Raw genomic sequence first — 271286 nt, 5'->3', positions numbered from 1 at the left:
CTCTTCAGGTCCAAGAAGTCTGGCATGTGTGTCTCGGCGTGGGGCCCCCTTGTACAAGTCTCAAGGTTGCCGCTGGCTCCATCTCGAGTCATTGCGGAGAGTGATTCGAGTCGCAGGACGAGATGGCTGCCCATTCAGAAACATGCCAACGGTTGTGGCGAAGGGGACCGGCGTCGACCTGAATATCCACATGCCGGTTCCACTTGATGGGAAACTCTGGACAGTCGTGACATCCTTGTTGACGGCATCCAGGGACACACCCCGTAGGGACGATAACGTACTGCCCCCCTTTATCTTATTACTGATACGTACGACACCATCCGGAGAAGCTACCGTATTAGACGTCAACAGTGACGCCCTGTGCCCAAGCGTGCAAAATGCCTACGACGTGAGAAAAAATAAGAAAAAAAAAAAGAAAGAAAGATAGCCTCCCATCGTCTCTGCAGTAGCCCGACGCCATCAAGTTCGATAAGCGGTGGTACGTTCGTGCCGAGCATTGGCTTGCGGCCGGGATGGTCAAAAATCTCGGCCCCCCTGGCACGGCAAGATTCGAGCACGGTGTGAGGCGGCTTGGCTTGTTTGGCCGCTGGCGTATCATGGGCGGCTTTTCTGCTGGGACAGGACATAATTGCCGTATCTGGAAATGAGATATGACCGGATCAGCGGCCCTGGTGCAGAGCGACTTGCGTCCAAGGTTCGCGGCCGCCAAGGCGACGCTGGTGGCTGCCGCACAATGACGTACCTGACAAGATTTGCTCAGAGGCTTCGAAGACCAGGCATCTCCATCTCCACCCACGGGTTCGGAGAACGTGGGTGTGGTGTAAGTTGTCGACAAAACAAAGGATCAAAGAGACTTTGATGGCGGCGGTTGTGGGACCAAGCGTCTCTTCGGACTGGACGCATGTCCGCCCTGGCGAGGCAAATGTGGTGTCTTGCCGACATGCCCGCCGGCTGAGACGTTTCGTGGACAGCCAAAATCCCTGCAGGGGATGTAGATGGCGGTTCCAGAGGGCAGGACGAGGAAGGACAAGAGAATACAGAGTCGTGTCACGGGGCGCAGTGAGGCACAGCACACTCCTGCTCCCAGCGCCAGCGGCCGTGCATGGGACGCAAGTCACCCCGTGCTGCGCCGGCAGTACGCGGGACCTGACAATGCCGGGCACGTACTCGTACGTACACAGCGGGAACCATCACACGGAACGGCAAAGACCAGAATTCGCTCAACATCGAGATAACCGAGGCCGCAGCCGTCTCACGGTCGGACCGGTCCACAGTGACGTCAGAGCCGATCCGTTTTTCTCGGTGCAAAGGCCTATCAGTCGCGGTGCTCATGCTCGGCTCCGCTGCTGCGGGCCCCAGGAGTTGGCATCTTGGTACGAGGGCCCGCCACTTCCGGATTGACTGAAAGCTACATTGCGCTTATCAGCGTCGGCGCAAATGCAACAGCGGACTCGGTTGCCCAGGGGGTTGCGGCTGGGTAGCGCAGAGAAGTGGGGCTGGCCTCTGACTCGGCCACCGCCGCGCGCCCCTTTTTGCACCGCCAGCGCCGCCCGGGAACACTCGGGCACCGGCAGGGCGGCGGTGGGCCACACCGTTGCTGCGCCAAGAGCGGGGCAGGGAACCTCGATGCTGCAGGTCAGATACTTCCGAGCCTTGTACCCAGGCCAGCTGGTCCGCGGCTCCGACACGGTCCCGACTCCCACTGAAGTACGAGTAACTAAGTACCTACTTGAGTAGGTACGCACTCAAGTACTCCTCCTGAAGTAAGCACCTCCGCGGCATGACGGCAAACGGTGGCATCGCAGCCGTCCACGTCCGCCGTACCCGTCACCTCGTTGCAGAGCTGAAACGGTCGCCAGCGTGGCAGGCGGTGGCCGTGGGTTAGGCTTTGTCGACTTGACGATGCGTCATGGAGGGGAATAATAGATTAAATGTCGTCTGCATCATCACCACCACCACTCGCTCGGCAGTCGTCTGGCAGTACCACGGCTCTGGAGAGGGTGCAGCCCAACTCTTGCACTCGGCTGCCTGGTATGCATACCGCCATCAGTGCCTCTGCTGAATCGCCATGGCACGTGTATAATGCATAATGGGTTTCCATGTGAGGATGCGTGGCCGGGCTGCTGCCTCTTGTGCCTCGTGCAGAGGGTGTTACCATTGGTTGCATGTCACGGTGCCAAACTCCGTTGGCAACATGGTTGTACGGAGTACGGATTGTCTCATGTCTCGAGTACTCTGTACGGAGTAACAGAGGTCAACAGGGGAGCAGGGGTGACGTGACGGGACGTGACCGTTCGCAAGGTCTTGCCGGCCATCCATCCCACGCCGCCAAGTTGCTCTTTTTGCTATGCGAGAACCGACAGAAGCTGGAACAATGACGAGTTCGCGTGTCGGACGTCTTCAGCATGGGCATTGGCGTGCCGTGCTCGAGCGCGCCCACCCAACCCAAACCAAACCAAACCAAACCACCCCGTCGTGTCATGGCCACATGCCTTGCCAACGCCTACTGCAAATTCACAAACAGCCCCCCGTCGACCAGCAGCTGCGCACCGCTAACGTAGCCGCTCAGGTCGTCGCTCGCCAAAAAGACAGCCGGGCCCGCCAGGTCGGACGGCTCGCCGGTGCGGCCCAGGGGGATCCTGCCCTCCACGTACGCCCTCTTGGTGTCGTCGGCGAGGTCCCCCTCGTTCAGGCGGGTGCGAATCGTGCCGGGCAGCAGGGCGTTGCAGCGGATGCCGTACCGGCCCAGCGCCACGGCCGTGCTCTGCATCAAGCTCAGCACGCCGGCCTTGGTGGGCGTGTAGTGCGCCTGCCGGCCGCCGCCGACGAGCGCCGACACCGACGACACGCCAATGATGCTGCCGCCCGGCGGCGCCTGGCGCAGGGCCATCTGGCGCGCCGCCGCCTGGACCACGTAGAAGGCGCCGTCGAGGTTCGTGCGCACCGTCGTCCTCAGCAGGTCCGCCGGCAGCGTCAGAAAGTCGGCAAAGGTGCACACGCCCGCGTTGGACACGCAAATGTCCAGCCGCCGCGCGGGGCCCGAGTGCTCGACCGCCGCCGCCACGAGCCTCGTCGCCGTCTCGGGGTCCCGGACGTCGCCGGCCTCGTGGGCCAGCCTGCCTCGCGCGCCGCCTCCCTCTTCCGCCGCCGCCGCCGCCGCCGCCGCCGCGACCAGCGACTCGACGTGGTGCCTGTCCTGCTCTAGCCCGAGGTGGTTGACCACCACGTTGGCACCCTGGCGCAGGAACTCGAGGCAGATGGCGCGCCCGATGCCCGTCGTGCCCCCCGTGATGATGGCCGTCTTGCCCGCGAGCAGCCGGGCCGGCGGCGTCATCGTCGTCATGCCGCGGCCACCTCCTCGTCCACGGCTGTTTTGCCTGTCGGCCGTTGGGTTGGCTGTGCCGCGCGTCTCGATGGCGGCGGCCTCCTGGGCAGGGCAGACGGCGGTGGACTCTTTTCGGATCCAAGCACAGTCGGTCCTCTTGAATCTTGGATGGGCCGGTGTCGATGGCAACGGAAACGGGAGCGGGCGAATGGTGCGGGAGCGCAGAGAGTCGTGGTGTGCCTCACGCCGGGCTTTGTGATGTTTTGTAGGGGTCAGCAACCGGCCCGTTTTGTTGGGGACGCGACGGTTTCCCCGCGCAGCTCGGCTGCGACGAGTCCGACTGGAATCGGCCGCCTCGCCATTTTACACCCACCAATGAATTGACTGGCACTTGGAATGGACCAAGAAGCTCCCCGACGCGGACCTGCGCCCTGCACCTGCACGCAGAGGCTTGTCTTGCCGGATAGCATCCACGCCAACAGCTGTGAATTCTACCAATCTGCATCAACCGGTCACTGTTTGCTTGGCACTACGTACGTTAATCCTGGTGAGACTCTCTAGTAAGCCCTTGAGACGTGATTCTGTGTTTCTGTACTCCGTAAGCCAAGGCACAATCCTCACGGCCAATCAACATGGTATGCCATTTTATTTTTCGTAAATCATCCTCATGGTCAAGGAAACCCAAGTCAAGCTGCCAACCTTTCCATCATGCCCACCAGCCTTTTATCACGATTGCCCGCCCCCTTCATTTTTACGTGCTTCACATAGCCAATCTCCCTGGCAACGCCGTCACCAACTTCTGGCGCAGGCATTGCCACCGGCGAGGGGTTGAGCAGGTTACTTGCCGGTATCAATCTGGCCCGCACGGCCGGATTGATAGTCAGTCCAAAGCCAGGCTTGTCCAAGTCCGCTCTCGCCAGATAACCCTTTGTCGGAAGCGGCTCGTCGGTGAACAAGTCCCCAAAGACAGGCAGCACGCTCTTCCCGTCCGGCGAGTTGGCCAGGTATTCCTGGAACGGAGCGTTGGGCTGAGAAACGACAAAGTGGTAGCTGTACGGGCCGCTGGCGTGCGGCACGACGGGCAGGTCGTATGCGGCGGCCATGGCGGCGACTTTGAGCAGTTCCGTCATGCCGCCGACCCACATGACGTCGGGTTGGATCATGTCCAGGTTTCGGGGCTCGATGAGCTTGCGGAATCCGTAGCGCGAGTATTCGTGCTCGCCCGTGGTGAACCTGGCGGTCGGGTGTGCGCGCTTGATCTGCTGGAAGCCGTCCGTGTCGTCTGGCGACAGGCATTCCTCCCACCAGTTGATGTCGAGGTCCTTGCACGCCTCGACAAGTTGGATCGTGTACGGCACGTTGAGGCTCATGTAGCAGTCCACCATGATGGGGAAGTCGGGGCCGACGGATCCCCTGTGCCTCCGGAGAAACTCGACGTTCTTGCGAAGCCCGGCGCGGCCCTCTTCGGGGCAGTGCGGCAGGGGCACCTTTGCACCCCAGAAGCCCATGTCCCGAGCGGCAGTCGGCTGAGGGCCGGTGCAGTAGAAGTCGATGCGTTCCTTTGTGGCGCCGCCGATGAGCCTGTACACGGGCTCGCTCCTCAGCTTGCCCAGCAGGTCCCAGATGGCGAGGTCGATGACGGATATGACGGCCACTGGGAGGCCTTTGCGGCCGTAGAACATGGAGGCTCGGTACATTTGCTCAAACAGGAGGTTGGTGTTTCGGGGATCGGCGCCGATCAGGAAGCGTTCAAAGTGTTGGTGGATGAGCCAGCATCCAGGGGGACCTGATTCAGAGCCCGTCAGAACTGGTGATGTCGTTTACATCAACCTGGGCAAAGCACTTGCCTCCAAAGCCAGTAGCAAATCCAACAGTTCCATCAGATGCTTCGACTTCGACAAGGAACGACCCTAGCACGTTGATTCCCCAGCTTGTTCGAGACGTTCGATACTGCTCCCATGTTGAGCAGGGAGTGGAGATGTCGCTGTCAATCAGCCTGCAAGGAACAACGTTTGTCAGTTGCGACAGTTGGCGCCGAGCGGGAAATAGTGCAAAACTCACCAGTGACCGTATTGGACATTGTGATAATCGCCGCCTGCCGTTCCGACATTAGTACTTGGGGCCCGTCTTGATCCCCCGTTTTTCGCGCCGTACCTGAGCCCACGCCGCCAATGACATATGATCGAACGGCCTTGATGACAGGAAAACCACGAAGCGCCGACGCCATGGCTACGTTCAGTGTCAAACTAAACATGTACTGGAGGAGAGATGAAAATTCAAAAACAGGAGAAAGTGGCTGTGTTCTTGTGATATATATGTCGGCGGCCTGGACAAGCAGGGAGACTGGGCACAGGAATGGGGTCGATTCGACCAGACTCCCGACTAAGCGCCTGCGTAGATGCGGTAGATGCCCATGCGATTGTCGTGAAAGCCAGCAGGGTTACCGGAGAGCCGAGGGGCCATGCGTTTGTTCCTCCTCGGCGACAAATGCCCCGATGGCGCGAACGAAAAGTCAACTGACGGGTTTGACGTCATGGCTGCAGACGCGCGGTGCCTAAAGTGTCCTAGGCCGATTTCTGGAGCCCTGGAATGAAATGTCCCGAGCTGTGAAGTAGTTGGAGGCGACAAATTGGAGAAATCTGGGGTGCGAACGGTCATTGCTCGGGGCCGCCTCGAGTTTTGGAGCGTTGGCGGTGGGACTCGTCCGACTTGAGCGCAGCCCTCGATGGCAGACACCACAAGCCAAAACCTTATCTTGGTACTCGAGTCGCAAGTGATGGGAGATTGCTTTGGGGCCTGATTCATGTAGTCTGGGCCTCTTGCTTTCTTTTCCTTGCTCTAGTTATTTATTGCCCGCTGGTGCAGGGGTGGAGGGTCGATCTGTAAGCCGCGACAGGTTTCGTGAAGACGTTCCGGCTTTCGCACCAACAAAACTGAGTAGACGACGTCGCATGTTTACTTGTCAACTCCCGCCGTACTGGAGATGCTAGTGTTGCCGACAAGACATCAGAATCTGTATCTTCATACGCAAAAGGCACAATCTGTCGTGCTCTTCAGCTGGGCTTGCCATCATGCAAGCAAGGTCGCTCCTTCCCCTTCCATCAACGTCGGTCGGCTGGCAACTCTCTCTCGTTTAGCCGATGCTCTGCCGCGCGTCTGATCGGCAAGCCACCATCGCCATGCCGGGTGCAGCTCTGCTCTCTCTCCCCCCACCGTCAAACCCTATCGAGGCCTTGCTGGTGGCTGGTCTCCCCTCCACATTGCCGGCCGAACCGGCCGACTATTGGCAGTTTGGCGAGCAATCGCGACGGCCTGGTGTCGTTTGCCTTTCCCACTTACCACTCGACTCCAGGACTCAGCCGAGGCCCCGGCTGGCGAAACAAGTTGGCCAACCTTTGGTTCGGCTGCCACTACGAGCCACACAATAACTAGCCATTAGTTGGTTAGTAGCCAACAATCCTACCGTCTGGTCTGAGCTGGGCAATTGCAGAATCTGAAGCGCAGACCTGTCATTCGGCATAATGCAAAAAGGCATCTCGTCCTGTCGCTGACCTTTGCCCCGAATGTTTCACTCCAACATCTCCTCCCCCACCGACTCGCTTTAACAACAACCCGTGCAACTATCTTGGCCCAATAGCCTGAACAGCAGACTCGGGAACCGCTATTGTGTTTCACGGAATTGATCTACCAGGGGCCGGGCTCGGTGGTCATCCAAGTATTCTTATCCCATCGTCGTCATAATGCAGCACGGACCTGCGGCATCCAAGGGACCTGCACCATCATCTGCTCCTGCTCCTGCTCCTGCTCCTGCTCCTGCCCCAGCATTTGGGCCCACCTCCATCATGGCACATCAACCCCCCGAGCCCGAGAGCGACTCTCACAGCGACGATGAACAATACAACGATGGCTCTGCTCACGGCGGGAAGCGCAAGCGTCCGACCTCAGTCTCGTATGTACCATCGCAATGTTTCGTCTGATATCTTGGCTGTATCTTTGCCCTTCCCTTTTTTTTTTTTTTTTTTTTTTTTTTGCTGCCTTCCGTCAAGTCCCACGATTTCAAGTCTGGCCTCTGGACCGCGCTTCGACCTCATGTCATTCCACCTCTGTTTCGCTGGTTGCCTTTGCACGCCTGAGCCTTGCGCTGCACAATTCCCGTCGCCATAGTTGTGCTTCGAATTCATCATTCGTCCGCCTGTCCATACAAGCAGCCCACGGAATTGAAAAACTGACCTTGTCGTTCCAAGATGCGAGCTATGCAAACAGAGAAAAGTAAGACGTCCCCGCAGGTGTCACAAACCATCCCATTGTGTCATGGTTTCAATCTTTTTTTGTTCACGGCGGCCGTACATCCCGTCCTGAGCGCGTATTGACCGCACTGTTAAATAGGTCAAATGCGACCGCGGACAGCCATCCTGCGGATGGTGCGCTCGCAATGGCGCAATTTGCGAATACAAGGAGCGGAGGCGACCCGGCCTGAGGGCAGGCTTTGGTAAGGAGCTTCAGGATCGAATGGACAAGCTTGAGGCTGTCTTGCAGTCTCACTCTGATATTATCCATCACGTGTTGGCTTCAAATCCACAGCTCAGTGCCGCGGCTGGTATTCGAAACACCAACCCCGGCATACCAAGTGACCACGGTACGCCAATGGATGCTTCATCTCACATGTACCGAACATCCGAAACCACGGGAGCAGAGACCGCTTTGCTTGTTCCAAAGACATCAAGTTTCACGCCGACATCGCAGACCGTTGACTTTAGTGCACCGCAACACCCTGGCATGTCTGACACATTCCACCAAGGGCCCTTGGGAACCATGCCCACGGCGGGAACCATGCCCACGGCGTCGCAGATGCCGCCAATTCCGTCATCTACGTCTACAGGACATGCCTTCTATCAAAGCCAATCTAAAGTTCACTCGTCACCTGGTACGCTGAGCCAAACAGCAGGATCGAGTCCAACAGATCAGGACATGCCTCCTTATGATCTGCTGTATTCTCTTGTCGACCTGTACTTCAAGCACATAAACACGTGGTGCCCAATCCTTCACCGAAAAACCACACTCGACTCCTTATTTGGGCCATCGACACTGCAAGAGACTGATAGAATTCTCCTACATGCAATTGTGGCAACCACAATGCGCTACTCCACAGACCCTAGGCTGACCGAAGAAAGGCGGCAGCATTACCACAAGATATGCAAAGAGCGCGTGCTGCTCTATGGCATGGAACACACCTCTATCAAATCGCTCCAGTCGTTGGTCATTGTAGCACTCGATCTTGTCGGCAGAAGCATTGGTCCACCAGGCTGGAATATTTTGGCACTCATCACTCGTTCGGTAGTACAGCTGGGACTGGCGGTTGAGAGCAACTCGTTCACGGTCTCACCGGGGTACACGTCAATATACACCTTGCGGGCCATGCTCCTCCCGGAACCAAAGGACTTCATCGACGACGAGTCACGGCGGCGACTCTTCTGGATGATTTATCTTCTTGACAGGTATGCCACTATCGCTACGGCTTTCGAATTCGCCCTAGCAGACAAGGAAATTGACCGAACCTTACCTTGTCGCGACGACCTGTGGATGCGAAATCAGAGAGTGGATACCAAATGGTTCAAGGCAAGAGAGCATCATGGCGAGGGATCTGCGCAGGAGATTTGCATGCCCGAAAATCTGGGGGCTTTTGCCTACTACATCGAAATCCTGGGCATCCTGTCCAAGGTACACACGTTCCTCAAACAGCCCGTGGATATCAGTGCTCTTGGAGACGTCGAGAAATGGCAACTGAGCTACAAGGAGCTGGATAACCTGTTGACAACGTGGAGATCTGGATTGCCTCCAGAGTTCGGCGACATGTCCAAGTTGTTCCAGGCACCAAAGAAGAACATGAACTGCATTCTGGTGATGCTCCATGGCACGTATCATACTGCCGTCATCCGACTTCATTCGTCAGCAGCATACCCCACAACGCGATCACCGATATTCACTCCATCGTACAGCGCTTCGCAAAGATGTCACAGTGCTGTTGAGAACATTGCAGCTTTGGGAGAATTCGTAGTTCAGAATGGCCTTCTTAGCAAGTTGGGGCCGCCCTTCGCATGGACGATATGGGTCTCGGCGAGGCTTTTGCTTGTTCACGGATCCACGGTCGAGCGCAAACTCGCTCCGCAAATTGGCTTCTTCGTGGATATGCTGCGAGAGATGGGTCGATACTGGCCGGTGGCGGCGAGATACTGCGAACTACTCCAGCGGGTGCTTGATGAGCACCGGGACAGCGAGCAAAAGGGTGATGGTGTAACGCCGAGCTCTGTCAAAATCCTGGCCGACATGCGACGAACGGCATTCGACCTTGATGTTTTGATGTCTCGACAACCGAAACATAATTCTGCGACAACAACCGGACTACCCGCCGTTGCGCCGGCCAGAGCACCGGCAGCGAATGAATTGGAGTATCTGGACGTGTTTGACTTTTTCAACGTTCCCCGTCTGCCGTTTGGCGGCGAGAGCTTTGCGGGTGCCCAAACACTGGATCCGGACACGGCCATGGATGCACAGAATAGGCAGGCCCAAATGGCGGCGAATGAGTTCAACATTACGAATTTCATGGTGGATGCGAATAGCGACTGGCTGTTCAAGCAGGACGGAGGAAAGTTTATAGCGACGGGTTAGCCGTCAAGGAATTACTACCCTTGTGACTTGAGCTGTCTCAAGATATTGGATGCAATGTATTATATACCAAGTCGACTGCATGCAAGATGCTGTGTATAACGAGAAGAAAGAGCATACTGAAGACGCTGCACTGCAGTTTTTGTTTTGGTGAATACCGCGAGTCTTGGTACAGATCTGATTGCAATACGAGAAGACGACAGCGCTCCTAGCCCTGCCTGGCTCTAACCTTTGCGGCATTTGAAGGGACAATGGGAGGCGCAAAGTTTCAAGTTGATCCGTCTGCCCATTCTGGAAGGAATCTGGAAATGTTTGCGCCACCAACTCTTCTCGACACTTGCACATCATCACGACCACTCTACGGGCGAACTTGAAGCCGGGTTCGTTCTCACAAGCAAACGACGAGTCAACTCACAGAGAAAAATAGATTCGACCGTCTATCAAAGACGAAGTTGGAAAAGAAAGGAGTCTATTTACATGTAGAAAAAAAAAGAAAAAAAAAGAGGAGGAGGAGGAAAGGGAAAGAATGAAAGAATGAAAACAGCAGGGGGCATGCCCTTCAACCCGGCCAAACCAAACCAACTTTGCCAGAAAGTCAGACCCGGTATTCAGAAACAAAAGGCAAGGGACTCATGTCCCAGCCGTGACGTTACTCGCGCAGACCCTGTTCCCAAGCACCAATGCCGTTCTGAGCAAGCAGGTTCTTGGTACGGCCGCGCAGGTTCCCAATGTAGTCCTGCAGGGCGTTGTACTGGAGGAAGCTGCACATGTCGGAGGCAGAGGCCACGCCGAGCCCCAAGAAGTAGGCGCCCAGGCCGGTGATATGGGGCGTGGCCATGGAGGTGCCCGACATGGCGAGGTAGCCGCCGCCGACGCGGGTGGACACGACGTCGACGCCGGGGGCGTGGATGTCGACGAGGTCGCCGTAGTTGGAGTCGCGCGCGGTCCGGTCGTCGCTGTCGACGGAGCCGACGGTGCAGACGGACGGCTCCGAAGCGGGCGAGACGGCGGCCGCGTCCATGGGGAAGTGGTTGCGGTCGCCGTTGCCGGCGGCGACGGCCACGAAGAAGCCCTGGCGGACCAGGGCGGCGGCGGCGTCGTTGATGGACTGCGACCAGCCTCCCCCGAGGCTGAGGTTGACGACGACGCCGTTGGGGCAGCTGCGCCCGGCCGCGTCCCGCGCGACGTGCTCCATGCCGGCCATGATGATGGAGTTGTCAGAGCCGCACGTCCGCGCCTCGGCGCTGTACTCGAGCACCTTGATGCCGTAGATGCTGGTCTTCTTGGCGACGCCGAATGTGCGGCTGCCGATGGTGCCGGCCACGTGTGTGCCGTGGAGGCAGTTGTCGTTGTAGTCGCCGATGAACGACCCGAGGAACTCGGCCCGGCCCTCAAAGTCCTAGCGGCCGGCGTTTGGTTAGGTCTCCCCTCTCCGTCTTCCTCTTGAGGTGGTGCTTACGGGGTGTGCGGCGTAGAGGCCGCTGTCGACGACGTAGGCACATGTTCCCTCGCCGGCGCTCGAGTCGTACACGTAGTCGCCTGAGCCGGGCTGCAGGTGGGAGAGTCGAGCAAGGCCCCAGGGGGCTTGTGATTGAGTGACAGCGCCGAAGGCCTCGTAGAAGGCGTTCTGCTCGACGTAGTCGACCTTTGTTGCTGCAAGTCAGCACCGGATTCTCTGATCTGAGCCAGTCCTGGTTCCGCAGGCGTCTTACATCGGGATGAGACCGCAGGGCCTCGAGCGTGGAAGAGTCCAGCTTGCCGGTGAAACCCCTGAAGATGGATTCAAACACGTGGTTGGCGTCTCCGGGGATGATCTTGATGGCATCTTCTAGCGCGGCGCTGGCACTGCCCTTTTTGAGTTTGACTATGTACTCGTCAGGGATGAGGGTGAAGGCCTCACCGCGAGGAACAAGAAGCGGCGCAGGCTCGGACCGCTTGGCAGTTGGTATGGCCAGGACCAGCGGTAGCATGGAAAGGAGCGACGAAAGTTGGAGATGCATTGTGATATAATATCCTGAGTTGCGCCGGCGAGTCGAGATGAGCGTGATGCTTGATCTTTTTTTCTTCTTGAAAAAAAAAAAAAGAAACCATCATCATCAAGAGAAACACGGGTCCCTTATATCTTGGCCATTGTCTATGCCCTTCCCCCTTTCCACATTAAAAGACCGATACATCACATCAACCTTGACAGAGTATCCGAGCAGATTTAGGAGAGACTGAGGATATCTAGCCCCCTTACCCCGCGATTAAAAGAAACAAAGAAAACAAAAGCAACGAAGCCGCTGCTGAGGACTTTCCCATTAGTCAAACCGCCTGCGTGGAGTGCGTGATCCGGGCGATGAGGCCATGAAACCGCGAGGCTCGCATCACTACCAGCTTCATCAGAGCCCACTTCAACCACTGATAATCTTTTGACCCAACGGATACCATGATTCGGCCGCTCATCAGCAAACAGACTTGTTGATTAAGCATGCCTCCAATAGCCTTATAAACAACCTTGACAAGCGCCTTCACCCTGACTAGAAGGGAACTAATGTCCGGCCCATCAGGACGGGACAGTAAGGGCCGGGGGATGACAAGGGGCTGCAACGACGACCCGTCACCAGGTGCCGGCGGCAGCGAACCCAGGGTCGCAGTTATTGTGACATGTCGTCCACTTGATTAGAGGCGCCAACTATGGCAGACGATTGAACAAAATGCGTCGTGGCTAGTGTCTCGATGAAGAATTTACCAGACTGATTGCAATGCCACTTCGTCTGACGTTGCGTTGTGGCGGAGTTGAGTGACGTGAGCCTCAACATACAAGTCGAAATTTGGCTCGTCAGAGTTGCGATTTCAAGAGAGTCCTTCCCGATGGTTTCGGTTTCCAAATTATTAACGTCCACCAAGGTAAGTCGCGATTTCGAAACTCCGCCTTCGGCCCCGGGCCCCCGTAACAGGCAAGTTGCGCAGACATCCAAGGGTGTTGAAACCTATCGCAAAGATCCTTCAAGCTTGCTTGGTGTTATGTGCCTGTAACTCGGTCCAACCTCGACTGGTCGAGGTTGTATACCATGTATCGCGGCATAGACGAGTCAAATACGGAGTATGTCGCATGATGACCTAAAGAACCATCTGTGGCAACAAGGTCCAATTTGTGCGCTCCTTTGTAGTCTATTCATCGGCTGAATAGATTCTGTATGCGCACTCCGTACGGAGTATTTCAGCTGTTCATCCTCTCCATTTTGCAGCCCGCATAGTCTGGTGTTGATAAGTGCCTAGATAGTGTTACACCGTACGAGCGACAGCCAGCGTTGCACCTGCGAAATCAAACCAGTACTTGGTGATATACCTTCCCTGATCAGATGCTGAGGAACAACGTAACAATGGCCGACATGAAGAGGGGAACGATGGACAAGTGGCTGGGTCGGGGAGCAGGTGTTGCCAACACCCTCAGGTGAATCAATCTCCAGAGTAACGTCGGAAGCGGGACGAACAGGTCAGCTTAGGCATAGCGAAAATGCCAACGAAGAAACCAATGACTGCCACCCGTTGGCAGTCTGCCGTCCCTAAGGAAAGCCCAGGAACCATCTCGGTACCAACAACTCTTGGCCTTGGTCTGCGACGTTTCAACTTTACCAGGGCCATTCATTGCTGATCAAAAGTCCTCGTTGATAAGCTATGCCATAGCCCAGCGATAATGGTAATAAAATGGCAAAGGCGTCGCGCGATATTGAGTGCTTAGATAGAAAGAAGTCGTTATCGTGCACCGTTAGCATCAAGAGGCCGTGTCTTCAGGCTGAAGCTCAGATGTTGTTGGGGGAATCGCATAACTGACGATTTCGCCTCGAGTTTGTGTCCGTGTTGTCTGGATTCCTCAGATATTCAAGCTCTCGTCATGCTTACGCTGCACCTGTCATTACGGCAAGTCAAAAGAAGTCTGCAATGCGCATAGGTGAGTAGGGGGTTCTGAAGAGTTTACAGTCGAGTCAAAGCAGCTGGAACCTTTCAGCGTTGCACTTGGACGGAGGAGAGTATGCTGCTTAGTAGCAATACATGCACAAACTCCTTGATTCAATAGAAATCTTTCTGGAACAGCGGAAGCTGCAGTCCTTTCAACACCTTCGGCTGTTACTCCACGCAAGTATCTCGAAGACCACCTTGATGAGACCAGCATGCTTCTTCATATACCGAAACCGGATGCTGACAACCATATTAGGTCTAGCGTCCGCGGCGGAGCTTAAGTCCCACGAGACATGCTCATCGTTCCCAGGCTCACCGAAGCATGTGGAAAATTGGGATAAGCTTTGCCTCCGCCGGGCGTTAGTTACGTATGTTGCTAGGGCTCAGGAGTCAGACTCAGGACAGCCTTGCAGTAGCTGCAAAGTCGACTCGCAGAGACAATGCTGCTGTCTCAGAAGCTCAAGCGACCACTGCGCAACCGAGCCCTGCGTCTTCCGCGCCTTGAGTGTGAAGCAGGATAATCCCTTGACTGAAGGCTGCAGGAAAGATATTTATTAGATGAATTTCTTGTTCGTCGCAACCGCCCCATCCACGTGACTGTTCTCTGACGAAACCCGAGCTGGTGGGCATTCTGGAGCAATGCCTACGGCCTTGTCGTTGAGCTCCTCTTGTAGTCGTTGAGGCTTCGGCGTCTGCGGTGGCGACCAGCGGCCACAGGCGGCAAGAAAAAGTTTTGATAGTAAAGTTGTGCTGTATAACCTAACCTGTGGGCTGCTCATGTCGCTGCCATGACCTCATCGAACCCCGTTAGCCCCTCCTAGCCGCCTCTCCTTTTGAGGCACGGCTGCTTCTGTGCGCGTTACGAGCTATAAATGCGCATTATTTCGACCTTACGGCGCGAGGGAGAATACCCATCTGGCTGCATTCGCCCAGCTGTGGAATATGATTTGCGTTATTGGTGCTCTGTGTCTCGTCAGCAACGGAGACGCTCGGTCAGGGATCTGTGAGGGAACCACGCAACAAAGGCAGACCGCCTGATTCCAGCCACCTCCGCCACCACTGGTTCGGCCACAGATAGCAACCGTAGCACGGCTTTGATTAATAAAGGTGAACAGGCTCCCATCAAAGGGGAAAATAAACCGCCCGACTACTTTTTGCTTCCCTCCCGGTGCTGCTGGCGTTGGTCGTGAATTCATTTTTCGTGGAAATTGTTGTCCTTGCTGCTGAAATCAATCGCAATGAGCAGTCATACCTTCACGTGGTAAGTACCATCATGATTCCTGCCAGCTTTGAGAGCTTGCGACCTGCGTAGCTCCTTCCATTGTTCCCTCCCCCCGCTTTGGATGGATGCGCCCGCCTCGATTGCTTCACACTTGCTGAATTTGAAGACGAGACCACGGCCGTCAGGCTATTCATGATTTCTAACAATCCCCAACATTTTCAAATTCGCTCTGATAATACGGCTAACTGTGCAATCTCGCGCGATGTAGGGAAGATCCCACTGGTGATGTATCCGATGTCCTCGTTACCGGTTCGTTTGACGGATGGACCAAATCCGTGAAGCTCGAGAAGAAGGGGACCAGCTTCCAAAAGACGGTCACTTTCGCGGAGAAAGATGCTTCGAGCAAGATATACTACAAGGTGAGTCAATTTGAGTTGTTCTGTCGTCTTGCTTTGCTTCCCCCTTGATGTTCCTCCGAATGCAACCATACACATTTCTTTCTATCAGGACTGGATACGGCCTGGAAGCCTTGGGCGATGAACCGACGATGATTGACGAGAGCAACCACCCACCTCGTTCAACTTGCGGAGAATTCCGACGACCAATTTTAAATGCGACATCATCTGCGACTGGTGTACGTGGAGAGCAGCGACTTGGCAATTGTACGTGGCCTATCGAAAAATTGCCTCGCCTGTCCCTTTAAAAAAAGAAAAGATGTTCTGATACGATTACAGAGCACGACATTGTGACGATGGCGGGCGCCCCGTTTCAATCACTGCAGGGGCTGATTGAACATGTCAACATTGGCCAACTGCCCGCAGCTCTCCGACAGAATTATCCCCTGGTCAAAGGCTGCCGTGCATTTCTGGCTCCATTGGGCGTCTGTATGTTCTGTCAGATGCAGCCTTCGCAAAAACCACGGCCACGACGGCTTAGAGTTGGGGCGAGGCGTTGGCGTTGTAACCACAGCCATCCAATTCGATATACAATGAGACAGAATTTCGAGCCCTAGATGTGGCCCACACTGCCAGAGGCTGCCATGCTCCGTACCCTCATATGTACTGGGTGCGAAGACGACACAAGGAATGTCTCTGTCCTGATTGGTATTGAACTGGATGGAGCCCGCGGTAATACGGTACACAATGGCCGATAGCGTCTTGACGTGGTTTGGCTGGTTCCGTCGATGGGGATTACGCAGGCTGACCGGCCATCTTGGCCACGCGGCACGGCCGGGACACCAACCAGAAGCATTCACTGCAGAGTCGAAGATTGCGCATCGCAATTGGGCAAGCCCGCTGAGTGAGAAAGACCTGAAAGAACATCACAGCATAATGCCGAGTAAGGCTGGCTACAAGCTGACCCATCCGGCCCGGCGACTTGTGCTGTATCGAATCGCTCTGGCCAGCTGTCCACATACGATTGATCACTTCACACACAACATGCCGTCTCCACCGGACGCACAAGCCAGCCAGTATGGGGTCAGCCCCTTGCTCGCTTTCGCACTTTGCGCACTTCTGACTTGCGCCAGCCACCCCGCCTGCATATATCTCACGTCACGCCCGCCCCGTGCGCTGTGTCCACCTGTCATTCGCACAAATTATTCCTCCCAGTTGTGTCCTCTTTTTAATTATCCATTGGCACGCAACCTGTCGTCTGTAGGTCAAAGACAGTGGCTAACCGTATCCGCTCACTCTTTCTGTACCGGTTAGTTTGTCGTCGATAACAATTGGACCATCAACGAGTCCTACCCGCACGAAGCCGACCACGAGGGCAACGTCAATAACTTCTTGACCCCCGACGACGTCTCTAACTCTGAATCTGCGCCTGAGCCTGCACTCGCTGCAGCCGCCTTTATCAACACCGTCACACCTGAATCCACCACCGTTACCGATATGGCCAAGAAGGGCAACAAGAAGAAGGCCACCAGCAAGCAGCCCGCTGCTGCTGCTGCCGCCACGGGAGCAGCCTCCTCTGAGTCTCAGCTCGAGACCAACGTCGCTGAGACTGCGCCCGTCATTGATATGCCTATCGCAGCAGAAGCTATCGAGACTCCATCTGATGTCCCTGGAGGCTTCCCTGTGACTCCCTCCAACGAGCTTGCTGACCTTGACGATAAGACCGTCGGTATCAACCCTCTGCCAGCTACAGCCCCTGGCACCAGCAACCCCATTAAGCTTGCTCCTGGTGAGAAGATCCCCGACTCAATCGCCGCTCAAAATACCAATGAGTACGTCAAGCTGGACAAGGCGTCGTACGAGCAGAGCGACGCCCTTCCTGGTGGCCCTCCTTTGAGTACCACGGGGCTCCCTGCAAACTCCGGTACCATGATCCCCGAATCTAGCCTCCCCATGGGTGAACAGGCCGACGTTACCAACCCTACGGTCAATTCGGTTGGTCCCGGTTCGACGACTGCCGCTCTCGCTGGCCAGGTCCCTCTGGAGCCCAAGGTGCCAGAGGTTTTTAAGGCCAGCAATTCGGTTGGTGCCGATTCTACGACTGCCGCCCTCGCTGGCCAGGTCCCTCTGGAGCCCAAGGTGCCAGAGGTTGTTAAGGCCAGCCAAGAGAAAGCTGGCGCCGCACCCGAAGCATCTAATGTACCCGAGGAAGTGAAGGACAAAGCCAAGGTCGAGGCGGAATTGAAAGACAAGGTCCCCGAGGCCCCTGCTACCTCTGTCGGCACTTCTGGCATTGGAAGCGAGAAAAGGGAGAAGACTGGCACTATTCTTGGAGCTGCCGCCGTTACTGGCGGCGCCGCTGTTGCAGCTGCTGTGACGGCAGCCAACAAGTTCTCTGGAGATGCCACTCCCGCTATGAACGACGCCAAGAAGGCTACTGTCGAGTCTATTAACAACAAGCTTCCTGACACCGTCAAGGACAACCTGCCTGGCTCTGTTCAGTCCGCTCTTGCCAGTGATAACAAGGACAGCCCCCTGAAGAAGATCTCGCCTGAAGTTCCCCAGGAGGTTAAGAAGTCTATTGCGATGGCTAGTAAGAGCCCTGAGGCTGCCGTAAACACCTCTGCGGTCCAGGAGAAGAAGGAAGTTGAGAGCGAGCTTCTCAGAGAAGTTAAGAAGGCGCCTGCTCTTGACGAGGCTACCAAACCTGAGTCCCCCAAGACAAAGGCCACGCCCGCCACGCCCGCCGCAGCCAGCAACCAGGCCCCAACTACTGTCGCCGCGGCTAATGGAGCCCATGGTGCCGAAATCAAGGCTTCTGAGCCTACGGCCGCGACACTTGCCACCAATGGCAATGGCAGCGAGAGCAGACCCGCTGCTGGCGATGCTGGCGCCGCCCACGACAAGAAGAAGAGCCGCCTGAGCGTCATGTTCAGCAAACTCAAGGCCAAGCTGAAATAGATTTTCTCCTTGTGAGTTGTGGAAACATAACAAGATAATGATGGCTGGGAGGTGATTTTGTCACGGTACTATGTGCAGTGTTTTTTGTTTTTTTCTGCTTCTTGAGAACAGTTTGTACCCATTGTCAATGATTCCCCCTCGGATTTCTGCAGATAAAAAGTGGTCTGGGGATGGACCTGACGTCCAATGCCTCAGGGTGCAGCGTCATTTCCTACTTCTTTCACGATCATTTCGATGCCGCCCGTTTCATGTGTTTGTTTCAGCATTGGAATTGCAATTGGAACCCATGTACAATCGGCTTGTTGGAAGTGTCATGAGATTGCCTCGACATGCGAGATGATTACTGGAGATGGGGACACCTCGACATAATGTCGACGAAAAAAAAAATGTACATAATATGTCTTTCCATAGACAATTGGATGGCACTGTGACTGGTTTCCAACTTGGTTGCCTACTTGCTACCATTGTAAACTGACTGTTCTAAGCTGCCCAGTGCCGTGCCGTCGACCAGGTGAAGCGCTTCACGCATGGCCTCGTCCAATTATAACCTGACCAAACTTTTCGTACTATCGATGCGTTGCGAGTGCCAAGTGAAGCCACCAATTGAAGCACAGATAGTAAGCCGGCATGGGGAAAGTCACGGGAGCCGTCCCTCCTGACATGTTTTCTCGAGACCACGTGGTGTTGCGCCTTTGTTCGCTGGCGCAGGGAAGACGAACAGACGACGAACAGATCACAAAAGCAGCACCCCTTTCACGCTATTACTAGATTGTTATGGATTTTGCTTCGGTCAAACTAGGACTTTTAAAGTGGCATACAAATTTCCCGGTTCCTTTACACTTAACAGAAGGCCAAGCTCAACGGTTGTCAATTCGGTGACCGTGGCTGCACCTTTCAATGCTGCACACGTTTACTGTTATTTCCTTGGCCGCATCAGCTGTCGCCTCGACAGACGGCACAGACGGCACGCTTCGACCATGGAAAGCCGCAGGCCCGGGCGACTCTCGCGGTCCTTGTCCAATGTTGAACACTCTCGCGAATCACGGCTACTTGTATGCCCCAACCCATGCAATCTGTTGAAGGGGAGCTACGTAAAGCTAACGGGTCAAGACCACACAACGGCAGAAACCTCTCGGTTAAACACTTTGGCGATGCCGTCGTCCAAGCTCTCAATACCGCCCCCGCATACGGCACTAGACCTGCGAGCGTGTTCGTCAAAGGCTGGGGCAAAGACTCTTTTGATCTCGAGAACCTCAACACGCCTGGGATCCTGCAGCACATCAGCTCCTTGTCTCGTAAAGATATAACGCCTACAGAGAAGAACATCGCTGTACATCCTCCACGGGTCGCCGCTCTGCTGGACGACAGTCTGACGGACTATGTTGACGTAGTCTCAATCGCGAAGAGCCGCCTCCGCGTGGAGGCGTTATCTGAGCCCAAGAGACTATCGACCCGGGAAGAGCTGCTAGCATATATCGAGGCTAGTCTACTGCTGATGATAATGAAGGAGGGTGAAGTGCCGTCTGTGTTTAGTTTTCCCGCTGCAGAGAGTTGGAAAGCGCCCAAGGAACGTGTGAGGGTCTGGTTGACAGAGGAGAGATTGCCGGAAGAGCTGGGGTGGAAGCGCTCCGAGCGAACGCTGGGTGTGCTGGATCTGGTGCCGATTATGAAGCCTATCTTTGATGAGAAGCGGGCACAGAGTGGAAAGAGACCGCTATGGAAGGCATTTCTGTCGAAGTTTTGGGGTTCACGGGATGAGTTATAGGCGTACTAGCATAGCCGCTGGGTAGGGTCACACATCTGAACCATGTTGATCTAGTCTCACCCGCGCAAAGTTAATGATGCTGACAAAATGACTCGAGGCCAATCAACAAATTATGCATCGTTGGTCACCGCGTGTTTACACAGGCACTAGGATGGAGTCAAATGAACAGTCACGTGTAATCTGATGACTAACCACCTGTCGCGCCTTCCTGCCAGCAAGCAACATCATCGTTCGTCAATTGTTCGCCCCGATGACTCTGCTTTGACCTGCTCCACCACCACTTGCCGGGGTCCGTCCAAGTTGGACCCCTCCCAAGAAACTCATCACTTCGCACCTGTCTTATCTGGCCGACAATTTGTTTTATCTGTTTGTTATTCCGCGTTTCTCAAGCGGCGGCTAGAGAGAAGGTTGGCCCCATCTCTTGTCGAATATCAGCGTGCATCGCGGCTTTCCCGGCGAAGAGAACTGCTCTGTCGAGACGCGAACTCGCGTCAGGATGGGCAAGTTGACCATTGCCCTCGGAATCAAGGATTAACAGCTCATTTCTCCCACTCCCCCGAGTATCCTGGCTCATCTTTTACTTACCTCCTAAATATCTTCTCGAACAATCTGCCTGCCTTCCATAGGCCGGCCATGAGTCTTTCGAACGCCGTCGCGGGCAAGACCCTCTGTACGCCCACGAGCTATCCGCCGCAGCCACAAGCTGTTTCGACGACTTCAAGCTTCGAATCCTCCCGTCGTCCAAGTCAACCAGGCCCTTCTGCACATCCTACCCCCAGAAAGGGACAGGCCTCTCGAAAACAACACAAGAATCAACGTAGGCCTGGTGCAGATCAAAGGAATCACAGCAACCCTGATGAGTATGACGCCATGGCTGAGCTCCGAGCTGTGCGGAACCCATCGAGCAGGAGAGGCCAGACTTCAATCACCCATCTCCTAAACTACACGAGCCCCCGACACCTCCAAGACCATAGCTACCACCCGAGGTCATACCGCAGAAATCCTAACTGGGGTCCTGGATCCGGTCATCACGCCACTGATAAATCGAGATATGTGCATTCTAATTACCGCTTTGTAGTCTCTCCGGAAGGAATCTACACGAAGCATGAAGTCGACGCCGACGTCTTCTTGGACTGGGAAGACGTTTTGCAGGTTATTGCCTCCTCGGAATCACAGACAGCTTCTTGCCCAATTTGCCTGTCAGATCCCGTTGCTCCTCGTATGGCCAAATGTGGGCACATTTTCTGTCTTCCTTGCATAATTCGATTTATGCACTCGAACATTGATGACGCAAAATCAGCAAAGGGGTCTCGGTGGAAGAAATGCCCCATCTGCGAGGACATAATGTATCTCCACGAGGTAAAACCTGTGCGGTTCTACGCGGGACAGGAGAGTCCTCTACCTCGAGTGGGTGATGATGTCGTACTACGACTCATGGCAAGGAAAGCAGATTCTACGTTGGCCCTGCCACGAGAGGGTGGTGCAGAGGTTCTCAACTCGGGAGAGGATGTGCCATGGCACTTTGCGGCCAATGTCCTGGACTACTCCAGAATCATGAAGGGTACTGCAGAGTACATGGCCACCCAGTATCATGAAGAGATTGCCGCTTTGTTGAAACAGGAGAAGGAGGACGAGACGCTCTTTGGCTCAGACCCGGAGTGGACTCGGAAAGCCAGAGACGCTGTTGAGACAGCAAAGAAAAGAACTGACGCTTTGAAATCACCAGACGGCAGTGTTTTACTTTCACGTCTAGGCTCTCCAGTAGCGAAGCCATCCTCACATGCCGACTTCTATTTCTACGGCGCGCCGCCACATTTGTATTTGTCACCGCTCGATATTCGGATCTTAAAGGCCAAGTATGGGTCGTTTGCCGCTTTCCCGTCAACGCTGCTGCCTCGCGTGGAGCACATCTCTACGGGACATGTGGTTGATGAGGTGCTTCGGAAGCGGACAAAGTATCTGGCACATCTCCCACAAGGCTGCATCATCAGTTTCCTGGAGTGTGACTGGACAGACATTGTGTCTGCAGAAATATTAGAGTCATTTGCCGGCGATATTGAAAAGAGAAGGAAGAGAAACAGAGAGAAGGCGGCTCGAGAAGAGCGTGAGAGGCTCCAGTCTGAACGTCTCGAGGCGGCAGCTCTCCGCGGCGCACTCGGAGTCACTGCTCGCAGGCATACCGCATTGGAATCCGTAGAAGAAGATCATTCCCCTGCTTTGGATATGTCTGAGTTTCAACCGCTGACCGGCCAATCTGGCATGACACCGCCCGATCCGCGCCCAGGTTTCGAGACCCTTGCCTCGATGTCTACCAGCCCATCAACGCAACGGACTGTCTGGGGAACGCGGGTCGTGCCGGCATCTCCCAATCTAGCGCCTACCACGCCTGCTGTGGATGACGGGTGGCTTAGAGATGAAGAATTTCTAGGCACGACTGACCTGGCGATGCAGATTGAGGCGATTGAAGCTATGGAAGGCGTCAAGGGTGGCGATGCAAGTACTGCGGCTACCGTCGGTGAAGGCGGAGCCGGAGCCGGAGCCGGCAAGAAGAAAAAGAAGAAACAAAAGATCACACTCATGAGTACAGGAGGCCGAAGAGGGCAGTGAGCCATTTGTGGAAGATACTGTTTTGATAGATGGTCGAGCAGTTACCAGGAGTTCCCGGCGCACAGGGGATCTAGTCACATGTCACTATGATTTAGGGATCCTCAGAAACAAAAGAAATCCGTTGGCATTGAATCAGCATCAATGTTTGGCAGTTCACCGGCCACTTATTTGGCAAGTATTTACGTAACTAGCTGCGACAATTGACTAGCCTGTAGTGAAAGGAGTTTGTAGATTTGGCTCGGGATGGCATTTCGTATTTCATCCGACAATACACATACATAACCATGACTAGGCATTTCGCATGCGCTCGGAATGGAAATGAATCGGGAATCCAATTGGTCAATTCGTACGTCTAAATCCGCCAGAATCACTAGGTACGTGATGTAATAGGCAATGTCGTTGATGGGAGAAGTGGCGCCGCGAGTCTTGAAGGCTGATGTCGTCGTCGCGGCCTGCTTCGGCGGGGCTCGCGCGCGGGGGCGGTGAGCCAAAAATTTTCCCTGTTGGCAGAATAAGTCCAACATTTTGCAACTTCGATTATTCGACACTACAGCAAGGAACATAACCACGTTCCGGCCATCACACTACGGGCGTCTCCCTCAGAGCATGGCTGCAGCCACATCGCCGACTCTCACGTCGACGTCACACACGCTCACCGGCCAGCCTATTATGGCACCCGCATCAGGAGCCAACTCCAATCCGGCTGCGGACATGGCCGCCTTCTTGACTAGTTTGCAACCCGCGAACCGACACGTTTTCCTTGAGCCGAATGTCTCTCTTCCAAACGACTCGCTTAGCATTGTCAAACATACACTGGAAGCATTTGCTGCTCAAGTCGGCGATGCGCAGCAGGAGCGATTAAGGGAGAACAGGAAGAGGAAGAGGGGTGGAGACAAGGTCGTTGACGATGTCTTGAAGCTGAGAAAGGTGTATGTGGACAAGTTCGAAACGGAACAGGTGTGGCAACAAGCGAAAAAGATTATCAATGGGGTGTTGAAGTTCTCGGAAGGCATAGTGGATGAGCTGGAGGAGAATGAGGCGGTCGTGGCGATGGGCACTGGTTCTGAAGATGAGGAGGCTGGCATAAAGAGTTTGAAGTTTGGGGAGGATGGGTTTGAGGTTAGCTCCGAGGATAGCTCCGAGGAGGAGGGCAAAGATGAAGCGAACGACGTGGATGAAGAGGAGGAGGAGGACGACGAAGAGGACGAAGCTGAGACTGCAGACGCAGCTGTTGAAGATGAACTGGAGGGGGATGAGGATGGTGAAGAGGAAGAGCGAGAGGACAAATCAAACGAGGAAGAACAGGCTGGAGAATATGTCCAAGACCCCAATGGTCTCAATGACGGCTTCTTTTCCATCGACGACTTCAACAAGCAGACCCAGTGGTTTGAAGACCAGGATGCCAGGGGAGACCCAAACACGGACCACGCCAGCGATGACGAGGATATAGACTGGGCTGCTGACCCCTTTGCGCCGCCGAAGCCCGCCGCACGGTCGTCAAAGAGGCACAAGAACGGTCCCCTCGACGATGAGGAATCGGAGGACGACGATGGCCCCACGTTCGGAGACATGGCACTTGATGCGCCGGAAGGCGCCAGCGACGATGGAGAAGACATGGCAGACGGTGGCGATGAGGATGAGGCCAATGATTTGAATGCCAATGAAATATACTACAAGGATTTTTTCGCACCCCCCTCAAGAAAAGACAAGGCTGGCAAACCTCCGAAAAAAAAGGCAGTCCACGTCGAATCCCGGCAACCCGACGAAGAAGACATGGAAAGGGCCATGGCTGACGTCAAGCGTGACCTTTTTGATGACGAGTCGGAAAACGGAGACTCGGACGACAACCTCTCCGACGTCTCAGCCGGCGACCCCAAATCAAGGCGCTCAGCCCACCAACGTCGCCAGGCCAAGCTCGCCGAGGAAATCCGCAAACTCGAGGCCGCGTCCGTAGCCAAGCGCGAATGGACGCTGTCAGGCGAAGCCGCCGCCGCCGACCGTCCGACGAACTCACTTCTCGAAGAGGACGTAGACTTTGAGCACGTCGGCAAGCCCGTCCCCGTCATCACTCCCGAAATCAGCGAATCCATCGAAGACCTCATAAAGCGGCGCATATTGTCCCAGGAATTTGACGAGGTTGTCCGCCGCCGCCCCGATGCAGGCAGCGTCCCCGCCCACACGCGCCGCGGCCTCGTTGAGCTCGACGATAGCAAGCCCAGCAAGAGCCTCGCCGAGGTCTACGAGGAGGAGCACATCAAGAACGCCAACCCAGACACGTACGTCAGCAAGTCAGATGAGAAGCTCCAGAAGGAGGAGAAGGAAGTCGAAGCCATGTGGAAAGACGTGTCCGCACGGCTCGACGCCCTCTCCAGCTGGCACTACAAGCCGAAACCGGCGGCCGCCCAGCTCAGCGTCGTCTCGGACGTGGCCACGGTCGCCATGGAAGACGCCCAGCCAACGACGGCACAGGGCGTCGCCGGCGCATCGTCGCGCATGGCCCCGCAGGAAATCTACAGGGCCGGCACGGACAAGGACTCGGTCGCAAAGGGCGAGGTTGTCACCAAGTCCGGCCTGCCCGTCGCCCGGCAAGAGATGTCCCGCGAGGACAGGGCCCGGCGCCGCAGACGCCAAAAGGAACGCGTCCGCAATGCCGGTGGCACTCATACCCAGAGCGACAAGAAGCTGGGCACGAGGGCCAAGATGCAGCGCGACACCATGGCCGAGCTGAAGAAGGGCGGCGTCAAGGTCATCAATCGCAGAGGGGAGGTCACCGACGTGGACGGGAACAAGGCCAAGGCCAAAAAGGCAGTGACCAGCGGGAGCTTCAAGTTGTGAAGGGAGACATGAGAATCCAGCAGAGGGGTACGGCGTTGGTGGCGTTTGGGGGGTAGACGTCTTCACTTGCATGGCGATGCCGTTGACAGTTTCATGCGCAAACGCGTGTGATGTAGTTGTCTTGTCTCATTGATGTCATTTTTCCACAGCCGGTAGTCCAGTTACACCTGTCCCCACCCCCGGCGACGTAGTGAGGACTATAAACCAGGACTTGGTATACACGAAATAACATGTCGCAGCGGGAAAGCCGGACGTCATTACACCGATAATGTCCGTCCATGTGCATACTATACTATACAGAGGTCAATCCACGGACCGGCTCCGCCCGACGCCGCAAACTCCAAAAATAAAAATAAAAAAAGGACACCTTTCCCGTCACTCCTTTACCTCGTCGGGCTCATTCTCGACCTTGGCCTTCTTAGGAGACTCGGCGGTCTCCGATGCCTCCTCTGCTTTTCGCTTCCCATTTGTGGCGGGCGCCGCCGGCTCCGGCTCCGGCTCCTCTCCCTGCTTGACCTTCTTCTTGCGCACCAGGCCCGTCAGGTCGATTGCTGTCTTCTTGGCCTCCTCGACACGGGCCCTCGTCTCGGCGGCGGTCTCGCCCAGGGCGGCGCCGAAAAGACCCCCCAAGGCGTTGGCTTGCGGCCCGCCGAGGAGGTCGGAGGCGTCGATGGGGTCCTTTTTCAAATCGACCAACTATATGTAGATTAGTGTCAAGGAGCGTTAGCACTAGCAGACACAGGCGCGTCTAGGAGGGAAGCTTTGACATGCCCGCTGTTCCATATCGGCGAGGACCTCCTTCATTTCGACAATGGCCTTTCGCGCGAGGTCGTTGTCCTCGGGCGACGCCATGACGGCCACCTCGACCTCCTTGTTCTGCATCTTGAGCTTGAAGCTCTTGATGGCGAGGCCCATCTCCTCGATGGCCTCGTCGCGGAGGCCCTGGTCCATGGCTTCGCGCTTGGCGTTTTTGCCCTCGTCGTCGGCCGTGGTCACCGACGCAAACTCCAGCGCGAGGGAGAGCTTGTAGTGCGCCTCGGCGATGATTTCCGAGTCCTCGGGGTAGAGTTGTAATTTGTAGTTGAGCGAGGTGCGGCCGTCCTCGATGGCGTTGGGGTATCTAGAACAGTTAGCAGATGGGCCAAAGGGGGGAATAAACAGAGAAAGAAGAAGCGCGACTGAAAGCATACCGCTCGTTTTCGAGGGAGATTTCGGCCAGACAGTCATGCGTGTCGGCAAGGCGCTCTTTGATGTGCCGGACCGATGGGGAATCTTGGGCAGCTTCCTTCCCCTTGCCGGCCTCGTCGTCCTTTTCCAATTGCTCCAGTTGCTTTTGGTAGCAGACGCGGGCGAGATCCAGGATTTCAAAGGCCGTGGCCAGGTCGTCGTCTTCTTCCTCGGGTGCTTCTTCTTGCGGCTGCCGTTTGTTAGAGTCTCCTCCGACGAGACGGTCTGCGGAGCCAGCGCTGCGATCCAACCTACCTCTTCGTCGGATGAGTCGTCAAAGTTCTCATCGCCGGTAAATTGGAACAGCGGCTTCTTCTCGTCGGGTGCACCCTCCTTGGCCCTGTCGCCGTCCTTGTCCTCGGGGGCGTCGACAGCCTGCGCACCAGCACCAGCAGTGTCGGCGACGCATTCTCGCGTCACCTTTTGGGCTCCCGTCTCCGCGGGCGCAGCTGGTCTCGAGCTGCCGGCGGCGGTGGCAGCATTCTGCCTGTCAGGCGCGGCGGAGCCGCCGAGCACGTCGCTCTTGCTTTGGCCGACCTTGAACAGGCTGCGGCCGTAGTGGAACAGGATCTCGGCGTTCTCTGGGGCCGTCTCGCCGTTCAGTTCGGCCTGCAACACGCTGGCGCGGGAAAAGATCTCGGCGGCGTCTTCGTACTGCTTGTGGGCGTACAGCGCGGTGCCCTTGGCGCTCAGGTCGGCAAGAGACACCCTTCTGGACTTGGGGTCCTCGTCGCGAGAGATGGGCGTCGCGGCGTCTTCCGTGACGGCCGGGGTGCCTTCGGTGACGGCGGGAGTGGACGTGCCTTCGTCGGCAGGCCGCGTCTCGGCAACAGATTCTGACATGTCGTGTCGAGGGTCGGCGAGGGAGGGAGCACGATTGGGGAAATTAGTTGTGAAGGAGACTCGAACTGTGCAAATTCGTCAATTCCTCGCGACGCCAGGATACGCCGTTTGATAGAAGTGCAGAGAGTGAGAGCCCTTGATGCCATGCGACACGAGCTTTTTGATTGATGGTGTGGTGTTCAGCCAAGGCTTGACGCAGCCAGCATGTAAATTTGCGCGTTTGATTCGTCCCTCGGCAGGACGGCGGCCCACAGCGTAAAGGCCATTCATTCCACGACGAGGATTCAATGAATTAGTAGTAACCGTATTAACTAACTACATTACTATCCGTCGACGAAACGGGGACAGTGTCGCACTCTTATTCATCAGGGTAGAGCCGCAGACCAAGGAGGCACCGGGCCCCAAGCAAATTCAGGTCCAAACCGCAGCTCCTCCCTGCTCACAATTCTCAGCATTGCAATTTCGACATGATAGTAACTACTAGTAGTGGCCGACCACTGGACGGAGCACCGCTCGCCCGAAGAGCGAATCCGGCTTCTCTTCAGATGGAAATGGAAATGGAAATGGACCAGACTTGTTTCATCCTCGCCCGCTCACAGTTGATTGGACAACCTAACTACGTCCTCTAGTTACTTAGTCAAAGTCAAAACACCGTCGCCATCACTGAACCTTCTGTCAAAGTCGCTCACGCACAGACATGCATAGAGCTGGGCTGACAGCCGTCGGTGGACGTGGCGCAGATAGCGAGTACAGCAACCTCAAGATTAATGTATCGGGACAGGAATGAGACATGCCTTTCTTTGTCACGACCAAGACTTTGCTCCAAATCCAAATATATTCGTATCGCCTAACGGCGCACTCTCGACCCCGCGGTTTGCACCCTGCGGACGGTCTCAGTCCTGCGACCAGATACCGATGACGTTCCCCTCCGAGTCTGTGAAGCGAGCGTAGTGGCCCATATCACCGCCGATGGCCGTCTTGGGCCTGTTTGCCTGGTTAGCACAACGGTGACGAACAAGGGGGTATGTACGACATGCAAATGCATGACGCGACTTACGCCTGTGTGCTGCCCCCTAAGCCCTCCACCTGCTTCAAGGTTTCGTTGCAGTCTTTGACGCAAAACGTAGGCAGGGGAGGAAGCACCTCCTTTTCAAGCTTTCCATATCGAGTCATCTGGTAACCTTCCTCCATGACAAGAAAACCACCGCCAAGCTTCTTCCCGGGGCACTCAAACATATGCATGGCCTTGATACCATGTTGGTCCGTGGGCAAGGCATCTTCATTGACCTTCCAGCTGAAAATCTCCGAGTACAGTTTCGAAGCTCTTTTGACATCATACACGGCGATTTGGAGCCAGCAGATCTGGCCGAAGGCAGGCTAAAACGGCGGGTAAGAATATGCACGCGGCGTCGCCCGCGGTTTGAGCTTACCTGATTCCCGACGTCGTTACTCATCGTGAGCTATGGTTGGGATGCTGTGCTAGCGGACAAGTATCGTTTTTGCGTTTAGATGACGCGCTCATCAACGAGACGATGCCAATGGAACGGAACGCCCATTTATATACCCCATAGAAATGCACCAAGAAGCAGGCTCGGAGACAACTGCCACAGCCTAAAGTGGCCGAGCGGCGTTTAAAAACCTGTGCAGTTGCCTAATGGCAACAGATGCACGAAGCCACGTCTAAGCCGTGACGGGTTGCACCTTGAATATGAGTAGGACTTCACACAATACCCTGTTAGCAGTTGATGAGCCCTCTTAAGGCTATGTAGTGTAGAGACAACTGCCATAGCCTCAAGTGGCCCAGCGGCGTCAAAAACCTGTGCAGTTACCTAATGGCAACAGATGCACGAAGCCACGTCTAAGCCATGACAGGTTGCACCTCGAATATGAGTAGGACTTCACACAATACCCTGTTAGCAGTTGGTGAGCCCTCTTGAGGCCAGTGTACTGGGATGGCTCGAGAAACAAGCCAAATCACGCGGAGCCTACATGACTGGACCAGAAGACACCGGCGGAGATGGGAATAATGGCGATGTTGCCGAGATGTAGGGTACGTGGCATGTGCAGTCGTGGTTGGAACGGACCGATTCGATTGGACTGCCTGCTCGATGATGACTTGCGGCCCGGCTGCTCCGAGAGCAGGTGAACCTGGTCTCCAGGGCACCAATTCCCTTGTTCCTTCCAAAGTTCCTTTTCCCCGGAGGCGTGTAGGAGGTCTGGGAAGGAGCGACAGGAGTGCATTCCGAAGTTTCCTGGCCCGTTTGCGATGACGGCCCGATGTGTCAGCTTGTGTCCCATCCATCTTTCAATCTTCGCGTTTGCTTTTATTCTCAAAACCATCTCTGACCTCCCGGGCAGCTCTTCCAATATGCCACTCTGTGTCATTTCAACTGCGACGCCCGAGGACCAAATCGCGAATCCGGGCAAGGCTTTGCTTTGCTTGTCTGCTCCGTACTGCGATTGACAAAACCTTGGCCCCTCGAGCATCTCGGCACACCATTGGCGGAAGAATTGGCACATTCATGCACTAGCTGCTGCTTGACCACCCTGGTTGTGGGCTACCGACAGCAGAAAAGTCCCCAGGAGCTGAAGCAACGCGGCCAAGATTCAGAGTTTCAGGGTTGAGCTAGTGTGGTCTGATGTCTGATGCCGGTCAAAAGGAGAAGGTGAACGAGCTCTACACGCTGCAGACCGCCACCCAAGCAAGTTGCGACCCCACCGCCGTGCTGCCACTTCTTAGCTTTGATGAGTCTATCGTCTATCGATCGTCCTCCCGAACGTCGACCTCCCCCAATCCCCAAAAGCGGCATATTGCTACCAAAGGCTCCGGCGCCGTCACGTAGTGCTTCCCAGCAGCGTTGCGCGAACACATTGTGTGGTTCGCCAATTCCATCTATTGCTCCGTTTCCCCCGAGTCGGTACACAGCGCCAGCAACGCCGGCAACCCCTCGATGTTGACACTGCTGCCAGAGTCGGCTTGACTTGCTCGACGTTATTGCTGCTTACACGTCGCTGTAACGTCCGACTCAAACCGCCCAATACATGTGCCACTGGAGTATCACGTCCTTTGCGGCTCCCATTCTGGCCTAGCACCGCCTAGTACCTACACACGCAAAGGGGACCATCATTTAAGCCCCTTCTCTCTTCTTCACAGGGGCCGTCAAAGCATCTGGTTCCTTTCCTGAAAGGCTGCCCGGTTGCGATACATCTTCGTCCCCCTGATTCAGTGGCTGATTCAGTGGGAACTGTACTCATCTTCCAGACCACGCTATCTTTCTTTCCGCCTTACGAGAACCACCGCGATTTTGGAATTGTACTTTTGCTGGCGGAGCGAGATATCCCCTGGTGGGAGAATCCGTCTTGTTTCTGGCGGCTTCTGCTAACCAGGAGCCAGGACGGATCGGCCTCCCGCAGCCTGTAAGACGGCTTCAACATTTTTCCGGTCGCGCCTGAGAATCGAAATTGGTCTCCATTGCGACGACGACGCTTCTAGTCCATTGGGGCTTGTGGGCCAGACTCTCTGAACGATCTGGTTGCTGGCTGGGTTTCCTCGCTTCTCACCAAGCCTTTTACTCCTGTTTCAGCCGCTGCGTATTTATGTAGCGACTACCAAGAATAAAGGCTTCGAATAGAAGCCTGGTCTCACAAGGTGACACGAAGCTCAAAGACATCATCTGAGCTCTGCCGCTTGTGCCTCACCATCGTCAGTCTTCTACCAAATAGGCCATATAAATGATAGGAACCGAAACGCCGCTGTTCCTTTCCGAGCCCAATCCACAAACATCTGGAGCAATCTTGAGCCGTGTTCAGTTTCACCCGACACCCATCTTCCTTGCGCCGCTGCTAGGTATCAATTACTGTGATGAGACAGCCTCTTGGATGACCAGTCGACGGTATTGACTTGTCCCAGGCGCTGCATCTAATTATTGTTGCCCAGCCGAGTACCGCCTTTCTGTTTAGTGTATATACGGGTAGCAGAAAACCATGGCCGCTGTACAACAATTACTGACGAGTCCACCGCCGAGAACGGCACTTCCTACAACTGGACTGAATGGCGAAACATCCGCAGACACCACCACGACGGACAGAGTCAGCCAAAGTCCTGTACTGCTCCATGGCCGGTCCTTGCGAGGAGCCCCGGAAGAAGGCGACAAGCGAATTGCTGTTATTATTTTTGGTCAAGGCCAGGAGCGAGTTGTGTCTATTGTCGCTGAGGTACTTAGTAAACCTTTCAAGTTGAAAACCTCGTTCAAGGACGTGACAAGGGACGATCACGGATTTGTCGTCGGCATATCAGCCAGGGACGCAAAACGTGACATCGCGGGCCGAAAGCAAGAGCTGCTTGTTGCCATCAATACTCACTGCGTAACTTTCGGAATGCCTCCGGATGAGCAGCTGTCGACACATTGCGACTATGAGTTTTTATACATGGAATCACCATACTTTCGCCGCTACCTGTCCCGATTTATTTCGTTTACCTTGGGTCAAATCAGCCATCATGAAGAGCTCATGGCCAAGCCAAGGACTTTGTTCATGTCAACGACATTTCCCGATGTTCGTGCTGCATTGCCCAATCTCGATATTCTCACCGTTGGATCTGATGCCATTGAAATTCGAGTCGACCTGCTCCGGGAGCCTCTTCCGAATGGTGGCTTCTCCGAGGTCCCGAGCTTAGGTTATGTTGGAGAGCAAGTTATGCTGCTGCGAGAGCGGACAGAGTTACCCATCATTTTTACAACGCGTTGCACCAACGAAAACGGCAGATTCCCGATGCATGACCCAAGACTCTACCACCAGTACCTGTATAGAGCTATCCAGTGGGGAATTGAGTATATTGATATTGAGCTGTGGCTTCCAGAGGAGATTCGCCGGGATTTGTGGCAGCGGAAAGGCAACTCTCGCATCATGTCGGCATTCCACGACTTCTCTGGGACTTTCAAGTGGCCTTCCCAGTACGCACAGGACGTTTTTCGACGGTCTTGTCCTTATGCAGACATTGTCAAGATGATCGCGATTGTCAACGAGCCCAATGAGAATTTCGAATTGGAATATTTCCGCTGCAAGGTAAAATCGGAATATCCCAATGCGCCACCTCTTTCTGCCGTAAATATGGAGGAGACAGGCCAGTTCACAAGAACTCAAAACAAGGTCTTCACACCAATTACACACCCTCTTCTCCCCATCATTGCTGCCCCGGGACAAATGAGCACCGCTGAAATTCACCAAGCATTATGTCAGCTGGGACAATTGCCGATGAAGAATATATATGGGGTTATCTCCTCCCTGTCTCGAAGCGCCATTCCGCAGGCACCGTTTTATGAGAAGTGTTTCAATGAGTTAGGTCTTCCTCATCGATTCGGCATTATCGAACGACAGCCAAATAACTTTGCTGGTATGGAAGCGTGGTGTAACCACAGGGACTTCGGAGGCGCGTATCTTGACCCTGGCATCTCTGTCCAGACGTTGTCAAAGCACAACAAGTTCTTTGCCAGGCTGAATAATGGCCAAGGACCTACACTCACCGAAGCAGCCCGGGTCATCGGAATCGCTGACACCATCGTCGCCAAATCTGCCTCTTCCACAACGTCAGCACCGCCATCCATGCCATCCAGTCCCCATGGACAAACGTCGGCGGGTTCAAGTGGGCAAACCGGATCAACAAGCCCGTCTCTTATTTTTGACAATGCTGGTTGGAGAGGCATTATGCATACCCTGATGCACGATCTAGCTCCCTCAGCCTACTTCGGCAGAGCCGCTGTTGTTCTTGCATCTACCTCTGATGACGCCGCTCCGGCATTTTATGCATTGAAAGCCTTGAAGATTGCCAAGATCTACACTGTTGGCTTCCGAACCCCCACTGCCCTCGCTCATCATGCTCCTCCGATTGAACAGTTCATCAGCTTGGAGAGCCTTCAACGTGCGAGGTCCGTGTCAGATGAACGGGCTCCGTTCGTGATCGTCTCCGCTCTTGGGCCTGACAAGGGAAACCTCGTGAGTATGATGCTACGTGCGTTTGCGGCTGCTGGTCAAGAAGGTGCGCCAAACGTCAACAAGGTCTTCTTGAACCTGGCCGATGTCGCAGCTCGCAAGACAATCAACCCTCACGAGACGGCAGAAAGGAGCGGATTTGCGTCTTATGGTGCCGCAGACGTGGCAGCATTCACCATTGTCGAAAGTTTAAGATTGCTCGTCGGTCAAAATGTGCCATATAGCTTTGTGAGACTGGCAAGCGGAAGACACCATCCCTTTTGAGAGTTCTTTTGAAGTTTCATCTACAGGAAACACTGGCTTTACGAGCAGCCTGCATCTCAGCCCGCACGTGGAATTACTTTCATCCACGACCATGCTTTGGTCGTTCTGGAATCACGACCAGGCGATTCTTTGTCCGCTTCAGCCAATGCATCACGTCGCATTATTTTCTGTCACACAGCTATGTGACAAAGAATAACAAGTGGCAAAACAGTCGAGAGCTCTATATTGGCTTACTATAGCAAGACAAGGGAAGTAGACTTGGACGTAGACGGAACTTTGACCTAGAAGGAGAATTAGGAACGACAATGGGCATCTGAATGATACGTCGGATCTCGCCACTGTCAGCGGGCCCTACACTCTTGTCTGTGTGTCCATTTTCCCAGTTCAAATTGCTGGGGACTCAGTGCACTGCGGCTAGTTTATTGGATCCGAAACTGCACAACTCGAGAATGGCTCCCCTCTTTGCCGGGGTTGAAATTTTGGCTAGGGTGCCAGCATACGTATTTCCGAACTGACAAAAGGGGAGTTATACGGGCCGACTACCGGCGACAGGGGCCCCCTGCAGAGGGGGGAGGGAAGAGTGCTTCTGTCCGGCATTTCCCAGTGGCACAGGGTGTGAACTACTCCCGGCATTTTTGGTATTAATTTAGGTGGGTGAATGGTTCTGTGGGTAGCAGGCGAATTCTTCGTATGATTCGGATAGGGCACGATTGAATACATGACGAGATATGAAGGATGATGGAAATTGGCGCTGAATACTGCGTACTTGATCCAATATTTCGTAGCCAGAAGTCTCTATTTCGGACTACTAAGTAGGGTGACTGCATCCATCTCCTGTCCTGGTACAAACACAGGACTAAGCAGAGCCTAATTCGTTACATGCTTTGCAGACATAGGGCATTGCGCTTGATTCTGTCAAAAATGGGCAAATTATACCGCAGCTCGCTTGGCCAAGAGTAATGACGCCGACGGAGTACTCGAGTAGAAACCGGACTTGACTGCCAGATCAGGAGGCGCGCGGCACTGGACCTTGGCGGCCACAGTCCACTGATGACACCAGGACTTTTTGCCCAATGCGGCCGCTGAGGCTCAATAGCACCCGTTCATTCACTCGATGACTTGGCAAGTCTCCGCAGTTCACTAACCACGATGGCACCTAAGGAGTTGGCATCCGCCAGGTCTACGGCTGGGCGGTTCTTGGCAACTTGCGTCTCTCGTCTACCGGCCAGAAAGGGTGGATTCTTCAGCAAGCCACAGAACGGAGCGTGATACGCATGAATAGCAATTAATCAACTCCGTACTCCGTACTCCGTACTTGACTTATTCCGACGACAGAACAGTGGGGCCGTGATGCAATGTGTCTTGAATTCCTGGCCTTGATTTGGCTGTCCGGTCCCTGCAAGCCAGGGTGGCTCCGCACATTACATCCTCTTCCGGCTATGTGCATCTCGGTGCTGCCAAGCAAAGACAGAAATTTTTCAATCTCACTGCTCAGTCGATGAGGCTTTTGCGTCAGCAGATTGAAAGGAGTCTTTGGTAATGCTTATTCGAGCATTTCGTGGCATAGATGGTAGGCTCAGCGCTGACCAAGACCTCTGGACAAGAGTAAAAGGCGACGGAATTGGCGGTCCGTATGGAAGCATTCCAGACAGCTTCCCCAACCACGATCCATCCACAAGTTGCTTCAACCCCAGCAATTTGTGGCCAACATCCCCTCGCCCCTCTCCGCGGACAAGCCTTGCCGCCTCCCCACATGGCTTGATCTGCCGCAGAAAGAGCCCTATCTCCGACCCATTCGAGCTAGTCGTTCACTGGAGACCTAATCGCAGCCGTGGAGAAGTGGACCGACTGACAAAGCATCGACTTCTCCCCAGGTTGACGTCGCACCGCATGCGCGCTCGCTCGCTCGGGACTTGGCTGGAGCCAGGCCCTGGGAACTGTGTCGAACGTCCGGGAATCAGGAATCAGCAGTATCGAACGAGAGCTGCGGAGGGCCCGGCCCAAACGCAGGGAAACGATCAACAAGCATGGCACGTGAAGACGCAAGTGATCTGTGTTGGTCTCGAGGCGTCGATTCGTGTCGGGAATTGTCTAGCCCCCTTGTAGGTTGGATTGTGGTCACTGGTCAGAGACGGTCTGGTCCGGACGACGCGGACATGTCTAGCTGTAATTGCTAGTGAATAAGCCGAAGCAATTGGACATTGTTTGTTGTTCCAACAAAAAAAGGAGTCGTCGGTGTCATCAGTTGCTGACCGTGAGCGCGAGCGAGGGCACGGATGGCACCTTCCTTCCCGATGTCAAGTTCAGCGCATGCGAAATTCAGAGAGGCAATTGGCCTTGCCGCAGTTTCCGGCTCTCTCGCCACGGCGGCGACTAGATTCAAATCTGGACAGTTATCTTCGCATGTACCTAGTTACATGTGCGGAGCGTGACCAGGAGAGAAAGGCCTGCATGGGCCTGGACTTATGACTCCGCACTCTAGAACCTACTAAGTACTAGGGACCTAGGTACTTAAGTTAAGTAGGTACTTAGTAACTAACATTACCCAGGTACTTGAGAGTAATTTCTGAAAAGCAAGAGCAAGTGCGGCCGTCGTTCAAAGGCAAAACGATGGAAGGTCTAACCATCTGGGCTTGTACCTCCACGTACCGGGGGACTTGGCTCTGTCCTTCTTCTGGATGCGTGGAATTATGACTTGACCTCTCCAAGTTGCATTGGCCACTTTCATCTTCACGCTCCATATCATCATGTCCAACTCATTGTCGTATTCTAAGCTCCACGCCTCGCCAAGACCTGACAAACCGGCCTGACGCAATCCATCCCATTTCCAACATTGGGAACCCTGTCCTGGACCCCGGTCTTCAGTGTTCACCTCCACCCAGGTGTCTTGGTAGTCGGTCTGCCGCAGAACAAAAACGAGCCGTCAAATAGCTAGAGCCGGGTCGTCCGATGCCATTGCCAGTCGCTATCTGCCGCGCAGGATAAGCAAGGCTGACGGGCATCGTGAGCCGCTTCAATCGTGCCACGACCAGTGCCAGCGCCGGCGCTAAATCAAGGCAGGGTGTTCCTCCAAATCTCACACCTGCGTCTCGTCTCCCCTCCGATGCCGATGGGTTTTTCTGTACAACACAACATACATGTTCGACTAGCATCGTAATTCCAATCTTGCCACAGCTGCCATTGTGAACCCGTTTTGTCCTCCGTGGCGCCGGCCGCGCTGTTGTTGCCCCAAGGTCAGCCTGGCCTTGGCCGTCTCCTTTGCATCCGGGGGTTCACCAGCAGCAAGAAACTATCAACCTTGATTGACTGCGCGAGTATTGTCCCTCATTACCGGGTGCCGCCAATTCTTTGAACGGCCTACACCCTCAACCCAAGGTAGCCTCGGGCCGTCTTTCCTGACCAACCCTTACGCGGCCAAGCTCGGGTGTGCTGCTTTGGCATCGGTGGCAAGGTGCTGGATCCACGAGACGATTAATACCAAGACGACTGCCGATAGCCGGGGCGACTCGCTTCATTGACTTCTTCTGTTATGCGATGAGTTCGTCTTCACTACCGTTGCCGCCGGCTCATGCTGGTGCTCCTATTGCTATTCCCAGACCGCAGGTTGGCATTGAGCGTCTTCCAACAAGGCGACAAACCAATGAGCCACGCGAGTCGATGAACTGCAAGTCCTGCCGGAAACGAAAAGTGCGTCTACACATGACGTTTCACTCTCAATAGCAAATGCCAGCCTCCGACGAATCCATACTACTACTACCCAATGTCGCTAACTGTGGTGGCACCAGATCAAATGCAATCGTATGCGACCGTCGTGCGAGGCATGCCAAATCTTTCAATGTCAATGCATCTATGGTGTGTCACAACTCGTCTCATTGACAGAACCCAGCCTCGTTGACAACTCCGGTCAACAAGGGGATGCCAAAAGTGCACGTTCAACAACATTTGATTGCTTACTCAGAGTCCACTACAGATGCTGTCCCCAAGAAGCGTGGCCCGAAAACGGATGTGCTTGAGGCGTTGTTGAAACGGGTTGATGGACTAGAGGCGAGGCTAAAGGAGAAGAATTCTGAGGAGGATACATTCAAAGTTGGAGAAACTGCAACCGTGGAAGCCGATGAAGAGGATGACACTGACATTGCGGAACCGGCCCCAAAGAGACTCGCAACTGAAGCAAGCAAAGCGTCTGATGAAGATAGTCTAAAGATAGCCACGGACCAAGAAAAACTGACCGCCGGGTGGGAGATTGATTTGATTTCGTCTTGCTCTCTGAACGATTTGGGCTGATACTCTCAACAGGGACAACCCTGCCTCTCCGGTAGAAACGGACGCCTACCTTCACACATACTTCACACGATTCCACAGAAAGCCATACTACATCCTGGATGAACCATCTATCCGTCATCGTATACAGCTCAACCAGTTGCCGGATAGCGTAGCCTACGCCATCTGGTCGGTAGCCTCAAGGTAGGTGGTCAGAACCGGCCATGGCGAGTCTGAAATCTTCATGCCTGACTCTTGGTGCAGACACACTCCGCATTCGGGAGGACCCCGAGCTGCTGTTCAACTGAGTGAAGGCTATGCGCAACGGGCAAGGCGATGTATTGACACGGATGACCCATCAGTAGACTGTTTGCAGGCCTTGTTGCTGTTGGTTCTGGCATTCATGGCATCTGGCCATAGCAAGAAGGCCTACATGTTAATGGGTTGGTTTTTTCCGTTTTCTCACCGCCCGAAGCTAGCAGACTTTGCTAATATTAATCTAGCATCGGCAATTGCCATGGCCATGGCGCTGGAACTTCACCGTGAAATCGACGCGCACGCGCACGCCGCACCCGTCGAACGGGAGTTACGCCGACGACTTTTCTGGACATGTTACTTGTTGGATCGCTTTACTTCATGCGGATCGAAACGACCATGTCTCATAAGCGACGACTCCGTTGCTCTGCGGTTACCATCATGGTGTCCTAGTCCTTCATCCTTGGCAGTCGACGGCGAGTTTTTCCAGCAGGGCTCCAATCTTCAGTACTACCAAGGCAGTGGGAAGAAGGCGCAAGGAAGCACCGGAATGCTTATAGATATCACACGTATCCTTGGCATCACCAACAGATACTTAGCTGCTGGAGGTGTAAAGGGTGACTCCCACTTCCCCTGGCATGCACTATCCACTCTCTCGAAAATTCGACAGGAGCTCGACTTTTGGGCATCCGGCGCTGGCCCCGCACTCTCGAGTCTTCACACACTTTTTCACCAAACGGAAGGGACCATTTTGTTTCTGAGCAAGCTGATATATCACTTGGTACATTGCCTTGTGTATCGACCGTTCCTCCCGGTCGACTTAACAGAGCTGGCTGGCAATGGGCAACATCAGTCATGGCAGATTGAGGCGACCAACATGTGCTTTTTGCATGCGAATGCTATCGGTGACCTGATTGACGCAGCGAGGAATGCAGGAACTGTGGAATGGCCAGCGGTTGTTGGCTATTGTATCTGTACCGCGGCAACCGTCCATATCCACGGAGCTCACTACTCCAATCCCAATACCTACGAGGGAGACATGAAGATCTTTAGCGAATCATCAGATTTCTTTTCCAGAGAAATGAAACACCTCAGCGAGCTTCACATGGCCTGGGCCAATGTCCAACACCAAAGTGATACATTGCAAGGAATTTACGGTGCTCACGGGGAGCTAGTCAAGGCTACGGTAAACTCGTCTACAAGGCACAGCCCGGGATTCCATCTTGAGGATTTTTTTGACAGGTATTGCAACATTGGAGGGCCTGGAGGAAAATCGTATCGATTCGACCCAGCAAACCTGAGCATGCCGGATATTGTTGGAAATTTTACCACTGATCGATACAGCATGTCGTCAGTAGCATGCAAAACCGACCGATGTAGTCATGGGCAAAAAAATACGGCTCCGCTATCGAACAATAAACGGAATCATGAGGGGAGGAACGTCGGTTATGACCAGGCTGCATCCACGGACCAGCCGACAGGGGCAGACAACGTGCAGTACTCGATAAATATGGCGCAGCGCCCGCCTCATGTTGCAACTGGACCTGGGCACCAATACGTGTCTAGGCCATCCAGCTGTCCTCATTTTGAGTTGGCGCCAACCATCCACGGGTATGCCGTGGCGCCAGATCGCCCAACGAGCAATCCTGGTCAGGATATTGTGCCAGTGGGAGGGACAGGATTCGGTCCAGCGTATGATTATGCCATGAGTTCGAATGTGATGAACACCAACATGCGCGACGTCAACACGAGCTTTGAGCCGATGTTTTCGGGGCCGCTGAAAAACGCATTTAGCAGCCCTGATGGCTGGCATGGTCAAGATAGCCAGCCGCGCACCAAGATGAATTTTCCACCAAGCGGTGTGACTTCAAGTCCTGGGACGAAAAGTACGAGCGAAAGTACAGGCACCGGACACAGCGAGGAAAAAGATCCATTTCTTACCCTATTGGAGCAACTTGCGGAAGATGAGCAACGCTTCAACGACGGGGGCGCTGACTTGAATTTTTTCCTGACTGGCAACCATATTGGTGCCTAGTGGGAACGACGCGGGATACGCAGGGAAGTTTCTTTGCATCCCGATTGTGATTGTTATCATGACGACAAGTATGACGGTCATTCGGAATGGCTGGATGTATTTGAACCGTCAGGTGTAGATGTTGTATGATATATATTTGTGAAGCGTATCTATATGCCAATTGCCTATTTGAGCGGAGATCAATAGTCGGCCCTCGTTTGTCGAGGGGTCAAGCAACCTTTGAAACTAGTCATGCACAAACCAACGTATCTAGATGCCCGCGTCCTCTGCTAACCAAGCAGGTCGGACATGGAATGCGGAAACGCCAGGCTCTTTGAAGATTCGCCGCCGTCGACTTGAGGGCCTCGAAGTCGTCTTTCCACGTTTTCGAGAAGACAGACTAGAACTCGCCGACACTTGGATCGGGCCGCTGCTCCTCTCACCCCTGCAGCCGCCTCACGGCCGACTGGAGCCTGATACAGGGATTTTACGTGGCCGTGACAGGTCGCCTCGCCAATCCCCGATGTGAAATTGTCTGGTGGTGAAGCAAGTGGGGCGTTCCGGGGCGTCGGATGCGCACATCACATCCTGTCGACGTTGAGACGATGCGCAGCGATGTAGACAAGTATGCGCCTCTGGTATTAAACGGCGCGGCCGTCTGGCAGTGTTTCGATTGCGATTTGAGTTGGAAGCCACAGGCTTATTTTCATTGTCGTGGTCAAATTTTGTGCTTTAAGGCTTGAAGAAATCTCTGCGCGGCCATTGTTAGAGCCGCTTAGAATCATGCAGCCTGAGAGTATGTGAACGAACGGAGAGCCCGAGAGAATTGTCGACACGTTACAATACGAGAGTCGGCGTGGCGGTGAGTTAGGCTATAGCTAGTCCTCCCAGATGAGCACTTCCTAATGGGGCAGCAGGCTGAGGCTAAATTTCTGCTGCTACTACGTACTCGTATGAGGCTTCATTGTTCAAGTTGGGATGTAACGTTATATCGGCCCAGGAACTGGCCGTGGCTTTTCCTGCCCCGGTAGCCAACAAGCGCCGTGCTTTTATTGTTGGCGGCTGGCCGGGAAGCCACCCCAGATTCTTAGTCGACAAATCGTATAGGATAACACACATACGAATCTTGGACCCGAGCGCCGCTTCTTAAGGGCGCACACGATTCTCTCTTTTGTAGTTTAATTCAAGGCTTTTTCGTATCATCTCCTCCGTACGTGATAACTAGCTTCGGTGCCCCCGTTATCGTGTGACAGTTGGGAGCCCTGGTTTGCTTGCACTAGTAATCGGCTCGGCACGTCGTACTCCGCGCCCTTTCCCAGATAAATAACTGCTCGAAAAGAGAAGAGAGGCCAGGCGCCAGCTCCGCACGTTGGTGAGCGAGATGCTTCCGATGGATGTCATCTTGGCAGAGACAGACTCGGGTAAGTAGGTGAAGAACGGTCCCGGCCCACGGGTCTGTCACGCTGCGCCTTCCGTCTCGCTGCTGCGCACGGAGTATTCGACGGGTGGCTGGATTTTGGTGTGGATACGGAGTACCAACCAACGTGATGTATCCATGACTAACCTACCGCCACTGGCGGCTCAGCCTGAATGAGCTCGCTGAAGACGACGCGGATAGTGCGAGATGACTGTTGGGCGGGCGTTGCTGCGCTGGCCGCCTGGGGGCTCGCTCAAAACCGTCACCTGGACGAACGATTGGGGCCCGGGGGATCGTCTTGGCTGTGTGTCAGTAGTGTGGGGGAGGAACCACTTCCCTTGGCACGTTGGCGTGGTTCCGTCGTTTGCCCCAGACCCAGGGGCCAGTTGGTTGCGGACGGCCGGGGGGGCGGCGGCGGCAGCGGGGGGGAGGGGAGAATGATTGGAATGGCAACGGAACACGATGAATGGATGGATGAATGGCGCATGTTGGTTGCCCACCCCGCCTGGTTTTTGTGTGTGGTATCCGGTGTGCCTGGCGTGGTGTTGGTGTTGTCGTGTCGAGTTGAACGATTGTAGCATCACGCATGGGGCAACTGGTCTCCCACGCTCCTTCCTCGTGCCACGGCTGTGGTCTGTCAACTGCCCCGGTGGTGTCCTGCCAGTTTTTACGGAGTACCGTGGGCTTGGTACTCCGTACTCCGTACTCCTTAGTTTAATTTACTTGATGCCATTTTAATCTACTTATTTTACATAAATCATGACCCGGTGCCCGGCACCCGAATTCTCTGGAGACCATTTCTCTCCTTCACCTCAACTTAGCCTGTGGTCTAGTGAGACAGGACTTGATCTGCAGAGTTATCTGGTCTATTGTGTGGGGGCCCTCCTCTCCTCTCCGGTCTTCATCTTTGCTTTCCCGTGCTTTTATTCCCTTTCAGATCATCCAGACTTCCTTGACAGCTTCATCGACGCGGCAAAATCTCCATTGCTACATCACCATGGTCAATCTCGCCACGCTCCAGGCAGGCCGCCTTCGCTGTAAGTACACACAGCCACGGGAACTCGTCGACGCGCTTGTCAGGCATCAAACGCTACTGGCAAGCGACATGGTCGAGATGAAGCCCCCGGAGTGAGGATGAGGAGCGCCGTCTTTTTGGCTGACCTTGGATGATGCACAGACAACTCGCCATGGACCCAGGTGTCCATTGTAGGCTTTGTAGCCTTTTGCTCCGTCGGCATGTTCAGCGCAATCAGCAACCTGGGTGCGGGTGGCATGCAAGATGTTCAGCTCAGCGACATCGCCAACAGTGTCTTGTATGGCATGTTCTTTTTGGGAGGTTTCTTTGGCGGAAGCATCAACGTACGTGGCCCCAAGCTGCTTCTCTCCCCTGGCCGCCTGGCGCATTATCAATTGCTGACATGAGCCACGCAGAATATTCTCGGTCCTCGATTGACCATGTCCATTGGCACCACAGGCTACGCTTTGTATCTGGGCTCGCTGTGGGCCTTTCAACTGCACGGCACGCGATGGTTTCTTATCTTTGCTGGGGGTGTTCTGGGCGTCTCTGCTGCTCTCTTCTGGGCAGCCCAAGGTGCCATCATGATGTCGTACCCGCTCGAAAAAGACAAGGGACGTGCCTTTACCATCTTCTGGTCGCTTTTCCAGATGGGGACACTTATTGGAGCGGCCATTGCCCTTGGAATCGAATTCAACAGCACGCTGCCTGGCGTTTCTGACGGTGTCTACGTCGCATTCATGATCATCATGTTAACTGCCATTGCCACCAGTTGGCTGGTTCTCCCCCCTCAGGCTGTGGTTCGTGGTGATGGAACCATTGTGCGCATTGCGGCCTCTCTCTCACCCAAGCAAGAATTCATGGAGTTTGTTCGCATGTTCAAGGACTGGCGCATGATTGCTCTCTTCCCCATGTTCTTCTCTTCCAACTACTTCTATGCTTACCAAGGCGCCATCACCGCCTTCTTATTCAATGGCCGCACACGCGCCTTGGTTGCGCTCTTGACTGGTCTTGGATCCATCATCGGTTCCATCCTTATTGGTCTCGTTACTGACAACCTGCCTTTCAACCGACGAAAGCGTGCCCTTTGGTCTTGTGCCTTTGTCACATTCTTGATCTGCCTTGTATGGGCTTCGGGAGTAGCCTTCCAGACCAGATTCGTTCGAGACCAGAAGACGGTTGACGGGCAAAGGCGTCCTTGGGATTGGACCGTCGGAGTGGCCGCTGGCCCTATTGTTTTACTCTTCGCCTGTAAGATTTCGCCTTGACCATGTAGAAGGAGTTTGTTTGACTGACTACGACTACAGATTATGTCGTCGATGCTGCTTACCAAGGCTTGGCGTACTATACCATGTCCTCCATCAGCAACGATCCTTTTAAGCTCGCCCGTATGGCTGGATATTACAAGGGAATTCAGTCTGCAGGTGCCGCCGTGTCGTTTGGAATGGATGCTGTCAAGGTAGGCACACAAATCACCATCTTGCCCCGTCAAAGCTGTCAGTATTGACCTTTCCAGACGCCGTATCTGGGCGAAGTTCTCGTTTCGTGGCTCTTGACCCTGATTTCTCTCCCGCTTTGCGCCTTGGTTCTCTACCATGTGCCCGACAGCAACTACGAGATCGAGGGAGTTGCTCACATTGAGGATGTCGATTCGAAGGCTGCTGAAGGCATCTCTGCACCCCCAGATCACCAGCGTAAGGATAGTGGTACAGCCTGAGGCGGATTGCATTATTGACACATATAAGCGAAAACCGGCATAGACAGCGACCACGTTTTACGCCGTGTGTAGACACGTCATCGTTGGCGAACAAGCATTTGGATACACAGCACAGGCATGGTTGGATAAACATGAGATGCCCATTAAGGAGTTAAACAAACAAGAATAGACCTATCACTTATTTTGGGCAGCGCACCTTTGCAGTTGCGGGTTATTTCCGTCCCTGACGATGCACAACGCGGATGAAGCCGACGCTGCCCGTGTCCCGTTGCACACTCACCACTAATAATAGGCCTCGGCCCGCGCGGCTACGTCAATTGAGCGTCCATGAGTGGGATGAGCAGTTTCAGGCCCGATCTGCGCGAGGCGGGATCTGAGTTGCAGATCTGCCGGCGCGCTTGTATCTGGTATCTTGCTGATGCATGATTTGCGTCATTGGAAAGTTTCCATGATGTCATGCACAACCATCCGTCCCTACTTAAGGACAGCGCACCCGGGACCTCTCACCTGGACCTCAAGCCCACGCTGAAATCCAAACCACTCTTGCCCCAAATCACATTCCACCATGTCATTCTCCAACACGTCCACGGGCGACAAGCCGGCCGACCCGTACTCCCAGGCGAACAAGGAAGAAGTCGACGTGCGCACCAAGGTGACCGACCTCGGGAACTTTGTCACGAAATGCAAGTACGGCATGATGACGACAAGATCGGCAGGCTCGGACCGCCTGGTGTCGCGCTGCATGGCGCTGGCCGGGACGGTGAACAACGGAGCCGACTTGATCTTCTTCACCAACACCGAGTCCGGCAAGACGGACGACGTCGCCGGCGACCCGCACGCCAACATGGCCTTCCTCAACGCGGCGGGCGAGTGGGCCTCGGTGTCGGGGCGCGCGTCCATCATCACGGACCGCGACGCCATCAAGAAGTACTACAGCCCCGTGCTCAAGGCGTGGCTGGGAGACCTGGGCGACGGGGTCCATGACGCATCCGAAAACGACCCCCGGATTGGCATCGTCAAGATCGCCGCCGAGACTGCGACCTACGCCCTGTCGGCCAAGGGGCAGATCATGCAGGCCGTCGAGGTGGCTCAGAGCACGCTGACGGGCAAGCCTGCTGTGGTGAACAGCTTGAGACACGTATCAGAAGAGGAGTTCAAGGCGTGGCGTGAGCATCAGGTGTAGCATGTAGCAGAGCAAAGTCGAGTCTCGGACGCTGAGCCCGGGGCTTGAACGGCCTCGCAGCGGGGGGACGCAAAGAGGCCTTGTCACTTTACCGAGGCAGCCAAGCACACGTGCCGCGGGGATATATATGGTGTGTAGTCAGTGTACCTGTGTAGGCAAATATATGACGCCAAGTCCTGACTACTGCGTGACGCTGCTCAAGCTTGGTGCTGCACAGTGCAGCGGTGGCCGCTTTTGATTGTCATGTAGGCGAGTTTTTTTCTAGAGCACACGCTGTAGGACTATGCAAAGAAACAACACCGAAACGAAATGAGAAAACGACGCTAGCATAAGTTAGTAGTTTGGCATTAGCTGGTACCACTGTTTAATGTACAGTCCAAGAGTTCTAGTTGCGGCTTGAGCATTTATCTGCTATAAAGGACAACACTAGTCAATCTTTATTTCTTGATAGTTCAGTCCATCTTATCATCTACAAGTTAGATTTTAAGCCGAGACAGAGCTCGAATCAGCACGGAAGACCTGTGGTTTCGTCTAACGAGTGCCAATCTGAGTGCGTAGATGCAACTACCTCGATAGTTCTGCCGACGTGATGCTCGCCGAGTGTACCCAATGACCACATGCGAGTGATTGTCGTCGCGCGACTCCTGGGAGAACTCTACCGGCAGCTCGCCATATCAGGTTGACGTGTTTCCGCGTTACTTGAGAGATGGTTGGCCAAGTTGGTAGCTGGCGACTTGGGATGGATGGTTACAAGTTTCCAGACTTGTAGTCGCAGATGCCCGTACTGACTGGCCTTTTTCTTCATTACTCACAGAGGCGTGCCATTACAGTACAAGGAGATCCAATTGGCAAGGCATACATCGACGTACGTGCGTACTGTTGAAACACCGGAAGGCATAGTTTGAATAGTTGTCAGTTCCCTAGGCCACAACACTTGGAATTACGCCAACACGTACTGCTCGGCACGACGGGCACGACGAGCACCCATCCATCAGCCGACCGAGACGTATTCCGTCGGCAAATGTGCCGGCTATTGCGCAATTGCCCCCTCGCCATGCATTCGGGTCTCGGCAATTACTCCAAGCCCTGTTACTACAGCCCTTGGCACACTCACGGCCCCGTCCACGGCTACTTAAACGAATGCAGGGCAGATCCAAGATGCCGCACGCATCTTTGTGGACTGCCAATCCGGCCAGGAGTCAAACTGTCGGGCAGTTTTCAAGCAAGGAAGGCCTCACTTTCAACGGACAGCAACAGGCATTGTGCGTCTGATTCTGGCGTGTCTTTACGTGTTTTCCCAGTCACGCACAGTCTGTCGGCATTCACCAGCAGCGCCATTCAATCTCTCTCCACCACGAAAACGGCTGATTATGACACAGAGATGGCACTGCATAACCTCATAAATGGGACGTGGACCTGCAAGTGGGCAAAAACTCCACCTGGCAACGGAGAATTCCTCCCTTGTGCAGGCGACTGCCGAGTATACCGAGTACAAAATCCTGCCTTGGCTTCGCGTCCCGGAACCCTGGGCGGCTGATTCCGCCTCGTGCATGTCGCGAGCGATGCCTCCGATGCCTCCGATGCCTCTTGGGGCTCTCGCTCGATATAAAAACCAGACTTGTGTCTCGAGGAGTGGTGCTGCTTCGTTGATCTGATCCGAGTCAACTCTGTCTGCTCCTCACCTCACTGCCCACACAACATACTCTAGAGTCTACATAGACGCCTCGCCTGCCGCCACTCGCCTGCCGCCGCGCAAACAACGTCGTCAACCAGTCATCATGAAGTCTTTCGCCGTTCTCGCTGCCCTCTCCGTCCTGGCTGCTGCTGACCCCCTTGTTCCGCGCACAGCCATGGATGTGACTTATTTTCGCCTTTGGTACTGTCATGTCCAGTCGCACCACTGTTATAGATTGCAGACGGATTGCGATCGGAAACACCCCGACGTCCATGACTGCCTATATAACAAGGACCCGAATTGCGTCGCGGATAAGGAATCCTACTGCGGACAGACGGTCCAGAAATGCTATGGCGAACATTACGGGGAGTCGGAGAACTTGGAGAAGCGGACATGGTCGGACTCGGAAGAAAAGATGTTCGACTGCCTCGAGAACTTGAACAATTGCATCCCAATCGTAAAAGGATCCGAAAAGCCCCAGGCGGCCAACAGGCGCAGATTGCGACGAGGACCAGCCTGCGAAGCCTTCTTGAAGGAGTTACCGAAGCTCGACGAGCCCCGGAACGAGACGAGCCACGGCATGTAGAGTCGCTGGTGTCGCGTGCTCGAGTCCACGGGCCATCTTCACCAACGCCCGTCATGGATGGATGGATGGACGGAGTGAATCAAGTCGTCCGAGGACGTCCATGGCTCTCCGCGAGCCTCGACGGCAGGCTGTCCCCTGTAGCTGTAGCTGTAGCTGTAGCTGTAGCTCAAACCTGCGACTTGTCGTTATCCTTTCCTTTACATACAAGTGCCTCTTTGTCGGTGACGTGGTTACGCTTCGAGCAAGAGGTGTCTGATAGATCACACGGGCAAATGCTCTTGTCGGGCATGACCGACAAGCGAGACGAGTACGGAGTATGCTAAACGCCAACGCCCCAAGCGATGTAGGGATTTACTCGACAGCACGTTCCAAGCCACAAATCTGACCGCCGCCGCTGTTTGGTCTCTATTCATACCAGTCATCTAGCAGACTGCTTGGAGCTCATTGACCAGCTTATTGCCGCTGACCTCGTCCTCCCTCATGGCCTGCGAGCCATCCAGCACGCCCTCCACGTCCTGTCACCACCGCCCTTGGCACGCTCATCTCACGGCCCGGCCCATGGGCCACGGCTGCGAAGATGGAGACGGAGATGCCGCCCACACCTTTGCAGGCTGCAACTCTAGTCGAGAGAACAACCGTCTTAGGTAACTCTTAAGTAAGGCCTTGATCAAGCAAAGAGCAATGGCACTATGTAGCTTATTTTGGCGTGACTTTAGGTTTTACAACCACGCGTAGTCCGTCGGCGCTGACTAGCAGCGCCAATAAACGGCCGATTGTGACACAGAGAAGGATTGCATGAAAAAAACTCATAAATAGAACGTGGACCTGTCAGTCGGGGAGGCTCAACTTGGCCGACGGAGCGTCGCCCCGTCCGGGCGGCTGATTCCGCCTCCATGTCCCTACCCCAAGCGATGCCTGTGCTCGCTCTATATAAACGGACTTGTGTTGAGCGCTGACAATGATGCCGTTGATCTGGTCCCAGTCAACCGTCAACCGTAAACCGTCAACCCTAACCTTGCCTCGCGCCCTTTGTCTTGACTCTTGACAGCCTCTCTGCCTTTGACTGCTCACACCAAAAGGTCGGACACGACATACACGGACAGACTTCTTGCTACTGCCACCGCTGCTACCACTGCTGCTGCTACTGCTGCTGCTGCCGCTACTTCTAGCCCGCCGCCACGCCAGCAGCGCCGTCAGCCGTCATGAAGTCCTTCGTCGTTCTCGCTGCCCTCTCCGTCCTGGCCGCTGCCAACCCCCTCCCACGCACAGTCAAGGACATGACCTTCTACCGCGAAGCTCACTGCATTGTCAAATCGCCGCAATGCGTCGCCCTGCACACCGGCTGCGAGTTTAGGGCGCACAACGGCGAGTACGGCAGCAGCGCGGAGTGCATCAAGAATAAGGACCCGAAATGCATCGCCAAAGAGGGGTCCCGGTGCGGACAGACGGTCAAGAAGTGCTACGGCATGCACTACGGGGGGGCGGACAACTCGCACAGTCGGCCCGCCCTGGACGACGCCATGTGGGAGTGCATCAGCCAGAAGGGCAGACGCAACCCCGTCGTGAAGGGGCCTGGAGAAGCGCCGGGCGACCAGGTGCAGCCGCCGGTAACGGCGACGCGGACCGGCCGGCGGCGGCGGCCTGGAAAAGGCAGGAAATGCCAGTGCCCGACGGGCTCCGACTCCGACTCCGGCTCCGGCGCGGACGCGTGGTGACGGGCCGTCCGCACGGACGCCTGTCGTGGATGGGGCGTCGGGTAGTCGTCGGGGAGCAAGCAGGCCGTCCCGACTCCCGTGGTTGGTTTGGGCTCGCGCCGTGTGCGACGTTTCTTGGAAGTCTACGAGCCGTAATGGCAGGGCATCACCGTGGCTGCAGCTCGGACTCGGACTTGGGGCTCGTCGTTGTTCTTACTTTCTGTACGGTCGCCTCTCTTTTCACACTTCAAGTAGAGACGTGCCTGTGAATTAGACACAAGCAAATGAATGCTCTTGTCGTGCATGGCCAACAGGCAATATGAGCATGCTGAAAGCTGACCCCTCAAGTGATGTAGGGATTTTGTAGAGTCCACACAGTCTATAATGGCCGGGTCTGGCCGTGACACTTTGTCGCAAGATTGACTCGAGAGCACGTTCCAAGTCACCGATTTGACACCGCCACTGCTGTTTAGGTCTTCATCCCTGTCTAATCTGTTCGACAAGCAAAGTGTCTAGAGCTTATTGACCAGCTTCTTGCCGCTGACCTTCTTTTCCCTCATGGCCTGCAAGCCGTCCAGCACGCCCTCCAGGCCCTGACCCAGCTGCACAGGCGCCGTCTTGAGCTTTCCGGCCTCGAGCAGCCCCCGCGTCAACTCCCAAAACTCGACGGCGAACCGGTAGTCTTCTTCGCTCGCGGGCATGGACAGCGCGGGGAAGATGAGCTCCTCCCCGATGGCGGTGTAAGTCACAGACTGCGTGTACGTGACGTCGCTGCGCGAGGTGGCAAAGGCAAGGAGCGACTGGTATCTCAGCGTGGCCCCCGGGGGAGGGCGAGATGCCAATGCCGCCTCGCAAATCTCGGCCGAGGCCGGCAAGGAGACTGGGTCAAAGACAAGGGCGAGCGAGTCGTCCGTGTAGGCGCGCATCTTGGCCGCGCACTCGGGGTCCCTGTAGTCAAAGACGGCGTCGGCGCCCAGAGACCTGACCAGGTCGTTGTGTCGCGGCGAGCAAGTGGTGATGACCTTGTACCCGGACAGCTTGGCGTACTGGATGGCGAGCATACCCGACGCGGTGCTTCCTCCGTAGATCAAGATCGGGGTGGCGTCCGTGACGGGCTCGGACGGGAGCTTCAGACCGAGCTTTTGGTACAAGCTCTGCCCGACGGCCGTGACACTCACGCCCAGGGTTGCCGCGTCTTCGAAGCTGAGGCTGTCGGGGATCTTGATCTGGATGTCTCCCTTGGCGACAATGTACTCGGCAAAGGTGCCGTCTTCGTGCTGAGCGAAATTGGCGCCGTGGACGAAGCCGCAGACCCGGTCGCCCTTCTTCAACGGCTTTGTGACTTTGGGCCCGACAGCTTCGACAACGCCGGCGTAGTCGCACCCGAGTAGGGGACCCGCCTCCTTGATGATGAAATCGACGTGCTTCCAGTCCGTGGGGTTCAGGCCAACCGCCACGGTTTTGACGAGGATGTAGTCGTCGCGAAGCTTGGGGATGGGTCGGTCAGCCACAAGCTTGGCCACTCCAGGGCCCTGGATGACGATAGCTTTCTGAGTAGCGGGGAGAGCCATTCTAGAGGCGGCTAACTGGCTAAGTGGGTGGGCAGTGCAGTTTGGTGGCTCTGTGCTGGATGACGGGGGATAGACGGAGAGGCGGATGAAGAGATGCGGTACAGCGTCGTGAGTCTGTTGGCCGCTATGGAGAAGCTGGCCCTTAAATACTCGGCAACTGGGCCACGCATGAAGGTCTGCAACGCTAGAGTACTCGATTTATCAATCAGTCCCGTCCATGTCTGTGGCGTCGTCTTCAGTCTGGCCCTCTGCCGATTCGCAATGCGGGCGGGCCTGCTGGTGCGACACGAGGCGGTGGAAGCAACTAGACGATTATCCACGACGAAGAGCGTGAATCCCACACGACCCCGGGTCGGAAAATACAGGCGTTGTGTCTTGAGTCTTGACCCTTGCCGAGTTCATTATGGGTCGTCAAAGCAGCCGACGTTGCGGGCTTCTTGAGTCGCGCCTCTCCGCGCGGCAAAGCGGCCGGCGTCGTGTCGTCCGGGAGGCGGATTACCAATCATTGCACGCAAAACTGCGTCTCACGATATGTCGCCAGTTATAGATGGAGGATATTCACACACGTGAAAGGTGGCCAGACAGCACAGGTGCCCTTGTGACGGGCGTTCATGACACACAGAGAGACGAAGAGAGGGAGACGGGCGTTGATGACGGAGAGAGAGGGAGGAGAGAGCTCCCTCGGCATCGGCAGTTGGGATTTAGGAACACGAACTAACAGACCAGACCCACATGCGGTCCATTCGCCCATTCACACCGACGCGGCCACATCCATGTAGCCTGTGCTAGCCTTTTTAAGCTATTGTACTCCGTACCGCTAGCATGGCAACACCGTGCTGGTTTCCTTCTCTCTCTCTTTTTCTCTCCTCACCCACCACGGAATAAAAGGGCCCATCTGCGCTCGCCGAGTCCACATTTCTTACGAGTCAATTTTGATGGTCATCAGTTGCTCTCTGTACCTCCTGACAGTCACCTGGCTGGGGACGCAAATGGCGGAAGCTGCACGCACTCTCAGTCTCCGCAGTGCAGCCCGACTCGAATCACCCAAATCCAGGGACCTATCACCAACTCATGTCCAACCAACACATACACTCGCGTCTGAAAGTAACAGAAAAGAGCTTCTTCTCGGCCCGTCTGAATGTGACGGCCCTAACCGGGCAGATGTCTCTAATCACAAAGCGGTGAACAGCATGCACGACTCATGCCGTCTCCCCACACCAACTTCTGCTCTCTCGCATACAATGCTCAATAATGCTTGACGAATGTCTTCAGCAAAGCGGTTCGTCTTGACTCGTCCGTGGGGCGACTCGCGCGGATTCGTCATGGCCATCGTTGCTGCAGAGCTGAGCAAGCATCAGTGCTTGGTTTCTTCCCACTTGTTCCCTTGTCGTGGGCAACCTGGAGTTTTATTCAGTCACATCCGCGGTATTGCAAGATATTCTGGGTATTATACAAGGTCAACACCACGAATGGGTGCTCTATGGACATGTCCTTGCACTGACCAACAAAAGCAGGCAGCGCGCCTACTATGTAAAACACGTTCAAGACGCAGTGTTTTGTGCTAAATGCCGAAAACACTGGCGCGTAGCTACCTACCAGGGTCCATGACGGAGACGTCATCTGCACTTCCTTAATCGATCTGGAGCATCATATTGTCCACATCGCTTAGCTCGCCTTGGACAGCTCAACCGGTGCCAAAAGGGCTGTGAAGACGGAAGGGTGCTACGAGGCTATTAATGGTGCTCCGCATCTGCCGGTGCCGAAAGTCTCGTTGGTAAATCCCAAAAGAGAAATATCTTCTTGGGCACGGCCATAGTTGGCCGCGCTCCGATTTCGTAATGGGAAAATCCTTCACATACATGTAAAAGAGATGAGGTGCCACTCACGTTTGTATGGGCCGGCGGATTGAAGCCATGTTGCAAACATGCCCAAGACCCGGGGTTTGAGAAATGGATCGACTGGTTTGCTGAGCCGCTGGCATCTATCTGTACGTCGGGCAGCTTACTCGTTCTCACCTAGCAAGCCGAGGACATCGAAAAGGAAAAGTCACAGCGTTTCACTCTCGGGTCTGGTGCCGCGGAGGAAAAGCACATTGCGGCCGTCGTCGGCGAGCCCAAGGAAGATTCCGAGTCTCCCGTCAACATCGCCGGCTACATGACTCCGACAAAGCCCGGTAGACTCGACCGATGCCTCGACGCCCTCGTCACTGCCTCCGGATCCGAGCCTATCTTACCCATTCTCGCTGCCGGCCTTCTGGCTTGGGCTTTCGCCGGAACTCGATACGGCGAGCAAGTCTACTGGGCCGGGCTGGCTTCCAACCACTTGCCCTGCCTTTCTCGGCCACTTTCCCACTATCTGCATGCGTTGGGTCTGCGTTGCCATATGCATCGCGTGTGGACGGCTTCTCATCGGCACCTATGCCCGTTTCACTGGGTTGGTTGACGGATTCGTCCTCCGGAACGTCCAACAGCGGCCACACCAGTCAGTGGGAGGGGGCTGCGCCGGAAACCGTCAAGCTAAAGGATGCAGTCGTGCCTGACGAGATCGGCGTACCCGCGCCAGAGAAGGCCACAGTCAACCTCAGCTCCGTCAATCGGCTATCTAACGCCATGGGCATCATCTGTGCGCACGAGTTTGCCGTCATCTGGGGCGTGGTAGTCGCCATGGCGCTGGTCGTCGGTGCGAGTACAATGGCGTGGACCAACACGGGGCAGCTGCTCTGCCATATTCCGCCCAGTAGTATCGTTGAAACATTCTTGATGGTGATTCTCATCGCGGCCCGTAACTTCGCCGAGGCTGCCTGGTGAGCTGATCTTCACAACATGCATTTGTGGCGACGAATGATGTTGTCGTATATCCATCGCTTGGAGGGCAGCATCAAAGAAGACGGTGAAATAACCTGAGAAACTGTTGCTTTGGACCAGATGCGGTGATACTGAGGCTAGACGGGCATTGGCAAGGGCATGTCTTTGGGACGAGACCTTACATTGGTTCATGCCATATCTCTTGATTTCTCCCCCCTCGCAACCTTGTCGTCCATGCAGAATTGAAGGGGACCAGACCCTCCATTTAGGGGTCGACGAGAATTGGCATGCAGGAAGCGCATCGTACATCTGACAGATGGATGTCGTTCTGGCTCAGGAGCTGCGCAGTCCGCTGATGCCAAGGAGACAGAGGGGGAAAAAACCCCAGACACGTCATTTGACAGGCCAATAGCTCGTTTTGCAGTTTGTGAACCCGGAGCCAACGAGCCAACGACACGACACCGTGATCGAAGCAACAGGCCGATATAAGGGTGCGCCGCATTGCATGGCGACGAAGCCTCTGGATAGCAAAAGAGGCTCAAAAGCCAGCCTCGGCGTACTCCGCAGAGCCTCAATAATCACCGTCACACATTGTTCAGTCGTTGTAACTTGTCAATCAAAAAGCCTCACCCAGCAAGACCGTCCGTTTGTGGCCCCACCCATGCTTCATCATTCCACCACGGAAAACTGGTCCTGTGACGGGACATATTGTGGAAGGGCTACACAAATACGGTCCCAATGGCGGGGGAATCAAACTGGAGTGCGCAATGGAAGCCTTACCGAGGTCCTGTTGTCTCAGAGCCAGGGTTGGACCAAGGCCATACCGCTGACCCGGCTTGTTGGTTCATGGCTTGGTACAACATGATTTGTGATCAGAAGACAGCCTTGTAATTTGTCGACTGAAGCTGTCCGGACAACTTTCAGATAAAAAGAAAGAAAAATTGAACAGTTCCACAACAGCAGTAACGCAACCTCAATCCGCTGCGCATAAGCTTCAAACGGCATATGAGATAAGGCAGGCTTTCATTTACCACTTATGCTTATGTTGTCACGGCATGAGCCCCATAGTTGTAGCTGCGGTGAGTCCGTGACAGCTTACACGGAGATGACGGCAGACGCCCTGACTAAAGCAGATGAGCACAAGCGCAAACTTGGCGGCTCAACATGTACAGCGGCGGCAAAAGTCCCTGGCTAGGGAAGGCACTGGGCCATCCCGGTCTATACTGTATACTGCGGCATATATTGGTATACACTTGGATGTACGTAGTACCATGCCTCGGACTGTAACCGTCTGCGCTGGCTTGGCCACATTACTGTTTGTTGGTTCCGTTTGCCATGGACCTCAGCCTCGTCTTGGAATTGGGCAGACCTTGACTGTAGCAACACAGATTTCCTTTCCAGCATCCCTGAGACCTACATGTGAGACACTCAAAAGGCTCCAACAGCTGGCTTGCTGAGTGCGTACAAGGCTGTTGGTACTATACGTCTATCGTCATTAGTCTGCCCTTCAACGCAGAGGATCGAACCAGATGATGCCCTCAGTTTCCATCATCAGGTGCTTGGGAGAACGTCGTATGTCCCAAGTTGAGCAATCAGCATCGGCATAAGGAACTGCCAAACTTCGAAGAAAGTCGCCCTGTCTAGCCTAGCTGTAAGTCCGTACGAATCAACTACCCCGGGCTGATATGACGCGGGACAGGGGTTGCATTGCATGGGCAATTTTGCTTGGCAAACTAGCTCGGCGACCAGCCAGGGCGGATTCGGGTTTGCTCCGACGAGACATTTGTTATTTCCCAAAGGGCAATATGTCCTGGGCGATCCAGTGTATAAATCGCAATCCAGAAGCTCCGGTGAAGCTGTTTAAGCAGCATGAGAGAAATAGAAGTCAAACCAACTTGGCATTAGTGCATGACTGTTCGGGCACTAGCATGCTGTCATTCTGAAGTGGTCTTGTTGCTGGACTGACATGGAAAAGATGACTACGACACCAGACATGGTCCAGAAAGAGCCGGAGATTATTGCATTTGGTGATCTCACAACCTCCGAGTGCCTTGACTCTCTTGAAGCACTATTACATTCGAAAAGCAACACCAATCTTGCAGACTTCTTTGTACGTGTGGGTTTCCACCTTCGACAGTACCTCGGAAGCCTTCCATCTTCTCAACAAGTCCTCTTCCCGAGGTTTTCGACCCTTGTTGATCTCCTCGCCAAATGGGAAAGCTCTCCCGGTCGTCCTGTCTTGCAACTCTTGTTCCTGAGTGTGTTGCAGAGTGCCCAGTTTATTCAGTGAGTGGCTATCTCTCGACGTCCCGACTAGTGTTACGACGAACCAGCGTTTTCCGCATGAGCGCGTATTCTAATCATCACTCGCAGTCACTACGGTGGATATGGAACCTTCGAATATCCGTCAGAGGCAAATACTTGCATAATAAGCAGTTGTGCGGGAAACTTCACCGCCGCCGCCGCGAGCTGTTCCCAGTCGACAGCCCAGTTCGTTCCCCTGGCTGTAGAAGCTGCGCTCGCTGCTTTCAGAACTGGTCTCAAGTCATTTTTACTTGGAGGGACTCTTGTGGCAGAAGGCAATGTGGGCTCAAGAACATGGTCTGTATCTGTTTTACCAACGACGGGTGCCACCGTAGATGAGCTCCTCGGGACATTTACAGAATCTTCAATAGTAGGTCATTTCGCCAAATCGACGGAAGCAGTTGACGTGGCTAATTTGACCCAAGCAGGGACTACAAGACCAGAAGACAATTTGGGTTACTGCCAGAGCCCCTACCGGCGTCACGACGCTCGGTGGAAGACCTCTTGTTCTATCAGACTTTGTGACTGTCAACAAGGACAAGCTGAGAATCAAGTGGTTGGACATTTCGTCTCCATATCACGCGCCACACCTGTTCGGCGTTGAGGACATTGGTGAGATTATGGAAGGGGTTGCAGAGAATATTCCGATATCAACATCATCCCGAATGGCGCTGTTGTTGGCACCTCAGGGCACCGACACAACGACGGATTTCCGGGGTCGTCTTCGGATGGCGGTTGATGGAGTGCTCAGACAACAGCTAGATTTAAGTGCCATGTTCCAATCTTGCGGCGAGCATCTAAGCCAAAAGGGGGCTCGCAGGTGCCGTCTCACGACGATGGCATATGGCACGACATGGATGCTCTCCACGGCATTGCTCAACGGCTTTGGTATCCATTTGGACGTAAACGAAGTCTCTCCAATGCCTGTCAATGCCAATGATGTCTCTGGTCGGTCAGAACAATCCAAAATCGCCATTGTCGGATATTCTGGGCGATTTCCGTCCGCCGACTCTAATGAAGCGCTCTGGGAGCTTCTTCGCGCGGGTCGCGATGTGCACCGCGAGATCCCAAGCGATCGCTTCAACTACAAGACACATTACGACAGAGAAGGGAGGGCTACAAACAAATTCCGAGTCAAGCACGGGTGCTTTGTAGATTCTCCTGGACTCTTTGATTGCCGGTTCTTCAACATGTCGCCGCGAGAGGCGGAAAACACAGATCCAGCTCACAGACTAGCCATCCTTACAACGTACGAAGCCATGGAGATGGCAGGATTTGTCCGAAACAGAACGCCGAGCACGCAGCATGACCGTGTGGGTGTGTTTTTCGGATCAACCAGCGATGACTGGCGCGAGATCAATGCTTCGCAGAGCGTAGACACCTACTTTATACCCGGCGGGATCCGGGCCTTTTGCCCCGGACGCATCAGCCATTTCTTCCGGCTATCCGGACCGAGTCTCAGCATCGACACGGCGTGCTCGTCCAGCTTCGCCGCGCTTCAGACAGCCTGCAGCTACTTGTGGAGCGGGCAGTGTGACACGGCCATTGCCGGCGGCAGCAACATCATGACGAACCCGAACCTCTTCTGCGGGCTTGACCGAGCACGCTTCCTCTCCACCACTGGGAACTGCAACGCCTTTGACGACGAGGCGGATGGATACTGCAGAGCCGACGCGGTATGTAGCGTAATACTCAAACGACTCGAGGACGCCGAGGCCGACAGGGACCCGATACTGGGGGTGATTGTGGCGGCAAAGACGAACCACTGCGGACATGCCGAGAGCATCACTCGACCGCACGAGGGTGACCAAGCCGCTCTGTTCAAGTCCATTCTCCTAGGTGCCAACTACGACCCGCTGGACGTTGGCGTAGTCGAAATGCACGGGACCGGAACGCAGGTCGGCGATGCCACGGAAATGAGCTCCGTGCTCTCGACCTTTGCGCCCGAAAAGAAACGAACGGAGACCCAACCAAAAAGGCCGTTGTACGTTGGCTCAGTCAAGCCAAATGTCGGGCATGCCGAAGCTGCGTCGGGCATCACCAGCCTGATCAAGGTCCTCCTCATGCTCAAGCACAAGGAGGTACCACCGCACTGCGGCATCAAGACCAAAATCAACCGCAACTATCCGGCAGACTTGACGAAACGCGGCGTGTACATTGCGACCCAGCCTACGGCGTGGCCCTGCTATTCGAGTTGCAGCAAGAGGGCCGCGTTCCTCAACAATTTCAGCGCCGCAGGGGGCAACACGGCAGTCTTGCTGGAGGAGGCTCCTCGAAGACGGGAAAATGCCCCCAAGCGGCCGTCCGATCCATCACGTTGCCGTTTCCGCAAGAACAGCGGTATCCCTCGCTGGGAATGCTCGATCCCTCGCATTGTGGCTTCAGCATCGGCCGGACACGTCTCTCTCCGCGGTCTCCTATACCACAACGGCACGACGCACCCACCACGAATATCGAATAATGGTATGCGCCGAGAGCATGCCTTTGCTGATACAGGATCTTAGAGCACTGTCCGGCCAAGCCACGGAGACACTCAAAGCCATACCCCCTCCCGGAAGACGACCGCGAATCACGTTTGCCTTCACCGGCCAAGGAAGCCTGTATGTTGGCATGGGCAGGGAACTCTACTACACCTACTGCTCTTTCCGCCGAGACGTCACTCAGTTTAACCAACTCGCCGAGAGCTACGGCTTCGCCTCGTTCACAGGCATGATAGACGGGTCAACCGACGTCGAGGTCCGTAGCATCAGTGTCGTCACCTCCCACCTCGCTCTTCTGTGCACCCAGCTGGCATTGGTTGGGCTCCTCGGGAGATGGGGGATCAAGCCGAACGCCGTCATCGGCCACAGTCTCGGCGAATACGCTGCATTATACGCGGCCGGCGTGATAAGCGCCGGCGACGCAATCTTCCTGGTGGGCAAGCGAGCATCGCTGCTGGAGCAGCACTGCAGAAAGGGCACGCATGGCATGCTCGTCGTCAAGGCCTCTCGCCAAGCAATGGAGCATCTACTGCGAGCGGTAGAGAACGACTTGGAGGTGGCCTGCGCCAACCATCCTGCCGCCCACGTCGTCGCCGGCCCCAAGGACCAGATGCCCGCCTTCATCAGCGAAGCCCACAAACGCGCCTTGGCCACGGTCGAGTTGGACGTCCCGTTTGCCTTTCACTCGGGCCAGGTCGAGCCGGCCCTGGCGGGACTCGAAGCGGCGGCCGCGAACGCCGGCGTTGTGTTCAGCGGCCCCCGGGTACCCTTCATCTCGCCGTTGCTGGGAAGAGTCGTGTCCGCGGGCGAACAAGGCACGCTCGATATCTCGTACGTCACGCAGGCGAGCCGCCGCCTCGTCGACTTCAGCGCTGCCTTGACCGCGGCACAGACCCGCGGCTTGTGCGGCAAGGATGCAATCTGGCTGGACATAGGGGCTCACCCGCTCTGCGCCCCGATGATCAGACAGACGCTCGGCGCCGATGAGAAGGTTCTGGACACGCTGAGAGAGAATATGGGAGGGTGCAAGACCATAGCCAAGTCCGTGGAGGCACTGTACCTTGCAGGCATGGACATGGACTGGAGTGAATACCATTCCGAGTTTCCGGCTGCGCACAGAGTTCTCGAGCTTCCGCGCTACTCGTGGGACCTCAAGAACTACTGGATCGACTACAGAGACGACTTTTGCGTCAGCAAGGGTGGCCACGCGGGAGAGACGGGGCGCGAGCATGAGGCCAAGCAGTTTAAGTGCATCTCTCGCGTCGCGCAGAGGGTGCTTGAGGAGACTCACAAGCAGAGAGAATCTGCCATGGTGGTGGAATCCGACATATTCCACCCTGAGCTGTTGCCAGTACTGCGTGGCCACGCGGTCAACGGTGTGTTTCTGTGCCCTTCGGTAAGTCCCGGTTTCTGCCATCTACATTCATGTCAGCACTCTAACAATCGTCGTTGGCAGTCGCTCTACGCCGAGATTGCCCTTACTCTGGGTGATTACCTCTTGGGAGAGCGGAAAATGCGTCCCACAGCCACGGGTTTGGACATGTTGAACCTGCGTATCGACCAACCGCTCATCGCCAAGGACGACGAAACGAGCCACGTCCTCCGAGTGACGGCGGACGCTGACTGGACCAGCAACATGCTCAGCTTGGCGGTTTACAGTGTAGCCGTGTCCGGGAAGCAAACAACAAGGCATGCCACCATGAACGTCAGGATGGTTTCCAACCAGAACTGGATCGCAAACTGGGAGCGCAACACGCACCTCGTCACGTCAAGGGTCCGGGCGCTTGAACTGGGCATCAAGAGTCAGAGGCTCCGGCGACGCATGGTGTACAAGTTGTTTTCGTGCTTGGTCGACTACAGTGACGACTTCAAGGGCATGTCCGAGGTTCTGCTGGACACGGACGAGCTGGAGGCAGTTTCCACAGTCCGGTTCCAGGTGGGCTCTACAAACAGCGGGCTGGGCATTGATGCCAGATGGATTGATAGCTTGGCTCAGATTTCGGGGTTCATCATGAATGCCAACGACAACGTCAACAGCCAGGATGAAGTATTCGTCAACCACGGATGGGAAAGGCTCCGCCATGCCGAGAGGCTCACGGCGTCGAAAACGTACCGCGCGTACTGCAGAATGCAGCTCGTGCGAGACACGACCTTTGCCGGCAACGTGTTTGTCCTTGACGGGGATCGCATAGTAGCCCTGTACGAGGGGATCAAGGTATGTCGAACCTCGCGAGCCGCTCTCATCGCACCCTGGCCCGGCCACCTCTGTCCGTTCTTTTTGACACATTATAGTTCATTGGAATGCGGCGTCGGGCTCTCAATCACCTGCTGCCGGCGAAAAGCGTGGTGCGAGACCAGAAGCCAGTCGCACCAGGAGCTGCTCCGCCCAGCTCGTACACTCTCCATTTCGGTGACGACGCCCAGACGAGGGCCGCCCAAGAACCGCCCTCGTTTGTTGACAGACGGCCTCCTGGTAGTTCTTCGGGAGCTGGGCCTGTGGTCGAGATCATTTGTCAAGAGCTTGGTATCCCGGTTTGCGATCTGGATTCTGAGTCCCAGCTTGCCGATCTGGGCATCGACTCGCTCCTCGCCATGTCCATCACTTCTCGCATCCAGAGAGAACTCGGCCTGGACGTGTCCTCGGAGGATCTCCTGCGACATGGGCTGGTAGGCCAGCTGCAGCATCCGACGGGCTGCGAGAGCAGTCTCGTTTATTCATCCTCAGTCGAGTTTGACAATTGCTCCAACGACAGCCAACTAACGAGCGAAGAGGGCGTCGTTCCGGCGACCAGCGACACGTGCAGCTCCGACAGCTCAGACCGCGACTGGATCCGACGCGCGCTATGGGAGACTATTGCCTGCGAAACGGCCACGCCTGCCGATGAGTTGTCGCCCTCCACATCTACTGCCGACGTCGGCATCGACTCCCTGATGGCCATGACGATTGCCGCCACAATATGCGATAGGCTGAGCGTCAACGTGACGGGCATCTCGATCATGAGATGCGAGACTCTCCTCGACATAGAAGTTGCGCTGCGCGAAATTCTGTGCCCAGTGCCTAGCTCGGGAGCTGCGAGGGTCGAGAAGACGGGCTCGCCGGGCGTCCTGGCAGATCATGAGCGGCATTCCGTTCCGGAATCCACCGCCGCCGAAAAGCCCCACGGGTCGACAGTCTCGCGCAGCTCGGCAGAAGCCTCGGTGCTCCTCGGTGGCTCGGTGACGACGGCCAGGGCGGTCCTGGTCCTATTCCCAGATGGATCCGGATCCGCGGCATCGTATGCCGGCCTGGCCCCGACTCTGCACGAGGACGTGGCTGTTTACGGGGTCAACTGTCCCTGGCGCAAGAATGGCCTCGAGCTGATCCGGAAGAAGATGACCGTCTCGAAAATCGTTGCCCAACAACTCGTCGAGGTACGCCGCATCATCGACGCCCACAAACGGCACGGCTGGCAGATTGCCACTGCAGGATCTCCCAACCTAGTGCTTGGAGGCTGGTCGGCAGGAGGCATCCTCGCGTATGAAGCCATCCGACAGCTGGGTGACGAGGGTGTGCCCGTGAGGAAGCTGCTTCTGCTGGATTCGCCGGATCCCTTCGGCCTGCAGATCCCATCCAGGAAGATGTCTTGCTTCTTGGAGGACGTGCTCAAGTTTGGCGCGAGCGCCGCAAGAGCACCCGACTGGGTCCTCGTGCATTTTGACGGCATGTCAGAGGTGTTGGGGGCCTACACGCCCGCGCCGCTTCCCAGCAACGTCGAGCTGGACACGTTGCTCGTGTATGCGGGCAGGGGGGCGGACAACGACTATGACGATGCACAAGGGGAGCTCGAGCGTGCCGCGAACCGCGATATTCGTTGGATCCTAAGAGACCGCACCGACTTCACCGCTGCCGGTTGGCAACGTTTGCTCAAGGCTCGAAACTTGGTCGTCAAGATTATCGATTCGGTTGATCACTTCACCATGATGGAGGACGCGTGTCAACTGAAGCAGCTCGGGAACCTGGTCAGCGGCTTTGTGAGGTAGCATGTACGTACCGGACAAGTCGAACGGGTTGCTTCTGGTGCTGAGGGAAAGGAAGTGGGCGACAACGAAGTAAATGGTGGGCGGCAACGTGGCGTGTGGTGGGCTGGGCTGGTTGGCTGGGGTGTACGTCGAGAAGGAAACGTATTTATCATTCGTGTGGAAGGATCAAGAGTCAAATCACAATGAGACAACCCGAGACTGTGGCACAAAGAACTTGCTGATTCGCTAGCGCCCCTGGAACTGCCAGCTTTTTTCCCAGGCGCCCTGGCCTTGGTTGAGAATAGGCCGATCTTGCCACGGACGGAAGGCTCTGTCTGTCCTTGATATCTGGACGGGTTTTCACTGCCTGGAATACTGGAAATCTAAGCTAAGCGTTTTCTTCTTGCTTTGCCCCTGGGCTCAGTGTAGATGCGGGAAAGGAGACGGCCGGTGACGTCGAAAGGTGGTTTGTCCGTCTCCTCCTGCGTGTCGACGAATCAACATCGGCATGTTTCACGTGCGAGATGCGAGTGGGTGGTCGGGTTCGCCCTACGGATGGATACCAGCAGACAAAGCAACATGAGCACACGTTTGCTACCTACGGCCCACGGACTTGGTTTGCACGGCCAGGCCCCTGCCTGCCTGCCTGCCCGCCTGCCTGCAGCCTACTTACTGCCGGACGAAGCGGCGGTCGTGAGCCTTGCGCAGGGTAGACGAGTCGAGCAGCTCGCCGGTGGAGGACCTGTAAAAGTCGACCCGGAGGTTCTGGGGGTCGACGAAGCGGATGGTGGCGTAGCTGAAGTCGTCGGCGTAGGCAAAGGCCGTGTAGGCGGGCCTGGTGCCGACGGCGCTGAGGCCCTCGACGTTGCCGGCGCCCCCGGCGACGATGTACATGGGCGCGCGGGGGTTGTCGAGGCCGGCCGGGTCGGCGGTGCCGTTGACGACGGGCATGAAGCGCTGCGAGTTGTGGACGTGGCCGAAGACGGCGAGGTCGACGCCGTAGCGGTACAGGAGGCCCTCGAAGGCGGCCCGGCAGGGCTCGCAGGGGTCGCTGGCCTGGTCGCCCGTCGTGTACCAGGGCCGGTGGCCGGCGGCGATGAGCCACGGCGTGACGCTGCGGTCGACCGAGGCGAGGTCGGCGGCGAGGAAGTCGAGCTGCTGGCCGGGGCTGCCGAACGGGCCGGAGTCGAGGCCGGCCGATCCGCCGGGCCCGTCCGGGGCCGAGGCGAAGTCCGTCTCCGTGTCGAGCATGACGACGTGCGCCATGCCGTACTCGAAGGAGAACCAGAACGGGGGGCGCGCGAGCTGCCGCGCCCTGTTGGCGCTCACCCTGGCCGCGGCGTCGGGCGACGTCGACGCGAACGACGCGGGCATGCTGCTGCCGAACCTCGTCATGAAGTCGGTGAAGTTCTTCTGGCCGTCTGGGCACAGGCCCGACGTGAGCGGGATCTCCTCGCACACGGCCTCGTGGTTGCCCGGGCTGGCCATGTAGGGCTTGCGCGACGAGATGGGCGCCAGCTGGTCGTAGAACTGCTCCAGGATGGCCTGGAAGGCCTTCTTGCCGTCAAGGAGGTTGTGGCCCTTGAGCGCCCAGTCGTCGGCGTACGCCAGGTCGCCCGGGTGGATGACGAACTCGTAGTCGTCGATGGTGTCGGCCAGGCGCTTGATGGTCGTGTGGTTGAGGGACGGGGGGATGGACGGGATCTCGTCCCGCTTGTCCTGCTTCATCTGGATGGTGTAGCCGTCCTCGCCGTACACGCCGAGGTCGATGACGGCGTTTATCGAGAAGGGCGTCTTGTCGCCCGCCTGCCGCGGACTGAGAAAGGTTGCCTTGGTCGAGTTGGTCGACACAATCTGGTAGCAGTATTTGGTGGCCGGCCTCAACCCCGTCAGGGTGACCGAGTTGAACCAGGTGCGGGAGGACGGATATGTCGTTCCCGGGGTGCTCGAGCACACTTGCTCCGTCAACGACGAGCAGTCGGGCGCGCCATACTTGACGCAGGCCTGGTCCAGCTTCTCGTAGGTGTTCCAGCTCACAGCGATGCCTGTTCCGACGACGACCGCGCCTGGTCAGCCAGCGTCTTGTGGTCGTCCGTGACCTGCCGCGACACCGGAGCAGGTCGCTTGCTGCACGTATCGGGGGACGGGACGTGGGAACTAACTGTTGGGCCCGTCAACGGCGATCCGCTGCTGGACTGGAGTTGTCAAGTCGGATGGAATCGGCGGCAGATGAGCTCCGGCGGCCGCGACGGCAGCCAGAACCAGGGCGCCCTGAGCACAGCCAGGTAAAGAGACCATGATTCGGTGGCAGTGGGCGCCTGCAGATTCTCGAAACAACAAACACGATGGGCGTCTACGGACGGAGGCACCATTGGGCGTCTCACGCTTGACTTATATGCGCCAGCAGCGCCGTCCGCTTCAGCCCGCCCATTCGCTCGTCCGTCGCGGCTTCACGGACCGCATTGCTTGGAGTTAGCGGTAACCCTAATTTTGATAGTTGGCAACTTGGCGTATCATCCCGTGCTGAGGCCGTGGAACCTGATTGGCGACATGTCGTCTTCGCCTTGGGATAGACTCACTCGCCTTGTGAGTTGAAGGGGTCCCGGGCCTCTCGGTTCGCTCGCAAACACCAAGACTGCCCGCTTTTTTGGGTCACCGGTTCATTTCATGCACGGAAATGGCAGGCGAGATGCTGCAAGTGAGCTGGCTGGAGTCGTGGACATGGGCATGGGCGCGCATGGTGGATGGCTGGCCCCTTTGTCTCCCCTTCCCCTGACCGACGTGGTGGAACCGAGCAGGTACTGGCTCCCGATGAGATTAAGTTTGACGACGCTATGCCGCGTGGGTTAGGTCGGACGTACGGCGCATGGAGCATCTATTCAACTTGCAACTGTTGGGTTACATTGCGTGGTGCTAGCAGAGGGACCCGAGCGATTCTTTTGCCATGACCAACCGCAGCACCGATATTGAACATGACTTTTCCGTATGGACGGAACAACACCTCACACTAGCCGACGGGCCACTCAACAACAATCCGCCATGGGCACCGTTCAACGTAAACTTCGGGCGTGGCCGGATCGGGTCCACGGGGCGTCGTCGTCAACCACCAGGTAGGCGCGTCAGTTCGTCTTGTCCATGCTTGGCGACCTGGCCGAGCACAGGTTCGACAAGTACATCTCTTAGTGCGACGTATGTATGGGCTCAGTTGTGCGAATCGAGGTTGGAGATTATAACTGCAAATATCGGGTGCCTACCGACAGTCCGGAACGCCGCAACTTGCGTCGTCAAGAACACCAAAGGCCATCGTTGGCTCGTTCCATCGCCATGCTCGCCTGTCCAAGGCCAGCTTTGCGCAATCCGTCTGCGTCAAGCTGGGGTCAGCCTGAGAAATCTGAAATCAGACACGAGCGGTATTCTACTGTGCATGTCATCCCCCGTCGGAGCGAATGCCGCGGGCTAAAGATCAAGTCGTCGACGCCGGATCCAACGCGTCTTTACCCCGTGAACACTCCACTGTCGCCCTTTTCTCGTCCTAGGTACAACTTACAGCCTTCATAGCAGCCCAAATACACGCCAGCGCCCAGCACGCCAGAAATAACTGTCAAGGACAATCCTCTGAACAGGCCCCTTACCCCCTCCATCCGCAAAACGTGTCTCGCCGCGGCAATGGGGCTTGGTCTGAGCGCCGCCGCCCTGTCGGTCGTGGCGGCCGGTTCGTCCCCCGCGGCCAATCTCATTCTCGTCTTGACAACGTCCACCGGAACGAATATGCACGACGCACAGCCAGCTGCAACGGCGGCGCTCGCGGCGCTGAGCTTGATCTGATACGGGATGTCCTGCGACGCAGCCTCGTCACGTCGCGTCATTTTCTGCTTGAACCACTCGTACAGACTGAAAGTCAGGCTCGTCCCAGGCAGGGAACTCGCCACCAGCATGGTGTATCCCGTCCACAGACGCGTGGGTTGCCTCGAGAACCGCCGCAGGGCCTTCAAAACATGCGACCGTCGACCGGGCGGCAGGCCCTCTGTCGTGGACACTTGGGCGTTCTGCTTGAGCACTTCTGCGGGATTGAGAATGGCACACGCCACAAGGTCAGCGGCCGCACTGCTGACTGCGTGTGCAATGGGCAGGGGGATATGTCCCAAATGGCCCGACCTCTGGCATCGTTCAAAGAGCGTTTTGGACGCCTCGTAGACGGAGAAGAAGGCTGCGGAGGCCGGTATGCCGGCGAGCAGAGTCGGCCCGAAGCCTTGGTAGAGCCCCAGGAAAAGATTGCGGTGAAAGGCGCCGTCGAGCTGCCGATACTGGGTTTTGTACGCTGGTGACTGAACCCTTGTGATGATGGTGTCGATTGGGTGAACTATCACGTCAACGGCGACGGTGGCAACCGCAGCGGCCTTTTGCTGATTAGCCTTGATCCGAAAGGCCAAGCTGTCAGGGACGCGTTGTCCTCAGAGGCTTAGCCGCCTTACCGTGAGCACGTGGCCCCCCACGCCATCGAACGACATGGCTAGGTATGCCGATGCGCCCTCGCCTTGCTGTCTATACCGTCTAGGTCAAGTCGAACCCGGAGGAGTCGGTGGCCGCCTGGTTTCGCGGGATTCGAAAAAGGCCGTCACTCATCAAAGGGCCAAGGCCCGACCTGCGGATCCCGCAACATCTGGCGCGGATGTATGAATGAGCAGTCGAGGGCTGTATGGTGCACAGGTGAGACTCGCGAAACGAACGATGAAAGCGGCAGAGTGAGATAACTAGATGCCAGCAGCCGGTGGGCATCAACACGCAGTAAGCCGATCACGTGACCAACTGCCACGAGCAATCACGCAAAATCGCGCTCAAGAAACGAGGATGCTCTCTCGAGTCGATCGACCTCAACGCTTTGCTGCGATTGTCGCACGCTACTTATCTACACAGCAGCAAACTTCAGGTACAGCTGCTCAGCTGCCGGTCTGGATGAGTACCCGTCCGTCTGTTCCATGCCATCGTCATCTACAACCGAGGTTGTGAAATTGGCGTAAATGACGGCGACAATACTCTTGATGCCTACAACGCACACCTGTCAATCGCGAATCCCGCCTCGTTCTCTCAATATACGTACGTACCTGCAAGTGCGAAATTCGAGCCGATGCACATACGTCCTCCGCTCCCAAACGCCCAAAAGTGCCTGTTCATCAGCTTCCTTGTCTCGGCATCCGATGCTTGCGCCAGCCATCGCGCATGGTCCCATCTCCTCGCATCTGGGTATACCCTCTCGTCCAGGTGAAGCGTGTGTGCTAGAGACGCGATCCGCACGCCGCCCGGGATGTCGTAGCCCCCGACTTGACAGCCCGGACGCGGCGTACACCGGGGTTGCGGCCCGGGAATAGGCGCGTGCAGACGGAGCGTCTCCATGACAACGGCATTCAGAACGGGCAAGGCATCCAGCTCTGGGGGCTCCGGTAGCGCACAGCCGTCATCTGCAGCCTGGCTGGAGCGTGGGACCGCGGAAAGCAGCTCTGCCCGGAGCTGGTGCTGGACGTCGGGCGACCGAGACAACCGCCACGCGATATAGGTCAGCACAATGCCCGCGGTCTCATGGCCGGCCAGCAGTTGGTCCAGGACCTCGCTGGCTACCGCCAAACTCCTCTGCTGTATCAGCGTGCTGTAGAGCAGTGAAGCCTCTCCCTCGGCCTGTTCCTCCCTGTCAATGCCCGCATGCATCGCCTCGAAAACGACGGCCTCGTCGGCCGGCAGGCATGGCCCGTCGGCCCCGTCACTTACCCATCTCTCCGTCTCGTCACACATGCTCTTGTTCCACAGTCGTAGTTCCTCGTTGGCGGCGTCGACAAACGACGGGTACAGTCGAATGCCTAGCCTCGTACAAAGCCTCGTCAGGCCAGGAAGCTCCTGAGGCCAAAAGTGGTGACGGTGTCGCGAGAGATACAGCCGCAGCCAGTGGTCTCGATACGTCTTGTCCTGGATGAAGTTGGTGCTGCGTCGCATGCCGAAAATATACGACGAGATGAGATCCATCGTCGTCGCCATAAACACGGACTGTACTTCTGTGCCGCGGGCGTCGGCCTCTGCCGCCTCCTGTCTCAGCAGCGGAAGCAGCCTCCCGAGCAAGACGGCCCTGTTCTGCGCTCGCGCCGGAGCCGACGCGTGAATGTACGACTTGGAGTACACGTTGGACATGATGCGCTTTCGACGCGAGTGCTCCTTGTATCCCAACGTTGAGAACATGTGCGGAACGCTTACGCCGTGTCAGTTAGCAACCCATACGTCGTGTCGCAATGCTCGCCCGAGGGTTTGCTCGTCGCCGACGCACCCGTAGTTATCGAAGACCTTGTACCAGTCGGATTTCTCAAAACCCCCCTGGTATATCGCCCGCAGGGCATCGACCCCGTCCACGCTCAACGTGTTGGGCGCCACCCGGACGATCGGACCATGCCGCAGGTGAAGCCGGAAGAGGGTTTCATTTTCCTCGGCCCGTTTTCTGACACGCAGGATCCAGCAGTTGGACAGGGAGCAGGACCAGTGGGCCGTGGGAATCTTTGCGAGCGGGCTGAGCAAGGCTGGCTGCAGGACGAGTTTGTAAAGCAGGACGAGGAATGCCGCGGCAGCCACCGGCACGAGTATTTCTGTCTGCATGCTCTTTGGTGTCCGGACGGGGCTCGGCTGGACTGGACTGGGAGCAGCGGATCGTCATGGGCGTCGTGTGGTGTTCCTTGGTGTATTGCCCTTGTCTCAGCCCAACCTCGTGCGTTGGGCTGCCTGGCTATAAATCCCTCGCCAGATCACCCCGGGGCCTGTACCACAAGACTCTCCACACGTGACTGTCTGCCTATTCCATCTGGTTATCGCTCCGGTACGAGGGGTCCCGGTGTGTCTGTTTCGAAAAGCCCGTCCCGTCCCGTCTGTCTATTCGCAGTCGGGAATGACATCGTGTTGTCTGAGTCGGGTTGGCCTGCCGCCGCCGAGCGAAACCGGACATCGCAAGAAGCCAGCAGGACAAAGCATTCACGGGTGACAAGACACAGGAAACTCTATAATTCTGCCCATTCGTCTATGTAGCCTGCATTCGGCAACCATTTTCCGGTCAAGAGACACCGAGTAAGCCACGTCACGCCTCCTTTGACGTATAAGACAAGCAATGTGCAAGGATCCAAACCTAAGCCCCGTGGCCAGGTTCCAAGCTTTGATACAAGGCCAGGAAAGCTGACGCCGGCGTTGAAAGCAACTCTCTTGGCTTCCCGCTCTCCACCAGCCGCCCGTTCTCCAACAAGATGACGCGGTCAAAGTCAAGCACGCTCTGCAACTTGTGCACCACAGATATGACGGTCTGGTCCTTGAACCTGCTCCGCAACAGCTCCTGCATGGCCTTGTCGGTGTCGGCATCAACATTGCTCGTCGCTTCATCGAGCACGAGTATGGGGCTCTGTCTGACGACGGCGCGAGCGAGGCAGTACAACTGACGCTGGCCATGCGACAGCATGTCTTCCCCAATGTCGCTCTCCAACCCGCCAACCGGCTCGAAAATGTCCCACAAGCCCACTGCGCCGAGGACGTCGACGAGCTCCTCGTCTGTGGCGGACCGGAAGGGGTCCAGGTCTTCCCGCAGCTTGCCCGCGAGGAGGAACGAGTCCTGCGGCACCGTGTTCAACCTGCGACGTACTTCCTGCCGCGGAATGGTGCTGACGTCTATGCCGTCGACGCATATCTTGCCGCCGTCCACTTCCAGAAGTCGGAGCAGAGTCGCTATGAGCGACGACTTTCCGCTGTTCGGCAGACTCGTCAGTATCGGACGACTCGCCCCCGCCCCCCCAGGGCCGAAGATATACATGTACGGCGTATCTTACCTTCCCGTTCTTCCGCAAATCGCGACTTTCTCGCCGGATTCGACTTGGAAAGAAACCTGGTTGAGTACCGGCTCGGCCGCAGACTTGTACGAGGCCGAGACGTTGTCGAATACGACGTGTCCCGTCGCCGGCCAGCTCTGGGGCACCTCGCCCTTCTCCCCGGGGAGATTCTCGTCCTTGACGTTCAAGACGAACGACCGGATGCGATTGATGGCGCCCAGAGCAGTCTCTACCTGAGTCCACTCCGTGACGAGAGTCTGGAGAGTGCTGCTAAAGGTCACAATGTTGAAGAGCGCCACGCCGAGGAAACTCGTCGCACTCCCGCGTATGTTGGTCGCGATACCGACCAGGAGGAGCGCAAGGCCTGCGTTGAAGAGGTCCAGGACCAGCGTCAACCATCGCTGGATGCACCAGAGTAGGTAGTACGGCTTTTGGGAAACGTTCAACGCCAAGCAGCTCCTCTCCATGTACGCGTCCGACCAGCCGTATGCCCTGATGCAGGAGACGCCGTTGACGGTTTCCAGGAACTGCGAGAACAGCGGCGCTTTGGTCTCAATGTCCAAGAGCCGGAGCTGCCTCGAAGTGCGCAGGTAGTAAAACTGCACGAAGACAAGAGCGGCGATGCACAAGGGGATAGCTGCGCCGATGTAGCTCGATCCGATGAAGACGAGGACTGCGGAGACGATGGCAGACAGGAACTGGAAGATTGTCTGGTCCATGGCTTGCGGCAAGTCGTTGTCTATCAGCTCCAGATCTTGACTGAACCTAATGGCAACGGCACGTCAGTTCGGCACCACGGCCATCTGTGTACGCACTCTTGTTCGTACGTACCTGTTGAGCGTTGTGCCGGCATCCGTCGAAGTGAGGAACGATATGTGTGCGCTTTCAAACCACGGTCAGTCTGCCGCAGAGTTGCCTTTGCTCAAGACGTACGTACCGCATCGTGGTGTCCAGGAGCAGCTGATGGAACTTTCGAGACGTCTTTGGCAGCACGACCAAGTTGAACGTGCTGTGTAGAGTCAGCACAGGAGAGCCAATGCTGGCGTGTGGGCAATTACCAGTCTGCGAGAGCACAGCCCAGGATTGTCAAGGCCGCGAGCGCTCCGTATACTCCCAGCCAATAGCCCGTTCTCTCATTCGGGTTTTCTGCGTTGGCGTTTGTCCACCACTGCATCCAAACGGCTGTTCTGTCTCAGCATCTGCTGCTCCGGGGGGAAGAAGGGTTGGGACGATGCTGCCATGGAATGGATATACTGACACGGAAACGTCATGCCGAATACGAATATACAGCAAGCAAACAGGTATACGCCTATAGTCCACCGCCCTGCGATTTTTGCATAATATCCATAGATCCTCATGTCGCCAGCATGCCGGTTCTCCTCTGTCGAGGGATGAATCAGCATGTCAATCTCTTGCCATATCTCGGCTTCGTCGTCGTCCGTCTCCTTGGGTGCCGGCTGTGATTGCGCAACGCCCTCTGGCTGGATTGGTGACGTCGGCAAAGAAACAGCCTTCGCAGCCCCCTGGCTGACCATCTTGCCGCCTTCATCAAGGACTATCACTTGATCCCCAAGACTCAGGTGGTGCGCTACAAACGTCAGCTTCAAGCAGTCTTGTGCACACAGCACCACTCACCCGAGTTGGAAGCCATGATGACCGTCGCTCTCAGTTGCTTCAGCATTCCGTCCTTGGAGAAGACCCTGTCTATGATGTGCCTCTCAGTGGTTCTGTCGAGGCCCGTCAAGACGTCGTCCAGGACCATGACTGGGTTCCGCGAATACAGAGCCCGGGCGAAAGACTGCGTGGTCGTGGTGCTTAGTACACGGGGTATTTTCTCGAGGCTCGGACTTGGGCGCTCCTTACCACTCTCATTTGCTGCCCTCCACTCAGCTGTGAGCCGCGAGTCCCGGTCATCGTCTGGTCTCCGTTGGACAACTCTCTAAAGTCTGCGTTGAGGGCGCACGCATCTACAACCGTGTCGTACCAGGCTCTGTCCCAAGGCGACACCCCGACAATGTTGTTCCTGACCGTGCCCCAAGTTGACCACGGGGTTTGGGGGCAATACGCGGCCGTTCGAAATCCAGCCGCAATTGAACCCCTGAAAGGGACTTCTCCGAGAATCGCTCGCAGCAACGTGGACTTGCCGCACCCTACTGGCCCTGCGATGATGGTGACCTGGCCGTGCCCGACTTTGAAGCTCAGGTCCTTGAGGATCATCTTTTCTTCTAGGTTATATCCTGCCGACACCTCATCCAGGGACAACATTACACCAGGGCACTGGGCTTGCGGACTGAAGACCTTCTCATCCTGCAACCCCTTGCCATGGATGCCATCTTTGCCCGAGACGCTGGACTCGGACGACATGGCTGGCGCTGGGAGATGTCTCTGGTCCTGCCGCTCTGGGGAAGTCAAGTAATTCTGGATGCGCCGAAACGAGTTGATGACGGTCTGGATGTGCTCGACCCCGTCCACCATGTATATTATTGGCTGGTTGAGGAGCTCAAAGATGCTGAGAACGGCAAAGGCGACGCCCTCGGTCAGTGTTTCAGAGCCACGGGCTTTTGCGATGAGTATGAACGCCGTAAAGGCCCATACCGGTGCCAATGCGGTCGAGGCAAAGTCTGCCGTTGCAGTCAGCGCCAGTACACGTAGAGCCAGGCTCCTCACCCAAGTTGCGGCATACAAGAAATGAAAACCAGAATGTTCAAGACTCGGTGACGCAGAGACGCCCTGATCTCGTCGTTTCTAAGACCAGCAATGCGTGAGCATATAATGTCCGTGAGCCCCGTCATCTTGATGGCCTTCATGTTGCCAAGCGCCTTGGCAGTTCCCGTCAGCCTCGTCTCAATGGCCTCGAGCCACGGGATCTGGGCATTGGCCGCCGCCCTGGCAAGGGGCATGGCGGCTACGAGGCAGACTAGTCGGCGTGAGCTACTGGAATCACGGAATACGCGGCAGCACACGTGGTCTCTGACGTACGAATGACCCAGACGATGGGGGCGAGGATCGCCATTCCCAGCAACCTGTACAGGAGCCACAGGGCAAGCGCGAGCTCGATGACACTGGCGTAGAGTTCGTGTATGAGGGACATGCTCGACCCGATGCGGTCAATGTCTGCGCTCATGAGCGTGATAGCTTCCGCCTCCGAGGTGGACGATGCGCTCATCTTGAGCGTCTTGCTGAATATCATGGCCGTAAGACTGCCGCGGTACAACGTCAACAGTCGGTATGTCTTGTGCTGGTAGACCGCAAATGCCAGCTAGTTTGGCGAGTTAGACATGCCGCGAGACGAGGGGATGCGAGAAATGGCCTACAGATAAGCCCACGTAGACAATCGCATATGCTCCAATAAGTCCGTACGCGATCTTGTTGCTGTCGGGCTCCCGGTCTTCGCTCACGAAATCCAGTACTCTTTCAACAAGAAACGGCTGCGAGTAGCTGAAGCCGGTGTAGGCCAGTCTCGGCAAGGTCCCCGACAGAAGAGCCCACCTGTAGTGCCATAGGAAGGTGAGGAACAGAGAATGCTCCTTTTCCTGATTTGCTGCCGAGCAAAGTTAGCGCCTGTCCTGTTGCCTGACAAGAGGGTTGTTGTGCCTCGAGGGCTTTGCTACCTCTTTTCCAAGATGATACAAGCTTCGTGGGGCTTGAAGCTTCCAGCATCTCAGAGTCAAGCGGCGATAGCATGTCAACGGTGAGCAGCGTGCGAAACCCCTTGATGAAAATGCCGTTGAGCCATATGAAAAAGGCGCGGTTGACGATTCCCGCCACCTCTTCAGGGCCGGCGCTTTTCCACGCTGGTTTCAACAAGTGCCGCTTCTCGGTCACCTCGAGGAGAAGCAGGGACAGTGTTACAACCAAGCAGAAAAGCAGAACCCAAGACACGGCCGGGCTGTTCAGGAACAGAAACGCGGTGCGAACGCGAGCCATGTCCAGGAGACAGGTCACGCCAAGGTACAAACATAACAAAGTCGACGGGCGAACTGATCGCACGTGCTCCAGGCATGATAGAACCGACAGTAGGACATGGCCGGGCAGCGCGAGGATCAGACATGGAAGAGTAAATCGGCTCCTGTCCACACGGCCGGTTTGCCACAGCACCAAGAGCACGACTTGCAACGACGTGATCAGAACATAGAGCGCCTATATGCATAGCGTCAAGACACACGAGTCGCAGAAGCGAAGGGTACCACGACGTCATACCAACTTGAATAGCAACACTGCTGACTTGTCGACTTTGGCAGCCTCGTCCCACAGCCGATGCAGACGGATCGCCGCCCAGGAACCTAGGGATAAGCTATATCAATATCAAACTCGAATCAAAGTCAAACCCCCCCGAGAAACATACATGCTATGCCCAAAGGAACTGTCGATAATATCAATTCCTCAAACAACAGGGTGAAGTCGAACCGGCCAGGACAGTCGTCACCAACGGCTGGGCCAAAGCGGTCATTGACAAGGGCGGAGCAATTCATGCTTGGTGTACGCCAACTGATTTCCTATTCGTGAGACTCGTGTGGTGACAAGATGAGCAAGACCACAAGAGCTGGGGGACCGAGGACGAAGGAAAGGGTTTCCTATCTGCCACTCACTCGCTCAGGAGGTTGCCCGCAAACGCCGTGCCCCGAGGAGAGCCAAGCAAAGCTTTCCCTATATGAACAAAGAAACGTCATTCGCCATCTACCATGCCGGTGTGGTAAGCAGCGCCACCATTTGATAGCTTCGGCGGAATAGACACGCGTGTGCTGCCGCGGTGCCGAGCGGATGAATCCGCACACCATCTCGTTTGCCAGTCTCCCGCGACGGAAACATTTATCCCCCGTCGGAAAAGACACGTCTCTTGTCCGATCCGTCTTGTCCTCAGCTGGGGCTGTCAGCTTACCTTACATTGGATCTAGTTATAACATGAACGCTCCCTTTGGCGGATGCTACGTGGTGCATCTAGCCGCGGCGGTTCCCTCACGCTTCCCACCCACTCACACGGGAATCACGCCTGTTTCCCATGACCATGACTTGGTTTCTGAGCGTTGACGTAAGCTCTTCGCCCGCAACATGGACGGTTTGGGACGACGTTTGACGCGGGGGACGCAAAACCCCGGTTCGAATGCAACATGTCCCTCGCTGACTCGTGCTTATGTCCGGCGAGGTTTGCATAAACACGAAACTTGGAGCGGGCGTTGACCGCGAACGCATTGTAGAGAACATCTGCCAACAAGGTCTTCCCCACATTCTATTGCCTGCAGGGAACATTTGTCTCAGTGCCGGGCTGGAACAATCCGCCTCGATGCCTGGCCGTGGCGTCAGCCAAGTCGGGCAATGGACAAGGTTGGTTGGGCCGTTGCACAGAAATTGGCTGCATGGCGCCATTCGTGCCGGCCCATATCCAACACAAGCTTTTCTGGCCCCGAGCAGTCCCCTGGCTACTTGGAGTCTCGGACTAACAACTGTCATTGCTCGGCAGGTGAGAAACGCCATGGCCCCAACGCTGGGAGTCTGGGACGAGGTTTGGAACCGACATGACGGCAAATCTCAGATAGCCCGCCCCGAGTCCACCTGGCATCCAGTTCAGATCCGAATCCAAGGTCTCGTCTCGTCTCGTCTCGTCTCGTCTGGTCTGCGGATGTGACGGCTCGACGGGGCCTCGAGGTTCCGAGGCCGCGGTTAACGGCCCAGCCAGGAGCGATCTCACCTCGGATATGCAGTTTAAATCGTTTATCCCACAACGGGCTCGTCTCCACTCGCCGTGTCTCGCGGCATGCCATGTGACGCTTACTTTGGGACTCGTCGTGCGTTGCCGTCCACGGTTCTGGAATGTGGCACATGTAACGCTGTCAACGGCTACAGACATGCCGCCCCCGTCTCAGCGTTACATGCCCATCGGAGGAGCTGGTATAAAGTGCGTTGGACGATCCAAGCTCACGACGGGAACGCGAGATCCAAGCTGTCGCGGCCCCGGCCTGTGGCTTACACAGCACCTCAGGCCGGCGGCCTTGATTTCCCAGCCAGCCAGTAGATTCGCAACACGGCTGTCCAGTCTAAAAATACCGTCTCGGACTTTTCAACACCATGAGTTGTCTGCACCTGTAGTTGTCTTGTTGTTTCAAGCCACAATGTTCAGCAGTCGGGTGACTGGCAAAGCGCGCGGGCGTCGGTTTTCGCCTCCGCTCGGCCGTCTAAAATTTCCTCTTCTCTCCCCCCCGGTGCCTTGGCGAGGGACGAGATGGGACTAGGGTCTAGACGGCGAGCGAATCTTGGGGCAATGATGACCCGGGAAAGGCTGAAAAGGCGGGCTCATCATCTCAGCTCGCCGCCCCCTTTTCCCAACAAGACGCGCCAAAGACGAAACTTTGCTACAGGCAAAATCGATCCAGTGACCTTTTACGAGCCAGCTTCCAGCGTCATTGGCCCTGACTCTGGATTAAAACGCCATGTCAGTGCCACCCGAAAGCCAGGTCGACAGCCCTTCTGCCCTGCGACTTGGACCCTGGGGACATATATTACCACGCATCGTGTAAAACCCGAGAAACCAGGTTAATTTACCAATTGCGCCGTGGGGTCCGTTTCATCAGAGAGCAATCAGAAAACCTCATGACGTGATTTCGGCGTGTGGAATCCGCAAGTCTGGTCATGCTCGTCTGCGGCTATTTCCTTTGCCGTACATGCTTGCAGCTTCGACTACGTGCCGCATAATAATGTGGTTTCTTTTTTTTGCAAATTCTCGGTGCGTCGTATGTATGCCGTAGATCTAGACCAGGTTCTTCCTTGCTGCCTACGCCATGCGACGTCTGGGCTGGATTACGTACTGGCATTTGCGTGCCGTCGTGGACTTGGACTGGTTTTAATATCCTCAAGGGGGCGCGCACCAGATTTCATCGTGGATTGAAATTCCCCCGCCAGGCTGACAGTCACATTTGCGGTTCTTGGCATATCAAATCCTGCCTCGTTCTCGAGATTAGTAAAATCTCCCTTTGCCCTGGTGTTTTGTGTGATTCTGCACGGTGGCTGGTACCTACTTGATATCGTAGGTCTGAGCCTGGAACCCAACCGATTGCTTGCCCATTCTTGCCGCTCAGGAGGCCGTCATGTTCACAGAATCCCAGCAGAGGCCGAGGACAGCGTCTGTTGAAGACATCTGGTCTCAGAATGCGGCAGTCCCCGAGACCGTCGAGGCGTGCGTCCACGCTCTCGTCAAGCGCACCGTTTGGCAGTTTCCCGGCCGCCAAGCCGTCTGCTCTTGGGACGGAGACTTGACGTACAAGGAGCTGGACGCTGTCTCTAGCAAGCTGGCCCTTCACCTCGTCGACATTGGCCTCCGAGTCGGAAACCATGTGCTCTTGTCGTTTGAAAAGTCACAGCTTGCGCCCGTTGCCGTCATGGCCGTCATGAAGGCCGGCGGAGTATCCGTTGCCGTCGACGGCTCGCATTGTCAACTCGCGAGCTGGGCATCCTGCACCCGATTCTCCCTCTGTCTCGCGTCCGCGGCACATGCTCCGGCATTGGCGGACGCCGGGATGCAAGACATCCTTACTCTGGACCGCCAGTTCCTACTGGGGCTTTCGGCAAAGTCCACGTCGTCCCGGTTGCCGAAAGTGACCCCTTCAGATGGTCTGTTTGCAACTCTTGATCCAGCATCGGCCGCGTCTCAGAAGGCAGCTATCGTTACCCACAGCCAGTTCAGCAGTGCTGCTGTATATCAGAAAAGGGCGCTGGGATTCTGCAAAGACACTCGCACCCTTGATCACATCTCATACGCGTCCCCCGTGGCCTGGTGCTACCTGCTTCACACGTTATGTTCTGGGGGCTGTCTCTGTATGCCTTCACCTCATCGTGACTCTGTGCCCAGCTCAGCACCCGGCAATGCCAACTGCGCCTTTGTGACGCCGGATCGGGCTCATGATCCGAGTTGCGAAGACGTATCGACGCTGGTTCAAGTCGGCTGTTTCGGTGGCGAGGCTAGCTTTCCGGATGTGAGTCCGAGAGAGAGCGAGCGGACAGTCTTGAGTGCATATGGATGTGCCAAGCTGGCTTCGGTCATTCCCATCACCAAGACCATCATCCCCTACACCTTGGAGGACCAGACTTTCTCTAGTGACTCCGGTGTCTTTGATGGAGAGTGGGGGTCCAACGCATTCAAATCTTCCATCAAGTCATTGGCCGCGTATGAGCCCAGTAAGGATGACATCTCATTCTCCGAGCCAGCATACGGGCTGTGTCTGTGGATCGTTGATACCAACGATCCAGACTCGCTTGCGCCCATCGGGACAGTCGGTGAGCTCTGGTTTGAAGGACCTATATTAGGAGGTCAAGGCGGCGTTGATGAGGAGCCTTGTTTTGTGGAAAACCCTGCATGGCTGCTGAAGGGCAGTCAGAACCACCCAGGTCGCACGGGACTATTACTGAGGACCGGTGCCCTGGCCAAATACAGGCCGGATGGAACAATCCAGGTTTTGGGCCACGGCCAAGACGTCCAAGCCGGCGTCGTCCGTGCCAGCTTGGACGATTCCGAATTAGACGAGAGACCGTGTGATTCGGATCCTTCAGACCCCAGGCTCGGATTCCGGCATGATGATGACCCCCAAAACGAGGTCCAATCTATGATGCAAAGAACCTGGGGCGCGGTGTTGCACGTTGATCCGGCCATCATCAGCAGAGACAGCCACTTTTTCCGCATGGGAGGCAACATGGTTCACGCCATCTTGCTCTGCAAAGCCGCTAGATCGTCCAGCATCTGGATCACCACAAGAGACGTCTACAAAAACCCGCTTCTGAAGGATATGTCGGAGATTTGCAGCCGACATAGCTCAGACACTGACCGTGACAGAAGACTGGGAGTACCATCTCCGCTCACGGGCGAAGGAGTCCGTTCCCAGGTTTCTCGACTCTGCGGTATCGAAGACTCAAGAGTGATAGATGTTCTCCCCTGCACAGCATTGCAAGAAGGGCTGTTGGCATTGACCGTTAAACACCCCGGAGATTACGTTGCGAGGAACCTTTTCAGCATCAGCAGAAACGTGGACGTCCTCAAGCTAAGGAAAGCATGGGATCACGTTGTGATGATGAACTCGATTCTGCGCACACGCATAGTCAGCCTTCCTGAAATTGGCATTGTGCAGGCAGTTCTCGCTGAAGAAACACACTGGACCGATTTTGAGGCGGGAGACAATCACAGTCCGCCAATGGGCCTGGGAACACCTCTCACCAGGTTCTCCATTCTGCCGCAAAACGCCAAAGGCGAAGTTTTCCTGCTGTGGGAGGTCCACCACGCTTTATACGACGGGTGGTCCATGGGCTTGCTGCTCCAGGACGTGCAGGACGTGTATTACGGAAATGAAGTCCAAGACCTGGAGCCGATGGATGCGTTTCTCGAATACATGGCTACCATCAACGAGAACACTCGGAACGAGTACTGGAGGACGCAGTTTGCTGGCATCCAGGGCTGTCATTTCCCAACAGTCAAGGGCACGGACAACCCGAGGCCTGATCAGCAGCTTGAAATGTCCGTGTCCAACATGGACTGGTCCAACAGTGACTTTACTTCGTCAACCATTCTTCGCGCGGCGTGGTGTATCGTGTCTGCCCACAACACCAACTCCAACGAAGCACTCTTTGGCGTCACCGTGACAGGCAGGCAAGCTCCGGTTCCGGAAATTGAAAGAATGACGGGCCCTACCATTGCCACCGTTCCTCTGCGCGCGACGCTTGACTGGGACGACGACGCCGAGTCAATATTGCATCGCATACAGCGTCAGTCTGTCGACATGATCCCATTTGAGCAAACGGGTTTGCAGCATATCCGTCGCCTGGGTGAGGAGCCATGTCTGGCCTGCAACTTCCAGACTCTCCTCGTGGTACAGCCCCCGAGTGATGGCGGCGGTCTCGAGCCAGAGGAGGAATTCCTGACAGAGGTCCAAGGCGAAGAAAACGGGAACAAGTGGCAAGACTTCAGTACTTATGCTCTGGTGATTGAATGCCAATTAGAAGCACAGGGCGTCGGCATTCGTTTTGGATTCGACTCGGAAATCGTGTCGGAGCCAAAAATGGCACACATTGCCGCCAACTTGGAGACAGTGATTCGCCATTTGTCCGATCAGCGTCTGAGGAAGCAGACTTTACGCAGCATCATTACTGAGCACCTTGCTCCGTTTGGAATAGATCAGATCTGGGCCTGGAACAAAGACGTCCCGGAGCCCACCGAACTGTGTGTCCACGAGTTGATTTCACAGAGAGTCCTGGAGGACCCTTCTGCCCCTGCCATTTGTGCGTGGGACGGTGGCTTGACCTACGGCCAGTTGTCCGAAATGTCTGACAACTTGGCACAAAGGCTGGTTGGCTTCGGAATCCGCGGCTGTCTTATCCCGTTATACTTTGAAAAGTCCATGTGGATGCCCGTGGCCGCGGTAGCCGTCATGAAGGCTGGTGCCGGTGTCGTCGCCGTGGATATGAAGCTTCCGGACGACAGAATTCGTTCCTTGGTCTCGCAGCTCGAGTCCCCGGTAGCCCTATCTTCTGTTGAAAAGTATGACTTGGTGAGGAGGTTGTCCGAAAACGCTGGCGTGTTGACCGTTGGGCCTGGACAACAATGTCTCGAATCTCTGCATCCGGCCGCAGAGCTGCCCATCGTACAACCATCTGACATGCTGTACGCCGTCTTCACGTCGGGCAGCACTGGCACTCCTAAGGGCGCGATGGTGTCACACCGAAACTTCTGCTCAGCCATCACGTATCAGCAGAAGCCGCTGATGTTTTCTCGCAGCTCGAGAGTGTTTGATTTCTCATCGTATGCCTTTGACGCCTCGTGGTGCAACCTGATCCATGCGTTGACGAGCGGCGGCTGTCTTTGCATACCATCGGCTTTTGAGAGAGAAAATCAGTTGGCCGAATGCTTCAAAAAGTACAATGTGACGTCGGTGGACTTGACGCCCTCGGTTGCGCGCATGTTGGGCCCCAAGGTGCTCTGCGATCTGACGACACTCATTCTGGGCGGCGAAGCCGTCGTCCCGACCGATGTTCTCCTGGCTGGAGACGACACGACCATAATCAACGTATATGGGCCAGCTGAGTGCACGCCTACGGTGACAATGTCTGAAATTTGTTCCAAGAAAGTCACCATAGGCCGCGGCGCCGGCGCTTGCACTTGGGTGGTTGACGTCAACAACCCAGAACTCTTGGCCCCCCTCGGTGAAACTGGAGAGCTTTGGGTTGAAGGCCCGCTTGTTGGTCAGGGCTATCTCTCAAATCCAGAAAAGACGGCGGCAGCATTTGTTCAAGACCCAGTTTGGCTTACTCGAGGAGCCCCTGGCCACCCCGGACGAGCTGGCCGTCTATATCGAACTGGTGACCTCGTGCGGTACACGAACGCCGGTGAACTCATCTTTGTGGGCCGCAAAGACACACAGGTCAAGATACGAGGGCAGCGCGTCGAGTTGGAAGATATCGAGCACCATATTGTGGATAGCATGAACGCGGTCAAAAACGGCGACATCAAGGCCGTGACCGTAGTTGCAGAGACGATCCGTCCAAAGGAAGCCTCGAGCGCCGTCTTGGTAGCATTTGTTGCCCTAGAAAGCTCTGGAGCTGAGCTGACAGATGAAAAGCATGAAGAAGCTGTGCAAAGTTTGGTTCTTGCTAGCAATGAGCGCCTACAAGAACGAATCCCCGTATACATGGTACCAACTTCATATATCCCGATACGCAAGATTCCCATGACGCCGAGTGGCAAGGCGAACAGACGACTGCTTCGAGAAATCGCCGAGTCGGCTTGGAAACAGTATAGGAACTTGCCCGACAAGACAGACTCCCCCGAGATACTAAGCGAAGTCGAGGAGCGGCTCCAGCGGATTTGGATGTCGGTCCTCAACTTGTCGGCTGAGGAGATCTCCGTCACCAAGACCTTCACGAGAATAGGGGGCGACTCCATCTCGGCAATGCAAATCGTCGCTCAATGTAGACAGCACAGTATCTCTGTTACCGTCGCGGATATCCTGCAATCGGGAACCATCAGAAAGCTGGCGTCACAGTGCAAGTCCATGTCTCGCCATACGGTGCCAGATGACGACGATGGAGTCGACGAAGAGGCAACTGAACCTTTTGACCTCTCACCCATCCAGCAACTATTCTTTGATGCTTACCCATCCGGGCTGAATCACTTTAATCAAAAATTCGTGCTAGAGTTGGGGCTGTATGTTCCCGGCGCAAGGTTTTTGGCAGCAATCCAGGATCTCGTTGATCGCCATGCCATTTTGCGGAATCGTTTTCATCGCCCGGCCGAGGGCGCGTCTTGGAGGCAGAGCATAGCTCCCAAGGGGCCGTCATCTTTCGCCTTTGCGGAGCACAATGTTTCTAGCCGGGACGAAGCAATGGTTCTGTCGCAATGGCGACAGGAAAATCTCGACATTGAGCATGGTCCAGTCTTCGCTTGTGACTTCTTCAATATTGCTGGTGACGTTCAACTTGTCACTCTCTCGGCACACCACCTTGTAGTTGACCTTGTCTCTTGGAGGATCATCTGGGGCGACATTGAAGACCACATCCAGCACGGCAGCTTGATATCGGCACCATCGACGTCGTGGAAATCATGGCTAAGGCGTCAAGTTAGAGCCAACCGCCGCGCCTCTCCCATTTCAGTGCTTCCATACAGCGTTCCACTTCCAGACTTGGATTTCTGGGGACTGCCTTTATCTGACAGCACATTTGGGAACTGTACCGTAATCTCTGAGGCATTTGAGCCATCTCTCACCGATGCGATGTTTGGAGATGCCAACGAATGCCTGCGGACGGAGCCCATGGACATACTCCTCGGCACAATGGCACACTCATTTCACCACGTGTTCCCGGAAAGATCCGTGCCTGTCATTTGGCTCGAGGGGCACGGGCGGGAGCACTCGGAGGATCTCCCTGTCGATGTTTCCGGAACCGTGGGATGGTTCACCACTCTCCACCCCATTCCCATCTCCGTCAAGCCCGGTGAAGATGACTCCCTCATCGAAACCATCAGATTTGCCAAGGACATCAGAAGAAAGGTCCCCGGTAAGGGCCAGCCCTACTTCGCTTGCCGGTTCTACAGTGAAGCTGGCCGTGAGGCTGCCCGGGGACAGGAGATCCCCGAGGTGACCTTCAATTTCACCGGGAGATTCCAACAGCTCGAAGCGGAAGAGGGGCTCTTCAAGCGCCCTGACCATATGGGCGACAGTGATGACGACTTGGTCGACGTATCACAGACTGCTCACCGTCTGACCATGATTGAGATCACTGCCGATGTGGAGGATGGCTGGCTCGTGGTGACGTTCCAGGTTCACAAGGACATGAAACACCAACAACGCCTGCAACAGTGGGCACAGGAGTTTGGAAGATGCATGCAGCGCGCCGTTGATAGACTGTGCAATTCGGCCGTTAGCTTCACTCTCAGTGACCTTCCATTGCTGCCAATGTCGTACAGCGCTCTCGACACCTTACTTTGCCGTCAACTTCCCAGTTTGGGGATACCGGCCGGCACGGTGGAGGAGATTCTGCCCTGCTCACCACTTCAACAGGGTATTCTATTGAGCTCAGAGAAGGGAATCGCATCATACGCCACCAGTTCGACGTGGCGCTGCCTGGCCACCCCGGGACTGGCGACGCGGATTGAGCCCCAAAGGCTCGGAAACGCGTGGACCAAGTTGGCACAGAGGCATTCCATCTTGTCTACCGTGTTCGCTTTGCACCCGGAAGGAGACGACTTCATGCAGATTGTCTTGAAAAACACCAATTCTGAGGTCAAGTTTGTTGGTTCTGGTTCAACAAGTCCAGAAGCCATGCTCGACAGCCTTCCAAAACCAACGTTCAAAGCCCACGAGCCTCAGCACTTGTTCTTTATTTGCCAATCAGACAGTGGAGAAGTAGCTTGCAGATTGGACATCAGCCACGCCCTCATAGACGCTGCTTCCATGTCGGTCATGCTGCAAGATCTGATCTCCTTTTACGACGGCATCACGCCTGCCGCCGTGCCGCCGTTCGGAGACGTGATGCGCCATATTTGCAGCATTCCCCATGGCAAGCGAGTTGCTCCGTGGGTTTCCATGCTCACTGGCGTGAGTCCATGCGAGTTCCCCTTGTCAGTTCACGACTCGTCTGCGAATGAAGAGCGCCATTGTGACATCCCCGTGCCGCCGTTGGAGTTGGCCGAGGTGACTGAATTGTGCAAGAATCTCGGCATCACCCGTGCCGTTTTCTTCCAAGTGGCCTGGGCCATGGTCCTGGCAACCTTTACCGGCATGGACGAGGTGTGCTTTGGTTACCTGGCTTCGGGCCGAGATGTCCCCATAGACGGCATTGAGGCTATTGTCGGCCCCCTTGCAAATTTGCTCATCAGCCGCATCGATTTGCGAGATTCGCCCCGCCAGGTCTTGCAGTCGGTGTCTAGCAGGTCGATACAGCACTTGGCAATGCAATATGCGTCGCTGGCCGAGATCCAGCACGAACTAGGACTGTCGGGAAAGAAATTGTTCAACACATCCTTCTCCATCAGAGCGTCGGACAAGCTGAAGAGTTCTGAAAACAGAAGCCTCTCATTCGAGTCCAGTGGCGGGGAAGATCCCCACGAAGTGAGTTGTTCTGACCACGTATTCGAAGTGCCTGGCGTCTCGAGTCACTAACACGCTCTCTAGTTTGACATTAGTCTCAGCGCAAGCATTGACGGCGACAACATTGATCTTGTGGTGGAGTATCGCGAACCTTATATCCAGAAAGCCGTGGCTGCCCAGGCGTGTGACGTTTTGTTCAAAGCCATCACCTACTTGCTGCAGGCCAATTACGAAACCCAGTTACCAAAAAGCAATGGTGACTCGATAAGTTGGCTCTCACCCATCTCAGTCTTTGACGGTTTCTACAAACAGACGGTTGGAACTGATGAAGCCACAACCACCGCCTTTTGGAAAGACCAGTTCCGAGGAATCACGGGTTGTCATTTCCCTTCGCCACCGGCAGTCGGCCGGTCACGAGCCTACAAAGAAGTCGCTCTGTTTCAAAAGGGCTGCGGCCCGCTCGACGGCGAAATTGAACCTGCCACTTGTATCAAAGCTGCTTGGGCCATCCTTGTAGCAACAATGTTGGATTCATCAGAGGCAATATTTGGCATGGTATCTGATGACAACGCCTTGCTACCGGTTCGCGTACCCATCATGTGGGACGACAATGTGAACAGTCTGCTTCATTTCATTCAGAAGCAAGGACAGGATTTGGACGTTTTCAAACGGACCGGGCTGCAACGCATTCGTCGCATCAACGCTGAGGCTGCTCTTGCATGTGACTTCCAGAGCATACTTTCTATCAACCACGATGATGCTCAGCCGGAGCAGTTGGGCGATTTTGCCATACTGTTCAAGTACAACAAGTCGCAGTTTGGATCACACGTTAGCATCATATTTGACTCCAACACGCTGTCCGAGAAGGAAGTCACGCGCTTGTTTTACCAGTTCGAGCATGTGCATCAGCAGCTTCTCAACCCCGTAGCGAGACAATCCAAGCTGCACCATGTGTCAACGCTCAGCTGCAGAGACCTCGAAGATGTCTGGGCATGGAACGAAAAGGTCCCCGAAAGCGTGTTGGACAACGTGCCTCGCATGGTCCGTGAAACCGTCCATCGACAACCGTTGGCTACAGCTATACATGCGTGGGATGGTTCCCTCACATATCAACAGCTAGACGACTTATCCACCACTTTAGCTTATCAGCTAAGGAAGACGGGGGTTGGGAGGGGTGATGTTATCCCTCTTTTCTTTGACAAATCCATGTGGATGCCGGTTTCTGCTTTGGCAGTCATGAAGACTGGCGCTGCGTGTGTTGGTACAGATCCATCCAACCAGCCAGAGGAGCGTCTGCGAGCCATGGTAACACAGGTTCGGGCAAAGACAGTTCTGGCGTCTGCGGCATATGCCGACATTGCCAACAAACTTGGCGCTGACCACGTCGTGTCGGTGGACGTTGAGCGGCTATTCGAGTTCGCGCTGTCTTTGGACCACGAAGTCCGCCTTCCAGAGGTCACTGCTTTCGACGTCCTGTACATCGTCTTTACATCCGGCAGCACGGGCGTGCCCAAAGGTGCCATGGTCACTCACGGAAATTTCTGCAGCGCCATTGTTCACCAGAGAGACTTGCTCGGCTTTGGGAGCGATTCACGCGTGCTTGACTTTTCATCCTATGCGTTCGATGTCGCGTGGTCTAACATGCTCAACACCCTGACAGCGGGTGGATGTTTGTGCATACCATCGCCTGAAGAGCGCCAAGACGGTATTGCAGGGTGCTTGGACAAGTACCAAATCACGGTGGCAGATTTCACACCATCTGTCTTGCGCAATATCGAGCCAAAGGCGGCATTGACGCGGCTGTCCACCATGTTATTGGGCGGCGAGGTCGTCCTACCAAGCGACGCACAGTACGTCAGTCCAGGGGCACGCGTCGTCAGCGCATATGGTCTGGCGGAGTGTACGCCAACCAGCATCATCTTGGATCTGACTCCTGAAGGCGACGGCGGCCTCGGTTTTGCATGCGGCTCGTGTGCCTGGATTGTTGATGCAGAGAACCCTGACAGGTTGGCACCTATTGGCACGGTAGGTGAGCTTTGGCTGGAGGGACCGCTCATCGGAGCAGGTTACGTCAACGATGCAGAAAAAACAAAAGCAGCTTACATCCAGGACCCCGAGTGGCTTCTTCGGGGCGTTCCCGGCAAGCGACCCGGTCGTCGCGGCCGAGTATACCGCACAGTAGATCTAGTGCAGTACCGGGAAGATGGCAGTCTCATCTTCAAGGGCCGAAAGGACACGCAGGTCAAGATCCGCGGACAGCGAGTAGAGCTCGAAGAAGTAGAACATTATGTACAGGATGCGATTTCTACTACTTCTCATGGCACAACCATGACAGTCGTCGCCGAGACGATCAAGCCAGTGGGTAGTCACGGGATTATGTTGGTTGCATTTGTTTGTCTTGGCTCACAAGAGATGATGAGCGACCAAGACTACGGAAAGGCGGTTCGGAGCGCAACGTGCGATGTCGCGGAGAGACTGGGCGAACAGGTACCGTCATTCATGATCCCGAGCGTTTTCATTCCAATCCGAAACATTCCCATGACGGCAACCGGGAAGACTGACCGTCGTCACCTACGCAACTACGGGTCTTCTCTTGATCTGGAAGACATCGCCGCGTTGGGTCGCGCTGAGGGTGAGCGTAGGGGGCCGACAAATGATTCGGAAAGGTTGATGCAAGGCCTTTGGGCCGAGGTCCTGAGTATGGAACCCGACAATATCAGCATCGACGACAGTTTCTTCCGCATTGGCGGCGATTCCATCGGTGCAATGAAGCTGGTCGCTTTGGCACGAAAGACGGGCTTGCCGATTGCTGTCAAGGATGTTTTCAAGCACCCGACTATGCGAGATTTGTGCAAGCTTCTTCACTAGGTCGATTGTAATCCAGATTTGCCCAGAAATCCCTGCACAGCTTTTCATCTCGTCGTGACGTCTGTTGCTGCAAACTGGCAGCCATTTTTGGACGCTCGCCTGCCCACCCGGATAGACGTCTCTGAGGGCGTGTTTTCGGGAAATAGACTTGCTGCAGAAGTGGCCAACTAGCTTCACGGCATACAAGGCCGTGTTCGCTACTGACTAGCCTCTGGCTAAGAACACAATTCAGGCTCTGGATTCCGAGGTGTCCCAGCGAGTGCCGTCGTCGGGCGGGGGCTACCGAATAAGTAGCTCCGAGAGGACGAAAACGCCTACTCTTCGTGACTGCGATTTCCTCTTTGACTGACATGAAGTGTATTTGAGAACTTGCAGAGAGGTGACGCTCAAATAAGCATGCTTACGGGACAAAATCGGGCAATGCAGGAGGACGAGGTTCGGCGGAATCAAGGGTGAAGCGCTACATTGCGAAGTCGTTTGAGGAGTCGTGCCGGCTCATGACTAATTTGGCTCGTGCACGAAAGCGGTGTGCACGCGCCTTTGAAGTACGGATGTATACGCCGTTTGGCCGACTGACTTCTCAACTTTGGCCACTCAAAATTGACCGTTTCTATTCCGAAGATTGCGCCGACATCACCGCCGCCGCCGAACCACCACCACCCAGCGGGTCGCATATCGACATTGAGTCCTGGAACACCTGTACGGTTTGTGTTGATTTTCCCCGGTACACAGGTCGGCAGCTTTTGGAGAAGACCATTCGTCGGAATACTGTCATTTAGAAAGTATTCTTGGAGACCAGCGTAAATCCAGAATAGAATCACGATGAACATGTTACATCCCCCTTTTCTTTTCTTCCTCCAAACCTTCTTCCAAGCCTACCCTATGGCTTCGCAATCCCACATCAAGCGAAGTACCCTCCTCGCCTTTTTCTCTACTATGGACTATACATTGCAGACCAGGTACAGAGGCAAGAATTGGAAAGCCGTGAACAAGTAGCTCATTGGAAAGAAAAGCCGACCAGTTGGAGAGCCAAACTTCTCCAAACTTGGTATTACCCTGACCATTCTGTTGACTGGAAAAAAATTTACCAACGTATACTGTATTTTGCTAGTTGGCCTGTTCCTTGTCCCAGCCAGTACTAAGGGACTTTCTAGCCGTTTACGGCCCATATACGCCAAGACGCTCTCCAGAAGCTCCTCGGCCGTTTTCCTTCAGACCGAATATCCTCTCAGTGTTTTCATGTGAAGTGATTGTATCTTAGTGACCTGATACCAAGACTACTCAAGGTGATCCCACCGCTGACGGTGAAAATGAACACAGAAACCCCAACTTCAAGAAGCCAGCCGCCTCGGCCTCCTAGCCGCATTCTTTTTTATGCTTTGTGAATTTTCTAACCCACTTCCGGAATGCATTAACGTTAGTTCCGTCTGTTTGACACCCTACCACGTGTTGGTGGTCGGCCTCTTCGCTTGGCTACACCTGATGATCTACCTCTGTGCGTTGCAGATTTAGCCACAGCCTTTGCAACTGGCTTGGAACCGCCAGAAGCGGCTTTTTTGTTGGTCGAATCGAGCTTGCCAGCATTCATTCTGCGGCTTCGTCGTGTCCCGATGGCGCCAGCCTTGCCACCGATGACTCTGCGCGAGGTATTCCTAGGTCTCCCTCTCGAAGTATTCTTGGAAACAACTTCAGCTCTCCTCTCGGCGCGGTCGACGGTACGCTTCGGCGCAGTTCGTAAGGCCCTGCGTCGGCCTCTGCCACGGTGACCACCTCTTGTTGGGCGTGCAGTGACATTCTTGCCGCTGACATCAACATCCTGATATGCAGCCAGCCAACTCTTGTGTCTGGTCTGTAGCACCACTTCCAGTCGAGCTTTTGGTGCCACTGTCCAGGTCGTGGCGGATGAGATGACTTGGGTTTTGGATGAAGTGCTCTTCTGCTTCGAGTTCGAGGAAGACTTGCTCGCCAACCCTAGCTTCTTTCTTCTAGTTGACACGCCATTCCTGTCCGAGTTAAGATTTTCCTGGTCTAGGTTGCGGCCGTTCAAAATTTCAGCAGTCTCCCTCTCGAGCAGCTGGTACGCACGCCTCCGTGGCCGTCTGGGTGGTTTCCTGAGCACATTGTGTGCTTGAACTGGCGACGTACGGCAGCTTCTCGGTATACCTCGAGGTTGGAACTGAATAGGAGATGCCAGCTGTCTGACAGCAGCTTGAGACTCCCCTATAATCTGTGTTCCGGGCGTGGCAGGGCTCGAAATGAGCTTTTGGGATTGAGCTCGGCTCACAGACGCAGCCAGTCGCCTAAGCCTTCCCAAAGTTCCCGCTGGGAACCGCAGCGCTTCGTAGTCATCTTCATCCAACTCAAACCCTGTATCGATGCAAAGTCTTCCTGAAGTGGGAATGCTCGAGGTGGCGGCGTTGCTCCGTTGAATTCGGTTCGCGCTTTCGTCACACGCTTCGTCTGCGTGGCAGACTGAGCATGGAGATTCTGCTTGCTCGTCATGGTCAAGCTCGGTCTGGCACCCGGTCTCGAATCCCAGCTTGATCATTAAGTCTGACTCCTGCATCTCGTCGCCGTCGCTTAAACTGGGAGGAGAGTCTGGAGAACCTGGCTCTCCTGCCTCGCCTGGGCAACACACCATAGCCCCGTCTTCCTCCATCATGGCAAAACTGGGTAAAGGCACCAGCAACGTTCTTGTCGGCGGCTCCTCAAGAGGAAGACAGCAGGATTCAAATTATTCGCAAGTGGTTGCCGGGCTTTTGGCTTTCTTGCGCCGACAGGAAGTGAGAGGCACAATTTCATCCCGGTGCATCGCCCGTTATTTATTCTCGGCACCACTTCAGCTGTTTGCCAAGTCGCCAGCCGGCAAAACCTCTGAAAGCTGGCAGACAGCTGGCGGCTCGTGCTGCGTGATGGCTGTCAACGTGAGCTGGATCTAGGTGGTTCACAACGACGTCTCGCGTGCTTGTCATCCATTTCACCATTCAGGGAGTCTCCAACACCGTCAAACATGTAAAATACCGACACCGAACTTGTTCCCAGGAGCCGCAGACGGCTATACCATACCACCTCTCACAGTCCTGAGGCCCACCGATATGCTTTGCCTCAGGATTGGAATGGTCACCAGAGCCAGCGGAAGAAGGCTACGGTTGTTCAACAAGATAACGGTGGCCGTTCAAATAAATCAACGTGTCATGGCAAGCAAAAGCAGAACCAGGTCAGACCCGTCCATATACGCGTCCCGCTGGAAGTCTCTGCCGGCTTGGTCGACAATGGAAGAATTGATATGTCTGACGTGATGCATGACGCCACTGGAAACCGGAAAAGAAACCAACCGAATGACCACAGAGTTTCCAGGCGAGCTTGAATTGGCGAGCAGCAGATTGTACGCATGACCATTACGCAAACTATGTAGACTTGGACACGAATATTACGATGAGAGCCGTAGGGACTTTTAATTCTTTGTTGAGGGCACCTGTGAGTTGTTGGGAGATTTTGCACTTGTCAACCTAGTACTGCCTGGTGTGGTGAGGAGCAATCTGGACTAACAAGCGAGTTGCTCGCCTATCAAGGCACACGGTTACGTCCCTTCTCAAAAGACCAATAAAAAGTATTGCGTGACAAAGATGGCTGAGATATTGAAGAAGCTAAAGGACGAGGTGGCCAGACGACGAGGCAAAACTGTCGACATCAGAACTCCCTTGGTTGCGGAGTCTAGGGTTTGTAGCAATGGCAGTGACGGCTGTCTCCGGGACCGCAGCTCCCAGGGGTCTTGTCCCATCGACAGTTATTCTTTCCATCACGAACATCGCATGGGACTTCGACGAGTTCCATGGGCAGACAGGACTGGGCGTCGAGCGTGTTGAACGTGAGTGCCGGCTCAAGGCTCGGGCATGTTGGCCCGACTCCCCATTTATAGCCCCCCAGACAGTACTTCCCACACGTCCATTTCGTGATGGTGAATCGTCCAGCCTCGTTGTAGTTTGGCGTCTTGCCAATGTGGTCGCCGTTGCGTCTGGAGTCGAGAAAGGAGTTGGCGCCAGCGCCGCCATTGGCAGCTCCGTGAAGGTCGAGAATCGCAAAGCCCTCTCCCGGGTTTACGCTGCATCCCGCCGTGCAGTTCTGATCTTTGCAAAAACGGAACTTGCCCATGTGGTGGGTGGCGCTGTCTTTTCCGGCCGTGTAGACATTCGTGCCGGGCTTGCTGTCAAACCCGAGATACTCTCCGTTGTCCATCTTGAACAGATAGCATTTTCCTGAAACCGCGTTAGTGGAGAGGATCCCAAGTGAATGCCACCCTGATAGTGACGTTGGAAGGGGGACGAGTTTCGCGGCCGCGCCGTACCTGTATCGATTCCAGAGTTGCAGGTTTCTGGGCTTTGGCACCAACTTGAATTTCCCTGATCAGGGGGATTGCCTCCGCTTGCTGGCGGTTTTCCTTGCCCATCCCCGTTTCCTTGGTTCCCGCCGTTTCCTCCTCCTTTCCCACGGCCGCCACTATCATCACCACCTCCTCCTCCTCTTCCCCCTCCGCCGCTGCCATGATGATCATCACTACCTCCTCCACCTCCTCCTCCTCCTCCTCCTCCACCGCCCCCTCCGCCTCCACCGCCGCCGCTACTCTTTTCACCACCCTCGCTGCTCTTATCCCCGCCTCCCCCTCCTCCTCCTCCACCGCCGCCGCCGCCGCCTCCAGCTAATATCGTCTGGCTGTCATGAACCTGAACGTCAGGCCCTCCTTGGCCAGGATCCTCGTGGCATATACGGCCATCAAAGCTCATCCCAGTCGGGCAGCAGTGATAGCCCCGGCCACTGGAACCAGAAACATCATGCCGTTCGCCACAGCAAAGGAACTCGGTGGACATACTACCCGCCAGATGCTGTCCAGGAGCACAGCAAGCAGCGAACCGCCCGTCGCGGCTAAAAGCAAGCTCCTTGCCGCTCCCGCCCGCGCAACCAAAGCTCTCCTCAAAGTCCGAGCCAGGTCTCGTATGTTTGATTTTGTCCTGGCCCACGTCCGCGTCGGAGCCGACCTGAACCACCTGGACGCCCCGAGCAAGCAGGCACTGAAGACCGGCAAAAGCCAGACCAAGCCGGAGATACCTCATGGCGACACGAGTCAGAGTCCAAGTACAACAAAGGGGAGCTGCTGCTACCAGACTAAATCTTGGGCGGGAGCGAAAAACGGCAAGGCCAAGCGGGCCTTTATATCTATCTGCTCGTCGGGCCTGCGCGGCGCGAGGCGTCCAGGCACCGTTGGCCGTCGTGATGGCCGGCCCGCTGTAGAGTAGACCATGGCATGTTGAATGGTTGATCTACAGCCCCTGGGCAAGCACTGGCCATGCACCGAGCTATTCACATTGAAAGTCGAGATGGCATCTTGCGAGGTGGCAGCTGGGCGCTCGCAAGCCGAGACCTGGACAACCGACGGGCTTACTGTGCGTCATGGCTGGCTAGATTTCGCAGCGTGCAACTGTGAATATCTCTGCTCTCCGAGACATTGGCAGGCTCCAGATGGCAGCCGGGCCGAGGAATGGGCGAGCTGAGAGCAGCGAATACAGGCAGCGACACGTCGTGGTGTTCCGACGAGCGACGCACGCGCGCGTGCTTGGGCGTTTACCAGGACTCGCTCGTCTCGTTTCAGCTAGCCACGCCGGGTCAGCTTGTCGAGCGACGAGGGGTTGTCGTCTTGCCAGTCAACAAGAACTGCGTGCTCGACTTTGACGCCGGCTGGGCTGAGATTGTGGTTTCTGCCGTCTGCCGGACCTGGAATGCCATTCGGCAGGCCGGTGTCTCCCACATCCCATACAGATGTTTTGCTGACATGAGACTGCGTCGGGGAAAGGGGAAACACGGTGGGTTACACGGGCAATCGGAGAGGCGTCGAAGAGCATTGGCTTGGCTGTCCGCCGCACCAATGTCCCACGTACCGAGGACTCTGTCAGTAAATGCGGCGTGGTTGTAACTTGTCGGTCACCGTGGCTTTGTTGCCAGGAAAAGTCTCCAATTTGCAGACCACGGGGAGACGAGTAGGCAAGCAGGAGGTTGTTTTCCCACTGCATTGAGCCTAGATAGCTATGTATGGGCAGGCTATCATCCACACGGCTCTCGCAACACCCTCTTCACACTTCATGCAGTGTCAGCATTTGACTTTCCAAGGTTCTAAATCAACCTGCCCTCCTCGTGCGGAAGCATGACACGAAATGCGTGACTACCTGGTGCAGTTGCGACGCACAGGAACTGCAAATCATCCAGCAACTGGCGGTAGAGGCGCGATGTCGACGAGTCAAACGAACCCCAATGCGCGTCTCACAAGTTCCAAGGCCGCCCTTTCGGGTAAATATTGATGACCGCGTAAACTACCCGGTGATGGACGCGCCCAATACCGTTCCCTTGTGGAGGATGTCACCTGCACCTGGTTGAGATGCGGCCGTTTTAGCGCCACAGGAATAATCCGATAATCCGACCTGTCATGACCTTCGCAATGCCTCGCACCACTGTCTTTGTCCTCGCGTCGCAGCATGTCTGTGTATCCCCTTGCTCTCTATCCTTCTTGGAACCCGCCTGCTGACCATGGTGGCCGTATGCTGACAGCTTGCTGCGGATGTAACCCTACAATACGCAAGCCATTGCTCCCAGGACTCAAAAAGGAAGTGAATCACAGTCATGGCCACGATGGTGGTGACAAGGACTGATCAATGCACAGAATCATGGCCGCCTCACACGACGCCGTAAGCAGTCTGCTCGAAAGAAAACGATGCCATTGCTATCCGTGACTGGATATGATTTGGTCAGGTGGGAGCATCCTCCAGGGAGTCCGGACCGGGTAGAGGGCAGTCAGACTGTACACTGCTGAGCCCAAGGGCATGACCTCGTGTTTTGTAAGCCGGCCTCGTCCACTACGAAGGCTTGTGTCTCTTTTCCAAATAGCCTTGCCACAGTGTCTCGTCGTGTGCTGCGATTTGCATCAAGGCCAGAAGAAGCATTCGCCCAATTGTCGTCTGTTGGTTCCAGGGTAGCCGCCCCTGCCGGTCACTTCATTCCGCCGCTCGACGAAAATTAGTAAATTGAAACAAGTGCGCACGCAAAATCGGGCAAAACTCAACCATCTTACGGAGTAGACACGGAGCATTTCACTTTCAACCCCGGATTGGGCACGAGGACCCTGCGCAAACTCGCCCCGGCCCCCACACTCCACACCCCACACTCCCGAGTCCCGACCCCCGGATTGAGATGAGCGCGTGTGCGGGGTGGTCGGCCGACAATGTTGCGAGGTGGCGGGTTGTGTCCCTGGTGTTGAGTCTCGACAGTCATTCAGACGATTTGGGCCGCCTGTTTTCCCGCCCACGACGCCAAGGCCGCTGCCGTCAAATGAAAAGCGCAGAGCAGGCCGGAGGAATCTGGTGACGGCTTCAACGACACTCGAGAAGTCGAGACCGCATGAGATGCTCGCATTTGTGGGGGGATCTATTCTTTGCAGGGCTATGACGAGATAAATAGACATTAGGACAAGGTCATCCAAAATCACCAGACGATCTAGCGGACTGCCAGCTTCTCGGGCACACGCTCGTCTTGAGAGGCGTTGACGCATTCGGAATCAACTTTCCCCAGGCCGAGCTGAGCAGTGTCCCAGCCACGGCTCTCGAGGAATTCACGGAAACGCGCATCTTCGTGAGTAATGGTGTCCTGGCCAATGTTGGGGACGAAGGCGAAGGCGATGGCGGCTGACAAAACGGACAGGCTGGAAGCCACCCAGAAGGGGTACTGGGCCGACTTGACCTTGTCATCGCCCCCGGCGGCCTGGATATAAGGAAAGACCCAGGTCCCGACAAAGGCACCAATCTTACCAACGGCGGCGGCAATGCCATAGTATCGGCCGCGGACACCCGTGGCGCACGTCTTGGCGGCCAACAGACCGATGTTGTTGCCGGGGCCCAGCTCGCCGAGAGTCAGGAAGATGCCGTACAAGACAGCAAACCCAGCGATGTGGTTGACAATGCTGCCGTAGACGCCAGCCATGATATATCCGACAACGGCCTGCACGAGAACGCCGCCAATGAGGGTATACTTGGGGCCAGCCCAGTCGGAGACGAAGGCACCAAGCAAAGTACCAGGCAGGTAGAACAAGTTGATGACAGTATTCCAGCCAAAGACTGTGGTCAGGGGCGCGTCGCCGTCATAAATGCCGGCCAGGATATCGGACGAGTAGATGCCGAATGCGTAGGTGGAGAAATCATACAGGAACCAGATGATGCTCACGCACAGCAGACGGAACCAGTAAAATCTGAAGACGAGGAGGTACGGTGTCTGCTTTCGCATCGACTCTTTTGCAAACTCTTCGGGCTCCTTGAGTCGCAATCGCAGGAGAAAGAGAACCAGGGGGAAGACCACACCGATGCCCAAGCTGGTACGCCAGATGGTGGACAGGTTTTGGTTGTGGCAGGCAGCGGCGACAACGTCTACAACACGGTCAGCGCCAGATGCCATCCTATAGCAAATACATGCTCCGCAAACGGGGGCGTCCCGCGTTCCGGACGACTTACAAGGGACAAAGGCACCAAACACAAAGCCCCAGTCAATCATGGAGTTTGTAAACAGGATGAACCATCGATTCCGGGTGCCGCTTTTGAGTTCACCGCTAGACTCGGCACAGCCAACGCTCCCAGCTGGGTACTCGCCTGCGCACATGTGCATGTCAGTCTTCAGTCCATGGAGTGAGTGGTTTGCCACGGCGGCGCTATGCCTGTGGTGTCGCATACCTCCAATGCCGATTCCGACAAAGAACCTCCATGCAGCCAACATGTTGAACATGCCGACGGCATCGCCCTTGTAGTACGAACCGGTGGCCAAGGCGGTAAATACGATGAGGATCAAGGTGGAAACAACAAGCGAATTGGTTCGGGACCAGTGGTCAGAGGTGAAGCCGAAAATCAGCTGGCCGACGACGGTGCCAGCAAAGGCGATATCGGCGACATATTTGGCAGCGTTGGACGAGGTGTAGACGGTCTTGTACTGGAGCTTGAGCACCGTGTTGACTGAACCAATGACCTAGAGAATTACACGTGTTGGCAAGTTGGTTTGGCTTTCCGCCCGGCAAGGGACTCACGTTGTTGATGTAGCCGTCGGAGAACAAGCCTGCGCCGCAAGCAAAAACAGGCAGGGCAGCCTGGAAGAAGGATTTCTGCTCAAGGGCCGTCCCAAAGGCAGCAGGCTGCTGGCCGTTCTCTTGGCCTCTGCCGTCGTCAGTCTCCTCCTTGTTGAGGTTCGACATGGCGGATCTTGCAATGAACGCGGTGAACGCGGTGAACGGCGAGATGCACGAAGCAAGGAAGAGAAAATCGAATCTGAGCACCGACGCACAGACAACCCATACAAGAATGGGCCAATAGAGAGGGCTCACCCAACCACAGGCAATTGCAATATGACGATCAGCAGTGAGCACCACACACACGGGGCTTCGACGGTGAGACGTGGCACAAAGTTGACTGAAGTACGGAGTACCAACCCTGCGTATCGACATGGGGACGTGAGCTCTTTTGTCACAGCTAGAAGCGGCGTTGCCGTGGCTCGTCATCGTCATGGCCGTGCGCACAGCAGATGCGAACCGTTTAGTCTTCATCGTCCCAACTGGACATGTGGCCAACGACGTACGTCTGGCAACATCGATTGCAACCCCGGCCACCCCCGAGACTTCAGTGTTGACGTTCCGAAGATGCACCATACAGGTCCAGGACAGAGTCGTCGAACGCTGCCCGGCTACGGAGTAGTGGCTGAGTCGCTAACCGTTTGCCCATCCGTCATCCGTCACTGCACTGGCTGAAGGTGGCGTCGGGGCACCCCGGTGGCGCCAAGTCGAATCCGGGGGAAGTCGCCCAAACCGGCCTGGACAAGATGGAGATGCCGTCAGGGGCCCCGGCTGGGGCTAAGCGAAAAAGGCAGGAGCGGCAGAAACCCGTGAACAGGAAGGCGGCGTCGGCGTCGGCGTCGGCGTTGCTGCTGCTACTGAGAGTTGTCGACTCGTCGCGACCCGGACTTCAGGTTCCCGCGAGACATGGGAAGCATTTTTTCAGCAGATGAGTTTAGCGGATAGAAGAGAATGTAGAATAACCTCGCTAGTTAGTGTTATTTTCTTGTATTCTTTCTAGATTTTCTTCGTCTCTTCTCACAGCAAACTTTTAATAGTTAAAAGCCTTCCTCTTAGAGTGCAGGATGAATTGGCACAACGAAACCTACCTAGCCAGTTGATAGCTAGTATTGTCTTCTTGCAAGTCTGCATGTTGCTCATTTTCCTCCAACACCCTGTTCTCCTCTGTTCACTTTACCCGCAGAGGCTCGAGATAAAACTAGGCTTTTTCCGCGCGGCCAGTACATCCACCTGCCCTTTCGCAGCCATCTCTGCTTTAAAGATGACGGCTCCAGCCGAGAACCTATCTAGCTAGGGCACTCGAACCTGCTGCTACTCTAGTGCTGTCATCGTCAGTTGGCAGTCTGTAGCAGTCTTCATTTACGCCATAGTCAGCGCCCTTAATTGCAATGATACGGCCGGAATTCTCCACCCAGCTGGCAGGGTGTCCTATATGGCATGCCGTCGTGCATGTCTTCACATTCGAGTCCCCGTTTATCAAGTGGGAATCTCGCGGGTAATTTGCTGGTTTTTCCCCTAGACAACCTTGTAAGAACAAAATCCAAAGTCTAGCAATGGAAGGATTATAACATATCACAGCTGTAGGCGACGTACCAGATTTGTTGGCCGGACGCGACGCCTTTGAGAAGCACAGTGTGAAATGGGGATAGAAGAGTATTGTACCCACTTAAGTAGGTTACTTACTAGAGAGGCAGTACGAAAGCGTTGGTGACGTTAGCTGCTCTCTTTTCTTCTCACGGACTGCTGCCTCTTTCATACCTAGAAACTACCTTATTATTAACTTGCGAATAGGTATATGGAGGATGACGCATGCGAAATTTTGCCTCCGTACAAATACGTGATTGAAAATTCCATGGCCTGACAGTAACATTGATATATATTACGTTCAAGCAAGCGTTGAGCTGCTCCTTAATTCCTGCAAGTAATGGATTTAGCTACTGTGATGGACTTGGGTCAACCGTTAGGTCAAAAGGGAACGCGATTAACAAGCTGTCCTTTGGCTCGCTCAATTGACCCTACATACCTAAGTAGGTGGTCGATGAGTAGGTAGGCTGTATCCCGCTTGCTAGGTCGGACTTCAGCCTAGACCATGACAGCTACCGAGGAAAACTAATATAATGCATTCATAATGCATTGGACAAGCCTAGGTTAAACTAATCTCATCAGCTTATGGTCTTCCCTGCCAGAGTTGGCTATTCAGTTTTAGCAGAGCACCCTCGGTTCATACACGACCACGAAATAATGCGAGTCTTGGAAGCAAACACCTCCAGCCCCTGCATTAATCATTGCCCGAAGTCTCGACTCATTGCCTGCTGCAGCAGCGCTTCCATGTGCCTTTCGTTTGTTTGCACACCATCGCGCATTTCGCTGACAGCTTCTCCATCCTCTAGATGACACGTCTCCCGGGGGCTCCGTGGTATACTTGACATGTTCAGATGAGGATGCCATTGTTGCGGGAGTGGCGTAGAATTTGCCTCGATCAGCCGTACGATGTGGGGCTGCTGGGTACTTGGTAGTCAGAACAAGGCGGGACAAGTACGGAGTACGCACATGCGATATCTGGCCCATGATGCGAGCTTATCCCATAAACCATAAATCATAATTGACTGCGCGCTTCCGAATAGCCCGTGCAGTAGGTTCCTTTGGAGCGTACTCGCTCCCATCGCTGACGTTCCAGAAACGCGTCACAACGCCAAAGGAACCTTCGCCGATCTTCTTCCGCAGGTGAATGAATCTCTCCCCTACCGGGTGGGTGTGTGAGCTGCGGCAGGCAGTTCCGTGTCCCGCAGCTGAGGAGAGTCGAGGTCGCGGAAGAGCCCTTCCGCCAACCAGGGCACTCTGCTGACATTATACTGCTGTGACGGGCAGGGACAATCTGGAACTCGGACGGCGGCATGTATCTTGACAAGGATAGTCGTCTTCTCTTCAGGGTTGGGATCCCCGCCGACGATCCATCGGAAATGGCTTCGCCTGCCCTGCCCTTAGTCATCGTCCATGACCTCGGTTCCCAGTAAGGAGCCCCAGTCCCTGACGATGAGCCGATTTGCATCGTCAAATGTCAGGCTGAAGTGATGCTTGCTGGTGCAGCACAACATCGCCGTCCGGGTCGCATCCGAAGACGATGCCATGACTGGTTCGTGGTATGTTGTTGAGCTTGATTTCGAGGCGGAACATGTTTAAGGTGCGCTGGGACATTGCTCTCGCCCGGCGGCTCGGGGGACGGCATACAACCGCGCAATAATGTCCGTGTTCTCCATTTCACAGTGTTTCTCTCCAAGGAGATGAAGCTGAAGAGAAAAGAGAGCATTTTGGAAGCTGATGGGCTTTGACAAGCAGTTCAAGCAGTGGGAGGAGGGGAGTGGGTACGGAGTATGCATCCGTGGCTGCAACACGACGTATTATTGGACCAGGGCCACGCCGTCTTCTCCTTCCCGCCGCCACCGAATTTCTACCCGACATTTCATCAGACCAAGCGTCCCCTCAGCGATTGACGACAGGTTGCAGTCGCATTTGCGAGGCGACTGTTTCATTTGCATGACTTCGTAGCAGAATGCCAGACTCGGAAGCGACGACTGCGACGCTCTCCGTGGGCGAACCCGCCGCCTTGAGCGAGGAGCAGCTCGCCCAGTTGATGGAGAAGCATCGCAGTCACAATGGCGATTTTGACCTTCCCGTCGACGGCTGGGACAAGCTGTCTTTGCATGCCCGAAGCCAGCTCGCGGAAAGATTGAAGTGAGCCGCTCTCGTCTTGCGCGTGGCGGCCTGTTGACTTGACGTTTGCAGAGCACAAGAACGAATCTTGTCCGAGAACGCTGCGCCTCATTCCTTCCCGCTCGATCTTGACCAACTCGACGCGCGTCTACGTCGGTATTCCGGAGACAGCTGAAGAGGTGGCGGGAGTTGCGCAACTGGCAGATGGACAACAGAGGCCTTGAAGATGAAGACGCTGGCTTTCCTGCCTTTGTCGAGATGATGGAGAGCATGTATAGAAACGATAAGTACGACAAGGGGGTAGCTCAGCTCGGAACCGATCCATCGTGGCTCAAGTCAGTATGGTTGGACAAGCGAAGGACACGCAGATGGCAGCGCCGGTGGCAACGGGAACGTGGCTGCAACGGTTTCTCCGACTACGTCGATGCAGTGAAGCGCCCCGGCGCGCCACGGATTCGCACGACAGTTCGAGCTGAAAGAGAACCCCAAGCTGCAGGACAGACAGACTGGCAACTTGGATCGAGTACCTTTGCTTTGAATACTGGTGGCTTGACCGGTCCACCGACTCCATCGAGCGCCTGGCGCCCGACCACGACAGACGCTGGCAAGAGTTGGTGGACAAGAAGATACCGAAGCCTCATGAATTCAAGGATTTCGTGCGGACCACCCCGTCTTCGATGGAGCGTGGGAGAGAACGGGAGCAAGCCTGGGAGGCTAGACAGGCGGCCGAAGCAGAGGCGAAGCGGGACTATTTCTTGACCCAAGAAGATGCCCGTCGCCTCACCATTCCGGAAGAGACGCGTATGCGGATGCTTGAAGCTGCCAGGAAGAAGTTGGTGGCGGCGCAAGAGCGGTACGAGTTTACCAGGCGCCGGGTCAGCATGGTCACGGATTTCATCCGGGCGACATTCGACTACGTGAACGCTGAAAAGGATGCAACCCGTCACACTGCACTCACGCAACGGGTCCTGGAGCAAGTCCCTCTGGTCGAGGCCGAGTTGCACCGAGGCCAGTCCCGATACGAAGAACAAAAAGCGAAGGCGCGCCCAGGATGAGGACATCCAGGAAACAGGAGTTTAAAGAAGCGGTAGCCGGCCCACGGAGAAGTTGCTCGCCTTTCAGGGTGCAGCCGGATAGGCCCGGGGAATTCTGGTGAGGCTTCTCAACGGCCTCGTGATGCCATGTCAGGCAAGAACGGTACGACTCGACATGAGACTCGGAGCGCACAGTGGACGCGGGGAATTCTGGTGAGGCTTCTCAACGGCCTCGTGATACCATGTCAGGCAAGAACGGTACGACTCGACATGAGACTCGGAGCGCACAGTGGACGCAGGCGAGTTGGAAGGCATGCGCGAGAGCAAGTTCAGAGAGTGCTCTTTGATGCGCAAGAAGAAACGGCAACCGAGAGGCGAGAACTAGTAATGACGGGTTCTGGCAACAACAAAGACAGTGGCTGATCTTGTGCCGAAGCACTTTCACATGGTCCATGTCCGCTCCGAGTTGTCATCCAGGGCAGCCACGATGCCAGCCCAGAGAGTCGCCCGTTGGCGACGAAGGCATTTCTCTCTGCCGTTGCAGGCGCATGAGATGGCTTGACGCCCCTGAGTGAATAGCGAAACTGGGGGGCGAAACGTCTTATTTATCTGGAGCTACAGCAGCTACGCAGAGCTATTAAGCCTCCTCATGTTGATTCCCAGCAAGACGCAAGTGAGCCAATCTACAGAGTGCGATTCTCTGCCGCTCAGCTGTAGTCTTCTCTACATTGTGCGGATTTATTCCCCTGCCCCTGACGTGGGACTGGTTCCGCACGGATACCCTTTTGCTGCAGACTGTAAAACAAAGCATGCCACACAGTCGGATGGCACGTGGTGCGTCAAACATGATCAAAAAGCAGGGCCGCTTCTCAACGCAAAGACAGCCAGCTGCCTTCCCACTCGGGCGACGACGAACAAAGCCCCATCAGCTAGGCCAAAGGTTCGCCGTCCCAAGCTTTCTGGAAACACACCACACACCTCTCCAGGCCGAAACTCATGCGCAGAAACCGAGCCGAAATCACAAAGGAAATCCGAGATTCGCCTGAATGCCCCGGCTCTCTGCAACCACGGTTTGCCCGCGGCCATGTATCTGCAACCGCGTGACAAGTCGGAACGGACCCATCCGCACGGTTCAGAAGTCGGAATACGGAATCGTCGCTGCATACTTGTGCCTGTGTATTTCACAGCTGTGTCTTGCAGGAGCTCTTCACGACTGTAGGAAATGATTTCATTTTCACTGGACACTACTACTCGTCGCGTTGCCATTACTGAAACGGCACAATATGAGACATGTACACCGATACAGTAGTATATTCGCCAAGTTCAACACCTACCGTCACTGACTGCATCATAGGACCCAATCTCTCGACACGGTCAGCGTCTGCCTCCATCCATGACAAAGGATCGTGCAGCCAGCCGTGGACGTGGTCCCGGTTGATGAATGAAATCCGCACTCGGCTTCAATACGAGGTGCTACGAGTCCCCGATACTGTCCGGCCAAGATGTGGTCCAACGGCCATCCACTCACTGCCGGAGTCTCCTGCGTTCCTTGACATGTCTCACGACGCATGTCTCTCTTGATATGATTCAACAGGGGAGACGAGATGACACTCTCGCCATCTTTAGCTTCATATACATGTGTGAATACGAGCCGTTCCCTCATTCACACCCCTCTCAACTACGTCGGTGTGCTAAAGACACGGTACCTGTGAACAATGCCTTTCTGCGTGTGCGCCTACATCAATGCCGGTGTGCAGAGGATGCTTGTGTCCGGGCTTCTGTTGGAGACGGGTACGCTTCTCGTTGAGCATGGCAGTTGGGTGTCACCTCGTCTTGCGAACGATTTGCATTTATGTGAATCCCTAGCTGTGTGAATAACCGTGGTCAAAAAGTCCAGGAACGCGTTTAGTAGTCATGTCAAGAAAATGAAGCGACGATGTGAAGTTGAAGCCACCACACCCTGCACGCCAAAGAACCACGGCGCGCAGCAATAGGTGTAGGGTAGGGTTGGTTATACGGATATACAGCCCAAGTCAAGACATGCTGTCATTCTTTTTGGCATGTACATCACAACTATATCCTCAACGCCGGGGTGGGTGCGCGTAGTGCCACGACGGTCGACAGCGAACAAGACTTGCAGGACTCTCTCCATGTCGAGCCACTCATCAGTGACCGGAGCAACTCCCTCACTTTCACGCAGCCGCAGTCGCAGTCGCAGTGAGTTTCAACAAAGTGAATCATGCTGCAACGTTGACGCCCGCTCTTCACAGTCAGTACCTGCAAGCTCAGCTCCCCCTGCTCGCTGCCCAATGCTGAGAGTCGTGCAACCATTGACACATTGTACAAAAGTCGTAAGTCGTCACACGCCTCGTCGTCCATGCGTACAACCCTACGGAGTAGTTGGACGCAAAGCACAAGAGTGGGCACGTCATACGGCGTCAATGGTAAGGTTAATACTCCGTAATGAGTCGATAGAACGTTGCCTCCGGGGCAACGTATGTACTGGTCCCGAGCGTCCGTGAGAGCGGAAACTTTTTTTCCTTTCTCACCGTGGCAATCGAGTGTGTCGGCACTCGATTAGACTTTTCCGCGGCCAACAGAGGCCCATTGTGGGAGAAGAAGGAAGACGCGCGTTCTGGTCGACTTGGCCTGCTCAGCCGGAATAGTTGCACCGGCCCGTGGCCCCGATGGCATTCGCGCGCCCGACTCATCGGAGCACATGTACACGGTACTCCGTACCCTGTAGTTGGTTCTTTTCAATTCCAAGGCCATTCTCATCACTGTCGAGAGCATGGATCGTATCCTGGGGTATATCGGCACCGGCATCTACCCTCCGAGATTGTGCGGGGCCGTCGCATGACAAAACAGACGATCGACAGAAGAGCAGAAAATGGCCAAGAAATGTCCTTTGACGGGTCAACTCGTTGGGGCAACTCTAATTGCGACGAGACCAGGCCCGTCTTGGGCATCGCTGCCTTCCATCCAGAGCCCCCGATGGACGGGCATCTATCTGGTGGCGCTACAGCGGTCCTTTGTTGGTGTAGCAGGGTGCCGTCGCCACGTCCTGCTAAAACATTTCTGGTGCCGGAAGAAAAGAGAAGACCAAGCTTAGTGCCGATACTTTGGCTTTTTTTGTGGAATGCCTCGTCCGCATACGTGGTGTGTGCACGTACCCGTGGGAGAGAGTTGCTTGGTGTTTTCTTTCCCACGGTTGGAATGCAACTCGGGAACCACCAAACTTAGTTTGAACCAAAAAGGCTTTTGCCCATGACGGCACGGTTGATTTTCCTCAAATCACCTCGATTCGATTCGATTCGATTTTTCTATACTCGGTGTGGCGCGTTCTCTTCCCCTATGCATACAATGGCTCATGATGGGATTCGGAGCACACTCCTTCAGGAGAAGGGTAGCCGGGCCCGGGCCAAACTCTGTTGGAACAATCTCCGGGACCGTGAGTCCCTCGAACTAAGGAAACACTTGCGCCATCGTCACACCTGAACACGTCTGAACTGACCGGCGCCCCAGGGAAAAGCCCCAATGCCGCTGGCCAGGTCAGAACCGAGCCTCCTCATCACTCAGTGAATCCATCTGGCAACTTCTTCGCCTTGGTTGCTGGGTAGAATCCTACCGAGTTCCACCTCGACAGGACACGCGGAACTGTCGCCCGGGCGCCCATCCCGCCATGGCTCTCATTGAGCCGTTTACGAGGCTCGAGAAAACATGAACCGGATCCCGAGCCCCAAGCCCCAAGCCAAGCCAAGGAAGGCCCTCCTCGTCCGCTCGCAGCCCAATCACTGTACACCGTAGACACTGGGCAGCAAGATCCGGGTTGGACCCCTTTCCCAAATAAGCAGTAGTAGAACGGGCCTTGTCCCATCAAAGTTTGCAACTAGACATCGGATATTTCCCCATAGCACGCGCCGATCCACGCCCCTTTGGCACGTTCAACGCCCAGGCAAGCGGCTTGGCAAGATCCTTGAGGCCCCCCTCTCGACGGCGTTTCTGCCCCAAGGCGGAAAGGCGCTGGTCAGTTGGTTGGTTGGTTGGCTCTGTCAAGATTTCAAAGTTGACGGGTCGGCAGGAACCATATCATATCATGCACCACGTCTGTATGATAAATAGCCTCATGGCGCGGCACGACTTGGGACGACGTAACCCCCCCGGTTGTCAGCGTCACAGCCCCGTGACGGACCCCAAACAAGATCGAGGCCCCCCTCTCATGGGCCGTCCGTGGCTTCCGTCATCCGCCGGAGTCCTTGTACATACACAACCGTGGACGAGCAGCACCAAGCTCCTCGATTCGTGGACGTCCGTCCGTCCTCAGGACGCAACCCACGGCAGAATCAGCTCCGGCAGGCGTTGGTGAATTCATAGCGGGCCTTGATGGCTTTTTTTCCCTCTTCTTTGTACATCATGTACACACGCCGCCCGATGCCTGGTGTATACATTCATAACCGTCGTTCGTTGTTGCTTTGGACACTGTAGGAGGTGCCCCTTGTGCGTTTGACGCCTTGTTTTGTTGTTCCCTTGTACGGAGAAGGTAGCCACGTTTCTTTCCGCTTCCGAGCACTCGACTTGAGTTGTGTCACAGGTACTCCGTACTACTAGTCAGCATGTATATGTTGGGTTGTACTCCGTATGTACGTGTAGGTGTGGTCATCTGGCCCGGCCTACATACTCATAGGTGCAAGCATCATCATGTGAGGACGGAAGCCAAGCCGGAACGGGATCTCGTCCCAGCAACACGCCCGACGACACATACGGAGTACAAAGCAACGAATGGGCTGGCCGTCCGACTCCTGGCGCCGTGGTTATGTGGTGCTGCGCAAGGACGCGGTACCACGGATGCAAGTCACGCCTCGCGCGATGAGCACACCAAGGCGAAGAAGCAGCAAGCTCGGCTCTCACCCAGTTGCCGCCTCGGGAAGGGCGTGCATGCATGGCACACTACGTACGAGTACCGTACTCCGTGTCTGTGCATGCTTCTGCCTCTCTCTGGACCGTGTTCCATCTGCCTCGACAGATGATTGCGGGAGACTAGCAAAACGCATGCCCAGGTTCCGACAAGGTCCGTCATCACGTACGTATTGCGGCCCAGTGGGTAGCAGACAAGCATGGTCCTTTGCGAGGGGGCGGCAAAAGTCACACACACGACTTGCTGCCCCATACATCAAACGATCCGAGATGTATCAAGGTTGCAAGATGCGCAAGGCGGGCGCAGCGCCACCGTCCAAGAGTCACGGCGCACAACAGCCTGCCTGCCGCATGGTGTGACGGATCAGAAACGAAGGCGCCGCTGCTTCTTTGCACGTTGTGGAAGACGGCAGGAATGCAAGCACCGCACCCACCATGCACGACTGGATGTGTGTCTGGAGATGCTGTTCTCGCGCACCACAAGGCAACTTATTCCCGCGTCGTCGCTCGTACGGAGCACTAGAGGGGGCAAAAGACAGCGATAGGCCCGTTGCTGCTGTGAGAAAGGCCTCACAGGCACATGATGGGTATCTGTCGCCGGCCAACATTCAGTCAGACAAGGACTGGGTCGGACTTGCTCCGGGTACTGAGTCCATTCCACCAAAAACCGTCGACGCAGCAGGATTCGTCAGAGACGGCGCCGGACTCTGAGACTTCCCCCGCCCGTCGAGGATGCATCGCGTACGGGTTTTGGCGGTGCATGAGCTCAAAAGCAAGCTGAGCTGCATCAGATCGTCGGAAGGCCATCATCAAAACGTCAACGGCATCAAGGCAGAGGCAGACAAACGACGGAGTCGAGGAGGGTGCCTGATGGTTGCCGACAGAGATCAGCGAGAACCTGGACAGACATGGTGCATCATTGCCACCCTAGACCGTTGTAGGCAGCCAGCGCAGCCAGGCTCGGCTCCCCAAACTGCCCCTCGTCAAAAAGGAAGCCGTTTTTGGGCCGGGGGTTCTCTGCGTCTGGCAGGAGTAACCGTAGAGACCGGGTCGTTGTATGAGCGTGGATGGTTTTGGTTGACGAGTTACGGAGTGCTGGTGCTCCGTAGTATGAGCAGGCCGGCATGATGCAAATGGCGCGCTTGAACCCGCTACTACGCACTAGTAGTACCAACTAGTCCGGCGCCCTCGGCAGATTGCTGATCAGATTGCGGCGGCGGCCTCGCGGGATGGGAGATGGGAGATGGGAGATGGGAGATGGAAGATGGAAGATGCAGAAACGGCAAGGCGAGGAAGGGAATGCTGCCGCACCACCACCAGCAGGCCAGCAGGGCATGGCGGCGGCGGCCGCAGCAGCAGTAGCAGCAGCAGCAGCAGGCAGTACGCCGTAAGCCTACATGGCGTCAGTGCATGCAGCTGGCGGAGCTACCCAGCCGGTTGACACTGGCGGTCAAGCACCGTGCGGATGCCAACCTGTCGTCGTCACTTGATTTGCTTGCTTACTGCCTCGTCGGAGAGAAAAATGGGAGCATAACGTGCGCGGGCGTCCGATCGTGGGCTGAGCCCGTCAATGACATGGCCAAGACATCTGACCTCGAGGACATGTATGACGCGTCTTGGCCTGCCACACGTTGGTCCCCCGGCAAGGGAGCACTGATATTGCAACGCGAGCTGCAGCCGTGGCAGACAAGACAGCTCGCGTCAACTCGACACCACGAGACGACACGCAGCGTGTGCCGCCGCCCTTGGTATTGTGTGCTTTGCATGTACGTAGGAGTATTAGTGGTGGTGCGGTGTCGTTTTCGACCGTCACCTCTCGCACTCTCACACCATCCGAACCCGGCCCCTGCTGCTCCTCCGTGCCACAGAGCGGACATCGCCAAACGCACCGATGACCTCTTTCAACCGCGGCTTGCCCGTGTCGGGACACCTTCCACTCCCTGCTGCGGCAGCATGTCAGTGTGCGCCCCGTCGTCAACTCAAAAACAAACAAAACAGACCACCTCTGGTCCCGGTGCGCCGTGCTGCGTGCTGCAGCCCTGACCGGCCAACAACAGCCCGTCCCCATCACTCACGAGTCACCTCTCACCACTCATCTCTCCGTCTCTCTCAAGCACTGGCAGTCCTGCGCCGCTGCCGTCTTCATCTGCGGCAGCGTGGCACCCAACCAACCGGCCCATGGCAATGGTGCCGACCTGTCAAATCCCGGACCCCCACGACAACCAGACGCCCTCAAGTCTCGGCATCAATCAGCCACCGCCCGCCCACGCAGCACCCACGCAGCACATCTTTGCCTGGCCTCAACCTCAGAGCCCTCGTCGGCAGCGTCGCAAGTGGGATTCCGCCATCCCCAGTCCCAGTCCGACCCTGTGGCTTCATCAGTGCTCCCCTCCATCCAACCCTGTGGTGCAACGACACAAGGTTCATGTTCCTCCATGGCGTCACGTTATTCGTAGCACATACGGAGTACCACACACTACTACTACACGCTTGAGAGGCAAAAAAAAAAAAGGCTCTTTTTTTCCAAAAAAGACTTGCGCCCCGAACCCAGGGCGGCGTCGCCACATTGCGCAGAGGCAGCCTCAGGACTCAGGAGAGCACGAGCAACAACTTTAACAACTTTGGAAGGAACCATGGAGCCCGTTGGCTCCTGCCCTCGCCCACGGTCTGCGGCAGTAGCTACGTAGAAGGAGCCAAGTGTCTGTCGTCCGTCGAACTGCTTCGTTTTAGCAGCAGCAGTTTGGCTGCTGAGCCTCTTTTTTTTTTTTTTCTTTTTTTTTTCAAGCCTCCACGCCAACTTCTGCTCCCGGTTAGTCGTAGTCGTAGTCGCAGTCGTCGTCCGTCGATCCGGTCCCATGTTGGCAGCCGGAGTTTGACTGCCAGCTGCCAGGCATGTATGCCCCTTGGTGCCGGTATGGCGACGGAGTGCTGCTCCGTGCCTCGCTCGGTCCCCTCGGCATCGGACGGCTCTGCGCTGCGCCCCCGGCTCATACTAACATGCTGGTGCGAACCCAAAGAAGGAAAAATAAAAATAAAAATGTAGTTGGGGGGCCGCCAAGAGCCCTGCCATGCCATCCGGTGGAGCTCCGACTCTTCCGGCCGCCTTCCATTTATGCCGAGGGCGACGGAGTAGCTTCCCGCCCCGTCACCCACCAGCCATGCCCCTTTTGGTAATCTGTCCCTCGTCAACATGTGCCGGAACACGCGGGAAGCCTCGTCAGACCCCGTCTCCCTGTGCGGGCTTGCTGAGGTCTCCCTCCCCCGTTGCATTGGCCAGCAGAAACTACTAGTAGTTAGTTTGGCGCACTTGGCACTTGGCACTAGGACGGCGGCTTGCTCGCAGAGAAACGTGCTTTCCTCGCTCCATCTACACTATACTATAGTCGCAAACCTCGGGCGGACGGTCCCATCTCCCAAACATTCACGCCATTTACGTACCGCCCAAAGTTGCAGTTGAAGCAGAGCATGTGTTCTTTATTCTTTCGTCTCCTGGACGCGCTAGTTTCTTCCATCGAGAGAAAAGCACCCATCGGCTCTCCCTGGCAATGGCTATGCTGCTACCGCCTTTCATCTGAGGCGCCACGCGTGCAGCGGGCTTCGGAGCCCATCCCCGTCTCTATAATTTCCGCCACAAAGTAACTCCTCCCGTTTTTATAAAACTTGTCCAAAAAGTCCAGTGCCAGTTCCCCCGTCATATCGAGTAGCCAACCCAGAATAATGACCAAAAGTAAAAATATAGACAGGGCCTTCTCGGATCCCCTTGTCAAAAAGTGAATGTTTCCGCCATGCCGTAGACCTCTCCGCAGTCAACCGGCTGTCATTAAAATATGTTCCCGTCGTAAAAATTCCCGCCGACGTCTCTTTTCTCATTCGAATGTGTGAAAAAAAAATCGCTTTGTCAACATGCTACAACAGAACAAAAAAGGGGCGAGCTTTTTTAAACAAAAAAAAACAACCCCGCAAGGTTATTTTGCATCAATCAAGAGTTGAGATGTAGAGAAATTTCAAATTGCAGATACCTCGCCGTCCTTGGCATCAGTTTAAACTCCACGCTGGTTAAATAAAAAAAAAGACCAAGAGGCAGAAAAATCGCGAGGTTGAAACCCAGGTAGATACAGAAGATCCAGTGGCAAACGGTGTGACGCCAACGGTTTTGCTAATCTGATGATTCCTGTTGAAAGAAAAATAAATAGTCGTTGAAAACTTTTTTGGATTGGTTGCCTTCCGTCATCTCATGTGGATTATGCGTGTACAACTCCGTGTGTAGGAAGAGCTGGTTCGGGTATCAGATGAACGTGGTTGATGCTTAATAGCACCCTTGGAAGGATGGGATAAAAGGGACCTGCTGGAACGCAACTGGGTGATGTTGCATCATGGGAACCTGTTGAACGTATCTGACCACTTCCCACAACGGGAAGAAGGATTTTGCCTGACAAGGGGCTTGCACAGGTACCGGGGCCGGAACAGGCAGTGGTGTTGGCTGGCAAGCCACCGGTTGAGGGGGAAGCGGTATAGGAATAGGCACTGCCACTTGGTCGTGAAACGCCGGTGGGATGCCTTGTCCTTGGTACATCCCTAGGTCTCCGCTATCCTCTGGCTCAAAGGTCGCTGGAGTAAAGGCGACAGGGACGTCCTGTTGGTCCTGGGCGAAGTCCTCGTCATCCAAGTCATCAATGGTGGATCCGCTGGAGGTGAGGGATCCCTCGTCAGATGTGGTGCTGGCAGGCGACAGAGGAGAGTCGTATTCATAGTCATCGACAACGGCATCCTCGTCGGCAACGTATTCGGGAATGGGCGGCGAGACTGGTTGCTGCTGAACAGGTGTAGGTTGGGCAGCTGGCACAGTGAACTGCGGGCAGGCCATGATGCGGGATCGCAGCTCAGCCAAAGTGATTCTCAGCTCCGGGGTGGGGTTGAAAATTCTACCCAGGATGTCGTTCAAGTCGTCAGTCAGGGGAAGAATTGTCTTGAGAAAATCCTTGGATCGCGTGTAGGCCCGATATGTGGAGTCCTGGCAGGAAGCCTGTTTCCATGGGTTGCGCCCACAAGTCAAATTTACCAGGATGACCCCCAACGACCAGACGTCGTTGGGAGCGCACAAGTAGTAACGCTTTCGACTTGATGGATTGAGGCATTCTAAGAGAACGGTCAGCAAAGTCCTTGGGCGGTCGCGCTGACGAGTGTTGCGGGGTGCGGCAAACATACCAGGGCTCATGTAAAACGTCGATCCACATCCATAGTCCTCGGAGCAATCATCCGCAGTGGCAAGGCCAAAGTCGGCCAATTTGACAGTGTTGCCATTGTCTGTAACCAGAATGTTCTCGGGCTTGAGGTCTCTGTGGAAGATACCCAACTCATGACAGTGCTCAACGGCATCCACGATTTGGAGGAAAACCTTCTTGGAGAGCTGGTCCTTGCCCACATACTGGCCAAGCTCGGTGATGTTGAGGAACAAATCACCCTCAGGGCAGTATTCCAAAATGACGTAGATGCAATCGGGATCATCCACAATCTTGAGCATCGACACGATGTTTGGATGTGCTGAAGCTAGGTAATGGAGCCTGATTTCTCGTTGCTGGTAGGCAACCTGTCGACGTTCCAAAGGACTACCGTCGGCATTATACTTGCTCAGACACTTGACTGCGTAACGGATGCCCGTCTTGATGTCGGTGGCAGAGTACACTACACCGTAGGCTCCGGTTCCAAGAACCTCGGTCAGTTGCAGCTTCCCCTCGAGGAATCTGCCTAGTCTCTGCTCTGGAGCAAGCGGGATGCATCTCGACGGGAGACTTGTCGGCGAGAAGGTCTGGTGGCTGTTGCCACACTTGATATCATCGTAGGCCGGGGACGCTGGAGGTGTGGGATATCCGTATGGCGCATGGTGCTGCATGTTATGTGGTCAAAGAAGCTAGGACGCGCCTTTGATATCAAAAAGTTGTCCAGTTTGAAAACCGCAAAGAAAAAATAAAATCCAGCCAGCCCAACCTGATGGATCAAATGGAGAATAGAAAATTCCTATGCCCAGACGAGGGTATTTACAGCGTGGTCGTAGAGAATGTCCGGCTTTGTCTCGGCGTGGTTTCGTGCATAGAAAAAAAATGCCCCGGGCCTCGGTAACAAGTCAACTCGACAACCGAATCAACGGGTCAAGATGTTGTTCAATTCAGGCGACGGGAAACGCGGATGACCCGAGAAGATGGTAGAATTGGTCTCCCTGACTAAAGGAGAGCATCGACGTGGGAGGTGGCCTTGGGGAACGAACAATCCAGTAGCAAGACGGCTGGTATGAGGAGGTTGAAGGAGAGTCGTGAAGTAGGTTGTTGATCTTGTAAGTGGTGTATGCACGAGGCTAGGGCGGGCATCAACAGGTAGATAACGATGGAAGGCGGACCACTCATTACCACACCTGGCAAGCTCGCCATCCCATCCAGGGCTCCACGGCGCTCACGCTCTTTCAACAACCCTGGGGCGGACAAGGATACGTAGCGATTGCGTGGAGCATCCACAACATCCACGGCGCCAGGCCACGGTGGGCCCACAAGCCTCATCACAGAGCAACCTGGCCTGGGTGGGAAGATTAATGACATGGTGCTCCGTTTATCTTGTCTTAGCCGGCAGGGGTGGGGAGACCATCAGCAGAGCGCTACTGCAGCAGCTATTCTTAACCGCGCCGTAAGGTTCGGCCAAAGGGGGTGTGAGGGTCCGAGGCTAGCGAAAGGCAAGAGAGCAGGGATCCTGTATCGTGTGGTGACGCTGAGCAATATACGAGAGGCGAGAATAGTCTGACACACCAAAATAAAGTGGTTCCGTCGTGGTTGTGGTTGTGTCATGGGTCACCGCCCAACCCATTTTGCCTTCTGGACTACTCCGTGTGTGCTCCGTACAGTAGCAATGGCAATGCCAGACATGGACCCACGCCACCAGGTAGGTAGTCAAAAGGCCAAAGGATGTTCAGAAACAGACCAGAGTCGGATTGCAAGGTGTCCAGAGTGCCAGAGCCCAGCCAGTCCTGGCGGGAGGCAATTCCAGCACCCCTGCCTGCTTCATCACCCGGCGCCATGATCCAAGGTCCAAGGACCAGGACCATCGGGCGAAACGTAATGGCAGGAGGGAGACTGAGCCGCTGAGAGGCACCGCCTCGGCCCTCCAGCATCCTACACCACCCCGGACGCTTGCCCCCGTGCCTTCTTCTGGCCATGTCGTTCAATGTCCCCATTCCCGTTGTGTGTGACTGACTGTTCTTCAACCTTGCACGGGAGCCCTCTCACTTGGTGGACCAAGCACGTCCCCTTTGAGAGCCATCGACGAGGCCCCGTGACGGCCCATACTGCTTCGAGAAATGTTCTTGATCCATGTGTGCTTGATCTAGACCCATTTGCGCAAGTTAGGCTGCCAGCGCTACCTGGGTCAAACTAGTAGTAGTTGGTAGACGGAGCAGCGGTACGTAGTACTAGTTGTTGTTCTTGTACGGAGTAGTACTCCGTACTTGTTCCTTACTCCGCAGGCGCATTCTGTCATGGCAGTAGAAGGCAGAGCAGGAAGTCCAATGATACGTGTGGACACTTCTGATTGAGACACAGCAGGATTCTCCGATACAACAAACAAGATTTTGCATCACTCAGTAATACATGCTGTGGTGGCCAGCACGGGCAACTGGGTCCGCATCCATAATGTCTGGTATGAAGAGAAAACCTTGCCGGGTCAAACAGGGCCAGCTTGGCCAGATGATAATGAAAATTCTCACTCGACAGCCCTGTGGAGTTGTCCTTTCCTGGTGAACCATCCATGTACTCCGTACTGAGCCTAGTGTTGGGGTGCGCCGGAATGCAGGGGATCAGAGCATCTTTTGGCAGTACTCCGTGCTCCTCACCTATGTACGGAGAACATCCTACTTGATCATCTTTGCCTTTTAGACCGGCGACTGGAGACACCACTCGGCTTTGCTCCGTGAAGCCGCTCCGTCTACGTCAACTCTTGAGCATCGCAATCCTGGACACGGCCCTGCTGTCCAGATGGATGCTCAAAGGACTGATAGAGAAGGGACTGTTGTGTCGTCGTACTTTGTACAATGCCGCATTCACTCCAGTATACTCCGTAGACATGCCTCGTTTGCCTTGACAGTTTGCTGCCTTGTTTCGGCCGACAGAACCATGGCGAATGGATGATGCCTCGATAGCTTATGCATGCCTGTCTGTGTGCACATTGTGACTAGTACTCTGTACGGAGTACTGACAGCACTGGAGAGATCGCCACGTTTGATGCATCCAAGTGGCTGGTCCCACAATGCAAGAATCGTAAGAACGCATACAGCGTGTGTGCAACGCAATGCGCAGAGATGAGCTTCTAGTTTATTGTACGTTGAATGCCAGGCTCGCCACCATGGACGTACAGACGATCAGCCGCGGGCCTGTAACTGATTAGAACATGTCCAGTACTAGCGTATCGATCAACATCAAGATCTTGCCCATCACCATCTCCAGCCTCAGATGCCGACCACAGGGCTTGGTGGCTTCCTGGGTTTCTGTCATTACGGAGTACAGGGTGCGCAGTTGCGGAGTAATAATATACTCCCGTCGAGAGCTTCAAATTTGCGCATACGTACGGAGTACGGAGTATCACCTGCGCTCTCCAACAGTAGGGCCCCGGCATGTGCGATGCACGGACACGGGCTCAAAAGAGAGACTTGCATCATGATACATGGTTTGATTGGGAGACTGGAACCGGATCCCGGGAAGCTCGACACAACCCTCTTCGTCACTAGTGGCTCGATGGCTGCAAGCAGCCTCGCTCAAGTTGCCGCCGCCACCAGCCAGTAGAACGAGGTCGAATAAGGCAGAATTCATAATGGTGGGGACTCTTTTCCCCGTCGCTGCCGGACAGTGAGGCGGTTGCGTTGATCATTCACTGAGCAGCATGGGGCTGCAAAGGTCGGACGGAGTGCATTATCATCTGTGACAGAGGCGTCTGCCCCCCGGCCCCACCAATAATTATGTGCCACAAAGTCACCCGTCGAGAAAATTGCATTTTTTCTGTCGTCCAGCTGAAGGGGGCCGCCATACAGGTACGGATGCCACATCGTGGTCACCTCGCAGTCCTGTCGTCTGCTACATCAAAGAGCACGGCGATGTTAACCCGTCATCCATCAAGATGGCCCTGGCGTGGATGGCAATGGAAACCAAATGCCAGGAGCTCGTGCCTGCTTTCTTCCATTCCCCTCCGGCATAAATGGCTGGTAATACTGGTCATTTTTTTCTGCTTTACCTTTGATCGTGCCGAGGACAACATGTCTGTGCCTTGCTCAGTACTGTAAGGAATACGGGAAGGCCGGCACCGACATTGTACACTTAATCTTAGGGGCTGCTGGCCGTCGACCCGGGGAGACGTGTTTCATGATGGAACTGTCAGAGTAACAGTTCAGTCGTTGGTACGGCGGAAGAAGCCTCGCTCGATGAGCGCGGTAAAGTACCAAAACCCTGCATCTCACACACTGCAATAAGCAGCTTTGGGATTGCACTCGTGTCCCCTCGCTTCCAGCCACATGCGGAGTATTCGGCAGGCGATGTGGAAATGGCAACTGGGTCGACGTACCGAGCCCCAGCAGCGGGCAGAGGACACCTTGCTTGCTTGCCTGACACTGCCAGCATGTACTCCGTATTTCTCTCTAATCTGTTATCCGACACACGTATTATTGGCTGCAATGAGTCGTGCGTGTTGGGCGCACCATGTGGTGCGAATGTTGTAGGGTGCCGCAGGTATGCACGTACGATGTATTCTGTACTCGAGCGTCCTCTCGCTTCACGAATCAATCGTCGAGGTCTGTTCTCGGTACGCACAGTATGTACAGAGCGGCGTCGAGTGTGCTTCAAGTTGGCCAGCGGCCCCTTCCCTGGTGGAAACGGGCTGAGACTGGATAGAAATGAGGATTTGACACAAGACTCGTTTGACAGGACGGAGAGCGCACGGGATGTCGAGATTGGGAGAAGCGGTCTGGGTTTACGGCTGTCGTGCCTTCCCAATGGCTCCCGCCATCCACCGCCCACCTGCCGCAAAGGTCAACTGGTGGCAGGTGGGCCCGGACCACTGCAGCCTGCAGCGAGCGCTAAATCACGGGACTCTGCACTAGTCCAAGACTGTACGGAGTAGTAACTACTCGGTTCATGTTCATGGCGCCAGGTCGCCTGCTTCTGCCAGCACGGACAACGGCCATCATTTTCTCCATTGAATCCATCATCAGCCAAACGGGAGCCATTAGCCAATGACTTGTTCGACCGTGAGATCCCCTCTCGAGTTCGACGGTCTAATTGGACATTAGACAGTGACCGTTTAAAGCACAGTCACCAACTGCTAGTACCACCAACTGCTAGTACTACCACCGCTGGCCATCATCCTTGCCGTACGAACCGTACATACGGCCCTTGGCTGGTTCGTGGCAAGCGACGGCAGTACCAGCACGAAGGAGTACGGAGTACTAATCAGCAAAAAGGCCCCAGCTCCAGTTTCGACTCGTACACGCACACGCACAGCGCGCTGCCGCTGCCGCACACCAAGCCTCACTGAGATCCGCCGACGGAGCTCTGGGATGGGATCGACCAATTTCCACTCTGGCTCAGCTGACTGCTGTTCTTGATGCTACTGTATCTTCGTGGGTGCAGATTATGGGCAGAGATTTTCCAGAACGCCATTGTCTTTGGGCGATGCTATTGTTTCTCGGTTCAGAACACACAGACACCGCCACGCGGATAACGAAACAAGAAGAGGTGTTCCTGATCTACGAATCCATGCTTGTGCAAATATTGGTATCGCACACGATTGGCTGCGCCATGTTGTTGCGAGGGGGGTTGAAGTCATCCACTAGCGAGACGTACAAAATACTCGGTAGTAGTCTGCTGCCATGGCTTGGCCGCCACGCGCACAGCATACAGCTCGACCTGCCTTCGCAGAATTGTGCCGAGGTGTTTGATTCGCAGCTACAAATCAAAATTGAAGGCTCCTACTCCGCAGCGAGGATTGCGTGTCGAGGGTCCCTTGTGGCGTATGAGAGTAGGCAGTTGGTTTGGAACACTGGCTGCTGCGCAAACTTGTTTCATATCACATCATTGACGGCGTGGCTTTGGCGCAGTAGTATTTTGGACATGACACGCTCGGGGAATCGTGGCTTTCTGTCATGTTCCCGGCTGGGCGGCACCTCTGCTATTGTCGTCGGACAAGACGTTGCGATTTGCGAGCCATGCCGTTGGTTAGTCGACCAGACCGCCGGGTCGCACGTTTGGCCACCGGCCACCGACCAACGAGTACGGAGTACACACAGCGTACGGAGTACTAAGTCGAGAAAAAAAACATGCCCTAGGGCACACGGCAGCAAAACGGGCGTTGAGCTGAGTCAGGAATATTTTAAAGCGTCAACTCTATGACGCATACACGTTCATCGTCCTGGGAGTCGACAAAACGACTGGCTTTCTGCGCGGAGCACATGTCGCACCGTCTCGTCTTCCGTCGAGGGCGGGCCAGAGACGCGATATTTGCCGGAGGGGTGGCTGGTTCCAATACGGTGGTTAGTTCAAGATCAGTCAATATTTGAGATTTGGCTTCGCCCCCCACCCCCAAAGCACTGCCATGTGCATATTGTACATAATAAATTGCACAACACCTTCCGGGGGGGACGCCATGTCCACCACCAGGCAGCCGGCCAAACCAACCACCATGTTGGTGGTCACCACGCGCACGGCAACGTGGCTTGGACGAAGCGTGCATAGTGCAGCTTTGCCAGTCAGCCTACCAGACCAGTCCCCGAGTCGTCTGTTGGGGGTTAAAATGTCAAACAACTTGTTCCTTGTTCCCAAGAAATAGATCTGGCTGACTTAGTTCCCGTACCCACAAACTCGATCAGCCACACACCAGTTCCTCGTTCTTGGAAAATCTAGACTGGGTTGGTCGCCAGCTTTTCTACGGCAGGAGTCACCAAACGCTGGGCTGGCTCTATTGCCTGTTATTATTCTCGGGCTGTGTGGCATCCACCCGCGGAGCTCGCCTACCGCGTGATTGCTGACGCCTTCTGGCTTGGTCAACCGCAGGACTGGATCAACCCATCAAGGCCCATGTCATGAACCGTCAAAGGACCTGTGTGTCATTGTGTCGGACCATCCAAGAGCTCGCAAGACGGCGCCGTAAAAAAGAAGCCAGTACTTGGAATGGCCAAGGCTCCGGGTATTCTATTCTCAGCCACTTCCAACCTGGACACCGTGATCCAGAGCGTGGGGACCACGTCCCCGGCAGGTGCACCGAGCAGCCGGGTAGGCACCGGCAGGTCTGGTCACGCTGTGGCGCTTTGGTTTCCCTCTGTGAAGGGGCGCAGTTGATTGCGTAGGCCTCATCGGTCATCTTTGAAGTCTTGCAACTATCCGGGACATCGGCCGGTCGGCGGCGGACCAGTGGCCCAATGCCATGACCCACATCGGGACCGGGGCCAGGTCCGTCGGAGCTGTGGCTTCGAGTCCATCTGGTTCTCACACCTACGTAAGGCAGCCATGGGCTTTCGAGATGTAGTGGCAATGGTGATGCCACAGCACTGAAAGGGGGCCCGCTCGCAAATACATGGGTAGTGAGTAATGAAACATTGACTACGGAGTACTCGGGCAGCAAGCCGTGTTGTGGATTCCTGACCATGGCAAAACTGCTAACCTACACACAGTCTTGAAACGAGTCAATCAGAAACTGCCCTCTTGTCCTCATACACAGGTAGAGCAGAAATACTGAAAGAGAGGGAGCCGGCCGTGCCACGAGATTCGCATTGACCTCGATGGGTTGGAAAACAACAGACGTCACCTAGGCAGGACGGAGATTGTCGAGGCGTCATTCAGCCACCTTCGGTCCGTCTCGATAGTGATAATACTAGAACCAACGGGAGTCAACTATCACAAGATGACGCATGCCCACGCGGAAGCCTGAGCCAATTCCGTTCCAAGCACCCTCAGCAAGCGTTCCGCAAGGGAGGCGCGCGTGTCGCAGATAAAACACAACTCACACACTTACATAGCATCTAGGCTACGGAGTACTTGACTGCCTAGACAGAGTCCTTTGTTTTCTGTTACCGCCCAACCTTGGAAGGGCAAGGCGCGGATTCCGGGAACCGAAATACTCCGCCCAAGGTTCAGGTGCCGCCTCGTGCAACATTTTACGTAGAACAGACGAAGCACATGGGGTTGCAGACTTGCAGTCGGACTGACGACGCAAGGAAACACTCGGGCAAGCAAGTTGCCGCGACCCTGTCGGCTGGCTGGTACTCGGCCACCGAGGGCGAAGACAAACCCCCAAGCTAAGATAACTTCAGGGTCTGAGACAATCGCGGCCACGCTCTGCTTCTATGCCAGAACGGAGTACAGTACTCCGTACTACGTAGTAGCTAAGCCGTCGACCTCAGAGGCAGCTCTCAAAGCGCCCTTGCAACGTGCACATGTGGCACACAGGGCGGTTACACCTGTTCACCGGGTCTCGCTTCGTCCACGACAGCCATCTGCGAGGAAAAGACATGAAAGAAAGACAAGCGACGATCAATCAAAACGACGGCGAGTTATGCAAGTTTCGTGTGTTTTGTCTCTCTTTTCCGGCAGTTGCATCAAGATAGTACCCACAAGAATCCGCTTGGAGGTCTGATCATCTCTAGACATTCCCAAGATTGTCACAATGCGAGCGCGCTGCTGACAAGACGACGGCGTCATAAAGGGCCGTCATCAATTCTCGTCGCTGTCCCGTCAGACCTCCCTGCAGCACCCTACATCACTGCCACGGCGCATTCCGTAGTTGCCGCGTGACCAAGGAAAAAGGTTGACCCCAAGACGGTCCGATGGATGTCTCATAAGGGGGGGGGGGAAAGGGGGTGGGGCGTGCAATCTGATAACCCTCAGCTTTCTTTGTTTTCTTTTTATCCCTTTTTTCATCCGCCTTCCTCCGCCCTGTCCACCGGATGATGAGCCTGCACAGAATATCATTCGGCGTCCGTTGGTGGACTTGGGACTCGGGGACCTTGAATATTGACCGAGGCCTGGCGGTCGGGGCTCAGGCCGGTCAACGTTTGGCATTTGGTGGAGAGCAAAATCGTCAATGCGCAGTCCAACTCAAATTTCGAGGACGCCCGGCAGTTGAGACGGGTTCGTGGGCCGTGGCGCAGCAGCAGCAACTGCTTTTGGCGTGGACAGACCGCACGTCAACGCGGCAGTGGCTTGCTGCACCATATTTCTGGTTGATCATATAATCATGGTTTCAACACTCTCACGGGCAACCATGGTTGACCTTGTTGGCAAGCTGGCTCGTATCATTTCTCCATGCGCTGGAGCATTCGGGGGGGCCTCATGAACTTGACGCCGGACACGGACATGTGGACAACTTGTGACCCCCTTCTGCACGTCGTACACAGTGGGATGGGCAGGATCAAAATCAAGCAACGGAGCTCGGGCATGACCACGGAGTACTAATATCGAAACAGCGTCACTGTCCCCCAGACACACTAGTGAGTGACTGGGTAAGAGATTCCGAGCGCCTCATTTTCACCACCATGCCGCGGACAGGCCCACAACAGCACCAGCACCTCACCCTTACTACTACATACCCAACAACTACGGGGTCAGGTCAAAGTGTAACGATGGTGTTGGGACGTCCATATGTACGGCATGCCATGACTACTACGTACTCCGTATTACGACCAGGACCGAGCCGCATGCCCTCTGCAAAGATTGGCACTCCAACGCCCCTTGCATGAAGCGCCGCTGCCTGTCTGGAGTCTCAATCTCGTGCGTGCGGAGAATAATGTACTCCGTACGCATGTTATTATTACAGAGAGTCAGGAGTGGACGGGAGTGAGCAACTTGCCCATCGCCCATACGCCGCGGATTTTTTTTATTCTTTTATTTTAAAAAAGATAATACACACCAGGACTGTTTCTCTTCACACGTGTCGGGATCCGTGGTTCGTTTACTCCAACATTGTGTGCCGACGCACGCATCCCTTGCATCGGTCCACCAGTTGGAAACGCCATGCCCGGTCGCAGGACAGGCAGGGAGGGGACAGGCCAGACGGTCAAGTTGCCGGTCGACGGTATTGCTCGAAGCGCCCTGTGAGCAGAGGTGGAAGCGCCGCGAGAAACGCCTGAGCGGCACCCTCGGTATGGGGTCACGTCCGGCCGTTGGAGTCGATGTTGTCCGTCTCGTTCACGCTGCTTGGCGAGTACATCATAATTACTCCGTATGACGAACGGGGACGCGTTGAGAGCACGCACGCACCCAGAAAGCCCTCACATGCCTGCCTACCAAGGTCCAAGGAACTCGGTACATTTGATAAACAGAGGCTGCCATTGGCGCACACGGGATCAGAGGGACGACAGGCATGCCAGCCAACCCTGCAGAGGAAAGAGTCCAGCGCAGAATCGGCGTCCTCCGTACGCGAAGATTGCATCGAGCACAAGGCCTTGGTCCGGTATTCTCCGTACACGATACAAACGTCATCCAGGGCGGCAAAGGGCACAGCAAAAACACCGTCTGTCTTGGACAAGCCTCCCGGTAACTACCAAGAATAGCCAAGACAGTGTCTTCCGCCGCTTGATTTGTATGGGAATGGAAAGAAAAGGGGGGAGACGACGCTGCGCCACTCGACAAGATGCCAACCAACTGCTCCAGGGCTCCAGACGTTTCGTGATGTGCCAGGATGCCCGGATAGGCAGATTGCCAAATAAGGGAGCAACTTACGGAGTAGCATTAAGTATTGGACAGAGCAGAAGTGAGCACGTACGGGAGTACGGAGTACGGAGTAGTACCGCATACATGGCGACATGGACACCAACAAACTTGCCGTCGTCATGCGGCCAAGTCGGCGACCCGTCGTCGTTGCCGGTGAATGGTGAAGGGCTCACTCCGAACACAGGGGCCTTGTGGTGTTGCATGGTCTTTTCCAATCTCAATCTCACTGCTCCGTCACGACTCACCACGTAGTTATGTACTCTGTATTTCTTCTTTCTCTACGGAGCGCGGAGCGGCAAGGCAGGCGATAGCCGGCAACTTACATTGGCTGTCGGGCCCACGAACATCAAACTCGAGCCACTTGACGCTCCGTGCGATGTGCCAACGAACCATTCGAGGGGTAGAGCTTATGGCCCACGACACCACTCGGCTGTCAGATGTGATTCCTTTCCTTGTTGAGGGGGGGGGGAGGGGGAAACAGGTCTAACAGGCGGGCTGGCGGGAGCTCAACTCAACCGAAACCCGCGTACGGAATACGTCTTGTCAAGTTTAAAGGATGGACCTTGAATCCTGATCAAGCGCGTCCTACTTCCCACTCCCTACTCGGCACGTACTTCCATGCGCATTGAGACCAGCCCCCAAATACGGACCACCAATGTCCGGGCCTCGTCGCAGAAGGTCTTGTGGTCTTGGCTGGGCCTGTCACTCGGCCAAGGTGATGCGATCGACGGGAGCCATGACATCAACGCGGCATCCAGGCAGGGCAGGGCAGGGCAGGGGCAGGCTGTGCGTTGTTTTTTATTATTTTTTTTTTCCAACGTCTTCTTCTCATTCCCTTGCCTTTGCGACAAACAGTTCTGGTCACGTTGGCCATTCTTGGCCACGGCAGCAGCGACAAGTCGCAAGACAAGACAAGACGCGACGAACCAACGCTGCTGCATCCATGTCGCCGCTCGATCCCTCGTGCATCGAACCGAAGGCGATTCGATCGGGGAAAGGGTCTAAGAGGGGACACACTACAAGATGCAACCCCGTCGGTCCCGGACCGCCGCCTCAAGCTCGACGGCCCCTTGTGCGCCACGCAGACCTGGGCTGAGGCTGCTGCTGCCGCTGCCGACGCCGATGCCGATGCCGATGCCGATGCCGTTCTGCTCAGGCGTCGTCGCCGTCCTCTGGTCCGCCGGCGGAACTTTTCCCTGGACCTTTTTGTTTCTGCCTTGGCTCCCTCGCCTCGCCGTGGCGATCAACAACACCGTGTGTCATATCTGTACAACACATGCGTCGTTTCGTGTCGACCCGAGCGCCCGGCCACGCGACCCTGCGACATGCCAGCGTCTGCCGTCCGCCTCCGTCTCCCCGACCTCATCGCCATCGCCCGTCAGTCCTGCGCGCCAAACCACCACAGCCATCACCCATCAATCAATCAACCAACCAGCCAACCAGCCAACCAACCAACACGGCGCCAGAAAAGCAGGCCCCCATTCCCGCCCGCGCCGCCCGCTGAAAGCACTCGCTCAGCCTCGCCCAGCCCCCAGACACACACACGCACACTCGCTCATCGTCGCCCACCGTGCGGCACCCCTTGCATCCGCCCAGACTCAGATTCATGCCCGCCCTAAAGAACGCGATCTCGGCCTCCGCGTGACCGACAACCCTTGCCCTGGCGGCCGCAGGCAAGGATCGCCGCATCTCTGATCTCGGGGTGTGCTCACTCTGTAACCGTCAGCAGTCAGCATTGACTCGTGCAGAGACAGACGCAAAACGCACTCGACATCCGGTGAGCGGCACACGTACGCGTATAGGGTAGAGCGCCTGCCCCTCGAGTGCCCGCATCCCCCGGCCTCGTCATCGCGAGGTCACTGCGAGTCTTGAAACAGCTTCCAGGGGAGACGAACAGGAACAGCCCACCTCCCCCCCCCCGGTCTCCGTCTCGGGACCGTCTCGGGATTCTCGCGACGAGAGAAGAGTAGGCCGTACGGTGCCCTGGCCCTGGCCCTCACTCCGGGCCACGTACGCATACGCATACGCATACAGGGTAGCGGCATATCCCTGGACCCTGCGCGTGACACGGCCTCACACCAGCGAGATCATCTGCATGCGTGCAGGCAGTGCCGTGCCACCCAGAAAAAGAAATAATAATAATAAAATGGTAAAATGATAAAATGACCTCATCATCGGCTTTACATGTGTACTATTAATTTCTCGTTGGAAAAAAAAAATCACCAAAATGCCGCTACTCCGCAATCTGCCAGCTCCCGTGCACTCGCGCCCGCGGGCAGAACCTCATCCCGGCTCCTCCCATTGAAGCTTGGGGGCGCGGCCGGGGAGGGCCCTCGCCCAGGTGGCCGCCTGCCCATGCCGTGCGACACGAGTCTTCATCTCGTCCGGCGTGCAACCACCTGTTCGCCTGTTCCGGCCGTGGCTGCGTCTTGCGTCTTGCGTCTTGCGCCTTCGAACTTGGCCATGTACTCCTACTCCTACTCCGTACGCAGCACGTCGTGACGGTCAACAGAGTCCTCTCACCTCCCTCACCTCCTCGCCGTCGCCCGCCGTCGCCGACAGCGTACAGTGCAACGTCCATGCTCTCTGGCTGCTCCCGGGCGAGCGAGCAGGCAGGCAAGCTGGCGCTTCCTCACTCACTCACTCACTCACTCACCCGCCCACCCCCGGTCGGTATGCGCCTCCTGTGACTGCGAAGCCACTCTTTAATTTACATCCCTGCATCACCACACCGAAACGCCTGCCATGCCATGTTGAACCTTCCCCCCTCCTCCGCCGGGGTGACAAGTCAAGAACCCTACCGCCTTCCGTTGCTTGCCGCCGTCTTGAAACCGAAAAAGGGATGCTTCAGCGCCTCGCTCGGCGTGATCCTCTTGTCCGGGTTCAGCGCGAGGCACTGCTCCAACAGGTCGATGAAATGATTGAGATGCCTGGCCTCCGTGTCGCTCATCCCTGTCGATGCAGCGTTGAGCCGTGTGCGCAAATCGCGCGTCGGCTTCACCACTGCCAATGTCCTGACGGCCGTCTGCGAAACGCACATGTCAGCACTGCCGTCAGCAATATTTGCAAGACAAAGCAAGTCGGTCCCGGTCCCATCTGGCCCAACAAAGGAGATCTCCTCCCTCCTCCTCTCCTCTCCTCCCCCCGAGGCTCAAGGGTCGCGCGGTACATCTCCGCCGTGGCCAACCGTCTTGTGCCGGGCCTGGGGGCCTGGGCCTGCAGCCCAATATGCGACCGTGAGGCTGGCGCTTTCTTTACCCGCCCGGCTAGCTAGCTGGCCGTCACCTTATGCCCCCCCTTGGCGCAGATGAATGCAAAATCTAGCATCGCCAGACACCCTTTGAGCATGCCCGCGGCGCAGTGCATCGAGACAGCATCACGGCGCTTAGACAAGGCGACTTTGTTGCCAACCACGCAGTCTCCACAAGATGGAGGGACGCACCCGAAAAAATTAAAAAATTAAAAAAAGTAAGGGGGACAAGAATCAAAGGACCATGATATTGTAAACGTGCAAGTGAATCTGTTGCCCAACCCCCCCAACTACACGACGGGAAAAAAAACCGAGTTGCCACACGACAAGAGAAAGAAAAAAAAATTAAAAATTCAAGACGCACCTTTCCCAAGACCTTGTCACGCTCGACACTCACAAACTGACCCTGTTCGTCAAAGTGTGCCGCCGAAAGCTGTCCCCGACGAAACAACTTCGGCGTGAAGCGGCCGCGTATCTCCATGATTGCCTTGAGCATCTGGTTGTTGCTGTCGCCAGTGAAGAGAATCTTGCCGGTATACAGCTCATACAGGGTACACCCGATAGACCACATGTCGACTCCGTAATCGTACGGCATGCCCAGGATGATCTCTGGCGCCCGATAAAATCGACTGACCAGGTACGGCGTGAGTTGGTTGTGCGCCGTCGCGGCATCCGACCGATCAATCGCCGTGCCCAGGTCGCAAATCTTGAGGACGTTGCGCTGTTCGTTGACCAGAATGTTGTCCGGCTTGAGGTCGGCATGGATGATGCTGCACTTTCGCATATGCGCCAGCGCAACAAATATCTGATGGGCGTAAGTCCTCGTCGCCCCCAGGTTGATGCCGACGTTGTTGCCAAACTTGCGTAGGACCTCGCGTAGATTCATGCTTAGATTCTCAAACGCCATGCACAAGTGGCCGCGGTAGTCAAAGTGTCGCTCGAACTTGACAATGTGCTTGCGCTTCTCCGGGTCTGCGTCGTTGAGTTTCTGCAGAATGGCAATCTCGGTGTATCCGCCCTTTCGCAGCGCGTCATTGTTTCTCATCATCTTGATGGCCACTACCTGCTTGGTCGTCACGTCGACCGCGCGAGCGACCCCGGAAAACATGCCTCTGCCGAGCGTTGCCTGCACTTGGTATCGACCGTCGAGGATTTCACCGATTCTGATCTTGTAATAGCCGTCTTTGTCGTCGCCCTCCAGAATGCCCCCCTTGTCGTCGGCTTGCTGCGGTGCTTGGGCCGGACCGTCCGCACCACCCGTGGCGGCGGCAGCTTTGGTATTCTTGCTGGCATAGTTGTCAACGTCAACATCGTCAGCAAACATGTCAAACTCCCCGTCGTCGGCTACTTCTGCTGCGCTGGCGGCGTCATTTTTGGTGTTGTCATCGTTCGTTTCAATGGCTTCGGCTACGCTCTCACCGTGTATGACTGCATGACCATGTCTGAGCTCGTCTCGCCGTTCATCTTCCTTCATGTCAGCCGTCGGGTCATAATCAGCAGCCGAAGGTCCATCCTGGTCATCGGCTCCGGCATTGCTGTGAGTGTTCATGAGTTCCTTGTCGTTGAGCAGGTTGATGCCGCCGGGTGACGGTTCGGGCGAACGAGGGGATGCAAAGTCTGGCCAAGTTAGTCATTGTCAGCGAGAGAAAGGCATTCTATTCCATTCTGGTTGGGCACGTACCGGATCGGGGAGTGCGAGGAGTTTCACCCCCAAACGACGATATCTGCGGCGTGTCCTGCTGTGTGGACGCAGGGGAGGCCCCTTGAGCGTTCTTCTCTGCAGCAGCACCGACGGCATGAAGGAGAAGGGGCGTGGCCGAGCTAGACTTTGCCAGCAGCTCTTCTCGACGCCGGCGGCGACGCTCGATTTCAGCGTCCTCGTTTATCGGCTCGGGCTCTTCGTAGTCGTCGGGTTCTGTGAACGTGCTGCTGGGTTTGAGAATTCCCTTTGGTGGTTTCGCAGGCTGTTGGACGGCATCGTCATGGGCAGGGGCGCATTCCGTTACCGCAGAACGTTGAGGCGGCTCTCTGTCAACTCGACAACGTCGGTCATCGTCGTAGTGCAAAGTCTTGGTCGAGTCACGATCGTAATTCTGGCCTTCTTGTGCAAATCTTCTGTTATCCGACCTACCAAATCGTTGTGGCGCACGGGGCGATCGACTTCGAGGCCGGCCCGCTCTGTCGGGATACCGGGCACGATCAGGATGCCGGTCGCGGTCCATGTCGCCATCATAGCGCCGGTCGTAGTTGCTTGATGTTGCACTCGGTCGATCTAGATCGTCGTAAGAGATGCGCGATCTGCGATAATCACCTCTGATGGAATCATCGAAACGAGCGCGGACACGCCTGGAGTCTGGGTCACGTCCTCGGGTGTACTGCTTCCCATCGTCGCGAACGCGCTTGTATCCGCGAGGCGAGCGGCTTCGGCGGCAGGAGCCGCTGTATCTTGAAGTACAGTCGCGATCCGGACACGAATGTCCACTTCGGGGTCTGTCTTGGCGGTCAATACCGTTTCCTGAATGGTGTGCAAGTGAAGTTGCCTTCAAATCCCCATGTCCCTCCTCAATGATTTCTCCCTCATCGGAGCTGGATGCCATTGTATGTATACGTGCTGGATCCTCGCAAGGACCTTGATAATGAGCAAAATGAACAGTGTCAGCAAATGCGATCAGGAATGGCCAACGCGTAGACAGGAGAAAGAGTCCAACCAGATCAGCGTTGACTCGTGCCAGGCTCAGGTCATTTGGATGTTGTTTTTTTGGACCACGAGAGCGAGGGGCTAACAGGACAAGAGAAGCATTCACGAGGCGCGAGACGTAGTCTCGGACTTTGCAAAGAGATGAAACGGATGGTGAGAGAATAAACGGAGACAATGCAGAGTGGTAGCAAGGCGAGTTTATAGACTGATTGATTTGCCATCGAAACTTGACGTAGTTGCTGTGGGAGGGTGGAGAATTTTGAAGAGACCGTGATGCGCTTACATAATCGTCAATCCCCCATTTGGATACAAGACCAGTCACTCGCCTTATAGTTCAACTTTTGAGGATGCTATTGTATGACAGCCATGAAAAATTCCCTTGCCAAGTACTCTTACGACCATCTGTGTTCACAGATATCAAATTGCAGCCAAGATATACTATTTCACTCGGTCAATATGTCCTCGTCCCCATACCCAAGGATGCTGAGTGTGCGAGCGCCTCGGAGCAAACCCCAGCGAATGTATACTTGATGGCCCATTCAATATTTCCTTTACGACCATCACTGCGGGGTTGAAAGCGCCTGAATCAGTCGACTTGACACACGTATCTCAAACCTCTAGTTGGTGGACGCTCCACTGCCATTCCAAGGTGGCCGTTGGTGGCTGGTATGAGGCCTGTACAACATTGATCCGCATAATGCCATACTCGAAAAGCAGTGACCATGAACGAAGAAGACTACGTCCCACTTGTCTTCCACCCGAGATGTATCCGGCTTTTCACGAATCACCACGGCCCAATAGCCGCTGGCGGTAGTCCGGAACCTATGCGATTACGTTGCTGACTACCTGGTGCAAATGTCTGTGCTTAATGTCAAGCGAATTCGCAGGGCGGAAATCAACATGGAAAGGCCTTCTTCGTACACGATCTTCTACCTCCCATGCCCTTGTTGAGAAAAAGTCCATCCGATCGTCGTCCTGTTTCTTGCTCGAGGCATTCCTCCCAGCTTGCTGTCAGTGTTTCTGTCTACGTTGTTTCATGTCCTCTACATCGAACTCGAAGCTGATTCTTTGACCCATTTTCATTGCGCAAGCGGAAAAATTTATTCTCGAAAAGCTCGTATTAAACTGCACATGATGCCGAGGGGTTAGACAGCCATCACACCTCGTCGACCGATCAGAAGAGCAGGCTGAAACTGCGAGACGTAGCTCGGAAGCGAAACACTGCGGTCACTGCGGCATGAATTCTTTCTTCTGATAAGATTCAACAACTGTGTGTTCTTGCGAGCGACCGCTTTCCTTTCCCTTCACCTTCTTGTTGAGCCGTTCAGCAACGCCTTGGGGACTTTTGTGTGCCAAAACACCGGGAGGAGCGGCGAGCCCGTGACCGTGGAAAAATGGCTGCTCAGAATGGGATATCCTGGACAACCATGCCGGTCCCGAAGCCGACGAAGCCGCTTATTTCTTGCCGCTCTTCTTGATGCCCTGGGTTCCGGTATTGAGAGGCCCTTTGCCACCGGCCTTTGCCTTCAATGCTTCCAACTCCTTCTGGTCTACTCGGGACGTTAGCACAGCTTGATTCGTGTCGGCGGGTATGTCCCGGGGGCGAGAACGTCGCCCTGTACGTCACCAACTTTGCTTCTGTTTCTGGAGGAAAGCCATGTCGTCTTCGTCTAGTTCCTTTTGGGCCTTCTTCGGGGCCTTGTCGGGCTTCTTCTTGCCACCTGTCAGAACCGACGTGTTAGTCCTTGTTGGAGTGGGTAGTGATGGCAGCGACAAATGTGCGCCAGAGGACAAAAACTGGAGCGACGGCAGTACGCACCCTCTCTGCCCTGGCCACCCATGGCGAATGAGTGTTTCGAGTATTCGCAAGGAAAAAGAGGCTACGATCCTTGCACAGTGGTGACTGCGCTCTCAGTACGGCTGCTGGTTGTATGATGGTTGCGCAGGAAAATGGGATGGAAGAAAATATCGCGGCTCTGTCGCGGGATCGAAAGGACGAGGCGGGACACGGAGTCGAGATTCTCCACCGGAGGGGGGGGATTCTGTTTTGGGCTTAGCTCACCAACACTTCAGTTAACTGAATACCTGGGCAAGGAACGGAGTAAAGTATTGACCCAGGCATTTCTATACCCGGGTGCACAAGTAACCAACTACCACACAGACGCTAGCGGGCAAAAGGTTCAACAGCCACGACGAGCCTTTATGCCGAAGCGACTTCCAACTCTCGAGTGAAAACACCGCCCCGACGCAAACACAGATGACTGTGCTGCCATCGTCACAACTTACAAGGTAAGTAGTTTCCACCTTGACAATCAACGCGCAACTCTCGCCTCGGCAGCAACCGTCGACACCAGCACCACGAGCATGACTGTGGAGAAAGAGCGCCTAGGCCCCCCCGGCCAACCGCACGGTTCAACATGATGCCGTCTTCCACGTGCTAGTCTCAACAATTTCGGCACCATCACCGCAACGCACCACCTTGGGCCAGGAACCCGTTCATCCCCCCCCGTGTTGCCTCAGTCTCATACATTCCAGCGCAAGCCTCGTCAGGAGAGCTGGCCGTGACACGCTGCAATGTCCAACCTCCGTCAACGCCGGCCCTCAACCACAGAGTCCCTCATCACAGCCCTACAGGCCCTCGAGAAGAAAGCTGGATCCAAACTCCTCCTCCTGTGGGATGATCTGCCCCCCTGGCGCCGTGACAACGCCTTCATCCGCTCAGGTTACCGCCAGACTTGCGCCTCCTACGCCCGCTCCTTTCAGTCCCTGTTCTACCTGCACAATGAGTCCGTCAACATCTGGACTCATCTGCTCGGCGCGTTGGCGGCCATCACCGCCTCCGCCTACGTATACTACGTCGTCCATCCGCGCTACGAAGAGGCAACCTCCTCGGATGTTCTTGTCTTCTCGTGTTTCTTCGGCGGAGCCATCCTGTGTCTGGGCATGAGCGCCACGTTTCACGCGCTTTTGGATCACAGTGAGGATGTGGCCAAATGGGGGAATAAGCTGGATTACACGGGCATCGTCGCCTTGATTGTGGGGAGCTATGTGCCGGCCTTGTATTACGGGTTTTTTTGTAACCCCGCTCTGATGTCGGCGTATTTGTATCTCGTGAGTTTTTCCCCCTTCCTATTCAATCTGTCGTGATGCAGACTGACCAGAGGCAAGATTTGTATATTGGGCATCGCATGCGCAATAGTATCCTGGGTAGAGCGTTTTCGCACTCCCAAATGGCGAACATACCGAGCATCCCTGTTTATCGGCCTGGGGCTTTCGGGTGTCATTCCTGTTATCCACGGGGTGTCGGTATACGGATACGCAGAACTGGAGGAGCGCATGAGTATCAGCTGGATTGTTGCTCAGGGTGCCATGTATATTTTCGGCGCCGTTTTATACGCTGTGAGTCAATTCTCCACCGCATCATGATGATGTGCGCCATTCTGACCTGGTGGCAAAAGGTCCGTTGGCCGGAGAGGAGCTTCCCTGGATCGTTTGATATCTGGGGTAGCTCGCATCAGATATTTCACGTCTTCGTCCTCTTGGCTGCCGCTACGCACTTTTACGGCATGGCCAAGGCGTTTGATGCCCACCACCGCAATGGACCACCTTGTGTTTTGGACTAGACGTCGATGCCGACAAGGAAAAAAGCGCCTCGTCTCAGCCGGCATTATCCAACCCGAGATCCAATACCCTGACCAATCCCGACGCCATGGCCGCAGCAGCCCAGCATCCAAACCCTTCGTTTGGATTCCACTCCACGACCGTAAGCCTCGACAAAGGCTCATACACAATGCCTCTCGATGGATCCATCAACCCGCCGGCCTCATCATCCTCGATCCCCTCGCCCGCATCCAGTTCAGCCTTTTTCGGCCGCCTGGCCTTTTTGCCCTGCTGCGCCTTCACCTCGCCCTTGGGACTCCTCCCCTTTTCAATGGCGAATCCGTGAACGATGCGACATGCACCCCGTGCAGGAGCGGCCGAGTCGGCAGGGAATAGTTCCTTGGGCCGGTGTTCGTGTTGAAACAGGCGAAGCCGATTTGTAAGCTCTCTCCGACTAGTGAATAGCTCGACTTGCGGATTTAGGCACCACAGTGATCCGTCACTCGTGCCAATCAGCAGAAAAGGATGCGTTTTGCCAGAAGCGAGACAGGAGTTGTAGCCTTCGCCAATGTATACCCTCCGCACAATAGGAAAGAACCGCTGATGCAGGAACCCGACCATGGTGTTGAGCGCGTTGGCGGAAGGGTACACGGAGAAGAAACCCTGGATGTGGCTGCTATAGGCAAGCATGTTGGGCTGCCAGCTTACCGCATTGGTCTGCACTTCTGTCGTCTCGTATGTCGGACAGGTCAGATCGACCAATTTCGTCGTGCCGCCTACGGGCGTAGATGCCACGAGGAACGGATGAGAAGGGGACCCTGTAGCAATGTCGACGACTAGGCTGTGATGCACGGCGTGCCTTGAGAGCAGACAGCTTGGGTACAGGGACCACAGAGCGATGGAGCCGTCCGAGTACCCAACAACAAGTCTGTTAAAGGTCGCCCATGCGAAGGCTGTAGCTTTGATGGAGTATTCATCTTTCAGTGTGAATGATGCAAGAGGATGTTCGACCTTGTCTGTAACCATCATTAGCATAGAAACGTTGGAGTGTCGTAGACGGACGCACCAAACGAGCCGGTTTTATCATCCACCTCGATCACATGGACGCCTCCATCGCCACATAATATCGCAAGGTGATTGCACGCAGGACTCCATCGCACTCTTCTCGCGCGCCCATAGTCAAGACACACTGTTCTGCGCAGAGACGGCACATGCGCCGATGGCCTGCGCACGCCATCTGTGTCGTCGCCTCGAAACCCCCACAGCTGCACGGTGCCGTATTTCTGAAAATCAGGCCGCTGATGCTCCGCCTCGTAATCGTAGTCCTCCTGATCCGAGTGCGGTATGACCGCCAAAGCCAGCACCTGCTCGCCCTCCCGTCGCGGCGCCCAATCCATGCCCGTGACGATGCCGCCAACGTCCAACACCCAGCCCGTAGGGATCTTGCCCTCGTTGTCATCGGCATCATACGGGATCCAGCCCTGCGACAGCGCATACGAATCGCCGGCCTCAATGCTGATTTCCCTCTGCACCTCATACGGCCCCATGATCAATCTCAACTCCCTCGTCGGCATCGCATACAGCGCCGCCTCGTCACCACCCAGCTCCCTGTACTGCGTCGTCTGAACGCCGCCGTCATTCGCAAGTCGCGCGCTCCACTGCTCGGCATAATGCGCCTCCTTCTCCCTGTACCCCTCCGCCGCCCACGGGGCTACGTTCGAAATGCCATGCTCGGCTCCGACATGCCGCGGCGGCAGCACCGTCCACGAGATCCAGCGGTCCAGCAGCCGCTGCGCAAGGTGAATGCTTGCCGTCCGCGGCCCGTACCACGTGCTCACCAAGGTCTGTCCGCGCATGCTCCTGTCAAATGGCCCCGTGTAACCCTTGAGGTGAGTATCTGTGGTGACGGACTCGAGGTCCAGGTATCCTGCACCAGAGACGTGCTTCTTGGTCTTTTTCACGCGCCGGCGGGGGGGCGCAGCGGCGACGGGAGGCAGCATTCCTGATTCGGAAGCCTCACTTCCGGCCGCATCTTCCTCTTCTGCTTCTTCTTCTCCCTCCGAGGGCATGTCGTCATCCACGGCGGCGGGCGACTCATTCAACGCTGATGCGTCAAAGTTTTCATCAGCATCGTCTGTGGCGCGGCGCCGGCGAGAGGGCTTAGCTGGGGGGTTGGGGGCGACATTTTGCTCGGTTTCCGAGGAGGAGCTTTCGAAGTCGTATTTCTGGACGGCGTAGCTCTTTGTGCGATTGGATCTGCGGGTTCTCATTGCGCATTGTGGTGAGGGTGGGGTTGGCGGCGAGTAACGCTGAGGTGTGAGTGATGAATCGACGATGATGAGTCGGACTGGAGCAAGTCAAGGCTGTCCTGAAAATGTGAAGCGGCAAGAAGAGCAGGATTGCCGCTTTGGGTTGGTGGGTTGGTGGTGGAGCTGAGCTGAGCTGAGCTGCGCTGCGCACATGGCAGGAGCTGCGCTGCGCTTGCCCTGCCGTTGGGTGGGGTCCAGTGGCATTTCGCGCTTTGCCAGACGTGTAAAATTCGAAAGACTTCCTCTGCAGCCACAACTGCTCAATGTCTTCAACCTCTTTGGCACAAAATCCCTCGAGCTGGTCGACATTCTTGCCGGTAGTGGCTACAGAAATTCCCTGATTCAAGCACCAATTCTCTGCGACATCACCGTCCTCGACGCCATACGTATCCGCCAACTCTCCGTCCTCATGTTGCTCGCACGCATGGTACTCGACTTGATTCACCGCTGGCCGAATGGTCGCGACTCCCGGAATGCTGTAGCTGCAGCTTGGTAAAGTTGGAAACGCCGATTGACTTTACGTGACAGCTTCTTTGGGCTGTCTCCATCTCATCAACTCTTTCTGCAGCTCACTGTCGTTCTTTGCACAGCGTGGGCTGTGACTCAAGATGGTCCATTTCGCCCAGAGAATTGTTGAATGAGAGTTCGTCAAAGGATGATGAGCCCGTTGGTGCCGACAAGGTCACGGCGCGGGGCCGGCAGCAACTTTGGCGTCCCTCTGCTACCCTGTACTGCGGTCAGCTGCGCTCTTGTGAATAGGTGCAAGTCTGTCCTGCTACTTGCGTTCAACGGTGTCGAGGTGGCGAAATCCAGGTTCAGAGCGCCGATGACGAGTTGTGTGCTGTCAAGAGCGGGGATACCAAAGACTCGTCTGCATTTTGGACACGTGCATGGTTCCGACGCCGTATGCGATCTGTTTCGTGTTAGAGAAACCGCTTAGGTATCACGGACTGCACGTACAGCAGGCATTTTCCAGCCATCATCAAGGTAATCATCTTGGATGCCGCCATGATATCAGCTTGACCCCAGCGTTGGCAAGAAGGATAATTGGCGAACAACTAGGATTTCAAGTTTGTCAGACTGGACGAAATGTCAACCCAGCCGAGTCCTCCCACCATACACCAAACATAGGGGCAAAACCGGGCTATAAGTTGACCTAGAGACACCGAGACATGGGGTGGACAACTGAGCCATACACACTCGGTGAATCTTATTATACGCCACCTTGTCAACTTCTATCCATATTTTATAGATCCCAGATGGATAAGATGATCAGATAAAAAGAAAAAGAAAGCTGCACACTTCACCCATCTTCAAAACCACGGACGACCACGGACGATGTGTTCTCCGCCATTCACAGCGGCCAGCCCGGAAAGCCCGGAAACACGAAAAGCGGCTCTGACCATCGGAAGCCTTCATGCCTTGTCTCTCTTCTCCCCGCCGCTCAGGGTATTGGCATGTCGACAAAGGCACGCCACTGCCACTCAGCGACAGCCTCGTGGCTTGCTCTTGTGTGCTCGAACACGGTCTGGTCCGGGCAATCTCCATACCGACGCAGAACATGCTTCACCACTGTCGTCATAGTTTGCCCGCGATTTGTCGGACGGCCAATCCCCCTTCTCGGTCGGCTCGGGTGGCCGTGCGACGTTGCACTTTTCGGTTCCCAGTACGCTGCAACAAGTTGGGATGAATAGGCGCACTAGTTGTTTATTGTCTTGCATTCAGATACGTCCGCGCGATGTAGAATGGGTGCAGCTTCTCCTATTGTTCATCAGTGCGACACCACGCCATCGCCATTGCACGTCCCCAGACGTGGTTTGTGCTTGAGTACCGGCTGCGTGGCACCACGAGGATCTCACGCCCAATGTGGAAGAGAGGGAACTTGGCTTTCCATCTGGCAGAACATAGTCAACATTCAAGCCTTGCGTTGGTCTTCTCTCCTCCAATCAGTATGTGTTCCACGAAAAAGCAGCTGCGTCAATGGCAACTTGGACACGGGGGATCTGGCGGTCGTGTGCGCTCACTCGGTCGGCCGGACCAGAAATCCAAACTTCACCCCCCCAGAAAGATGCAGACAAACCTGAAGCCCAAATCCGTAGGTGCCTATTAGTATATTCAACACCCGGCCCCGGACGCCTCTTGTCCCAGGCGTGTTCTAGTAGCTGGAAATCGACAGACTCTGAGCTTACGAGCCCACGGCAGTTACAAAAGAACCTGACCCGTCTTGGGCTACCTTCGAAGACCCGTTTTCACTCACTGGTGGCAGTAGCTTTGTCGTTGAGAGAACTGGCTGGACATGGCCCAGGGCCCTCGTTCCAAGAGGTTTCCGGATTTCCCGCCCAAGGGATTCAAAGGTCGGACGCTGCGTCCCGGGGATGCGGGCTACACAGAGGCACGCCAGATACCCAATGCACGGTACGGCAACGAGCCGGCTCTGATCGCACAATGTCTGGATGCCCATGATGTCGTGGCGGCAGTCGAGTACTGTGACGCGCACAGCGAGCCGATTGCCATACGTAGCGGCGGGCACGCCATCGACGGGCACGCAATGCCGCAAGATGCCTTTGTCATCGACACGACGCTCATGAAGAAGATCGAGGTAGAGCCTTCGACAGGCATCACCACCGTCGACGCCGGCGTGCTCCTGGGCGAGATGGACGCGGCAACCCAGAAACACGGCTACGTGGTGCCGTCGGGCACCGTCTCGGCGACGGGAGCCGCAGGGCTGACGCTGGGCGGCGGCATGGGATATCTGACGCGACGCTTCGGCATGACGGTCGACAGCCTGCTCTCGGTCCGGGTGGTGACAGTCAAGGGCGATGAGCTGGTGGCTTCGAGGGAGCAAAACGCCGAGCTGTTCTGGGGGCTCTGCGGCGCCGGCCACAACCTCGCCATCGCCACGTCCTTTACCTACCAGGCGCACAAGATGGGGCCCGACGTCATCAGCGGCCTCATCATCTACCGCATCGACGAGGCCGCGGGCGTGCTCTCGCAGCTGGACGCCATCATGCGCCGGGCGCCGCGCGAGCTGACGATATATCCCGTCACGCTGCCCGCGCCGCCGCTCCCCGGGCTGCCCGAACAAATGCTGGGCGTGCCCGTGCTGGTGCTCATCATCGTCTACACCGGCCCGCCGGCTGCGTACCACGAGGCCATGGCGGGCGTGCGCGCCCTTGCCGCCCAGCCGCTGGCCGACATGGTCAAGCCTTCGAGCTGGCTCGAGACGAACTCGATCCTAGACGTGCTCGCGCCGCCGGGCCGCCGGCAGCACACCCGCGGCGGCTACCTGTCGGCCATCACTCCCGAGGTGGCGTCCGCGATCGTGCGACGCGTCATGAAGGCCCCGGCCCCGACGAGCCCCGGCCCCAGCGTCGCCATTGCCTTTCCGTGCCTCGGCGGCGCAATCTTCGACTTTGCCGAGGACTCAACCGCCTACTCGCGCCAGGGCGCCAACTGGATGTGGGAGGTGCTGGCCATGTGGGACACGCCCGACAAGGACGCCGAGTTCGAGCGCTGGGTCGACGCCGTCATGACGGCCCTGACGCCCTTCTCCCTGTCCAACGGCTACGTCAACCTGTCCGTCGACCGCGGCCCCGAGTGGCTGCGCAACCTGTACGGCTCGCCCGACAAGTGGGCGCGCATCTGTGCCCTCAAGACCAAGTTCGACCCGCACAACCGGCTGCGGCACAACAAGAACATCGCCAGGGCCCGCGAGTCCTTGGCCGCCAAGTCCTGGCCGTGGCCGTGGCCGTGGACGCCGACCCGGGCGCCGACCCGGGCCCAGACCCGGACCCGCCTCCGCACCCGGACCCGGGCCGCCTCGTGGCTGCTCAACATCGGCTGCGCGCTGTCTCTGCTTGCACTGTGCAGAGTCGGCCTCTACCTCCGCCCAAACTGGGGGCTGCCCTTGTATCTCCTGAAGCGACTTGGCTTTGGCGGTCGCGCCGGGGGTGCGGCGATGTAATGACCGGCGCGGCCCTTTGTACCACCACCGTCGTTTTGACGATTCCAGACTGTAATTGACCCCAAGTACTACCTTTTCTAATGACAAATGAGATTCCGTGCCAGAAACAGCCGAGACAAGAAAACAAGACGGATCATCGCGCCGAAAAGGGGGCGCCCCCAGTTCGAGAGGTTGCCCAACGAACAGTCAGCGGGCGGCCTCGGTGCCGCAAGCGGCGCAGGCAGACAGACGGCTCGACGGCGAGCGCGCTGTATTCCGTCGCGGCCAAGCGAAGCCGTTCCCAGGAAGCAGTTGGCTGCGGAGGGCGTGCGATGACTCGTTATGCGCTCGTTTGCTACGCTGGCACTTGCCAGGTGCAAGTCTCGACGGCGGCATCTTCCCCACCTCGCCGAGCAAGGTCTCTCCGTATTCAAATACATCGTCTTTGTGATTGTCGTGCTGAGGATCCATCGCCGTGACTGTGCGTGTCGGCCCTTGCCCTGTTACGCTCATGTCGACACCTGCGTCGTGCCATGCGACTGCGTGTTGGCGAGAGATGCAACGAACGACGCCATATTCACCGCCTGAGTGTCGGGGGTCACAAGACACGGGTAGTAGTCAATCCCGTACGGGTACTCCGTACAAGTACTCCATACCGACCAAAAGGACACTAGAAAAGGCTGTGACTTGTTTATCAACGATTGCTGCTGTATATATATTCTCATTACATACATGTGACGTCTCACACTCGAACCTCGTGGGATCAGTCACATATCACTATACAACTACTGCACCTTGAGAAACCGGTCAACCAGCTCCGGCCAACCCTGCAAGCCCAGCAGCACACCTCTCAGGTCCTGCGGCCGAGCCCCCTCACCAGCATCATCATCACCACCAGCCTGCCAGTCCGCCTCAAAGTCCTGCAACTTGCGCGTCAAAGCATCCTGATCCAAGGGCCTCGACTTGCTCGCCGCCACGAGCGCATCTACAAAGATGGACCACCGACCCTTGTAATATGATCCCACGAGACCCCCCCACGCCTTGGCCGCGTAGTCGTTGAGATTCGTTGCGTTCACCTGCCACACCGTGACCTGACTGCGGGCGTTGAATGCAAAAAGATTCTGGTTCCCAGTGTCCCTGCCCCAGGAGCGAGCGGCGTCCACCCAGCTCCGCAGGGTAAAGTGCCTGCTGGAGAGGAGCGTGTCGTCGAGCGTTGACAGGAGGGAGAGGAGCTTGCAGCCGGCGGCCTCGAGGTCGCATTCTGACGCGTTGGAGTGCCGTCTCTTGCTTCCAACAGAGGTGCTGCATTCGTAGGCTTTGACGAGATCGACGTAGAGAAAGTCGAACTGGTTGCTCAGCATCTGCCTTGTTACGTCGATAAAGTCCAGCTGGAACGCCGGCACCAGCCACAGCGACCCCTGCCGCGTCACGGCTTCCAGGAGCAGCTCCCACGCCGTTTGGAGGATGACCGGGTCGTAGTGCACGGCTGTGGGGTGGGGGAAGTGGCCGGTCCGGTTGACGATGCCAGACAACGCCGGGCGAAGCTGGTATGTCGCGACGGCGACCTGGGGGATATCGGCGCGCGTGTTGCTGTAGACGTGAGTGCGGAGGATCTCCCACGCCTGATACAGCTCTGACGGGATGCTGGAGACGCCGGCGTAGCGTTTCGTGACCCACGATTCAAAGTACGTTTGCGTATCGAGCGGCGTCGGCGACCAGGCTTGGTCGAGGAGTATATCGTACACGATTTCGTTGCCTTCGTATGCTTCGGGCGTCAGGCCAAACCCAGCGAGAGACTCTGACTGCGCAAGCGCGTCAATGGGCGCCGAAGTCAGCGTTTGGACACGCCCCTCGAGAGCCATGTTCCCCCCAAAGTCATGTAGCTGGCACCAAATCCACGGCTTTCCAGAATAGCTGTTTGTCCGCTGCCACTGCGGATTCACCTCCGAGTACAGGTCGAGAACCAGCATGCCCTGATCGTCCTCGACGCCGCCCAGGTAGGCATCGATGCGCGGCTGGGTCCAAAAGCTACGGCTCGAGTAGAAAAGCCATCCCTGGAGGAGCCAGACGGCGGCAGGGTTGGCAGCCGTGAGCCCGGCGTAGGTGTTGCGCGAGATGCCCGAAAGGTAGGCCGACTCTCCCGACATGGGGGACAGCTCGTTGAACTGATCGAGGGTGTAAATATTGGTGACGTTGCCAAAGGCCTCGATTTGCTTCGAGACGAAGAGCTTCTGCAGTTCCGCATACGTGTCGTCCAGGGGGTCGAGGAACAGGTCCCTTGTGTACCTGTCCGGCGCGGGCGCGAACCAGTTCGGCGAAACGGTGAGGTTGGCGTTGGGCCGAACGTTTTTGATGCTATCTGGCACGAAGCCAGGGAATGCAGGCAGCACTGGTGTGATGCCGAGCTCGACCATGCGCGCGACTATCTTCTTTTGCAGATCAAACTGCTGCTCGATGAAGGAAAGCGGTACGTCACCCTTGCCGCCCCAGGAGCGCTGAATATTGCCGAACCGATTCCACGCCTGGAACGCAGGTCCGCTGAAGAATGGTAGAATGTCCTCGTTGGAGAGACCTAGCTCCCGGAAGCTGTCGAGGAAGATCTTCTCGTAGCCTACCCAGGCGAGCTGGAGGTTGACGCCGCGCAGGGCAGCCCAGTCGAGTAGTTTTTCCCAGTCCTCCCACTGATACCAAGCAAAATTGTACGAGAAGGTGACTTTTCAAACAGGTCAGCTGATGTTTCTAACCTAGGCCTTGGTTCTTCCGGGGCTGCCAAGTTTTCAGAACCGTACCTGTGTTGAGATTATACCTCCATGGCACCACACTGGCCCCAGACAGAGGCTGCTCCGGGACAGGCAGATCCTGTGGAATTTTCTTATAAGTATCAACGAACCAAAACTCATCAACTTGTAAAACTTGATTGGCGTAGTGCCGCAGGCTGTAACTGGTTGTTAGCAGTAGTTCAACACGGAGACCTGCCGGCTTCCTCCAACACGGACGATCGGACCAGCGTCATTGGAAACACTGGGCGTGGAAACACCAAATGCGACTGATTCACAAACTAACCCTCTGGCCAGTGCATTCAGGGTCGTTCCCTCGACGCGGATCTTTCCATTGGCATTCTGCACCGTGTAGCTATCATTGACGGGCGGGTTCCATCGCGACCAGTTCCCATGGCGGGTGGTGAGAACAAACTCAAACGCGCTTCCCTGGCCGTTGAATAGGCGGTCTGCCAATTCCGAAATACCAGTCGTTGTAGTAGTAGTAGTTGTTGTTGTTGTTGCTGCTGCTGTGTCTGCTACTGGCAATGACAGCACGGCAGCAATCGTAAGGCGCCGTAAACAAACCATCTCGACACACGTCCCCCGACTGCGACAGCCAAATGTATACAGTGTTGGTAAGGGAGAAGCGGGTGATGGAAACCCGGATGCGAAATGTCTTCAGTAGTCATGTCCCTCGCCTTGTTGGGTCCGGTTCCTCCACGCGCATCGCCAGCAAAGAAAGGCCAGCGGAGGCGCAATCGGAGCAGTACGATATATGTATGTCTGCTTATCAGTGCTCAATAGATCTCCTGTACCTTGCGACACAGTAAGGCCAGGAGAAGTTAAGGCCCAGATCAGGGAAAGGCAACGTGGGGAATGCACGGGAGCGGAGATGAGCGCGGAGAGTCAAGACACTAAGTTATAAGTAGCTAGAATGCCGGTGTAGGGTCAAAGCAAAGATGATACTACTAAGAAGCGAGGTTGCGATAGAGCTGGAGTCACAATTGCACGGTAGAGTGTTCGGGGTTTCCTCAGGTTTTCGGAGATTTTTAGTTGCCCCAGTTGACAGTCAATCCGGTCTAGACGTGATGGGATGATGATGGTGTGTTACATTTGGCCGAACCGTCTCGTCTCGTCCTCGTGAGGGGAACTCTGCAGCATGACCAAGCCGGTCCAGGCACTCACTCTCCATCTGCATCAACAAACAGCACCTGACGATGGTCAGCCAGCAGCCTGGAGAGAAACAACTAGAGGGGGGCATACCTGTTTGTTCGCTGCCTACCTTGGTGCTCCATACTTCGTGGGCAGACGATTGTTTACGTCGCACGCAACACAATGCCATTCTCGTCGATCCAATGCGGGAACCGGAATGTAGGCTCTGGACCCCTGGCAGGAGTACCCCAATCTCCACTCGTGGGTTCCCGCGGCAGTGCCATCTCCGAGCCTCCAATGAAAGCGCATAGAAGGGGAATAGGGCCATGCTAGTAAACGCAGAGGGTGCCACCAAGACGCTCTGTTGCCGGAAGGAAAAACGAGTTGTGGCTGGCATCGTGTTGTGGTGGACATACAGTGTATGAGACAGTGCGACACGGTCAGCAAGACGCGGGGGGGAAGCACGAAGCCGGTGGCCCATTGACGCAGGAATGCGCAAAACTCGGCACTACGATTCACGAGGCTCAATGTCAAACGCATTACAAGCAACATCTTTTGAGGAAGAGCGCAGGGAGACCGTAGTCTTGTCCCAATGCAACACAATGTGCGCTTCATTGTCACTGTCGCCTTCTACCTTGGACGTGCTACTCGGGCGACGAGGATCATGACAGCACGCAACTGACGCGAAAATGAACGACCAGCATGAGCTGCAAATAATCTTCATCGTCCCGAAGCTCATCAGGTGCATCTTTCTCAATATCCTTCGCCACGTCTTGAGTCTTCGTCATTCAATGAGCGGCGGCCTTGTAACAAAAAATGCGTCCCAAGCAACATTCCCTACCCTCCCCGTCCGGTAGACAAACACAGATGCACCCAAATCCATCACTCTATATATCCCAACGCCCTAAACGCGTTATCCAGAATCTCCCGCAACACCTTCTCCTTTCTCGTATTATACTCCATCATCGACTCTCCCCTCCGCCTCGACTCCGCAGCCGATTCCCTCTTAGTCTCGGCATACCGCTCTCTATCGCGGGCATTCTTGACCAACCACTCCCTAAAAATCCTATGCCTCTCGACTTCGGGACAATCTGGTCCAAAAACATGCAGGTTCACCGGCGTGGGATCCCATCCCATCCCGAATAGTCTGTGCCCGTGCCATGGCTTCTCTCGGAGCAGGAATGTAAACCCTGCCGACTCGAGCTGCGGCACGTACGAATCTTCATCGCCGACGTCCTTCACAGTGAGGTCAATATCAATGATGTTCTTGGCAGGCAGCCCGGGAACGCTGGTGGAACCGGTGTGTGCAATGGCGAGTGCAGTGCCGCCGAGGGCATTCTTGATGCGTGCCCTGAGCTGCTCGAACTGCCGTGGCCAGGATGGATCTGGCTCGACGATTTCGAGGATATTTGCGAGCTTGCGCGTGCCAATCCACTCTACGCCATCAGGATCCTCTTCGACGCGCGCGACGATTTGCTCTGGCGTGAGGGGCATTGTGCAGCGACGGCATGCAAAAGACGGCTGAGCTGGGGATACTTTGTTGAAGAAATCTTGAGGGCTTTGAGGGAGTATCAGAGTCTTTTATGTGAGTCGTGGACATGTTTAGATGCTGACCGCTATCCACACAGCCGTCATTCACGTCTCGCCGGCTCGTAGTTTCGTATTCAATTTTTTTCTTTTGCACGCCTGGTACCATCAGCTCACCTAGAGCATGGCGCTTGAATGAATAAGTGCTGGTGCCGGTGCTGTAAGACTTGCCGGTGAGTCATTTTTCCGGTCGCACCTCCAGGGGCCCTTGAAATACTAGCAGCCTTATTCGGACGAGAATTGTGCTATTCTGCGAGTTGAAGCTGATTGAACGGACCAATATGTCCGTCTCAGAAGTATAATACCACTTTCCGATCTACAGAGACATGTTATAGGACCTGACGGAACGTAGCGAGTCCAGACGTGCCATGCCGCCCCCAGAGACTCACTCCTCCAGCTCCTCAAACGATGGAGTGCGTTCCATGTTTCCTTTTTCGGGCCTGACCAGGCGCGCTGCTGGTGCTCCCACTACCAATCACCAGCCCAAGACCGCTAGAGGTTTCTGAAGCTGGACAGACCCGGCGCTATTGTACGCGGTGTGTTTGGAACGCTTCCAAGACACCACCGACACCGTTTGTGCTCTGACGACTGGATCGTCCCTCTTCTAATGCCAGTAGCTGCAGATCAGTCAAACCCGCGTCGGCATAGAGTATCTACAGGCGTAAAAGAAACGTACGGCATAATTTTGCACCCAAGGCAAGATCAGGTGTCAACTTGGCAAAGGGCAAATATGGCCCATGGTACGGGACATCAGTTCATGACTGTCGGCCTGGAAGTATGTGGACTCCTTTAAGATGTACGAAGCGGCGTATGCTTGCCAGAGACCGGTGGAGTTTAAAAAATGAACGAAGCGAGAGATAGTATTCAATGCTATAGAAGAGACGATCCACGCACTACCACCGAAGAGCGAGAGCCGCCAAGTCCAGAAGATGCGATGTATCGATGTTGTCCGGCGGCGGAAGCCGAGTCGCATACACCAAACCGAGTAACATCCTGACTATCTTCGGGTCTTCCTCTAGCATCAATACCTCCTCATCCTGCCCTGAACTCTCTCCTGCTTCTTCCTCGCCTGAGCGTCTGTGAATCAAGTTGCGCAAGACGGGCGATATTTGCTCGAGAGCCCAGTAGTCCAGTGCAATTGTGGTTCGTTCGGATCCTACGATAAGGCGCATCTCGTTCCGTTTGGGCGCTCTGAATGGTTTCAAGACCGCGCTTTCCGCTTCTGGAGAAGTGTTCTTTGCGACTGGGATCTGAGTTCCTGGTGTCTTTGGTCGGCCTCGTTTTTGGAGCCTGTGCACGTCCTCTGACGCTTTCTGCTCGACATGGGGTCCTCTATTTCTCTTCGAAGTATCCGAGGAGGAGAAACGAAACTGTGAGAGTGGACAACTTCTAGAAGAAAGAAAGGCGTGAAGACCAAACTGGAGTTGTGCCGGGAGTTAAAATTTATCAAGGGCTACTCGTGATGCCCGCTAGCTGACGAGAGGTGCCGAGCCTGCACAGCCAACCAAAGCGACATTATATCAGCTGCACAGGTGGAATGCCGTTGACCTTTTTCACAACAATTCATGTTCGACATGTATGTAGATTTTATGTATTTAAATCCTGGGAAAGCGTAAACGGCTCTATATAAGCAAGGGAGGTATAGAGACAATCCCAATGAGGAGGCGACACATACAGACCAACAATCGAACAAAATTCACGTGCTCACAATATGCTCATATTCCAAATGATGCAGTACATATTGGAAGAAAAGAAGAAGAAAAGAAGGGAATTGCTTCCTTCACACGCCGTCGTGTGAGTGGTCTGCCGTGCTCCCCGTTTTGCCGGCGATTTTCCGCCCGTGAGCCCAAACCTCGCTCATGGCTTTGGCGACAATTTCACCTCCGAGGTCGCCGTCCGACGCTGCACACAGTTGACCGAAGCATCATGAACCAACCTGAGAAGGGCCCTCAAAGGAGCCATTCAAAGAACAAGTCGTCAGTTTCGCGCCGTGAGTCCCACCTGCATCGTCACCCAGCAGTTTGCGTGATCGCTTCAACACCAAGTTGTCACCAACACCACGCAACCATTACCATCAACCCAGAGCCAATCCGTCATCAAACTAACAGCACCCCAGCTTCGCGACCGCGTTCCTCTACCAAAGGACCCCTAGATCCAGACGAGCAAGCTCATTCTATATCGCCTATCACCCATCATCAGCTAACCCGCCAAGCAGTTCTCCATTAAGCTCACCATCTAGGCCACAGCCCGAACGACTCCAAGCTCAGCTACCCCAACGCACAGCGTCCCAGCACCGTCACTCAACGGATTCGCCAATTCCCCAAGTAGGCGAATCTCGCCCAAAGGACTTCTCATTTCTTCTCCGCCCCGAGATCTACCACCCTCTTACGCCGCTCAACGTCCCAGTCGCGTTCCGCAACTCCCCAAAGCAGCCTGATCCCGCGACGCCCCTAGAGCAGCTCCTCGCAAGGGGACACTTCCGTGCCGCAGCCATCGCGTCAGTCCAGGAACTAACAGGCTCTGGGGCTCGCGGGGCCGTGGACCCGACTGACTCACAGCGCATCTTCACCCTCCTGTACACCCGGCTTGTTTGCCTGACGCTTATAGACGCCACTCCGCTGGCAGCTCAAGAGGTGAAAGCGCTGGAAGACCTGAGCAATGTGCGAACCTATGTCGACGACAAGACAGGTGAACACCTCATTCCCTGGGAGCTGCGGGTGCTCAACGTGCGATTGCAGGCCCTTGGATTCGGAGACCTACGACGGGCTATCATGAGTTATTACGACCTGGCAAGAGAAGCGCGCGAACACATCGGCAGAGCGATAGCCAAGCACGATAACTCTGCAAGCGAGCTGTGGAAAGCCCGTCTCCACGAACTGGGGGTCAAGGTTGCAGGTGCCCTTATTGACATGGATGATCTCTCCGGCGCCGCCCACCACCTGAAGAGTCTGAGAGACAAGGGCGACGGCAAGATTGCGCTCTCAAAAGCCCTTCTGTGGCTGCACCTCGGCGACGCAGACGAGGCGCGAGGCTGTGCGGAACAGTGCTCCAAGACGGCAGTCGACACAGAGAAGCTCATCCTTGCCCTGTGCGACTTGGCTGACGGTGATTACGAATCCGCCTTGTCGAGGTGGCAACACCTGAGGGAGGACATGCCAGACGACGAGATGGTGGGCGTCAACACAGCAGTGTGTCTGTTATACATGAGCCGAATGCAAGAGGCACGTAGCTACACCTCGGTGCACATGGTCGAACCTCCTTACTAACCGTGTCAGGGACGCGACATCCTCGAAAACCTGGTCGAGTCGGGCTTCTCTTCGCACACTCTCTTGTTCAACTTGTCCACCATGTATGAGCTATGCACTGAAAAGCACCGCAATCTCAAGACGAAGCTCGCCGAGCGAGTCGCAGGAATGGACGAGTCGCCAGCAGGATGGGAAAAGTTGAACACCGACTTCAAGCTATAGCGATTTATGTAGCTTCAGACCGTGCCATGCCGGAATGATTACCATGAAAGCTACGGCCTCGAGTTACCTCTAATCTGCCGCACGACATCCTCGCCAAGCCCCAACCTCTCCCTCAAATACCCCTACGCACTACCGTACCGCGTCTTCAACGCCTCCATGAATTCCACCATGACCTCAGCGCGGCTGCCCAATATCTCCTGCACCCCGGGGACCTTCAACCCGCCTCGCGTCTCGAACGCTTCATCACCGCCCTCCAACGGATTGCCATCAGTTTGGGGGGGGGGGCTGGCCTGAAACGCCCCCGAGCACAACTCACCCTTGCAGTGGGTAAAAAACAGCGTGGTCCATGTCGGCGCTCTTCAAGGGCCCAAATATCCTCCTGTAGCCCGTCGTGTGCCCTTCCAAAATAACGCTGTACATGTCCCTGTCCCCTTTGCCGACATCCTCCCCATCCTGGAGTGCAAAGGCTGCCAGGTCGACGTTGATGTCTCCTTGGCCGTCCTAGAACGGACACGAAACGACTTGTATGCCGTCGACGTCGCAGAGCCGCCTTTTGACTTTGTGTCTACGCCTGAAGTCGAAGATGGCGGAGACGCCGAGCTGACTGCGGAGCGAGGATTCCGGGATAAAGACAAGGGTGCCAGAGCGGCCGACGAGCCCTGGCGGGGGATAGGCGCCTACGTCACGGACGTTCAAGGAGCCCAGAAGAATGACGAACGGCTGTTTGGAGAGGACCGTCTCGAGGGCGTATAGCTCGACAGGGTCCCCGAAGGGGATGGCGGCGAGGGATGCCAGGAGTTTAGGGTCGGACACTTTGGCCGGAGGGCCGGAGCTTGCGCAGCGGTCAAGCTGGTTGGGTTGTATTAGAAGCATTCACAATAAGCGCCCTGGTGGTATTTCCTCTCTCCAAGATGGTACTTGTCGACGAACATGGGTGCTGTACGTCTCCGGCATGCGGCCCAACGTCATCAGCAAGCCCGCTGACCGTGGCAGTGACAGACTTGCTGGGCTAGACGTCCTTTCTATGGCCACGATTCGATCGCGATGGCCGTGGCGACCTTCTTGTTCGGCAAGTATAATGGTCGCGTGTGCATGGCCGTATGCTATCTGCCAATGACGCGAAGCCAGAGTCGCCGGTGGCTCACGTCGAAATGATTGCTTGTCTTGGAAAAGAAAAAAAAGGTTACGCCGTCTCCACGCACATAAAATGGACGCATCTACACTCAACTATCGCTTGTGTGGAGAATTGGCAAAAATTTCATCTCGACAAGAGTGTGATTCGAACACACGCGGGCGAACCCAAAAGCTTTCGAGGCTTTCGCCTTAACCACTCGGCCATCTTGCCTTCCACGACGGCGCCCCTGATTGCACTTATAACCCTACGATACTGCGCCATGTGTGCCGCGCCGAACCCTACAGGCTACTTACTATAGACACCGTTTATTAACCTTGAGATTTATCGTAGTATCAAACATGTAGTCTTGCGATTTTTCTCCGTTCCGTGACGGTCACGTCTCGCCGAAGCCTAGTGGAGAGCCCCGCGACTGTAGGACACAGCCAAATTCACTTCTGGCAACCCTTTCCCTGGGGTTATTCACAGCGGCCCCTTCAAGCAGGGAATCGATCCGCGAGAGCGTCAGACGTTTTTTGTTTCTTCGCCGTTCCCAGAATTCTTGACTACTTGCACCTCCAACCGGGGCTTCAAGGTCCAAGGAAGCCGGCCTGATGTGCTTGGGTCCGTCGACCAACTGACAAGGGTAATCACCCCCCGGACATGTTTAATGCCTCCCTGGTCCGTTTGCAGCGTGGCCGTGACCCATGACCAAGGGCTATGATGGTCCACGGCATCGGCATCGGGAGTCGGGACGCGACCGACGCTTCCAAAGCCGGTGCGGGGCCGCCGGCACCATTCGACCTCGGCACTTGAGCTCATTCACCAAACATCAACTCGCCACGCATCATCATAAAGCGCACCGGCCCCCCAGCCCAGATCGCGCCAGTTTACTCTCACAGTCCAAGACAAACCGAGCCAAGCAGGGGGAAATTGGGGCAAAAAAAAATGACGGACCGCGTCGCCCAAATCTCACACCACCTCAACTACCCGCGCGGTCTGCTCGCCAACCAAGTGGCCATCATCACCGGCAGCGGACAAGGCATCGGCGCCGAAACAGCGCGGCTCTTTGCCAACGAGGGCGCCAAAGTCGTCGTCACCGACATTGACGCCGGTATGTTCTCCTCCCTCCTCCTCGTCCACCACCACCACCACCACAGCCAACCAAAACCGGCATCATCTGACAAGGCCGCCAAAGCAAAAAGCGATGCCGTCGCCGAATCCATCACCAAGTCGGGCGGCCAGGCCATCTCCGTGCCAGGAGACATCATGTCCCCGGGGTACGTGGACAGGCTCGTCTCCAAAGCGGCCTCCTTTGGCAACGGCAAGATCCACATCGTCGTCAACAACGCCGGCTACACGTGGGACGGGGTGATACACAAAATGACAGACAAGCAGTGGGACACCATGATAGCGCTGCACTGCACGGCGCCCTTCAACCTGGTGCGCGCGGCGGCGCCCTACTTCCGCGTGCGCGACGGCGAGCCGCGGTGCGTCGTCAACGTCTCGTCCACGAGCGGCGTCCACGGCAACGCCGGCCAGATCAACTACGCCCTCGCAAAGGCCGGCATCACGGGCTTCACCAAGACCATTGCCAAGGAGTGGGGGCCGCGCTTCGGCGTGCGCGCCAACGCCGTCGCCTTTGGCCACATCGCCACGCGGCTGACGGCGGCCAAGGAGGACGGCGCCTTTGTCGCGGGGCCCGACGGCCAGCGGATTGCCCTGGGCATCCCGCAGAAGAACAAGGCCGCAGCCGCCGCCGACGGGCCTGCGGCTGCCCATCCCGACATCCCGCTTGGGAGGCCCGGCACGCCCGCCGAGGCCGCCGGGAGCATCCTGGCCGTTGCGAGTCCCTTGTTCTCCTACGTCTCGGGGCAGACCATCATGGTGACGGGCGGGAGGAACATGTAGACGGTTCCGTTCCCTAAGCCCTGGGAGCCCGCTGTTTGCTGTGTGTTTGGCATGCGTGTCCCGTGCCGCTGTCGGCGTACCGCAGTTTGGTCTCTCTCTCTCTCTCTCTCGCGCGCGCGCTCTTTTCCCGTCCTTGGTAAACGGTGTATTGACAAGTAGCGTAACGTAGCTTCCTTCATCATCAATCACCCACGTTCACGTCTCTGCCCTCACAGATACATGATGCAATTCGCCTACAAACCCCACCTACACCTTGAGCCACAGTGAAAACACGCCCCTGGCATACTCGACAATTTCCGAACCGCCGAGCTTGCTCTCGCCGTACAGCCTGTCGACAAACGAAATCGGCACCTCGGCAACCGTGCACCCCATGGCCTTGGCGCGGACCATCATCTCCATCTGGAAGCTGTACCCCTTGCTCTCTGTGCTGCCAATCACCCTCTCCAGCACGCTCTTCTTATACAGCCGAAAACTGCCCGTCAGGTCGCTCACGCCGGGGCGCAGCACCGTGTCGGCGAACAGGTTCGCGCCGCGGCTGACAAACTTGCGCTTCAGGTCCCAGCCGTAGACGCCGCCGTTGCCGGCGTACCGCGTGCCCGTGACGATGTCGTAGTTGCCCGACTCCTGTAGCGCGACCATGCGCGGGATGAACTTGGGGTGGTGCGAGAAGTCGGCGTCCATGATGACGACAAAGTTGCCCGTGACGAACTGCAGCCCGTGGACGTAGGCCGTCCCCAGACCCAGCTTGCCGGCGCGGGTCTTGAGGACTACGTGCGGCGCGTAGGCTTTGACGAGCTGGTTGGCGACTTGTTGGGTGCCGTCGGGCGAGCCGTCGTCGACAATGATGAGCTCCCAGTCGAGGTTGCTGTCGTCAATTGGCGTCAGTCTCGGACAGCGCAAGCGGGAGACTTGTGAGAAGGGGGGTTGGGGGGGCTACCTCTCGGTAAAGGTGCGGTTCAGCAACCACGTCATGATGGGCAGGTTTCGACGCTCATTGTACGTGGGCAGAATCACCGAGTACTTGTTCTTGGAGGCTTTGGCGGGCGCCATTGTGGGAGGAGGGGCGACCGAGGGAGGAGGAAAACAAGGGAGACGAATCGTGCGGCGGACGACACGGTGCGTCGGCAAACCTGACAAGGAGCGTGATCAAGCTGCGGCTGGTGTATCGCGGGATAGTTAAGAAAACCCACGGACAAGCTTCAAGGTTCAATCCCCTTGGTGGCATGTCACGATGTTTGGGTCCACATTTTTCCGGATGACTAAGCGGGCGTGTGGCCCTGCCGACGACGCGGGCGCTCTTCAGCAGCGGTGGGGTCATTTTGACAGCTCGAATTCCACGGAATCTGGGACACAAATCATGGACGAAGTGATTTCATGACGGGGTTGTGTCTGCGCTCCTCTGCCTTGCGGGGTCGATTTCGATTTCTGGATAGCTATCGTGGTGTAGGCTACTGCACCCTGCCAAGAGAAAAGACCACCCGACTCCATACTCGCTCACGTCAGGAAGACGGCATCGAGATTGGCCTAGGCCTAGCCCTGGGGTCACAAGCGCCATTCCCTTCTCCCCGGCTTGACGCTCCAGCCTCCAATGCTGAGCATACATACATATACTCCGTACATGCAGGTAACATGCCTGGGGTAAGACTACCTACCTACCTGACGTAGCTGACCTTGGAATGCGTACGAGAACCGAACAAACGCCTCAACTCATCAGCCACCAACTTGCCAAATCCTCGAGCAACATGAGCCGACCCGGGAGCACCGACTGATCAACAACAGCAGTCTAGAGCATCATCAAACGACCAAGGTGCCTGGGCACCAGTGCCCGCTCGAATGCAGATGGATGGCCCACACTCATCGGCTCATCGACCCATGAGGCCTCTCCCCTCACTGCCAACTGCGGCGAAGGAATCTGCTTTTCAGTACCGCTATTGGACGTAGCTGGCAGTTGAGCCATGTCTGAAGATCGAACATGAATGGCTTGCGCGATGGAGACGGATGTTTGCGGCCCACCACCACCACCATCTTCTTCCTTCTCCTCGTCCTCCTCCTCGCCCTTGCGGCTCATGTCTCTCTGCTGTTTGCCTTGTGGCCTATCAAGCGCTGTAGACTGAGTCCGAACGAAGCAGGCCTAACTTTTCGCTTCCCCGCAAATGGATCCGCTACGAGGTATGGACGACCCCAAGTGTCCGTCTCGTCCTGGAGCATCCCGTGGGCTGGCCGAGTTAGTCGCAATCATCTTCGATCGCTTCCTGACGGCCCCTGCCCGGGCCCTTGCTGCACCGACCTACTGCAGCGGATTCTCGTTTGCGTGCGACGACTCCGTGCCAGAAACGAGGACAATTTTTTTAAGCTCTCGGTTGCTCGTGCCACCCCCATGCAACCGCCTCAGCAAGTACAAGGGAGCCCGCGCTGGCCGTGGTGGCTTTCGATGGCCGGTCCACCCACGAGGTGGGCGTGGCACGCAGTTGAAGTGGTAACTAGTAGATATCTGAGCCTGGTTGACACTGTCAGTGACGTGCGCGTAGACTGTGCACGGCGTACGAGCAGTGCCGCAGGTATCCAAGGATATAGCACAAACTCCCATCCAAGGTATCTCACCACCCCGAGTGTGCGGGTGAGGAACGCTCGACGCCCGTTGTTCCGAAGCTGCGGAATAACAATATTGACTAACTATATCCCGTTTGTGGAACCTGCCGCGCCCTTTCTTACTCTTCACGGAGGCATGCATTGGCCGGTACCCAGCTCCGAGGCCAGCCTTGCTTAGCCCTGCCTTTGCCTTTGTTCCCCCGTTTCGATGCCAGTCCCAGTCCAGAAGCAGAAGCCTGGAGCCAGAGTCCAGACTCCATCTGGTTCACTGCCTTCGCTGCCTTCCCTCGACCTCATCTCTCCCTCTCAAACGCACTTTGCCTTGCTTTCGACTCTTGCCCGTAGGAGCGCAGCATCCTCCATAATACGTGCCTGCTGCATGAGAGCTGTCATCCTTGGATTCCCGTCACTCATCCGTCTCTTTGCCTGCTTTTCTGACGAGGCTCCCTCCCTCAGCCTCGGAGGCAAGCTTCATCGCTCGCCGCAGCCGCTCGCGGTGCAACCAAACCCGCCTTACGTCATCCAAGCTCACCATCCGGGTCTGCCACCGCAATGGCCGACACCAACGTCCCGGCAGTTGACAAAGGTGAGAATCGCAAAAATATCCATCGCGCAATGCTGTTCTCTGGGAATACTGGGTCGCTTCAGATTGCCGATTCCCCATATGCCTACCAATCACATCAATTGATGCGTTTTGCGCGTATTGGGTCGTTGCCGGCTCTTCTCCACGGCAACTTACACGCGTACCGACAACACAAGTTCTGCTGAGTGACTGCGGTCTCGTCATCATCGCAAGCTAACCCGTGGCTCTGCAGCATCTGGTCTTGGTCCAGGCGGGAACAAGCCGCCGGCTGGAGCGCCTCCCTCAGAGGGCCAGCCGTTACTCGCCGTCGCATCAGCCGAGGCCGGACACGCCGGCAAGCCAGCTGAAAGATCGATGCCGCCAACAGTCGCGGAGAGCAAGATGAACGGCGGCATGGGCCATAGCCGCGGGCCCCCAAGGCCCGTCGAGGTCATGTCTGTCCCAGAGACTCCCGTCAATGGGTCGACGCCCGCCGGAGGAACTCCACGACCGGAGCTTCCAATCTCGGAGGAGCCAGCACCTTCAGCCCCGGAGCCTCCCCGTGAGCCGGCCATCGAGCCCGTCGAGATGACGGGCGTTGAGGAGACAACGTCGATTCCCGCGACTCGCGTACCTGACAAGAAGCCCGCTTTCTCTTCGGAAGCACCTAAACCCACGTCATCTGGGTCTGAGCTTGCGTCGGCGCCTCGCGAAGAGCCCGGGAAACAACAGGCATCCGGCTTCAAGGCCCCCGAGCCCGCCACGGCCGGTTCCACCACCACCGAGGGCATGGACATTGACGAGCCCGAGGAGAAGCAGGCCGTGCCAGTGACTCACACCGGACCCGAATCAGAGCCCGTTCCTGCGCCGGCCCCAGCGCCTGCCACGGCACCAGTCGCAGCGCCGCCTCCCATCTGCGGCGAGCAGCAGCCTGCGCTTTTCCACGGCGGGCCAAACGACAACGCTGTCGGCGAGAAACGAAAGCTCGACAATGCCGTCCCGCCAGTTGGCGGCTCATCCGCGACGGCCAGGCCTCCCGCAGAAGACTCAGCGGCCCCGGACTCTTTCCCGCCGGGTAAGAAGCCCAAGCTCGACGAGAACATCAGCTCAGACGGGGACGCGGCGCAAACGGCCGCGCTGGTCCCAGAACCAGATGCTGCTTCCGCTGCCGATGCAGCCTCTGACCCAGCACCAGCGGATACTGCAGACCGGCACCCGCAGACGTCTCCCAAGAACGGCAGGCCCAAAAAGGAAAAGAAGCTCCCGCCGGTCGGCAAAACGGCGCGCAAGACCAGAAGCCAGGGCCCAGCTGACGCTTGACCAGGGGACCGGAGACGGACACACGCAGTCAGGCTGTACACGATGAAATGAAATTTCGTCTACGTTCGAGGGAGGGACGGAGGCAACGTGGTGTTTTCGGACTCATGGACAAGAAGGCTAACATTGATTGATTGAGCTGGATTGGATGGTTTGTGCGGCTGCAGAAGATACGGCGTTACGGGTGAATTTTTTCTTTCTCTTTTTTTCCTCTTAGTCGTCCAAGTTCATCCATCAGATGTCGTTCAATACATGTCGACTTGGTAACCGCAGCGGGCGCTCCTTGCTTGAGAACCGTTTCCCATCTCTCAACTTAGGGGGGAGGGCGATGACAGGCCATGGCGCGGCTTGGAGAATCGGCGTCTTCTGCCAACTTTGCTACCGTGTGCTTGAGAAGTTGGACGCGAACCTCGTGCGCCGGTCGTCGGAGGATGTTCCTCGCTCCAGGACGACACGCACATCAGGAACCTTTTACGACGATGCCCATGGGTGCCCGTTAGGACTCGGGAGGCGTCTTCCCTTTCGGACGTGGTAGCAAGCAGGGAGGGTGGTTGGGGCAACCCGGCCTCGGTCTACGACTGAAGAATCTTCAGAAGGGCCTCGGCTCATCGTGCTGATGCTGACTTTACAGAGCGAGGAAATGTGTCCGACACAAAGACCGCCGCCGTGAGTGCTCGTCCGGCTCACGTCGAGCGACTCCATGATGATTGATGAGGGAGGGCGATCCGCAGCAGCGCAACGACGTTGTAGTTCCTCTGTTCGCAGCTTCACGCGAGACACCTGGATAAAAGCACGACCGAGTTGTATTCACGAGACAACGCAACCTTCACAGCCTGTCCTGTCCGCCAAAGAGGTGGCCGCCAGACCAGGGTGCGACCTCGACCGCAGAACCACGGCCGTCCTGCAAACAACTTGGACGCACGCTCAAGCATATGCGTGGACAAAGACCACAACGTCAAATCAAACTCGGCGCCGAGGGACACGTCGTCGTATCCGTCACCGAGCGCCGACGAGTTTCCCTTCCTACCCTTCCTACTCTTCCTGGCCCTCCTGGCCGCCGCACACGCAGTGCCCACGGCCCAGCGACAAAGGGGAGGAGGCGATGCACGTCCTTTAAGAATCGGCCAGGAGCTCCTCGCACGCCGCCTTGAACTGTTTCTTGACCCTGGTGCACTCCTCCCAGGTGCAGTGCGCCGTGATGCACGGCTTCAAAACCTTGTTGACATTTTTGTTCCTCTCGCAGCTGCACCTGGTGTCGGTGTAGACGCATCCCGAATAGTCCATGGCCTTGTGCATGCACCCGAGCTGGAATTCGACAACGGATCAGCCTTTTTCTTCTAGAATGCATCAGAGTGACTGGGTGCCGGGACATCTCCTCACCGCACACTTGGGATATCGATCCAACGGGTGAGGCGTCGCAGGATCTGGCGCGTAATCCCTGGGCGTGAACAGCGTCGCGGCAGCGGCAAACGCGGCCATGGAAACGAGGACAACCTTCATGTTGACGATGCTGCGGGCGGTTTACGTCTCTTTGCTTTTTTCTCTTCCTTTCCTTGCTGCTTTTCGAGTGTGCAGGGTGGCGCGGGGGGCTGGATTGCACAGGAAGAGAAGAATCGAGGGGGACACTTTGCTTATATGCCCGGACCAGAGTCGAGGACGCGCTATTTGCAAAGTTTCCTCCAGGGCTGCACTATGCTATGCTTGATACAAGCTCTACGCCTATGCTTCTGCAGAGACTTGTATTGTAGTCTAGATCCGTGGTCTGAACCTACGTGCGTAGTGTAGATGGTAGCACGGCCCCGGACCCGTGCGGACAGTCGCTCGGGGGGGATAATGCGACTACCTAGCCAGATTGAGTTTGCCCATGTCGAAATAGTGAGAGTAGCATACTTGTTTACCTGTAGCGGGTGTCTTTTCCAAGCATCGAGACAGCCACCGAGTGCTGATCAAGGTGTTCTCATTGACATGCGCGTTTTGAAGGCCCTGAAGACTCGGGGATAGACATTCTAAATTGATTATTCGCAGTGTGGTATCAAAGGGCCGAGGTTGATACTAGCTCTGCCGTGGCTCGGGTCATTACGTACCTACTTAGGTAGCAGGTAGGTATTCGACTTGTTCACTTGCGAAAATCCCGTGTGACGTCTTGTCACCAGATCCGAATTTCTTCAACTGGATAGCCACGCGAGCGAAATACAACCAAGGGCGTTGTGGAAAAAAACACACACACACACAAGACACCACGCCGTCAAGTCAGTATGCGCGTTGGTGTTTTTTCTACTCCCTCATCGCCTGACACTTTGACATAGTATAGCAGATGAGCTGAAAAAAGCTAGTCAGAGGCATTCTCATCCCCACTATTCACGTCTTTGTCGGGAGCCAATGTTGCAGACTAGAAGGAAGCTAAAGGCTTAGGACCCCTGGGCTGGGATCTGATGTGCGCTCGGAACCTTCATTTGCCCTTGGCGTCAGCTGCAATAAAAGACAAAATATACACACAGACAGTCTGGAGATGTTTTCTTCTCGAAAACTCCGTGCCGCGTGGTACTTGATGCTCTCTTGATCGGTTTGTTTAGTCGGCATGGGGATGGGGTGGGACTTGGTGAGATTCCATCATGTGTGGCGACACGAGAAGATTTTGTTTCGTCATTCCCGTGGCTTGCAGAGGCCCGCATGGGCCAGCGGTCAGCGGTCGCATGACATCTCTTGTCGCTCGCACACTCCTGTATTCTTTTGAAAACTACTTGGAACTCGCAACCACAACGTCATGTGTTTTTGGTACGTAGGGCTGCATTTCGCCGGGCTGTACCAAGTATCCCGTGCAAGTCTTCCGTACTTGTTCGTGGACGGCGGGCGATGGTCTCGGATGATGGGTCTGTAGTCAATCGGTGGGCTTCAAGGCTAGAACGAGAGAGTACGGAGTCGCAATCCGACTGGCCATTTCGTGTTTGGTTTCTTAGCGGCATGGAGAACGGGGACACAAAGGTTTGGCCACGGGCTCCTCGGGCATTACTCACCCGCATTTCATTGTGTTTGGCTCCCGAGGAAAGAACTCGTATTCTTCATGCACTGCCAGCAATTGATTGCGCTCTTATGCGTGACGGTGGGAACCAACGAGGCCCCAAGTCGAGAGGCCGGGCCCCATCGAGAGGAGGCGCAGGGTCCGTCAACAATGAATGACAGGTGGTGACGGCCCAAGAAACGCGCCAAGCGGGTTGTGGTCTCGGGTAGTTTTCCCATGAGGCCAGCGTGCGGTCAATGGCCCTGCCTTTGAAGGATCAACCGAGCAGATGTACGGAGTAACCATCGAGGTATTTATCCACGGTGGAACGTTTGACCCACACGCCCTCGGGACCTTGCCATGAATCCTCCGTACGTATTGTCCTCCATGTCTGCTCCCAGGTTCCACCGTGGCTGCTGGCCTAAAGGTTTCAGTGCTGGTAACGACTTGTATGATTCTGGTTGGCTCGACACTTGATGCCGCCGTGAGGGTTTCAGCCCCGTCCTGTCCAGAGAAAAAGGGGGAGGCGTTGAAGGCGAGGCGGGCGGAGACAGGCGAGCGTACAATAGAGGCGAGCGTTGAGTTGTATTGTTTGTTCTGTCTCTGGGTCTCTGGACATTGTTGGCAGCCAGGGGCCATGGCGTCTGCCCAATTCGAAGCATCGACGCGTCGACAATGACACGGGCACTTGGGCTTTGTCGGGTCTGGTGGATTTCCCCACACCGTGTGCACTGTGCCTCCCCTGCCCGCCGCACGCTGCGAGTGTATGTACGATGATCAATCCGATGTCGTCAACTGATCACTTGGCGGCCGTGTCGGTGCTGTGCTACCCTACCAACCTACTCCGTACTCGAGTAGGCTCTGCCAAGCTCACGTTCGCTGCTGGGCTGCTGCTGTGCTCCTCAGCTCAGCTGCTGTGCATGCACGTCCAGGCTGCAGGGCATCGGAATGTGCGACCCGATCATGGCATGGATCGTGGGCCTTGCGGCGCATGTGGATGGAGATTGATGGCACAGGCACAGTTGACGTGGCGTTTTCTGCGGGCCCAAGCTAAAAACAAGTAGCGGATACCCGTGCCTGAGCCGCAAGCACGCCGTGATGCACGTACTGTCTACCTCGTCTGTTTTCTCTCTTCGACTCTCCAATCCAAAAGCGCAAACCTCTCTCGACGGAGAAGAACACGGCCAGCTTCTGTGGTCGAATGCAAGGTTGACGAGACAAGAAGACCCTGGTCGTCCACCCATGTCTTTGCCTTCGGTCTCCTCTTGTCAACCTTCTTTGTTCTTCATTCGTCCACTCTCTGCTCTCCTTGTCGTCTTGCCCTCGCCTGGCATTTCCCTCTTTCTTTCTTTCAACCAATAACCAACCTACTACACTCCGTCCTTTCTCCTGTCACCTAAACCGCAGTTTTTCTTCCTTGTCTTCCCCGTGAACAGGAGTAGCCGCTCGTTCATCTACATTGTAGACCTGTCGACTGCTCACCTTGCAGATCCCGAGCGCCGTTGCGATTCCTCGGCGGCTTCTTTCGTCAACCAAGGCTGATGTTTTTCGACATTGCATTTTTACAGCGAGCTAGTCATCATTTTCCCCTCTTTCCTTGTTCTGTTTCCGCCTGCTGAGGTTATTTTCACCTTTCTGGATCCCGAAGAGAAATTCATCTGGTCAGCCCGCCGATCCTCTCCAATTGCTCTGGAGCACGAGTCATCAATTATCACGAGCCTTGCTTCCAAGGTCGACCACAGCGCGATCCTACCCGAACATCCGACCCGAACTCGACCACGAGAACAGACTTGTTGGCGACGGATAAAATCTGTATTTGGAATACTCGCGTGTTGTTCAGTAATACCTTTGCTCTCCCATCGACATCTAATACCAGAGTCTCGGACTTTTAACCCGTTGATACGGCGACGGGTCCAACGTCGACAATCCTCGCGTGCCATGCCGCTTCACCCCGAGGCTTTCGGAGCCATGCTTCCTCGGGATAGTAACCAAAAAGATGCCGGCCAGGAGCTCATCGACCTTCTGAAAAACCCGTTCGTGGCTGACAAGGTAGAATTCACCGGAGGGCGTGGTTGATAAGACATGTTTCTAGTCGCTAATCATCTCATCCCGTAGCTTGCCACGACCTCCGTATACTCTGCCTTGGCCACATCCCTTGGCGTAACAGCGTTCATTGCCATATGCTTCTCCTTTATTCGTCCATATCACCAAGCTATATACGCCCCAAAGTCAAAACACGCAGACGAGAAACATGCGCCGCCGCCGATAGGAAAGGAGCCGTGGGCTTGGATCACGCCTCTCTTGAACACGAAGGAGGTGACACTCATGAATCAGATTGGCATGGACGCGACTATATTCTTGCGCTTTACCCGTATGTGCAGAAACATGTTCTTGATGTTGGCTCTCATTGGTGTGGGCATTCTTGTCCCTGTCAATTTGACCAACTTCAAAGATTTTGGGACTGCTTCGCGTCCCGATACAACCGAGTGGATGTTGAGGATCACGCCTCGCAACGTTTTTGGCTCGCCTCATTGGGCCTTGGTGGTCGTTGGTTACTTGTTCAACGTTGTTGTCATGTCTTTTCTGTGGTGGAACTACCGCAAAATTCTTGATCTGCGCAGGAAGTATTTTGAGTCGGAGGACTACCAAAACAGCTTGCATGCTCGTACCCTCATGCTTTTTGACATTCCTCCCCAGGGACGTTCCGACGAAGGAATTGCGAGAATCATCGACTCTGTCGTGCCCAACTCGTCGTTTGCAAGAACCGTGGTGGCACGAAATGTCAAGGACCTGCCTGAACTGATCGAAGAGCATGAAAACACCGTCCGCAAGTTGGAAAAGGTCCTCGCCAAGTATCTGAAGGACCCGCAGAACATACCGGCAGCACGGCCAACCTGCAAGGCTTCCAAAAAGGACAGGTCCTTCGATACGTATCCGTCCGGACAACGACTGGATGCCATTGACTACCTCACACAACGCATTCGGGAACTTGAGGTTGAGATCAAGGAAGTCCGAATGAGTGTTGACAGGCGCAGCACCCAGCCGTATGGCTTCGCCAGCTATTCGGAGATTGCCGAAGCGCACAGCATTGCGTACGCCTGTCGAAAAAAGAGGCCCTACAAAGCGACGGTGAGGCTCGCTCCTCGACCAACCGACATCATCTGGCGCAATATGCCTCTTTCTCGTGCCACACGCAGTCGAAGAAGGTGGATCAACAACCTGTGGATTGCCGTCCTGACTATTCTGTGGGTTGCGCCCAACGCCATGATCGCCATCTTTCTAGTCAACTTGAGCAATCTGGGCAAGGTGTGGAAAGCTTTTCAGACGTCGCTCGAGACGAACATTGGTGTTTGGGGTATTGTGCAAGGTATTGCCTCACCTGCCTTGACGTCGTTGGTTTACCTGGTTTTGCCCATGATCTTCCGTCGACTTTCAAGCAAGGCCGGTGACCAAACAAAGACGGGCAGAGAACGACACGTGCTGGGCAAGCTTTACGCTTTCTTCGTTTTCAACAATCTTGTCGTCTTTTCCTTTTTTGGTGTCTTGTGGACCTTTGTTGCTGGGGTAATCAAGGCCACCGAGGGTCAAAACGGCTCAAAGAAGGATGCGTGGTCCGCCATCGTCGAGGCGGATCTCGCGCAAAACATCCTCATATCGTTCTGCAACAATAGCATCTTTTGGGTTACTTACTTACTCCAACGACAACTGGGCGCGGCTGTCGACCTCGCCCAAATATGGCCACTCATTGTCGCCTTCTTCCAAAAGAAATTCTCGAGCCCAACGCCCAGAGAACTCATCGAGCTCACAGCCCCGCCCCCGTTCGAATATGCCAACTACTACACATACTTTCTTTTCTACTCGACGGTCACGCTTTGTTTCGGTACCATTCAGCCCCTTTGTCTTCTCGCAACCGCCATGTACTTTTCCATCGACTGCTACCTCAAGAAGTATCTGATTCTGTACCGATTCGTCACCAAAACAGAATCCGGCGGGTTGTTCTGGCGAGTTATTTTCAATCGCATGATTCTCGGAGCCATCCTCGCTAACGGCGTGGTGCTTCTCACAACCTGGGCCCGCGGGGACGGCACTCGGATGCAGTTTTATGCCGTGTGCCCGCTACCATTCATGTTGATTGCGTTCAAGGTTTACTGCTCCAGGACATTTGACGACAAGATGCGATACTACAGCACTCAATATTTGTCGCGGCACCCGGAAACTGGAATGCAAGGCGAGTCTCGAAGCCGTGGCGACAAATTAGCAAGTCGTTTCGGACATCCTGCGCTCTACAAGCCCCTCATTACTCCAATGGTGCATCAGAAAGCACAGAACCTCCTACCCTCCGTGTACCGCGGCCGACTGACAGACGGCCGCGACAGCGATTGCGCCGATTTGGCGACTGTCAGCGGTTACTCGGACATGTATGCGTTGGATAGCATGAAGGGCGGCAAACGGGGTAAAGCGGCAAACGCCGTGCCTGGCTTTGAATACGTCTCGGACGCGCAGATGGACTTCCAGTACTACAAGAACCGAGCAGAATTCGCTGACGAACACGGCGGAGGCGAAATATACGGCAAGGGAAGCGACATCATGCGAGTAGGGACGCCAGGGTCGTTCGATGACATGGATAGTATCCGTTCCGCCTCACGCCCTGCCTCCCCTATGATGAGCGGCCTCGGCGGCCCATCAAGCTCGGCTTGGCTTCTTGGGAGCTCCAATGCCTCCAGATATTGAGGAGTGTGCCTCCAAAAACAGAGGAGTGCAGCGATAGGGAATCCCAACGTCAGTTGGCACGGGGAAGGGGACTACGGTCTGCGGCCGTGTTTTACGTGTCTGGAGTGGAAACAGACATTTCCTCCGAGCAGGCCTTTCTGCCCATCACCGCCAAGTTGGATCAAATATCTTAGCCTCGAGCCCGCCCACGAGCCGACCGCCGTCTCGGCCAACCTGGGCAGGGCAGTGTTGTACACGCACAGTTGACGCATCCAATCCAAGGTTTACGTGACTCCCTCTGCCCTATCCGCCCGGCCTTGTCATGGCCTGGGCCTTGCCCCCCCCTTGCGATGGATCGGCAGCGCGGCCCAGGCGACCTATGTAGCATCAATTGAGCAAAAAATGCGCAGCTTGTTCAGTTCGCACCTACTTGGCCCCGGCCGTGCAGTGGTCAGAGAGTTGGGCTACACTGTACGACCGTGCTGGTATTCACGGTGGCCCTGTGGACTGGTCCGCAACGGCCTCGTTAATGATACAGTCACGGAGCTTATGTGGCATATTACTTGTGGTGAGCTTATGTGGTGTTGGTTACATGGCAAGCGCTCTGATACACCCAAGTATGGAAACAATAATAGAATATAACAAAAGTCAACATTGACACCTATTCTTTTGGCGTCTTTTCTATGAAGAATAAATATAATGATGGTGCAAGCACCCCAACATCAACCCGAGCGAGACAACCGCAACAGACCACGTACTATGCCATCAACGCATCGCGATACGTCAGATCCCAGCAAGACGAGTGTATCATGGCGCTGCGCCGTCGCTAGATGGCCACTGACGGGGAAGCAAAATGTAGTTCGTGAGTGACTCGCTCGAAAACCTCAACGGCCGCGTGTCATATATTTACAAGGTCTGCGCGTGTCGGTACTTCACGAGCCTCTTCCTCTTCCTCCCGCTCTCCGTCACCTGTTTCTTGCAGATGTGAGCAGCCCCGCGGGGGTCGCTGGCAATCTCGGAACCCAGCCGACCTCGTTGAGTGTCGGTGATGAACAGCCGATTGGGGTCACAAAGGACGTCGATCTAAGATGGGCCAGAGGGGAAAGAAGAGAATAGAAATGAAAGTTGAACACGACATGGACGCAAACTTGCACAATGAGCAAACAGGTACTCGATTATTATTTCCTGCTTGCAAAGTGTTCCGTGAGGTATATTCAGGGAAAGAATGGACGCGGCTGGCCAAGAGGCAGGCAGGTAGGTAGGATTAGCACTGGGCGAGATTGTCGCAAGGCTGGGTCACTCGAGGCTCCCCGTCACGCAGGGACAAAGGTCAACTTATCACAAACGAGGCACCGATCCGAGAGGAAGGCGACCTGCGGCTCTGGCTGCGGCTCATATCACGCACGACCTCACCTAACAGGCAGGTCTGGGTCCCCGGCCAGCAACCCCGCCGCGACATGAGCAGCATGTTCGTGTCCGACACGGGGGCCGTCCAGCGTGGCGCATGAAGCTCCCGTCTCCCGCGACGGCACACCGTCACGTTATTCATTGCTCCGTCAAGCTAGGCTTACCCCATGGCCCCAAACTCGCCCGTGTCGTTAAACCTCGTCACCGAGCGTGCCAAGTCTCCCGCCAAGCCATCCATCAAGGCCTGATCAACTACGCTTTCCTGCCACGAAAGGGCAACAGTCAACGGCCCCCCGCTTACACTGGCGAGTCCCAGAGACAGCGGCGAGCCCGTCACCATTGCCCCGTTTGTAAAGTACATCCTTGACACGGTGAAGCCCGGCCCCGAGGCCGTCTTGAAAACACCAATGTTGCTGACTTCCCAGGAGGCGGGGCGCGGCTGGCCGTGTTTCTTATGGAAGAAGCCGAGCCAGTCGGAGTTGTACTTCATCAGGCCGCCGACGTCGTCTCTAGGCAAGCTGGCCAGCCGTGTGTTGAGATCCTGCTTCACCTGCTGGGCGATGCCCCAGATGTCTTGGTCTGGGGACTTGGAGGTGCGCAGGTGGTCGATGAGCGGGGCGGGGAGTTCGTGCTCGTGGGCGGTTACCAGGACGCGGAGCGAGTGTTTGAATTCCGGGTCGGCGGAGGGTCCTAGGAACGGCCGCAAACTGATGGGCGTGGTCGCCACGAAGGACGACGTTTTGGCTGCGGGGAGCCGAGCGCAGAGGGAGGCTGCGGTGAGGGCGTGGAAGAGGCCGGTGATCGTGGTGTTGTGTAGTCTGCATGCCTTGAGGAGCTTTGCGACGACGGGGCCCTGGAAATCCACGGCCTTGGTGAGGGTCACGTAGGGGATGGAGAAGTCTATGGGTTTGCTGTGCCAGGGGACGGGTTTCTTGCCGCGGAGTCTGGCAGGAGCGAGTTGGTTCCAGAGGGCTTTGGCGAGGTACAGCGGGGAGTTTGAGAAGTCGACGATTTGGTCCTGGGCTTCGGGGAGTTTGGGGGCATCCGGGAAGTGGAGTGAGGAGGTGGTGTTGGTTGTGTTGGTGGTGTTTGCTGGCCTTTGCTGGAGTTGGTGGTTGAGCTCCTCGAGGAGGCGCTCGTGGAAGAGCTTTCCGCTGGTGCCATCTAGCAGAGCGTGGTGGAAGGAGAAGATAATGTCTTGGATGTTGGATAATGCCCGTGGGGCGGTTGGGCTTGGTTTGATGACGGCAACTCGCCACGGGGGAGTATCCTCGATGTTCAACCAGGCCTGGCTGTGGTGCCAGCCTTGCTGAGACGCAATGTGGTCGTTGTACTGGTCCAGAGTCTCGCATGAGGCTTCGAGTGTCTTGAAAGAGACGTGGTTCGCCAGATTGATGGCTTTGACGTGGCAGAAGGCCGCCTCGTTGGTATCTTGTTTGCTTATACCAACCTTGAGCATCGGCTGGGCAGAAACGACTCTGGCCAGCGCGGGATACAGCAGCGCGGCATCGATCTCCTGACCAGGCGCGGGTGCGTTGTAGCGAGAGGTTACTGTTACGCAGAGGTACAAGCGCATGTAATGACGGGCAGAAGAATACAGCTCGCCGCAAGGGAGTCAGCACGGGGACATGATGGCTTGCGGCGAGTGAAAGGATGAAGCGTCATACTCACATTGGTGCCAGTCGACGCAAGGCTGTTGAGGTCTCGGCGTGGCGGTCCATGATGCCCGGAGGTTGTTGACCGGTCATGATTGAAGTCGTATTGTGCCGTCCGGCCAGGCGTTGGTGTTTGCCAGCGGGACGGCAATGCAATGGGTTTTTATATATCAATTGTCATCCATGGCTTCGAGTAGATCATGCCGACACAAAAGCCGTCTTGGTATATCCTTGACGCGGTGAGGGGTATCTCGTTATAATCAACGTTGATAGGACTGCTCGTTCTGGGCGCGTTTCCCAAGAAGCATTTGGGGCACGATATACAGGGAACAATCGCCTCGAACAATCCTGGCGAGCACGACGCCTTTGTCAAGCAGGTGCGAGTCGGCGGGCGGTGGTGTCCCATGGGCACAGCCGCGGCGGCGCCACCACTGCAGCGGTGATCAACGTGTGAGGATGCCGTGAGTTGGCGCTGGGCTGGGTTTGAAGTTTGAAGAGGGGAAAGGCTTACATTTGAACTGGGCAGCCGAGCACTCGGGTCTTGAGCCAATCAAAGATGATCATCAGAAAGAGGCAGTTAAGTCCCGGCGATTGGCCCAAGCTCAAGCTCGAGGGCGGGGGAAGGAGCACCCGACCCTTGTCTGTCGGCGCTTGCGTCTGTCTGCACAGTGCCGCGACCCGTCGGCGCCAATGGCCAGCAACACGCGCCGCCGGAACGGCACCTGCGGCCTGCAGACCGCAGGCCATCATCGTTGACATTTGAAACGTCGCCAACACTGACCTCGTCCGCCACTTGACAATAACCCAGCCTGTTTGACTGCTCAGGCCGTTCAACCAGACCTCACCATTGTGGCGCCTTGATGCAAACGCGCCCGCGACACCCACTGATATCGCCAGTCATTGACCAAAGTCATTGTTGTTGCATGTACCAAGCTACACCACGAGACACCCCGTCGCGTCCCACGCCGCAGTTCCATACCGAACCATTGCCACGAGCCACTGCGCCCAATGCTATGCCGGCAATCGCGGCTACCGACCGTCTCAGCACCTAGCAGCTTGCAACCGGCGTCCACGACAAATATGCAGTCGCTTGCTGCCGCTGCTTGAGGCGCGCGCGTTACCGAGTACATCACATCCAACGCCGCGGGCAAAAGGCGGAATCACGCGCCAGACGTACCCATGGACCGTGACGCCGGGGCGGCGGCATTGCGGCCGAATCAACTGCATGTAAACCATGAGACTAGGAAACCGCTGTTCTCCAACAATGTCCCGCGAAACACGGGCAATCGTGTTGAATCCTCTTCTGCTTCCGTCGGTACTGGTGCCAGGCCCGGCGTTCTCGGGACAGCAGGACACGCTGGGCCAACGCGACGAGCGAGATCTGATCCACAGAGCACCACGTCCGGAGCTGGAAAAGCTCAACAATCCTTCGATCCGAACGCCAGCACCGCCAGCATACTCTCCTCGGGCGGCAGCCGAATACCTCGACCCAACATCTCAGGCCTCCAGCACCGGCGACCGATTTCCTTGGCAGAGGCTTTCAAGCTAGCCCGGGAGGAGGAGGAGGAAGCCGACCGAGAGCGACAACAAGGAGGTTCACCGAGTCCGGCGCCGCGGGTTTGGCGTGCGCGGCCTGGGCCGTCCCAGGACGAGACTCGGGCACGAAAATCCGTGGCCGAAGATCCTCTCGATAGGAAAGCAGGGGCACAGCAATTTACTGGCGCAAAACTATCGGGTTCGCAGTCGCCCATCTCGAAACCGAGAGCTACAGAGCCTGGTGCCGCCACATCTCAGAGAGGCAACGGCCCCAGCTTACAGGACCGCATAAATGAATGGAGAACGAAGTCGCGACCCGGCACCGACTGGACTGAGAAGTCTCCAGAATCCCTGAGAAATACCACTGATGAGGCGCGCCTTCCTGAACTGGTACCTGGAATCGAAGACGTGCCCTTTCGATCCGTTGAATCACCAGGTCGCAATGGTGCAGTCACAATCGCGTCTCCGTCAAAAGATTTTACATGGCAGGTGGACCACGATTTTACGGCTGGAGATTTACAGGTGTCTGATAGCCCACGAATAAAGATAGGGAATAACAGCAACAGGCCGTTTGCAAATCGTCCGTCGCTATTGGAAAGAATCGATATCAGGCCGCCTACACAGCTTACAAGTCCCCAGACAAGAAATACCAAGCTTGATGAGATTCGAGCACGAGAACTCAATATCGAAGGGCCCATCTCGGCAGGACAATCAACGTTGACACCACATCATCCTCGAAAGTATACCAAGTTGGACGAGATCCGGGCGAGAGAAGCTGCGGCCGAAAAGCAAATACCTATTCCTGATCGAAATCAACTACGGCCCAAGAACACCAGGCTAGATGAGATACGACAGCGAGAAGCAGACGGCTTGTCAAGACGTGCACTTGCCGCGGCCCGTCTAGAGGAAATCAAGGAAAAGAACGCTATGGCGAGGCCGTTTTCGCCGGAAAAGGGCAAATCACGAGTTGGCCACGATAATTTCGTCGCGATGCGACCGCCCACTCGCCCCAGATCAATGCACGAGGATGGAGGAGAACGTATTCCAGACACCCCAGTCACAGTGTTCAAGGGTCGTCGCCCTAAGCAGGAGAACATCAACCCTGATGAGACGGGGACTGTTCATGGCAATGGCAACAGCGTAGCATCAGTGAAGCCGGAGGTTGATGAACGAGACTTGCTTCGAAGGCTGGCACGGGCCGCCAGCTCGAGCCCAGCAGCAGAGCCAGTGAATAGACGTGCTCCTCTCGCAGAGCGACAGAAGGCAAACGAAAGTGAGAATGTCGGGACAAGGCCAATATTGGCGGGACGTTTCACGAACAGTGGACGGAAACCAGCCCTCATCTCTCACACCAAAGATGCTGAATCCCCATCCCAACGACCAACAGTCGGATTTGCTGGCCTAAAACGCAGCTCATCAACCGAATCAGCTAAGAGCAAACGATCAAGTATGCATTCAGAGTCGGATCCCACTGCTCGGATAGAGGCCGAGGCGAAGCTGTTTGCGCCGCGTGACGATTATTCTGAGCCAGGATCTGTACGAGCAGCATCGCCCGAGTCGGACAATGACGAGGCGGAAGACGACGCGGAAGACGACGCGGCGGAGGCTACCCCTAAACCACAAAAGCATGAGTTTCCGCATATGGAGACCCCGCGGGTCACCGGTGCCTATGTCGAAACGCCCGCAACGGCCAGAGTAGAGAAAGTCAAGGAGGAGGGAAGGGAGGACATCAAGTCATTGGGGGAGAAGCTGACGGGTTCAAGAGGCGTAGCGTCAAAACCAGATGCCGCCACGTTATTTCGTGATAAGAGAACGAGTCTGGCGTGGCGGAGCAAAGACGAAGACACGGCCTCTGAGCCTGGTGCCAGAGGGGGGAGTGCAGATATATCGGCAAAAGCACATGCGGCAAGCAAGAAGGCTCGGTCACGATCACTGCCTCGCAGCCGACCAATAGTAAAGAATTCGGCCAAACCGCCGTCGGTCCAGGAGGATTTGCGCGAACTGCAGCGCAAGCACAACATTGAAGACTCGACCATAGATGACCTGGAAGACATACTGAGCGGTCGAAAGCAGGCATCGCCAAAGCTAAAGCAGCTGCTGGAGGAATTACCCGTCAAACCGGAGGACAAGATGGATGACGAGTTACGAGCTGTTGAGGAGGAGATGCAGAAGATGAAGAAGGGCGATTCAGAGGACAAGGACATGTCGGCGGGCGAGATGGCTCTGTTTGACAAAATGAGCAAGACGCTCCGCACGGGATTGTCCAACATACATACTGCCAAGCGTGGCATCGAGAGACTGGAAGGCCAGGTTGCCAACGCCGACAAGCAGTCAGAGGCAGACGAGGATGATGAGCCTAAACCGCCCCGGCTCCAGAAACACCAGCATGCAAAGGACCACAGGCCTTTGACCGATGAGCCGTGTCCAAAATGCACGGCAAAGCCCGATCCCACGAGCCTTGCCTATTTTCCTTCCCCGGCGCCCAAACTGTTGTATATCAGTCCTCGCCTTCTTCGTTGGTGTTACATCGGTGCTGCCATTGTTTTACTCTGGTGCATGGCCGAGTGGGCTGTTTGTGGCAAATACTGTCGACCAACAGCGTGTACAACTACACCGTGCGTGTATTCCTACGACGACCCAACGTTTGGCAATGCACTTCCCGTGAAGCTAGACCAGTGGACGACGGGAGGAAACGGCCGCAAACTGGCGACGTGGGTGCTGGAAGAGCTTGAGGACTGGGCGGCAGACGTGAACGACGCTGTACGTGGACGGTCGTTGGAAGACATAGCAGTCGATCAGCTGAGCGCAGCCGAGAGACGGCGACACCGACGTAGACTCCGAAAAAAGGGCCTCGTCAAGCCGCCGACAAAGGCGGCGCCGGACCAGACGGCGAAATGGGAAGCATGGAGACGGTCAAGGCTGGAAAAGGAGAGACTTGACGACATGGGATATGAGACGGGCGATGGCTGGGCCGGAGACGGCATGGGCGGAGACGAACGGGTGTGGTGAAGGATATTCGTCGTGTTTTTATTTTAATCTTGAGCGAGGGCATGAAATGAGTTGCTTTGCTAGTTGGCGTTGGGAATTCGTCGCCACCGCGGTATTCCGGTCGCAGGGGGGGCGTTGAGGAACAAAAAGTTGTATTATATATATCCATGCATATCTTGTCCATGATGGAGGAAAAGGAAGCAGCTTCTTTTTGCCTTGATGCAAACGCCAAAGAACACCCAGCTTTTGCCCTTTGCCCAGTGTTGAGGGGGAAAAAAAACCAGCAAACAAAACAGTCCAATGCCACCGCCGAGTATCATCAGTCCTCGATACCATCCCAGGCCTCATCCTCGAGGCCTACTTCTCCGTGCCCCTCGTCGTCACTCCGCCTCGCCCCCCAAGGCAGCCTCTCGTCGGCATAGCTCTCCGAGGCCCTGTTCCGCACGCTCTTGACGGGGCTGGCCCTCAGGGCGTCCACCATGTCGCCGACCTCGCGCACCCACCTGTCCCTCGCGGCCGCGGCGTCGTCGTCGTCGTCCTCGTCCTCGTCCCGGCCCAGGGCCCTCTCCCTGTCCAGCTCGTCGACCCACAGGTCCAGGACGTGCAGCCTCAGGCCCAGCGGGGCGCCGTCCTCGTCGTCGGCATCAAAGGCCCGGCGCCTCCACAGCTCCAGCATCTGCTCGACGCGCGGGCCGAACCAGCCCTCGCGCCTGGCGAAGCGCACCTGCGCGGCGAACGCGCGCCGCACCAGCAGCAGGAACTTGTCCATGCGGAGGGCGTCGATGGACGCCCACTGCCGCGACATGACGTCCCAGAAGCCCGTGGCGAGGGGCACGGCGCACGCGCCCGGCGCGTCCAGCGGCAGGCGGGCCAGGTCCGACGCGAGCGCCTGCTGCGGCCGCGGCCCGTCCGTCATCCACAGCGCGTAGTAGAGGCCCGTCCAGAGCTTGCGCGCCTCGGTGGCCGCCAGGCCCGTCCGCGTCGACAGGTACGTCTGCAGCGCGGCGAGCGATTGCGTCCGCAGCTTGCGGTCTGTCGTCGGGTCGGGCGTCAGTCGGGCAGCCGGCCTGCCCGGGCTCGCGGGGGCGTGGGGAGAAGAGGAGGGAGGAGGGAGACGTACCGCTCGAAGCGAGGTTCCTGATGAACGGCATCTGGGCTTCGGCGCCGGCCATGGTTCTCGGTGCTGCGTCGTCGTCGGCGGCGGCGGCGATTTTGCGTTTCCAAATGGCCCGTGGTGAGGTGACGCCGTCGCTCGCTCGCAGGTTGAGTGAGGTTGACGAGAAAAATCGAGGGTTGGTGGCCCCGCACGCGCACGCACTTGCATCCATCTGGCTTATCTTATCGGAGCTGGAAAAGGCCGGCAGACGAGACCGTCACATCCAGCCGAGGTGGAGGATGATCAACACCACGCACACACCACACCCTTGGATAGTACCGACACACGCCCGTCCGTACTCCGTACCCGGTGGGAAATGCCCCTGAGCCGCGCAGGCCGCGCAGGGATGCCTCCAGCAGCCGCAGTCGACGAGCCGGGAACGAGCGGCTCAGCTCAGCCCAGCCTCCATCTCCCTCCGCCTTGATGTCCGCACCCGAGGCCCCACGTGCGACGATGCCTGCCCGTTCCCGCGAAGCTGCCCCGCGGCAAGACTGACTGCCAGCCGCCAGCCGCCAGCCGCCAGCTGCCGGCCCCGCCATCCATCCCTCGTCCTCTCTCCCCATCCTCACCTCCGTCCATCCATCTGGCCGTGGCTCGACCTCGACGGCTTCAAAATCCCCCTCCATCCGCCCCCCCTGGAACCGCCAAACGTCGTCCGTCCCGAGCCAGCCATGTCCACCAAGCGCATCAGCAAAGTACGTCCCCTTTCCCCTTCCCCCCTCCCCCTCCGCTTATACCAAGAACCCAACCCGGGCCGGTTACTAAAGACCTCCCCCCAACCAAACAGGAATACGCCGAAATCTCGAAATCACCCCCCGAGGGCTTCACCGTCTCCCTCCCGCCCAACGAGTCCATCCACACGTGGCAGGTCACGCTCGCGCCGCCGCCCGCGTCGCCCTTCCACCCCGGCAAATACGGCATCCTGCTGACCCTCCCCGCCGAGTACCCCTTCAAGCCGCCCGCCGTGCGCTTCACCACGCGCGTCTACCACCCCAACGTCACCAACGACTCCCTCGGCAACGTCTGCCTGGGCATCCTCAAGCCCGAGAACTGGAAGCCCTCGACCAAGATCGCCGCCGTCCTCGACGCCCTGCGCAACCTCCTCGTCGAGCCCCAGCCCGACGACCCCCTCGAGGAGAGGATCGCCGACGAGTACCGCAACGACCGCGCCGCCTGGGAGCACAATGTCCGGATCCACGTCGAGAAGCACGCCCGCGCCGAGCCTGTCTTCCCCCCGCTCTCCTCCAAGTGACGTGGCCGTGGGGAGGGGCGCGCCGCGCCCGTCAACGAGCAGAGCAGAACAGAGCAGAGCAGACGGACTAAACGTTCGCCGTGAGAAACGAGCGCCGCGAGAGGGGGCAGAGAATCGGGACACAAGTGTACTTTAAGCCAGACACCTGCATCAATTTTTTTTTGGTTTGTCTGTTTGCCGCACTGAGCCGCCCTTGCGTGCGTCTGCATCCAAGACGGCCCGTCCCGTGAGCATGTTTCTTGCACAGCCTGCCTGCCTGCCCCCCCTTGCTTGCTTGCCTTTGCTTCGCGGGCCAACATTTGAAGCTACGGGCGCGGGCGCTGGGCACGGGGCACACGGGGCACGCCAAACCACAAAGCCGCTTCTTTCGAGGGCATTCAAACACCAGACAGACACCGGCCCGTCCACGCCTCAACCATTACTTTGCTCATTGACAGCCCTGTCAACTGGCCCCCTTCTACCTATGTAAAATATGCTGCCTTGGCGACCCCTTGGCTACCTTGCCAGATGCCTTTGTCTATCCAGAATTGACAAAATAAAAGAAAAAGAAAACAGAAAAAAGACCAGACGATACATGATCCCAGTACCCATCTATGCACGCACATCACCAAAAACACTTTGCATGCGCACGCCTCCAAAGCAGGCCGCAAGGTGTGCATTTCAACGTCGCCCCATCATGCCCATGGTCACTCGCCATTCCCATACCGACATGCCAACTCCAGCCTCACACTTTGACGCAGGCGTAAAAGGTCATGAGGTATCAAACACCGCCCACTTGGCCATCGTGGCATCCTTCCCTTTATTTACTCACGACAGCTCCTGGTAAAGTGAGTTGTGGTGGATCAAGAAAAGGACAGAGGGAAAAATAAAATCAACAGGTATGCATGTCATCCGGAGTAGAAATCGCAACGCTTCATGGAGGAATCATCAATTATTCCGGATAAAGGTCCAAAAAAAATTGAAAAGAAAAGAGGGGTGCGTAACGTCGATGGGCCGTTGGAAGAACCGAGAAGAGAGAAAGAAAGGGAAAAGAGCAAAAGATAAAAATAAAAATAAATAAAAATAAAGAAAGAGGGTATCAGTTGAAAATTTGCGATTGCCATCCACGTGTCTCGCCACGGTTTGGAACAGAAAGAAAACATGCCAAGAAACAGAAAAAAAATTATAATGCCTCCTTATGGCGCAGTAGACTGTCGGATCCGTGTTTCAAAACACAGTCAAACCTCTGCAGCTCTCAGAGTGGCGCTCTTTTTCCTCCCAAAGAGAGTGCCCCTGCGTGATATGGTGCCCGACTCTACTTCAGTCAAGTTACCGCAGACATCCGCCATTTCGCGCTCTTGCTTGGTTTTTTGACGCCTCTCCTGTCGGCGTTCGTCAATGGCTCCCTGACTGAGATGTCCAAATCCGTTTCGTCGCTTGAAGCAAGCTTCAATGAGAGCATTGGCGTCGAGCATTCGCCGCGGGATTGTCTGGACAACTCCAAACATTTCCATTGGATCCTTGACCGCCTTGATCTCACCCTCGCCGCTCTTGAAAATCGCCAGTGCAATGCGGAAGAGCGTCTTGGAACCCTCGTAGAAGAAGACATCCCAGACTCTCAGCGTCGTTTCAATCGGCAGCGTGCCAATATAGCAGCTCATGAACCAAGCCGTCATGCACAATGTAATCGGAGGTAGGCGATCTGTGGACAACCTTGGCTGTTCCCGCCGTCGCAGAATCGGCCTCGTTTTGAGTACGGATTTACTCGTACTGGGCCGGCCTGTCGAAAGATTCTCCAGTTCGCCACCAATCTTGTCCCATACAGAGGGCATCGTGTCGCGCAGCTCCGTCATGAGCACACCCAAGTCCACTTTTGATCCTTCCAGGCTCATGTCATGGGTGCCCGGCAAGTAGATGATTGTGATTACATTCAGCAGCCAAAAACATTGTTCTTCCGTCTCTACGAACAGCAGCAAGAGTCCGGCGAGGAAATTGAGGCTCTGGCAGTAGCCGATGCGTGGATTGTAAATGGAAAAGGCGTGCAAAACACGGCGAAGGGACGTGATGATTGGTGGCTCATTCGAGGCGGCAGGCAGCGGTCCCGGGGTTCTCTCATCCCCAGAGGAGCCCGTCATGGTCGATTGGCTGGTTCGCTCGCTGTTGGGCACGGAACTCAAGTTTGCTGACGGCCTGAACTGAATGTTGTCCGGGAACGTCCTGTGCAGGTCCCGCTCGATTGCCTCGACATCCACCTGTTTGGCCGACTTATGCAGGAGCCTTTCGTATAAACCGGCGTGTTTAGCCAATATTGCCGGCCCGCCGGCATAGTAAAACCACGCTGCTCCACGCCAGTCGGGCGGTATCCCTTTCCGCACAAACCTCTTGGTCTTGGCATTGGGGGAAGGGAATCGAATCGGACGGTCAGTCATCAGGGCACAGTCTTTGAGGTAAGCTACCCACTTCCGTCGTCTCCGAGCAATATAGACCGAGTATTCCGCATTCCAGGCATCATACTGTTCTCTAGTAATGGATTGGTTGGCCTTCTTAAAGCCATATCGGTCGCGTGAGCCGGGGTCCTCAGGCTCAGCGGGCATCAAGGTGACCCTGGAGAGTGTAGGAACAGGAACCGGAACCGGAGACGGGGTAGCAGTGGTATCAGCTGTTTGAATTTCCTTGGCGGTAGCAGGATCTGATATGATTGACGGCTCCGAGTCAAGTGACTTGGCCGAATCCCGTTTTTCTGGCATGTACTCGTCGGCCTTTCCAGCGATGGCTGCCACAGATGCTGTGAAAGCTGGGCTGGTAAAGATCATTTTCGATTGACGAATCTCGGCGTCCAGCGTGGAACGCGCGGTCGGTAATGGTGGTTCGAGACTGTTCTCAGCAGCAGAGGCGCTGAAGGGAATGCTCGGAACAGCAGGAGGAGCGGATCGACCATCTGGTTCCGATACAGCAGTCATAGGTCTCAAGTCGAAGTTGCCTTCGCTCTCGGGATCATCAAAGTCACTTTCGTTTTCATCTTCGTCATCCGCAAAGCCCTTTTCGTACATGCCCATAACATCTTCCAAGCTGGGCTCGTCGGGGTTTTCGAGTGAGGTGACAGAGCTGTCTTTTGTAAGAACACTGCTGCGCTCTGTAACAGCGGTACCAGGGGTTGTCGAGGCCGTGAGCTGGGATCTGAAACTGGACCGAAATTCATCCCCGCTCAGCCAGGGAGCGGCCCCACCCGCAACTGGGCTTGTCAGAGGTGTTGAAACGGGATACTCGGGGCGGCTAGCAACAGCAGCAGTCCGAGCGTACGTAAGAGCCGGCGGACCTGTGGCATTTCTGACACGGTGATGCCGTGGCTCAACGAACTCGCTGTTTGCATAGTGTAATGGGGAGGCGTGGGCGGAGGCCGACTTGACAGAGGAGGCTGAGGGACGTCTAGGCCGTTGCAATGGGGGCGTATGTGGCAAGGAGTTGGCGAGTTCCAGGAGGCGGTCTGTGGGATTTGACATATTAGCTAGACGTGGCCTGACAAGATCTGAACTGTGAAGGCCTTCGGGTGGTCCAGCTTGGCGTATGCTCTGCTTTCGTGGTCTGGAAAAGTTCTCGACCAAGGGGGTGCCCTCTGATGAGCGCATATTTGCCAAGGACGTTTTGGCTCTAATGGAACGAGATGGCGATTCGTTTCGAGGTTCTGGGGTGCCTATCCTGAGACTGCGAGGGCTTCGACGAGATGGAGACACAGCAGTTTCGGCTAGAGGGGGAAACGGCTGGGGTGGTATAGCTTCAGGTTGCACAGTCGGTGACGCTCTCGAACCAGAGCTTGGACTACAATTCAGCAGGTGCAGTCCATGAGAAAGCGAGTCCCATCGTGGCGAGACGGGTAATGGAGGTATGTCAGGTAGCCGTGGCACTTCATCTGCAGCAGATGTATCGACGGTGAGCGGCTTGATTCGCGATGCATACAAGCAATACTTCCGATTGAGACTCGTGCGCTGGTCAGGAAGTAGAAGATCTTCATCAGACCGAGGATGCGCCACAGAGTCCATTGTGCCAGTCCAGAGCGCCGGGACGGCGGGAGATGCTCTTGTGAGGTCTCGTGTCTTGCGTATCGGAAATGCATCTATATGAGGTGTTGCCGCACCTGCTTCCGAAGACGGGGGGGTTTCGATTCGAGAAGTGGGAGTAATCGGTCTGTATTGCATGGACGCGAGGTGGTTCGTGTACCAAGAACAATGGAGCCACTGCTTCAACAGTCAACGATGATTGGAAGAAGAAAGACGCAATTCGACATATCCGGGAAAATGGTCTGGCTCGTTGCTAGAAAGGAGCTGATGAGACTGGTTGCAAGGTTATCTGCCGCAATATATGAAGCCGATATTCTCATCGAATTTCGAACAAAGTGTGTGAGCGTCAAGCGGGAGAGCAAACGCAGAAAAAGGAAAGACTTGGGGTCGGTCAAAGGAGGGTTCGGGTGAGGGTTCGGCAATAGTCGTCAGTCGAGCCTTGGTATGTTGAACAAGCTGCAAGGTTAGGAAAGAGCGCAAACCAGGATTTGCTTTTTGCGCTGTGCCTTGGCAAAAGCCACGATGGCTAGCTGTCGAAGGGAAGGAGAGAGGGGAGGTATCGAGGCAACGAAGCATGTACAGCACGGATCGAGGTGAGGATTGGGAGCATAGACCGGCTGCGGAAAGGAGTGATGCGGGAGAAAAGCGAGGAATGCTGTGCCTGGATGTTGGAGTCCAAAAAGGTTTACGCTTTGGCCCGAATCGACGTTGTTGGCTGAGAAGGTTGAGCAGAGTAAATTTGGTTGGACAGAACGAAGTCGGCCCGTCGACGGTTGAAAGTTTGCAGCGGCGGCTGGCGAGGTTTACAGCTCCACAATCTCGCAGACCCAGAGCCAGGACCAAAGCCGAGGGTCGGTAGTTGAAGAACGGAAGACGACGATGGCTTGTTTGTGAGACTGGCCACGAGAGGGCTGGATATTGTGCGAAAAGTCAACGTGTTGGAGATGTCTCGTCGTCGTGGCGTGTTGCGGCTGCGGCAGGCCGAGACGGCACCTGGGTTTGGTGCCCTTTTTTTTTTTTTCCCTCCGTCGGCGTCGACGTCGCTCGACTCGAGGTGTTGTCACAGGCGGCGCGGTCAATTCAAGACAATGGCAACGAGCAAGCGCCACCAGAAAAGAAAACAGAACACGCAAGCACGGCTAGCGTGCTATCGGCGACGCTATTCCAGCAAAGAGTCGATGCTCGAGCGTGGACGACGAACGGCACGGGTGGAGGGAATGCAGGACGAATCCAGGACAACCACGCTTGCATGCCGAGTCGGGCTCGATTCCTCGATAAATCGTTGGTGCTGCACAAGCGCACGAGTTGGTCAAATGATCCGTCAGCGCTGACCTTTTGCCCAAACTGGCAGATATGGGATGGAACAAAATGTCAGACCCAGCACACAGCAAGACAAGTTACAACTCCAAGGACAGAGCGAGAGTGAACGGCTGTGGACACCACTATGGATACCAGCTACTCCGTACTTATTAGTACGTAGTAGGAATTCCCAATGTGCTGTAACAATACGAAGTACGGAGCACTCGATACGGATGGATCGGGTGGATGGACGAGATTGCTGGACAGGGACAAGGGCCATGGGCCATGACAGGCGCACTCCGTACTCCGTAGACGAGCAAAAAGCAATCATGGTCTGGCTCATCAAAACACACACATCACATTACGGAGCAAAGCCGGCATCAATGTTGATGCCGTCGACACCGAGCGTGAGAGACACGAAAACCTGCTGTAAGGGCGGTGCTAAAGTGAGGAGAATTTGGACGAGGCCACCATTGGGGTGAGACGAGACGAGCCCGTCCTGTCCGTCCGCCCTCGAGTGATTTCCATCCAGCCCGAAGTCACGTCTGGTTCAAATTACTCGCTGACCTGGACCCGGCACCCGAAGCATCGCCGACTGATACTTGCCATAATCCAAAAAAACAAGCCCCGTCGCGCTAGACTCGCGCTGCCGCGACCCGATCACGCCGCGCGCGAGGCATCGAGCCCTCACCTAAGGTTGTTTTCCCGGCACGCCGTATTCCGCCGCATGGCCCAGTCGCGACCTGAGCCGCCGAACAATGAGAGCACCAAGACCCGTCAATGCACACGTCTCACGGCTCATCTCCAACAAGTCGTGACTCGTGACGGCTGCCCCGTGCCGTGGGCAATTTGCGTACCTTGCTACCTGGGTACATCGGCGTCGCCTAGCGGTACTTTCGAATACCCAAGGCCATGATGACCAGGCAGCACTGGCCAGTAGCGCAGGCGAAAACCAAAAGTACCAGCCCGTAGCTTGCTGGCACTGGCAGGTTGAAGGGCGGCCAGCCGAACGGAGCTGAGCTACTTAAGGAAGCAGCCCCAGCAGCAGAGAAGCAAGCAACTTTGTTGGGTCTGGCGTGATTCTCCCTGCCAGCAACATTGAAACATTCAAGTTGCCCATCCAACCCAACCCCAATGCCATGGACGGCCTGCAACTGTCTGGCATCTTGCCTTGTGCCCAAACTCAGGCCATGTCGACGAGGCTACTGCGCTGAGCACGCCCCCTGCCGCTTTCAAGAAACAAAAACGTCTGCGAGCTGCGACGCCTTCCATGGACCTGTGACAGCGTCTAATTTCACACAATGGCGCCAGTCGTTTCAACGGTGGCACGGCGGCACCACGGCAAACCTTTTCCAAAGCGCAGCCCATGATGAAGTTGCAAGTCCCTTGAGCACATCCTCCGTCGTACAGGGCCAAAGTCGGCGTCTTTCAACGGGGATGCAATCCCTTCGGCCTCACCGTCTGACACTCCCAGGGCTCAGCTAGCCCCAGCCCTGCCTGGTATATCATCCTGCCAAGGCCCTCTTCCTTCGAAGCACCGACACCTTGCTTTCCTGGGCAAGCCAAAAAAGCTCGACAAGGCCAATGTAGCTGGCTTCGGCACTAATAGTAGTGCCGAAAGATTGCTGCTAGCATGCTTCTAGGCGGCACCTGCTATTACAAGCAGTTCCCTGACTGACGCCATCAACGCGAGGAGAGCAAACGGAACAAAAAATGCACAGCACTAATGGAGTCCGGAGTACTGTTCGCCGGTTTTTTTGTTTTTTTTTTTTTTTTGAAAATTTGGCCCCCTATACTCCGTACTACCTACGTCGGCTATTGCTATTGGGGCTACCAAAATTGCTATTGGGGCTACTATCGCCCCACCACTATCTAAATTCGGTCTAGTAGCGAGCTTCCTACACCTCTATATACATTTTTACATATACCTATATAGTTGCAGCCGCCCTTAATTAAATATAAAAGTAGTTAATTAATATTAGTAAATTTTTTAATAGCGCTAGTATAGGCAGGCTCTAATTCGCTTAAAAACGTGATTTCTAGTGTTTTTGTTTAATGTATTTACTTTCTAGCTTATTAATTATTCTAGGGCAGTTATAGCTGCTGCCTTAGCTCCTAAGGGGTTATTTATTAAAGCTGCTGCTGCTCTTCTAGCTGTATTTAAGGGATAATTTCCTTAATATCTAGCTTAATTGCCTATCTCTTAATTAATCCACCTTAGCTGTTATTTATATAGTTATTTAATTGCTGTATAGACAGAATGTTAAGTCTTTAGCGGCATTATTAACTTGCAGCTTGCTCTGCAAGGTCTGCTTGTATTGCAGATTAACAGATGCTTAGATTAACTTAGCGGCAGTAGCTGCTTCTTTAAGAGCTTAGTTAAGGCAATTAAGTAAGCTATTAACTATTATTTTAATTTATATTTTAGTGTTTTTCCTTGTTATTTAATATAGGCAGGCGCTGCTAAGCTTAATCAACCTTATAAGGATGTTAGATTTAAAGAAATTAAGCATTAGAATTCTATAAGTCTATATTAGCAATATTTTCTATAATAAATTGCAGGGAATAATAACACTGCCTTACTAGCAGCTTTATAAGCTACTAATAAGAAGAAATATTGCTCTTTATTAGCAGCTCTTTTGCTTGTAGCTTAATAATAATATTATATATATAAAGCAGTATATATTATTATAAAAAAGAGCCTAAGTAAGGTTAAAGCTTTTATTTATTGCAATAGTTAGCATTAGCAAGCTTATGCTAATAAGCTAAGAGATTAACAGCTTTATAGAATATTTATATAGGCAGCACACTAAGCTATTTGCTATACTTATATAGGCTATACTGCTTTAACTTCTACTTAGCTGCTTATTAATAATATTTACAATCTTTTTTCTTAAGCAATTAATTAAGCAATTTAAATAGCATATAGAGATCTTCTATGCCTATATATATATAGAACTTTGTATTGTAATATGCTGCTTTATAAGAGCTATTAGTTATATAACTAAAATTCTAAAGATATTATATATAGCAGCAAGCCTACTGCTGCTTTTAACTATAGTAGGTCTTTTTAATATATTTAATAATATTGTTTTGCTGTAATTTATATATCTCTTTTATTCTAGTCTAAATTAAATTAAACTTATCTACTTAGGATATATAAATAAAAGCCTTTACAGCTTTAATTATTTTATTAAAGTATTTATTAAAGGCCTTTAGCTTATTAGAATTATTATTATTAGCAGAAGGCTTCTAAATTAAATAAACTTTAGCCTTAATATTTATATAAATATACTAAACATAAAGCTGCTGCTAAGTCTATAGAAAAATAGCCTTTAAAGTATTTTTTATTGCAAGCTCTAAGTTAGTTATAATAACTTTAGGTTCTATAATATAGTATTAAAGTTGAATTTTATTAAGCTTAAATAGAAGCTACTAGTAGCTATCCTCTTCTTATAAGCTTAGTAGCCTAAAGGCAATATTTGCAATTAAATTTTAATTTATAATTATAATTGCTTTAAATAAATAGAGGCTATAGTAGTTAGTCTTAAATATATTATCTATTGCAATAAATTCTAGGAAAGTCTTTTAATTATTAATATAGTTATTATAGGTCTATATAGCAGCTTTAAAATAACTCTTATTATTATATTTCACGCTATATAGCAATTTGCAGTCTTAGAGCTGCTTTACAGCTTATTATATTAAATTAAAACCTTTAAGGTCTTTCTTGTAGATCTTTACAATTTAATTATAGAGGTTTTTATGCTAGAAATAAAGCTCTTTCCCCTCCTTACAAGCTTCTTTACATATAATCTTACTAATTTCTTATACTAGAAGAGCTTAGTATTTTATAAGGCTTGCAATTTGCTCTTTCTTCTTTATTATAAATTAATAATATATAGAATTTGCTAATACCTTAAGGGTTTAATTGTAATTATAATTGCTATTAACTACTTAGTAGGTCTACTGCTAGTTTCCCCTTTTCTTAGTAGTTACTAGCTTAAGCTTAAATTTACAGTTAGCTTTTTTTATTAACTATTATTAAATTCCCTAAGACTTTATATGCCTCTTAGTATTATAGTTGCAGAGAATATAGCTAAATTAAGGCTAGCAATATTTGCCTATATCTATATACTTAGTTATAGACTTTTTAATAAATGCTATACTATTTGCCTTTGCCTAAGCCTATAAATCGCTCTAAAGCTTATTAAAGCTGCTATAAGTCTATAGTAGAGGCATTCTAGGAATTAGTTAGTTAATTAAGTTGTTATAATTATTATAATTATTAGCAGGCTTATTAAATTGCAATACAAAGAGGTTATTGCTATTATTATTATTATTATAATTATTATAATTATTATTAAAAATCTTAATATAGTTAGTATTTATTGTAATAATATTGTTAATAAAAAAGAAGTTAAAAATAGCAGCTTTTAGCGATATTATGTTGTTGCAAGAAGGATGCCTTATGCGGCAGCAGCAGCAGCTGCAGCGTGTAATGTTTTTTTGGTTGTGCGCTGCGATTTTCGTGATAATTGCTGCATTGCCAGGGCGTTGTATGTGAAAATGTATAGAGGGGTGTGGCATTGAAGGGTGTGGGTCTGAAATCTAGGTGGGGCGGTAGCCCCAATAGCAATTTTAGTAGCCCCAATAGCAATAGCCCCTACGTCAACGCTTCGCCAAGCTTGATGCCCGTCACATCCCTGGCTGATAGAAAAAAAGGGTAGGGGCAGCCCCGGCCCGGGGCAGATCGCCGCGACGGTGCTTCTCAGACTGTTACAACGACAAGAACCGCCCGTGCCTGGCCAGACGGTGTTTCTTTTCAACTGTTTCAGACCCTTCCAAATGCTCAGTGGCCATCAGTCGACGCCACCTCGTCAGCCACGTCTGCGAAGATGTTAACCGAGCGGCAGGCTCTTCGTTGAAGTTGCTGCTACAATTCCGTACTAGCACCGAGTACGGAGTACCACAGCACCACAGTCGACGAGATTGTGCCGCGGATGGTTACTGGTGACTACTCCCTACGTATTCCGCAGCACGGGTGGGGACAGGCCCCTCAAGTGAGCTTCAGATTAACTTGAGGCCCATCCATTCATGCAAGGGACGCTAAAAGTCGCGAGGCACTCTAGTAGTACGTGTTGAATACGCACAGTATACGGCTCATGACGATGCCCTGACATCTAAAGAGCTTTTCGAACCCATGAAGACGAAAAATCCGTCACACAAGACACTAGTAGCATGGATCGACGACCAACAATGCAAGGAGTGGGCTGAATCTCAGGGGTGTAATTGACCCCTGAGGCTGCCTTGACTACCGGAGATTCGAGAAATCATCGCAAGGCGCCAGTTCTTCCGGCGCCGTAAGACCTCGGTGCGTGAATGCTGCAGCATTCCGTGCGACTCTGGTGTCCTCTTCCGCCGCCGGCCTAGGCACATAAATAACTATTCCCAATCATGGCGTGGCGCTACTCCGTACGGAGTACTTTAAGGCACAGTATCTCGTCCAGTCGGATGATGAATAGTGCTCCGTGCAACTCTTACGGTGGAGCCAAGCCCTGCCTAAGTTAGTAGTTACGGCTCTTGACAAGATCTCACCGAGTCACCACAGTGTACCAGACTCCATGTTGTGCCTTCCTGTTTACACAAGTTTCATGCAAGGCATAGTCTCACTTACACTCGGCTATGTAAGGTGACGGAGAAACAAAACATGATGATGAGTTTCCCGCTTATCTTGCTCTCGGCAAAGACGGCGCCGTCGTTTGTTGATGCATCCCTTGCTTCGGGCCGCTGAGCAGATCTATCCAGCCTGGAACCCTATTGCAGCGGGTGATGGCCCGAATTGGGCTGCATGGAGACTAGCCCAGGTCGCAACGGCAAATGCTTGCTTGCTTCCATGATGAAAAGCGACTTCTGTTCATGATTCTACAGCCTGGTTGGAAATGGTGGATGTCCCTGGGGACGGCTTGCTCTTTCGAACGGGGTGCATTCATTCATGTCTTTTGCGCCAGCACCAGTTCGACATCGTCACTGCTGGGCCGCTGCGGATCATCTGTGGTATAGGTTAGCTCGTCGCTCGTGCTTTGAGGGCTCTCGACTTGTCCACCAGGCGATTTCCCCAGCCGGCATCTCGAAGCCCGGGCGACGATAGATCATAAGAGAAACAGGGGACCGCCGTACCCAGAGTCCAGCCTCCATTTTTATCAGTTGGAATTCATAACCAATTCGATTCGAGTTTTAAAGACGCTGACTGTTCGGGATCACATCGAACACTCGGTTGCAATCATCTACATGCCATAGTCATCAGGTCCAGTTGGACGCGCCCTTCTCCTGGCAATATCTTCTGAACACTAATAGAAGTAATTCGATCAAGACAATTTTATTACAGATTGTCCGGGCTGGTCTCTACGCAATATAATGGTGACACGCTGGGTTTGTCATTGCTAAATATAACCGGTGGAACTACCGGATGCAGTCTGACACGATATATCAGCCAATCATCAAAGATATACCAACACACCGAGGTAAAATGGTGTAAGGCACGATGATCCAGCACATATTTTGGCTTAATAATTTTTCAAATACCACTATACGTACATCGTTCCGAGCAACTTACATCAGTCAACCTCACTGGCCGTTGATGGTTCATCCCCGTTCATGGTTTCAGCCGCGCCAGAGAAGGAAATGGTTAGCGCTCGACACAAACCGCAGCGAAAGATTAATTGAGAGTCGGAAGATGAGAGGGTACTGATAAAAAGTTGGCATGGCCCTTGGCTGCCATAGCGTCAATTCTCCGTCCAAAGCCTGGCAGTTGATGAGCTAGCGTTCGCGCTGGCTTCTCGACAAGATGTGTCCCTTGAGCGGCATATTTGGACGGGCCATCACGGCAAACGACTTGCGCCAGCCGGTGTGGCAATCCGGGCGTCAGCAGAAAGGGTTGTACAAACACCGCCTTGTTCTACAGCGCGAGCAGTAACAGCCGGGGGGGGGGGGGGAGTGCGTTTGAAGCCCGCCTTTGCTGCTTGACCTGACCGGCTGAGACTAATCCCAGACACGACCGCCATGCACAGCATCGAATGTGTCAACCGGAGGAGCACCAGATATATCCAGGAGATTTTCTTGTACTCCATTCTTGACTGATCGTGAGCCAGGGCGATGGCTCGTGCCGTGAACTGTGAAGCGCGTGCACGCCCTCTGCAGGCACCAAGTGAAATACAGCTTCGGTCACACTGCACGAATTCTCCGATTCGTCGATGGAATAGTCCATCCAATACGCCGTCAGAAATAGGAATAAGGGGGCGATGCGCGATTGTCATCCGTCCGTCAACCCTAGCGACTCTATTACAATAGCCAGTCTACAAATACATCAAACATCCTTTCTCAAGATGATTTATATCGCAAGCGCGCTGGAGTCACGACCCCCGCCGTTGCAGACCTTCAGCGCCCCTGTTTCTGTCGTCACATAAGCACGGGTAAAGTGCCGTAATCTCATCAAAGCCCCCGGAGTGACAAGAGGGTGGCGCGGGATTATCCAGCGATTGCGAGAAGCCAGGCAGGAGGAAAAGAGAGTTTGAGAGAGACAAGTAGAGACAAGTTTTGACGATGAAGGAGTGGTGGCACTATTCATCGCCGCCCGCTGCCACAGCCTCGGGCTCTGCCTCTGCATGAGCTGCAGGAGGTTCAGCCGCCTTGGCAGCTTCCTTGGTAGGCGCCTCGTCTTTGCCGTCGGTAGCGTCGCCGTCGGCGCCCTTCTTTTCGGAGTCGTCACCGTTGGCAGTCTCGCCATTAGTGACCTCGTCGCCAGGGACCTCTGCCGTCTTGCGCCTCTTCACGGGTGGTTGATCGTCTTCATTGCAGAGGAGGTACGTCGTTAGAGGCGGGCTCATGTCGCGGCGAGTGCTCTCAGTTGCTGAATATGCGACTTACCATGTACGCCATTCTCTTCGGCCTTTGCGTCCTCCTCGCCCTCGCCTCCATCATCGGCCTCGGCTTCGGCTTCGGCTTCAGCCTCCGCCTCATCGTCATCCTCTCCTTCTGCTTCCTCGTCATCCCCCTCAGCCTCTTCCTCCTCCTCAGCATCGTCGTCTTCATCCTCGTCTGCGGTAGAGACGTACCTATTACCGGGCTGGTTAGTCCACGTCGCTCGAGTACGCGTATAAGTGGCAGATGGGCTGAGCGGAATGGGCGCAGAATTGTTCTTGCCTGGGGGGCGGGGGTCCGATTCATGTCAATTGATTTTTCAATTGAGACGGAATTCAGTCCCAGGGCCAAATCGATTGACAATGGCGCGGTCAGGGCTAGGTGGGTGGCTGAAGCTGTGTTTACGAGGTCGGGTTTGGAAAACAGACTTACTCCTCTTCCTCACCGTCATCATCCTCGGGGAGGGAGACGAGCTCCTCCTCCTCCTCGTCCTGCTTTCTCTTTCGGGAAGACATTTTGGGATTGAAAAAGTGTGAAGGACCAGCAACGTGGGTGAGGCGATTTGGGGGAGAAGGGGGGGGGTGTAAGTGGGTGCCTGCCGTGCGAAATGGATGACAACCACAACACGACACACGAGAGGACAGAGAGAAGGGGAAAAAATAGAGGAGGAAGGCCAGGAAAAGCCGGGAGGGAGAAGGCTACTTGTACGTCTGGCTTGCGCTGGTACGGAGTACTAGGGCTACGGCAGCGAGGGACGAGGAGAGCGAGGACCAGAATGGCAGAGGAGGGAGGGGACGAGGAGCAGCATGAGCAGCATGGAGCCGACTCAGCAAGTGAGCACTGAGCAGCAGCACACAAAGGCAGAGCAAAGGCAAAGGTAGGGGGGTGCGATCAGGAGCTCCTGGTGCTTGGATCTTGGATACCGCCGTTTTATTAACGACACGCCCGTTGCTGTGGACAGGAGGAGGAACTCTTGGTCGTCCAACTCGGGGCCCTCCTCTGGGATCAAACTGGGCCGGACTGGAGTCCCAACAGGTACTTGGTCAGCCGGCAACACAAGTATGGGCAGGAAAAGTACCCAGGTATACTCCGTACACAACTTGGCTTCGACGTGATTGCCATACGGAGTACGGCGTACTCCTCAGTCACTTTGGCTCTAGACCAAAAGCAGCTCGCGCGTGCTTTTTTACGTCAGCCTTGGAGGGGCAAGACTCAGGGAGCCGAGCTGATCTGCTGGAGAGCTACGCCAAGGGTGGTAGCTTGAAGAGGTTGAGGAATGACGTTGAGTGAGATGTTGCGGCACTTTGCTGGGCTCCATGACCGGGCGACGGGTGGCGGAAGGAAGGCAAGTTGCGTACGGAGAATTGGAACATGAGGGAGGGAAAAAAAAAACAAGACACAATCAACCACGCCAGAGACGGACCGTTTGTCGGGGTAGTGTGCGATGATTCCACAGAGAGCGCGCGAGAGAGGAGCGAACCGGGAGGAGGCGAGCGAGCGAGGGAGGCAAGGCAAGCAATGGGTTGGGAACCAGAACCAGTCCACTCTGTGAGAAGGAGGAAGAGGAGGATGGCTGGCTGGCGGGCGGGGTGGAGGACGACGCGGAGGACTTGTCGGCTACCTGGATGCAGCGCCTCTCGACTTTGTCTGCTGGGTGGTGGCCTTGATGAGTCCAACCCCCAGTGCCAGTGGTCTGGCCTCGTCTTCCGGATGCTTGGGGCGCTCGTCTCGTCTCGTCTCGCCTCGTCACGCCTCGTCACGTCGTCACCAATTGCGGAGCTTGGGGCGTTTAATAAGGGCATATTCTGGGCACACGGAGGCTTTGGCTTTGGCCACCACGATAAACATGGCGCCAGGCCTCTCTCTCCTGTGCCCTCTGCTTCTGCTTCTGCCGCCTTGGCTGCTCGGCTCTTGCTCCCCTGTTGAGGTTGAGAGGGCGAGTTCCTCTGGAGACTGGAGACTGGGGCAGCGACGCTCCCTCCCTCCCTCCCTCCCTTCCCCTCTCCGACCAGGGACCGGGCTGTCTTGTCTGCCTGGCCGTCCTGCCTGTCCGGCCTGGCTCGTGTGCTTCGCAGCGCGGGGGGCGTGGGAATCGTGGAATCGAAGCCACATCCCAAGTCTGCGCAACAGGGTGTGTCTGTAAGGGCCGGGCCTGGGTTGGTCCAGCAAATCCACTTGTCGCTCTCCAGGCTCCCAGCTCCGTTTCTTTGTCTCTCCGTCTTTCCGGCCTGTCTGGCTTTCGACCTTGCGCTGCGCTGCGCTACGGCTACGGCTACGGCTACGGCTACGGCTCGGCTCCAACTCGTACGGCCAGGTTTGCCTCGTGCGGCAGGCTGGGCTGGTCTTGCCCGCCTCGTCATCTTTTTTTTCAAACGTCTTTTATTTTTTCCACAGACTGTCGTGAGCCATGGATTCATGGTTCTGTCGAATCTCTGCGCGCCCAACGGCAAACGCTTGTCGAGGCTGCTTGGAGGCTGAGAAGCTGCATTCGAGCTGAAATAGCTAACCTACCCTCACGTCGCCGCGAGGAGGCGCAAACCTCTCGAGGCCCGGCTTAGGAAGATGGAGCAGAGCAGCATCATGAAGCAGCGAGTCCGTCTGGTCGGCCTGTCCAGCCACCCTGCTGCCGGACCACCATCCGAGAACGGGACGCCACCGCTATCCATCCAGGCTTTGTGTTTTCTGTTTCCTTGACTTTTCTAGTCAAGCCGGGGTGCAGCAACTCGGGCACTGAATAACCTGTAGCCTAGATAGACGCCTCGCCCGTGATGCACGCAGTGACCACCACCCCCGGGCTCCGTACAAACTACAATGCGGCAGGCAATTGAGGATGCGACCACGGAGTATGAAGCACTGCTTCCGAGCTCGTCGCCGATGCGGTCGGCAGAGGCGCGGCGGCCAGAGTCGCATCATGACGGCTAGACAGGGCAGGGCGTCTCTTCTTTGACGTCTTTTTGCCTTTGCGGACTCGAACGTGCAAATTCCCAATCCATACGTGCGCCCGTCCATCGCCGTCGTCGTCAGGAGCAAACCGCTTGCGCCCGTCAAGGACATGGACCACCTGCGCCGACACGCAGGCCACCATTGCATTCTGCACTCGGGACGGCGGACCTGCGATTTGTCGTCGACGACAGCACCGAGTGCCGGTGCCGGCTCCCGCGCCACCCAACCCGCGGGTCCACGATGGAACGGAGCCGACCCAACGCCGGTCGGCCGCGGCCCAACCAACCACGCTCTGCTCTGCACGTCGCCGGCGCAGGCTTCTCGCGACCGCACACCGCAGCGCGCAGCTCGCATCTCGCAGCTCGCATCACCGCGCGCACCACGATCCACGACCGCCTCGCTGGGCAACCATGCCGCGCCCGCCGCCGCAGAGCTGCCCGTTCTGCACCATCGCCGACGCCCACCGGCCCTACGACCCCCTCCGCCCCCCGCCGTCCGTGGACCCGGCGCTCACGACGCCGCCGTCCTTCGTCGTGCTCTCGACCCCCCTCGCCGTCGCCTTCCTCGACATCATGCCCCTCTCGCGCGGCCACCTGCTGCTGTGCCCGCGCGCCCACCGGCCCAGAATCACCGACACGTCGCGCCGCGAGGCCCTCGCCCTGGGCGCCCACGTGCGCCTCCTCTCGGCGGCGCTCGCCCGCGCGACCGGCGTCCACGACTGGAACGTGGTGCAGAACAACGGCGCCGCCGCCGCCCAGGTCGTGCCCCATGTGCACTACCACCTCATCCCGCGGCCCGAGATTCGCGCCAGCGGCCGCCTCAGCGAGAGCTTCACCATGTTCGGGAGGGGCCGGCGCGAGGAGCTCGGCGACGACGACGACGCCGCTGCTCTCGCGGCCGGCATACGCGCCGAGGTGGCGCGCGTCTTGGCCGACGACGACGACGACGACGAAGCCGAGGACGAGGCCGGGCCCAAGTTGTAATTTGGATCCTGTGTCTGTGGGCTTTGTGCTTGGCGCCTGATATGCCCTGCATTTTGGCTGGCGGCGTTGGACTAGACGGACGCGTTTGGATTCTGGGCGTCCCCTTTCCCCTCCCCTCCCTGCGCAAGCACACGGCGGGTTGTCGTGTGGCATGTTGGATGTTGGATGGGGGGGATGGGTCTCGAGTTTGAGCCTCGCACACGGGACTGGGACACATGGGTCTGGGTTTGGCCGTGAGAGCGGGACGGGCACGTCGAGGTGGTTTGCTTTACGTATGGGCCGATGGCTGGACGAATTCGTGGGCTCACATTGACTAGGGACGGGCGGCGCGACAGTTGTGTTGTGCCTGGGTTACATAGAGAGACAGAGAGCGTCTAGACTGCCGTTTATTCATCCTCTTCAGGGCTAGGTCATCGCTACGAGTCCAGTCCGAGTCCCCCCAACACACGTGAGCCCAGACCGTCGCGGTTCCAGCAGCCCTCGCATCCGACTACTCGTCGTCCCCGAAAAACACCTTGGCCGGCAGCCAGGCGTCGCCGCACACCTTGAAGCGCTCCTGGATGCCGTCCAGGCTCTTGACCTCGTCGTCCGTCAGAGACCACCCGTCCAGGGCAAAGTTGGCCTCGATGCGCGACGGCGTCACGCTCTTGGGGATGACGCTCCAGCCCTTCTGGAGACCCCACGCGAGGAGCACCTGCTGCGGCGTGCGGCGCTTGGCCTGCGCCACGGCCAGGAGCGTCGGGTTCGTGTACAGCGGCGAATTGGTCGAGCCCAGGCACGAGTAGCCCGTCGTGTGGATGCCCTTGGATGTGTTGTAGGCCACGAGCTTGGGGGACGGGTTGCAGGGGTGCAGTTCGATTTGGTTGACCGCCGGGACGATCTGGCCGCCTGCGTCAGCTGCGAGGAGGGACATGGGATTCTGGAGTCGAGCGAGTCGAGCGAGTCGAGGGAGCGAGGCGGCGCAGCGGGCCGTGGCTCGGGCTTACCTTGCAGCTCTCGTCGGCCAGGAGCGTCTCCAGGTTCGCGATGCCAAAGTTGGACACGCCAATGTTGCGCGCCTTGCCCGTCGTCACCAGCTTCTGCATCTCGCGCCACGTGTCGACGAAGCTCCAGCCAGGCACGAGCTTCGTGCCGTCGCCGGGGACCGTCGCCGCGGGCCAGTGCATCAGGTACAGGTCGACGTAGTCGGTGCCCAGGTTGGCCAGGCTCTCGTCCAGCGCCGCGGCGGCCCGCGTCTGGTCCGGATTGTCCAGCTTGGTGGTGAGCCACAGGTCGGAGCGCGCCACGCCCGACGCCTTGATGCCTGCGCCGACTTGCTTCTCGTTCTTGTACGCTGCTGCTGTGTCGATGTGCCGGTAGCCGTGGCGGAGGGCCGCTTCCACCGCCGTCTGCACTTGGTCGGGCGGGGACTGCCATGTCCCCAGGCCGACGGCCGGGATTTTGGCCCCCGTGTTCAGCGTGTATGTGCGCCTGCCGGTGTTGTCGACGTCAGCTTGTCGTCGAGTGTGCCTGGTTGCGAGCGACATGTTGGAGCAGGGCAGTGATTAGGGTTAGGGTTGCTCACGAGGTTTGGTTGGCCATGTCGGTACGGACTCCGGAGTACTCTGTTGTTTGGACGTTGATGGAAAGAAAGAAGCGCAGGAGGGAGGACGAGGAGGACGAGGAGGACGAGGGAGCGTCGGTTTATATTGTTCCCCTCTCCGGGAACATGCCACTCGGTTTCCCGGGTGCTCCCTGTTGCAACAACTTGGTCGTTTGGTGACGCGCCCGCTCGCCTCGTATTCGTTACACACAACACCCAAAGAGTAAGGTGGTTCGGTAAATGGCGACGGACTTTTTGCCCGCTGCGAGCGAGGGCTTCTCCACACCTTTTCGTCTGTCCGTTTTTCCGTCCTGGCGGGGACGAACAAGGGTAGTTGACTACAGGGTCGCGTCCCAACATGTTCATGGCGCATAGATCGTTGTCTTCGTTGACGGGGACGCTTATTCCGGCATTGTCTGGTGGCGGAGGGTTGCGGTGCCTTGACAACGGATGTGGTTTGCTCTTGTTTGTATCCGGTTCGTTTCAGCGATGCCGCCGAGAGTCATGCATGAGCAGCTCCTGGGCTTGCCGGTCTGGACGCAGGGAGACGCACAAATAAGCAACTCACAAGATACGGTTTACATCATGACCACGCCGTTTCTGTCAGCCTCGACTGCGACAAACCTGACGCGAAGGACGCCAACGATACCCGTGTAAGCAACAAGCACCGACAGAGACCTGTGATCCGCGGCGACTCCGCAACAGAAATCATCGTGCTGTCGTGTACCATGTCCTTGGCGTCACAGCAACTTCGCCGGTTTTGCGAACCGTGAGCCCACGTGCCGCATTTACTAGTACACGCGGATGCAGTTGCCATACTCCTTCAACATCATTCCAACAATGACCAGTCCCCAGATTGCCGGGACAAAGCATACGAAGAAGAGGCTGGTTAAGAAAGCATCTCCGACCGCGAAGGGGTATCGCAACAACGCCAGTAGCCTCAGCGGCAGAATGTTGGCGTAAATCCAGGTTCTATACGACAAACGAACCGCCCAGTGGTGCAGGCTTCCGTACACCCGGCCGTGAAAGCCGAGCCGACGAAACAATTCTGGAGTAAGCAGCCGATTGCTCTTGGTCCATAGCTGTTGGAGCATTGATGCAGAGACCGCCGCTTTGCCTTGCGCCAGGAATAGAACAGATGCGATCAAGATACCCAACACTTGTTGGTAGCTTGTCCATATGAGTTGCACCACCAACTGCGTCACTGTTGTGTTGCGGCCATCAAGTTTCATCTTGGTGATGATTGCGATGATTCCAAAGGGCAAAACGCCGACGAGAGAGGTACTACTGACGTTAGCACGGCGCCACCACAGCAAGAAGCTATAACCATCTGTGGACCGTACATTACCATTTGATACGACTTATCAAACCGGCTACTATGCCGCTCAGTCTTTTGAGCTGCATGGACAGTGATGCATACGTCAGGTAGGACGCCGTCAGATATAGCTTCATCGGGAGAAATCAGCCGCAATCGCGCGTCTTGCAGGAATCCAGGAACCCCAGAAACCCACTTACGACCTCCGTCTTGCTGGCCCGGCAGATGAAGGGTTACAGGCTCTCCCGTCTCTATTTGACGAACTTTGCCGACTGTGTCGTCATATCGATGGCCGTATTGTGATGTTATTTCCCTCAACACGTCGTTCTCAACAAGGAATAGACAGTCGTAGTGTGGGACGAAGAGATTTGCAAGGAGGTCGACGACAGCCATGACGGCGTACGGGGCGACAGAGAGGGAGAAAGCTGCCATGCCATACAGTGCGACCTGGTCTCCCCTGGCGCGGACAAGAACAAAAACAGAGAAGCAGAGCTGGAGCAATGCAACCAGGCTCTTCGTTGTGTTTCGCTTTTTGGTCAACATCTCCAGCGTCTTCAATCCATGGCAGGGTTCTGGAAGAGGGTCTACAATTGAGTCAATAGGCACATAGGCCAGGACATATCCCGGCACTGCGTCATGCTTCTCGAGGCCGTATATTTGAGAGTCGGGATTCACTAGATTGGAGACTCGAGTGGTGTAAATCACCGCCGTCTCAATCGGATACTGAATACTGTTCCGTCCAGCAATAGTGCTTGGGTGTGAAACCGTGAGCTAAAAGAAGAGAATTCGCATGTAGAACTTGGCTAAACATACCTGTCTGACAAGGATACATCTTCAGAGACTGGATGCATTCCCTCAGACTGCTGTCCGCGGCTATCGTCGGCTGCCTTCATCATGCAAAACACATGGCGGGCTGTTAGGTCGAACGAAAGACCAAAATATAAGCCACAGAGCGCCGGAAGTGACCAGAGCACGGAGCGGCCCTGTCTGGAGATGCTGTGGAATATACGCCACGATGGATTGATCACCCGCTTGCCGTTAAAGGCCGAGTTGTCCACTGCCGCGTGGAGCTTCAGAAGCCGGCTGCTAGAGGCTGCCTGTTTGTACCAGTCGTCAGCCCTCACATACATGCAGAGGGCGCGCGCCAGAGTAGCCTTTCGTAGAGCTGACTGTTTGCGGCCCTTCCTGGCTTGGTAGAAGGCCGACATGCCGAAGACGAGGCCCGTTGACGGCACGAGCAACGCTCCCAACATGATCCATATGGTTGCGTAGAGCGTACTCGCAGGTGGCGTTTTGACAGTTGCCGCGTGAGCAACATAGTTGCCGATTATGAAAACAGCAATGCTGTTCCATGTCGCTGGAAAGCAGAGCAGACGAGGATCTCCATGCGTTGTTGTTCCCTCGGGAAGCGTGAAGTTGAGATTCTGCCTCTCTAGTCAGCTGGCTGGAGCGCTCTGAAACCCTCGGGATGGCGCAATCCTTCAAATAATGGATTGTGCTTGCGGACTCGGTACAAACCGCGAGTTTCATCATTGCAACTAGGTAGTGTGCTACATCGATCGCCCACCTGCCAACTTTTGTAGAAGAAGTGTGTCTGTGTGTTGCTGGCACAGTTCGCATCCATCGGAGTAGGTGCGGATCTCTTATATCTTCATTGTTACAAATGTCACGAGGCCTCAAGCACAACCTAATCGGAATGGTTTTCACGCCCACGCCCACATCGCTCATTCGATTGAGTGGTGACCGCAGCAGCAGCAGCAGCACGATGCAAGTCGTTGACGAGGCTTCAGGTCTGCCGTCCTAAGCCTGCTTGCAGCCACCCGAGACCGGCCGACGGGAATAAATTTAAACGCAGCTGTCAATCACGGTTACACGCATGCAAAGCACCCGCGGGAGCAACCGGTAGTAACCTCGGTGTAGAGGCGCAAGACCTCACTGGCCGGAGGGCCATCTTGGCTTCGATATTCGGGTGGCTGATTGTCCGCTATATAAAGAAGACCTGTACGGAGTACCTGGTAGAGTATTTCCTCGGCGTTGTCTCTTTGCAGCTGGGGTTGGCACTCTCGGTGGCCATTGGCCCTCAGCTCCCAATATTGCTGCAGAGAGAGATTCTGTCTGGGGTTCGCCAATGCAGAAGCCAAATTGGCTGTGGTAGCACTACGTCGACGGATTGTCGCCAAAGCCCTTTTGGGAGCCTCACAAGCTTTTCGTTTCCTTTCGCAGCCTCCCGACATGACCGCCGGGGTTGTGGTATCACAAATGATGTTTGTTCATGGTGTAGTTCTAGTTGGACCTGGTTCGCTGCCCTTGGCCATGTTTTGCCTCGACGAGAACGCCCAAGTCGAAGTAGGTTCCGTTTGATGGTATTGCGACTGCGGGTGACACAGTCTCTGAGAGACCTCATGACAAGGCTGGGCCCCGTCGCAGGTGACATTATGTTGTGCGACGGCCTCCTCTGATGGAGGTCCGAATGACGCTGCCCGCTGCGCTGACATGCACGCCGGTCAGCTGTGGCTGTCTGTACGAACGTCGTGGAAGTTGTTGGCAACGCAGAAAACCCGAAGGCTTGGGGGACTCTTGATAGTAGGCTGCTCATTACGCAGAGACCGGCCTTGCCGTGCAGAAGAGAGAGGAAATGGCGGCACTCGATGGTCCGTGTTTCGTACCATGCGTGAAGGATAAAGAGAGACAACGACCTCGATGAGCGAAGATTCGTCCAACACCAGCAGCACAGCAAAGCCTATTCAAGGATACACATCAACTGCAGGAAAAGAAAAAGGAAAAAGAAAATCAGGCATGCTAGTGCAGACAATGGCCTGAATAGACTGTTCGCGTCAGGGGACACACTGTCGAGTATAGCAAAAGTAAGTGAAGCTGACACGTCGCCCGGGGACTTCCGGACTTGGGTCGTTGATTGGACGACGCTGCGCAATGAGGCTCTACAAATAGTTGAAAAGGTTGCATGTCGTTCACGTCCCTAATCACATCGAATGGAAGCATAAGTGAAACGGGCCGCGCGCCCTGCGGTGGGTTGCATCACACGGGTAGGCTGAAGAGTCTAGCCAGATAGTTTTGTCTTGGGCGTTCCTGTTCGCTGCTTTTCCCATGACATCCGCGTCACTGATGACCACGAGAGAATGAAACTCGAGTGGGAGGGATGTTCAACCCCCTTGCTCCCAGCTTCTATTGGCAAAGTCACAGTCGATGACGGGCAATGTTGATTATCCGGTTTGATTCAACAAAAATGCAATAGTTTCTCGTTCTTGCCAGTGGACCGGTGCTCTGCTAGTGGGTGGACAAGCGACGGCCCGCGCCGTTTCACAGCTGCCATGGGCGGAAGTAGAGTATCGAATCTCTCGAAATCTTGTCTCTCTGCTTCAGGACCGTGTCCTTGCTCTGTAGCCTGGCCTCAACAAAGTGGGGGCCAATCCGACAGCTGCAGGTGTAGACCGTGACCAGGAGATAATCTGCGGCATCGACTGTTTCAGTATTGTCAACATTCACGCGAACCATGATGCAGAGGAAGATGAGCAGCCTAGCCAATGCGGTGGGCTTGCGATCCAAAACAGCGATATGAAGCTTTGGGAAAGCAGAGCTGCCTGATTCGACTCCTCCACCGAGGTCATAGAAGGATGGCGGAAAAGAGGTTACGACCATTTCCGCAGCACGCAAAGAAGAAGAAAATGTCATCAATTTTCGTTCCTGTGCCTCCGAGTGGCTCGTCCAAGACTCAGCCAGGTCGTGGCTGACACAGAGATATTCCGGCATACCCTGTCTTGATGATGTTCAGCGAACAAGGGGCAAAAGACAGCGGGAGAGCGGCCACATGCAAACATGGCTCGTATCGTGATATACGACCAAGGACTTGCCGCGTAGGAAGGCGGGTGTATGACTTGTCTCTCCTTGTGGTGGTGGTGTCGGGCTCGTCGGGTGAGAGCGAAATCGGCTCTCTGATATGAGCAATTTCCGCCCTGTAGTCGGCCATTTCACATCCTACGGTTGATAGACGAGAGACGGGCGAGGGGTCGTGGGGATCTAGAGAGGCGGCCGACACGTGAAAACATTGCAAAATGATGTGTGTACAGTAGAGCATTGGCGTTTTACCCTGGGCTGCCCGGTAAAAGTCGTCGCCTAAAGCTCTCTCTGGCTTTGGCGGTGTGACGACGCGTGTCGGTCTGCAACTGAGTCGACATTGCGCTGGAGTCGGTGTCAAATGAGCGCGCATTCATATGACGGACAGTACCTAAAGGTCCCTTGTCTTTATTCGAGTCCGGGAGATGGTGACATGAGGAGATGCAGCGGAGAAGAGGAAGCTGGGCAGTAAATACCAGGCTGAGACTGGCTAGGCAGGCGGTCAAGGACTCGAGGTAGAAAGATCAACCGATGCTGGGGGTCCACATGACTACAATTTTAACGTCACGACAGCCTTCGCCCAACCCAACCTAAGGGACACGGCATGCAACGAGACAACGCCAGTCCCGATCGCCTTTGACGCTGGCATGTGCCCGCAGCCCTAAACCTGGCATGTGCAGACATATAACTACCGCATGCTCGAGGCATACATGTGCGTATATTCCTTCGTCTTGCTGGTCCCGACTTACCACGGAGGAGGAGAGACGGCCTTGGCGTTGCCAAGTTCCGTTACGTCAACTGGCACTTTGGTACTGGGTATAGTCATCCCTTGCAAGTGAGCCCTGAAAAGTCAGCGCAGCTTCTCTCGAAATTAATTAGCGTGCAAAGCGCCGCATGTCGACCCGGACTATCGGGAACATGGACACACGCCCAACGTGTTCGGCGTTCGCGACGACCCATTATAGCCCATATGCCAAGAAGATCACCACCTGGGATATTGGGGCCTGGTCTATAGCAATGTCTTGTGCGCTGCCGCCGTGGCCGAGCTGGCAGACCCAGATTGGATCAAAAACCCGCCGTTGACGGGCAGCAGAACGGCCAGAGCACCAAATAGCTAGATATATTTACCATCCACGACGAAAAGACTTGCATGGACTGCATCTTGCCGCACACCGGGACATATAACCACTCTCGCAATGTTTGTTCTCGCAACCAACCCGGAATTTGACTCTGCCGGCGTCGGTGCCATTCGACGACGTCAAACAAGACCAGCACACGAGTCATGCTTGGCAACCGGACTTGTCCTCAAACATCTTTTCATTGGCGTGCCTGTCTTGGCTGCTATTCTGCTTGGGAGAAATATAGAGAGGACTTTTGATAAATTATAGACGATATAGGACCAAGGCCACTGACATATGTAGCTAGGTTTAGATTGAAAATTCCACAACATGACACGTAATTCACCTTGTAGACAACGTCATCTTGTGGCTGTAATATTGCTGCAAGATGCAAGGGAAGAACGTAATAAGCGTAGAGCAGGTCTAAGTTCCCATGCAGATACAAAAAAAAGCCCGGCATATAAGATAGCTCGCGCTCCTAGAGTCAGACAGTCGCGGTTACTTGGGCTGTCGTCTCGCGTCCATTCATTCTACCACAACCCATCATGTCACGACGGTGGCTCACACTCCTGTTTTGTCTCGGGCTCTGGCTTCAGTGCGCTCGTGCCGCGCCTCCCGGGATCCCGCCTGACCCCGACCGTGTAGAGTGGAAGGACGTCACGGTTTCGCTGTTCCGCCGCCCTGATTATCGCACCTTTGCCGACGCTGTCCTGGACAAGGATTTAAACTATTTCCACTGGACGATAGATGTTAGTCCACAGCACACCGGGGGCCAGTATGTCGATTCTTTCGACGTATCCAACGGGGTACAAGTTCGTCAAGGGCCCAAGGAGAACATTGAGACGAATCTCGCGAGGCCAGGGGCCACGTCCCCAGATTTCCGCTTCCAGTACAAGTACAACGTCGAGCCAGCCAAGGCGGTCACTTTGCAGGCGAGAATCAAAATAGGAAGTGCCGAGGTGTCGACGATTGACGTTTTGAAAGCGCTACAAGAGCTCGACATGCCTGGCCCCGGAGAGAGCTGCGTCGCCTGGGCACAATTGGCGGTTCGCTCGCTGCAGAGAGGAGAAGTAGTGAGGGAATTCCATGTCGAAACGTTTTTCGAAAAGGCCCTGGAGTACGGGTTCGAGAGATGTAGGGTGGTGCAAGATCCAAATATACCAGTTGAGCGAATTCCGCACGAAAACATGGTAATTGCCGAACTTGGCCAAGACGGAGATATTGTCAAGCCGGAGTCGTCTTACGCAGATGCCTCAACACCTCGCCAGGGGAAGAAGCCGCATCCTCACGAGCGCGGTAAGAAAAGACCATGCACCATACTTAAAAGAGAGCTTTGCGACGATCTGGAAACGGTAGCCGAACAGGGCTCCAGAGAAAGCTTCGATAGCCTTTTGGAAAGGTACGGACACGAGAGTCTAGCAAAACCTCAAGGACGGCTACACCTCGAGCTCCGTAGCAGGATGCAGGCATTCAGAGAGGTCCCGCGGTTCGAAAGGATCACGGCTTTAGCAGAAAGATTGGGCTCAAAAGCCTTGGTAGTCGGCGGGCTGGCTTTGTACGTCGCTGCAGTTGCTGAAACCTTCTCCAGCGATGCCAGCGTCCTCGATAAAGCTGCCGTGGTAACGTCCATCCTGCCCTTCATCGGCTGCGCGGTTCGGGCGGCGGATGATGCCGTGCGAGGTCATCTCGACACCGTCGCGATGGACTTGTGCTTCTTGGAAGACGGTCTTACTCTTTGTGGCTTCTGGGAAGTCGCCCTCTTGCTGCAAGCTGTAGAAAGCATCTACAAACTGTCCCAGCAGATGGAGGAGCAGCAAAGGCTCTACGATACGGATTACTTCTTGGATCACCGCATGGTGGGATGGGAAAACAAGATCACCGACCTTGGGCAGTATATAGACTCTCCGGAATTTATGTACAATGCCACCAATCTCTATTCAGCATATCAGGTGGGAGTCCTTTTCCAGGCGTCACAGCTCATGGGCGACTTGAAAGCTTCCCGCGGACTTGCACACGCTTCGGCACATTCCAACAGCACTACTAATGGTACCAACGTGGCAGTTGTGAAAGACGGCTGGAACGAGCACATCGACGCCGCGACACAAGACGAGATTGACCGACAGCTTTGCGCCGAGGCGGCACGGAACAAGGTTCGGACACAGAAACTCCTCGAAAGTCAGATGCTTGATGCGGTCAAGAAGCTCAGTGAGCGGTATGACGAAGCCTACACGGAGAGATACGTAAAGGAAGCGACAAAACCCATTGAGCTTCTCGGCTTCATCCCCCTCCATGCCTCTTATGAGAGCCCCCAGCAGCTGAGGGACGAGTTGGATCGTCTCAGAAGGCACTTTCCGCTCCAGCTGTATGAAGAACGCATCAAAGTGGCCATCGAAAGGGTCATTGGCCGTATAAAAACGCCCCCCCTATGCGCACGTCTCAAACAAGGCGACTTGTGCGAGGACCGAAGTTGCGCCAGTCCGCCGAGTCATATTGACAATGTCAAGATTTGCTCCCAAGCCCGAGAGAGACAGCCGTGTGCTGAAATCCCAGCACCGCGCAATCAATGCGGTATGTTTTCCTTCCAGCAACTTTTGACTGTATACCAGTCATAGCATAGGCAGTATTGACTCATTCATTCAGTCGACATGCCCTACTTGTGGCGTGACCTAGCCCGTTCTATTAACTTGAAGAAGGCACTTGGTACCTGCGCCTTTTACGTGTAAGTTCGCTCACCTCTTGGCCCATCCAAGCTGTACTGCCATGTACGACATTGAATGGCACTGGAGATCTCGAGTACAGCTAACTAAAGTTGAATACAGGCAGAGCGGTTGCTCTGGCAGCAACTTCACAGCATCTTCTCCAGGTGTGGATCTTCATCGTCATGCCAAGCTCTCGCACTTTGACCATCGGCTGAGATCGTTTGAATGCTCTGGAAGCTTGGTTCGTGAACAGATTTCCTGGTGAGAAGCTGCAGGGATTAACCTCGGGGACAGCGCTAAACAAGAGGTAAGCTAACCTAGGAATGAGGGAGAATCTTGCACACGCCTGTAGTATACTATCTTATATGCTTAGTTCTATAAAAATCTTTACTCTAGATGCCGGAGAGAACAGTAATTTCTTGCTGCAACAGAACTAGGTAAGTGTAGATGTAAGATAAAAGCAGACAAATCTCTCTTCGGAGGAGCTTTACGGCGCAAACTAGTAGTAGAAACACTATATAGAGAGCTAGATTAATTCTAACGTATACAAAGTCTTTTATAGCTGAATATTTTAGGGTGTTTTTGCGCAATTAAGCTAGATTGAACGACTGCTGCGATTTTATGCACTACGCTTTTGTATTACTGTAGTATAGCTGCAGTTAAATAGACCTCTTTAGTGGCTCCTTGCTAACTGTTAAGCTAAAAGAGTATATATTAAACGAGTCCCTCTTACTTACTTCATCGAGCACTATATAGAACTGTCGCGTGTATTATCTAGATGCTAGGCATAGCGCACTTTAGTATATCTTCTAAATTATAGTAAACTATATCTATAATAATTCTATATCTAAGCGATATTTAGGTTTTTATAATAATTTATAGTTATCTAAGAGTTTTCCCTAGTAAATTATTAATAGTTGTATTACTAATTATTAACAGTAAATATATATAAAAACTAAGGAAATAACTATTATATATAAATTGCTTTTGAGGAAGAATTATATATATTTTATATATAAATTTTAATAAGCTTTTAGCCTATATTTCTTTATATATATAATTGCCTCTGTGGCGCAGTAGTTAAAGCGCTATAGAGCCCTGACGGCCGCAGAGAGCTGGTTTGAACCCGGCCAGAGGCACCTAAATTTTCGGCCTAGTTACCTAGAAATTTAGTTAACCTGTAAACCTTATTACGTAATTAAGAGGTAGAATTAAGCTAAGCCTACCTTAAAAATTAGCTAGCAGACCTAGAGCTCTAAGGTAGGAAATTAAGCCAGCACGTAATATAGCTGCTATATATTATACTAAGGTAATAAGGTTGAGGATAGATAGAGAGGGAAATATGCAGTTTAGCATTATTTACGTAAAGAAAACGCCTTATATTATAATATAATATAAGGCCTAGATGCAAAACAGCAGCAGGCAGAGTTTCTTTTCCTATTAGAGAGTTTTCTAGGCTTAAAATAAGAAGCAGATATACTAGTTATATAGCTATAATAGCTATCTAGAGTAATAAATATATATATATAATTACAGTTAAGTGTTAAGAACTAGCCTTACAAGCAACTGCGTGTAAGCGTTACTAGTATTAACTATAAACTTAAGGAGAGGGAAGGAGAAAAGAAGAAGCTCTCTATTTCTTCTTTTCTACTTATTATATATATAAAGGTTTAATGTATATTTAAAAAGTATCTAATAAGACACTAACATAGTGCCTTATGCCTACTCGAGCCTACAGCTTAAGTCTATTACATTAAGAAAGAAATAGTAGCTAGAAACTAGTAAAAAAACTAATAGCTATAAAGGCTAAACTATATTATAAAAGAAAATAGCTACTAAAGTTATTTTAAGCTACTAGCTATACTTAATTTAGCAGCTCTACTATAGAATTTACTTGTCATGGTCTGAGCTATGCTCGACCTTAATGGAATGAATGCGCTGCAATGCAATGCGCGATAAGGGGACAAGCCCGTGCCGTGGACCTATATAGTGCCAGGATTGAGCAAGCTGTGGGCAGCTTGTTTAATACGTACCCTTTTGGCTTAACGGTTAGTAGTCAAGGGGGTCCGGCACACTACCGGGATAACTGCGGCTGGCACCCGCTATAGCCTAATAGAGCTAGTCTATTACATTACTTATACTCTTCTTCTCTCTAACTAAATAGGGAGGAAATTAAGCCTTTATAACTGTACTCTTTAATGTATACTATTATATATAATTTTATACTATACTACAGCCTCTATAGCGTAGTAGTTAAGCGCTATAGAGCTTTGTTCTGCTCTATAGAGAGCTAGTTTAAACCTAGCTAAAAGCACTTAAATTTTTAGCTTAGTTACCTAGGAATTTAGTTAACTTATATACTTTATTATATAATTAAGAAGTAGAATTAAGCTAAGTCTACTTTAAAAATTAGCTAGTAGAGCTTAAAGCTTTAGAGCTAGGGAAAATTAAGCTAGTATATAATATAGCTACTATATATTATACTAAGGTAATAAAGTTAAGAATAAATAAGTAGAGATATATATAGAGTAGTTTAGTACTACTTATAAAAAGAAAATACTTTATATTATAATATAATATAAAGCTTAGAGGCTTATATATATAGAGGCAAGTAGGTTTTTCTTTTCTAGAGAGTTTTTCTACTTAAATTAAGAGTTAATATACTAGTTATATAGCTTTACAGCTATCTAAAGTAATAAATATATACTATACTATAAGTCTCTTTTATTATATCTTAAGAATCTCTACTATTTTATACTTAGTAATTAACTAAATTATATAAGCCTTTACTATTATATTATAAGAGTTTTTTAAGTAGCTAATATATACTTAACCTTAAAGATATAATATAATATACTATAATATATTATACTATACTTTACTATACTATACTATACTATAATATAATATACTATACTATAATATACTATACTATAATTTAATATAATAAAAAATATAGCTTATAATTTATATAGTACTAAATTAAGTAAGCTTAAAGTACTTTATTTATTATATACTTCTTTAGCTTTATAGTTAATAGTTAAGAGGTTTAGTATACTACTAAAATAACTACAGCTAGTATATACTCTAGCTTAATAGAGCTAGTTTATTACAAAATCTATATAAAAAGCTTATATAGTAGAGAGTTATCTAACTTAAGCTTATAAGGGAATATTCCTTAGAGAGTTAGAGCTATAAGTATAGAGAGAGCTATATTATAGTCTAAGCTATACTTAACCTTAAAGATGTAATGCAATATAGATACAACAAGACAATATAGCCTGTAACCTATATAGTGCTAGATAAATAAAAGTTAGGCAGCTTATTTATTATATTAGCTTAATAGCTAAGAGTTCAATACATTACTAAGATAACTGCAGCTAGCACCTGCTACAGCCTAATAGAGCTAGTCTATTATAGTAACTGTGTCCCACGCCTCTGAACGCTTAGACAAGCGTTACGTCTCTAACAATATTCCAAAATATAAAGATTAAGGCCTAGAGAACTTGGCAAGTAATCTCTTTTGTAGTTACTTAGTTCTTTTCGGCCTTGGCGGATAATCTAGAGACAGCTCGTCTGCCGATGTTTCCGATTCGTATGCAGCATTTAAAACTGTTCCTTGGCTGGTGACAATTGTTGTTCTGGTAGCCGATACATTACTTCCCAAGCCCGAGCCCGAACTATCCCCAGAGGTCAATATAGTTGGAGACGCTCTCTTATTCGCTTCATTGATTGCGCTGTCTCTTTGACGTTTGGCCCAGTCCCTACCATTCCGGAACGCAGCAGCCCCTCGCTGAAATGTATTGTAGTCACCAGCAACGCACCAGGAACCGATATGCGTCATTTGAAAGCCAGGTTGTCCACCAATAACCTCAGGCGGTGTAGGATGATTTGCATACATTTTAAGCTGGCCACCGTGGTATATAGAGGTCAGCGTATATGCATTATTGTCGTATTTTGGCTCTGACTGCTTGTATGACTGCAGCTGGTGAAGTCCTCTCGCCCCAAGGGCGCCATTATAGCATGCTTGCCGCAATGCAACTTGGAGACTGCCATCTATTCCCTTTGCTTCAAACAGAAAGTTTGGCACAGCAGGAAGGTCTTGCTGAGTAGAGGGCATGATGTAGTCGCCTAGCTCTTGACAGATAGTCCTGTGAAGCTGCTCAGGACGCGCGCCATGAAATAGATCGGGGTTTCCAGGCACAAGGGTTCCATCAGTTAAGTGCTTTAGGTTTGTAAATGGGATTTGGCCAGCAGCATATTCCTTGTCCCCAACACTTCCCGCAATAATAGGAACAACATTTGTAATGACTTCTCTCTCCTTATGTGCCTGGGCGTCAGTTTGCTGAAACTCGTTAAAGTCTTCGTTTGAGAACTTAGATGGCGATAGGGACGCTCTATCTTGGGCTAATGCCTGGCGGATCTCATCTATATTGTCAGGCTTTTGCGGTAACCGGCCATCTGGATACCTATAGTTATAGGGTAGAATGTTATGCTTAATAAGGTGGAGCTGGAACGCGCGATCGTACGGCCCGGTTCTTTTTGTGCTTTTCGTTTTCGGCGTCGGAGTACTCTTCTCTGCAGACTGCGAGCCTCTTTTGCGCCGCCCGAGACTTGACTGTCTGGAGCTCATATCGTTCTGCGGAGCCGGATCAACAGAATACTACTAGACGTTGGCATGTAATCTCTAGACGATAAAGAAGCCTCTTACTCACTCCTCTTAAATCGGTTAGGTCCGGGCCTCCGTGCCTTGCCAAGACCTTGATGCGCTTCAAGGACGTTGGAGAATGGCGATGGATGATTTGACAGGCGGGTTGATAACCAACACGAACGGAGTGTTGACGTTGGCCAAGTCGATTTCGCGTGGGCGGTTGCCCTGGCACGGGAGAGCCCTGGGTTCTCTGCTCGTCGAGTGCTCGAAGTGCGTTCCGGGTAAGAGGCACCGTCGACAATCCGTCCCAGAATTGTCTTGGGGGAAACTGAGGATGATAAAGCTTTCGCTTCTTCAACACCCGACAGTCCGGGTCGCCATCTGGTCGACGCTTAGTCGAGCCTGGACCGCTTGCTTGGCTGCACAGCGATAGCGGCGGAATCATCCTCACGGAGGGAAGTGCTGAACTTGTCGCTCTTGTGTAGCGTTCACGAAAGCTGAAGGTCAGAAAATGGGTCCGACCTTTGGTGTCATGAAGTACGGAGTACGGAGTAAGCAGGTCTCGAGTGGGGAATGGTAGCCCCACACTTGCGGGACACGGCCTGTTGCCTAGGCTCCGGAGCATTTCCTGGCCAATCACGGCTAAGCGCCGAACTCACCTGCAGCGATGCAAGCGCCTCGTTCCCTGCAATTGCCTTATCGCGAACCAAAGTCGTAAGTGTCGCACGGCACGGCATGCCCAACTGGGATTATGGCCACGCAAGCGCACGGAATTAGGATAATGCGCACACAGCCCTTTTTTGAGCGCGTTGACGAGAGCCCTGATGACCTGATTGATGATGTTGCAGCAAGGTTTTCACAGGTCTTTTCTATTAATGTTAAAAGCTTTAACAAAGGACCTAAAATACCAGCAATCACTACGTAAGAGGCGTCTCAAGCTATTAGATTTTTAAAGCTGTGGAACTGTTTCTATACCTGCTAAGGAATACCCTTACAGGCCACTACGTGTAAGCGTTACTAGTATTAACTAAAAGCTCAAGGAGAAAAGAGAGAGAGAAGGTTTCTCTCCTCTCTCTTTTCGTACTATCCCTGCAGGTTGTAATAGACTCGAGCTTATAGCTCGAGTATACATTAGGCACTGTGTTAGTGCCTTGCCGGATACTTTTTAGATGCGCATTAGAACCTATATATATATAATAGTATAAAAAAGAGGGCAGGGAACTTCTCCTTTTCTTTCTTCTCTCTCTAAGCTTGTAGTTAATACTAGTAACGCTTACATGCAGTCGCCTGTAAGGCCAGTCCTTAACACAGGACCTGATGTGCATCCAAAGAGTATCCGACGAGGCACTAACATGGTGCCTTGTGCAACTTAAGCTTATAGCTTGGCATCGTCTCTGAAGGTGTCCCCAGGTTCCTTTGAGCGCTTAATAGCTTGATCTAAGTCAAACGTACGCGATGTGATGCAGCAATGCCGGTCGAGTTGGAGAGAATCGCCACGAAGGGTCTTTAGTCGTCCTGTTGTGCCGACAAAAGTCTGGCCTCTAGCTCAGGTGCTCTGAGCGGCAGAATGATATGTCGCAGAGGGTTGCGGAGTATTTTTCGTAGGTTCCTTTACAAAATTAAACTTGGTCGCACAAAAGGCCCGCGCAAGTCTCGCGTGGTAAAAGGACGTTGTCAATCAAGTAATTAGCGAACCCAGTCAGCTTCCCTAGCAGGCCGTTCTCAGCCTCTTCGTTCGAGAAATCAATATCATTTAGTTGATTCATCGACAAGCCGAGGGCATGGAAGAAGGCCTCGAGAACATTGTTCTCGGATTTTTCGGGGGTCGCATGTTGTAAGTCAGGCCAAGTAATTTCGGACGGCTACATTGGCCGTTGGAGGATATAGATAGGTCTTTCCCGCAGTGTTCGACAATGTAGTGGATATTTTCTTTTGTCAGGGTACGGTCGTCATCTTCTACGAAAGCACTGGATCATAATCCACGTTCTGTTGACGACAGGCGTCCTCAACGGCTCGCGTCGCCGCTTTCAACAAAGGCTTTATACTGCTTCTGCACCCTGTCCAACAAGCCGTCGAACGGTTCCATATGAGCAATCTCCGGGTACAGCGGGAGATGTGGGTGACCCGAAGCCGAACCCGTGGGCAGTGTGCCCGGGGGAACGTGGCTGCCGCAAAGTACGCCTGCACTGCGGCGCTCAATTGCGTCATCTGGTTCGGCACGCTGGTGGCTTCTCTGTCTTCAAACTTATCCCCCGGCTGGAGGGGGATGCTGAGGAAGTACTCGGAGTATTCGACCGTCATCCATATGGCGTTGTACTGGTCCCTCGGGGCCCCTGTAGGGTGGTGTTTTGTCTGTGTGTAGCCCGTCACCTGGAAAGAGTCGACGTAGACGCCGCGGTAAGCATTTCCTTGCTTCACGATGGTGATGGAGTCGCCGGCGCGGCAAAAGTAGACGTCTCCGCGGGACACGAGCTTCGCGATTAAGCTGGACCGCAAGGCCTCGACGGCCAATTGCATGACCGTGTCGTAGGATATCGATACTGATCTGTGCTCGAAGAAGAAGTCGGTTTTGCCATTTGTGACGGTGAGCGGCATGATGACGAGTGCGGTTTCGCGAATCAGAGTTTTGTGACGTACAAAACTGCAACGGTAGAACCGCCCGCCTGCGGCAAAAGTGGTAGCCAGGCGCGAGTTATATAAAAAGGGGAGGTCAAGACGACGAAAGAGTGTAGAGCCTCAAAATGGAAGCGTCATGGCTTGTGTGACTGCTGAGCTTAAATGCCTAAATTAACGCGCTATACTTTGGTTCGTCGAAACCATGGTGCCGGGCTGACGTCTGATGCGTTAGAGTTTTTCAATTCTCGATGGTGACTGACTGCTCTCATACGCCTCGACGAGGCTGAAGCAGAGATGGCATTTACTTGGCAGCGTCGATCCATGCCAGCAACGGCTCATCCGCCAACGAGCGCAAAGTCTAGATGGCATCAGCTGCATAGACAGTACCAGACAGACGAATTTGTACACGGTTCAATAATCAAACAGCGTAATTCTTTATCGGCCATGCTTGCCGGCACTTTGTGAATGAGGAAACCTGGGAGGCATGCCAAGCTTGGACCGGACCAGCCGGACAGCTACTCGCTCGCCGTGCGCTTGGCTTTGAGGGGTGTTCTTCCACGGATTTCATGACGGCCTAGGAAATCCCCCAAGCACCAAGGACGTCTCCCCGGATCAAGCGACCGTCCCTTCCAACGCCACGTTGTAGCCGCCTGACTCGTCGCACAACAAGACCGACAGACAAAGGCCCCAGAATCGTACAAAGCACAATTTCCCACGTGACTACGAGGAAGATGTCAGAGCTGGTGTTGCTGTCTGAACTGGATGCGAATATCTTGTTGCTCTCCGCGAGGGATGAGATGAGGAAACCAATCTCCCCCCGCGCCGTCATTGCGCAGCCGATTATTGATGCTGGGTAGATAGACCGTGGCTTAGCCTCTGCTTCGGCTGTGTGAGAATCCCCAGCCTCTCGACTTGTCCTGTCAGCTACCCCGGGGGCAGGTGAAGAGGCCGCGGGCCTTTGGACAAGTTCTTGTGTTTGCTCCGGCGCGGGACCTGGTCGATTTACATGACGACGGCCCCAAAAATGCTTCGGTCCTAGTTTGGGTATCTTGAGCAGCTGCTTTCTCAACTTTGCGGGAACAGAAAATCGACATGAAAAACGGAGCAACCAGGCGCCGCAGGCTGCCTTGCTGAACATCATTAGCACTGTATATATTATACCCTTCCAAACAATGTGGCCAGAAAACATCTCCGTAATCGGTATGGAAAACCCGATAGACGCCTGCGCACAGGTGTTAGCCGGATAGTGCGTACGCTTGTAGACAACGTACAAAGAACAAAGGCCTCATAATCCGATCGACTGGTTCGAGGTAAAACATTTCATAGGTCTCCAGGCCAGATAAGCTCTGCGAGTCATTGTCTTGAATGGCCCTGCGAGTGTTTGTGCTTCCTTCGCCGTCCCGGGGCGTACGAGGCTCTGCGGTGCTTCCACTCGTGGACGAGTTCGATACCCGAGGTGAGCCGGCTTCGGCAAATTGAGACACTGAGTCCCACCAAGTGATGGAAACTCCGGCCAAGTAAGCAGCGAACAGATTGGATGTGCCGGCAAAGGAAGCAGCCGTCACGCAACCAACTAATATCAGCGTGTGGAGAAGGAGAGCAGTCTCGCGCGTCTTCAACGTTCGACCTAGAAAACCCAGGGGCTTCCGAGCCCGCTGGGAATTCAACCACAATGTTGCGGGACGCACCAAAGCCAGGCATGCCACCATGGCGAGAACAACAAAGGCCGATGACACCAACAGTGGCCTGACTGTGGCGACGGCACTGACACCGCCGCTGTTTTGACCGAGGTTCGAGATGATTTGAACCATGACCAGGCCGACCACATCGTCCATCATTGCGGCGGTACTCAGAACAACGCCGAGCCTTGATTTTGCGAGGCCAGAGGCGCTGAGAACAGTGAAGGTGGTGCCAAGGCTGGTTGAGCACAGAGCTGCTCCTGCAGCAAAGCATTGGATCGGTGTGGCATGCGTAAGATGTTGAAGGACAAATGATGAGCCGATAGGCAAGCCGATCCCCGTGATTGCCACGCATATAGAGAGAAGAAGATTGGCCTTGAGCGATTGGAGGGATGTTGACAGGCCACCTGTAGCCCCTTGTTAGTCGGGCACATCGTCGGTGGCGGAAAGAACCAAGCGAACCTTGGTAGACTAGAAGCAAAAGACCCAGGTAACCAAGCTGAACGACGACTCGTTCAACCTCGACGCCGAGCCACTTTGCACCGGGGGTCCCCCAGGCTATGCCGATAAAGACTTGACCCAAAAGACCGCAGTACACTGCCTTGTCCAGAACATAGTTGACAACATTTAGAACCAGGAAGAAGGACGACTGTGTCAAAATAGTCACAATACCGGGTTCGTGATATGGCAGGGAGGCGGTCTCGGCTAGTTGTTGCATGACGATAAGCATACATTGTTTCTGAAGGAGTCGAATATTCACGAAGAGAGGACCGTTGATGGCCAGGCGTCGTCATGCGAAGGCGATCACGTGATTGGCCGGTTTTCCAGTCGTGATAACGAACTTGGACCAAAAGAATTGTCTCAAGCGCCGGTGTTATCAGGATCGACGTCATACTCTGTGCCGCGCCCTCCTGAACAAGGCGTCTGGCTTCCGAGCATCTTTATTGGGACTTGACTGGATATGAAATGCAGAAATCAGGACGTGGCTCTCTCTTTGTTGCCACGAAACCACTCCTATTCCTAGCGTGTGGCTAGCAGACATGCGGATATTTGAATGATTTATCTGCCCTGGCCTTGACGCGGTTAGCCTGTCAAAAAGAGGGAGCCGGATTGCCCTCTCCGTTGGGGGTCCTAACAATTGTCACTGCATATTCTCAGTCCAACTTGATCAGGCGCTGCCACTTGCGTCCAGAGACACACTTTGACACAAATAGGACTTTTAATACCAATGCCTCCGACTTGGCTGTACACGTGTTAATTGTGGCAATGGGTTAAGCGGAAGATTACTCACTTACACGCCACCGTCGATCGTGTAGGTAACGCAGAGCTGTGCTTCATGTACGCGATCTCGACCATTGACAACGTCCAGTTTAACCTGTTTAAAAGTCTTGGCTTCAAATTGAAATGTAGAGAGTTAGTAGGCTATTGATATACCCAAATAATAGTTGGGGGAGTGCCGCCTTCAAAATCGATTTTATTGTTACTAGGCTCAGGGGCCATGGTAGATTCGCTTGCCATGTTTTGAGCAAGAATTCACGCTTGAAACCTAGAATTGTAAAAGTCGTCTGCTAGTGTAGAAGAGTTGAATTAAATTCACGATACGGCATGGAGAAGTCTGTTATTTGTATTTGCATCACGAGTCGCCATGTGTTGCACGAAAATATCGGTCAAGCTTCAACCACATGACTAGTTGCAGTGCACAAAGGTTGCAGCCGTCGTGATGCCCTCATAGGCCACTTACAGGCTCGGGCACCAAGGCAGCCTCTTGGTTGCCTAGTCAGGTTACACACGCAGGGGCCTTGTGTACATGTAGCCCTTACTGGTCGGGTCCATCAGATAGGGGAACCGGCCTTGGAGACTAAGCAATATTATATGTGAATATGAGTCATCTACTCCAAGCCCTAGTCTCCAAGACCAGCCCGACGTGTGTTGAAAATTTCCAATGTTGACAGCAAAAAGGTCTCGAGGTCGAGGAGAGCCCCGGACTTGCTTTCCTCCATCCACGGTTCTAGACAGGCAAATCAAAGGTCAACTGATGAAATTTTACGGGAACAGGCGCCAAACACGGCTTCGTAGCCCAAACCGATTCCTGTCTCCCTTTGTATTTGTGTCGTAATCTATTGATCGCCCTGCTTGTAGTCCGCCCACATGTACATGAGCTCTCCGCCACGCGCTTGGAAAGTCCTTGTGCATACATACTTGAGCGTGTCTCCAGAAAAACGCGCGGTGTCGGACCTATACACTCTGGAAACTGTACCACCATAGCCGATAAGTGCCCGTCTGCTTGACTAACGTGGCTAGAGCGAAGCCGAGCACAAACTGCATCTAACGTCCCAGCTGTAGACGGGCTGGAGAAGCTGCAAGACGTGGACAGTTCTGTAAACCAGTATATAGAGAGGTTGAATCTCCCTCTTCTACTCGCTCGCTGAATCTGCCCTTTTCATAACCTGGGTCGTGGCTATCTAGACTTGAGCATATTGCCACTGGGGTCTTAGAACCTTACAGCAGATATTCAAACTGGACCACACGAGTCAAGAACCCAAGAGTCGGGCCCGCGCCCTGCGGTCCCCAGCAGAACATGTCTATAAGAATGCCGTGTTGGAGCGATTTCGCGCGCACGCCGAGGGGCGAAGCACCCTTTGTATGTGTAGCATGTTCGTGTCTCTTTTACAGCAATTTTCTACATGGATTTTGCCGAGTAATACAAACAAGATTACAGTGTGCTCTTTATCAAACTAGCTACACCCCTCCATTGCCTCATTAGCAGGCAATTGCACGTCGAGCTGTTGTGCGTCACAAGCTTCGTGTCGAAATCCCTGTTCCAGCATCAAGACATGAAACCAGCCAGAAACACGTAGCGGAAAGGAGACTATTCGCCAATTCTAGTAACCAACTACAAAGCCCGTTGGATTTACCATCACGTCTTGATAATCCTGGCAGTCTGGGTTGTCCCAGAAAAATCAGCGTAAAGCAACCGACGCTAGATTGGACACGACCAAATTAAAACACAAGCATGTCAAGTTGAGCGCAGCAGCTAGCGCCCAGGGTCAGAGTTGGACAGAACAAGGTCCGGCAAGGACGGGACTTGCCTGGGGTGACTGTGTGGGCGGCAACGGCATGATATAGCTTTTCAATACTTGGGACAGAGGCATCAGAAGAGGCACTAGACACTCGGCCACGGCTACGGCTGGGGCTGGTGATGCCAAGAAGATGCAACAAAATACTTGGATAAGCTCAACTTATATCCGACACATCTGGATATTTACCAACCACCATCTGTCTGCGCAACAAGTGACGCAAGGTAAGCGGGAAAAACTACACGACAAGCTCTGCATAGGACCTAGCCACGGAGCACGACATGTGCCGCCGACTTGGTAACCGAGAGCACATTGCGTTCCGAAGCGAGGAGATTTGCATCCGCGCCCGACACGACTGCCCTGGCGCCTCTGTGACGGTCCTCACAGCGGGAGCAGCTGGCATATCTTTGAGAGCGCCCTCTGCAGAGCTCGAGGCCTTGGCTCCCCGGTCTTCGGCGAGGCTTTGCTCCCAGCATGCTCCGACGCATGGGACCAGGTGGCCTCGGTATAGTCGTCGCGGCCGCGGTCGCAGTTCGTGAGGCCGTGGTGAGCGTACTGCGTGCTCGCCAGCACGACGTTCCACATAGCACCGCACTTCCACATGACGAGCATGAGGCGCCACATGAGGCGTATCTTCTGCGAGTGCTTGCGGGACAAGCAAGCCTCCAGGACGTCGGCGCAGTACGTGGCCTCGACGGGCAGGCGGGAGTCCTTGCCGTCCGCAAAGTCCAGCACGGGGCGTACGAGACGCCCAACGACGCCCTGGACATCCTGGAAGCCGGCCGCCTCGATGCGGTCCAGCTCGGCCCTCTGGCTGTCCATGACGGGCTGGCCCGTCTCGTACTTCAGGCCGTTCTGGCTCGTGAAGGTGCTGAACGAAGGCGCCGAGAAGAGCGGCTCCGGGCACACGGCGTGCTCTGGCGACGGCGCCACCCTGCTCATGAGGGCGACCGTTCTGTGTCGCAGGTTGTCCAGCTGCCACCAGTGCGTGAACAGTATCGCCAGCGCCCCCGTGTTGAAGGCGTCGTGTTCCGCGTACCACTCGACCGCCGCTATGACGCCGACGTAGACGCGCCACATGGCCCCGAGCGACAGATGGCCGCCGGTCAGAGAAGGAATCATGTTGCTGATCTCGCCGCACGAGATGTCCGGTCCAATGTCAATCAGGTCGTGGACGGCGCAGCCCGTTCCCACCATGGCCAGGCTGGCCTCGTCGCCGGGGCAGTCGTACCACACGTGGCAGAAGACGGCGTCGGCCAGCCTGTATCGTGCCAGGGCGGCCAGGTCATCCCAGATGGCGACGCACGGCCTTGACCGGAGATGCCGCCTTGAATCTTCCAGGGCCGCCTTGGCCTTGAGGGCCGTGAAGTTGCACCCTACCACCGTGACAATGTCCAGCAAGTGCTCGTTCAGCTCGGCGTTTCCGGTATCGTGCCCGCGCACGACGGCAAACGCATTGCTGATCTTCTCGGCGAGGTGCTTGTTGAAGCTGCCCGTCGAGTAGTCGAACATGAAGGAGGAGTCCATCAGAGCCCAGAGCCCGGATATGCTGCCGCCGTAGACGCCTCTGTCGTAGCCCAAGGCCATGGCAAACAAGCTCGTATTGCGCATGCCTCCCTTGAGGCGTTCGCGGTCGCAGAGTGCGTCGTACGCCTCCGTAGGACAGGTAGCATAGCCGCTGAGCTTGGGAGGCAGCGGCCCTCGAAGGGGCAGCTTCGGAAACGAAGCAGCCCGCGTGGACGTCCTCAGCCCGCCTACCTGGGTGTCCAGCCCGGACGCCATGGTCGCGTCTCTCATCTCGAGGAGCTTGGCGGCAGTTTGGTACAGCTCCACGCTGCACATGACGTTGCTCAGCACTCGAGCGTTGCGAAGCAGTCCTACAGAGAACATCTGGTGGGCAAGCTCATCCTGTGGACACCCCAAGATGGGAACGTGACCCTGGTATCTGAATATGCCCTCCTCCACGCCGGCTCCATCTGTGTGAGGATGGTATATCTGCACGGCCGACGCCTCCGTCTTCTCTGCACGAGCCATGCATTGCATCTCGGCTCTCTTCAACGTCCAGGCTGCTGCCGACGCGGCATGGGAGATGGTGCCTGGCAGCTTGCGTACCGCCGTGGACACCCAATGCTCCACGACAACGAAGCCAGGCGCAGGCGGCGCGTCCAGCAGCTTGGAGAGGTTGGTAGTCGACACATGGGTGACCGTGTCCGTGTTCCTACTCTGCTGTCTAGCAAACCACTGGCTAGGCAGCTCAATGGCATCCCAGGCTGGCGAGCGGCTGCAACCGCCGCAGTGCTGCGTCCCCGGAAAGAGAACTTGTGGTGCAAAGGGCTCTGCTGATTCTTTTTCCTCTGTGCCCGTCGGGCTCCGGCTCCATGACTTGGAAACACGGGCCGCCGCCTCCTCTGCCTGAGATACGATTTTCCGAAGCTGCTCGGCACAACCTTCCTCTGCGGTCTCGCAAGACCCTCCGCATTTGAATGATCTGCCGATGGGGGTTGCTGCAGGAGTATGATGTGCATTCCGGACTGCCCTGGCAAACGTTTCCGAGTCGTCACACTCTATGTCATCCAAGAAGACTGCCTGCTGTCGGTTCAAGTTGGAAATGCTTCCCCCTGTCGCAAGGGCTGGCAAGTACCAGTCTTTGCTCTCATATGTGAGCTCCATATCTAACTTTGGCGCAGCCATGCGAGACAGTCGAGCAGTGTAGTTATTTGTCTCTCGACAACGTGGAGAGGAGCGTCAATTCTTCGAGTGAGCAAAAACAAGACGTGCAACTTTTTGCAAAGCAAGTCTATGGAGATATGAGTATCATATACGGCGTGGAGTCATGACTTACAGACGGACCTCTTATGCAAAATCGTACAAGTAGGGCCGGCCTACACACGCATACACATCAACGGAAAGTCATGGCTCACGGCACCCGATCTGACGTTGTGAGACACGAGGCCATACTGAGGTCGGCAACGGTTCAAATAGTGTGAGTCTGTTCTGTTGTGACACCTGACAGAAAGCACAGCGTTCCCTCCTGTCGATGCAATCAACAGCTGAGAATGCCGTTGCCGGTCTCACTATTGTCTCGACTTCTGGACACATTACTCGTCACATCAGATGCTGTGTGGGCACCTGTGAGACATCCTATCCTGTTGGAAAGTAATGATACGCTTGCATGGAGAGACAGAGAGCCCTATCTAGTAGCGCCGTGATGGTTGATGAGCCGTCGGCAGCCGACGTATATGCGAGGCGTCGGTTCGTGGGCTGATATTCCACCTTTCTGTCGAGGTAGCCTAGGGGACGGAGCGAACTCCGCCAAACATGCTGTGGGACCGGACTGCACGAATACCGAATTGCAAGATGTAGTGAAGCTTGGGGATGCCTCTCAAGTGGGCTCGCACGCAGCGTGCCCTGAACTCGGGACAGCAAAGAGCCCGCCGTTTCTTTGTACGGACAAGCTATGTCTTGGATCCGTATATGACCGAGCCGTTCAGCCTTTCTGCCGTTGAATCCAGCCCAATCCACCGAGACAGGTCGTGACAGATGCGGTAGCCACGCAGTGATATCGGTGAGCGAGACGAGTGACTTCCGGCTATTGGTGCGGCCAGAGCCTCACGAGGTGTTGGACCAAGGTTCGGAGAAGCGTGGAAGGGGGCAGGATTGCCCCCAGCTGCAGTATATATTGCAGCAAAGCTTCCCCTCGGGAGAAGGGAGAAGATGATCCGTGAGCTCCCCAAGCACACTCGCTCTTGCCACCAAATCAAGTCTCTGCACACGACACTCTCCGTGAACCCCCATCTGACGTGCTCTTGACCATGAAGCTTTCAATCATTCTCTTCTCAATCCTTCCGGGGCTTGGAATGGCCGGCGCAGCGGCAAACGAGAACTTGAAACGCCAGGATTGTCCTCGTGGCGTCGATGGGGCGCTCAACGCTGGTGTTACGGCTGTCCGGATGGCCTTCGGAATGGGCGGGGCCCCAGAACGCCTAAACGAGGCCTTGAGCAGGGGCGAGGAGTGCTTTAGAGAGGTCGTGGGCTGCTGAATGCCGAGCCAACGACCGAGGTTCGCTGAAGGAAGTCTTGTTAGCTTCGGCCGTTGTATGGAGTTCTCTCTCGGGAGTTTAAGCTCGGCCGGCCGCTAGCGGGTTCATGTGCCTAATCTATGTCGGCAATGAGATTTGGAGGAATGTGGACATGTACCTACCAGAATGAATCAGAGAACAAAGGTCATGATATACATTGTTCCGGTTCTCCGTGGCATTAAAAGTCGTCGATTGGTTGATTGTGCCGCACCGAGGTCCGGCCCAACCAATAGCCTCGCCTGTTTCGCCAACCTGACAAAGCATTCGAGAGGCAGAGCCCAAGGCTGAAGACATTTTCTCCGTGTTTGTGCGCTTCCAAAAGACGATCTGAAAATGCCTGACCTCCATGCGTGCTCACACGATCAACTCCACCTCTGCCGCCTGCAGAACGTGCGGTGTCTGGTGTCAGCAGCAAGCAAGACATCAGCTCCCAGTCCACCGTTCGCTTGTCCAAATAACGCAATCATCTCGGCGAGGTGCGCTCGGCTGCCGTGTTTCTGATGCTGCGGATCGAGCCCAGTCTATCGTCGGCCCATTTTCCCGTCCCGCACCTGTGTGTATTATTTGACACCCTGTATGCAGAAAGAGGCTGATACGAGAGCATCTCACTCAACATGACGAGCCAACCAGACGGTTGAGTTGGCTCCAAATCCCAGCTAGCCAACAATCTAGCCAATGTGGACCGCATAATAGCGTGATGCCATGTAGTCGGGGAAGACTTCTTCCTCGATCTTGTCGCACTTGAGGCTTGACGTCCCCCGTGGCCGTCAATGCTCAAGTCTGTCGGTAAAACCGTCGATTGCCATCATCAGCATGGAATTTCTCGCTCTCACAACCATCTGATAGCCACAGCTCGTTTTTTTTCCATCACGACCAAAACCCTCATAAAGTGGCTGGGTCGTTCCACTGATAAGCTCCCCAAGAATTTCAAGCCGGCCACGAACCCATCGCATATATGGGATGGAACTGGAAGTTTCAAGCTGGGTAATCGCCGGGAATGCTCAACAGCCGCCCAGCTGCATGACTGCTGAATTGCGCACCACTGGTGCGGTAGTATGCAATGCTTGCCAAGGCATGTCTCAAGTATAGCTGAGGGAGGCTCGACGTGGCTCAGCTACGCGGTATCTTGTAAGGCGCGCATCCCAACAAGGGGTATGGGCCCTGGAACTATTCGTTTTGGCAGCGGTTTTGCAAAAAGTCGTTGAACAGGTGAGCTCTGACATGTTACGATGCAACAACCGACTTGACTACAAAAAGCGGAGGCCAACCCTTTCGCAAGGTTAGCTGTCGTCTTGGTATATCATCCGGAAGCTAGCTCTTGCTACCTTGCACGACTCGTATCTAATGCTGCCATGCTCTGGGATGGAGATACACCAAGTATGCAGTGATACATGTTGGGCTAAAAAGCTACATCTGGCTGCCGCAGCTCCATCAGAGAGCTTATTGTATTCTAGTAAGCGCCTGCCGCCGGACCCAACGCGACCTGCAAGTTGTATGAATATATTAGAATGGCCCGTACTGCCACTCCGTTATACAAGGGCTATTACAACGAGACCTAGGGCATAAATCACACTGGAGATATGAAGTCTTTGTGTACCAAGAATGTTGCCGAGACAAAGGACTTTGAAAACCAAAGTGTGTTATTACGGTTAGATTGAGCTACTGCTCCAAGCTTTGTTACGACCGACAGCCCTTGCCTAAATAGAGGGGAACTCATCAACTTCATGTATTCACTGAGCGCATAGAATAGAAGGAGAGTGTCATGTCACTGGGGGAATAAAACACCTCGGCCACAACATGAAGCATTGTCAAGCTGCGCAAATGGACAACTTTGTTGCCGCCCAAGTCCAATTTTCTTGGTTAACTCAACCAATGCGTGACGCGACAACATGTCATTGTAGTCCTCGATGGCTACACACTAGCAAAAATCAATTCCATGTATATGCTGCCCTGGGGCATTTCAACGCCAAACGCCACATCATGACTGAATCTTTCCCAGACCCTTGTCCAAATCGTAAAACATGCCATGCCCTTTGCCGTTGCCGCTGACCTCTATGCTCCCCCTGACGTTTACAGCTGCACCTCGTTCAAAATGCGCACCTCCTCACCCGGCTTGAATGCTGGTAGCCCGATGAATGGGCATGTCGAGCACCTGAACGCATCCCCTAGTGAGCAGTTGTTGCACGAGCCCGTCTTGCCCTTGACTGTGAAATCCAATTCATTGAGGTCGTTTGCGTCCAGCCTGATGGCTTCAAGGCCAGCGTTGGCTTGCGATCGGCGCTCCTTCTCTTCTGCTTCGAATTTGGCGGCCAGTCCGCAAGTGCAATCTTTGCAGGGCCGGCGGCGCTTTTGGGGTTGGCACTCGGTTGCTGCTCGAGGTTAGCAGTGTCGCTTTGATGGTTGTAGTATGTCGTGAGCACATACGCGCTTTGGGTCGCCTCTTGAGATCTTCTTCGTCTAACAAATTATCCTCATCAATCAACTCATCATCGTCGTCATCATCCAATTTGCTAAAGTCAAACTTCTGGACTGGTGCGGGCGTCTTCTTCTTGCCGAAGCGCAAAGGTATGACGACCGCCTCCTCCTCCTGCTTCTCGAATCCACCATCCGTGGCAACAAGGCCCGAGAGAACGGCCTCCCTGGACTCGGTCGCGCCCAGCTCACCGCCCTGAAACTGCAATTTGCCGCCGACCCTCATGGCGGGGACCAGCGAGGCAAATAGGTGGCGGTTTAGCAACTGAGCAGTCTCGGCGGCCCGTGAGCCATCGGCGTCGGTGAGAACGAGAACTAGGTCGTACGTAGTGGCGGGTAGAGACACGAAGCCGGCGGACAGTCGATCGAGCATCTGTAGATCGGTGTTGGCACGGTCAAAGGTGGTGAAGACTTGACGTAGCTTCTCCTCGTGAGCGGCGACAGATGGTGGGGCGAGAAGAAGATTGCGCTTCGCAGAGGTCGCAGCCGCGGAGGGGACGGGTGCAAAATCGTCCGTGGGGTCGATGAAAACTGGGTGAGGCGCCATGATACGAGGCCAGGTGCTATCGCTGTGAGAATAATGGGGTTGCAGGGCGATGCTGGAGATTAACTTGGAACTGGAAGCGTCTGTGCCGGGGTGTTGGTCGTTGATGACGACTTTTTCTGCCAAGCCGACGTCGGCAACTAATTAGTCAGGCAGCATTTATAATCGCCCCTTGGTCGGGTCTCTGATTGGCAGGCTCGGCCAGGGTCGGCCAGGGTCGGTGGCTGAAGTCCTCGGGTGGCTCCTTCCCTCACCAGAAGAGGCCCGCCCGCCTTGTCCTTGGTTGACGAGTCTTCGCTCTTCTGTTTGTCATCAAGTCATCGATAACCTTGCATGAGTCCACGACGGCAAGGTCGCACGGCCTTGTTGCCAACCCGATCTCGCCGGGCAGCCAGGGGACGGAGCATGCCGGCACCAAGTCTGTAAATTTGCCCGGAGTGCCTCGTGTGAAGAAACCCGGACAGTTGACTGCGGCTAACTTTTGCTCTTCATTAAGGCGGGCCACGTCGACGGAAGCCAATGCATCGACCGCCGATTGCGAGAGTACAAGTCCGAAACAGAACTGCGCCGTTTGCGACGCTATTATTCATGGTGATGGAATTCCTGCTCAGAAATGTTTCCGTTGGTTACTTCATACTATACCAGTCACCAAATTCAGCTCGCCCACCTACATCAATGGAAAGTAATTGGCGAGTCTCGTGTCCTCTATCTGTTCTTGTGTTTGGAACGGTCTAGTTTCTTATTTCCATTACGCCTATGATCAACATTGCTGTGATCCATGACGATCTTATCCGTAGATAATAACTGTTTTAGAGATTATTTTAGCCCGTTGAAAAAGTTCTTGTCGGACTTGAAGCTTCTGATGTCCGTAGATGAGCTATATATACCGGTCAGCAGTACTTTAACTAGCCGCGTTCGGTGTCGTTTCCCTTGCTAGCTGATGGAGTCATAGGCTCTAATATCAAGGATAATCCGGGCCTGTGGTGATTACAACCACTTCTTAGAAGACCAGTTTGATGTCTACCCATGGCATCATCTTGATGTATAGCATTACAGCGGCCAATATGGACATGCTAGCCATTTTTCACGACAATGACGACCATGCACTCTGTAAAGCAGCAGGATTCGGTACCTAGTTCCACGAGCCGTTTCTGAATTTAACTGTTCTAGGCTATTGACTCTTGCTGTTGACGATGGTTCGGAATGTGTCAAAGTCCAGTTGCGCCTGGAGGGCACCTTACTGGGGATGCCTGTCAATGCCTGAAATCAGATACATATGTGTTTGTGTTATCGACTGGCGTTCTGTGATTGACAGCAGCATCTATGCCATGATAATATGTTCGAACTGCGTTTGTGGAACGATGCTACTCCGGCTCCCATTGGTTCGAGACCCCTGCCTTGTTCGCGACCGCCTTCCGCTCCTTGTGTGGCCTCCTGACAAGATATTGAAACTTTCTTACAGCAACAGTCAGGCTCAAGATGCTCGGACTTTAGCATCCCGGTACCTCATTTGCAATGGCATTGTTCGGTGTCGCGCAGCCTCGCATAGATGATGAGCGTAACCAATTCATCGAGGCGGTAAGCAAACGCGAAAACGACATCCGGCAACTGGCAACCGCCCATCATCCGAATGCCTTGCCATGCGAGTTGTTTCCTCCGCCAGGATCGAGCCACCTTGTGAGGCGCGGGACTTTCAACATCTGCTTCTTCGTACGGTTTCGAACTGGCGAAAGATGGGTCGTTCGAATCCCAATGCGACCATGCCTGGCCGTCTCCGCACAAAGCAAACTAGAGAGCGAGATTGCTACCATGTCGTAAGCTCCCTCCATCTTCCTGTATTCTTTGTCGATGTGCTGACTGGTAGCAGACTTGTAGCAGAAAGAACGACGATTCCCGTTCCCAACATTATTGCGTATTCACTAGCCGAAACGTCCGATCCTTTGTCAACATACATTATTATGGAGTACGTTGACGGCGGGACTCTTTCCATACAAAGGCTGCAGAGTGCTACGGCCGCGCAGAGGGACAACTTGTACAAATCCCTGGCTCAAGTCTACATACAGCTCAGGCGACTGGAATTTCCCGCCATTGGAAGGCTCGCTTCAAGTCCTCGAGGGTTTCAAGTATGCCGAAGAGCCTTGACTATAGACGTGAATGGCCTGCAGATCGAGGGGCTTAACCCATTTGCTACACAAGCATCGTATCACGCCGGAAATGACACCCTAGATTCAGCAAATGAGTACATCGCCATGAGATTGCAAATCAGCTGGAACGCCTTTCTAAACAGCAGAAACAACATTGAACCAGGCATGGCCGCTAGTGTTCTATATCATCTACAATTATTCTGTAAACATGTCGAGAAGTGGAAAGATGCCACGCTCGATCGAGGTCCCTTTGTCTTGGCCCATGGCGACCTGGGACCGCAGAATCTGATAGTCGATGACAGCTTAGAAATCCGGGCCGTCATTGATTGGGAATGGAGCCGCGTGATACCCCTTCAACTTTTCACGCCCCCGCTATGGCTGACGGGTCGAGACAACCGTTTCGTCACTGCACCCAAGTCATATAAATTCTATCTGACGATTGCCTTGTCGCATTTCCTCGAAGCCGTCAAGACACAAGAGCTGAGCACGTTTAACCAAGATCGGCTCTTTCAGGAGTGGACCTCGAGAAAGGACAATGCCGAGCCCCTTGTGGCCAATGCATTAGAGAACTGGACTGATATTGACTGGTTCGCCTACTTATATCTAAGCCGGGGAGACGATGACAAGTTAGAGGAGGAAGTCAGATCCTTTATTGAAGCTGACCCTATTCGGAGCCTCATCACTCGCATGAAAGAGGACGATGCTGCCGCATACGCGGAGGGGATGCCTCCGCATAGAAATGAGAAAGCGTGCCACGATGCACCTCGAGTGCGTGCTGCAATCTCAAGGTTAGCCGGCTGGCTCTCGTTGAGTCACAGGGAGCTGCATGCAACACAACGTTTACCGCTTTTTGCCGGGGCAAGCATTGCTTTCTTCGGTGGACTATTACTAGGGAGAAAACTGCACGTCATCCCCAGGCTTGCAACAAGTTTATCTCTGCTTGTATCCCGTCTTGTCTCTGCTTCAGTTTATCCTTTTATGTGTGTGCTTTAAGGCTAATAAGAGCTTCCTATATATAATAGTGCCTGTGTGTGTAACCTATCTAGGCAGCTAAGGGGTGATGCCCTTTGTGCCTTATTGCCTTGTTGCCTAAGCCTAATAGTAGCCTATAAGAGCATCGTGATAGCTGCATCCTTTGTGCATTGCAGCTAGCTATGTGGTTGAGGCTTTTCCGTCAACAATACAGCTCTCCGCTACGCTTTGCGTTTTTTTTATCTACTTAGCACGTATTATTTTTGTGCTTGTGAAATGCTGTACGGTGCGCCTAGGCTTCCTCGATGTCCTGGCGGCCCAGCTCATGAAAATGCACGCAGGCACTGTTAAATAGCAGAAGGTATAGTCCCAATCGTAGTCAAGTTCTTAAGGAGATATTCTTGGTAAAAACGCATCCTCAGCCGTTGTATAGTTCTCCAAAATATTACCCACTCGTAATTACTCGCTCGCTCCAACAGGCACTTGATGGCTATGATGATCAATCTGGATCGCTCTACAGCCCTCTTGGACAAGTCGGCACTGAAAGTGTTAGGCTCAACTGATGATACTGTACGACCTGTAATGCTAGTTGTGGGCATTAGATGTTATTGATGCTTGCTTCTTCTGGGTTTCTATGATTAAGTCCACCCCGTAATGATGCCCCTCATTTGCCTAGGTCATAACTATGACTCACTCTACTTCCCCCCCTAACAGACCCCGGCGGGCTGATGCAGGTGAAGATGCGTATAAACCTGGCCTTCTAGGGACTAGGGGTACAGCAATGCGTTTATCCTGTCCCGTCTTACTGTCGAGGTAGTGTCTTGTTGCTACTCTGGCGGTTGGATTAGCAGGGATTAGTGTAAGTTCACGTGGAATAGAGGCAATTTGCGCCAGCTGCTGACAGGGGATCGGCGACTTTGCTAGGCTGTTTTTAGGTGGTCTACAATTAGGACAGAAATAGGATGTGGATATCAAACAGATGACAATGAGGAAGGGCGTAGGGACGAAAGCACGCGTTCGCTGCTGCCATCTTAACCAAGACCATGGCTTCTAACGGAGCAAGAGACCATCTCAGGCCACGAGCTTAGGAAATATAGGTCACCATGAAAGTGACGCCGCTATGGACAAGCGAATGGCCAGTACATTCAAGGGTAGCATCGACCTGAGCTTTGCGACTGATTACATGTTCTTTTTTCGAAGTTGATCCTGTAAAAAGAAAGCCAACCGTCGTGATTCGCGACCAATAGCCTCTGACCATCACGATGGTCACCCAACACCTGATTTCTTCTCAACCCCCTAGTCCGTAGAGTCATGTTGCCGTATCAGTTTCGCAACCACGCCGTTCCACTTTGCTCGAGTTGCACGCCCCCGGGACGGTCGGCTGGCTTACGCGCGACCTGCAGGCTGCAGCGAGGCATCTCCCCGTTTGATGCAGGCGTGAGGGGGCGCATTCTGCCAAGAGTGGTCGGTTGCATTGCGCCGTGTCGGGCCAGCGCTTCCACGCAGTCTGGTCGTCCCAGAAATCAAGCACGGGCGGGCCTCTCGTTGTAGTCCTTCACGTTGATACGAGCCTTCCCTTTTGTGTTACACGGCGCGGAATAGTCCTTCCAACTTACCGAAGGGTAATTGTGCACAAGTACGAAGTTGTTGTTCGAAGCGTTCGTAACCTGGGGGATCAGCAAGTGGAGACTCGCTTCTGCACTCGCGGCTTAAAGTGGGTCGCGAGGGCCGTATAAATAAATAGGACGTCGAGCCGCCGGGCGACCGACTGGACACTTTGCCCCGACATTCTTGGTCTTTTTTCATTTTGGCAACATCAATCCCGCACAGTCAGCTCGAGGACTCTGTTCAACAGGCTGACTGGCAAGCAGTATATGCCAGTCCACGGGGCAGCCACCACTCTCGCGCATCTGGGGTCAGGTGATTACGTGTTCAATTAATAGGGCTACACGTACGTACGTACGCGTGGGACGCGTTAGCTTTGTTGGCGACGAGCAGTCATCTATTGTTGCGCACAATGGAAAACACGCCGGAGCAACCCAATTTCGCCCGGGCTGCCGATGCACTCCACGTACTGGCCCGGGAGGTACAGCTGCGTCCTAATATTCCAGCGGTTCGGGAGGCGGATAGACTCGACATGATTGTCAATGAGTTGGGGGCCTTACGACGCATATTGGAGGTTAGCCTTGGCGCCATCAATGGGAGACTTGATGCGTTCGGCGAGAGACTTGATGCGTACGGCGAGAGACTCGATGCGTTCGGCGAGAGACTTAATGCGTTGGGGCGGTCAAACAGGGTGACGTAAGTCCTGTGCTTTCTGCCAGTAACGGTTCGTGATGCCGGCTAATGTACTTTTTCTGGCTAGTCAACTGAATGCTCCTATCTTGGTGTACAACAGCCACATTCGTCACCAGGGAGTGAAGCTATGGCCGTTGTATAGCCCTACATCAGGTGAATTGCTCGAGGAAACGTCAGTGACGCTTGAGGAACTTGATAATATGCCTAGTGAGTGACCAAGCGCTAATCAGAGTGTCTTGAGCTCTTGGGTACTAATTTCGTCGACAAATAGTCGCCCGCGTGACTGACCTGTTGCAACAATTCGGCTTTTCATCGCGAATGAGTGCGACCGTGAAGAGGCATCGTCTCAAGCTTAGCCTTGGTATCTTTCAGTCAGACATGCAAACACCTCCACGGGACAATGAAGAGTTCTATCAATTGAGGTTATGAAAATAGCGTTAATTTGCTTTTTAGGGCATATGCTCTAGTGAGGTTATGTTTTGGTCTTAAGCTACGCTCGGCCTACCTCTTTGTTGACTAGCTATGTTGTGTTAAATAAGCGAGCAGACAGACAGCTTTTGTTAGTCTATAAATATACTTTCAGCTCTTATATTTATTCTAATTTATATTCTATTATATAGTATATTTTATTTTTATATAATATATTATAAATATATTATAAAGTACTAAATAAAGTAAATTATAATACTAAAATTTTATTATTAAAATACTTCTATTATACTATTATATACTAATATATACTATAAATATCTTTATCTTTCTTATATTAATAAGTAGTATATATTATAATATATATATATATATATATACTAGTAGTCTCTACTATAGCTAAGTAAAACAAGAGAAATATATACGCTTTTATATCTACAAAGTGCTACAGTAAAAAGCCAACCAACTAAGTATCTGCCGACATAGTTGACGTATTTCCTCAGGAGCACACAGTTCCCGCCACCCTAATGCCCTACCAACAGTGAGTGAAAAGCACGAACAATATTCAATCGCGAACAAGGTTTCCGCGATGCGTTTCGTAAGGCAGAGACTCTCGAGTCTCGACTGTAGTTGTGCCACGGGTGTACGCCTACCAAGGTCCTGGGTCGCAGCTCGCCACCAATGCCGGCGCCATCTACATGCTCATAGAGGTCTTTCGAGGGAACACAATGCAAGATCTTGTGCCAGACCTTTGTGAATTGCCTATCAGTGCGCCCTTCTCCTGTTACCGTTAACAATTCTAACGAGGCGTAGTTGGCAAAACTAGAGCACGTTATAGCCCAGTGGACAACGATTAAACGTCTCTAGCGACCTTAACAAGTCCACCGATTGGGTCTACATCCGGAATTACGAAAACAGGGGAGCTAGAAATCGAGAAGCTATCTTCTGCTGTATCTGAATGTTTCATGTCACAAGGACCTTTCTCTGAGGCTATTGAGTACTTCACAGCCCTTGAGAAAGCAGCTTTGTACCGGGCGGGTGCCATGAGGCAGTCACGGTCAAAATCTGTCGCACTTCCGCAAACTGGGTGCGTTTAGTTTTCCTAGACATAGTGCAGTCTACGGCATTCTTTCAGGGGCCTCACACACGATATCTGCTTGACCACATGGACCTTGGCGCACAGAATATCATAGTCGATGATGATTTGAACTTCTTAGCCGTCATTGATCGTGAATTCGCGAGATAGTACGTTTGGCGTTTTATTTTAGGGAATTGCTACACGGGCATGACACTTTGGCTACACGGGCATGACTCTTACACGGGCATGACTTTTACCACTTCTGATTGGTCGCATACTTTCTTGGCCCCACAGATACTTCCTCGGAAAGGCGGTGTAGCCAACTTCACTAACAAGCTCCTACATCACCATGAATTGCAGTCACTTATCGTTGTGGGCGCGATTGGTCTTCTGCTATCTTGCAAGCCTGCATTTCGGATTAAACTACCGTCCTTGTACTGTTAGCCAGTAACTGTCAAATACTGGCAAAAGACGTGATGTGGTCTACTTAATTTATTGCCTCACAACGATACAATCTGGATCTTCGTCATCACTCTTAGCCAGTTCCCATTGACTCCTTGTCCTGCGAATGTTTCGTTGCGTCCTCCGTCCACTGTACCGCACGCCTGTCGTATTCCCAGCATTTAGGACTTTAGAAGGTCTACCTGGCCCTTGCTGGGCTGAGATGCCAATTTGGCCACCAGTTTGTGTGATGGTTTCTCGAGTAGCTTTATGCACTCTCCTAGCAAGAGTTGGCTTATTGAGACTTCCTGGCGGTCGACCTCGTCGCCCACTTGGTTGATTATCAGATCGGCTACTTGATGTAATAGCTAGGCTTTCTGGGATAACCTGCGCTGTATTCTTTGGCCTTCCACGTAGTGCAGTGGCAACTTTCGGGTCAAGAATTCGTCGGTATGGATCTTGAGATGCCGATTCCCGTAGTCGCCAGCGTGGGTGGACCTCCCATTTAGTGAAACGTGTGTCAGAATCTAGCTTTGCGTAGACTTTATGATAGCATGGGATTCCCAGCTCAATAGAGACCGTACAGTCGTCGTCGCAAAGTCCAATAGAGTCGGGGAAGGGATTCTTCCCCGTCGGCAGAAATTTGCGAGCAATACAGTATTGCTTGTTGATTAACCCAAGTCCTTTCGATGACATGGTTGTTCGTAGTTCACCAAGATAGTTTCCCATCGAACCTAGGTATTGTGGAGCAGTCAGGACATCATCCTGTCCACAGGCATCCTTAAAGGCACGTTCTTGGTCATGTATCATATCCTGCATTGCCTCGACGAGTCGGTAGAGGTGGCTCATGCCATTTAATAGATAGCTTTTGATATTATTGTTGCTTGCTTCTGTGCCGGACGTAACTCGGATTCCGAAGTTACGATAACGACGGATAAAGCAACGTGCCCATTGAGCACTAACAGGCATATAAGTCGAGTAGAGGTATTGTAAGATCGCTCGTTGGTCGTCGAACTCTTTACAAAGATCTCTCCATGCCTGCTCAAACGCTTCCTCAGTCTCGGCATAGAGAACCTTTTTCCACATTAAAACAACGCCTTGGTAAGTATGAGGAATCTTATCACTACTCGACCGATCTTCGATCAGATGCTTATCTGTAGTGCTCAACCCGCCATCCGCCTGTGAGGGAATGTCTTCACTGTCACTAGCGCTAGGGCTAGTAGTACTGTCCTCACGTTGGCCCGTCCACCTAGTCTTCGATTTAAGCAAAACGTTTGAAAGGATATGATGAATACAAAGCTGTTGCTGTGCATTTGGAAACTGATCATTAACGGCAGCTTTCATAGCCTTGTCGAAGTCTGTGATGATGACATCTGGTTCCCTGAGTGAGTGTTTTGTAATGAGCTTGCGAACACTCTCTGCAAGGAATTGGAACCCCTCCCTCCTCTCGTTATCTATTAAGCCAAATGCAGCATTGAACACAGTTCCAAGACAGGTTTGGCCAGTAGCCTGGAATAAAGGAAGCTTGAAGCGATTAGTGTTATATGTGTTATCAAAGCTAATAACCTCGGGGAAGCGCTTCCACATCTGTAGACAGTACGGAAAGGTCCAGACAAGACCAAGCAGTCTATCTGGATCATCATCGGCCCATTTCGCGATGTATGGGATCTTCTTCTCATCAAAGAGTTTGATCAATGCCGCAGTAGGTGTATAGCCATTTAGCTTCTCTCGGTTAATGAACGAACGGGCATTATAGATATCCTTCCGCAGGAGTGTTGTATCGGGGAATTGCTCCTCAACCATAGCAGCTACATCACTGGCTCGAATACCCGCGCGACGGCTTGCTGACTCGATGGTTGCTTTAACTGGTGTAGTAAGGCGGCGGTGGGAAACATGCGCAGATGGCGTAATACTCCGTTCATGGTTATGCTGGTGATGTTTCGGGTCTCTATGTTGTCGAAGAAGCCACTTGCCTTCCTCTAGGGCTTCAGCAATTATCATCCATTTGCAATCACACTTCCGAGACCTTCGGGTTCGAAGACCAGAACCCCCCGAGGCCCGAGATTGTCCAAACCGGTCGCATTGAATGGAGTACCTAATCAACCGTCCCTTATAGGAATATTTATTCCGCCGAATAATACCAAATCCGTTCTCCTTTGCAAATGCGTTGGTTGTTTTAAAAAGAACTTCGGCCGAGGGCGCTGGGTCGCCAGGGATTATTGGGTTCGGAATTGGCTCCGGGGCGGGAGATAGAGACTGTCGCATAGGCGAGGAACTAATATTTTCGGGCGTCGGTGATATTCGAGGAGGTTGTGTGGGTGACCTACGAGGTGGAGAGTACGGTGGAGGAGAGTCATATGCTTCGAAACTTAATGGTGACCATCCCCATCTCTCTCGCCAAGCTTGTACACGTTCGTATGATCGAGCAAGGTCTACAGTTAGCCTTCGACCTTCGCCGGTAACCTCTCGTACTATGCGCATTGCGGACTCGAACTCGGCTCTTGTCCTTGTTGGGAGATGCTGGGCGGATGGGGGTGATTCGGGAGGTTCAGAGGCGAATGGATCAAATTCTGGGCCTGGTATAAGCGCTCTGACTCGCTGGCTCCATCTTTTTCCACGGAAGAAGTCATTTTGAAGATATATCTCATAGTCAGATCGAAGGCCCCATGCAGGCTCATGGCGGCCCTGTGAACCATGGGGGTGTGGGAGACTTGAAAGTGTTTGCGGGAAAGAGGCGAACAGGTTATCGAGTGCATTTTCGTCCCCGAGGCCGTAGAACTGACCGATACTCGTAGCAGAGCTACTCGCGGATTGTGGTCGGTCTTCAACTGTGGAAGGACTAGATCTGCGTCGCCGACTGGATTTGTGTCGCTTTCCTCTTTGTGATTGATCACTGGGACTAGGGCTCCGCGACCTGCGAGGAGGTGTGCGAGGCAAAGACATTGACGTCTTGAGAAGAGAACAAGATTGTAGTGAAAGAATTGGTCGCTATCTCTACAGCATAGGGTGCCGTATTATGGTTTATTAAAAGCTACGAAAATGAAGAAAGCAAGCTCGAGGGGGTCGCCCCGACTGCGCGACCACTGGGTTGCTGCGTAGTAGCTTAGCCGAAATGAAGTAATTTACACAGAAGCAAGGTTAAAATGGCCCAGGTACTTGCGGCTGAGGTGGCAGAATCCAGCGTCGTTAACAGAGACAATGCGACCAATCAGAAGTGGTAAAAGTCATGCCCGTGTAAGAGTCATGCCCGTGTAGCCAAAGTGTCATGCCCGTGTAGCAATTCCCTTATTTTAATGTTCAGAGAGCGGAATCATATCTCGACAGGATGTTAAACAAGTTGATGAGAGAGGAGATGGTGCAGGTAGTTGTGGCAGACACCTGAAACTTGAACGGGCAAGCCTATGGCGGCAAAAGTCGTTTCCGAGTTCGCTACATTTAGCATTTTAATCTCGCCTCTTTCCAAACCTCTACTGGCTATCCTGTGTTGCGAAGTACACTCTAACCCTATTACTCTGTAGCTCCTGCCCTTTGTTTTGGGGGGGGGGGGTAAGCTTTTGCTCAGATTCAAGTGGTATAATGGCGCAAAGGAACGAGTGACTAGAGATCTACGATCTGTTTTGAAGGCAGTCCGTGCATCCAGGATGACGCCGCGTATAAGTTGACAGCCCCCGTGGGATAGGGGAAGGAAATAATTGACTAACTTACCCGTCTGAGAATCGAGCAATACGGGTTCGCAGCCAGCACGTTCCAACTTCGACACAACTTCCCACATGAGATTTGCGGAACGAACGCTCCCCAAGGTCTCGCGGACTACCATCTGTAATCCACGCCAGCAGACCCCTCGGCATTCACCATTCCATAGCTGAACAACGATGACGTCCGCTTTCGAAGCACCCCTCATAAGCTGGGAAATTTGTCCTCAGTCCTCCTGGATCTTCGGTAATCTCCGAGGGGCACACCAAGGGACAAATCTCAAGCATCGAACGAATGCGCTGCAAATATCAGAAAGACGTTACAAAGGTTTGTTTCTGTAGTTGACTGGCCTGGTTCCCGTGTACATTGTTTCGGTAGGATTCCGGGCTAGCTGTCGAGGTTGTTGAGAGTTGATTCTTGTTCTCCTCCATCTCCGAGATGCGCTGGCCTACCGTTAGGTCTTGCATACAATAGCCTTGATGGCGTCTTCGAGTGCAGACCTGCTTGGTGTCATCAAGCAGGACTCAGTCCGAGCAGCAAACTCCGTGGGAGGGAAGATCGAATGCGTACAGAGAAGAGAGCCACAAGGTCTGTCGGAAGAGAGGTTACTGGGCTACCTTGACAGTCGATTGCTTGGGGCGCTTTGTAATGGACTCGAGCCGTGAGCTCGAGTATACACAGGGCACTATGTTGTGGCTTGTCGGATACTCTTAAGGTGCACATTAGAGCCTACTTTATATATACAGTAGTATAGAGAGAGGACAAGAGAACCCTCTTTTTTTCATTTCTCTCTTCAAGTTTACAGTTAGTACTAGTGACACTTATATATAGTTGCTATTAAAGGTCAACTGCACCACGCAAAGTGGAACGCGCTCTGACGATTGGCAGCGCAAATTGACCTTTTATATTGAATTAATTGACTGCGCAAGATTCATATATTTTGCTGACAGCTATAACGCTAGTCCCTAACAAGCGTTCTGTTTTGCTGCTTATACTTTCAAGTAAATTTAAAGCCTACTAATATAATAAATACTATTAAGAAATTTATATAAATTATAGAAGTACTTTTTTAATTAACTAATATCAGCGGAAAAATATACACGTCTTGCGCAGTCAACTAATAAGGTCAGTTTGCGCTGCCAATCGTCAGAGCGCGTTCCACTTTTGCGAGGTGCAGTTGACCTTTCGACAACTAAGAGTATTATACTACATAGTTATACTAAGCATATACTCTAGAGCATCGCAGTAGGGCCGCTAGACTAAAATCAGGGCGAGGTGGGTTATTGAGCCTCTAAGCAAAAATAGTGAGCTCTCCGGGGCCCGGGCAATTGACGTTGGAAAGCTCTACTCACCGCCTAATTCTGCCGGACCACCACCGGCCCCGCTATTTGGCCGTCCCACCTGCAAAGGCAAAAGCAAAAGCAACCAACCCGCAGCAGACCCAACGTCGCCGGCAGACCTCGTCGACAAGTCAAACCCATCCAGCAACCCCGTGGTCCCGTCCAGAGCAAAGGGGAACCCACGAAAACACACCGAGCCGCGAATATGCCCCGTGAAGAGTACCAAGTTCCCACTGCCGGGTCGACCGCCGTCCGCGGCAACACCCGCGACGACCACGCCTCCCGCTCCGTCATGACCTACATCTGCGGCGACTGCGGCTCCAACGTTTCCCTCGGCAAGGATGCGCTGGTTGCGTGTCCCCATTGCGCGGGGAGAGTCTTGTACAAGGAGAGGACCAAGAGGTTTGCCCTCCGCCTCCGTTCTCCCCTCCTGATACACGGCCGCTGACCAGTTCGCAGGATGGTGCAGTTCGAAGCTCGATAGAAGGGCTGTCCCCGGCCGGCCGGCCGATGACGAGCAGGAGCATTGATTTGTGGTGTTTGGAGTCATGGACAGAACGCGGGTATCGCAAGCGCATCAGGGGAAAACTGTTTACAGAGTAGAGAGTGGTGGTATCAAATATCGTATGAAACAGCATCTAGCCATACCGGAACTCCATGACCTTTTCGTCTCTTTCTGTTTCAAATCATTCGTAGCCTCGTGCCCGCAGCTTCCTCCAGCTACCGCTGCTTGTGTAGATATTTGGCAAAACTGGCATCTGCCAGGATGGAATCTTCGTTATCGCCCATTGCGGCCTGGTAGCGCTCCTGGAGGCCTTGTTTGGCAGCCTCCTCGTCCGAGTCCTCGTCGTCATCGTCACCGTCACTGGCCACGTCGACGTCCGAGCCGTTCCCTACACCGCTTTGTTGAGATGCCTGACCGGGTCCGACAGCCATGTCGGACATCATCTTATCCAACTCCTTATCTCGCGACTTGCTCCTCTGGTTCTCCCTTTCTTGGCGCCGCTTCTCCAGTTCTGGCAGGTAGTCTCGCAGAAACTCCTGCTTCTTCTCCTCCACGGCCTCGAAAAACTCGTCCACCCCGGTGCCCAGCCTTGAACTTACGCCAACCATGCTCAGGTGTGAGTAAAACTCCTCCAGCATCAAGCTCATGGAGTTGAGCAGACTGCCCATGTATCCGCTTCCACCATGACCGCCGCCCTCAACACCGCCCAACGCGTCTGACTCTTCGTCTCGGCGAAGCGCCTCCTGGAAGGCGTCGAAATCTGTCATCCACTCTCTCGCAAAAGACGCGTCCTTTACGTCTGTCTTGTTGAACACCAGGACCATGGGCAGCTTTGTCTTGTACAGGATTGAACAGGCATACAGCATGTTGGACATGAAAGTAGACGTGGACGCTGTTCTCGGCGTGTCGATAACGTACGCAATCACGGTCGGGAAGGAAGACGCCAAAGACTCTAGAAGAATGGTGCCTGACGCAGACCACACAAACGCCTCGATTTGTCCGGGGGTGTCGACGATGATGCGATCGATGGGCTTGCGCTGGGGATTCTCGGCATCGGGCTTCGCTCTCTTCTCCAACAGGTTGACAATCTGGTCGACCTTGGTGGCGAACAAGTTCAGGGATGTGAGGATGCCTCCGTTGGGACCAAGGTTGTACTGCTTCATGACTTCTTCGTAGTTGACCGAGTCGCGGATGTCGATGTTCGGGTCGAAGGGGACGTTGAGCACTGCCGGGTCGAGGTTGATTACGTAGGGTGGCTGGGCCTTGCTGTGGAGGTGGGCATTGATGCGCTGCATAAAAGTTGTTTTACCAGAACCTGCGATAACAACAAGTCAGGGATGGCAGTTGGGTAGGCGGGCGAGGCGAAGCGTTGGTGATGTACCTGCCATGCCGACGCACACGATGGCGACCGGCGGCGATGCATGGGCCGATGATGCCATGGCTGCGCTGGCTCTAGTATGATTGCTGACAGAGTGCAGACGAGGCGGAGCGTAGTGCAAAGTCTCAACGGCGTGTACTGAGAGATGTTTGGACGGAAGAGGGTGGATGGTGCTCGATGCTCGATGCTCGATGCGTGACGCTTGAAATTTCGATGCCATTTGCCCCGCACGAATGAGCCAAGACTTGTCCAACATTGAGCAGCAGCACCCCGCCACCGCTCTGTAGCCAAATATTCACAGATGCGACGCGTCTGGCAATCTACCTCTTTTCCCCCTTTCGATTTGCCCAGCACATGGCACCTCTACAACTCTCGTGTCTTGATTACACGCGCGTGCGACAGCGTGCGCCTAGGTGTGGTCACGGAAGTGTCCGGCGCAAAGAATCCGTCGGCCGACCGACTCCAATCAACGCATCTATCCCCGATAAACTAATACTGATTGATGAGCAGGCCCGGAGCCGTAGGTGCCTGCAAGCAAGCATTCCATTACCCCCAATTTGTTCGTCTTTCGATTGCCGCCCCCCTTTCCTGTTCTCCGCCCTTCGCCGTATTTAGCCATCGGTGCCGCTGCTGCGAAACGTAGCGCATAATGCTGCGTAGTGGTGCGTCAAGTCCAACACCGTCTGAGGCAGACTTGTTGCCTGAATGATGCTCCTGACCTTGACCGCACCCTCGTCTTCGATTAGAGTGCGGATAGTGTGTAACAGCTCAGGGCTGAACTCGCTATACCATCGGTACTGCCATGTCACCAACCTGATGACTGCCGCTACGGTGTCCCTCGTGTTCTTCGTCTTTTGAAAAGCCCTGAGTACACCGGCAAGAGACTTGGGGCTGAATCGCAGGGATAGACACGCTCGGTAGGCCTCGACAGCTTCGTCAAAGTGTTGCAGACGTTCCGCAAGGGATCCAAGTATCTCCCACTCCTCCGCAGACTTTTTATACTGCATTTGCTGCGCCCGATATTGAGCCATTTGCGTCCGCCAGATAGTGTACACACGCAAGTCCTCATACAATACCATAAACAGGCTGTCCAGCCATCTCTCACAGAGGCGCTTGGTGTTGAGTTTTGACAAATGTTCCTCATCCGGAGTACCCTGTGCCAATATGTTACTCTTGTTTCGGACAAGCACTGAAAATTACGCCATCTGCTAGTACAACTTACATTGCCCGAGTCGGTCTTGACTTCTTTCGGATCAATGGCGTGTGGCGGCTTTTCGACCCCCCCAGCCTCGCCGTTGGTCGCCCTCTCTTCTTCAGTCTCTCCCTCTTGCGAACGTTTCGCAGCTTCAGCTTCCAGTCCGGTTTCGCCATTCGTCATGGGATCAGGAGTACCTCGGAGGCCTTCAATGCTAGCGTTTCGTTTTGAGGGGGCGGAATGTGATGCTTCCTGTTTCTCCGTTCGATACTCATCCTCCATGACAAACACATTGCTGCGAATCTTTAGCAACTGATCCCAGCCAATCTTGGCAGTCATTTCTGTTAGAATACTGTATGCCTGCTTGAAAGTGCCACGGTAGCCTGCAGCTCGAAGACACAGCAAGCTGGCCTCGACTTGTTCTGAAAATCTGGATTCTGGTTCGCTGTCAATTTCGTCAAGTCGCGTCTCGGGGAGCGTCGGCAGAAACACGTCCCTCGGTTCAGGCATTATGGGAGTATCCTTGTCCTGATACGTAAACATTGGGCACGAATTTAACGTGGTGAGCGCATTTTCCCAGTCTTCCATAGCAACGTAGACCTGTGCTAGTCGTGCCCATGTGCCAAACTCGCTTGGAGCGGCGATGGTGCTGCGGTCTGCACAGCCGAGTGCCATCCTCAACCTTTCCTCTCTCGCCTCTGGCGTTTCAGCAGTCTGTGCCTTCCTGAGTAAAAATTCGGCTTGTGTATCGAGCATGACATAGTCCATGGGCGTCTCCTGTAATGAGTGATACAAGTTCTTAACGCCAGAGACCTCCTCGTTACCCATGAACATGACTTTGGACAAGAGTGATGAAACCTCGATGCTCTGTGTGCGAAGCTTTTCGAACAGGTTGATACCCGATGCATAACGGCCGGTTGTTTCAAGGTACCTGAGAAGCCCGGTGGTGAGGTGATTGGAAACGTTGGTCGGAACTTGAACCACAGAATCGGACCCAAGCTGCCAGCCTCTAAAGAAAAGCTGTTCTGCCGCATTGAGAAAGCGTTGCTCCGTCTCGGTGTTGATCACGGGGTTAAATCTCCGTACTCCCATAATCTTTCGAATGGTGTCACCACTGCCATCATCCGCGTACGAGTATGCTCTTAAGACGCTGCAGAGATATGTCTCCAGCCACAGCTCATCTGACGCCTTTCGCTTCTCGCCTCGCTCGTCGACGCAATAGCTCTCAACGGTGCCGGGAATTGATACGTGCACGCGCATGTCCAGTCGGGAAAACGCATTGTAGCAGCTATGATAATGTTAGGCTATGGACATTATTGCATGGCTCATGGTCATCTCGGCCTACCAGTACACGCCCTCCACTATCTTCGATGTGGCACCGGGGCCGTTATCCTTGTACGTGAGCGTGTTGATGTAGGCGGCCAGGCTGGCGGACGAGGAAGCATCAACGCCAGTAACGTGGTGGTAGATCCCAGTCTAGACAGGTTAGATATTCATCACATCAACCCCCCAACATTTTGCATACCTGCTTTCCCGAATTGCGCACGCCTTGTTTGAGGAGATGCACCAGGTCGGGCGGCCCAAGCTCTCGCAAGGCAATAAGGGATTCGGTTCTGGCGTCAATCGACTCGTGGAGGACCTCCTCGGTGATCCTACATTCCTGTTAGCGCCCGCGAGGGTCATTGAATTATACCTGAATGCGTACTCTGGTACAGCCGGGGCGACCATAGCTATGGGAAGCCCCTGAGAGCTCGACGGCAACCGACTGTGGCCGGCTTATCGGCGGGTGTGGTCAAGTTGGCTGATAAAAAGTGTGTGAGACCTCTTGTTGACGCCGAAGTCGAATCAGAGTGTCGATCGTGGCCGTGGAGTTGCGCGGGCCCGGAACAGAACAACTCGAGGTCGTGAGCTGCGGAAAAAGGGCAGTCGCGAGGCGTTTCAGTCAATAATAAATTGAGTGGCATTGAAACTTTGACTTGGCCACATGTGCCTTCTCAAGCCTCACCCACCCCCCAGGCAATGCAAGGAGCTGTGCCACAGTCCAGCCATGCAGCCAATCAGTCCTTGCTAGCGGAAAACGCCACACGCCAAGTCGACCGACCAGGGATACGTAAGTAATTGATGACGGCTGGCGCGACGCGACGGCTGTGCCAAGGCAACTTGAGCATTTGGACATGTAGCTTCCAATTACTCCGGTCCGACCTCGTATGCCACATCGCATTACACTTCGAATGACGGCGCCATCAGATTCGTCAAAAATACATTGCGACAATGGTAATTATTTTTCCTGCCCAAATAACGTACCCTCGAGCTGACACCACTCTGCAGCCCGCCTTCCGGGCGATCAACCTCGAACCCGAAGAAAACGAAGACGAGCAAATCGACACTACCAAGGAATTGCATGTATGTCGCATAACACTTTCACAACGTATTATTCAGATACTGATGCGTACGCCAGGTTGACAAGGCCCTGCAAAGGTTCCAGGCTGCCCTCAAGCTCCATGCGCAAGGCCTGAAATCCCGAGACGCCGCCGATGCTGCATATCAGGAATTGTTCAAATGCGAAATCTTCGAATACCGAGAAGCAAAGACCGACTATGAACGAGCGGAAAGACAAGCCGACGGCCGGCCTGAAGCCTCCACTGTCGAGTCCTTCTCGTCCACCCTGGGTATGGATGCTGGCGGAGCAGATGGAGTCGCAGCGAGTCTCGCCCAAGCCTTGTACATGTCCTACAAAAACTATGGCCAGTTCCTCTTGGACAAGCTCAAGGATAAATTCGAGGCAAACTCTACAAGGCACAAAAAGCGACGCATCAAGTACGGGAGCGACGACAGTGACAAAGTCGTCGACAACTGGATAGCCGCCCTGGACCAGGACCCATCAGATCCAGAGCTCTGGAGAAAGATGGCTCGTTTTGCCAGTTCTTTGAACTCTGGTCGCGTGAAGCGATACTGTCTCGAATCTGCGGTCGAGCTTGACGACGATCCAGCCATCATGGAGGTCAATCCCCCAGCCCTCGCGGAAGGCTTTGCTGGCCAACAGCTGAAGGATTATCTGCAAGTCCTTAATGACGACATGGCGCTATCGCATCCCATCATGGCACCTTGGCTGAAGAGAGAAATGCCAGCCCCTTTAAAACGTCATATAGACCCGATTCCGTTCCTCCCTGATCCCATTGCCGTTTTGACCCCTCCGCCGTCGAGCCCCGAAGTAGACGAGAATATCGACGACGGAAATAGTGAACGAGGCTCCTCTCCCGCATCTGCGACTGGGAGCTCCACCGAGCCAGTTGGTTCATGGTCTGAGCTTGGATTAGAATTGATGAGGTGTATCCAAGACACCAAAGGAGCTTTGAAAGCTTGCCGTTCAGTTCTGGATGCAGCGCAGGCGGATACAAAGACGACAACGGAGGCCGAGGTCGAATGTGGAGTCGCGCCTGAGCGAAAACCAGAGCCAGAGAAGGACTTGGAACCCAAACTCAAGGCTGAAGACAAGGTCAATCCCACTGTTGAGGAAACTCCGGTAGTTCGGAGATCAACAAGACACGGCTCCAGGGCCAACACCAAGTCGAAAACAGAAATAAAAGAGGACAATCCTCCTAGTGCGCCAAAAGAAGCGCCAAGGGAGACGCCCAGGGAACCTGACCACGATTCAAAAGAACGATCTGCCTCAGTCTCGACACGAAAACGGTCTCAGTCGACTGCCGGTTTGCCTGATGGTCCGGATGAGGATAATGCGGCCGAGAAAAGGAGTAAACGCGTCCGCCGCCGCACAGAAACAACTCTGACCGAAGAAACAAATGACGCCATCACCCAAATCTCGGCGCAAATCCTGCCATATCAAGAGGCAGACCGCAACCTATTCCAGCTTACCAAAAATATACTGGAAAACATTGGCGTAGACGATCGCTCGACATTATCTTATTTACAGGAACTCCTGGACTCTTGCTTCACTGATAGCAGGCCTCCCAAGTTGAGTCACAATTGTGCCAGAGATTTACAAGGCGTCATCTCAGCATTCGATGAAGACGTGGCGCAAGTTCTCCTGAACAAGAACGAACAGGCCACGTTGGGCTTGTCATCGTTCCTGGAACACGCCAAATCGGGTTCGCAGGACCATGACGATATCCCTCCATTTGATGAGGCCCAGGGTCTGGAGAAGTTTTCAGAAACGGTCGCAAACGAGGCCCATTGGATGACGAGTGACGACATTGCATTTGAATGGGTTCGTTCTGTCAGCGCCAGCTATTCGGCCTCGCAATGGTCTGATACAATGAAGCTTGCTGTTGTACAGATGCTCAACCGAGCCGACACAATTCTGTATACTCGAATCAACGAAGTTTTGAACGAGCCCATGGTTGCCGAAGAACAGCTGGTCGGCCTCAAATCCGTTCTGCCCATGATTTTTGAATTACACATCGACATCTATGAACGCATCACGAACCCCAACAGCGCCGTCGACTTTGCCACACGGATGGAAACCAAGTATCGACTCGATAGGTGGCTCAACACAATGTCAACTTTTCTCCAATTGCTGGACCTCCCCCACACAGACCCTCTTTGTGTCAGATTCATCTGGGCGTCTGTGATGGTATCATCTCTAACCGAGAGCCCCGTCCGGGACCATATTCTTCTCTTATGGACCTCTCTTCGTGACTTCCTGGCTGCCGAGGACCTAGAGGCAATAATTCTACCCAACAACATTGTCATGCCTGTGATTTCTCCGGCCGCTGCAGATCGAGAACTCTCAAAGCTGAATACGATGGATTTCTTTTTGGGCCTCTTTCAAGATGAGATGAAGGACCCCGTGCTGGTCATTGAGACACTTGAACCCGTCCTGAACCCAACTTCGGTTTACGTATCTGAAGAGAAGCTAGATCGCTCGGCAGCCGACAAAGCGGATGAAAACGAGGCCGATGGCGTGGACACACGAGGCACAACCAATATTCACGGCAAGGCTGATGACGATGAAAACGATAAGAAGATTGACGATGTGGTGCTGGAGGACGATGCACAAAACAAGAATCAACTGGACAGCGAGGGAAAGTGTGATGACATGTCCGACGACTCTGAAGACCCAACTGTCAACCGAAAGCCAATATCGGAGAATGCTACCCAGGGCATGAAAGACGTGTGGAAGTTCCTCACCAGTAGCAGTACAGAACTGCGACTGTTCTTGTGGTCGCGTCTGGGCGATGCGTACGAAGCCATCAACTATCCCACCAAGCGGTTTTCGTGCATTCTCAAAAGCATCGAAATGGTGGTCAGCGACCTGGAGGGGGGGACGTATGCCAAGATGCCCGATGATTCGCGAAAACACCTGTTTATGCGGACTCTGAAATCCTTGGATGAACTTATCATCCAGGCTCTGTCGATGTCATTGAATGATGGGACATCTTTTGACATTATTGATGACGAGCATTTGAAGTCTAGCTCCGCCACCGTGGCCAAAATATGCTCATTCCTTCACGTTGTTGCCCTTTGCGAAGACGAATCTCGACTCGGCATTACCAGCCTGCCTGCGAGCAACAGCACGTTTACAGCCCTGATGAACAAACTGCGAGATATTCAGGTCCGCGCCTGGTGCCTCCTGTTCACAATGTTCAAAGCCGGGCTATCACAAAAGGAAACAACTAGACCGGAGAACGAGGTGGCGGACTATCTCGCTGCCATTCACAGAGTCATTGGCCTCCGCAAGTTCTGCAAGGCTTCAAACAAGATCTTCCTCAAAGTGATGCGCACAGAACTCCTCAAGTTGCGAAAAGTCGAGACTTGGGAGGATCACCTGGAACAAGTACTCCACGACTTGTACGGCCTGAAACTTGGCGTAGGCGTCTGGGAGGTGCAAGATCATGGCTGTCAATATGAGAAACTTGAGAGGAGGCAGGCCATGCAACTGGTCGAGAAGATTATGATTCTCGCAAATCGCATGACGATGAAAGATTTGCTCAAGTCAGACCTAAAGACCACGATTGAGCACATGCAGCAGAGCATCGGACAGACCAAATCGACGCCACAGATGATCCACAACTTGCGCAATTTTACGGAAATGCTGAAGAAACCTATCCATCCGCTCAGGCTGTACCAGGCCCTGGCCGGCAATGTGTTCGTCGATGCGGTGACTGTCAACATTCCAGAGGGCGCTCTCGCCCGGCATGGCTGGTTCTTCTCGCTGGGCATGATTGCTCTCACCAAGTTCAAAGGCGTAGACTTGAATCGCCGTCAGACCCCGGGTGCTACAGACGATCTCCGAATCGGAGCTACCTTTTTGAGACTGCAGCTGCAGTTTACTGCCGACAGGTGGGATGCCTGGTTTCGACTTGCGGAGTGTTTCGACTATGAGCTGGACGAATCCGTCTTGTGGACAGCAGACAAGATGAACAAGGATCGGTCAGAGCTGGTCAAGTTCCAGCGGAACGCAATCCACTGTTACACCCTGGCGTTGTCGCACTCTCGACACCAGCGCGTAGCTGCCACCGATAGCGATCCGCTGCACGACTTGTACCATAAGTTTGGCATGAGGCTCTACTCCTCCAGCCGGGAGCCGTTTGCCATGGAACCGTTCCAGCACTCGGATCAGGAGCGGTTCTTCATCGAAGACATTGGCGCCGGGACCTTCAAGAGGATCCTGCACGATCAAATGTCGCGGTACAAAGTCTGGAAGTTCGCCGCCGGGCTGTTTCGAAAGGCCATGGCAAGGAAGCCGCTCAACTGGAAGTACGCAAACCCTTTGCCCCGAATCAAAACTTAAACTCAGTGGCTGACAGGCGACAGAAACCCGTACATGCTCGGAAAATGCCTCTGGAAAATGTACCGCACTGCGCAGGATGGCCTCGACAGCAGCGACCAAAAGAACCCCGTCACCATGAGGATGGTTCTGGACACTCTCAAGACATCGATCGAGGTGGCACAAAGTGGTAGGAAGAGTAATAGCAAGAACAGCGACCTGATCCTGGAGCCGCACTACAAGTTGGTTTCCATACTTCACAAACTCGTCAATCGCGGCGACATTCCTGCGGCAGAAGCCGCCGCGCTGCTGGCGCAACAGCCCATGGGCGTCGTTGTGAATCCTAGTGACCACTTCGCGTCCTTTTCCGAACCGGAAGACTGGGAGGAGTACGTCATCCGCAACTTGACCAAGCTCCGGGAAAAGGACAAGTCCAACTGGCAACATCGCATCGTCATGCGCCACGCCAAGATTCTCTTTGACGAGGGCCCCGTGGAGGGAGCAGACGGCGACGGCACCGTAGAGGCCAAGGCCGCATTCGCCATCCTCAAGGAGAACATGTTCACCAAAACAATGGTGATGAACGTGTGGAAATGTGACGCCGAGCGGCCCGGTCGTCACCACGTCTTCACGGAGCAGTACGTCCGCTTCATGACGAAGCTGCTGGTCATCATGTCGGACCGCACAAATCTGGAGCTCCTCTTGAGACGACTACGCAAGAAGGGAGCCGACTTCTACCATTTTGCAGACCTATGGCAGTACAGCTGCACCGAGTACGTCAGGCTGTTGCGGGCAGCGTACAAGGTCCCCGTCACCACCGACGAAGCGTTCAAGCACATGTCCAACGAGGAGTTTGAAATCTTGAGCGAGCGAATCACCGACTGGGCTGGTGGTGACGGGGCTCCAAACACGGCCTTCGAATGCATGAAGGAGGCCATCGAAGCCAAGAAGCTCAATGGAAACCTGATGAAGGTGGCGCCGATCGACGATCTCATCAACGACTGCTACACGACCATCTACGTGGATGTTGCGAGGACTCTGCCGGGACTGGAGCCGGGGAGAATCATACAAGAGCGCAATCACGCCAAGGAAGTGGCGGCTCAATTAGAGGCCGTGTCTCAGCTCGAGTCGAAACCAAAGAGCTCACTGAGCACTCTGCTCAACCCGCCGAGCGCAGGGGACAGTGCGGCCGGGTCCGTTACGCCAATGGAGACGGACAAGGCAGAGGCGATTCCGCGGGCGAGGAGGCTGGCGGGCGTGCGCCGGCCCGAGATTCTACGAAGGGCGGAGCAAGCCGTGGTCCGCGCCATGGAGGCTCCAAAGTCGGCCACGACCAAGAGTCGGGTCGGCAGCATGTCGAGCACGAAGCGTGGCAGCCAGACGCCCGCCAGGCGCGGCGGCAGCGAGGGCCGCAGTGACGACGAAGACGACGACGGCCCCGACGCTCAAGTGCGGCGAGAAGCTGGCGAGGACGTCGACGAAGACATGGGCGACGGGGAGGACAACGAAGAAGCAGTCGAGGACGAGGAGCATGACGATTCCCGACTGGACGACAAGGATGAGGACGACCAGCCTAGCATCCACGATTCTGCCGACGACGAGAGCGATTTGAGCGACGTGCCGGAAGGGTATGACGACGACGTGCCTCCCGGGTTGTTGTTCCCCAATCTTCGAAGGTCCGAGTCGAGCGGGGACGACGCGGACAGCGAAGACGCCAACGAGGATGAAGAGGAGGTCGAGGAAGGGGACGGGGAAGAGGAGGGTGGCGAAGAAGTAGAGGAAGAGGTAGAGGCGGAAGAGCAGGAAGGCGAAGGGCACGACGATGACGAAATAGAAGTCGAGGAGGAGGTTGATGAGGAAGAGGAAGGCGAGCAAGGAGAAGCGGACGAGGCGGACGAGGACCAGGACGAGGACATTTTAGAAGATGATGAGGATGCAGAGATGGCGGACGCAGAAGAGGCCGAGGCCGAGGCCGAGGCTGAAGAGGAGGAGGAGGAAAACAATGACAGCGAAAAGGATGAAGAAGGGGCAGAGGAGGATGCGGATGAAGAGGGCGACGAAGAGGCAGAGGAAGACGGCGACGAAGAGGCAGAGGAAGACGGCGACGCAGAAGAGGAAGACGGGGGGGCAGGGGAGGCAGGGGAGGCAGGGGAGGCGGAGGAGGCAGAGGGAGAAGAGGTCTAGGGCGAAACATGCTTCGCGATGCCGTCCCGACGATGTTGCACGCACATGAACCCGTGCTTCACATTCATGACGTGTGTTCCTGTATTCCTATCCTAGACGAATGGCGTTGCTGGCCTGGAAAAGTCGCATAATGAATCTGGTCATCTGTTCAATGAGCCTGCCATACACCCGTTTGACCGAAGGGGGAATAGGCTGCCCAGTGCAGGCCCGGGTCTGCCGCGATGTCAAACACCAGAGTCCTCGGTAGCCTAGTGGACGGTGGGGGAAACATGGTTCAGCTGTATTGCAGGGTATTGCCTATCCGAGCTGACGAGGCTAGCTAGCCCTCCTCTCTATCCATGTCGTCGCGACGCCTCTTGCCGGTGGTGCCCTTTGCCCTCCTGCCCTTGGCGTCGCGCTTCTCGGCCAAGCTCTTGACCTCGATGCGCGCGTGCCGTTGGGCCTCCTCGACGCGGGCCTGGAACGCCAGGACCTCCTCCTTCTCCGTGGGGTAAATGTCCAGCTTCTTGCCGAGCGCCGCCTCGATGCGCTGAAACACCTCAATGTCGTACTGGGTCACAAAGGTGATTGCGACGCCGGACTTGCCGGCTCGAGCCGTGCGGCCCACCCTGTGGATGTAGGTCTTGGAGTCCTGCGGCAGGTCGTAGTTGAGGACGATGTCGACCTTGGAGATGTCCAGACCGCGGGCGGCCACGTCGGTGGCGACGAGTATGTCGCGGGTCCCGGAGCGGAACTTGTTGAGCGCCCCGAGGCGGGCCGACTGCGAGAGCTGGCCGTGCAGGGGGATGGCGCCGAAGCCGAGGGCCCGGAGGAGGACCGCGATCCTCTGCGTTTCCCAGACGGTGCGGGCGAAGACGATGACGGACTTGCCGGCGAACTCGTTGACCAGGTAGACGAGATACGTGTCCTTGCGTTCCTGCGGGATGAAGAGGAGCTTCTGGAGCAGCGTGGACACGGTCTGGTACTTGTTGCTGCTGACGCTGACGCGGACGGGGTCCCGCAGACTGGCCCGCTGCAGGCTCTCGACCTTGGAGCTGAGCGTCGCGGAGAAGAGGTAGGTCCGCCGCTCGCGCGGGATGAACTTGAGCAGCCTGTCGATGGCGGGGCCAAAGTCCATGTCGAGCAGGCGGTCGGCCTCGTCCATGACGAGGTACTTCAGCGTGCGCAGGGAGAAGCCCTTTGTCTTCTCGAGGTGGTCCACCAGCCGTCCCGGCGTGGCGACGACGATGTGTGGCTTCTTCCCGAGCGCGATGGCTTGGGGGACCATGTCCAGGCCGCCGACGATGACGGCGCAGCGGAGCGAGATTGACGACCCGAGAGCCTCGAACGACTGCCCAATCTGGTGCGCCAGTTCTCGGGTCGGCGCGAGGACGAGGCCGAACAATGGCTGGGGCTTGTCGAGTAGAGCTTGCAGGATGGGAAGCGCAAACGCAGCCGTCTTGCCGCTGCCGGTTTCGGCGAGGCCAATAATGTCGCGGTTCTGCAAGGCGACGGGGATGGCCTTTTCTTGGATGGGCGTCGGGAACTTGTAATTGAGAGATTCACAGGCTTCGCACAACGAGTCGACGATTCCCTAGATTCGTGAGCCGGGGCTCGACACAAGGGGGGCACGGAGGCATCGTTGTTTTGGGGGGGTGGCTTCGCTTACCAGTTCTTTGAAAGTCTTGGGTTCGGTGCCAGAGGGCACCTGGCATCCAGGCTGCGTGCCATGGAACACTTTCCTCCTTTTTGAATCGCCCATGGCTGGCAACGTACGTGTGGCCGTGAGAGATGGAGCGAGGGCACCAAGACGATGCAGTTGGGACGTCGGAGAGAGGCGTGCGAAGGCTCTAGGCAAGTCACGTGGACCCAATTGAGCCTGCCTTGTAAGTTACTCGGTGTGAAATCAAGCACCTGTTTATTCTGGTTTTGATTGGCTACTTGCACCTGGAAATTGACGACCGACTGGAGCCGTCTTTTTGTGCGGCTGTCGGACAAGAAAATTTTAGCGGGGGCCGGCCTTATCGCCCACGTGGATTGGGTGGATTGGGCACGCCGCAGCCCGTCGCAGAGCTGCCCCACTCACTTTTTCCTTCGTCCGCCGAGTTCAATTCTTCTTTTCCACGCATCCATCGTGCGCATGCCACGGCGTCATCCATCCCCTCGACCACGGTTATCAGCCGAGCCGTGCTTCCACAGCCCGGAATCATGGCGCGAAGACGAGCAAAGAAGAGGACGCACGTCGGCGCCAACAACCCAGAGACAGGGTCGGCCGGCCACGCCACCGCACGCGACCCCAAGAGCATGGTCATCAGGATCGGGGCCGGCGAGGTCGGCTCCAGCATCAGCCAGCTGGCCGCCGATGTGCGCAAGGTCATGGAGCCCGGCACGGCCAGCCGGCTCAGGGAGCGTAGGGGAAACAAGCTCAAGGACTACGTCGTCATGTGCGGGCCCCTCGGCGTCACCCACCTGATGCTCTTCTCGCGCTCCGAGACGGGCAACACGAACCTGAGGCTGGCGCTTGCGCCGCGAGGCCCGACAATGCACTTCCGCGTCGACAAGTACTCCCTCTGCAGAGACGTCCAGAGAGTCCAGAAGCACCCGAGGGGCGGTGGCAAGGAATTCCTGGCGCCCCCACTGGTAAGTCGATCCCTTTGCTCACGCAACGCACACGACGGGCAACGACGTCGCTGACCCGTGTCAACCTTGTGTCGTGCGTGCGCAGCTGGTCATGAACAACTTTGCCACGCCGGGTGCCGACTCCAAGTCCAAGGTCCCCAGGCACCTCGAGTCTCTGGCCACGACGGTCTTCCAGTCCCTCTTTCCGCCCATCAACCCTCAGCAGACGCCGCTCAAGGCAATCCGGCGAGTGCTCCTCCTGGATCGCGAACGGTCCGAGGAGGACGACGGCACCTTCGTGGTCAACTTTAGACACTACGCCATTACCACAAAGTCCACCACGGTGTCGAGGCCTCTGCGACGGATCAAGGCGGCGGAGGAGTTGATGGCAACAAAGTCGAGCAGACAGGGACGCGTGCCCAACCTCGGCAAGCTCCAAGACATTGCGAACTACATGATGGGGGGCGAAGCCGGAGACGGGTACATGACGGACGCCACGAGCGGCAGCGAGGTTGAGACGGACGCCGAAATAGAGGTTGTCGACAACGCCCCCAGGAGAGTCGTGTCGACAAAAGCCCGCTTGGCCGCTGCGGAACACGGCGGCCCAGAGGCCGAGGACGAAGTGGACAATGTCGAGCGGCGAGCCGTCAAGCTCGTCGAGCTGGGCCCCCGCATGCGTCTGCGACTCACCAAGGTCGAGGAGGGACTGTGCGCCGGCAAAGTCATGTGGCACGAGTACGTGCACAAGAGCCGCGAAGAAGTCGGGGAACTCGAGAAGCGGTGGGACAAGAGGAGACGGGAAAAGGAGGCGCGGCGGAGGGAGCAAAAGGCCAATGTTGAGAGGAAAAGAGCCGAGAAGGAGGCGAGGAGGAAGGGGGGGCCCGGCGAAGGCGGAGGCGGCGGAGAGGAAGACGACGAGGACGAGAACTACAGCGACGTGGACTTTGACGACCTTGACAGCGAGGGCCTGGCGGGAGACGCCGAGTTCAAGGCGAATGAGCAGATGGAGGAGGATGTTGAGTGGGAGGGAGAGAGGGAGGAAATCGGACGCGACTGACGTGTATCTAGACGGTCATGTCACATGTACACGTTTGACTGCACCGTGATAGTAGGCGGTGTTGGGTTGTACGAGGCCACGCCGATGCAGCCAAAGCGGCTGCTGTCCGTAAAACCATGTGCTTTTGCAAAAAGATGCACAGGCGGAGCCGTCATCGTGACGGGACAAGTCGACGCCGCTGTCTCCACGCCGCCTCGCCTCGCCTCGCCTGGCCTGGCCGTCCGTCCTCGCAGGCAGAGCCCGTCCAGCCCGTCGACACAAGGCACGTCGGCCATGTTCAACCCGTACAGTAGAATAGAATTCATCTGCCCGGCCCTGGGACCGCTCCCGCCAGATGATGCGAGCGCCTGACCTGCCGCGGCAAAGACGAGACGGCCCGCCCCGGTCTCTGCGGCAGGCGTCTGTCCCGGCGTCGGCCGTCGAAACGAGCCCTCGGGTCGTGTGTCGCGAATACCGATACCGGGCTGGGCCGCCTCTCGAGCCGACGCTGCCGGCTCCGTCGTCAGCCTTGAGGCCCTTGACGGCCGGGGTTTGACGGCCGGGGTTTGACGGCCGGGGCTTTTGAAACAAGGCAGAAGAAGATGGAGAATCCAGAAAACGGAAAACAGAGAGACTCCTCTATTGCCTTGCCTGGGTTTGTTTGTTACTGTGCTGTGGATTCATTTTTTCCGAGGTCCCCTAGCGCAACAAGAAGCAGAAGCGGCAAAAGAAATGAACAGAAAGCAGAGGAGAAGCGGAAGCAGAAGCAGAAGCAGAAGCAGAAGCAGAAACACAAACCTCCCCTGGCCGCCGCCTCCTCTGAGCATGTCTCAAACAACCCGCACTGTACCGTAAGGAATACCAAATGCAACTCCAGCCAGCCCTCCAGTGTCTCGTTCCCACCAAACACGTGTGCTGCCACAGCAGGTTCGGCCAGACGACGCGACGGCCACCTCCAAACCTGCAGTCGAAGCACCAGAGGCCTCCATCAACCCTGGTTTTGCTTCACCCGCCCCTGGCACCGGCATCTGGCGTGTACGTGACGGCTGGCCGGGAGACCTTGCCCCCGGTGCACAAAAGCGGCGTTGGCGAAAACGGGTTGCACCTGCAGCTTTGCCTCGCAGCCGCCGGCGTCAAGTCGCCAAGAGACTCCGTACTCCGTACTCCGTATCATCAATGAATCAGCGTGTCCGTCTTGCCCGGACATTTCTGCGCCGCCATCGGTCCGACACGGGAAGACAAGGTCTGCCGCCCGGACCGAGGGTCGTGCCGGTGCACTGCTTGGCATTCACTGGCGTGGGCGCGCACAGGCCTCGACTTGGTTCTCGATTTTTATCTTGGTTTTTGGATTTTTGCGTTTTTTTTCTTCCTCTGGTGCGACGCTCAATACGACACCGAGCTCGACTTGGCGTGGCGCTTCCCCGGGCGGCCGTAGTCGACGCCGTGCATGCCCTGGCCGTAGTAGGCCATGCTGTGCTCCCCATACGTGTCCATGCTCAGGCTGGGATCGAGCATGCTCTGCGCCCAGGCCGGGTCCATGGGCACGTCCTCGAACATCATGGCCTCGGGGATGCTCGACGACCCCTCCGACCACACCGTCGTCGCGTCCCACGGCGGGTGGTGCCCGCTGCTGCCTCCGTCTGGGTGCGGCCAGTGCTGGTAGTACTCGCTGCCCGGGTAGAAGCCCTGCTGCCCCACGAAGTCGAGCGGCGTGTCCAGGGCCTCGGTCGACGCCGACGAGGACGAGAGGTTGAAGGACATTTCCGGCGGCGCCAGCGACGACGCCGAGCCCTGCTGCTGCTCCGCGCCGTCCATGTCCGCCGCCCGGCTCTGCTGCACCGAGAAGACGTCCATCGACCCAGAGAAGGCGGGGTTGGGGCCCAGCCCGAACGCCGGGTTGAGCGGCATCTTGACGCGAGGCTCCAGCTTGTACTCGCATGGCACGGAGCGGTTCACGCACCTGCTACCTGCGCCGTGTCTTGTCAGCACCGACGCGCCCGCCTGAAGCAAAACAACACGACAGCGAAGGAGGTAGAGACAGCGACGAAAAGAGAGAGAGGGAGAGAGAGAGAGAGAGAGGCGGAACAGGGGAGGCGGCGAAAAGGGGGCAGGCAGGGCAGGCAGGTCCGTGGTATTGCAGAGTCGGAAACCTACAAGAGGGCTTCTCATAGCCACACTTGACCTTGAACGATATGCACCGCTCGCAAGATCGCTTCTTGGTCGGTATAATCTTGCCAATCGACTTCTCGCACCGCCGTCTATGGCGTTCCCTCAAGTCTCCTGCTCCACGCGTGTTAGCACACACACTCGTCGTCCCAGCGCGGCGGTTAAGCTTGTGGAGAAGATTTTCTGCGAGGCCCAGAGGGAAGGGCAGGGCAGGCCGGGCGGGCGACAACAACCAGGCCTAAAGATAGACTTACTCCGACTGAACTGTTTTAGACAGATGTGGCATACGTGGACGTCCCCCGTGTCGAGCTGCGCCGACGAGCCCGACCGAGCGTGAAAAGAACCAACAGACACCATGGTCGTCCCTGAAAATGTCTGGCCCTCCCGAGTCCCTTTGTTCTTTGGTCGCACAGAAAGGCACGGCACAGCACAGCACAGCACAGCACAGTAAGTACGGCACGGCACGGCACGGCAAGGAGTAGGCAGAGGCAGGCAGGCGGGCTGGCGTTCAGGCGGGCAGGCAGGCCAAAACCCAGCAGGAAAAAAAAATAATCAATAAATAAAAAAGGAAAAAAAAAAACCTGTCGAGTACTCCGTGGCAGGCCTGGCCCAAGTCGAGCCTAGGTGACACGGCAGAGCAGATGCCCCTTCAACGGCGTCAAATGACACCTAGAGTTGCAAAGAAAAAGAAGTTTAAACCTCGTCTTGCAGAAACCGCTTGTTCCTCTCCGCGGAGAAGGGTCGCAAGAGGCACAAACACACGAGATTCTGTGTGATGGATGGTTGCTGCCAGAGCGGCCCGTGTCTGAGTGAAAAAACAAACGTCGGCTTCCTCCTCCTGCATATATGTCATACACCTACGTTGCCTGGAGAGCCAATGCGCAGCGTGGGTCCCGTGTCCGTCCGTCTCTTGGTCTCAAGTCGTCTTGACGTCGTGCGTCGTCGTCGCGAAATAGAGTGAAACAGGCAAGGCGGCGGCCAGGTGGACAAGAAACGTGTAAAGATTTGGGAAGTCGTGGATGAATTGCCACGGCGAGCAGTAAGTTTATTACGACATTGGAGACCCTAAGTGGGACAGGGAGATGGTGGGATCGAATCCTTCTTATTGACTTCTCGCCACGGGCTTAGCAGCGACAAAGGCCATGTCGCCTATGGGTCTGCTTCTCTTGATTCGGCCTAGGAGGCAAAAAAACAACATGACGTGAAATAATAAAAGACTGCGTATATTAAGCGGCCAAGACAGCCCAGCGAGGCGCCGGGCTAGTCATGTGTGTGCGTACTCCGTACCGAGCACCCCCATGCCCATAAGAGCCGAGTCCGTTTTCTGCTTCTGCTTCCCATCTGTACATTTGTACAGACCTTCAGAACGGCGTTTACAACGCGATGCCCGTCCCACGGCCATCTTCACGCAAGCGAAGAATTGCCTGACTGGGAGGGGGGGGAAGCTTCAGAGAACGCAAAGCAAAAGGGGCAATAACGGACCGGGTCGCAGTCGCAGGGCCAAGAACGGACAACTGGACAACAGGGGCGTGTGTTTCTGTCCCGAGTCCCTATTCTCTCCAGTCGACGCGCCTCGCTATACAAGTTCCCGCTGGCATCTGTTCGGTACTCTGGACTCTGCTGGAGGAGAGCAATCAGCCGTCTCCGTAATCGCGGCTGGAGACTCTTCTGCCCACCTCCCAAGGCCTCTGTCGAGGGCAAGTCCGAGAGCACGGCGTGGGTAACTATCTTGTTTCGTCTTGGCGTCTTAGGCCCAGGTAGCATGTGTCAACTTGGTGTGAGAATCATTGGAGAAGTACTACTCCATCCACCGGCGTATCCAAGACCGGCCCCCATGCCCAGCCCGCCCATTCGTCTGGTCGTTCCGGTTGTCAGATGTGTCAGGCAACGGGCCTGTCGGTTTGGTTGCATCAACTTCATTACCCAGATAGTGTTACACCCTGGAAGGGTGGGGGGGGCCGTTGCGAGTGTCACGCAAAGCGTAAGAGCCCAGGGTTGTGTCGTGTCCGCGTGTCCAGCCAGACTCCATGTATTACGGCCGTGGACCCCGTGTGGCCATACGTACTTGGCCATGTGCGTGGACGGAACACAGAGTCTTTTGTGCCGAATAAAGGGCCAATACTCGGTGCAGAGAGCGTGTTCGGAGTGCTTGCTTCCAGTTCCACCGTGCTGGCCTATAACCTACAACTGTCTGGGGAGTTCCTACGGCATGCGGAACAGGTCCCAGAGACGCATCAAGGCGCCGTCGGCTTGCCTCCAGGGCGAGTGGACCGGGTCGCCGGGGTACGACGGCCCGCAGATCGTCGTGGCCGCCACACACGACTAACCTCTGTTTGGTTCTGTCATCCAATGGCTTGTTTGGCAGCACGGAGTACGGAGTAGCCAGCTGCTGGTTGAGCAGGAGCCGCGGCCCGCGGGCCATGTCGAGCGGCGCGCCCGTGTCCATCAGGCTCGGCCAGTCGTGCTGCACTTCCTTCCGGCCTCACGGTCATAATAGAGAAGGCGAGGAGGACTCGGGACTCGGGGCTCGGGACTCAGGGCCCTTTGGAAGACCAACAGGCCAGATGCATATCAAGGCGAAGAGATGCTGTCCCCGCCGTCCGGGAAGGAATCGACAGGGTAACGGCATGGCATCGGAAATGGGCCTGCGGTACTTCCGGGGCATCCGCATGGACTCGACCCCCCAAAAGTCCACCTGCCCTTTTTTTTTATTTATTTTTTTTGGGCTACCTCATCAGAGCCCAGCGTCCAGCCGCGTAGGGAGGAGACTCACGTCTTTTCGCATCAACGGGAACACTGCTCGCGGGAAGGAGGAGACGCGGGCAGCCTAATCCAAATCCACAGCGGGGAGGAGGAAGAAGCGCTCGGCTGGCGGCCGAAGTCATCGACAGAATCTCGCTCCCACGTACGCTCTTGCATTGCCGCTGCCTGATCGGAACAAGGTTCCATGCTGTTGGCCCAATCGACTCTGGGGGGTGGCTCCTGTGCCTCGACTTTCTTCCAGCCTGGCTGCCGTCTCGCTGGACGCGAACCGGCTACGGAGTACGCGGAGTGCGGTCTGCGGACATGGCAAAGCCCATGGCTCAGCTGAAAAGCTTGGTAGCGTCTTTTAATTCTCCGTACTGCGCGCAGTCGAGCTGTATCGGAGCCGAATATTGCCTGCCGGGCCCTAAATAATGTTCCCCCTCCCAGGCGTGCCCGCGTACCTCATTGGCCTCGATGCTGCAGCCACATCCATTCCCGCCTTGCCATTTCTTGGGCGTGCCGAGTGCCCTCGTCGAGCGCTGACCGCGGCTTGCCGCCCCAGGCAGACTGTCGCTCCCCTCCACCAATTGCAGTTTATGCCTGCGCCAGCATATCTGAAGCTTGACCGACGTGCGTGCAGCAATAGTCCGCACTGGACACTTCATGAACCGTAAACAGATCCACCGCGACGGGGAGCCAAAAACTACTAGCCGGCCTGGGGCAGCTCCGGCGAGTCGAGAGTCGAGAAGTCGAGAGTCGAGAGTCGAGACGCAGCGGACCAGGCACCCCAAGAAAACTTAATACGTAGCCTTGATTCGCCTCGCCTCGCCTCGACTCGACCCTGGTCCGGCACTCCTAGTGTGGCTGCTCCACTCCTGCACTGTCCCGTGCCTCCATTTGTTGTTTATTTCGTGACTTGTTTCAGACGGCGCCTTGGCTCTCAAGTGCAGGGCGAGGTCAAAAACTGTGCCTACAGTCCGGCGTACCACCTTCTCCGTATTTTGGCATATATATAACCGATCAGGGACAGCCTACAGGCATGTCCTACTCCTGCAGCGAATCGTGAGCGAATCTGGACAAGGATACATGAGACCGCGCTACCGTCCGTCGGAGGCCGTCTTTCGACGTTCCAGTTGTGTCAGGGCGTCCGCTGTGACACGCCAACGTACCATGCTTAAAAATAAGATCACTGCCGTGCATGAGTCAGCGGAAATGAGAACTCGATGGCACCGTGCATGCGTTGCCCGTCTGTCCTGTCCTGTCCATGAGTGTGTGTGTGTGCTTCGCCGCGACGCATACTGCGACGCTTATGCTGAGTCTGCTGCAAGGATAATTGATGCGCGTATTGCATGTTTGACAAGAGAGCCAAGTTTGTTCGGGCTCTGTGCCGTCTTGGCGTGGCAGAACAACTTGCTTCTTTCAGATTGCGAACCGCCTCGATGAATCTGACCCTCGAGTTTTCCGCGGGACCAATGGGGACGATTGATTTTGAGTTCGCGTCTGTGGAGAAGCCCTGCCGCATGTCGCGAGCCCCCTATTGCCTGGCCTGGCGACGGGTTGTGTACGGGCGGGAGGGAGCACATGATGAGAAGAGACGGACGAACTGCGGTACATCCGCCTCGTTGGTCCGGTCCGTTCCGCACGAGACGGACAGGCAAGAATTTCTACATCTTCAACACTGTTACTCCGTATAGACATCAAGTGCGGGTAACACCTCCCCAGCGTCGTCGATTCATCCGCGTCTCGTGCTTGCATGGCTGTCATAGCCATGCCGGTGTGGTGGAGTGTCCGCGCCGGCACCCAGGACTGACAGAGAGAGAGTTGAGACGAAACGAAAATGTCAAGCGTTGAGGGCTTTTGCGCCGGGCTACCGGCTTGGACAGCTTCCTCCCCAGAAATATTTCTCAGAAAGTGTATACAAATCCCAGTGGTGAGTGAGTCGGTGACGAGCCGAACCAATCTGCCACGGGCAAGCCAGCCACGGCCAGACAGACGGCTGCCCAACAGAGCAGCCATACCACTGCGGCTTGCTTGCATTAGGGGCCATTAGGGGTGGCGCAAATCAATCCGTAAATGGCCAAAATAAGGTCCGTAATCCAAGGATGAGCAGTCGTTGCCAGATGGGGAGTGCTGATTCTGTCGGCATCATACCTCGTCTTCGATGTGCCAAACGAATTGAGGGACAGCCACCATCACTTGGATGGAGTATAGCGTACGGAGTACTTGGACAGGACATTGGTTGGCCAACCTTTTGGCGAATATCGACATCTCAGACGGCATCAATATAGGCGAATCAGACCAGCCGTTGCTTCGTCCACCACGAGGGTCAAGACATGACACGCATCCAGACAGACACAACGACGAAAGCCCCAAGGGCTTCACTGAGGTCGATGTAACATGCTGACGATCCCGCGGGTCAGCACGGCTCCGTCTGGAAAGCCGAGTCCTTGGAACGTGGGACACGTCCAGATGGCTGATGGACTTTTCGGCAAATGTTTCTCAGAATTCTTTTACTACGGCGTACTTGTTGCGGAGAGACCAAGCCCCAACTTGACAAAGCACAGCGGTCCGTCCGCACCTACTAACAGCTAAGCGATCCAGCATCAAGGTTGAATTGGCCGTTTCAGGAGCTTTCTTTTGGGCAGAAATCGAACAGGCAGAGCGGATTGCAAAGAGCGGCAAGGAGAATACCACTGTGACCGGTTGTTGCAAAGTCAACAAATTAAAAATCGTCCGATAGTGGTTCCATCCTGTCGGCATCATGTCGTGGGACTCGCACAGGGATCCTGGAAAAAGACGACTTGAACGGTTACATCATCTCGGACGTATCGGCTGACGGGGCTGTATGCAGTCACGGAACCACAAAACAGAGTGCGTCGGTTGCCGCCCGACACATTCTTGACGGGGCAGACGGCCGCATTGTCAAGATCCTCCACTGCAAAGAAGTCTCGGGTTGCTTTGTAAGATGGCCATCCGTCGACCCCAACCATCAAGGCCGTCCTGGCGTTGACGACTTGCCAGCTTTTTTGGCAGCCAACCATTTTGAAAACGCAGTCATTCCACAGCGTCGTCGTTGGACATGACCTCTCACGGTCCGTACGAGGCCAGAATGACGGATTCCTTTTTCGCTACCTTGCGGGTGATGACTTCAGGTTCGGCCGTCATGCAAGACAGCGTCGCGTACTTGGGGCGCTCGGCGAGGCCGTGTGAGTTTGGCTGGAGTGACTCGACGGCGTCTTGATATGCCTTCCGGCGATGATCCCCAGATGCTCGAGTTGCGGCGATGCCCAACAAGCGGCCGGTTTTGGGATCAATCACGTCCTCAATCTCACCAGGATGAGACTCGTCGAGACATCTCAGCTCGCCGTGGTTGAAGCCGGTTTGATCCCTGCTCTACCTGCCAGTGTCATCGGACCCAGATCCGAGGACAGCCACAGCAATTCTGACTAATGACGTGGCCGGGTCGTACATGGACGCCAGAGCACACGACCCGGAAACAGCGGGAGCCATGGCGGCGACAACAGCAGCGGAGGCCGGCTTGGCGGACCCCTGGGCGGCAGGCTTGGCCTCGTTCATGATGCGGGCATCGAGGTTTCTAAAGGCCGACTTGAATCTTGATAGCTGAGTCAATGACGTCGGAATTGGCTGATGGGGCAATGCGGCTGATGTCGTGCGAGACATGGGGAACCAGCGCCTGGCGAAGGACTGCTGACGTCGCCCAACCGCTGGATGGATGGATGGAACCGGCGAGGCGTAAGATAAGCATACATGCATACATACATGGTAGTTAGTCTGTGCGGTGTACGGAGTAAGCAACTCAGGACTGCCCTCACAGGCCGAGGGCTGTGGGACGTGGGACGCGGGACGCGGGACGTGGGACGTGTTGTGAAGCGTCCCTACTCCAGAGCAAGTCGAGACGTGACGTGGGGACTCACGCGTGACCGTCTGATTTCCTGCCTTCAACCCCCTTCCCGACAGCCACGGCCCATTCATCCTCGACGGCGCAGTTGCTGGCTACGCGAGCCAGGTCGATTCTCGCGGCAAAGGCGAAGCTGGTTGCCCTCGAGACTGCACAGTGTACGCCTTGCTTGACAGGGGACGTGACGGGAATGCGGCCCTCGTCTGCTGGGTCGACGAGGGACGGCACCGTGTGCGATGCGCCGGACACGGAATAGAAGGCGCAGGCTCCGGCGGCCAGGGCCCCGAACGTCGCTGCAATCACGGCAGGCGAGTCCCCTGGAGGTGGCTGAGATGGAGATGACGATGACGAGTTAGGTCTTGACGCTGAAGCAAAGAAACACGCGGATGACGCGGGGAAGGCAGGTGCCGCGAGGTCGCGAGGCGTGCTGTGGTGGTGGTGCATCGAAACATGATGAGCAATGGAGCACGCAGAACAGAACAGGGGGGGGTACCGTGTTGCACGGCCGCCTAGATGGATGGGAGGCTGGGTCCGAGATGACTTCGACATGTCCATCCCAAGTGGCCTCGGGTTCCGGAACGTCAAACTGGGGCGTGCGTGAAGAAGATTCAGGGTTTCAATCAAGGTTTGGAAAGAAGGCATCATTCAGGCTCAATGTCGACATGAAGCGGACGCTAGTCGGTGCTGCGAGACAGGGCAGCGCGAGCTAACTTTACTGCTGCGTGGGGCGCCAAAGGTTATCGGTGCCGCTGTCTGGCCCCTGTTGACGGCATACCAGGCCCCGACAATCAGCCAGAGGTCCCCACAGGTCGGCTGACACTCAGCAACTGCGGTTTGGGTCAGAGCCCAAGCAAGTAAGGATTGGTTGGTGCATCTGGCGTCCGCCCATCGGCCAGTGGCTGGCGCCGAACGCCAGAGCTCAGAGCTGCACAGCGTCTCGTCTTGCCTGCCCGGGAGGTTGCATGTACTGTACCAAGTTGACGTGCGCTGGTCCTGGTCCTCCCCGCATCGACGCTACCTGCTCGCGTGTCGTCTTGCTCAACCTGCCATTGGCCTCGAGTCTCTGCTAATTTCCGTGCCAAATAGACCCTCTCACCATTCGCAAAGCTCTCACATACATGAACCCGACTAGCCCGGCGGCAAGTGAATGCGACGTGGCGAGGCGTGCTCGTGGCACCACGCACCACCATGACGACCGCGGACCGCATACGGACACGCCAGACCATGCATCACGCACCACGCACCACGCACCACGCACCATCTACCAAGGTAAGCAGTCAGTCGTACCGAGTACCTGCCTGGTGTTGGGCACCAGACAGACCCGTGTGCTCTCTCTCTCGTCCTGAGCCCTCGTCACCCTGTCGCTGGCCCACCGAGTGCTTGTTCCTGGCAAGCATTGTCCACCGACGTCCATCTACTCCGTGTCCACGGCCCGTAGCCGCCCTGTATTATAATCCCTACAGTGTACTGCACTATCCTGCCTGCCTGGCCTGCCGAGCACCTGCCCAAGACAGTATCCCATTGATATCACGGCCCACTGCCCAAACGAGCACAAATGCATCATCCCACTCGCCGCCTCCGTAGTACCGACCCATCCTCCCGCGGTGGAGGCATCCGGAGGCAGGCCAACACCAGACACCTTGATGTCGCTCGTGTGCGTGGACACTACGTAGCAGCACCATCTACTTGGTGAATACGGGACAAGTCTGCCAAGAAGAACACGGCCCTGAAAGCTGCATTTACCAAACACTTGCCAAGTCTTCCGCGAATTAACTAATGAAAATAGACTGACTGGTCGCGGAGATTGCCCGTTCTTGACCCGGAATCGTGGTCGTGCATATATGGCTGCAGGGTAGGTCGGCAGCCAGGGACATTTGCCCAATGCAACTTTTCCCAATGGCCATCAGCTATCGGCTAGTCGTCTGTCCAGTGCCAATCAAAGCTGATACTTGCTTCACTGGTGTGCTCCTTGTTTATTCAATTCGGCATTCCGGTCGTCACGTTGATGTGTGCATGTATTGCGCTTCTTTTTGCCAAGTTGATGCAGCCGTCCCGCATCCATCTGCTTCTGCATCACCCTCGTACGCTCACCACCACCACCACATCGCATCTCTGCTGCGAAAGAACCCTCGAGACGATCGACAGGGTTGAGTCGCCGCCTGCTGGCAGCCATCGAACATTCTGGAACTGATTCATTTCCCCAAAGACCATTGTCCGCCACCCCCCAAAACTTATGCTTATCCCACCGCCGCGCAGCCGCTACCCGGCGCAAACGCCAACTCGTCACCACCCGTTCCTCATCAAAGCTCTATACGAACGGTCCCGTACAATCCCAGCAACGATACCACATCGACATTTCTCCGAACAACGGCCCCCCCTTTCCTTTCGGGACGGGGAACGGGGGAACGGGGGACCGGGGGGGAAACCAAGGGCTGTTACGCATCGTTTTCCCCCCGCCGGAACCCTCTCCCCCGCGGCTCGCCCGCGTTGCACAAACGGCTCGCGATGCTACCGCACATGGCCATGACACCCGAGGTGAAGGACGAAACCAGACTGAACCAAACCTAAAGAGAGGCTAAATCCCGGCATCTTGGTGTGAGAATTCCACCGAGCTTCGGCCATCCGTTACACTGTGCTACCCCAGAATCGGATGGCCATGTGGTCCGTCACCAAAATGTGTTGGTCTGAGAAATTGCGACGGGGGCGGTTAAGCAGACCAGTATGCGTATGCGGACGGGCGTCTTTGAAATAAGTGCGCGGTCCAAATTTTGTAAGATGCCAACGCTAACAATATCGCCAACCGACTGATTGCCCCGATACTGGGCTCCCGTCCAGACAAACACCGTTGACATCACACCATCTGTGCGACGCACTCATGGGCAGTGCGACGCCAAGGACTCCCGCCGGTACCGTCTGCTTTGTCGACGTCGACTTTTGCCGTTGTGACCAATTCGTCTTGCCCCATTCCCATTTGCAGCAGCTCCATCCGTTCCCACCCAGGCTGACTCGTGTCGTTCGCATCGACGCTACAACTCGCTCCTCTGCCAGATGTGCAATGTTGACACTGGATTTGAAACGTTCGACGCAAGGTTTCCCGTGGTCTCCGATGATGCCGGCCTGCCGTGCCGAATGACAGTGTCGCCGGCTCCCTCGTCCTTGCTGGCGCCGCGGCCCTCGCCGCGCTTTGCGCATCTGGCACGCCTTGTTTTGCGTGTGCTGCCGACGAGACTGCCGAATACTTTGGGCCTGAATGCTTTTCGGGGCAGCGCGTAGCAGTGTGGGACGTTGGTGACAATGATGGCGGTGCTGGCTTAGCGAACGTACCAATAGATCTAGAGGATGCTCTCAGGGTGCGCGACGCAGTAGTACCTAGTCAGTACTGCGGCAAGGATCTAGCCAAGTGATCAGAGTGCTCATCATCTCGGTGTCGCCGTCGCGTGGCTACGTACGACGAAGACGCCTAGGCCAAATATTGCACAAATGTTAACCTTTCTTTGGCGTGGTCAGTGATGAGTTGTACTTTGTCGCGGGTACACCAGACGCACTTTCTCCAGGGAGTTGCGATTGCAGCAACAGTGGTATGGGAACGGCGAGCATCCAAAGATCAGACGAAAGGTGGAAAGCAAACGACATGATGGGGTGGTTTTGCGACGTCGTGCAGCCGGCTGGCCCCCATCAGGGTGTCAGTGCCCATTGCCCCGACAAGGGAAAAAAGGCCGACATCTGGACGGACGTGAATTTCCTGCGAAAACCCGAAAGTAATTGCGAAATGGTTGGCACCAGTAGTCCAAGAAGAAGGCCTCTGTTACGGCCCATCCCAACAAGACGTAACCAAACAACAGCTTGACTTGTAATTGTCGTCTCAACCCTGACCTGCCTCGACAGAACTCTGTCAGTCAAGTACCCCATCGTGTTGCATCATGGCCTGGCAGTGGTCTCTTACGTCAAACTGATAAACAACAAACACATGCACACCTTGCACAGCATTTGTAGAACCACCATGGACTCCTCAATTGTACACGTAATCTTGCTTCCGTAGATGCGATCACCCATCTCGGCTCCGCTCATGCCACTGGTGCCGTGGACGGCAGGATATTGGTGTGGGGACGTTTTCCTTGAATATTGACCCATACCATGACATTGCTGTAGAAGCCCTGCACCTTGTCAGCGCGGGAAGATCGCCAAGACGTGTCTGGTCAGCGCCACATGTCGCCATTCGCCGCCGGTGGGCCAAAGACGGCGGGCCATCGTCAACAGACCAGTTGACTGACAGCACTAGTAGATGCCCATCGTCACCAAACCGAGTCGAGGACATGTCTGCTTGCAAAGGCAAGGATCATGAGATAATCGTCCAGTTCGAAATATCGAGTACCGCCGAGTCGGATCGACCTCGAGACACTACACGACAGTCAGTAACATACTTGTGCCGACCGTGGACTTTGACTTACAAGCGGCAGAGTGTGAAGAGGCTGGCCAAGCCGTATCACGTCCACGACTCGGCTTGCCTCGGGTCCGACATCTCTCTCCTCCCCGCGTCTATCTATCCCAGCATTCCTACACGAGAGCTGCAGGGCCGCGCAAGCTCCTGAAGAGAAAGTGCGGCTCGGCGAGCGGGCCAACACCGCCGTGACTACAAGTCACGGCGGGAGGATCGGTTCCGCGGTGGATTTAACAAAACGAACGGCGTCAGGCCTCGGAATCACATATTCTAGTGGGAGGAAGTTCGGCGACGGAACACAATGCGTAAAGGACTTGAGAATTTTGAGAGATTAGCCGGACCAGACACAAGTTGCGGAACCGGAAGCATCAACAAGTGGTGGCATCAACACTAGGCCATTCGAGATTTGCTGATCCTGCGCCTTCAGCTCGACATGCTTCGAAGCGTCTTTGGTGCTGTCAAGTTGCACCGCAGCCAGTGGGTAGCTCTAACAAACGAATCAAACGCCACGAATGCATGTAACTTGGCGTGAAACAGATTCTCGGCATAGCCGCATCATCTTGACGAATTGGACACGTTGTGGCGCTCCACGTTTTGTACCGAGTAGTAGATACTACTCCGTAGACCATGCGAATCTCGCGCTTGAACGAGCGTCTATCGACTTATTGGTCGTTTTCCGAGTGTGATTCGCTCCCAACTTGTTATTCTGCCCTCGTTTCTTGACTCAGATATTGACGTGCTGCACTGAAGGTCAGGCAAGGTTGAGAGATTCTCCGACAGGTATATTCGGTATCTCGCCGTACGAGTTGCCGGACGGACCATCATCTCAGCTGTCAGACCGGCTGCATTACCGGCGTCCATTTGAGCATTTTAATTCCGGCCCCCATCAGGGTGTATTGCAATGGTTCCCAAGTGGACAATCTGGTTTCCGAGCCTGTCTTGTCCCACGCCACAGGTCACTACGAATGCGACTACTGACTTGTGCTCTGTTTCTTTCCAGACGAGGCTCCAAGGATTGGGTCCGATGCATGAGGGCAGCGGCCAGATGTTCATCATGTTCACACTGGAACCCGCAAGGGCATCTTTTTGTAGTGCAACTGAGTGGATTGTTCTTCTTCTGGGCCCCCTTTGTCAACACGCGTTCTGCATAGCGAAGATTTCTCCCGCTACAATGTCAGGATCGCCATGAACCGCTTATTTTGTGGACGCTTTGGGTATTCCGGTAATGTCGGTCAGCAGGCAGATTTAAGGGGAGGGGTAGAGACTGAGGCGATTAGTATGCTGAGTTGAGTGCCCATTTTCCCCGCCGTTCGTCGTCAAAAAAGGCCAAAAAGCACTGGTGGTAATGTATACCATTGTGCTAGCAATCTTTCATTAATTAGCACGTAATGAGATTGCCCGCATCGTGCATGTATCCTTGCGCTGTCACAGCCGCGGGGGGAGGGGGGGGGAACCTATGACTCTGGAACGGTTCCTTTACAGGTCAACACTAGAATGTTCACCAACATGTGAGAGTGGAATGTGTATTGCGTGGGGTCTATTCATGTACCTACCTGAGCTATTTAATCGAGGCGGCCCTGGATTCCCGCCAATTTGCTGGCTGGGATATACACGGCCTCGTCGCAGTTCCGTGTAATGATGAGCCCTGTACAAGAGCCCGTTTGTGCCACAGTAGACGTGAGATTGACGAGCTTCCTTGGTGTGCTCCGTAGTGCAAGGACTGATGCAAACAAGTTGCAAATAGACTGTGGTTGACGATGCTGACGGGTCTGGTCACACAAAAGCAGCGCTTTCATCTAATACCAGTACACTCTGTCAAGATATTTTCGAATTAAATTTCAGCTCTGTGATTTCAGCTCTGTGATTGATCTTCTTGCGAAAAAGGGGGTTCAAAAGGCGGAATGGTCGTCACTATATGTTGACTAGACTGGACAGGCGCTTTGTCGAGTGAGGATCCGTCGTCTATCATCGAAATTCATGTAATATGGCAGAAGCAACTATCGAAGATAACCTTGACAGGATTAGGGCGACAGATTTGAACGTTGGTCCTAGTTCGACCTGACTTACATAATGACTAGTTTGATAGCCAGGAGTGGAGTGGTAAAGATCCATCATGCGGCATGGCAGACCCCAAAATATGTGAGTGCTCATCATTCACTGAACGGATCACGACAGGTCAAATTGTTGTGGATTGACTGCTGTCCGGAGTATATCAATGAGGGCACCATGGGCATTCTCCACGCCAACCGACTTAAGTCGGTGCATAGCCTGACAGCCTTTTGCATCTGGGGAACGACGAGAAAACAGCGTCCTTTCCAAAAGTTTGCTGTCGAAGCAAATTGTCCGCCATTATGGGCCGGGGATAGATGTCGATGGAGTAATTAGTCGTGATTCGTGAATAAAGGCCCCTGGAGCGACAAGGGGTCTGGCAGTCTCGTCAAAAGTTCTCGTTTGATTCCTGCCAATAGCTGCACCGAGTATTCCGTATCCGGTTTCCGGACTCTCACCAGAGAGCAGGCGCTGTAACTTCAGCCGCTTCTTGAATATCGAGCTTCGTCCATGTGCCTGACTGCGGCTAGCCGTCAGTTGCTCACAATCCCCAAGGACTGGCCAAATCACCCCAAGCGCTGTCCCGTGTCGTGTCGTCATGTAGCTTGACTTGCTAGCCCATGTGGTGATGTGGAAATCGCAGCAGAGACGGTGCTTTGTCGTGCATACGGACGGCGAGTGGAATGCGGTGATTGACAGCCACCGAGGTACATCGGAAGAGTGAGTGTTGTTGTTCTCTTCTGGTTCGTTAATAGATGAGTCGACATTTCTGAGACATGGACGTGGCGCTGCATGCAGGCAAATGGACACTTATTACGGAGTACGGAGTACGGAGTACTTTTATTTGGAGTGAAACATGGCGATGACCCCGTTGTGTGTGTAAAAGTCGGTTTGCTCACGTGCTCGAGGGTCGGCCGCTCCTGCCGTTTACCTAGGCAGCCTTTGCGTGAATCCTGGATGCGCCGCTTATTTTTCTGCGACGCAGTTCACTTATCGGTCACTCTGCGTCAATTGACCTACATGATCTCACAATTCTACCGTTGGCGTCGCATCAGCGGGGAGAAATGAGCAGCGAGGGCTGAGTACCCCTAGCACCACTGGGCAGTGGGCAGAGACCGCTATGCCGTGCGGTACGCCACCATCCACAGCGAGTAGGGTCCGCGACGTCGAGACATGCACAACGCTTCGTCATACGATCCTGAACCATCACGACTCGGGGGCCTCGTCAAGGCAGGAACCGGCTGACAATGGAGCTCCCGGGGCTGGTGCCATCCAGCAAAGGAACCGCGTCTTGAGGTTTCTTGCGAGTCTCGATAGTCGAATCGACCAATTTGCCAAGTTCGAGGCCATGGGCGTGGAGAGGGTCTCTGAAACGGGTCGGACGGTGACGGACGTGGAACAACGACACACGGGCGATTGCTTTTGACCGCCGCCACGGCCATCTCGGCATCCTCGGGCCCTAGCCGGCCCGGCATTTTGCTGAGTGGGCATCGCCGAAGTGGCTTGCCAAGCCGCCGGGGAGATGATGAGCTGCCGGCCCGATGCCATCTTTGCGTCCTCGGTGGGCCACAACGAGCACCCGGTCGTCGTGGCGCCGGTGGAGATGACAGGGAGCAGTACTCCGTAGCACTCCCGAATTTGACAGCATTGCACGGAGTAACTTACATATACGTTATATGCCTACCTAGGTAGGTAGGTATTGCTTTGTACTCGGGCACGAATTCTGATGCCATACGGAGTACGGAGTAGTTACCTGATATGGCTGGCATAGGGCTTTTGGAGCCACAAGCCGACGGCTGCTTCTGAGCTGGAAGGCCGCCCGGAAACGATGATGAATTGGAGTTGGGGAACGAGCCATGAATCGGTTGCCATTTCCATCGGTTATCGTATCAGAGCAATCAATTGATGCGTCACGTATCGTTCATCTCTATTTGCTACAAGGAAGGGGAACGACGAAATTGCTCATGCCCACATGGCATCGGCAACCTGCATGGAGGCGCACCCTTCTCCCCCTCATCTGCTGCGCATTATACGTGGCCCAAGGGCCAAGACTGAGCTCAGCCATCCTCGCGTATTCCTCAGCTGTCCCAATTCGATCCATTTTGCAGTTGCATACTCGGTACTCGGTACGTGGAAACAACATGACTGCACAAGACTGGTCCCGCGCGTTCCACGGCGTCGTCATCCACACCACATCGCTCACGAGCCTGACGATTGTCGAAGACGCGCTCCTCACGGTCTCGCCAAGCGGCCGAATCGCCTCGCTCGAAGCCGGCGTCCGTCCGGATCAGGTCCCGTCGAAACTGGCCTTGCTCGAGGCCGCCGCATGCCCCGTCACATACCTGCAGCGCGGGCAGTTCCTCATGCCGGGCTTCGTCGACACGCACCACCACGCTCCGCAATGGCTGCACCGCGGCCAAGGCCAAGGCCTGCACATCCTCGAGTGGCTGGACCAAGTGGCCTTCCCCAACGAGGCGCGCTTCGAGGATGCGTCGCACGCCCAAAGGGTCTACGGCAAGGTGGTGGAGGGCATGCTGAGGCAGGGCGTGACGACGGCCAGCTACTACGGCTCCAAGCACGGCGCGGCCACCAAGACGCTGGCCGACATCTGCCTCGCGCGCGGCCAGCGAGCCCTCGTGGGCAAGTGCAACATGAGCCGCAACGCGCCCGACTACTACCGCGACGCGGACGAGCACGAGTCCCTCGCGGCGACGCTCGACTGCATCCACCACATCAGGCGCATCGACCCCGAGGGCGTGCTGGTGCGCCACGCCCTCACGCCTCGCTTCGCCATCTGCTGCGATGCCGGCCTCCTCTCGGGCCTGGGCGACCTGGCCAGGCGCTACCCCGACATGCCCATCCAGACGCACTTCAACGAGTCGGAGCAGGAGCGCCGCGCGACCCTCACGCTGTTCCCCGGCTTCTCCAACGAGGCCGACCTCTACCAGCACTTTGGCCTGCTCAACGACCGCTCCATCCTCGCCCACTGCACCATCATGACCGACTACGAGACGCGCCGCCTCGCCCGGCTCGGGTGCGGCGTTGCCCACTGTCCCACGGCCAACATGACCGTCGGGGGAGGCTTCATGGCCGCCCCCGTGCGGGACTTTCTGCGCAGCGGCATCAAGGTGGGCCTCGGCACCGACTCGGGCGGCGGCTACTCGTCGTCCATGCTCGACGCCATGCGGCACAGCCTTGTGGCCTCGTTTGCGCGGGACTCCCTGGATGCGCGGGACGGCACCGCCGCCGTGTCGCTCGACGAGGCTTTCCACATGGCCACGTTGGGCGGCGCGCAGGTCGTCGGGCGCGACGCCGACGTGGGCAACTTCCAGCCCGGCAAGGCCTTTGACGCGCTGGTCGTCGACGTGCGCGGCGACGCGGGCGGCGTCAACGCGCCGCTCGAGGACGACGACTCGCTGCGCACCATGCTGGAGAAGTTTGTCATGACGGGCGACGACCGGAACATACGGAGCGTCTTTGTCGGCGGAACAAGGGTGCATGGCGTGTAGGGGAGGAGGCAGGCTGTCTGGCCGGCCGCGTAGTTTTGCACCCTGCGTAGTCTCGAGCTTTGGACGACGGGTGCTGCTGGTCTTGTCGCGTGCGTGCCGCTACATTGTTCGCATCTATCCGGGTATCTCAACGTCTGAATCGGCCAGAAACAAGTACGCCTGCTAGTTACATGTGTCCAATGCCAAAATCTACCCATCGTCCTCCAGGCCATATTCCGCGTCCATGTCGGCATCGTCGTCGTATCCGCCCTCGAACTCGCCGCCGCCACGGCGCCCCTCCTCGTGCTCCTCGTAATCTTCATCTCCTTCCCGGGCTTCGTCGTCGCCGGCAACACTGCCCGCCGGGTCTTCTTCGTTGGCGTCGTCGCCGCCAAACGTGCTGCCCGCCAGGCTGGTCTTGCGACTCGTCGCCGCCGATCCCAGACCGGCCGCGTTGGGAATGTCAAAGATGCTGCGGATGGCATCGTAGTTGATCCGCTTCGACCAGGCCCTGTCTTTGGCAACATTGACGGCAGCTTCGGCCGCAGAGCTCGCGGGGCTGGTCTGGCCCTCGCCAATCCTGGCGCGCTTCCGGCGGCGACGCGTCTGCTTCGGCCGCTCCGCTTCCACCTTTTTCCGGAACAGCTTCTCCTGGCGCTGTCGCAGCCAGTCCTTGTTTTGGTTCACCCAGATGAGCTCCTTGATACGGGCCTCGTCCGGCGAGAGCAGACAGTTCTGCACCTCGGGGTCGTCGGCGAACTCGTCCTCGGTGACGTCCTCGGCCATGGACACGGCCCTGGACGGCCGCTGCTGCAGAGCCCAGTGGGAGTGGATCCTGGCGCGCTGTTCGGCGTTGGAATACGCAAGCGCGTGCTCATAGGTGAGCGGATCGTTGAACATTTCCTCGATTTGGCCCTCGAGCTCTCGCTCGTCCGCCTCCCAATCCTCGTCAATGGGGAGTCGCGGATCCGCAGGGCGTTTGCCCTTGCCGGCAGACTGCTGCTCGCCCTCGCCCTCGGCCTGGTCCGGCTCGTCGTCGTCCATGGCGTCGCCGAATTCGTTGGCCAGTCTCTCCAGGTTATCCGCCGCGTCGCCTCTGCCCGCGCCCTCGTTGTCGTCGTCGTCGTCGTCGTCGTCGTCGACGCGGATGCTCGGCACGTCTTTTGCAATCTGAGAGGGCATTGGGGGGATGATGAATCCGTCGGCGTCGCGGCGAAATTTGATAGCGGGCGCCTTGGACAAGTCGGCGCCTCCTTGGGCCGTTCTCGGTTGACGAAGGGCCGCGTCGACGCCGTCCTCGCCGCCGTCGCCGTCATCTTGATTCGCGCCCTGCCTTGTCTTGCGCGACTTGGCCTCCGCCGTCCTTCTGTACTCGTCTGACTTTCGGTAAAACGAGGGCGGGTCGTGCGAGCTCTCGAGAAAGTCCTGCTTCAGAAAGTCCTCGACCGACATCTGACTGGACTCGGTGACGTTGAACTCCTGGAGCCTGTTCTGGATAGTGTGGTTGGTCACCTTGACAATGTAGACGACCTCGCGGACCGTACGGCGGAAGTTGTGCATGCGGGCCGCCATCAGCAGACAGGCGCCGCAGATGCCGGACGGGCGTCGACCCATGACCATCCAGTCTCGGCTCATGCGCTTGACGAGCCTGACGGCGTCCTCGGCCACCTTGGCCGTGTCCTGGTGAAACTCCATCTTGGTTGCGAAGCGCCAAATCAGGTCCTCGGGGTACACTGGGATGAGGCCGTCGTTGCCGATGGGCACGACCTCGTTGAGCTTCTTGAAGATGCGCCCGAGCTTGAACACGTTGAGCTGCACCAGATCCGCGAGGTCAATCAGCATGACCTTGCAGGGGGGCTCGGCGCGGCACGCGGCGTACAGGCAGACGGCGGCGACGCTGGAGAGCGTGCGCCCCTGGATGAAGTTGGCGCCCGAGGCGAGCTTGAAGACCTGCGTGCCGGCCGTGACGAGGCTCTCGCTCACGTTGAGCTGCTGGGCGTAGCCTTGCATGAGGCCGCGGGCCTCGCGGATGCTCTTCTCGCGGTCCTCCGTGCCGCCGACGCGCCGGAAGGCCGGGCCCATGCTGCGGACGCCGGCTTGGTCGGCTCCGACGAAGGAGCCGTGGACGACGGCCGCGCCCGAAGAGGACTCGCCAAACTGGACTTCGGCCACGATGTTGCTGTCGTCGGCGACGCGGCCGCACGTCTGGCAGGTGCCGTCGACGACGTTGGGCTTCGGGCAGGCCTTGTTAGGGCACTGCTGGCGAGCGGGAACGGCGACGCTGGCCGCCGAGGAGGCCGAGAGGGACTGGCCCCGGCCCAGGGCCTGCTGCATCTGGCGGCGTTCCTCGCGCTCCCTCAAGGCCCGGACGGCGTTGGGGCGTGCAAAGGCCGACTTGGCCGGGCTCGCCGCGGCGCCGGGCTTTCGACTGGGCGTCAGAAACGAAGACATGTCGTCGATGTGATGGGGTGCAAGTCGTGCAAGGCAGATGCCGATCCAGGGATGAGAGAAGGGTGTGGTGACGCCTTGGATTTCCGGGCCAGAGAAGAGAAAAAAGGCCGAATAAAGAGTCTGTCTGGCACGAGCTAAAAAGCCAATCTATCCCGTATTACCGCACTGTCCCGGACGAGACGCAAAGGCTCTTGACGCCTCTCCAAGACGGCATAGACCCGGAGCGATGGCGGTCTATCATGGGATGAGCATGAGTGCGTGTGGTGTCGTGTGTATGCGTTGCGAGGCTGCACCGTGACGGTATGTTTGAGGAAAACCGCAGAAAGAAGGAAGCGGGGGAGTTGCCGTCCCCGCGACGACGGGTGGTCAAGTGGGGATGGGCACGGGCAAAAATTTGCGTCGCGTCGCTGACTCGTCGTCGACCTCGACCATTCGAACGCCGTCGCGGGCGGCGAATCTTTGGGGACAGCAGGGGGACCATGAATAGGACGGTCATGCGTAGCTTGATGGTTCTTCAAGGACCGAGAGAGGCAGACGACGACGACGACGACGACGGGGTTTCCTTGTCGGCCGTGTCCGCTCTGCGTCGTCGTCACCGACCAAACGTCACGTGTCTGCATCGGGCTGCGCGGGATGTAGGGTTAGGGTTGGGCTGTCACGGGCGTCTTGATCATCCTCGATGGAGAGTACGCAATGTCTACTGTTTGGCTCTCGGCAAGGTAGCGATACAATACGGAGTACCCGGTGCACGACTCTCCGCTCGACAAGCGTCAACGCAGATGTGCAGACGGGTCACTGCTGCACCGACTGGCAAACCATCCACGTGCCCCCCGAGCGTGTTTCATCCCGACGACGTTGGCCTCAAGACGACCCAGCCCGCCGCTTCGCCAGCGCGATCCGAGGCAACGCCGCTACTCCCAGTGGACGGCAAACTCGGTAAACGTGGCCTCGAGACGGTCCGTCGTGCCGCTAAAGGGCCTCGCAATCGCGGCAGCGACCTCGAGCTCCCACCCGTCGCCGGCGGCGGTGCCAAACGGCCACGCGATTTCCCTGAGGGGCGTCTTCTCGCCCTGACCATGACCACGATCACGATCACGGCCATGAGCGCCACGGACATGGTAGACCCACAAGGTCGGGCCCGACGCTGCGTCCCCGGTGCGCTCGACGGCCACGGTGACGGGGCGGGAGGCGTCGCGAATCTCCCGGCCGCAGGGGACATCCGAGACGCTCCAGTCGGAGTAGTTGTCTGTGCAGACGACGGAGAGGCGGGGCGCGCCGTCAAAGAGCTCGACGCCGGCCTTGATCCATTTCCTCTCGCTGCCGTCGCCGTCGGTGAACCTCAACAGGACGCCCGCCTGGTCGAACTGGTGCGTGTAGGCGGCGGCGAAGGTGACGGTGGCGGATTTGAAGCCGCGAGTCGGGCCCTTGGAGTGCACGCGGTAAGGGGCTGCGCCGATCAGAGACGCGATTCACCTCTCCCTTTGTCTTGTCCCGAGCTGGGTGCTGCGCGGGCGAGGGCGAGGGCGTAGGCGTACCTGTAAAGACGTCGTGCGCAGGACCTCCCGGCTTCTTCCACATGTCGGTGTTGGCGTCGGCCGCAAAGGTGAGGGGCGTCTCCATTCCGAGGCCGTGTAACTTACTCGGTATCTCGACGGTGTACGATGCGATGCGTCTTGCGAATGCGAGCGTATTCATTCACATTTGTCGTGTCGTCGGCAGAGGGCGAGCGTTGGGGTTTCTATTCCCCGCGCCCGGTACCGACACAGTCGGCCATTCTCGACTTGTACTCCGTACGACGACTGCGAATGATGGAACTGCCGGGTCCGTCTACTCCGCGGGTGGCTGTGCATCACACAAGTTGCAACAACACAAAACGGCTACTCCGCCGTCTCGGCGCGGCGCCGGCGGCCACCTAGACGCAACGAGCACGGCGTACGGACAGCATGGATAAAACGGCACGAACAACAAGGACGAGATTTTTGAATGTCAAGTAAACGACTAAACAGGCGATGAGAGGAACATGTGGAGGAAGCACGCGTCAGCAGACTCACGCCGCAGCCGCAGCCCCTGGCGAGACCGACGATGATGCCGCGCCAAAACTCGGAAACTCGCGACATTTTTTTTTATTTCTCCCTGCCCCCCCACCCAAGCGGCAGACTACTTCATCGCCAGCCCCTTCAGGCCTCCCCACGTCGCGGCCACGACATCGTAAAAGTAATACCACCTAGGCCGCCACTGTCCGGTCCCCCCCTTGGGAAACACGCTGGCCATGTTCCGGAGATAGGTCGACGTCAGCCTCCACAGCGGCCGGGGCGCCATGCTCTCCCTCTCGGACGCGTCCAGCTGCGGCGCGGCGCACGTCATCTTGTGCCTCTGCAGCTCGCGGAGCAC

The 271286-nt window shown here is 55.1% G+C and overlaps 70 protein-coding genes across 70 annotated transcripts in view; 31 read left to right on the top strand and 39 right to left on the bottom strand.

The window, feature by feature from the left end:
- Window positions 1-2503: 2503 nt before the first annotated feature.
- Window positions 2504-5552, bottom strand: MAM_06000 (L-Rhamnonate Dehydratase; the record flags this gene model as incomplete). The annotated part of the gene is made up of 5 exons (XM_040824798.1): window positions 2504-3576; window positions 3750-3807; window positions 3863-3914; window positions 4025-5132; window positions 5480-5552. 5 exons carry the CDS (start codon window positions 5550-5552, stop codon window positions 2504-2506), a joined length of 2364 nt encoding a protein of 787 aa, XP_040677218.1.
- A 1513-nt stretch (window positions 5553-7065) lies between these two features.
- MAM_05999 (uncharacterized protein) lies at window positions 7066-9991 on the top strand (the record flags this gene model as incomplete). Its single annotated transcript, XM_040824797.1, has 2 exons — window positions 7066-7278; window positions 7712-9991. The coding sequence occupies 2 exons, from the start codon at window positions 7066-7068 to the stop codon at window positions 9989-9991; spliced, it is 2493 nt and encodes an 830-aa protein (XP_040677217.1).
- Window positions 9992-10637: 646 nt separating this feature from the next.
- Window positions 10638-11988, bottom strand: MAM_05998 (subtilisin-like protease PR1G; the record flags this gene model as incomplete). The annotated part of the gene is made up of 3 exons (XM_040824796.1): window positions 10638-11387; window positions 11448-11633; window positions 11701-11988. The coding sequence occupies 3 exons, from the start codon at window positions 11986-11988 to the stop codon at window positions 10638-10640; spliced, it is 1224 nt and encodes a 407-aa protein (XP_040677216.1).
- Window positions 11989-16294: 4306 nt separating this feature from the next.
- Window positions 16295-18508, top strand: MAM_05997 (uncharacterized protein; the record flags this gene model as incomplete). Its single annotated transcript, XM_040824795.1, has 2 exons — window positions 16295-16630; window positions 16862-18508. 2 exons carry the CDS (start codon window positions 16295-16297, stop codon window positions 18506-18508), a joined length of 1983 nt encoding a protein of 660 aa, XP_040677215.1.
- An 897-nt stretch (window positions 18509-19405) lies between these two features.
- MAM_05996 (Chloroperoxidase) lies at window positions 19406-20273 on the top strand (the record flags this gene model as incomplete). The annotated part of the gene is made up of 2 exons (XM_040824794.1): window positions 19406-19560; window positions 19619-20273. The coding sequence occupies 2 exons, from the start codon at window positions 19406-19408 to the stop codon at window positions 20271-20273; spliced, it is 810 nt and encodes a 269-aa protein (XP_040677214.1).
- A 633-nt stretch (window positions 20274-20906) lies between these two features.
- On the top strand, window positions 20907-22880 carry MAM_05995 (Zinc finger, RING/FYVE/PHD-type; the record flags this gene model as incomplete). Its single annotated transcript, XM_040824793.1, has 1 exon — window positions 20907-22880. One exon carries the CDS (start codon window positions 20907-20909, stop codon window positions 22878-22880), a length of 1974 nt encoding a protein of 657 aa, XP_040677213.1.
- A 606-nt stretch (window positions 22881-23486) lies between these two features.
- MAM_05994 (Mpp10 protein) lies at window positions 23487-25715 on the top strand (the record flags this gene model as incomplete). Its single annotated transcript, XM_040824792.1, has 1 exon — window positions 23487-25715. One exon carries the CDS (start codon window positions 23487-23489, stop codon window positions 25713-25715), a length of 2229 nt encoding a protein of 742 aa, XP_040677212.1.
- Window positions 25716-26090: 375 nt separating this feature from the next.
- Window positions 26091-27785, bottom strand: MAM_05993 (histone H1-binding protein; the record flags this gene model as incomplete). Its single annotated transcript, XM_040824791.1, has 4 exons — window positions 26091-26411; window positions 26454-26835; window positions 26906-27132; window positions 27198-27785. The coding sequence occupies 4 exons, from the start codon at window positions 27783-27785 to the stop codon at window positions 26091-26093; spliced, it is 1518 nt and encodes a 505-aa protein (XP_040677211.1).
- An 893-nt stretch (window positions 27786-28678) lies between these two features.
- MAM_05992 (Glyoxalase/bleomycin resistance protein/dioxygenase) lies at window positions 28679-29239 on the bottom strand (the record flags this gene model as incomplete). The annotated part of the gene is made up of 3 exons (XM_040824790.1): window positions 28679-28769; window positions 28843-29162; window positions 29216-29239. The coding sequence occupies 3 exons, from the start codon at window positions 29237-29239 to the stop codon at window positions 28679-28681; spliced, it is 435 nt and encodes a 144-aa protein (XP_040677210.1).
- Window positions 29240-31769: 2530 nt separating this feature from the next.
- MAM_05991 (Aldolase-type TIM barrel) lies at window positions 31770-34037 on the top strand (the record flags this gene model as incomplete). Its single annotated transcript, XM_040824789.1, has 1 exon — window positions 31770-34037. The coding sequence occupies one exon, from the start codon at window positions 31770-31772 to the stop codon at window positions 34035-34037; it is 2268 nt and encodes a 755-aa protein (XP_040677209.1).
- Window positions 34038-37952: 3915 nt separating this feature from the next.
- Window positions 37953-40587, top strand: MAM_05990 (uncharacterized protein; the record flags this gene model as incomplete). Its single annotated transcript, XM_040824788.1, has 4 exons — window positions 37953-38272; window positions 38334-38501; window positions 38562-38740; window positions 38801-40587. 4 exons carry the CDS (start codon window positions 37953-37955, stop codon window positions 40585-40587), a joined length of 2454 nt encoding a protein of 817 aa, XP_040677208.1.
- A 2393-nt stretch (window positions 40588-42980) lies between these two features.
- Window positions 42981-44715, top strand: MAM_05989 (DUF895 domain protein; the record flags this gene model as incomplete). Its single annotated transcript, XM_040824787.1, has 5 exons — window positions 42981-43020; window positions 43161-43342; window positions 43415-44249; window positions 44306-44457; window positions 44515-44715. The coding sequence occupies 5 exons, from the start codon at window positions 42981-42983 to the stop codon at window positions 44713-44715; spliced, it is 1410 nt and encodes a 469-aa protein (XP_040677207.1).
- A 565-nt stretch (window positions 44716-45280) lies between these two features.
- Window positions 45281-45898, top strand: MAM_05988 (protein bli-3; the record flags this gene model as incomplete). Its single annotated transcript, XM_040824786.1, has 1 exon — window positions 45281-45898. One exon carries the CDS (start codon window positions 45281-45283, stop codon window positions 45896-45898), a length of 618 nt encoding a protein of 205 aa, XP_040677206.1.
- Window positions 45899-47676: 1778 nt separating this feature from the next.
- MAM_05987 (uncharacterized protein) lies at window positions 47677-48159 on the top strand (the record flags this gene model as incomplete). The annotated part of the gene is made up of 1 exon (XM_040824785.1): window positions 47677-48159. The coding sequence occupies one exon, from the start codon at window positions 47677-47679 to the stop codon at window positions 48157-48159; it is 483 nt and encodes a 160-aa protein (XP_040677205.1).
- Window positions 48160-49361: 1202 nt separating this feature from the next.
- Window positions 49362-49874, top strand: MAM_05986 (uncharacterized protein; the record flags this gene model as incomplete). The annotated part of the gene is made up of 1 exon (XM_040824784.1): window positions 49362-49874. The coding sequence occupies one exon, from the start codon at window positions 49362-49364 to the stop codon at window positions 49872-49874; it is 513 nt and encodes a 170-aa protein (XP_040677204.1).
- A 491-nt stretch (window positions 49875-50365) lies between these two features.
- MAM_05985 (Alcohol dehydrogenase superfamily, zinc-type) lies at window positions 50366-51424 on the bottom strand (the record flags this gene model as incomplete). The annotated part of the gene is made up of 1 exon (XM_040824783.1): window positions 50366-51424. One exon carries the CDS (start codon window positions 51422-51424, stop codon window positions 50366-50368), a length of 1059 nt encoding a protein of 352 aa, XP_040677203.1.
- A 1924-nt stretch (window positions 51425-53348) lies between these two features.
- Window positions 53349-54231, top strand: MAM_05984 (Low affinity iron permease, Fet4; the record flags this gene model as incomplete). Its single annotated transcript, XM_040824782.1, has 3 exons — window positions 53349-53411; window positions 53444-53787; window positions 53895-54231. The coding sequence occupies 3 exons, from the start codon at window positions 53349-53351 to the stop codon at window positions 54229-54231; spliced, it is 744 nt and encodes a 247-aa protein (XP_040677202.1).
- A 1972-nt stretch (window positions 54232-56203) lies between these two features.
- Window positions 56204-63032, top strand: MAM_05983 (polyketide synthase; the record flags this gene model as incomplete). The annotated part of the gene is made up of 6 exons (XM_040824781.1): window positions 56204-56514; window positions 56602-56902; window positions 56961-58995; window positions 59054-60408; window positions 60469-61227; window positions 61305-63032. The coding sequence occupies 6 exons, from the start codon at window positions 56204-56206 to the stop codon at window positions 63030-63032; spliced, it is 6489 nt and encodes a 2162-aa protein (XP_040677201.1).
- A 648-nt stretch (window positions 63033-63680) lies between these two features.
- Window positions 63681-65309, bottom strand: MAM_05982 (Purple acid phosphatase-lik; the record flags this gene model as incomplete). The annotated part of the gene is made up of 2 exons (XM_040824780.1): window positions 63681-65077; window positions 65174-65309. 2 exons carry the CDS (start codon window positions 65307-65309, stop codon window positions 63681-63683), a joined length of 1533 nt encoding a protein of 510 aa, XP_040677200.1.
- A 2608-nt stretch (window positions 65310-67917) lies between these two features.
- Window positions 67918-69641, bottom strand: MAM_05981 (Cytochrome P450; the record flags this gene model as incomplete). The annotated part of the gene is made up of 3 exons (XM_040824779.1): window positions 67918-68054; window positions 68114-69243; window positions 69319-69641. The coding sequence occupies 3 exons, from the start codon at window positions 69639-69641 to the stop codon at window positions 67918-67920; spliced, it is 1590 nt and encodes a 529-aa protein (XP_040677199.1).
- A 520-nt stretch (window positions 69642-70161) lies between these two features.
- MAM_05980 (ABC transporter) lies at window positions 70162-75321 on the bottom strand (the record flags this gene model as incomplete). Its single annotated transcript, XM_040824778.1, has 14 exons — window positions 70162-70768; window positions 70850-71614; window positions 71681-71731; window positions 71787-71858; window positions 71908-72031; window positions 72108-72437; window positions 72485-72647; window positions 72713-73470; window positions 73533-73766; window positions 73829-74108; window positions 74164-74390; window positions 74461-74989; window positions 75050-75132; window positions 75195-75321. The coding sequence occupies 14 exons, from the start codon at window positions 75319-75321 to the stop codon at window positions 70162-70164; spliced, it is 4350 nt and encodes a 1449-aa protein (XP_040677198.1).
- A 2607-nt stretch (window positions 75322-77928) lies between these two features.
- Window positions 77929-88272, top strand: MAM_05979 (non-ribosomal peptide synthetase; the record flags this gene model as incomplete). The annotated part of the gene is made up of 2 exons (XM_040824777.1): window positions 77929-85425; window positions 85489-88272. The coding sequence occupies 2 exons, from the start codon at window positions 77929-77931 to the stop codon at window positions 88270-88272; spliced, it is 10281 nt and encodes a 3426-aa protein (XP_040677197.1).
- Window positions 88273-89689: 1417 nt separating this feature from the next.
- Window positions 89690-90931, bottom strand: MAM_05978 (uncharacterized protein; the record flags this gene model as incomplete). Its single annotated transcript, XM_040824776.1, has 1 exon — window positions 89690-90931. One exon carries the CDS (start codon window positions 90929-90931, stop codon window positions 89690-89692), a length of 1242 nt encoding a protein of 413 aa, XP_040677196.1.
- Window positions 90932-91986: 1055 nt separating this feature from the next.
- On the bottom strand, window positions 91987-93380 carry MAM_05977 (cysteine-rich secreted protein; the record flags this gene model as incomplete). The annotated part of the gene is made up of 2 exons (XM_040824775.1): window positions 91987-92528; window positions 92618-93380. The coding sequence occupies 2 exons, from the start codon at window positions 93378-93380 to the stop codon at window positions 91987-91989; spliced, it is 1305 nt and encodes a 434-aa protein (XP_040677195.1).
- Window positions 93381-95808: 2428 nt separating this feature from the next.
- MAM_05976 (MFS phospholipid transporter Git1) lies at window positions 95809-97543 on the bottom strand (the record flags this gene model as incomplete). Its single annotated transcript, XM_040824774.1, has 4 exons — window positions 95809-96731; window positions 96816-96950; window positions 97032-97320; window positions 97379-97543. The coding sequence occupies 4 exons, from the start codon at window positions 97541-97543 to the stop codon at window positions 95809-95811; spliced, it is 1512 nt and encodes a 503-aa protein (XP_040677194.1).
- A 3424-nt stretch (window positions 97544-100967) lies between these two features.
- On the top strand, window positions 100968-102183 carry MAM_05975 (uncharacterized protein; the record flags this gene model as incomplete). Its single annotated transcript, XM_040824773.1, has 4 exons — window positions 100968-101149; window positions 101201-101284; window positions 101344-101593; window positions 101653-102183. The coding sequence occupies 4 exons, from the start codon at window positions 100968-100970 to the stop codon at window positions 102181-102183; spliced, it is 1047 nt and encodes a 348-aa protein (XP_040677193.1).
- Window positions 102184-111382: 9199 nt separating this feature from the next.
- On the bottom strand, window positions 111383-112966 carry MAM_05974 (Ran1-like protein kinase; the record flags this gene model as incomplete). Its single annotated transcript, XM_040824772.1, has 2 exons — window positions 111383-112212; window positions 112282-112966. 2 exons carry the CDS (start codon window positions 112964-112966, stop codon window positions 111383-111385), a joined length of 1515 nt encoding a protein of 504 aa, XP_040677192.1.
- Window positions 112967-125598: 12632 nt separating this feature from the next.
- MAM_05973 (serine/threonine-protein kinase prp4) lies at window positions 125599-128648 on the bottom strand (the record flags this gene model as incomplete). The annotated part of the gene is made up of 3 exons (XM_040824771.1): window positions 125599-125826; window positions 126416-127668; window positions 127733-128648. 3 exons carry the CDS (start codon window positions 128646-128648, stop codon window positions 125599-125601), a joined length of 2397 nt encoding a protein of 798 aa, XP_040677191.1.
- A 1556-nt stretch (window positions 128649-130204) lies between these two features.
- On the bottom strand, window positions 130205-130590 carry MAM_05972 (Translation machinery associated TMA7; the record flags this gene model as incomplete). Its single annotated transcript, XM_040824770.1, has 3 exons — window positions 130205-130299; window positions 130381-130470; window positions 130569-130590. The coding sequence occupies 3 exons, from the start codon at window positions 130588-130590 to the stop codon at window positions 130205-130207; spliced, it is 207 nt and encodes a 68-aa protein (XP_040677190.1).
- Window positions 130591-131323: 733 nt separating this feature from the next.
- MAM_05971 (Hly-III-related protein) lies at window positions 131324-132372 on the top strand (the record flags this gene model as incomplete). The annotated part of the gene is made up of 3 exons (XM_040824769.1): window positions 131324-131860; window positions 131918-132148; window positions 132208-132372. 3 exons carry the CDS (start codon window positions 131324-131326, stop codon window positions 132370-132372), a joined length of 933 nt encoding a protein of 310 aa, XP_040677189.1.
- A 34-nt stretch (window positions 132373-132406) lies between these two features.
- MAM_05970 (WD40 repeat-like-containing domain protein) lies at window positions 132407-134619 on the bottom strand (the record flags this gene model as incomplete). The annotated part of the gene is made up of 2 exons (XM_040824768.1): window positions 132407-133365; window positions 133416-134619. 2 exons carry the CDS (start codon window positions 134617-134619, stop codon window positions 132407-132409), a joined length of 2163 nt encoding a protein of 720 aa, XP_040677188.1.
- A 2335-nt stretch (window positions 134620-136954) lies between these two features.
- On the top strand, window positions 136955-138622 carry MAM_05969 (FAD linked oxidase-like protein; the record flags this gene model as incomplete). The annotated part of the gene is made up of 1 exon (XM_040824767.1): window positions 136955-138622. One exon carries the CDS (start codon window positions 136955-136957, stop codon window positions 138620-138622), a length of 1668 nt encoding a protein of 555 aa, XP_040677187.1.
- Window positions 138623-139386: 764 nt separating this feature from the next.
- On the bottom strand, window positions 139387-141948 carry MAM_05968 (Alpha-N-acetylglucosaminidase; the record flags this gene model as incomplete). Its single annotated transcript, XM_040824766.1, has 3 exons — window positions 139387-141314; window positions 141391-141536; window positions 141665-141948. 3 exons carry the CDS (start codon window positions 141946-141948, stop codon window positions 139387-139389), a joined length of 2358 nt encoding a protein of 785 aa, XP_040677186.1.
- Window positions 141949-143394: 1446 nt separating this feature from the next.
- Window positions 143395-144006, bottom strand: MAM_05967 (GrpB domain protein; the record flags this gene model as incomplete). Its single annotated transcript, XM_040824765.1, has 1 exon — window positions 143395-144006. The coding sequence occupies one exon, from the start codon at window positions 144004-144006 to the stop codon at window positions 143395-143397; it is 612 nt and encodes a 203-aa protein (XP_040677185.1).
- Window positions 144007-146025: 2019 nt separating this feature from the next.
- Window positions 146026-147566, top strand: MAM_05966 (Tetratricopeptide-like helical; the record flags this gene model as incomplete). The annotated part of the gene is made up of 3 exons (XM_040824764.1): window positions 146026-146075; window positions 146216-147287; window positions 147375-147566. The coding sequence occupies 3 exons, from the start codon at window positions 146026-146028 to the stop codon at window positions 147564-147566; spliced, it is 1314 nt and encodes a 437-aa protein (XP_040677184.1).
- A 168-nt stretch (window positions 147567-147734) lies between these two features.
- MAM_05965 (uncharacterized protein) lies at window positions 147735-148319 on the top strand (the record flags this gene model as incomplete). The annotated part of the gene is made up of 2 exons (XM_040824763.1): window positions 147735-147836; window positions 147891-148319. 2 exons carry the CDS (start codon window positions 147735-147737, stop codon window positions 148317-148319), a joined length of 531 nt encoding a protein of 176 aa, XP_040677183.1.
- Window positions 148320-149625: 1306 nt separating this feature from the next.
- Window positions 149626-150588, top strand: MAM_05964 (NAD(P)-binding domain protein; the record flags this gene model as incomplete). Its single annotated transcript, XM_040824762.1, has 1 exon — window positions 149626-150588. One exon carries the CDS (start codon window positions 149626-149628, stop codon window positions 150586-150588), a length of 963 nt encoding a protein of 320 aa, XP_040677182.1.
- A 246-nt stretch (window positions 150589-150834) lies between these two features.
- Window positions 150835-151638, bottom strand: MAM_05963 (mannose phospho-dolichol synthase; the record flags this gene model as incomplete). The annotated part of the gene is made up of 2 exons (XM_040824761.1): window positions 150835-151453; window positions 151526-151638. The coding sequence occupies 2 exons, from the start codon at window positions 151636-151638 to the stop codon at window positions 150835-150837; spliced, it is 732 nt and encodes a 243-aa protein (XP_040677181.1).
- Window positions 151639-152371: 733 nt separating this feature from the next.
- On the bottom strand, window positions 152372-152656 carry MAM_05962 (uncharacterized protein; the record flags this gene model as incomplete). The annotated part of the gene is made up of 1 exon (XM_040824760.1): window positions 152372-152656. The coding sequence occupies one exon, from the start codon at window positions 152654-152656 to the stop codon at window positions 152372-152374; it is 285 nt and encodes a 94-aa protein (XP_040677180.1).
- A 1073-nt stretch (window positions 152657-153729) lies between these two features.
- MAM_05961 (uncharacterized protein) lies at window positions 153730-155059 on the top strand (the record flags this gene model as incomplete). Its single annotated transcript, XM_040824759.1, has 2 exons — window positions 153730-153763; window positions 153993-155059. The coding sequence occupies 2 exons, from the start codon at window positions 153730-153732 to the stop codon at window positions 155057-155059; spliced, it is 1101 nt and encodes a 366-aa protein (XP_040677179.1).
- A 1110-nt stretch (window positions 155060-156169) lies between these two features.
- MAM_05960 (Extracellular membrane protein, CFEM domain protein) lies at window positions 156170-156352 on the bottom strand (the record flags this gene model as incomplete). Its single annotated transcript, XM_040824758.1, has 1 exon — window positions 156170-156352. One exon carries the CDS (start codon window positions 156350-156352, stop codon window positions 156170-156172), a length of 183 nt encoding a protein of 60 aa, XP_040677178.1.
- Window positions 156353-159992: 3640 nt separating this feature from the next.
- Window positions 159993-162785, top strand: MAM_05959 (DUF221 domain protein; the record flags this gene model as incomplete). The annotated part of the gene is made up of 2 exons (XM_040824757.1): window positions 159993-160103; window positions 160170-162785. The coding sequence occupies 2 exons, from the start codon at window positions 159993-159995 to the stop codon at window positions 162783-162785; spliced, it is 2727 nt and encodes a 908-aa protein (XP_040677177.1).
- A 1546-nt stretch (window positions 162786-164331) lies between these two features.
- On the bottom strand, window positions 164332-165747 carry MAM_05958 (Alcohol acetyltransferase; the record flags this gene model as incomplete). The annotated part of the gene is made up of 1 exon (XM_040824756.1): window positions 164332-165747. The coding sequence occupies one exon, from the start codon at window positions 165745-165747 to the stop codon at window positions 164332-164334; it is 1416 nt and encodes a 471-aa protein (XP_040677176.1).
- Window positions 165748-167005: 1258 nt separating this feature from the next.
- Window positions 167006-170371, top strand: MAM_05957 (uncharacterized protein; the record flags this gene model as incomplete). Its single annotated transcript, XM_040824755.1, has 1 exon — window positions 167006-170371. The coding sequence occupies one exon, from the start codon at window positions 167006-167008 to the stop codon at window positions 170369-170371; it is 3366 nt and encodes a 1121-aa protein (XP_040677175.1).
- Window positions 170372-170669: 298 nt separating this feature from the next.
- On the bottom strand, window positions 170670-171678 carry MAM_05956 (nucleolar protein NOP52 variant; the record flags this gene model as incomplete). Its single annotated transcript, XM_040824754.1, has 2 exons — window positions 170670-171382; window positions 171471-171678. The coding sequence occupies 2 exons, from the start codon at window positions 171676-171678 to the stop codon at window positions 170670-170672; spliced, it is 921 nt and encodes a 306-aa protein (XP_040677174.1).
- Window positions 171679-172177: 499 nt separating this feature from the next.
- On the top strand, window positions 172178-172758 carry MAM_05955 (Ubiquitin-conjugating enzyme/RWD-like protein; the record flags this gene model as incomplete). The annotated part of the gene is made up of 2 exons (XM_040824753.1): window positions 172178-172201; window positions 172294-172758. The coding sequence occupies 2 exons, from the start codon at window positions 172178-172180 to the stop codon at window positions 172756-172758; spliced, it is 489 nt and encodes a 162-aa protein (XP_040677173.1).
- A 1217-nt stretch (window positions 172759-173975) lies between these two features.
- Window positions 173976-176774, bottom strand: MAM_05954 (Rab-GAP/TBC domain protein; the record flags this gene model as incomplete). The annotated part of the gene is made up of 1 exon (XM_040824752.1): window positions 173976-176774. One exon carries the CDS (start codon window positions 176772-176774, stop codon window positions 173976-173978), a length of 2799 nt encoding a protein of 932 aa, XP_040677172.1.
- Window positions 176775-185710: 8936 nt separating this feature from the next.
- MAM_05953 (uncharacterized protein) lies at window positions 185711-186526 on the bottom strand (the record flags this gene model as incomplete). Its single annotated transcript, XM_040824751.1, has 3 exons — window positions 185711-185937; window positions 186018-186205; window positions 186444-186526. 3 exons carry the CDS (start codon window positions 186524-186526, stop codon window positions 185711-185713), a joined length of 498 nt encoding a protein of 165 aa, XP_040677171.1.
- A 2838-nt stretch (window positions 186527-189364) lies between these two features.
- On the top strand, window positions 189365-189937 carry MAM_05952 (Histidine triad motif protein; the record flags this gene model as incomplete). The annotated part of the gene is made up of 1 exon (XM_040824750.1): window positions 189365-189937. The coding sequence occupies one exon, from the start codon at window positions 189365-189367 to the stop codon at window positions 189935-189937; it is 573 nt and encodes a 190-aa protein (XP_040677170.1).
- A 490-nt stretch (window positions 189938-190427) lies between these two features.
- On the bottom strand, window positions 190428-191463 carry MAM_05951 (Aldo/keto reductase; the record flags this gene model as incomplete). The annotated part of the gene is made up of 2 exons (XM_040824749.1): window positions 190428-190856; window positions 190924-191463. The coding sequence occupies 2 exons, from the start codon at window positions 191461-191463 to the stop codon at window positions 190428-190430; spliced, it is 969 nt and encodes a 322-aa protein (XP_040677169.1).
- Window positions 191464-192310: 847 nt separating this feature from the next.
- MAM_05950 (uncharacterized protein) lies at window positions 192311-194364 on the bottom strand (the record flags this gene model as incomplete). The annotated part of the gene is made up of 4 exons (XM_040824748.1): window positions 192311-192803; window positions 192878-193585; window positions 193648-194258; window positions 194353-194364. The coding sequence occupies 4 exons, from the start codon at window positions 194362-194364 to the stop codon at window positions 192311-192313; spliced, it is 1824 nt and encodes a 607-aa protein (XP_040677168.1).
- Window positions 194365-198349: 3985 nt separating this feature from the next.
- On the top strand, window positions 198350-200718 carry MAM_05949 (uncharacterized protein; the record flags this gene model as incomplete). Its single annotated transcript, XM_040824747.1, has 3 exons — window positions 198350-200372; window positions 200445-200523; window positions 200628-200718. 3 exons carry the CDS (start codon window positions 198350-198352, stop codon window positions 200716-200718), a joined length of 2193 nt encoding a protein of 730 aa, XP_040677167.1.
- Window positions 200719-207110: 6392 nt separating this feature from the next.
- On the bottom strand, window positions 207111-207749 carry MAM_05948 (uncharacterized protein; the record flags this gene model as incomplete). Its single annotated transcript, XM_040824746.1, has 1 exon — window positions 207111-207749. The coding sequence occupies one exon, from the start codon at window positions 207747-207749 to the stop codon at window positions 207111-207113; it is 639 nt and encodes a 212-aa protein (XP_040677166.1).
- A 1256-nt stretch (window positions 207750-209005) lies between these two features.
- MAM_05947 (Cation/H+ exchanger) lies at window positions 209006-210167 on the bottom strand (the record flags this gene model as incomplete). Its single annotated transcript, XM_040824745.1, has 2 exons — window positions 209006-209856; window positions 209912-210167. 2 exons carry the CDS (start codon window positions 210165-210167, stop codon window positions 209006-209008), a joined length of 1107 nt encoding a protein of 368 aa, XP_040677165.1.
- A 2740-nt stretch (window positions 210168-212907) lies between these two features.
- MAM_05946 (uncharacterized protein) lies at window positions 212908-215196 on the bottom strand (the record flags this gene model as incomplete). Its single annotated transcript, XM_040824744.1, has 1 exon — window positions 212908-215196. One exon carries the CDS (start codon window positions 215194-215196, stop codon window positions 212908-212910), a length of 2289 nt encoding a protein of 762 aa, XP_040677164.1.
- Window positions 215197-218675: 3479 nt separating this feature from the next.
- Window positions 218676-219624, bottom strand: MAM_05945 (Anamorsin; the record flags this gene model as incomplete). Its single annotated transcript, XM_040824743.1, has 2 exons — window positions 218676-218974; window positions 219030-219624. 2 exons carry the CDS (start codon window positions 219622-219624, stop codon window positions 218676-218678), a joined length of 894 nt encoding a protein of 297 aa, XP_040677163.1.
- A 1749-nt stretch (window positions 219625-221373) lies between these two features.
- MAM_05944 (phosphotransferase enzyme family protein) lies at window positions 221374-223320 on the top strand (the record flags this gene model as incomplete). Its single annotated transcript, XM_040824742.1, has 3 exons — window positions 221374-221435; window positions 221489-222533; window positions 223291-223320. The coding sequence occupies 3 exons, from the start codon at window positions 221374-221376 to the stop codon at window positions 223318-223320; spliced, it is 1137 nt and encodes a 378-aa protein (XP_040677162.1).
- Window positions 223321-227165: 3845 nt separating this feature from the next.
- Window positions 227166-228786, bottom strand: MAM_05943 (uncharacterized protein; the record flags this gene model as incomplete). Its single annotated transcript, XM_040824741.1, has 2 exons — window positions 227166-227335; window positions 227568-228786. 2 exons carry the CDS (start codon window positions 228784-228786, stop codon window positions 227166-227168), a joined length of 1389 nt encoding a protein of 462 aa, XP_040677161.1.
- Window positions 228787-232221: 3435 nt separating this feature from the next.
- Window positions 232222-232500, top strand: MAM_05942 (RNA polymerase Rbp10; the record flags this gene model as incomplete). Its single annotated transcript, XM_040824740.1, has 2 exons — window positions 232222-232418; window positions 232476-232500. 2 exons carry the CDS (start codon window positions 232222-232224, stop codon window positions 232498-232500), a joined length of 222 nt encoding a protein of 73 aa, XP_040677160.1.
- Window positions 232501-232736: 236 nt separating this feature from the next.
- On the bottom strand, window positions 232737-233960 carry MAM_05941 (putative protein family, ATP binding protein; the record flags this gene model as incomplete). Its single annotated transcript, XM_040824739.1, has 2 exons — window positions 232737-233836; window positions 233903-233960. 2 exons carry the CDS (start codon window positions 233958-233960, stop codon window positions 232737-232739), a joined length of 1158 nt encoding a protein of 385 aa, XP_040677159.1.
- A 550-nt stretch (window positions 233961-234510) lies between these two features.
- MAM_05940 (budding site selection protein) lies at window positions 234511-236822 on the bottom strand (the record flags this gene model as incomplete). The annotated part of the gene is made up of 5 exons (XM_040824738.1): window positions 234511-235053; window positions 235122-236382; window positions 236440-236570; window positions 236620-236746; window positions 236800-236822. 5 exons carry the CDS (start codon window positions 236820-236822, stop codon window positions 234511-234513), a joined length of 2085 nt encoding a protein of 694 aa, XP_040677158.1.
- Window positions 236823-237365: 543 nt separating this feature from the next.
- On the top strand, window positions 237366-244005 carry MAM_05939 (transcriptional corepressor of histone proteins (Hir3); the record flags this gene model as incomplete). Its single annotated transcript, XM_040824737.1, has 4 exons — window positions 237366-237368; window positions 237423-237497; window positions 237553-241811; window positions 241869-244005. 4 exons carry the CDS (start codon window positions 237366-237368, stop codon window positions 244003-244005), a joined length of 6474 nt encoding a protein of 2157 aa, XP_040677157.1.
- Window positions 244006-244324: 319 nt separating this feature from the next.
- Window positions 244325-245746, bottom strand: MAM_05938 (ATP-dependent rRNA helicase RRP3; the record flags this gene model as incomplete). Its single annotated transcript, XM_040824736.1, has 2 exons — window positions 244325-245578; window positions 245654-245746. The coding sequence occupies 2 exons, from the start codon at window positions 245744-245746 to the stop codon at window positions 244325-244327; spliced, it is 1347 nt and encodes a 448-aa protein (XP_040677156.1).
- A 446-nt stretch (window positions 245747-246192) lies between these two features.
- MAM_05937 (Brix domain protein) lies at window positions 246193-247660 on the top strand (the record flags this gene model as incomplete). The annotated part of the gene is made up of 2 exons (XM_040824735.1): window positions 246193-246624; window positions 246710-247660. 2 exons carry the CDS (start codon window positions 246193-246195, stop codon window positions 247658-247660), a joined length of 1383 nt encoding a protein of 460 aa, XP_040677155.1.
- Window positions 247661-249022: 1362 nt separating this feature from the next.
- MAM_05936 (uncharacterized protein) lies at window positions 249023-249547 on the bottom strand (the record flags this gene model as incomplete). Its single annotated transcript, XM_040824734.1, has 1 exon — window positions 249023-249547. One exon carries the CDS (start codon window positions 249545-249547, stop codon window positions 249023-249025), a length of 525 nt encoding a protein of 174 aa, XP_040677154.1.
- Window positions 249548-255637: 6090 nt separating this feature from the next.
- On the bottom strand, window positions 255638-256231 carry MAM_05935 (Protein phosphatase 2C-like protein; the record flags this gene model as incomplete). The annotated part of the gene is made up of 2 exons (XM_040824733.1): window positions 255638-255943; window positions 255998-256231. The coding sequence occupies 2 exons, from the start codon at window positions 256229-256231 to the stop codon at window positions 255638-255640; spliced, it is 540 nt and encodes a 179-aa protein (XP_040677153.1).
- An 8866-nt stretch (window positions 256232-265097) lies between these two features.
- On the top strand, window positions 265098-266465 carry MAM_05934 (Guanine deaminase; the record flags this gene model as incomplete). The annotated part of the gene is made up of 1 exon (XM_040824732.1): window positions 265098-266465. One exon carries the CDS (start codon window positions 265098-265100, stop codon window positions 266463-266465), a length of 1368 nt encoding a protein of 455 aa, XP_040677152.1.
- Window positions 266466-266654: 189 nt separating this feature from the next.
- MAM_05933 (Transcription factor TFIIB) lies at window positions 266655-268895 on the bottom strand (the record flags this gene model as incomplete). Its single annotated transcript, XM_040824731.1, has 1 exon — window positions 266655-268895. The coding sequence occupies one exon, from the start codon at window positions 268893-268895 to the stop codon at window positions 266655-266657; it is 2241 nt and encodes a 746-aa protein (XP_040677151.1).
- Window positions 268896-269806: 911 nt separating this feature from the next.
- On the bottom strand, window positions 269807-270515 carry MAM_05932 (uncharacterized protein; the record flags this gene model as incomplete). The annotated part of the gene is made up of 2 exons (XM_040824730.1): window positions 269807-270342; window positions 270431-270515. 2 exons carry the CDS (start codon window positions 270513-270515, stop codon window positions 269807-269809), a joined length of 621 nt encoding a protein of 206 aa, XP_040677150.1.
- A 537-nt stretch (window positions 270516-271052) lies between these two features.
- Window positions 271053-271286, bottom strand: part of MAM_05931 (Flavin monooxygenase-like protein) — a gene marked incomplete at both ends in the record, with an annotated part of 1479 nt that continues 1245 nt past the window's right edge. Inside the window, one exon of the mRNA XM_040824729.1 lies at window positions 271053-271286. This exon is cut by the window's right edge and continues 1245 nt beyond it. Within this exon, the coding sequence (XP_040677149.1) occupies window positions 271053-271286 (234 nt within the window).

The sequence above is a fragment of the Metarhizium album genome, assembly GCF_000804445.1.
Source record: "Metarhizium album ARSEF 1941 chromosome Unknown scaffold_17, whole genome shotgun sequence".
Lineage (NCBI taxonomy): Eukaryota > Fungi > Ascomycota > Sordariomycetes > Hypocreales > Clavicipitaceae > Metarhizium > Metarhizium album.
Note: the sequence above shows the minus strand (reverse complement) of the source record. Positions and strands in the feature narration are given on the sequence as shown.